The 286,966-nt window shown below is 48.8% G+C and overlaps 4 protein-coding genes across 5 annotated transcripts in view; 2 read left to right on the top strand and 2 right to left on the bottom strand.

The window, feature by feature from the left end:
• Positions 1-119,291, top strand: part of SLC24A4 (solute carrier family 24 member 4) — a 146,076-nt gene extending 26,785 nt beyond the window's left edge. The window contains exons 3-17 of one of the 2 annotated variants that reach the window (XM_033109024.1): positions 63,457-63,533; positions 66,455-66,529; positions 67,532-67,616; positions 68,151-68,254; positions 69,059-69,133; positions 72,229-72,254; positions 73,807-73,860; positions 75,458-75,543; positions 80,825-80,994; positions 85,183-85,387; positions 102,386-102,552; positions 106,961-107,075; positions 110,880-110,992; positions 111,405-111,470; positions 112,628-119,291. In XM_033109024.1, the coding sequence (XP_032964915.1) occupies positions 63,457-63,533; positions 66,455-66,529; positions 67,532-67,616; positions 68,151-68,254; positions 69,059-69,133; positions 72,229-72,254; positions 73,807-73,860; positions 75,458-75,543; positions 80,825-80,994; positions 85,183-85,387; positions 102,386-102,552; positions 106,961-107,075; positions 110,880-110,992; positions 111,405-111,470; positions 112,628-112,780 (1,571 nt within the window). In that variant the 3' untranslated portion in view covers positions 112,781-119,291. Of the gene's footprint in view, positions 1-63,456; positions 63,534-66,454; positions 66,530-67,531; positions 67,617-68,150; positions 68,255-69,058; positions 69,134-72,228; positions 72,255-73,806; positions 73,861-75,457; positions 75,601-80,824; positions 80,995-85,182; positions 85,388-102,385; positions 102,553-106,960; positions 107,076-110,879; positions 110,993-111,404; positions 111,471-112,627 lie in introns of both variants that reach the window. The other variant, XM_033109023.1, reaches the window with a different exon arrangement.
• On the bottom strand, positions 99,701-100,298 carry LOC117023829 (thymosin beta-4). The gene has a single exon (XM_033109022.1). The coding sequence runs from the start codon at positions 100,233-100,235 to the stop codon at positions 100,101-100,103; it is 135 nt and encodes a 44-aa protein (XP_032964913.1). The 5' UTR covers positions 100,236-100,298; the 3' UTR covers positions 99,701-100,100.
• Positions 119,292-130,172: 10,881 nt separating the features above from the next.
• Positions 130,173-241,392, top strand: RIN3 (Ras and Rab interactor 3). Its single transcript, XM_033108117.1, has 10 exons — positions 130,173-130,538; positions 161,938-162,142; positions 173,285-173,402; positions 198,494-198,566; positions 206,890-206,981; positions 213,739-215,307; positions 216,831-217,139; positions 230,631-230,762; positions 237,115-237,278; positions 240,183-241,392. The coding sequence occupies exons 1-10, from the start codon at positions 130,495-130,497 to the stop codon at positions 240,501-240,503; spliced, it is 3,027 nt and encodes a 1,008-aa protein (XP_032964008.1). The 5' UTR covers positions 130,173-130,494; the 3' UTR covers positions 240,504-241,392.
• Positions 241,393-254,560: 13,168 nt separating this feature from the next.
• LGMN (legumain) lies at positions 254,561-282,766 on the bottom strand. The gene is made up of 14 exons (XM_033108615.1): positions 282,611-282,766; positions 275,280-275,446; positions 267,107-267,204; positions 265,681-265,762; positions 264,339-264,424; positions 262,650-262,725; positions 262,088-262,150; positions 261,266-261,332; positions 260,315-260,433; positions 260,138-260,227; positions 258,955-259,155; positions 257,002-257,172; positions 255,359-255,426; positions 254,561-255,102 (listed from the first exon to the last, which is right to left on the bottom strand). Exons 2-14 carry the CDS (start codon positions 275,415-275,417, stop codon positions 255,060-255,062), a joined length of 1,302 nt encoding a protein of 433 aa, XP_032964506.1. The 5' UTR covers positions 275,418-275,446; positions 282,611-282,766; the 3' UTR covers positions 254,561-255,059.
• Between the last annotated feature and the right edge of the window lie 4,200 nt (positions 282,767-286,966).

Raw genomic sequence — 286,966 nt, 5'->3', positions numbered from 1 at the left:
CTCCTACCTCTGACCTCTGTCCCACGGCGGCGGCCCAAATCCCTTCCCCAAAGGCAGCCCTTTGTCAGGTTTTGCATGTCGGTACACAGAGCATGCGTGGGACTATGTGATGATTCGTATATTTCACACGGTGAGTTAGAAGCCTAATGTACTCACTGTTCCGTACCTTTCATTGTTTTTTGAAGGTCAACCCAGATCATTAGTAAATGAATGTTTGCTTGTTTTTTCACTTTCAGTCTGCATAGTATTCTATTATGCTGATGGGCTATATTTAACTAGCTCCCAACTGACCCAGGTGTGTAGGTCGTTTGTGGAAACAAAAGAGGGCAGAAGAGCAGTGTTGCGGTAAATAGCTTAGAAGCGGAGTTGTTGTGCCAGAGGGCATGTGAATTTGTGATTTTGACAGATGGTGCTGAATGGCCCTACGTGAAGTTTGTGCCAGCTGACACCCTCTGTCCCAGGAACCAGGAATGAGACACCCCGTTGTGTTGTCAGACTTGTAAGATCGTTCTGCCTCTGGAGTCATGCCAAGTGGTTATGAGTGATGTTGGACGCCAGGGGAGGTGTCCCGAGTGTGGTAGCTCGGCAGGAAGTCTTCCCACTTGTGGGTTCCTGTTGGGGCTCACCCTCCCTTGTTTTCCCCTGACTGGCTAGCGTCACGTGCTTATTTGCTTGTGGGTGTGCACGGCCTACTATGAGGTAGCCCTGTACACTCTGTGTACTCACCTTGCACATGCCCAGTCCAAACAGGAAACATGGAGCTCTGCTGGAATTAATATGACATTTCTCCACGTTTGTCTCCCTGGAAAAGCAGGATGAGCGTGCCGCTATGTGAACTGTTGCAAAGTAGTAAACCTTCGTGGTAGGAACACAGGCTCTGAAGCCAGAACACCTGAGTTAGAACCCCCGGGTCCATTACTTACTAGCTCTGTGACCTTGGGTGAGTCATTTGACTTTTCCGTGCCTTAGTTGCTCTAACTTTAAAGGGACAGTGATGACAGTGCCTGGGGTTTTGTGAAGATTAAAGAAATTAATAGGTGCATATCACATGTCACATTGCCAGGAACACAGCTTCAGTGGGTCGGCCCCCTGGATACAGGATGAAGTCTATACTCTGGAATTTGTCTCCTGTTCTCCTCTCTGGCTCCTCTCCTCTCATGTCCTTCACCTACCTGATACCCAGGTGTGCTGGTCACCATCACACATGCATATTGGCTGTGTGTCCCTGAGGACCTACCACTAAGCTGAAACCCTTCACGACTCGCACAGTACAGAGAAAGCACTTGAATTGCTGAATGAATTGGAGGTGATCTGATGATCATTTTATGGAGGTGATTTGATGTTATTTCAGGTTTTAAGATAACTAACTGGAAGTGGGGCATCTGCTTGTGTTGGGACTGAGTGGAGTTGTTTCTTTTGTATTTTACTCGATTGTATTTCTAGCTTTGATGAGTATTAAGTTGGATAATTATGTTCTCCCTTCAGTATTAGAACCACATTTCTCAGATTCTTGAGACTACCTTGGGCTATTTCATCAGTGAAGGTCAAGTCCATATTACAGCCTTTCTTCAAGGATGAGGTTAGGATCGTCTCCAGCAGGACTTGGTACAATTAAGATCTAGGGAGAAGTTGTCCTAAAGTCAATCCAGATCCAGACGGAAAGCTTGGTTGCAAGAAGGAATCGGTCATCCTGGTGTAAAATCAGAAATTGGTCATCTTGATTAAATTTCGCTTAGGAAATTTAACTATGAAGAATACATGTTACATTTCAGGAATCTAAGAAATGTACACCTATGTTCATAGTAGCATTATTTGCAATAGCCAAAGTGTGGAAGCAGATAAAGTGTCCATTGATGGATGAATAGATCAAATGTGGTCTATCCATATAATGGAATATTATTAAGTTCTAAAAAGGAAGGAAATTATGACACAGGCTACAACGTGGGCGAACCTTGAGGACATTATGCTAAGTGAAATAAGCCTGTCATGAAAGGACAAATATTGTCTGATTTCTACTTATATGAGGTACCTAGAGCAGTCACATTCATAGAGACAGGAAGTAGAATGGTGGTTATCAGGGGCTGGGAAGTTAGTGTTTAATGGGTACAGAGTTTCATTTTTATAAGATGAAAAGAATTTTGGAGATGGATGGTGGTGGTGGTTGTACAACAATGAATGTAGTTAATGCCACTGAACTGTACATGGTTAAGATAGTAGATTTTATGTTATGTGTACTTTATCACAGTTTTTTTTAATGTAAAAAGAATATGTGTTGTGTTTCAAAATTATGATACGTGAGGGAAGTTTGTTTCAGCCTGTCTTAGGTGGCTTTTGGTGGAATGAAATAAATGGGGGTGGAGTCTTGAAAATAGGACTCCTTAAAACACAAAACTAAGTATGAACAAACGTTTATTTTCAGTAAGTTAATTTCTTAGAATAGGCTCCTGAAAAGTCTGCTGTTTAAGGCTGCTTTGGCAAAAAGTGTGGAGTGGAGAGAGAAATTAAAGTTGGTTCTTTCTCCTCGAAAATTCTCCTCTTCCTAAAATTACTTGTTTCAGTTTTGCCCAGAGGAGATATCAGGTGGAAATATAGGGAACTAGAAAAGAAAAAGATAGTATGTTCAGCAAGGTCAGTTAAATGTATTCGCCTGGGATAGGTCTTTTATTTCCTCCATCTGAACAGCGAATGACGGTGCCTCGTGTTTATTTCTAATTACGTAGACCCTTGACAATGATTGATAGATTGCTTATGGGTTTCACTGTTTGAAAGCATGTGCTGAAATCCCATTATGTAGAACAATATTATTATGTGCTGATCCACAGCAAATAATATATTCTATGAGTGCCAAGAGACTGGTGTGTAGGAGGGGTGAGTGGCTTGGCTGAGTTGCCCAGCGACCACCGTTCAGTTTTCTTTACTCGTCTTAGTCTGGTGAGCTCAAATATCCAGCGGCCTCCCGGCGCCTCCTCTGGAATGTCCACTAGGCACCTCCTGCTTGCTATGATCCATGCAGATTCTTGATGTCCGCCTGCACCCCTCCCCAGCCCGGACCCAGCTCTTTACCTTTTCAGTGACATCACCAGCTGTCCAGGTTCACAAGCCAGAAGCTATCAGTGTCCTTCTTTCCTGCATCCCGCCCAGCTGATCCTTCCACCTCCAAAACATGTCCTGAACTGTCCACTTTTCTCCCTCTCTTTGTCACCTCCCCAGTCCCAGCCACCATCCTCTGTCGTGGAGTCTAAGGTGATATCCTAGCTTTGGGGCCTCATCCTATCTAGTCTAGCGTAGGGAGCGAGTCTAGTCTGGTCTAATCTTACCGTAGCCTAGGGAGATGTCTGGTCTGGCCTGGCCTAGTGGGCTTCTCTACACCGGTGGGCGGGCATCTCACTGCGTTCCTGCTTCCCTCTCTGCCACAATCCACTCTCAGTGCAGCCAGGATGATTTGTCAGATCCTTTAAAAATAACCAAATATTAACTGCACATACAGAAATGTGTTTAAAACATGAGTGTAAGTGTAACAAGTCGTTATAAAGTGAACACTCATGTAAAGGTCACTCAAGTCAAGAAACAGACCATTGTCAGGGCCACCACCCCCAGAAGCTCCCCAGCCTGCTTCCTGCCACCCACACCCCTTTTTCTCCAGTCATCGCTGTCCTGACCTAGATGTAATCACTGCCTTGCGTTTCTTACACTAGGTGAAATCAGTTTAATTTTGACTTTAAAAAACTTTTATATTGAGTTGTACACACACACACACACACACACACACATACACGTCTGTTTTCTCTTACTCAGAGTTAGTTTTGTCCATATGTTCCTTGTAGCTGTAGTTCATTGTCGTGATTATTTCAAGCAACATAATACAGTAGATTTCATCTAGTTGTTAGCTATGCAGTTTGTTTCCTTATGGGGCTAATACCAGCAGTACCCCTTTATACACCCTTGTTTGCATCTCCTGGTACACGTGCTTACCCCATTTGTAGGGTAATACCTAGAACTAGAATTGCAGGCTCATACTGCCAAGCAGTTTTCCAAGACATTTGCATCAATTTACGTTTGAGTTCTCGTTGCTCCATATCCTTGCCAGCACTTAGTATTGGGGGCCTTTCTGGCAGTGTGTGTAGTGGCATCTCATTGGGGTTACACTTCCCTGATTTCTAATGCGATTGAGTACCTTTTCGGCAGTTCAGTGGCCACTTTGTAGCCATCCTCTGTATGAAGTGACTTTTTATATCTTTTACTCATTTTTCTGTCTTCCTGATTTGTACAAGTTGTTTATATATTTTGGATATGAGTTCTTTGGTTTTTGCTATAAATATCTCCCCATCTGTGTCTTGTCTTTTTTTCTCTTAACAGTGTCTTTTGATAAAGAGAGGACTAATTTTAATATAATCTAATGCATTTGTTAGTATGTATAGTTAGTATTCCCTGTGTTTTGTTAAAGGTTGATTTGCCTACCTCCTGATCACAGAGAGATTCTCCTACTCTATCTTCTAAACATTCTGTAGTTTTTCCTTTCACATCCAATTCTGTAATTCACCTGGTTTTGATTTCTCAGAATGTTGTCAGAGAGGAGTCCAATGTCACTTTTTCTGGTAGATAAAACCCAATATCCCAAAATGAGGGTGACCTTTTAAAAACGTAAATCGTGTCATGTTACTGTATCCTTTTATCACTCATAGTCAATCCTCAAATGGCTTCCGAACCCTTTCCCCTTTGCCTACCCTGCTGTATAGCCATTTTAGCTTTAGTTGTAATTCTCAAACGGGCCAAGGTCGTTTCTGCCTCAGGACCTTTGTAATTGCTGGCCTCTTTCCTGGAACACTCTTTCCCAGGGTTTTGCCTGGGTGTCTTCTTTGAATCTTTGTTATCACTGTCCTCCTCTCAGGCAACCTTCTCTGTTTCCCCAATAGATCTCTCCCTCCAATTCTCTTTCTCCTATCTTAAAAGCATCGGTCACTATCTTAAATGTTTTTCTTTAATTTATCTCTCCCCATTAGAACATCAGTTCTTTCAAAGTGGAAATTGTTTGGCTTCCCTCTGCTGTGTTTCTGGTCCCAAAACAGAGCCTAGCTAACAGTCGATGCTCCGTCACCGTTGAAAGATGGAATAAATCAGAATTTTTGTGAAATGAGAAAATTCGTGGAAAACCACCACCCAGTGCCATAAAGGACTTTTGGGAAATTTGAAAAGGTGGTTGACGTGTGCTGTGAGTGTTTTCCTTATTTAACAAACACTTATATAGTGCTTACATGTACTAGGCACTGTTTTAAATTGCTTACAAAATAGAACACATTTAATTTTTATAAAAACCCTTTGATGTAGGACTGATTGTTGCCCCAATTTTGCAGATGAGAAAAATGAAGCAGAGACACATCAGATACCCAAGGTCACCTGGCTGGGGGTGTTGAGGAGCTGGGATTCAAATCCAGGCAGGATTCACGTGAAATGTGAAATACGATGAAAATGGAATTGGCAGAGTGTGAGGGGTAGTCTCTCTCTCTTCCTCTGCAGATTCGCAGGTGTCCCTGGTGAGCAACAGAGTTTATTAGAACATCGTCCAGGATGTTCCATGGAATTATAAACCCTGAAGATAGTCCTTTGGTAAAGGACATTGGGGAATGCCATGTAGCTTGTGTCCTTTGGAGAGTTACAGGCGACATTCACATGGTAAGGAGAAATCTTGCAGGAGGAACACTCTCCTGCTGAACTCATCATCCCCAGCTTTATATAAAGACAGCCCCACTTTCGGTGTAACTATTAACTGTCCATTAATTAGTGTTCTATAGAACACATTTTAGGAAACAACACTATGCTACAATAAACAAAACAGTTCATGTATATTTGAAAAGTAAGGGGAAAAGACATTATTATTGATGTCTTTATTATTTTATTAAACATTATTATTAAAGTGTTGGTATATTTCCTCCCAGTAATTAGTTTATGTATGAGGTTTCTTTAAATATAACTGATTATGTTGAATGGTTTTCTACCCGTTTTTTTCTTCTGTTATGGGAGTCTCGGTTCTTCTTGCTGACGCAGTGAAGAATCAAAGGTCAGCAAGCTGATTAGTATGCAAGCAGGGTTTATTATTGATACGTTCTCAGGGAACAGAACAGGCTTGGCTGAGGTGGGAGAGAGCCGAGGTGGGCATAGTCCCAGGTCCCCTTCCTGAGGATTTATATAGTTTGCTGGGTAGGGTGAGGGAGTTACATATTGATTTGGCCGGAAAAGGTGGTGCGCTCTTCCACAGGAGGGTATGACCTCCTGAGATGGGTGGAGGTCGGTTGACTCAGATCCTCATCTTGCTCCAGACCACCTCTTGTCATCTACTGTAAAAACAGAGGCCTGGCTGGAGGCAGTTAATCAAAGCTAGTTATGAGCTTTTTATGTAGGCATTATGGACCCCCTCCCACCTCTCTTGCTTCTCCGACATTTTCTAACTTCTACCTAACACTTCTACTTAGTATTTCATTCATAGATAAACTTTATCATTTTTGAAAAGTTTACTTTTTATAATTGTATTATATCACGAGACGTGACTACACCATTAAGCAAACTGTTTACTTGAATTAGATTTCTGGGTGGTTTCTAACTTTTGCTATCATAACTAAATAGTGTTGAAATAAATGTCTTTTGTGAAAAAGATTTTTTTTTTTGGTAATATTGACAATTGTTTCCTTAAAATACTTTCTGAAAATGGAATTACTAGGGCATAGTATTACTTGGGCATACTAGACACATTTTTAAGGCCTTGCTCTATCAAACTGCTTTCCAAAAGAATTATGCCAGTTTGCCATCTCCAGGATATAAAATTCTTTCTTGTTTTTAAACAAATCTTGGTGACCCATTTTTAATTAGAAAGGTCTCTTACAAGGTGGATAATTGGTGCCATGAATTTTTTCTATCCTTACCATGAAACTTGTTTCCCATATATAGAAACAAGGCTATTGTCCAAGAACCATTCTCTCTCATTTCAAGTTTTGTAACTTCTCTTTCCTGTAAAGTACATAGTGGATATATTTGTTCCTTGACTGTCTGGGGGTTTTGTGGTTATACAACAAATGTGGATTGTGTTATTTAAACAGAGTAAGGAAAGGCCTGAGCAGGTACTGAAATTCAGTGGGGCTCCTGGGGGTGGGGCTACACAAGAGCTGGGCCCTTGCCATGGGGGTGCATCTCTTCCTGGCTGAGCCCAGTGCAGCTTTTGAGATGCCCCCCCCACCAAGGGTCTGTACATAATTCCTTGTGTTCACAATAGGGCAGATAGAGAATATGAGTTTATTTGTTCCAAGTCATCTATATTTTAATAAAATCTTGAAGACGCTACTCTCCCCCACCAAACCTCTATAGTCCAAATGGAAAAATCTTAAATGAAGGGATTTCAGGCATTTTTAACTGATTAGTGGAGAAGAGATTTTGGACAGAGTTACCTATCGTGTTTGTAAACCTTTATATTTCTGCATTGTGTACCGTTCTCATTTGATCCTAAAAGAAGCCCTGTGAGGGACAGAGAAAAGAATCCCTCTCTCAGTTTACGGGTAAAGCGGTGCCCCACTGGACAGGGGAGGAGGTGGCTTCTGGAGCAGCTGAGTGCTCACTACTGGCCGGCCCCTCGCCACCACTACCTTTGTAAGCCTGTGGAGGATGCCTTGGCTGTCCTTTGGTCCGTATCTGTGGTGCCGGGTCATGGCCCGTCCTCTGTCTGGTTTGAGTCATTTGTCGGGATGACCCAACTGGTAAGTGGCAACTTGGCCCCTGGATCCCACTGTCTTCCCCTTTGCACCACCAGGCTTCCAGGTCACCACGGAGCCTCTCTCGGAGTTTCTCTGCCACAGAAATCTCCAGTGCCCAGCTTGGCTGCACAGTGTACTCCTTACATTGTAGGGGACAAGCCATTCTGGGCGTGAAAGTCATTAGAATAAAGCCGTCAAGTCTTCTAAGTATTTGAAGTGAAAGGAAACATGTTAATCTTATAAAAAGCGATGGCGTTGCCATGCGCCCGGCCTCAGCTGTCAGGTAGGAGGCGTCAGGATGAAAACAGCCACAAGTGTTCATGGCCAAAATGTGCCCATGCTGTGGGGCGTTTCAGAAGGTTCTCCTACAGTTGGCGTTGTTCCCCACGTTTCTCGTCTCGGGAATGTTGACAGATTATGTAATAGAACTTTTTTTTTTTTCTGAAGATAACATTTGAAACTGCAAAAACATTCCTTGCATTAAATATATATATATACATACACACACACACACACACACACACACATACATTTAATCTTCGGTTTCAGGCGTTCTCCTTGGAAAATGTCACAGGGGTAGAGAAGCAGAATTGGGGAGGGTGGGAGCTTGGGAAGATCAAAGGGGGGGGCAGCTTAATTAATTTTCTTAAAACCATAAGAGCTCAACCACATGAATTTCTGGTTGCTAAGTTGCTTGGTAAAAATAAAGCAAATGGAGGTGGAAATGGACAGGAGAAGAGCGCAGGGAGAGCGCTTTCAAGGGCAAGGGCAGCACGACTAGATTTGCTCAGTCAACACGTTCAACAACTTTGATCGTTGCCAGGTGCTGGGGACAGCGATAAAATAAAACGCCTTTCCCTCATGATGCTACAGTCAAATGTGTTGAGGGAAGAAAAATAGGAAACACATATTGGGTGTGGTGGAAAAACAAAGCAGGGTGATAGTTATGGAGGTGGGAGAGGTGGAATCAAGTGACTCTGATTTGAGTTGGAGTGTCAGGTGGGCTAAGATGATGAGCCTGGCGTTAATTTGAGGTCTCTGTGGGTCTTCCAGGTAGAAGCCAGTGCCCAGCTCGTAGCTGGAAATGGAGCCTAGAGAGATGGGGCGGGTAGGTATGGGATCTTAGAGGGGTGTGGGGGGGGGAGGGGCAAAGGCAACACCTTGGAAAGTACCCCCTTCTGGGACCAGGGGGAGAACCCTGTGGGTTCTTTCCTCACAGGTGCACGGGGAGGCTTTGTTGAAGTAACAAATGCTGAAAAGAGACTGCAGCACAGGGCAGATGGAGCAGGTATGGTTGCCTGACTGGGTAACTTGGCACGAGGCCTGGGACTTCCCTGTCCTTTCTTGGTTGGGCTAAAATAGAAACCCCAGGCCTCAGCTTCCCTGTGTGATTCAGGTGGCCCTGGTGACCTCGGGGGCCTCTCAGTTCACCGCACTCTTTGTACCTTAGGCTGCTCCAGCCTTCTCTGTGTTGCTCCTCTGGGTCCCTGGAGAGCGTTTCCAAATTTCCTTTCCAAAATGCCTGCCTGGCGGTGCCTTGGCCCCTTGCCTTTCCAGGCTGGGTTGACTCCCGGCCCCTTCCCAGGCTCTTTAATCCCTTTGCTTCTCCTCCCTTCACTTCAGCCCTTCCCCTCCTTCTGGTCCCTCTGCTCTCAGCGGTCCCAGTGTCCACCTCTTGCTGCTCAGAAGCAGACTGGGGCTTGGGTAGATGAGCCCGTTGGACAGCTATGAGTTGAATTGACCCCATTCGAGTTTAATACCAAGTCATTCAGCCAACATATTCACACAGCCACTGACACAAGTAGGCAACCATAAAAGGGATTTTTGGAGGTCACGGCAGACATGGTTTCTATCGTAACTTTCAGGGAAATGGAAATTTTGGCTTAAAAATAGGGAACTGTTTTCTGAAGTCCTCGAGCCCTGACAAGGGGGATATCCTCCCCCCGACTCCTGCCATGCAACACTAGCGTCTGTGCTGGGTCAGCACGTTTTGCTCAAAAAAAGTTTTGCAGAATGAATGTGTAAAAAGAGGAGACCACTCCAGGCAGACTCCACAATGCTGTTGCTATTCGGTCAGCAACCATTGGATACCTACTGTATGCCAGGCGCTGTGCCAGGAGGTGGTGGTCTGCAAGGAACACACAAGAAGAGACTGTCAGCCTCACTGGATTTCTCTTAGCCTGCGTCCTCCCTGCCTTTGCCGAACCCTCGTTAATGAAACCCGGAGTGTGTTGGTGGATTTTCATAAGTAATATAACAAAGAGGAAGAGAGGAAGAAAACCGAGGCAGGGTAAAGTCCTCACATTTTTCAGACATTTGACTGTCTCCCTCTTTCGTGAGTCCTGCACTGTGATGTGAAGACCGTGATTCAGACAGACCGCTCAGCTGGAGGTAACAGTGACAGGACATGAGGACAGAGCCAGCCAGCTCGGGGCTGAGCCAGGAGTCAGGGTACAGGGGGTGACAGCTGGGCAGACATCTCAGTCTGGAAGTGCGTCTGTCCCCACATGCCATCCAAAGGCTGGCCTGCGTGCTGTGGTCCGTCGGCCACCAACTCACAGCCATTGGCGGCTCCTTGACCAGCGCTCCTCAGAACTTGAAGGCCCTTGACTTTGCATTGTGTTAATTGTACGGATTCAGTGCCTGAGGGTTTGCTCTCCACGTGGCCAAGAAATTGCCCCTCTGAAAACCCTCACTGTCCACATCCTTCCTTTGAGTAAAATTTCCAGAATTCTTCATTGCCCTCTGACTGAAGAAGAATCTTCTCAGCCTGGTGTGTGGAGCCCCTGGCTCTCTGGGCCCGTGGCCCTGGCGCCATCTCGCAGCCTGCATGGGTTTGCAGCCCCCTGAACCACGCGGTGGACCCCGACTGCACCACCCTCGGTGCTTCCTGGCCGCCTGTGCACTTCTGCCTCCTCTCTGCCTGGTGTCTTTCCTGCATCTTCTAAGTGGTACCTTCAGCCTCCTTCTCCAACATCCAACGTAAACAGCACCTCCCCAACGAACAACATTTCTGACTCCCCCAGGCAGACTTACTCATTCTTTTTGTTTTCCCACTGCTGCTTTCATAACATAATTAGATTATAATGATTAGTGTATCACATAATTAGTTTATCGTGATTAACTGCCTTTGCAGATATGCTCTGAGCTCACCAGCCAGCTCCCAGCCAGTGGCTGCCATGTGATGGTCCCAAACTTTCACAGAATGGACCGAATCCATGATCCATGACGGTCATCGTTACCTCCTTGAGTGACCTCCGACTTCTCTGGGCAGAGCTCTGTGTGAGGTTCTTGGGGGCAGAGGTGGGTGGGAAGGACAAGAGGAAGTGGCGGGGACAGCCACAAAGTAAAGGGGGTGCGATCGCCGCCCTTGAGGGGATAAAAGGAAGAGGCACAGAAAGCACAAATCGTTACCCATAAACACAGGATGCACAAGTGTATACACAGACAGCCACATGTGTGCGGGTGTAGGGAGGGGACAGCCTCCTGTGCGGTGGCTGTGGGCACAGGCGGTGATACTGGAGCACGCAGCCTGATGAAAACAGCCTTGCTCCCTTCCAGAGGCCCCGCCCTTGTTGCTAGAGGTCGGAAACAGGAAGGAAGGAAAAACTCAAATGCACACTTGCTGTTCCCTTGGCCGGGTACACTCTTCCCTGGTCTTCGCACGATGGGCTCCCCCACCTCTCGTCCCTGATCACCCAAAGGAACTCAGAGCTTCTCCATCTGCCCCTGTGGATGACAAACGACACTAGTGATCAACATGGCTGTGGCTACTGCTTAAGTATGAGTATATTCAACAGAATCTCAACCTGTACCCAGCACCGGCCAGGTGCTTAATAAGTGTTTGCTGAATGAAGCTGTCACCTGCTTTTCTCCCCCAACCTTGCTCTTGGAGTCTGAACAAGTTGCTTACGTACGAGACCATTTTCCCTGCCTTGCTCCTGCCCTTCCCTCTGCCTGTCCCTCCTCCCTCCCAATCTTTCCAGCTTTGTTTCTGTGACACCTCTCTCGTGGAGCCCTCCTGGATTCCCCACAGTCTAAACCAAACTCTCTTCCCTCAGCACAGCCAGGTCACTGGGCATGGAGAAACTTGCAGTCTGCTCGCTGCCCTGGCTCGGGGACTCCCTGAGGGCAACGACCACTTGCTTGTCATTTGGTTGCTGGTACTCACTAGAGAAATGTTGGAGTTAATCTAACTTCATCTCCAGGCTTGCTGTTGTCTGAATGGCCCTCCTTTTGGAGCGAGCTTCTGTATAGGCTTGTAGCTCATGCTCAAAGCCTATGTGTCTGGATGGGCTGGCCTGGGAGGGCGGCGGTTGGCATCCCCACTCCCCTGCACCCTGACACCTATGAGGAGGACAGGCTGGGGCCTCTGGGGACTGGTGTGGGCTTCTCCCTCCCTCCTAGGCCCGCCCCCACCTTCCCCCATCTAGCACATCTTAGCTGGGACCTGTAGGTGGCATTCTTCTTCCCATATGAGGTGGGGCTGTAGCTATTCACCCCTCCGTCCCCAAGGCCTGAAGCTCAGAGGGAGCGCAGTAAAGCCAGCCTCGCCTTCCCAGAGTCTTAAAAATCCCTGTGACACGGAGGTCCCTACAGGTCCCAAAGATGACTCACAGCAGCTCCTATTCATTGATTGCTCACAATGTGTCAGCCACAGTCCTTGGAATTAACTATTCTTATTCTTTTAGCGCTATGATAGTATAATTGACATACACTAAAATTCACTCGTTTTAAATGTACAGATTGAGAATGTTGGAAATCACGTACAGCGGTGTAACCACACTGCAATCTAAATGTAGCAATTTCCTTCACCCCCGAATTTCTTCATGCCCACCTGCATGCTACCCCGCCCTGTCCCCTCGTCAGGTATTTTCTCTTCCTTAGGATTTTCTTAATAATGTTTTCTTTTCTCTCACTCACTTTATTATAATACAATATGTGACACATCTAGTGTGCAAACTGTGTTACTCGGCTGTTTTGTCATCGGTAAGGCTTCCGGTCAACTGTAAGCTATTGGTCGTTATGCTTTGGGCGAGTCAGAGGGTGTACACAGATTTCTGACTGCGTGTGGGGGGTTGGCTCCCCTAGCGCCCTGGTTGTGTAAGGGTCAACTATATATATATGTAGATAATGTCAGTTTTTATTGGCGTGCTCGCTCAGAGCTAGCCGTGACTTCAGCGATCAGGGTGGAATCTCCTTGCCCGAAACTGACACCTTCCCCTTTGAATGTCTTGGCTGGGGTTGGGAACCACGGGAATGTTGTCAGGATTTGCTTGAAGGACAAAAATCTATGCTGATGGGCACCTTCTACGAGCCCTCACCCCCAGGGCCCCCCCTAACCCCCCAGCCTAGGTTAACATGCAGGGGTAGGCATACCTGTGTGTGCCCTTCCCTGCACACCTCATTGCCACTCCTGTGAAAAATAAATAGAACCAGAACTGGAAAGAGGCCACAGGCACTCTTTTCTTTTAGACTTGCTGTCTGGTGTAAGACTGACCCTTAGGTGACAATGTTGATTTTTAGGGTAGGTCAAGGGTGAAGGTTCTCAAAACAGAGTTGCTGTTAGTATTTCTTTTATCCCTCTTTCTTTAGTGTCTGTCTGACTACTGAAAACCCTTTAAAAAAAAAAAAGTTAAACAATAGGTATCACCCCGCTGGGTAATGAGGATAATGGTGATAATAATTCTCCCTTTATATTTTCCTGTGGGGTTTCACAGCATTGTCTTTTCCGATTTTTAAAACAACACTGGCGTAGGCAGGGAAGGGGTGATTACTTCCATTTCTTATTCAACCCAAGGCTCAGAGAGCCTAAGTAACTTGTCCAGGGTCACACAGCTGGTATGCAGCGTGCCAGGACTAACCCCGGCCTCTTGTTCTGGGTCCAGTGCCTTCTCGGCCACTCCGCAAAGCCCCCTTCCTTGTTTCAGTTGAGGGACGAGCTTTCCATCCGGCTTTGAGATAATAGGTTTCCGGGAATGGAGTGAAGGATCAGGTGGATGACCGGATCCCATCCAGGAATTGTTAAGCGGTCCTCATGATCACTTTACTGCCTTGTGGTGTGGCAGGAAGAAAAGAAAAGGCACGCTGGAGGCCTTGCTGAGTCAGGCTGGGACCTCTGTCCTTTGATCATGAGAAAGCAGTAGTTAGCCAACACTCCGCCCCAGCTCTGTGCTGTTCACAGCAAGAGACGGGAACTTACATATCACGGAGCCAAGAGCGCTGGCTACGCGCTGGGCGCTATTCTAAGAGTGTGTTGTGTTATCTCACTGAACCTTCCCCACAAGGCAGAGTGAGGCACGGTTGCCCAGTTAGTAAGTGCAGAGCTGGGATTCCACCCCCATCCCCACCTCCAGACATGCTCTTAACCCCACACCTTTCCCAGAGCAACAGAACGGAGTTTTGCTTATTCTAGGGTTGGCCGCAGCCAGGTTTGGAAGATGATGAGATATGAGGTAGCGAGCTGAAACGTTCTGCCTGAGAAAGGAACAAGAATGAAGGAGTATCAGCAGGGAGAAGGTAGTTCTCCAAGGAGAAACAGCAGGAAGAAGAGAGTAGCCAGCTGCTCGAGGAGAGAGGTCGCCCATCCCGCAGGGGATGGTCAGGGCAGTTCAGAGCCTCTGCGTAAGGCTCCATTTCAGGTGGTGTTTGTAGTCTGTTCCCCTGGACCTCAATTACGAGGGACTTGGTGGGCTGGGGTGCTCTGGGGAGATAATAAAACAGGAAGTGACATCACAACATGGGGCAATGCTGAGAAAGACCAGTGTTTGCTGTCTGTGTGTCGTAGGGTGGAGAATGAGAGTGTTGAAAGAAGCAGAAACTCAGAAACAGAAGCACTTGGAGAGCTGTCAAAGTATGTTTCTGAAAAAGTTAAATACATAATTCTCGTACAAGTAGACAGCGAGCATGTGTCAAAGACTTATTTAACTCATTAATGAGGGAACCAGCAGGATGGCAAAGCTGATCCCAGGAACAATACAAGAGACAGACATCTCTCGTTAGTCAAAGGATGCTGGCATCTGATTCCTAAGGGAGATACAAAATGCGCAAACATCCTACAGAGCGGTGACACCACCACCTTGGGGATTGTCTTTTTTTCCCCTCCAGACAGAAATGAGTGGCAATTTATCCATTTCCAACAAGTTAACCTCTAACTTTACAAAATCTGAGCCACAAGAAGGAAATTATCAAAGTGACGTTCCCAGGAGAGTCAAAGGACCCTTTGCAAGGCTTGTTACATGCTGCTCAGGTGTGACGTGCAAAGGATGGCAGACATCCACCTGCCTTATTTTGGAGTTTTGGATAATTTTTTCCCTACGTCTTTGAAGGTATCTGGGGAGAGTTCCCTCTGAATTTCCCATATGTGGGTTTGGGACTCTATCTGTTATTCAAATGTTAAAGGACACAGGCTCCCCATCGAAAATATACTGGGTATCATCTTCACTGCTTCCCAAAATCCCAGTATGAGACGAATAAAAGAGTTTTTTAAAAAGCTGAAATCCAGAAAGACGAGAAAGAGAAAATATCAGGAATTTTGAGAGCTGTGAAGTAGAAATGTGGGCAGCAATTAAGTCATCCTGCAAATGGGGGAACAGTGGGACTGGAAAGAGGAGGCTTGGTGGGAGGTCAAGGAAGCAATTTGGGGCCCTCCCTTTTCTCCTTTCCGGTGAGTACAATCAGACTACCCTCCGCCACCCCAACTGTGGCAGAAAATGAGGGTTTGCTTTTTGGAGAGAGTGAAACTGAGGTCCCTGGAAAGGAGGGATGAAGAGGAGATTTATATGCTGGATGGAGACCGTAGCTGTCTTCTGCCACTCGATTGTCAACAAGTTGTCATCCAGTTCTGTACCCACTTGGAGGATATCAGAAAGTTCTTTCTTCTCTGGGGACTCTGGTCACCCTGAGAGAAAGGATCTAAAGACCTGACCTCCAGAGGTCCCCGCTGAAACGGCCTGATCACCCTACAATGAGACCTTCAGCCGCCAGCCTTACCCACATGCCTGGTGTGTTTGGGCAGCCCCACTTCTCAGGAGGGACTTGACTTTGCAAGACAAAGAAAAGCAATTTGGAGGCAGCTGACTGGGCAGGGAGGGAGATGGAAGTTGGGGGGTGGGCATATCTGCCCGGGATGAAAGTTGACTTTGCCTCACCTGTGTGGTATTCTTGCCAAGGTGTTTAATATGGATGTAATCACGAGGAAACAGGTGTATCCATATGTGGAGTAGCCTGTAAGAAACTGACACAGAGACTTCAAAGATGTGAATGACAAGCAGAAAAAAGTTGGTCCTACTCTAGCATAACACACGACCACCAAATGCAATGGTTAGATCCAGAACTGGAAAAAATTCCATATATCATAGGAAATCATTCATAAGGAATTCATATATATCTCTAAAAGGCTTTTAAAAAAATGACATAGCCACCATGACTGCATACCATTGGTGCCGCTGAGAAATGATCTGCTTTTATTCTTTGTTCACATTGGACCTGGGTCTCCACTGCCTCCTTGACGAAAGAAGGTCCCAGCCAAATGCGGAGAGAACCCCAGCAAGTTACTTGCCTTTGTCCTTCCCTGGGCACAGGTCCTGGAGATGGAAGGGTGGTTTCAGGGACCCACAGGAATGATTTTGGCCCTGCATGATTTTTACCGCATCTTTCCTGAGCCAGACAAGGCCACCTTGACACCCTCAGTCCTGTGCTTATACCCAGAAGCAAGGAGGGAGCAGTGGTGTCACTAGGGCCACTCCTGTGGAAGGAGCATCACACCCCTGTCTCCTTCCAGTGGGAGAGGTGGTGTGGTTCCTACTGAACAGAGAAGGTGGGAGGCTCAGAGTCTCCTCAGGCAGTGAGGGACAGGCCAGGATCAAACCCAACCCTATAAGGGCCCGACTCTGTCTGGTCATGGGTATACACGTATGAGCGTTTAGTCACATTTTTTTCATTGCCTGCTGGCCTGCTAATGTCCATAAAAGAGAGCTTCTCTGTGCAGGTCTCCCGTAACCAAGGCTATTCCCATAGGCTGGTGCCAGTCAGGCAGGCACTGTGCACCTTGTACCCAGTTTGCAGGGAGCTCGGGCACTGCAGAAAGATGTCCTTTACAGCTATCCCAGCTTCACCTTCCCTTCCTTAACTCTCAGCAACAGCAGTTTTTGTCACATTTTCTCATTATGCTCAGTGTTTTGAAAGCTGAATATTAATTTTAATTTGTGCTTTCTATATATTGAGCCTTAAAACACAGGACGTTTCAACCTCCTATTCCACAAAGTTAGGGGACCTTTAAACATTGGGTGCAGTGTTTTGCAATTGGCTTGCCTGCCCTGTTTTTGTTAATAGATCTTTAATTCTCTTTAAACATTTGTTCCTATCTTTTGGTTTTATTAAATTTTGAAATGCACATGTGTTTCTGAGTCCTCTGGGTAACAAAATGTCAACAGATTATAGAATTCATTTTTTTTTTCGTTGCCTGCTGGCCTGCAGTAACAATAACCTAAGTCTGATTAGAAATGAGGTTATGATCCACCCCCCGCCTTTACCCCAGAGCTCTGAATAATAAGACCAGGAAAACGTGAGAAATTAAATCAATGATTAGGTTCCTGTCAAATAGTTCAACTTTTTACCACATTCTTTTGGGAGTATTGGTCTTGGTAGGATAAAGTGTAATTCAACCTTTTACTCCAGTCAGTGAGTGAGCATCTTGAGAATAAGGTTCATTGAGGGTTTGATCGAGAGAGAGTGGGAGATGGCAATTCATATCCATTGGGATGGCTGTGATGGAAAAAACAAAGAAGGAAACAAGTATTGGGGAGGATGTGGAGAAATTGGAACCTTTGTGCCTTGCAGGTAGGAATACAAAATGGTACAGCTGCTGTAGAAAACAGGTGGGAGGTTCTTAAATAAATTAAACAGAATTACCATTTGACTCAGCGATTCAACTCTTAGGTGTCTACCTAAGACACCTAATTGAAATATAATTTCAATTGAAAACAGATGCTCAAACAAAATAATTGAAAATATATATAAATTTTTTTGAAAAAATTGAAAACAGGTGCTCAAACAAAAACTTGTACACGAATGTTCATAGCAGCATTATTTATGATAGCCAAAAGGTGGAAAGAACCCAAATGCCCATCAACTGATGAGAACAAAACGAATTGTGGTATGTCCACACAACGGAATACTATTCAGCCATGAAAAGGAACGATACACTGATACATGCTACGGCATTGGAAGAACCTGGAAAACATTATACCAAGTGAAAGAAGGCCGACGCCAAAGACCATGTATTGTATGATTCTATTTACATGAACTGTCCAGGATAAACAAATCCATAGAGACAGAATGTAGATTGGTGATGGTTAAGGGCTGCAGGGAGAGGGACGATGGTGGCCAACAAGTAGTTAATGGCAGGCAGTTTTATTTGGGGGAGAAGAAAATGTTTTGCGTTTAGATTGGGGGGTGGCACATTGTGAATGTACTAAATGCCACTGAGTTGTGTTCTTTGAAATGGTTAATTTTATGTTATGTGACTTTCACCTCAGTTGTAAAAAGAAAAGAGAGACAATGTGGGTTCCCATAACACACTCACTATTGTTCTACTTACCATGAGGCCAAGTAAGTGAGTTGGGGGGGATCTGCAAGTGGGGTGATCTGACGGGGCCGTATGGTGCAGTGGATAAGAGAATGGGCACTGGAGGGAGACAGTGGGTTCAAATCCTGGCTTCTTCAAGCTGTGTGATATTGGGTAAGTTCGGTAACCTCTCTGAGGCTCATTTTCCTCACCTGTTAAAATAGAGTTGCCGCAGTGCCGACCTCACAGGGTTGCTGAAGGGCCTAGGCTCTTAAAGTCAGCCATGAATGGGTTCAAGCTGGCAGCCTGGGGCATGCCACTTCCCCAAACTCTAGTTTCCTCTTCTGCGAAACTGAGTGAGAACCTGCCTGGCACATCCTTGCCACACAGGTGACGGAGATATCGGCAGAAATATACTCAGGCAACTCCAAGTTTGTATGCACGTCTCAGGCCACAGAGGTTGTGAGGGGCACTTAGAAGGTGTCTATTTTTCCTTTTCTCTGGGATTCGTCTGCTGCGCTCTGTGTACAGGAGGCTGGGCTGGAGCTGACCAAGGCCCCAGAAGCTCTTTGCCGGGTGACAGGTGGGCCCATGCCTGTTCAGCTCCTACTGAGAAGTAACAGGTACCCTGTCCCCAGCTCGGGCATGCAGGTTTTTCCTCCTAGCACCAGGATCCGCTCATTAAACCAGCTTTAGCTCAGGTACTGGGAGAGTTTGGGGGTTCCTGGGATCAAAATCTAAGTCAGCTGGTTCTCAGCTACCGAAGGATGTGCCAAGAAGACACACACTACAAGCTGGAGACGTTTTTAGTTCTCCCAACCCTGGGGGAGAGGTTTTTCCCGGCATCTGGTGAGTAGAGGCCAGGGAGGCTGCTAAACACCCTGCAAAGCACAGGACGGCCCTGTGAACAGACACGACGCTGGCCCAGAATATCAACAGTGCCGGGGGGGATACCTCCGCTAAGAGAACCTGTGGGCAGGAAACTCCCCACATGGGGACCGTTCCTGCCATGTGCATGTCCTTCGCTGTCTCAACAACCAAGGAGGCATCTCCCCACCTCATGGATGAGAAAAGTGTGACCCAGGAGGGATGAGTGACTTGTTCAGGGACCCACACTTGCCACGTGGCCATGCTGGGATTTGAACTTGAGTCTGTCTCACTCTAGAATCTGTTTCCTCAACTGCCCATGTGTAAAACACAGCATTACACATGTCTGGACTACCTGGGGTAAGGTGTGTTTTGAGATAAAGCAAAATTACCAAGTGCCTCTTCTTGCCTGGGAGCCACAGGGCATGGTCTGGGCTCAAGGCATCTAGAAGTGTGTGTGGGGGGAGGGGGCAGACCTTAAAACAGATAAACTAAACCCAAAATGCTGAGGACTGAGAGCCCAAGGGAGAACTGTGTACCCAAACTGAAGAGGTGCTGTCTGAGCTGAGCATGAAGGTAAGACAGACGCAGTCAGCATGCGGAAGAAAGGCAGGAAAGGTGTTCTGAGTAGATGGAAGAGCATGAACAAAGGGGTGGGGTTGTCGAACGGCATGGAGCTGCTGTGGGAGCTGAACACGAAACGGGTGGGATGTGTGGAAGGGGACGTGTGCCATGCAGAGGGGCTTGGGCCTTATCCTGAGGTTGAGATGGAGAGTGCAAGGTCAGGGTGAGTTCTAGATTTGGCTTCGGGCTGCTATACCTGGAGAGGGTGTGGTCAGGTTGTAGGACGGGAGGCTTTAGGCCGTGAAGTTGGGCTGAAGCAGTGGGGATGGAGAGGGAAGACAGAGCAGAGGCAGGTGAAGTAGGCAGAACTTCGCGATTAGTTTGCCTTCTGGAAGAGAGCGAGAGAGTCCTTGGGTCATCCCCGGTTTCTAGTTTGAGTGAAGGGGGGTGTTGGTATCCTGCCCAGAAGGGAGGATGCAGGAGATGGGGGCGGAAGGTGTGCCTCTGAGCCGCTGTGGGACGACCAGCAGGGGCATTTATCCGACACGGGTGGAGCCCGGCTGACCTCAGGGCCGTGGGCAAGCAGCTGTGTGTCTGCTGCCACTCACATCATCTGTGAGATACAAACGTGATCCAAGTAGCAATCGGTCCCTGTTTTCCTTTGCTCTTTTGAATTCTGTGGTATGAATACATAAGTGACTGTCAGGGAACATGTAGGTTGTATGTGGCTGTGGGAATAACACTGCTGTGAACTTCCTTCTATCTTAGAAAGCCTTTTGGGGACGTGTGCTTGCATTCTGGTTGGATGTGCAGGAGTGAAATTGCTGGGTCATGAGAATGTGCTTGGACGTCTTTCGTAGACATGGCCAGATTGTTTTCCAAAGTGCACCGCTTGACGCTCCCACCAGAATATGCAGGTTCTTGCTACTTCACCTCCTGACCAACATGTCTCTTCTGGTATCTTCTGATCCCTGTGCATTTCATTTTCACTCTCTTACTGGTAGTGTCTTTTGAATGGAAATTTTTCATTTTAATAAATTGAAGTTAATAATGACAAGCAATGAAGTCAACGTCTTTATTAAAAATGGAGCAAAGTGGTATCTTAGAGGAAACTCAGTGCTGTGGTTAGTGTGATTTTTAAGGGAATTAAAATCCCTCTACATACAGAGGATGCCAAAAACGTGTACACATTTTAAGAAAGGAAAAAAAATGTATTAAAATTGTGATACAATGACTGACGCTAGCATTCATTTGATTAACACCATCTTTTGAGCGAATGTCATACTATGCATTGCTACTGTAATTCATGTCAGCTTCGAAAAGTAATACATAAATAACAGCTCTTAAAATGTGTACCTTTTTTGGCACCCCTGGTATCTTCGTTTTTCTTTTCTTTTTTTTTGTATGTATAAAAATTACTTAGACAAGTTCCTTGCCCACAAGTAATGTCTAACTCTACTAGAGAATAGAATGGGCTGTAATGGAACAAAAATGCTCTGAAAATGCAGAGGAAGTCCTGGGTAACTGCAGGGGAAGGATTAGGGTAAAGTTTCAGGAAGGAGATGGCATTTGAACTCAGCCTTGAAAGGTGGACATGATTAAACATTTCAGAAGAAAAGAGAATTCTAAGCTAAGCCAGCATTTTGAGGAAAGGCACGAATACAAAGATACTTGCCGTGTGTGGGGCTTTAAAAAAAAGGTGGGGGGATGTTGGTGGTGTTCTCAGAAGTCCCACTCTGCTCAGAACCCAAAGGCAGAGGAGAGGCCCAGAACCCACCTCCTCCCTAGGGGCAGGGGCATGGCGGGGGCTGCCGGAATAACCTATGAAGGAGAGAATCAAGCTCAGACCTGAGTTGGGGGTGGGGCACCAGGCTCCCCTAGGGTCTCCCCCTTCTCATCTTTCCCCATCCTGAGCCTCTGAGTCCTTGCCTGGGCACAGAGGAGCCCTGGAGACAGCAGACCAGGGATGCTGATGGTCTGGATTTTGTTTGTGCCAGCTTGGTAGCTGCCCAGTGTGATGGGGCTTGAGGCTCGTTCCCACAAGGGCCAACAGTCATGCTTGAAACCCTCATTCCTACTGCTCAGCCTTGGCGCCCCCCACCTCCCCACCGCACGCTTGCTGCCACATCTCCACCTCCTGCCTTTGCCCACACCGGGCCCTCAGATGAAAGTTCTTCCCCCACACACTGTCCAGGCCTCTGTGCTCTGTCTCCCCCCTGTGGTGGCCCCTTTCCCACCCCACTTCCCCCTGCTGTGTTCTCTGCGTGGCGCTCACCTCTCCCTGCAGCTGGGTCTCATGGCACTCCTGGGGCAGGGCCCCCTCCCACCAGCACATGCTCGAGGGCACAGGCTTCACCCCATTTACTCTATCCCCATGGCTGGTACTTGTGCCTGGTACGTAGTAGGAACTCACAAATTATGCAGGTAGGGGGACACCTGAAGCCAAAAAGTGAGTCCTCTGCAATTGAAGGCAGCACAAGGTGGCAGTGATGGAGAACAGAGAGAGAATTCCACCCCTCACCCTCCATCAGTGCCCTCCATCCTCAGTTGAAAGAGAACTAGGAGGGGAATTTTAAGCTCTAAGAGTCAGAGTGAGTTTCCTAGGAGGTGGCCAAGGTGCTTACTTATCCCTCGTAATCCTTGGACCTTGGTCAGTTATGAAGGGGGGTGGGGAGTTGGCACTGGGCCACATTTCCTGGCCTTAGGCAGAGAAGGCCATGTTCTGCCCCCTCTTGGAGCCACATGTTGCCATAACAGCCTCTGTCCCAGGAATAGATCCCAGGCCAGGCTCAGAGGAATGCAAGATGGCCCTTTGCTGGGGAAGAGCAGGTGTCTGAGCAGACACTCTCAGCCGCCAAGACCCTGATACCCATGATTTTGTTTCCAGCGCCCCCACCCCACCCCAGCAGAGATTTTAAATGCTCAGAGCAGGAGGCACTGCTTTTCTCAAACCCTGGGCCTTCACACGAATGGCTGTGGAATCGCTACCTTTGTGGGATTCCACTTTTGAGGCAGGTGTGGCTTCTCAGCTCCAGAAGGAATATAGGCTTCTGCCCAGGGTCACACAGCACCCAGAACTCAGCCTGCGGGCGAGTCTGTTCCCCTGCCCAGGAGAGGGGACCAGGCTTGGTGCCCGGTGGGCAGGACACAGGCTGTGGAGGCACAGGGGGCTCAGGTTGGACTCCAGGTGCTGCCACTTGTGAACCGGTGACCACAGACAAGGGAAGGGACCCGTCTAAACCTCAGTTGTCTCTCGTGTATAAAGGGAAGCACTGCTTCCTATAGAGCCTGTGAGGGTTCAGATGAAAACAGCTCTGGGAGGCTGTGCACGAAGTACGGCGGGGGTGGTCTTGACAGAGGGAGGGCAGAGGTGCCCGCTGAGCCACAAACACAGCCTGATGATCACCAAGGAGTTTGCAGTTGCATTTGCAGTATTTTTAATTTTCAATTATTTAATCTGATTTTGCTTTGTTTTTCATCCTTTTAGGCTAATGATGCTCAACCATGTTTGCCCATTGGAATCATGTGGGAACCTTTAAATTTTTAAAATCTTTCCAGGCTCCCCTTCTTTCCCAACATCTGGGCTCCAGGAATTTTAAGCTACCAGGTGATTCTAAGATGGAGCCCCTGTTGTAGGCAGTCATGAGTAGTGTTTAATTTACCTCCTTTCAGAAATCTGTAGGAAAACCAAGATAGGTAAATTAAAAATGCATGTAAGTTCTTAAAAGAAATTTTGCCTTATTGTGTCCGTGTATATCGTGTCTATTATTTGACATGTGTCAGTCACTTCCCTAGCTGAAAATCTGCACTGGTTTTCCTGAGTCCTCTTAAACCCCGTTCCTGACTCAGGGCCTTTGTACTTGCTGTTCCCTCTTTCTGGAACACTCTTCCTGGGTCTCAATGTGGAAGAATCTTTGGACTCATTCAGGGCACAGTGGTTTAAACACTCTGGCTTGTAATAAATAAATAAATAAATAAATAAATAAATAAATAAATAAATAAATAAATAAAATCACATGGGAAACAAGACCTTCTGGCTCCGGAGTCAGACCCGCCTGGCTCTACAACTTACTAGTTCTACCTCAGGCAAAGTAGTTAACCTCTGAGCCTCAGTTTCTCCATCTGTTAAATGGGGATAATTATGGTCCCTGCCTCATCGTTATGGTGAGCATTAAATACGTCGACATGTGTAAAGTGCTTAGAACTTTGCCTGGCCCATAAGGAGTGCTCAACGTGTGTTTGCTACTATTAAGGTGCCAGGTGGAACTCTTTTAGGTACAATATCTCATTTAATCATTGAATCTGCCAAACAAACCTATGAGGTAGGTAGAAGCAGAAACCGAGGGAAGTAAAATGTATCTTCCGTTGATTGTTGTTAGAGCAAGAATGGGGATGTAGGGTCAAGTTACCACTTCAGGAGGTCATACGTTGACCACCTGACCCAACCTGGAAACAAAGGAATCGATCAGTGTTATAAATCAGTCCTGGGGCAATTCTTAGAGAATCCTGTGCCCCAGACGTGGCCAGGGGACTTTCTCCATGCTGTGGCTCAGAGGGTCCTGCCTTGGGCTCTCTGCCCTCTAGTGGCAGATATGGGAAGTGCGTCTCTTCTAGGCCACAGAGCCTCTTCGAATGGCATGATGAGCACTGGATTCAGAGTCAGAAAAGCTTACACAGGCCACGTCTCTTCACTCATTAGCACTGAAGCTATTGGCTAATCTCAGCCCCAGTTTCTTCACCCACTCTGGTAGACCAGGCACTTGCTGGCCTTGCTTGGATTACTGCAGTAGTCTCCTGTCTGTCTCATTCTCCAAGCTGTCCTTTGTATCACCTCCCAGTCAGCTTGCTAACCAGCAGATATGTTCTTGTCACTGTCACACATAAAGACCCTGGGGTCCTCCAGGCAGAGGGAGAGACCTAACATTTATGGAAATGAGCTGGAAGCTTGCATGCAAGACCCTCTCTCTGGCCCCCACCCTGCTCTCCAGCCTCATTTTGTGGCCCCTTCCCTGCCCTCCCCCCCCCCCCCCGCTGCACACCCCTTATATAGACCCTGGAGGACACCAAGAGAAAATGGGACTTGGTTGTGGAATTGACAAGAGACAGGGGAGGCAGCCACACAGGTGCAGGGATGTAAGACAAAACGCCCTGAGTGTGCAAGACTTTGCATGCGCCGGCTCCCCTCCCGGATGCCCTTCTTTCTCTGTGTCCAGACGCAACCCACAGAGTTGTTGAGGTGCAGCTTGGTCTCCCCTGTTCTGGAGCATTGCCCATCAGCCCTCCGGTTAGCACAGACTGCGTTCTCCTCTCCTCTGTTCCCATGTGCTAAACCCCACCCTGGCGGCACAGGCCGTGCCCATGGCAGCGTGTGTTTCCCACGTGGCCTCCCTGCTGGACGGGGGGCTTCCTGGGGCACAGACTGTATCCACCATGGGAGTCGCTCCCCCTACCCGGCAAGGTGCCCTGCACACATTCATTCGTGTTTGTGAATGAATGAATGGTAACGCCGAAGGGGAAGGCCGTGTCCCATACAGCCAGACGTCCAGTCCCTCTCCTAAAGATGCACTTTCTTTATCCACCCCCCTTGCAAAATCTCCAGTGTGTCCCAGTGCTGTGCCAGGCAGGACCCCACACACAACTACAGGAGATCAGGCTTCTGGTGGAGGGCAGAGTGGCTCTGAAATGTAAGCCAGCATTAGTCTGGAGCCAACCGTGTAATGACTCCGGCTTGACTCAAATGAGATATGAACCGCGTAAACACCGAGCAAAATGAATTTTTGATTACCACTTGGGCATTGTGAGTATTTCTGTCTGTCTCGCCCAGTGTTTTTTCCCCCAACTCAAGCATGAAATAGATACGTTCCCCAGCACCTCAGAAGAGACCAGCGGGCAGGGCTTTTCGGGTAAAGCAATGTTAGAAATGATCAACATTGGAAAGGAAAATGACAGGCCACTTTGGACAGAGGTTTTAGCCTCTTTTTTTGGTAATTAAAATGTACTTTAAACTTCAGGGCTGCATTTATCAAGACTGAAGAGGGGTTATGTACAGTATAGCCTAATCACATTGTAGAGCTGATGCTTTTTTAGGGAAGTTTAATGGAGAGGGAGTTTTGAGGTCAATTCTGATTTCTAAAAACATTATCTGTATGTGTACTCTGCCTGTGCTGGGCAGGGGGTGGTATAAAGTTAAACTAGGTAAGACTGCCTTCAAGCAAACAGCTGTACATTAGGTGTAAGGACCCGGAGAAAGGTCTCGGGGCTCTAGGAAAAGGCTGTTGTTCAGAGCCCCAGGCTGTTGATCCTGGGTGGCTTCCTGGAGGAAGTGGCATTCTAGGCAGGCCTTGGAAGACGCTGAGGCTTGATTTTTATTATTACTTATTTTTTATTGTTTCAATTACAATTGACATACACTATTAGCTTCAGGTGTACAACGTCGTGATTCGACATTTATATAATTTATGAAGTGATCCCCCCATAAGTCTGGTACCCATCTGATACCATACATAGTTATTACAATATTAGTGACTATATTCACTCTGTTGTACTTTATATTCTCTGTAACTATTTTTATAACTGGCAGTTTGTACTTCTTAATGCCTTCACTTTTTTCATCCATCCCCCCACCCGCCTCCTATCTGGCAACCATCATTTTGTCACTGAGGCTTTACATACGAGTTAATTGGGGCTGGGGAAGGGTGGCTCAGGGTGAGGGGCACGATAAACAAAGGCACATCAAAGCAGTTCACTCAGAAATGGGGCGGGGGCTGGGGGTGGGGGTGGGGCTGGGCCCGAACGGGACCTAAAAGGGGGAGGGGACAAGCTTGGGAAGGGACGTTGGAATCAAGTGGTAGGGCGTGGTTGAGAGCACTCTCACGACCATGGGTGCCCTCGGTGTGGATTGTCACGGGGGGCGTTTTCCCATCTTTGGGGCTATGGGCATAGCAGTGGACGTGAACCTGCCAGCTGGGATGTGGTAGGTAAACGTTCCTGCCCTTTGAGTTCAGAAGGCATGGTTCAGGGGATGGTTACTAAGTGGCCCATTGGCAGGATGCAAAGAAAGAAAGGATCTGGCTTCTCTCTACGTCCACCCCCACACCCATCTGCTAAGAGGAAAGTAATATTTAGGAGACTGAGCTTGGTGAGACACACTGCCAGGGTGTCAATCCTGGCTCTTACACATACTAGCTGTGTGATTTCAGGTGAGTGACCTGCCCACTCTGTGCCTCCATTTCCCCATCTGCAGTGTAAGGGGATAGTATAATTAGGCTAGCACCTAAGACGTCAGTGGTCCTGAGCAATAAAGGAAAGCAATACGTGAGGCTTAGAACTGTGCCTGGCAAACAGCAAGTGCTTCATAAGTGCGGGCCTGCTCCTTTGCTGGAGTTACTGTCCGATTGATCCTGCCTAACTTGGATCAGGCCTCAGTCTTCGCATCTCTGCTAGGATGCTGCGCCTCCCAGCTCCCAGACACTGTGTCTTACATGATAGCCAGGAGGCGTCTGCCAGGTAGGTCCCAGGCCCAAAGAGGGGAAACCAGCTCAGCTGGAGGGCAAGTTCACACAGCCCCGTATGGGTGCACATCCAGGGCTTCTGAATGATGTCTCCACTGCCACTGCTGCTTGGGAACAGGGATGGGCCCTTGTCACAGGTTCCCAGTGAGCCGGCACCGTGTGCTCTGGGTTCAGCTCTGTCTCCTAGTTAGGCTGAGCTGCATTGTCTCAAGGACAGTGTCTGCCCATCCAGTGTCCCTTCCTCCCAGCCCCCCATGGTCTTCTTGAACTTGATGTCCCACTTCTCAGGATACAGGGGGAAAAGCGAGGGGACTGGGTGTCAGCCTCTGTGACAGGACAGCACAGGTGAGCAATTACATAGGAGAAAGGACTTCTAGGTGGCCGGGCTTTGGGTGCTTAGATCCCATGTCCCCGTGGCTTCAAGGCAGCTACCCTCCTGGTGAGGGTGCTGGGCCCTGTACCGATTTGGGGGTGGGGTGGCGTTATCTAAAAGACCTGTGAGATCAGAGGGGAGTTTCCAGACTCCAAATCCCCATTCTTGGGAGCCTAAAAGTAGATGTGTTTCCCATAATGGTTTTATCTTTTCCCCTCCAGTAGATGTTTCTAGTTCAGTGGGAGAGGATACTTGGGGAGGCAAGGCAGCCTTGCGGGTAATGTGTGCCCTGGAATACTGTGACAAGCACTGGAGTGGTATTGGCAAGGGAGGGGCCTGCGCCCGACTCATGTAACCTTGGGCAAATCAACTGAACTCTGTGCGTCAAGTTCCTCAGCTGTGAAATGGGATCAGACTGAAGGGTCGCTGGGCAGATTGCCCGAATACACATAAAGCACTTGACTTTCCTTCCTTTTCCAATTTCCCTCGAGTACATACAACCAGTGAGGCGCCAGGAGTCCAGCTTTGAACAAGACTGACGGTGCCCCATGGAGTGGAGACTACTTTCTTGGGGGATGCGGTAGCTTTTTAGCCTCATTCCTGGCACATGTTAAGCTCTCCAATGATACATGGTACCTGCTTTAATCAGAATTAGTATTATTTAAAGCCAACCTCATTCTCCCCTCTGTCCCCCCAACCCCAGCAAAGGCAGTTAAACCAGCAAAAGTCAGAGAACAATGTAGTCCACAGCACGAGCCCAACCGGCTGGGGTTTGTTTGACATGCCGTTAATCTGTATTGGATGTCAAAGCGGATTATCTGAGCAAAATTAGGACTTCTGTGCAGGATCTTTTCCCTGGCCCTGGCCGGCGGGGCTGGCCTGTGACCCTGCCACTGAGGCTCAGTTCCTCCTTTGTGTTGAAATTTTGGGTGGTCCATGGTGGGGAGATTTGGGATGGGGGTTCTGTGGCTGTAAAAATTGTTCTCAGAGGCATCTGTGAGCACAAATGCACTTCAGCCTTGACATTCAAGAGCCTCCTACAGCAAGCCGTGCTCTCACCCGGGCCCGTGTGAATCTGTCTTCAGTCCCGTAGACCCACTCCCACCCGCCTCCTGTTGTCCTGCAGGGTCTGAGGGAGGAAATGAAACAGCAGGGGCTGTGGGGGTACCAGGGGCTCAGTGGGAGCGGTCTCCCTCTGGAGAGGAGTATTTGTATCACTGGTGTGGTTTAAAATTGCTGGCCAGTGGTGACTGTAAGTCATCCGATTTTTATTATTTTTTATTGTGGGAAATATACATCAAATTTATGATTTTAACCATGCTGAAGCGTACAGTTCAGTGGCATTAAGGACATTCACGTGGTTGTACAAACATCCATCCCCACCCTCCATCTCCAGAACTTTTCCATCTTCCCAAACTGAAACTCTGTATCCATCTGTATCTGTATCCCGGTTCCCCACCACTCACAGCCCCTGGCAACCCCCATTTTACTCTCTGTCTTTACGAATTTGACTGCTCTTGAAACCTCACGTAAGTGGAATCATGTAGTATTTGTATTTTTTTTGAGTGGCTTCTTTCACTTAGCATAATGTATTCAGGGTTCATCCATGTTGTCGCATGAGTCAGTACTTCTTTCCTTTTTAAGGCTGAATAATATTCCATTGCTGCGTACACCACATTGTGGTGTTTATCCACTCGTTTGCAGGTGAAACTTGGGGGTTGCCTTGACCTCCTGACTAGGGTTTCCAGGCGGGAATTCCCGCTCGTTCTCAGGAATTTTTTTTTTCACTTTGCTGTTCCTGAATCCTGGTCAGGAAATTGGCTCCTTGAACCCAGTAATACCCACAATGGGAAATAAACATACTACTCACAATGTATCTCTTAGACATTTTTCCTGTTTATCGCTAGGGTTTCTGGGGGGGAATTCCCGCTCATTCTTGGGAATTTTTTTACCTTTCCTGTTCCGGAATCCCGAGAAAAGTTGATCAGGAAATCGGGGAAATCGGCTCCTTGAACCCAGGTGGTTGGTAGTATCGGCCGTCACTTTGTGGAAACGATTCATCGTGGAGAACAGAAAACAGTTTATATCTCAGGATTCGGGAACGGGAAAGCGAAAACAATTCCTGAGAACGGGCGGGAATTGCCGCCTGGAAAGCCTACTCCTGACTCTTTGGAATAATGCTGCTATGAATATGGGTGAGCAAATATCTGTTTGAAACCCTGTTTTCAGTTCTTTTGGGTGTATACGCAGAAGTGGAATTACTGGATCAAGTCGTAATTCTGTGTTTAATTTTTTGAGGAACCGCCATGCTATGTTTAAACGCTTTATGCACAATACACCCCCTTTATTTCCTACACCGGGGGTTGATACTCCCAGACCCCCATGGGGCCCCACTCCTGTACTGTTTTCCTCTATTGTTAACCTTGATAAAACCTTGAGCAAAACCTCAGAAGGACCTGTGTGTGTGTGAGTTTTAGGTCTGGAATATAAAAGAGATGCTGAGGGCGTGTCCTTGTCACATGAGACCATCTTCCCTGGGACTCCTAGTGAGGTTTGCAGCTCTGCGGCTCCTGGTGGGCAGGCGGGGTTCCCTGTCCTCTTTAGTTCTTTGAAGCTCCTGATGGCAGACTTCCAAATTTCTTTCTTCCTTTTTTTTTTTTTTCAGTTTTTACTGGGGAACATTGGGGAACCGTGTTTTTGCAGGACCCATCAGCTCCAAATCAAGTTGCTCTTTTCAATCTAGTTGTGGAGGGCGCAGCTCACTGGCCTATGTGGGAATCGAACTGGCAACATTGGTGTTATAAGCACTGCATCTAACCAACTGAGCCAACCGGCTGCCCTCCAAATTTCTTTTCATTTGAAAAAAGTCCACAGACATTGATTATGAACACCTCCTCAGGGCTGGACTTTAGCTAATGGCCTGGGTGGCCCCTCCCTCTTGGCTCACAAGCCACTTAATGTCTACACTTGTATAGTTATGGGGCGGAAATACTACGTTTCCCGTTCCCCTCTTGGAACCTAAGAGGAAGAGGAAAGGGGACATCAGAGGGGTCCTTGCCTGTCTGCTCATCTGGGGCGTCAGTTCCAGCTCCAGGTGATGGTTCTGGAACAACCATGGTCAACCCTGGTCCACATTGCTTAGCTCCTCTGGTGGCAAAGCCACTCCCCTGTGCCCTGCTTATGCTCCTGCCCAGCTGCCAGGGGCCACACTGCCAATTAGCAGCTTGCATTTCCTGTGTCTTCCTTGGGCTCCAGAACTTTGCTGCCCAAATCTTCCCTCACCCTTGGGCTCCTGTGTTCCCTGCCAAATCATAGTCCCAAGGATCCTCTTCCACTTGCTTTCTCCCGGTCTTGTCTGGTTTCTTAACTCCCTCTTCTGCTCAGTTGATCTGATGCCAACTGGTCCCTCTGCAGAGGTATTTTGGGCTTTCTGTTCTCCCAGCCCCTTTGCAGAGTCCTTGCTTCGTGTCTCTCTCTGCCCCTTCTCTCCTCCCTCGTCCCAGATCGTCCTTGATTCCCTTGAGCCTGTGACTCCTCAGCCGGAGGCATCCCCACTGCTGTCCCCGCTGGTCTCCCAGCCCAGGCTGACAGTTTTCTCCCTCCCTCATGGAGGGAGCACATTACTCTCCGTTCATGCCCACGCCATCTCACCTTCCCCTGAGCAGAGAGGGCACAGCTACTGCCAAACAAGACCTGTTCCCAGCCTCCCACTCGGTTTCATCAGCCTGTCAGCTGCTATTACATTTAGGTATTTTTAAACACTCTTAAACATTTTTGCCTTAATTTTAACCCCCTCCCCCCTAGATAAAGCATGGCTCTCCCTCCAGTTAGTTTTTCCCCTAAGACTTGACAAAATATTTTGTTAAAATGTTTTCTGAAACTTTATTCTTTCACCACCGTAAATCTGAAATGAGAACAGTCACAAAAAGATAAAATATCCTCCACAGACGTACTCTGTCCCCTGCCCCAGACTGGGTTGGAGGCTCCTCTGCAGGCCCCTTACGCCTTCCTGGACCCGTCTGTATCATTGCACTGTCACCAGACAGGCCTGCTAGTGCCTTTTTACAAAAGTAATATAGGCACCAGGTCTACCAGGGAAAACTACAATTCCTATTTTAGGAACCTCGAGTTGACTGTGTCTAGGAGGTGGTGTAATATTAAGATACCCCCAAAATAAGTGTTTCCCCAAAAATAAGACCTAGCTGGACAATCAGCTCTAATGTGTCTTTTGGAGCAAAAATTAATGTAAGGCCTGGCCTTATTTTAATATAAGACTGGATATAATATAATATCATGTTTTATATAATATAAAACTGGGTCTTATATTACTTTTTGCTCCAAAAGACTCATTAGAGCTGATTGTCCAGCTTGGTCTTATTTTCAGGGAAACAGGGTAGGATGTAGCCAGCATAGCAGACCATCATATTTCAGCGTCTAAGCACAATATTTACTTTTCACTATATATATATATATATAGGGTGTGTTCCTGGCTGGTGGATCTTCTTCCATGTGGTCATTCAGGGACCCAGGCTCCTTCCATCTATGGTTCTCTGTCTCTCTAGGGCTCAGTCTTGTACATTCATCCAGTAGATGGGGAAAGAAAAGGGGTAGAATAAACATGCCTGATACTGGATGACCTTGGTTGGAAGGGCATACACCACTTAACCCCGGGGAGAGCTGGTCGCATGCTCCACCTAAATGCAAGGGGGACTGGGAAGTGTCCCTGGCTAGACAGTTACTTCTCACCAACAACTCTACACTGGAAGAGGGAGAGCCACAGTCATTGGAGGACTGCTAGGCATGTCTGCCTACATGGGAATGGAGTAGAGAGAGAGGTGGGAGTGGAAGAGACATTTGCCGTTCCCATCAAACTCTGAGTTTCACTAAAAAAGCAGCAAGTCGTCCATTAGATTTGATCTTCAGGTTTTGCTTGTGTTCCAGCCCAACCCTTGTGCCATGTGATCGATCAGGAGCCAGGGTCCTGGTATGGATCCTTACCGCTTTGAACTCCACTTTTCCAAAAGTCTGTCTTGGGACCCATCACCACATGACTACTGGAAGTGATCTCCATGTAGAGAGTCTGACTGATTCATCACTGTCTGTACCCTTCCATTCCCAATTACCTAAATTAGTATGTGGTACATGGCAGGAAGAGGTGATTGTCGCAGCCATCGTTGGAAAGCATAGTATCTCCTGTCCCACATGCTCTTCCACAGTGTACCCTGCCCACTCCCCCGTCAGGCCCCCTCCCCTTGAATCTGGGCTGGCCTTAAGTGACTTTCTTGAACAGTGGAATGTGGCAGAAGAGACATTCTGGCCTTCTCAGAATAGATCATAAATAGCTCGTAGGACTCTCCCTCTCAGAACCCAGCTGCGATGTTCTGAGAAGCCCATGTGATGTTGGAGCCAGTCCACTTGGCACCTCCAGCTGGACTGCCAGCTGATTGCTGGCATCTACTGCCAGCAATCATGTGAATGCACCATTGTGGTCATCCATCCCGGTCGAGCCTTCAGATGACAGCAATTTCAGCCAATATCTGACTGCACCTGTGTGAGAGACACCAAATGAAAACAACTCTTCTGACCCCAGCTCCACATTCGGCCCACTTTTCCCATGGAGCCCCCCAGCCCAGGCTGAACTATCACCACCAGCGATGGCTGCGTACAGGACACTCCGGAAGGCACCTTTCTCAAACAGCCCTTTGCTCCTGCCCCTCTCCAGTGTCCTACCGATTTTATTGACCCTTCTCTTTCAACATTATCAGACATTCTTTGTAGTGTAATTTTCTACAAATAGGCAGGATTTCTGGATTTAGAGGTTAGTATGTAGAAAGTTAGCATGTCTTGATCTGAAAAATACATTTGGTCGTTATCTTCTCATTTGTAATTTTAGGATCATTGAAAGAAAAGACAATAGCAGATTTTCTTCCTTTTTTCCTCAGTCCCTGGATTTTGTCAGGCTTGCTTGATTTCATCCTCATGTCCCCTCTGCCTGCCACTTGCCTTCTGGATTTCCAGACCCTGATGGTTCTGTTTGTATCCATCACAAACAGCGCCTTCATTTACATATCAGGTGACACCTCTTCATCTCTGAGTGGTGGCTGGAAGTGACCTTGTTCCCGATGAACCTTCCAACAATGGAATAGTCAGGGTTTGTGTGTTGCTTTGTGTGCCCTACTGTTTAGCCAGAGTTCACTTTCAGAACCACCCACTGACGGGGGCCTTGGAATAGTAGCTGGGCACCCAGGTGCCTTAATGATGGAATTGCAAAGCCCTCTCTGTGTTGGTGCGGAGTTGTGGCAAAGAGCAGGAGGCAGAAATGATCAGTTAGGATTGAGTTTCATTTTCCGTCATTCATAGAATCGAAACTCTTGGTGAACACCACCCCCTCTGGAGGTCTCAGTGACGCTTGGAGGTTCCAGGAGTTTCTGGCCCTGTCCTTCATGTGATTACCAAGTGGCTCCTGTAGCACTAAGGCATAGGAAGCTTGCCCCGTGTGAATGCTCACTGTCTGAAGGTGGCGCTGGGTCAGATGCAAAGGAAATGGTCATGGTTTCTATCTAGTTCCATCCAAGACGAGCCCTTAATGGGAACAGAGCCGTGACCCCCCCGTTTTCCCTTATCCTTAATTCTCAGTTTGGTGCTTGTCATTTTCTCTCTCTCTCTCTCCTAATAAATTAGAATGTTTTCCTTAGTTTGGGGAAATCACATCTATTTGCAATGTTTTTTAAACACAGAAGAAGCATAGACTTCTGCACGCAGTTAAATATGGTACCTCAGATGGGAAATTGCTGCAATTGTACTATTATTTTTACTGTAGTTGTTTTTACTGTAATCCTATATAAAATTTTGTTCAAAACTATCATAAAGGAACCTAGGATCAGGTGATGTTATTTTACTAGAAATTCAGATTATTCTTTATATAACTTTTAAAACTAGTTTGAGCCATAAATAGCCACATTGCGTAGGACATCAGCAATGCCATCTTCCTGGTCTCCACGAATGTTGTTAAATTTTAAATGTGGGATAAAGTAGCAAAGAAAGTAAATCATACTCCATCATTCTAGGCTCTTCTGCTTTAGGGCAAATTTCCCGGCCTCTTCCACCCAAAGAAAGCAAGGTACCAATTAAGAGATGCTATGAGTCTTGAGCTGTGGGGTAACCTACCCACTTAAATGGCAGACCGCCTGCGTGGCTGAAGTGGGGGAGGGGGCAGAAAAACCAAAGGGATGCAGGTGGGTGGGGAAGAGTGTGAGTGGTCCCCAGGATGGATAAGGCGGTCCAGTTCTGAACTTGACTCCAGGTTGGTTTATCAATTGACATCCTATTCTCTTCAGAAGTGGTGAGGAATCGCGGGTCCATCTTTTTGTCTGACCCTTACAACTGTTTATGCCTGACTTGGCGGGGTAGGGGGACTTGGGTGTCTTGGGGTAAAGGTTGATCTTGGCTGTACCACCTTGGCATGAGTGGAAGCCACGCTTCCCCATCCCACTGCCCAGAACAATGCTGTGATGCAAATGTGACTCTCAGATCAGGGTCTGCGGCATAACTGGAAGATTTATGGGGCCTCCTGACAAGCCAGGGCCAATTAAAAAACAACAACAACAACTACAACAACAAAACCCTCTCTGGTTCTTGTGGGCAAATGATGTACCTACGACTAGCTCCAAAAATTTCATTTGCAGAAATTGTTGAAGGTTACTATTACTTGAGCTAGCTGTTACAGGTTGCTTTGCTAAGACCTTTTATTTGTCAACTAAAATTAGTGAGTTTCTAGACTTTTGAGGACCCTAATTCAGGATGCTGTAAGAAGTCTGGATTCCACTCGGCCACTGGAAATATTGCCCAGTTCCAACTAGCACACATAATATACGTAGAGAGTTGGACTTCTCTCGACTTGGAGGAAGTATGCCTCATGAGTGTACCTTTTGCTTACTGTCTAAGCTGGTCTCAGTTTTTAATTGCTGCTACCATTGCTTTTCATTTATAAGCGAATGACTATTAGTGGGGCTTCACTGCCAGTTTAGTTTGGCATGGATTGTTTGCATCACCAGGTAAGGTTCGCCGCATCTGTGTATTTGGGTTTTTCATTTGCCAGTGATTAGACTGAGACTTGTATATATTTTCATTTGAATGAAACGATGAGGTTGGGCAAGCCCCAGATGCTCTTGTTCCTCCTTTCTGGGCCGTGGGGTAAGAAGATAAATAAAAAAAAAATCAAAGAGTAGCATGGAAGAATCACGCAGTGCAAGGGTGGGAGGACTGGGGACCACACCCAGGAATGCGGTTTTTTTCATCATCCTACAACTTAATGTATTTACAAATACACCCACCGCTGCTTTGTTGTAATAGTCAGTTTACTTCTAGGGCACCTGTAGCTCTTGATCTGTGACCGGGCAGGTTTCATACAGAGCGTGCGTGGTTTCGTATTCTACTTTTTCATTCCTCTGTTCCTTGGTAGTCAGAATTCTTCTCATCTGTGCAGCAGTCTGTTGAGTTGTGATGCCCTGTCGATAAATCTAACGGGGGCATTTGCATGCCTTCCAGAATCCATTGTCACCCCTCTGCTTGTGGTGCTCCCCACCTCCCACACTCCCTCTTTTTACCCGTGTAGAGATGAGAACTGGAGGCGTGCTATAACATGTGGGGTTATAGGGCACCATCCCTCTGCTAGACACTGTGCTGCCCCAGAGATTCTGACGTGGACAAGCCGCCAGCTCTTGCCTTTAAGGCACGAACGGCATTTTCTCTTAGTCTGATAAGAAATTGTAAGTACAAAGTATCCGTGCTCTTCTTCATCTCTGAGTTTTGGCTGCTTACAAAGTCTCGGAGAGAGAAACATCGTGGAAAAAGGGAAATGCCCCACCCCCTTTGTTGTGCTGCTTCACACCCGCGGTTCCGGTTGCTCTGAGGTTGGAGGGTGGTGTGAAATATGTCCCAGTGGAGAATCTGAAATTTACATTTGGAATGCAGAGGTACCTGTACCCAGAATCAGAGGGAAAACTAGCCTCCCTCAGTGCCTAGCTCCTTCTGCTCCTGCCTGGCTCCTCCTGGCTGGGGGGCACGGGGAGGAGTCCCTGAGTCACCACCTGGAGTGGCCATCTGTGGCGATTGAGCCATCACAGCCTGGAGCCATTTGGATGTCTGTCTGTGGCTTGAATACAAGTCTGTTATGAGCCAAATGCAGCTTCTTTAACGCCCAGGGCAGTGCATTTTCTCCTGTTCCAGGGGGAGGGAGAGCTTTTTGCATGAGAGTGGTTGCCCAGGTGTCCTGGAGGAGGGCACCCTCTGCACTCAGGGGAATTTAAATTGACAAAGTCGGGGTGGAGGGGTGAGCGAAGGTGTGGAGGTCAGAATGGCCAAAGATTGTGTGCAGGACCGTCATCAGGCTGGAGCACAGCGTCCTCTCGAGGACAACCTTGGCTGGCACGGTTGGAATAGTCCAGGGCTAAGTTTGGGAAGGAACAAAGGCTGTTTCTGGAAGTTCTGTTTGTGATTATCTAACAGTGGGATTTAACAAAGTAAAGTAGGAGCCCATCTGATAGAGAGGCTTTTCCTACCTGTGCTATTTTTCTCACCCTAAAAATAGAAGCAAATGATACACGGATACTTAGAATTTGTAGGCTAGATAGGATTTGGCTCCAAAGTGGTCCTGAATCAGAAAACTTCACACGTCAGTGAGAGCCCAGCCCCCTTTGAGAATAAGGCATGTGACCAAAACAGGGGCCCACAGGGCCAAACCCTGAGTGGGGGCTGCATCCCCACCTCGTCCGTCACAGCCCCTCGGCCCTTGGCCTTGGCTCAGGGCTGGGCCATGAGGAGGACAGGCCGTTGCTATTAGCCCTTTCGGGACTGTACACCCAATATAGGCTTCATTTCTGGTTTTCAAACATCTCTGGTGTTTGCATGCTGAAGTCAGTCTGAATGTTCAGCTGGGCCGCTGTGGTTGGTAAATTGGTAGTTGGAAGCCATTTGGCCACAAAAGGGTGGTCCAGTGCCACACTGAGGATGGCCTCATGCTTGGGACAGTAGCTGACCCCAAGGGCCTCAGAGGACTGGCCTGGCACAGCCACAGCGGGGCTAAGAGGTGAGGCTGGCAGCAAGCCTCTGCACCGAGCCTCAGAGAAATGGGCCTTTGGAGTAAGAAGTGGTAGGACCGTCGGAGATGGAAGGAGGGAAGGGAAAGAATTCAAAATGGGTCAGTCTCCAAGGCCTGACTTCACTGACACCTCCTTCTTCCTGAAGCTTTCCACGTCCTAAGAAAAGGCCCTTTTCTTAGGACATGGCCCTTTGCTTCCCAGGACTGCTGGCTAGGTTCCCTCACATGGTCCCAATGGATGGGCTCAGACACACCCCTGTGATGCTAGCCACTGTGGGAAAGGGGCATTGCTACCATGGTTTGGGCACACCAGGTGGGACACGGTGTGGAGAATCACCAATGACAGATGGCAACGCTACCGCAATGACAGGGTTGCCACGCAAGGGACACTTGTCTTTCTCGCAGGGAGGGCCTTCCTTACTCAGTGACTTGCTTCTTTCCCATGGTGAGATCCTTTCACGCAATAACCATGTCGGTTTAAATCTGATGACACTCTTGGTAACTGTACAGTGTTTGAGGATGATCAAGTGGTCTCCTTCTGGGGGATTCCAGCGAGATTTAGGATCTTAATTAACAATCTCAGCAACCTAATCCGGTTGAGACTTCTAAGATGACATTTAAATGCCAGCACACTCATGAAACACCTGGGGAGAGCCCTGCTAATTTATTCAGGCCTCAGCTAAAAATGCGTTTTCCGTAGGTTACAGAGTTATCTAGACCAGAGTTCTCGGAAAAATAGCATGTTGTTAATTTCATGCACACTGAGTTTAAAAATGTCAGTCTGTGGGGTCTAAATTGCCATAAACTTGCTTATGCAGCTGGATCTCACCTTGATTTCGACACCGAGTAGATAGGGATCAAGAGTTCCCCTTTGGCGTGCTGAATACAAAGAGTTCAGATTAGTAGCAACCAGATCTGATGTTTCTTTTCTCCAAGGAGAAGGGGCAAAGCAAATATATCCAAAAGAAATTAGGGAAGGACAGTTGGATTGTCACAAAATTGGGGTAGAAAATACCTTGATGTTACAGTTCCTTTTCATATGCTATGTGTTACCTACAGAGGAAATCAGTATTTCATGGTGTGGACTTTTGAATTAAACATTGCCCCGTGTTTTGATAGAAAGCCATTGTGTTGCCTTCTGGAAGTGGCTGTGGATCTTTGGAGCATGTTCAGTCGCTTCCATCCGCCTTTACATTGGGGAGACTGGAGCTGGAGCTCTGCTGGCTCCCAGGACTTTGCAGGCGCTGATCGTTTACTTCTGTGATACCCCCAGCCCATTCTGCAGTGAGAGTTTTGATCACACTGCTTAGTGAAGACAATTGCAGTGAAATTTATTAATTGTAAAGGTAGAGAAGAGAGTTGAATGTGGCCTGAAGAAAGCTTTGCAAAGGAGAACTTGCTCTGTTTGAGCTGTGGATCAGGGAGGCGTGGAGAGTGGGTGGGCACCATTTTAAATAAAGTACCAATGTGGTGGAAGTGGTGGCATTCTGTTGATGATCTGTAATTATGGTACCTCGATAAACTGGAAAAAACATCGGAAGATGTTGTCTCAGAGTTGGGAGACACACACCCACCCAGAGGAGACGTAAAGCAGTGGAGAGGAGACTCAGTGGGGCTTGAGTGGGAAGCTCTGGCCAGTCACCTCCTTTGGACCAGACAGGACTGTGGCTCCTTTCACTCGTGGCTTTGAACCCCAGTGTATGGGGAGTGCACTCCTTGGGGAGGTATTGAACAGTGTATAACTGAGCATATGCTCATCTAGAAGATGAGACCACATCTTAATTAGCTGCAATGACAGGAAGTTAATTCAGTTTGTTTCCTCTGGCAGACCTAAAAGCAACCTGAGAATGGGGTCCCCTGTTATCTTTGCCCGTTCTCGATTATTTCTGTGGGCATTGGTGTTTAGTGGGAGACATGTACTTTGCAAATGCAAGTTAGAAAGAGCTTTTGTCAATACTGTTGAAGCCTAGCGTGAACAAGTGTGTTTGCAGAGTTATTGGCTAAAGGAAGGAAACAAATCTCATTGGTACATTTGCCAGTCCTCACGTGAGAGGAGAAATTGGGAAGAGGGAGTGAAAGCCTAAGTGGAGATGACTGTTTTGAAAGTGTCTCCCCTTCATAGAGAGGAAGGTACTCACACAAATTCCCCAGTAACCGGTAGTCGCTGCTTCCCCACCAGTAGGACACGACGAAACAATGAAAAGACTATAGCCTCATCTCTCGGTCTCATAAGGAAGAGTCAGAAATCACCTGCCTCTCAAAGTTGAGTTACCCAGCAACACTTGCAAATCGAGTCAACAAGAATGGCACCCCCCGTTGTATGCTTGGCACTGTGCTAGGAGCTGGCGGCACCAAAAGGAAAAATAAAATACTGTCCTCAAGGAACCGGTGCTCAAGGTCTGGTAATAGATCACTGTATACAGCTGTGCAGGTTGTATACTGCACAACCCTAGAGGGTGCCATTCAAAGCAGAAATATTGTTGATTTTTCTCTTTATTATGACAGTATGCCAATATATGGGCACAGAATGTCTCAAGGAAGGGCCACCTTTTTCTAATTCTAGGCACCCTGTAGGCCAGTATGACCTGAATGTGGACGTGGAAAGAGAAATAGTTGCAGTGCAATGTGACAGTGGCCAGAGTGGGTGTATGTGCAAAAGACAGAGAGTCATAGGTAGCTTTCCAAAGGGGGTCCTTTGGAAGACCATTTCCCTGAGCAGTGTCTTATAGTGATAGTCATATAGTGCCAAGGAGATTATGTTCAACACTCAGACTGCCTGGGTTCAAATCCCAAACATACCCCTTACTGTGTGACCTTGGGCAAGTTACCTGACTTCTCTGTGCCCTACCTTAGTTGCCACTAATTCTACAATACCCCAGGATTTTTCTGCCCAACCAGGCAGGTGTTTTGGTAGGAATGAAATATAGGGAGCAGGGATTCATCTCAGCCCTGCCCATGTGGGCTGATATACTCACTCCTCTCCTCACAAATGCTCCAGCCTTGTCCTGGGGTGCAGACCAGACAAAGGTCAAATACACGTGCTTATAAAATCCATTCCGCTTTCCTCTAAATGCCAATGCCCACAAAAATATATACAAACTTTATCTGGTCCGTTGCCTGATTTTCTTGATAATAGGCCGATAAAAGCAAAGAGATATATTGGTTCCATAACATTTAAGCACTTCATGGTTTGCTGATTGTGGCCCTCCGATAACATTTGTCAACTTATACTCTTGTTTCAACGTGCAAGGGCAAAGCTGAACAAGATGAATGTTTGCTGGAGTAAGTAAACCGTGTGTCACACGCTGACAGAAAGTTGGTTACTCTGGCTTCTAAAAATACCTCTGTGAGGCAGACCGGATGACGGAGTACTAAGTGTGATCGCAACTTAGCTTAGCGTGGCCATCCACTTCCTAATTGTGATGGTCCTGAAATGTACTGGGTTACATATTGTGAATCCAAACGTTTCCCTTGCCCAAGGCTCTCCTTGGGGACAGCGATGAAGAACAGCAGATCCTTCACATCACCTAGAGTGGTCTACACATAGTGATCATAGCGGTGGGTGCGTCAGGACAGTTAGAGAGTCATGTGCTTGAAAGATCAGAAAAGTGTTATTCCTTTGGAGGGCAGTTAGGACAGCGATCACAACAGTAAAAGAGCAACCCCAAATCGTAGTAGCTGCCCCCAGCAGAAGGTTATTTCTCAATCCCACAACAGTCCAGTGTATTTGGCAGGGAGCCTTCCAGGCAGTAACACAGGGACCCAGGCTGCTTCCATCTCAGCTCTGTCGTCTTCAACAGGTGGCCTCCGGGCCCCTGTGGAAGGTGAGGAGAGTCGAGAAGACACATCTGCTTCTGAAGCACTTTGGGACAGAAGTGACACAAGGCACTTGGGGTCTGGCCGATGAAGTCCTCTGGGGGCAGCTGTTTTTCACAGCGACTCCCCCCCGTGGAAGGCAGCATGGATCTTTGGGAAGCACCCCATGCAGCCTTGTGCAGTTAGCCCCCCTCCGCATCCCCATACGCAGAATGAGTTCAGAACAACAGACTATCTAAAGCTCAAAGAGTAGTGGTTGGAGTTTGAGGTCCTGGAAATGGGACCTCATAAAGCAGGGAGAATTGCCCCCCAACTCTTCTGCATACAGACAGGTCCAGTCTTTAGCCAAATGTTGACGTAGACATCTTCTCTCATCTGTTCTTTCTTCTACATCCTTCTCTGCATACTCTTCTAAAACTCTCCATTTGGGCATGCACCCTCATCCCCTCCACATATGCTCTGTTCCTACATTATGTACCTCCCTTCTCTTCAGCTAAACTAGTCATTCTCTATCGTGCTGCTGACGCCCAGCATTTAAAGGGAAAGCTGATAGGGTAATTTATACTAATACGGAGTGGAATGACAGCTTTTTCACTCCAGGAAATAATTGCATTTTTAAAAGAAGATGTTTGAACAAACTTCACTCTGGGCTTGTCAGACCCTTAGTTCAGTGACTGTGTTAGAAAAAAAGCAAGTCATGTGAATTAAAACACAAATTAAAAAGGAACAAAAAAAGACCAACACTGTCCTTGGTGCTGTGGGTCCTCTGCATGCCTGTCTCTTTAAGCAGAGAGGGACACCGTGTAAAGATGAAGTGCTGACTGCCTGGGTACAAACCCCAACTTTGCCTCTTCCTGTGTGACCGTGGGCAAGTTACCTAACTTCTCTGTGCCCTAAATTCAGCTAGTGCATAATTTCTGCAATATCCCAGGAGTGGTGTGTGCCCAGCCAAGCAGACCAGGTCGGTGAGTTAGCCCTTCAGCCGGCAGTTGTAGCCCCTTCACGGAAATGACAGGATTTAAGAGCAGGGCTTAGGAACTGCTTGTGTTTGCAACAAAGAGGTAAATAGGAACTCAAGTGGAGGCTTTCCCATCAGCCCCTGAGTGGTCAAGATAATGATGAGCCAGGAGTTATTTAGCACAGGCCTCCCTCCAGTGCTGTCCAGCATCAAGGACTGATGACAGCATTGGAACTAGTTTGCAGGGTGATTGGATACAGCAAAGGCTGCAGGAGTTATATAGATTTGGTCGGGGGAGGGGAGAAGGGTCAGGCTTGTTCCTAGTGTGGATTGAGACAGAAATGATTTTCAGTGAAGCAGTGTTGAATTATCACGGGATGTTTATATGGTATATGTGTGCCTGTTGTGCTGCAGAAGGAAGGGAGAGAGACAGAGAATGAATTTGTGTGAGTGTGTGTGTGTGTGTGTACTGTGCACACGCACGTGCGTATGTTTAGTTTCACATCCACAAGGGAGAATGACTAAGTATGCAAGAGAAAAAGGGGGTGACTAAATTGACCTGGGATTCGAATCTATTATTGTATTTGTTGTGGTTAAATTGAGTCTTCTGGGTTTATTTGTTGAAGGAAGTGGCTTACTTCACTATTTACTTGATTATCCCAGAATAGCAAGCAATTAGTGCCTGTGTGTTGGAAACTGCAGTGAAAGCTCTCCAATCTCTGCCAGTGTGTGAGTTTATGTCACCTTGGAAGCCTTCTAGGTGGGCTAAGTGTTTTAAGATGATGGCTGTAAGGAGTGAGCCAAGGTGGAAAAAAACACGCATTGGAGCCCGGCCCAGCTGTTTTGGGATCAGTGCTGCCTCTCCTGCCTATAAGCTAGATGGCCTCAGGCAAGTCACTTAGCCTTTCTGAGCCTCAGTTTTCTCATCTGCCAAATGGGGATAAGGAGACCTCCCTTCAGGTGGTAATTAGGGTTAAGTAAGATAACAACTTATAAATGCTGGTTCTTTGATTTCTCTCTGGGTGTTCATCACTATTTGTTTTACCCCTTCTGTTGCTCTGAAGTAGGTTAATCTATATCTGTTCTCCCTACGGGAAGTTTCCCTGTGGGGAAATTTAGTTAGAGCCGATGTGTTTATGCATTTTCCTCACTGTGTGAGAGTTGGGAACTTTGATTCCAGTGTGTGTGAGTTACAAGCCAGGACTACATAGAACATCCTAGGGGCTGGAGTTTTCTAAGAAAAGAAACGGCAGGAAAGGAAAGTCGGCCTGAGGACCTCTGCCTGAGTCTTGGGGTGAAGGGGATGAGCCAAGTGTGTGAACGGGGCTTTGGCTGGGGTTTCTGTGGACAGAGGTGGGGCTAGGTCAGAAGGGCTTGTGGGAAACAACCCCTTGGCCAGCGCTGAGTGAAGTAGTTTCCTCGGGGTTTCCCATCTCAGTCATTTGAATCGCTCTGTGTCATTAAGGCACAAAGAGTCCAGCAAGCTGACGTCAGCCACTGCAGGTCATAAGAGAAGGCGACGTTGAGCCGCTGGATGGAGCAATGGACCTGGCAATGGGGAGTGGCATGGGGTGGGAAGGAAGATTGCGGGTGCTGTCTCCCAGTGAGCCTGGTTTTTGCAGAGCCGAACCCAGCGGGAGGCTGTTTTAGGCTGTAAGGCACGGAGATGGTGGAGTTGCCCAGAAGCAAGGGATGGGAAATGCAAATGCATTAAGCATTAGTATCAGGGGCTGTGCAGCTGCCGCTGATGTTGTCATTTTTGTCTAAAAGTACCTTCGGTTCTAGAATTTTTTATTAAAGGATAATATACATGCAGGAAAGTGCACTGAACACATTTTCACAAGCTGCACAAACCCATGTCAGCAGCACCTAGATCAAGAAACAAAATACAGTTGATCCTTGAACAATGTGGGGGTTAGGGCTGCCGACCCCTGTGCAGTCGAACATCCCTGTGTAACTTTGACTCCCCCCAAACTTAACTACTCATAGCTTACTGCTGACGGAAGCCTTGCCGATAACATAAACAGTCGATTAACGCATATTTTGCACGTTATACGTGTTATACTGGACTCTTATAGTAAAGTAAGCTAGAGAAAAGAAAATGTTAAGAAAAATCATAAGGAAGAGAAAATACATTTATAGTATTTATTGGAAAAAATCCACATATATGTGGACCTGCGCTTCAAATGCACGTTGTTCAAGGGTCGACTGTATTACCGGCCCCAGCGGCCCCCGTACCCCCTTCCGGGCATCTGTACCTCACTCCCTACCTTGCTCCTTCCCACTCTCCCCCAGGAGAGGGGAACCACTCTCCTGACTTATAACAGCAGAGGTTAGTTTTATAGGGCAGCCTTTTAAGGTGAAACTGCACGGGCACCCACGACAGCGTGTGGTAGTTTGGGTGTCACTGGTTGTACGGAATAGCAAATGGGTACCGAGCCCTTGCTGCACGCTGGGCCCTCTTCCACACCTTTACACAGACCCTCTGACTCCATCCTCCGGAGGATTCTAACAGGTAGAAACTAAGGTAGCAAATTGAGAGCCTTGCCCAAGGCCATACCGCCAATCAAGGTGGAACAGGAGTTTAAGGTCCTTCTTGCCCTTGTGGCCTCTGGGTGGACGTAGAGGGCAGCTGGCGGTATGTACTGTATTGTATACTGAGAAAACAGAATGCCCAAACGCAATGTGAATTTAGGAATTGGATTAACAAATATAAAATATAAAACGCATCCCCAAACGAGATGCTCACAGAAGTGGGAGGTCTGTCTGTTTCATGGTCACTCAATGCATGTGAGGTTGAGCACTGCTTAGGCAAACTCTGAGTTCTTCCCTTAGATCAAGGCTCCCCTCTCTGGTCTGACCCCCTCATTTCTAGATGAGGAAACTGGGTCCTAGACAGTGGAAGTGACTCGCCGAAGATCACACATTCAGTGAGCGTCAGGGCGGGGACTCAGACCCCAGTGTGTGGACTCCCTGAACAGTGCGCTTTCCATTCTGCCCTGCATCCCCACTCCCGTTAATCAGCCTCTCTGTGCACACATTTCATGGAAACTCACATTTGAGTTGAATATTCTGGAGCCTCTGTAGGGTCACAGGCCTGAGATCCAGGCTGCCCGCCCACATCCCTACCCCCAGCAGGGAAATCAGAGTTGAGATGCTTAGCAGAGCTCCTCTGCCCATTTTCTCTCTCTGCCCAGTGAGCTGCTGCTAATAGCCAACATTTTCCATGCCCAGCGAGAGGCCTGCCCCTTTCCTAGCCATCTCTGGGACCAGGTAATTCCCTGCTTTCATTTAGGCTCTTGCCTGAACACATTTATAGCTGGCATCCCATGAGTCCGCTGGAGCTGTCTCGGTTGTTTGTTTGAGGCAGAACCAGGTCCCTGAAGCTCATGGGTTCTCTGAGCACCTAGGCAGCGGAGGAGGAAAAGGAATCTGTACTGCCTGTTGTTTCTTTCCAGAGTTTCCTTCAGCTCAGACTGTTTGGTCCCCTGGGATTATGTGCCTTCATTCTTGCACCAGCAATTCTTAAGCACCTACCGTGTATAAGGGACATTGTCTAGAGATAAATAAGGTAGATGCAAATGCTTTTAGACAAGGCCGTTTGTCAAATGATCCGCTAAGATGGGCACTTTGTCACACATGATTCCAAGAGCAAAGCCTCTGCCCTCCAGGGCTTCGTTCTAACAGCAGCTAGATGTGTTAGGACTTTGGTTGCAAGTGAAAAAAACCCAGTCCAAACCGGCATGAGCAAACGATGGAAAATGATGAGCTCCTGGGAGGTCCGGGCTAGCTGTAGGTATGGCTGGATCCAGGGTCAGTGGGTGGCATCAGGATTGGCTCAGCTCTCTTCCATGCTGGCTTCCTTCCCAGCCAGTCTCTCTCTACGCAGAGGCCCTGGAAAGTCATACCCTGAGTTTTACCACTTTCAGGTTTAGCAGCAAGAAATTTCACCTCCCAAATTCCCGGGTTTGACTCTCTTTGAACCATTCACTTATCTCTGAGCCAACCAACCCTATAGCCTTGGGGAAGAACCAGCCCCACTCAAGACATGTGGACAAGAACAGGGAAAGGGGCTTTCCTCCAAGCAGGACCAGGGTTGTAGGATGCTGGACGGGCAAGAACACAGACATGAAGTCTATGGACTGCCCCAGCCTCCAAGTAGCCAGCTCTGGTATAGTCTGGCTCTCTCCGAGACAGGCTGGTCTCCAGTGGCCTCGGCATTCTGTCCTCTTAGGCGCAAAGTGTGAGACCACAGCTCACGAGTCTTCCTGACCCATGCCATCTCCATGTCATCACCTGCCTAGGTTTGTGGCATCACCATGCCCTCTTGCTGTCACCCTAGCCAAAGACTACAGGCACGTCCCTCCTCCCCTCCCTTGGCCCTCCATCCTGCAGCTCAGGTGGCCACCGCATTTGTGTATCAGCCCCTTCCTCACCATCCCCATGTTACTCCAGCTGCTTCTGCCTGAGGTCCCTGCCCCTCCCCCATCTCCCCGCCACCCTGAATGGTGTTTCTAAAACAGGCATCAGCAAACTACCGCCTGTGGGCCATATCCAGCTTACCAGCTGTGTGTAGATGGCCTGCAAGCTAAAAATTAGTTTCTACATTTTCAAATAGTTGGGAAGAACTTAAAAAGAATAATAGTTTGTGACACGTGAAAATTATGTGAAGTTGAAATTTCCGTGAACATAAGTGAAGTTTTATTGGAACACAGCCATGCCCAATTGTTTATGTGTTATATATGGTTGCTTTCACGCTGTAGCAGCAGAGTTGAGTAGTTGCAACTAAGACCATATGGCCTGCAAAGCCTAAAATACCTGCTATCTGGCTCTTTACAGAAATAAGTTTGCCCATTGTTTGGTTTAAAATACTCGAATCCTGTCATTCCTGTGCTCATACATCTTCTAGTGCTCCCTGGTATCACTGGGGCACAGCTAATTCCCATAGTGGCACTAGTAGGTCCTCCCATCTGGTTCAACCCGAGATTCCAGTGTGTCCTCCCATTGTCGCTTCCTCTGTGCCCTGGCTCCTGACTGCACAGAATTCCCAGTCTCCTGGGCTTCCTTCTACCTTCCTGCCTCAGCATCCAGTTGGCTCCTTTGCCTTGAAAGCCTCTCTTTCTTCCTGGGGAGTATCCAGGAAGTCCTTCAGAGCACAGCTGTCTCATCTCCTGCTCTTCCCTGAGTCATCTTTTCCGATTACAGTTCATCGTTCCCGCCATTGTATTTCCATTGTATTTCGCTAAAGCTCTGTTTGAACTCTCCCTGTGGTATTTGAATTGTTACAGTCACCACCAGCTACCGATCTGTTTCCCCCTCCCCAGTCGATTGCAAACGTTGCCCGATTTATCCTTATTCCCTCACAGCCCCTGGCACAAATCCTCCTGGTAGAAGGGACACCACTCAGTGCTTATCGGAGAGAGTGAAAGTCAAAATCTGGTCTGGGAGCAGTTTCCATTCCAGGGACAGACCTGCCAGTTGTATGGGAACACACACATTGGAGAATGGCAGCTGGCAGAATAAAAATATTAAACTAAGACAGAATGAACAGGAAGTGTTGTCATTGGAGCCGGTTCACTGGTAAGATAAGCACGAGACGTGGATTTGAGTTGTGGGGGAAAGGGTAAGAAGTAGAATTTTCTGGCATGTTCCTAGCTACCAGTTGGGTAGAGAGAGTTCTGTGTGTGAGGGGACCTGTGTTAAACAGCCTGTGGGGTGGGGGGGCACGGTGTGTGAGAGGCAGAGTGGGCAGGTCTTAATTACAAGGAGGCAGAGTGAGGCAGGCATCAGTGTCCAGTGGACGAAGACATCAGCCACACTTAACTCATTTAATTCCCTAGACCCGTGTTTCTCAACCTGGACACCACTGGCGCTTGGGGCTGTGTAATTCTTGGTTATGGCAGCTGTCCTGTTCCTCAGCCGCGGTTTGGCTGCATCCCTCGCCTCTGCCCACTATATGCCAGTAGAACCTCTACCCCTAGTTGGGACAACCAGAAATGTCTGCAGAGGTCTCCTGGGCAGGAGGGACACAATTGCCCTGGCTTGAAAACCACTTCCCTCATGTGACTGCTTCTCACACTCTCTGTGGTGAGACTTGTTTCTTTATTTGACCAATACTTTTGTCATGTACTAGAAAAATGCATCCCTAGAAAAACGATCCTGTACTTGGTTGTCACAATGTCAAATTGTATGAAGCGCTTAAATGCTCAGTCACTTTCTTCTGTCACGACGCGTAACAAATTGCTCACGGACCACACTTCAGAACAGCTCTAGACCCAGGAAGTGTTAGAGAACATCTCTGCTTGCGACACAGTTGCCATGTACGCTGGGCTTTTTGTCACAGTTAGGCCCTTGATGTGACGTTTATTCATCATCTTGTATAGTGACCTTTCCTCGGAGTGTGCATCCGCGTGTGGAAGGGTGGTATTGGACTCATTATGGAAAGGTGATGATTTACCTGCCATTGGGACGAGTTCAGTGGCTGCTTCCAGGATAATGCGCCTCTGTGGAGAATTCCTCAGAATTCTCCTGAGGAGGGGACAGCGTCGTACTTTTCCATTGATCTTCTTACAATTTGTTCCACTTCCTGATCATTCTCCAAAGCAGATGGCTTTGGAGCCAGAGGTCAGACCTGGTGCTGACATAGTCCTCTGCCAGGCTGTCCCTGGAAACAGGCCAGTTATATTTCACATTCTGGCCCAGAGTCCTGGATGGCTTCTTGCCATGGTGGGCAGTCAACCTTGGAAGTTTGAGGCCTTCTTTCATCCTGTGGCCCAGAACAGGCTCTTTTTTTAATATATATAACATTTTTTTATTAGTTTCAGGTGCACAAAACAATGTAGTAGTTAGACATTCATCATTTATATCCCTCACACACAGTGAAAACTCCCTCCCCCATTCACTACCCCTCTGACATCGCACACAGTCCTTACATTCCCACAGTCTCTATTCTTAATGCTGTACTCTGCTTCTTGTAACCATATATATATATATATATATATGTGTGTGTATGTGTATATATATATATATATATATATATATATATATATATATATATAAAATTGTAGTTGACATTCATTATTGTTCAGCTTCAGCTTCAGGTGTACAGTGCAGTGATCAGGCATCTACATCATCCCTGAGGTGGTCTCCCTAACGAGACAAGTGTCCATCGGATGCTCTACAAAATCTGTACAACATTATTGATTACATTCCCCAAATTGACTTTCGTATCCCGGTGGCCATCTTGTGGTTACTGACTGTGCTTTTTAATCCCCTCACCTTCCCCCTTATCCCCACCTCCCCCTCCCATCCCTGGATTAAGAAACTGTAGTACATTTACACAATGGAGTATTACACAGCCATGAAGAAGAAGGAACTCTTACCATTGGCAACAACATGGGTGGACCTAGAGAACATTACGCTACGTGAAATAAGTCAGACAGAGAAAGACAAATACCGTATGATCTCACTTATATGTGGACTCTAAAGAAAAGAATAAATGAATGAACTAATCAGAAACAGTCTCAGAGACATAGAGGAAAAACTGAGGGTTGCTAGATGGCAGAATAGGCTAATTGGTGGGGGATGCAGTTGACAACTGTGTGGAATTTAAATTCTAAGCCTTCAACTCTGGGGAGACGTAGGGGAATCCCCACCATTTTTTCCGGGAAATGAAAGCGCTCCGTGTATGTGTGGATGCATGCCTGGTGGGGCACGGCCGGGCAAGAAGGGAGAAAGGGCAGTGACTTTTGTGGTGTCACCATTTTAAACGAAATATAAAGTGTAGTGTACCCGGTAAAGAATTCAGAGTATTGGGCAGGTAAGCAGAGGAAAAGAGAGGCTGACGGGAAAGGAAAGAATGAAACTGAGCTGAGAAACCACTGTGGTCAGGTAAACCATGGTTACCTCATGCTCTCCACTTACTGAGGAGGAAACTGAGGCTGGCGGGCAGAACTACAGTTAGTGGCAGAACTGAAGCCAGAATTGAACTTACTGGACTCCCAATCCAGTGCATTGTCCGACTCTCAACTGCCTCATGAATCTTAGTTTTGTTGATGTTTTTGGAGAGGGAGAATGGTCCTGGGAAGACATCGAAGGGGAGAAAATGTGAAGGTTTAATTAACGCATGTGGTTCACCTTACATTTTGTTCTATGTTTTGATGAATCTCCTGTTTATAACAAGCTAAGAACCTCCTCAAACCTCACAATGCTCTGTGGAAACAAAGGAGCTAAGTAATTTTCCACAAGCTCACCAAAGAAAGCCAAGAATAAAATCCAGACCCTAGTGACTCTTTGTCGGAAATGTTTTTGACAGAAGCCAAAAATGAGAATAAGCCTAGAACTTAAACAGAATTAGCCAGGCTTTTTTGTTCTGAGATCTTAAGGAAAGAGGGGTGGTATGTCCAAATTACAACTGCCAGTCATTCAACGACTGTTTAGTTAAGCACCTACTATGTGCAACACACCTGGAAATACATTAAGTCTGCCAGTTTTCTTTCTTTCTACTTGTAGTCTTGCTTAACCCTATTAGCTGAACTAGAGTGGCTAGAAGGTCCATTTAGAAGTGTGTTTATAAGGACCACTTATTTACTCAGCCAGCGCTCAGGAGGAACTGTCTGTCATATGCAAGCAGCTTTGTGGAAGGAGAAGCTATTCTGTTCGTTCCAGGAAAGCAGGTCTTCCCAAATATTGCTGATGAATTCAGCCCCTATTTGTGCTAAATCCTGACCTGGGACCTCTTGCCTTGAGACTACTCAGGGGACCAGCAGGACATTAGGTGTGGGAAGAAAGGCAGAATTGAGCCAAGGAGGGCAGTCAAACAAACAGGGAACCCCAGGGGTGGGGTGGGGAGACGGGGTAGGACCTAGGAGTGCTGAGGAGTGACCCAACCCACAGCAGTGGGTTATCGAGGGGTGATAGCAGCCTGTCAGGTCACTCCTCCAGCCTAGCCTCCTGGTTCTGCCTCATTTGGGGACAGGAATGTGTCTTCATTCTTCACATCCCAACCCCAATTTGCCAAAATCTGGTGTATCAAGTTCTCCAGAGAAACAGAACCAACAGGAGGTGTGTGCGTGTGCACACACATACATTATGTATGTGTGTATATATACATGTATACACACATATGTGTATATACATATATACACTTATATATACATGTATACATACATGTATATATACACACGTATATATACATATATACACACACACACACACACATATATATATACATAAAGAGATTTATTTCAAGGAATTGGTTCATGTGATTTGGGGGCCGGGAAGTCTGAAATCTGTAGGCTGGGCTGGCAGGCTAGAAACTCTCAGGCAGGAGCTGAGGCTACAGTCTCGAGGAAGAATTTCTTGTTCTTCAGGAAACCTCGGTTTTGGCCATTAAGACCTTCAGCTGACTGGATGAGGCCCACCCCCATTATCAAGGGTACCCTCCTTGACTTAAAGTCAGCTGACGGTAGATGTTCATGCACTTCTACAAAATACCTTCACAGCAACACCTAGGTTTGTGTTCAGTTAAATCATTGGGTACTACAGCCTAGCCTAGTTGGCACATAAAATTCACCATCACATCCAGGATACAGCCTGGCCATGACCTCAGGACTAGAGTGTATCAGAGGTAAAGACAGGGGCCATTCCAAACTTCCTCCAGGTCCCTTGCTGGTGAGTGGGCAGCCGGGACCGCTCCCTCTTGGCAAACCCTCTACCTCCCTTGCCTTGCATGTCCTTGGGTAGGAGACGTCCCCGAGTCCATCCCCCATGCTCTAGCACCTACCTTTCCCCAAGCATTCTCTTGCCTTGCTGAGCTTGAGGCTGTTTAGGACTTCCAAGTACTGAGTATCTGTAGAGGAAATGATGGAGGTCTCTGCTGGCATGTCGGCATGGGTTAATTTGAACTCTTTGGGCTAATTAGTGTTCATTTTACTCCTAATGAGTAGCATGCCATGAAATTTATCATCCATACTAGCACATGTCTGAGAGTGAAGGGGACACTGGTAATCGTATGGGACAGCAGATGTGAATCAGGACGGTTCTGGGCAAATCAGAGCATATAAAAGACTGAATAGCGACTATTGCTATGTTGTCTTAAGAGCTTGCTAATGAGGAGTCGTGTTCAATGCTTGTGTTCTGTGGATCAAGGGTTAGTCAAGTCAACAAATCGGGGTGCTGTGGTGGGTTAAGTCGTGTCCCCAAAAAGATGCGTTGAAATCCTGACCCCTGGTATCTTTGAATGTGACCTTATTTGGAAATAGGGTCGTTACAGGTGTCATTAGTCAAGATGAGGTCATACTGGAGTAAGGCCTAAATCCAGTGACTGGTGTCCTTATACGAAGGCCATGTGAAGACAGAGACACAGAGGAGAAGGCCGTGTGACAATGGAAGCCGAGATTGCAGTGATATGTATATAAGTCAAGGAGTGCCAGGGATTGTTAGCTGTCACCAGAAGTTAGGAGAGAGGCATGGAACAGATTCTCCCTGAGTGTCCAGAAGGAACCAACCCTTCCCACACCTTGATTTCAGACTTTCAGCCTCCAGAGCTGTGAGAGGCTCATCCGTGGGACTTTTCACAGACTCTAACCATGTGGCCTCGCCAGATAACGGAGTAATCATTTTTGCAGGTTGATCAGACAACTTGATTTACCATGTGGCCCAAATTAAGTCTCGTACTCACCTTTGCCGGCTGAGGACGCACAGGGCAAGTAAGGTGGGTTCTGTACGTGACATCAGTGATGCTGCGGTGGCTCAGGTGACAGCGTGCAGTGTGGCCCATTGTAATGAACCCACCTGAGAATGCGTCACGACAGGCAGAGCCCTCACTGCTTCTGCAGTTGAGCCCCGATCTCCGGAGGTGGGCTTACATCTCCAGCAGCAGCGAGGACCAAATCTGCCCAGTCTCAAAGTCTCCTCCAGGGCACGCATGGCAATGGCCGTCATGCCATTTTCATGGCTGTGAATCCAGGTGCTTGTTACTTTTCTATCCAAGCCATGAAAACTGTGACAATGAGGAACCCAGAGGGGAGCGCTGAAGTTTGTCAGTGGTAATTCATGTGCGCCCCTTTTCCTTGTGGGGAGTTAAATGGGTCTGTGTTTATTAACGCATACCTTAAATTCAATAAAATACAGATTTTTTAAGTGTACAGTTTGAGTTTTGACAAATGTATACAACCAGCCAATCCAGATCTAGAACATTTTCATCACCCCAGAAAGTCCCCTGTGCCCTTTTGTAATCAGCCCCTTCCCCATCCCCCAGAGATTCTGATATCTGTCACCAAACTCAGTGTTGCCTGTGCTTGGACCTCATAAATGACATCATGCCATTTATATTCTTGTGCTAGATTCTCTCAGGCACCAGGTTTGTAAGCTTCAGTCTTTAGTAATAAATCATCGTAAATGGACTTCAACCTTTTTTCTGTAAAAGCAATATAAGCCCATTATGAAGCACGTGGAAGGGGGAGTCATTTAGGATTCCTCTGCCGGCTACCGCCGTTGTAATGGTTTTGGTGTGTTTTTTCTCAGTTCTTCTCATTGGCTTATTTATAGCTGCAAACAAACCACAAGGGATTTTGTGTGTTGCTTTTTTTCATTTAGGATAAACACTTTTTCATTTAGGATAAACACTTTTCCCACATCCAATGTCTTTGATTGCCATTTTTGATAATACCCTATCTAAAATGTGCCAGGAGGGCAGGGGCTTTGCCAGTCTTGTTCACTGATGCTTCCAGGTGTGTAGAATGGTGCCCGCATGGGGTAGGTGCCAGTAAATGTTTGTGGGGGGACTGGATGAATGCATCACAACTCTTTAGCCTCTTCCCTATTACAGGACAATTAGCAACTGCCAGTGTTTTACCATTAGAGGTAATGAGTATCTTCAGACATACGGTTTCCACCACCACCACCCCCATATTTTTAATGGGATCCTTAGAACACACACCAATGATGAATTGTTATGTCAAAGAGAAGAAACATTTTCTGGCTCTTGATATATACTCAAGTGCAATGTAGAGCTGAATTACCCAGGTATGAGTCTTGGGTCTGCCATTTACTTGCTGTGTGACTTTGGGCAAATTACTTAACCTTTCTGTGCCCTAGTTCGCTCATCTTTAAAATGGAGCTAATGATAATATTTCACAGACTTGTGAGAATCAAATAAAATACTATGTGTAAGCTACTTAGAGTGCATGGCACAGAGTAAGCCCTGTGTATGTATTTGCTATTTATGTTTGATACATAAAACATGTCATGCCAAGAAAAGTTGAGCCTGTTTTTCCAAATAGAAATGGTTTATCTTAATAGTCACTCTGCTTTTGGTGACTCAGTAGCACTGTGTGGTACCCATTGACTTAGAGTGTGACTGTTGTGAAGTAGACAGGAATCTTGGTTATTAATTCACTTCAGATATATTATGTGCCTTCTTTATCTTCTAGCTGGATGCCTTCTCATAGAAGTGGGGCAAGACTGGGATGAGTACATTGTCCCCACAGCACTCTGGAGAGTGCTCAACCTAGTGCTAGAGGAAGACATATAGACACAACTAAAGGTTGTTGCTAATTGTGGAAATAAACAAAGACCACCCAAATGAGAACTAATCCCCCATATTTATTCAGAGTTTACTATAGCAAGAGCCGACCACCATCGTTTGTGTTTCGCAGACACTCAAAGGCAGGCAGGTGAGTGGGGAAGCTTTATGGTTAAAAACAAAACAAAACAGAAAAACAGGAGGCTCTAGGTGTGACCTGATGGGAGGTTGTTGGCCTGGGGAGGCTGGAGACTGGCTAGCTAGCAGCGGGACATTTTATGTCCTCGGTTTGGGGAATGAACTCATTTCCTAAAGCTGCTGTAGCAAATTACTAAAAATTGCGTCACTTAAAGCAACAGAATTTTTTTTCTCATAGTCGTGGAGGCTAGAAGTATGAGATGAAGGTTTTGGCAGGGTTGGTTCCTCCTAGAGGCTCGGAGGAGTATCTGTTCCTTGTCTCCTAGCTTTGGTGGCTGCCTGCAGTCCTTAGCTTGCAGACACATCACTTCAATTTCTATATTTATCATCCCATGGCCTTCTTCTCTGTGTGTCCTCTCCTCTCCTTATAAGGACACCCGTCGTTGGATTTAGGGACCACCCCAATCCAGTATGACGTCATTTTAACTTAACTAATTACATCTTCAAAGACCTTAGGTTATGGACTTAATTGTATCCCCTGAAAATCCATATATTTGAAGCCATAACCCCCAAAGTGATAGAATTTGGAGATAGTGCCTTTATGGAAATAATTAAGGTTAAATAAGGTCATAAGGGTGGGGCCCTAATTTAATAGCACTGGAGTCCTTAGAAGAAGAGGAAGAGACACCAGAAATGCGTGCACACGGAGCACATGGAGGGAAGACCATGGGAGGACACAGGGAGAAGGCAGCCGTCTACAAGCCCAAAGAGAATCCTCGCCAGAAACCAGCCCTGCTGACATCTTGAACTTGGACTTCCAGCTTCCAGAACTGTGAGAAAATAAATTTCTGCTGTTTAAGCCCCCCAGTCTGTAATATTTTGTTATGGCAGCCCTAGCAGACTAATATACCTTGTTCCCAAATAAGGTCATATTGCTGGTGGACATGAATTTGGGGGTGGGGTGGTCGGCATTATTCAACCCATTATGAGGAGCATAGGTAGCTTTCTCTGGCTAGTCTTGGGCTGGAAGCAGGGACAAACAGGTGGGGAGTTGGCTCTCACTGACCACATCCTGACCATCAAGGCCAGTGATGGCTGCTGCAGTGGTCGTCGGTCAGACCCGTTTTCCTGTATGGTCTGGCCATTGTGTGTTCAGGTTCTCTTGTCATTCTGCTGCTAACTAGTTGTGATGCTGACTAAAGCACTTGCTCTCTCTGGACTTCAGTGTTCTTTGTTCCCTTTAAAATGGGAAGTTAAGAGGTTCTCACTGGGTGGAACAAGGATACTCAGCATCAGGGCAGGGAGAGAGGTGGGGAGGGCAAGGATGGCTTAGGAAGTGTTGCCCCAGTGACTTTGAAAAGCCCATGTTCGCTCCTGGGTGGAGAACAATTGGACCATGTGGTAGCTGGGGCCTCTTCCAGCCAGAAAATTCCACAGTGGTTGCTCCTGGAAAGAGCAATCCTTCTGCTGGATCTTCCAATCACATTTTTATTTTTCATGCTGCTTAATCTCTTTTGAAATGTACTAAAAGAGAGATAGAATTTTAGACTCCTTTTTATGCGGATTAAGCCAATGATTTAATCTAATGATTTCTTTTTACTCTTGTTTGGGACATGAGAGTAATGATAGAAAACCTCGACACTCCAACTGTTGCCATGAAAAGTATAAAATTCTTACCTAGGTTATTTTAAACCACAGAATTGGGGAAAATCACAATTATTTTGCTTTTGGTTTCTGGCCCTTGGGTGGCTTCTAAAACACATAAGCGAAAATGATAGAAATTTGAAGTTATTCAGATTACTTCCCTGCCTCCCAGTCTAGCTTTCAGTCTAGTTTCAGAATAAAATGTTCAGGGCTTAGAATGTGGGGTTATTTTTAACCAGGGTGGAAAGCAAAGCAAGACTGGCATGTTTTGAGGCAATTTTTTTCCTTTTCAAAAAATTCAGTTCACACTTTATATTCCCTGAAGAGCATCAACGAATTGAAAGTTTTAAGAAAGATCCACATCTCGTGGAAGTGCATCTCCATCAGATACTCTCCATCCGAGAAGGGTCATGATTCAGCATCCGAGCAGCCATTTGAGAAGCCTGGAGCTGAGAAAGCAGGGCCAGCCAGACCGTCTCTTAGATCCTGGACGTCCTTCTGCACAGAGGTCATTGTAGTGGCTCCTGGGGTTGTATCAGAAGGGAGGTAGAAGGCCAGACACTCATTGACTCAACAGGCATTTGCTGAACACCTACCTGGTGCCGGGACCTGGCAGTTCAGAGGCCTGACCCGTGCAGCCAGAGCAGAGGGAGTATGGTGGGAAAGGTGGCGTGACGAAAGTGGAGAAGTTGTCAGGGCCAGACCACGTGGGGCCTTGGAGGCCTTGACAGAGTTTGGGGCATTATTCCTAAGAGTAATTGAAAGCCGCTGGAGAGCTGGAAGTCATAAGTGCTGGTGAAAGATCTTGTCTGGCTGCTGTGTAGAACATAAAAAGGAGCAGATTGGGGGCGGCCGGATGGCTCACTTGGTCGAGCTCTTAACAACACTGTTTCCAGTTCGATTCCCACATGGGCCAATGAGCTGCGCCCTCCACAACTAGATTGAAGATAACAAGCTGCCACTGAGCTGCCGGAGGAGTGGCCAGATGGCTCAGTTGGTTAGAGCACAAGCTCTTAAACAACAAGGCTGCTGGTTCAATTCCCGCATGGGAGGCTGGGCTGTGTGCCCTGCAACTAAGATTGAAACGGCCACTGGACTTGGAGCTGAGCTGCACCCTCTGTAATTAGATTGAAGGACAACGACTTGGAGCTGATGGGTCCTGGAGAAACACACTGTTCCCCAATATTCCCCCTCCCTCCAAAAATCCTGATTTAAAAAAAAAAAAAAAGGTAAATTATAAAAAAAATAAAATAAAAAGGAGCAGATTGAGAGTGGACGTGGGAGTCCATTCAGAGGCTGTGCAGTGATCCAGTGAGAGATGGTGCCGATGGTGGAAATGGAGAGGTGGATGGACTCGAGAGCTATTTGAGAAGTAGGATTCCAGGACTCGGTGGAGAATTGGCTAAAAGGGGGCAGAGAGTAGCAGTTAGCATTTAGTGTGGGAAATAAAAGCCATTCTCAGTATTTTAAGCAGAAAGGAATTTAATTCAGGAATTGGGTGCTTACAAAGTTGAAGGAAGGGCTAAAGGAGCAGGAGTTGGAAATGGGGTGATCAAATTAGAAAGCATCCTATATGGGAATAAGGAAGTGAATGCCATTGCCAGAAAAGCTTCTCTACACTTAGGTCCCTATAGCCTTGGTTGCCGGAGAACACCTCTGTCTCTGTTCTGATTCTGAAGCATAACCTCCTTCCCGTGCAGAACCCTAGCTGCAAAGTAGTCCAGGCTCCACAGAACAGGAAGCACGTGTGACCATGCAGTGCACCGCCTGCACACCCATATCTAGTGTCTCTGATTGGAAGGTTTATGGAAGGAAGTTGACATGGAGGCTAAGTGCCAATGAGCTGTCCACCCCTCGGGTTATGAGAAAGGAGGATGTCATCAAAGACAGCACTGGGATTTCTTTCGTGCAGACCAACATAGACAGTGGGCCGTTCACTGGGCGCAGGTTTAAGGTACTTATAGGATGGCCAACAAGTGATATCTAGCTGGGTATGTTAGGTCTTGAGCTCAGGAAAGATTGAGATTTAGGAGAAGTCTGCAGATGTTGGAAAGTCAGAGCCAGGTCACCTGGGGAGAGTGCATGGATGGAGAGGTGGGCGCAGGACAAAGCCCCGAGTCTATCAGCATTTGGGGTCCCCCAGAGGAGGGTCTCTCTAAAGGAGACTGGGCAAGTGAGGAGAATGTGGCCTCAAAGGAGATAAGTGAGAACATTGCAGGAAGGTGGGATCACACAAGGTGGGTGAATCTTAACGCATTTTGCTAAGTGCACGAAGCCAGACCAAAAAGGCTACATATTCTGCGATTTCATTGATATGACTTTCCGGAAAAAGCAATCTGTAGGGAAAGGAAATATCAGGGGTTGCCAGGGATTGGGGTGTGGGGGAGAGTTTGACTGCAAAAAGGCAGGTAAGGGAATATGGGTGATGGAACTATACTGTCTCGGGTGTGGTGGTGGATACACAACTCTGTGTATTTCTCAAAACCCATAGAAGTGCACACCACAAAGAAAGAATTCTACTGTGTGTAAGATAGATGGTGATTGAATGGATAGATGATTCATTCATTCATTCATTCATTCATCCATTCATATATATATATGTTCATCCGTGCACAAATAGGAAGTAGTTGGTTTTACTAAATGTTTCAAGGAGGTCAAAGAAGATGAGTGACAGGTTTCTCTGGATCCATGGAATAGTGGTCTGGACCTCTGTATGGGTGGGTCCTGGGTTATATGCGGCATTAGCCTACAATGTACATTCCTCCTTTTAAGAGCACAACTTCTTGCCATGGCCCTTAGAGCTTTCAGGAATACAGAGCCTGCTCCTTGGATAATAGAGTCCTTAGCCCTGAGATGTGCACCTGTTGTGGGTAAAATGCTCAAATGAGAAGAGCCTGGTGTGGCTGGGTTCCCAGCCTGGGCTCTTCTCTCACCTATGCCAAACCATGGCGGTGTGACTGTAGGAAAATCCTTTAGCCTCTTCAAGTCTCTATTTTCTCATATGTAAAATGGGAATAACCATCCTCTCAGAATTGATGTGGCAGATTAAAGGACTTGAATAGTTAGTAATGCAGCCTTCAAACCTTGATATGGGTGCCACTCTGTCCATGGGCCAGCTGCCTGCCCACCTCCCACAAGTCAATCCATCTTCCCCTCCCACCCCTGAAGGACACATCTGCAAGGCTCAGTGTCTAGCCCGGTGCCTGGCACCTAGTAAATGCTCAAGAAACGTGTGTTGCCTTGTACTGTTTCCGAATCAGGGTATTTGCCATCCTAATAACCTACCACTTTCTGAATAACGTTGACTTTCTCCTAAAGTCAAACTGCCCTCCAAGATGAAGAGCTGCCAGCCCTGAGGATGCTCCTGGAAGCATCAGGATCTTGTCCACCTGTTTCCAGAGAGAGTCCAACACCTACTGCACGGGTGCTCAGTAAACACTTGTTGAACGAATTAACAATTTGGAGAACCAGCAGCACTGTTGGTACAAGTACAGAGCCTTTACAGGGCAACACTAATTCAGGGTTTCTGCAATATAATGGTATCGTATCACTCATGTAACTTTGTGTGTCAACAAAGGAGGTCAGGTGCGCCTGGGAGTCTTGTTTATGGGGTGTTAGGAAACTTGGTAGCTAGTGCTGGGGGTGGGGGGGGCGTTGCAGATGTTTTTGTCCCCAGGGGATCTGTGGTTTCCCCTCTGCTGTCAGGAAGGCAAGTGGCAGGAAAGACCGACCCCTGCTGCCCCCGGCCCTGCACACAGTGGAGAGCGGGTGGACCCAAGGGAGGCAGACATTAGTGTGTGAGGAGCCTGGCGTCTCCAGAACCAAGAGTGATGGAGAAGCCAGTTCTGGGCACCGAGGTTGAAAGGAAAGAATCCTAAAAAGGGAGTGGGGAGTGGCTGCTGGGTAGTTGTCAGCTTTCCCTCCCCTCCTCCTTCCCCTGGCTCCCAACCCCCACCCCAGCGTGGGCAGGGTGCTGGGACATCCCTGGTTTCCTGAACTAGGCTCCACCTGCAGACACAGCTCTTCCTTCTCCCTACATTCACCACCCCAGGATTTCTGTGGCTTAAAGATTTAGCCTCAAAAGCTGCCTGTGCACCGCCCTATAGATTCCTCCTTGTGCCCTGCGGGGGTTTGAGCAGACAGGGCAGGCTCCACCCCTTTCAGATATGCAAGCGTCATGCCCTTGAACTAGGCCAGATCCCAGGAAGCCCATGAGAGGAGAAAGTTTTCTCAGGAAGCTGGGATTAAAGTGCGTTAGCATTGAGGTCACAAGAGGCCAGTCTCACTTTGCTCACTCTTTTCCCTGCTAAACAGGCTTCGTCTTCTTTTTTGCTTTCATAAACCAAGGCTCATCCTTCTGGAATGGGGAGGACAGAACTCCTTCCAATGGAGGAGTCTGTAAGTTAAGATACTTACAGTGACAGCAGCGTAACTAGCTAAGTGTCACACATCCATTATCTGTCTCATTTAATCCTTACAGCAACCTGGCCAGCAGGTCTGATAGGACCCTGTTTACAGGTGAGGTGAGGGCCATGAGGTGCCATGGTAATAAATGAAAGGCAGAGACACTTTCTGGAACCTGTCATTGCTTCTAAAGGCAGTGCCTTCCGCAGCTGCGTAGGCTGTCTGCACTGCAGAGTCACTGTGGTGACAAAGGTGGGAGGGGCACAGTTCCTGCTGTGGGCGCTCTGTACCCCTACATACCAGTTTCTACAGGATTTGACCCCTGCACTGGGGAGTGGATTGGTCCTAGCTACCTGCGGCCAACTGGGGAGGGTAGAGTGACCATCTGCCTGTTTGTAGCCATTGCTATCCACACCAGACCATGCCACACAGTAGTGGTGACTACTTCATTCCCTCATGTGGCCACAGGTTGCAGCTGAAGAAATAGGGGGCCGCGAGGTTAAATGACTCAGCCAGGGTCCCACAAGTTCATGGGTAGTTGAGCCAGGACTCCAATCCAGGTCTCCATCTCCCAATGCAGGGTGGTTTCCATTCATGTTAGAGGCAGCCCCTAGTCCTGGAGAGGAACGCAGGGTCTTCCTGTGAGTCCTGGCTTATGTGGCTGGGTCCTTGAGCTGGTCACTATCCCCTCTGAGCCTCCTCTGGAAAGCGGGGACATGTGTGGCCGCAATGCCTGCCTCGCAGGCTCAGGATGTGTGTGGAAGACTTGGGTGGGTCATTGGCAGCTGGTAGCTCTGCTGGTGACTCGCTGTTTGCTGGCACAATTGGGACCATAGATGGCATCGCTCATCTCTGCAGCCTCCAGCATATGCATGGGGTTGCAAAAGCAAGGCACTGTGGCTGAAGGAGTAGAAGCCTGTTCCTCCCGAGGACAAAGCATTTATAACCCTCCTTCTGCTGGAAGCCAGATGATATGTCCTCACAGCAAAAAAGCAACATTACTTTATTTTAATTTTCAAAGAGTTCTCAGGATTGGATAAATCACCAGCTCTCAAAACCCTGGTTTGGAGAATCAGGAACTGCCTCGAATTTTCATGGCAGAAATGTCTGTTGATCTGCACCGAAGTATCCCAGACAGTTAGTTGCATTTCTGTTGGAAACAAGATCTTGGCCACAGGAACGCCAAGTCTCTCCCTTTACAATTCTCCATCCCTGAGCCGACAACCCTTGAAGTAGATCTGTGCTCTTGAACTGACAGAGCAATTCTATTAAAAAAGTTTGATGATGGGAGGGGAAAAGAAAGAAGTGAAAGAATCTATATTTCATTAAATAAATGCTGCTTGTTTTAAAGTGGGAGCATTTTTCTGGGTGTCTGGGAAGCTAATCTTTTCTGTCTTGTTGGGAGAATCTAATCTTAAAAAACAGCAAAGTCTCCATATAAGGGAGAAACCACCACTGTCAGAGCTTAGGGCCAAATTATATTTACAAGGAAAGGAGTTTTGTCCTGGGAGTTTATTTAACAAGCATTTGTCAAGTGCTCACCATGATCCAGGTGTCACTGTAGGAATATAAGGGGTTTACAAGAGTAATGAAAGCCTTCATACAGGACGAGATGATACAGATCATTTTTGTTAGTAGTATAAGTATTTTTGTTAGTGTGGATCACTGCGTTCTAGAAGCTTCCGGTCTAGCTGATGTGGTGAGGACCAGTGAAGAGGACGTGGGGGTGTGGTAGTGTCTGACGGGGGACCTGTAGAAAAGACATTCACAAAGTATCCTTGGTTGTCTCCAATGGAGGGGTGGGGTGAAAAGGAATTATTCCTCCGTTTCCCGGGAACATTCTGAGGCCTGAAAGGTAGACGAGTTGTTCACATCACTTGTGAGGGGTCGCCAGGGGGCGTCAGGGAGCGTACCTGAACCCTGAGTGTTTGATTCCCGGTGCGGAGGGCTCTGCACCTCACAAGGCCTCCCACCCTCCAGGATGATGAGAGCCCATACAGGAGAAGTGGTGCGCACCACGGCAGGGATATTCTTGGGATCAAAGAAAGGCCCATGACATGGTACTCGATAACCCAAGATGCCAGTGGAAGCACACCTGGCACCTGAGTGGGCCTCAGGGAATCCAGGCCTGTTGCTCTCGGTCCTCACCCCTTCCTTTGCTCCACCTCAGCCTCAGGTCCTGCTCTGAGATCTAGCCCTGAGACTCACCTCCCGTTGATAACTAATGCTCTGCTATGCCCTCTTGTCTTCTAGCAATTCACGAGTTCCCCACAGACCTGTTCTCCAATAAGGAGCGACAGCACGGAGCCGTCCTGCTGCATATCTTCGGTGTAAGTGGCCCTCCCGGGGTGGGATGGGCCTAGACGTCAGGCAGGTGAAACCTGTCTGCAGAGTACAGCAGAGCCATCGTGTGTCACACCTCTCGTCCAGTCCTTGTAAGAGCCCTGTGGGAAGTGCAGATACTGCACTCGTTTCACCGACAAAGCAGGAGGGTCTTAAGAATGTCAGGGGACTTGCTCAGTGTCACAGCAAGTGGCCCCAGACTCAAGACAAGAATTCAGGTCTTCTGGTGCCTTCTTTTCTGCTTTTATAAAACGGGAATGAGAGCATCTTTCCCAGATGTGTAAGTATAAGTGAATGTGGGAAGTGCATCAGACATTGCGTGGCACGTAACAAGGTCTCTGTACGTGCCTGCTATCATGATTCCCCCTAAATTTACCACCTGGACATAATTATAGTTTAAAACTTTGGCACACTTCCCAAACTTCCCTCTGTTTTCAGATGGGCCTTGATGACCAACGGTGGAGTTTAAGCAGCAATTTAAAGAGGAATTATAGGTAAAAATTGCTCTTCTCTCACAGGGGTAGGCAAACTACAGCCCGCAGCCACTACCCATGTTTATAAATAAAGCTTTATTGGGACACAGCCATTCCCATTCATTTCTGTATTATCGATGGCTGCTTTGCTTCAGTAGCAGACCTGACAGAAACTACATGGCCCACAAAGCCAAAAATAGTAACTGTCTGTCCCTTTGCAGAAACAGTTTGCCAGCCCTATTGTATGGTGTGGGTAAAGTCACACTTAGCTCTTCCAGGTTGGATCCTCTTCAGTCCAGCTGCATATACATTTTCCTCCTGATTAGGTTCCCGACCACTTGGCACCATCTGCTTATAGATTTAAACCCAACCAAGTATTAGCCTTTACGAGAGATAATTAAGAAAGTGAAAGCTGGGATTCTCATGTAGATAGTAGCCACCAGTATATGATGAGTGAGTGAGATTTTAATTAACAGGATAAACCATTAATGAAAATGAAGGTAAGAATGAAGATTACAGGCAAATTCCGAATGACAGGCTGGTGTATGATTTCTGTAGTAGAGTTATCTTCCTAGTTTCTCTGGCTTTCCCATGCACCCTCTCCCCCGCAGCCCCTTTCACTAAGACGGTGTGGGTTTGGTGAAGCTCTGTCTTTCTGCCTCATGAGCGTCTTGGCATTGCTGAGGCAAAACCTTTATTCTTGAACTTGAGAGCACCTCGGGAATTTTGCAGGCACCCTTCGGAGCCTGTTTTTCTAAATAAAGTTTTATTGGAACACAGCCACGCCCACTCCATGGCTGCTCTTCTACGGCAGCAGAGTTGATGTGATAGAGACTGTGTGGCTTGAGAAGCCGGAAATACTGTCTGACCCTTGAAAGGAGAGTCTGCTGAGCCCTTCTTCAGCACAAGAGAAGGCTCTAGCTTTGGTCTAAGAAGTTTCTCAGAACTTCCCAACCTAAGATGGGAATAGTAGCACCCTCTTGACCCCCCTTTTCTCTCCAGTGTTTCAGAAATGTCAAGGGAGCCAGAAGCTTTGCCTGGGAGACGATGTTAGGGGTACTTTCTGGGGGTGTGAATTCAAGTCAGAATCCTGAGATTTGTACTGGGGTCCTTCTCACCTCACTCTCTCCCCTGTCCCCATACCCTCGGTATTTGTTTCCTTTTGCTCCCCCCCAAAAGATAATCAAATCCAGGCACAGCATACCTGGACTCCACTAGACACCTGCCTCAGGTGCCTTGGCCACAGCTGGTGTATCTTGTTTTATTTCATTGTAGTTAGTTAATTTTGCTGTTGTCAGATTATCATACTGATTTGGGTGAAGCAGCCTTGCCTTTCCCAGTTTTGCAAATAGGGCACCCATATCACTTCTTCTTTGAGGAAAGAAGTGGCTTCCTCCAGTGTTTGGCATAAAACCTCATCTCTTTTCTGTGGGTCCTGGTCCGTTTCTCTCCCTCCAACCTCACGTTTTCCATCTTCTACCTCACACTTGCTTTGTTCTACCTGCCCCAGTGACTTTGCCGTTCCTCAGATTCATCAAGTACACTCCTGCCTCAGGACCTTTGCACTTGCTGTTTCCTGGTGGTTATAGACACTTTATTTGACTATTTGTTTGGCCCCCACGAAGGTAAGTTACAAGAAGCGGGGGCTTTTCCTGGCATCCTCACCACATATCCCTGGTGCCCGGAGTAGTGCCTGGTACATAGACGAGCTCAGTAAAGCTGTGTTGCCTGGACAGGGCAGGGAGGGGTTCTGTATATAAAACCATTTTAAAACTACTGATCTGGTTTTACTCTGTCATTAAACAGATGAAGAAACTGAGACCTAGAAATGCAACTTACTGAGAGTCACGTGGAAAATAAGTCCCAGAATTGGTATTAGAATCCAGATTCTTTGTTCCATGAATCTCGCAAGGTCAATGGCTCGTGTATTTAACCTGTACCCCCCTCAAGTCGTGTCCCTGGAAACGCCAGCTCTCTAGTTGCCATTTGTTTTGGCAGGGGATGAGCAGGTAATAAGGACATAGCGCCCTCCCAAAAAATAAAGGGGAAAGCAGTATGACTATTATTTTAAACTCTTAAAATGGTGATTTTAAATGCTTTTCTTTAAAAGTTAGGTCTTACCTTCTGAGGGCATACTCCGGTCCTGAGACAGAGCTGCTGCTTTAAGAAAAAAGGAAGGAGCATAAGCCCATGTGGCTTGAGTTTTCGTCCCCTGTGCTGCTCAGCAAGTATTTTTTCTCTCTAGGCTTCAGTTTCCCATTTGTCAGGGAGAAGGCTGAGGGAGCAAGTCTGTATGGTGCCGGCCGTTTCCTCCCTGCCCCATGTCCCTCTGGCCTCTGCCCCGGCAGGCTGGTTTGGGGTGGAATGGATGCCCGGCTGTGCCTCACTGGCAGCAGGTACCCTTGCTGATGCTCTGTCTCCCGTCTCCTTCGCAGGCTCTGTACATGTTCTACGCCTTGGCCATAGTGTGTGATGACTTCTTTGTTCCATCTCTGGAGAAGATCTGCGAGGTAGATGGGAGAGACTTGGGACCCCTCGGTGCAGCCTGGGCGGGGCTGGGATGGCCAACGTCGTGTGGCATGTCAGAGCCAGGCGGGGGCAGCCTGGACTGGGGAGCACTCTGGCAGTGAAGTTGGTCAGGTCAAGCAAGCACTTAGTGTCGCCACAGCAAAGTCTCACTCTGAAACCCCCAGATTAGAGTTGGCAGGTGGCGTCCTCTCCCAAACTTGGCACAAGAAGTTGCTTCATGGCCGGCTGTCAGGGCAGTTAAGCCAAACCTGGTTACTTAGGAAGCATTTGACATAACCAGGTGTAGAAGGCAGCTACCAGGTGGGGATTTGTGTCCCCAGGGAGGACGCTGAGCTGCACCAGCAGGGAACGCCATTCGTCCCAACCTTTGCAGGCTGACATTTTCTCCTTTTAATTATTCTGTTAAGTTTTCACTTTCTTTTCTTCTTTATCCCCACATATAAGACCCCGTTGATCTCTGCTCTGCCTTACTCTTGGCTTCTAGCCAAGGAAGGAAAACCACCTCTGTTTTCAGCACCTACTGTGTGTAGACTGCTCAGGGCTTTGCCACGCTTCATTCCGTGAAATCTCCCAGCGGCTTGAGGCCATGTTGTTGTGACATGTGTGCAGCTGGGGACATAGATGTAGGCACTTCTCTGTTATTTCACCCTGTTGCTGGGCATAGAGCAGGGACCGGCTGCTTTTGACCTGGGCTCCCTCAACAATGAGTGACCAGGCAAAAGTACACAAAGGCTTTGCCCTAACCTCACTTTGCCCTTCTCAGATGGAGCCACGTGATTGCCTCCAGATGGGGGAACGGGGCAGGGGACTCTGGGATGAGGGCCCAGCAGAGTGGCTGAAGACGTGTGCTCAGGGTGCAGGGCAGAGAGGCGTCCAGCTGAGGAGCTGGCTCCCTGGGCTCTCCCTGGGTGCCAGAGTGTCCGGTTAGCGTGACCACTGCCCCCACGTCATAGCCTGAGGGTCTGTGGTCACTTCTGTTTCAGAAACTCCATCTGAGTGAAGATGTGGCAGGAGCCACCTTTATGGCTGCAGGAAGCTCGACGCCCGAGCTGTTTGCCTCTATTATAGGTAAGAAATCCCACCAACCCAAGACACAGGATCTGCAGAGAGCCCAGGTTTGGCGCCTTGACCAGTGAGGGCATTTGTCAGCTCTGAGCCTTAGTTTTCTCATCTGTAAAACGGGAGAGTTGGAGAGACAGGAAGTACATTAGTGGTTCCCTAGGGCGGAACCACCAATGGCTGGAGTAAGGGTGCTAATGGGGACAGGGTTTCTTTTTGGGGTGATGGAAGGGTTATAAAATTAGATTGGTTGCATACTTCTGTAACTATATGGCAAAACACTAAATTGATGCTTTAAACATCAATTTGATGGCATGTGAATTTTATCTTAACAAAGCTGCTCCAAAAAAATGGGAGAATTGGAGTAGCTGGTCCCTGGGCACTGCCACCTCTCTGGTTTTGCCATTCTCACAGCATCACAGCTGGTCTGTTTGACAGTGAGAACAACTTCCCTTGGTTTGTGGGGCTGTGGTAAGGTCAGGGGGCACAGAACTTACAGCCAGCTGGGCTTGTGGATGACGGATTGTACCTGTCCCCTCCCAGGTGTGTTCATCACCCATGGAGACGTCGGGGTTGGGACCATCGTGGGATCTGCTGTGTTCAACATCCTGTGTATAATCGGAGTCTGTGGGATCTTTGCGGGTCAGGTCAGTGGTTTCTCTCCCCTTGTGAAGTGACATAAAGGACGGCAATGGCAAAACACAAGGCCCAGTCTTAGCCATGCCCCTAACTCCCCGAGGCTTCGAGTGAGTCAGTTTCCCCCTCCAGCCCATATCCTCGTGTGTAACTAGGGCGACTGACATTCCTCCACCTCCCGCGGTCTGTGGGTCTGAGAGCAGGAAGAGAGTCAGTTCTCTTGTCCAGTCTGAGGGTGAGTGTTCATTCGACAACAGTAAATGTGTAAGAGGTAACCCTGACCCTGAGCTAGACTCTGGAAATGCTTGGGGTCTGCCTTTGCCCTCCCAGCAGGGAGCATGTAACTGGCCGGTCAGTGATACCGCCTCAGCATCTTTCAGGGCGGGTGGCCATTAGACTTGACCTCAGAGCATCAGGCTCATGGGCAGGCCCTGCCTGGCCGAAGGAGGTACAGAAGGACACCCAGTCCCCACCAGAAGGTTCCAGCATCGGGGGGAAGAGCAAGTGCCTCTGGCCTCAGCCTTGACTCAGGGCCTCTGCTATGAAACGTGTGCTGTTGTTACCTTGGAGGAACAGAGGGCAGCTCTGCCACCCCTTACAAACACTCCACAGTTTTGTTCTGTTCCCCAAACATGAAGAGGAGCACAGAGTAGCCCTGAGCAGCCAGGCAGATTTGTTTCGGGTGGCACAGTTAGGAAGAGCTCCACGGGCATGTCCCTATACCTGCAGGTGTCTGGGAACGGTGGGGAAGCCCCCAGCAGCTGTGCCTGCCCCGTCTCCCCAGCCAATAGCAGCTGACGGCCCTTTGCTCACAGGTGGTCCGTCTGACGTGGTGGGCCGTGTGCCGAGACTCTGTGTACTACACCCTCTCTGTCATCGTGCTCATCGCCGTGAGTTCCCCTGCCACCCCTAAAGTGACAGGACCCTGCCTGTCTCTGTCCCTGGCCCTATAACCAGAGAAGCCATAGCACCCCAGCCATGGGGTGTGCTGACCACTCTGCAGTCACATTGACCAGTCCCCTCACCACTGTGAACCCCTTTCCTGAAATCTCATACCTGACACCTTGGTTATGGAGCAAATCCAGGGACCACTTTGGAGGCAAAAGCTTTGAAAAAGCCAGAGCACGTGTTGTGTGGTCCGTGCAGTTACATTCAGGCACGTTGCTCATTAGGGGCCCTTCCGAGCCTCGCTTAGAATCGGTTTACTAAGGAACGGAGGTCCAGCTGTCACCGCCCACTGCAGAGCAGGAAAGAGAGAGGCCAGATGGGAGGCAGCAGAGTTGGCAGCTGGAGGTGGAGAGGGGGTGGAGAAAAGGCAGAGGAGCCTGAACAGGATCCCTACAGCTTGTTAGTGAGTGTGTGAGGGAAGCCCTGGGGACCCCCGAGGGCAGGGGTGACATCATGGCCGCTGACACTGAAGTACATGACACAGTCAGGCTGACTGCCGAGGAGCTTGTCATCCACAGGGAAGTGGTTTCAATCCCAAAGGAGCTTTAAAGTGGTGGCACGAGGGCAGGTCATATTCAAGGAGGGCAGATGCCTGTGGCACGTCCAGATTTTAGAGGTATGGAATGTGCCCTAGAGTGACGGTTCTCAGCCTTACATCATCTAGTGCCAGCTATATAAAACCATCAGTTCTCTACTGCTACGTAACAAATTTCCCCAAAACCGGTTGCTTAAGACAACAAATATTTATTACTCCCATTTTCTTTTTCTTTTTTTTAAACTTTGGTGTACATTTGAAAACTCTGGGTAATTTTTTTTTTAATTTTTTATTGGGGAATATTGAGGAACAGTGTGTTTTTCCAGGGCCCATCAGCTCCAAGTCAAGTCACTGTCTTTCAATCTAGTGGAAGGCACAGCTCAGGTCCACAACCAGTCACCGTTTTCAATCTTTAGTTGCAGGGGGTGTAGCCCACTATCCCTTGTGGGAATTGAACTGGCAACTCTGTTGTTCAGAGCTCACACTCTAACCAACTGAGCCATCCGGCTGCCCCTACTCCCATTTTCTATGGCTCAAAATCTGGGAGCGGCTTAGTGAGTCCTCTGGCTCAGGTCTCTCACAGGTGTCACCTGAGGGCTCCTGTGAGCAAGGATCACGTGGCTACTGGCAGCCTCAGGTCTTTCCTCCCTGGCTATTCCACGGTGAAGCTCACGACATGGCAGCATGGGAGATTTGTACCAAGATGGAAGCCACAGTGGGTCTGTTTGTCACCTCATCTCGGAAGTGACAGCTCATCACTTTTTCCATATTCTGTTTGTTAGGAGCCAAGCACCTGGGTCCAAGCCACGTACATCAGGGGAGCATGAATGTCAGGCAGTGGGATCCCTGGGGCCATCTGAGAGGCTGCCTGCCACACCCCAAAAATGAAAGTTACAGATAAAATAATTTACCTACACACAATTTCCAAAAATCAATACAATGCCCAAAATATACTATAAAGAACAAGTGAAAGTAATTTATAACAAAAGAATACCTATTTTCGTGTGTAAAGGTTTTGGCATGAAAATGCTAAAACACCCAATGCCATCTGTTGTGCCCATGTGGAAAATCTCTGAGCTTGACAACTACCAGCTGAGACTGAGGCCGGGGGTCCGAGCTGACTGCACCTTAACCCCCATGAGCGGTGCCAGCTCTGATGACATGATTTTCCAAACTTATGATGACTCCTGATAAAATCCTAAAAGAGCCAACTACAGTTATCCCTCCTTTTGCATGACAGTTACCTTACTAAAAAATGAAATATTTATTAAAGCCATGTAAAAATACTTTGATTTGGGTAATGCAGTTAAGTTCGAGGCTCAGGTTAGTTAGTTATTTAGTTAGTTATGTCACTTCCCTGAATATTTAGAGGATGTTTAAGACTTGTGCCAAATGTGGAAATGCTTCTCCAATAGAACCATTTCACATGTTCTAGGCTGGCTAACACCCCTGGCTTTCACTGCCTCTACTGTCAGTAGCCCTCCACTGGGTTGTACAAACTAAAAATATCTCTGTAAACGTCCCTCAAGTTCCCCAGGTGGTGGCGCTGGTCTCCCCTCTGTTGAGTGGCACTTCCTCAGAGCCTTGAGTTTGGAGAGCCTGACAGCGATTGCCTGGCCAGGACAACCCTCTCGGAAGCAGCACCCCAAAGCAACTCCTGTGTGTGCTGCCCGCCATGACAGCCAGGAGATGGGTACAATGGGCCCAAGTCCACAACGGCCCCCTGGCCTCTCCTGGGGTCCCGTATAGGGACCCTCATATCTGCGGGATCACATGGTGGGCACAGCCCCTCCACCGCCCTGTCCACACTGGGCCTGGCTGGGAGCTCACAGGAGTTCTCCCCTGGACCACATTCATCTATGTCACATGTTGAAGATGCAGGCGGGGTTGTTGGGCAATGTTAGCGCCCAATTACTAGGAAGTCCTGGTGTCCCCACCGTCGCCCCTGGCCTCCTTTCAAATGATACAAGTGGGTCCTTTGCCCTCAGAATTTTCAAAGGGGTTACTCTTTATTTTTAAGAAGATGGCACTCCTCTCTCATACACACAGGCACCACGGGTAGGTAAGTAGGCAGGTAGGTAGGTAGGTAGGTAGGTAGGTAGGTAGGTAGGTAGATGATAGATAGACAGACAGACAGACAGACATATAGATAGATAGGTATCTTTTCAGTTTTTAAGATTCTTGATCACAGCAACTTTGTTCTGACCGTGAGGACAGGCCCCTGCCAGGTTGGCCCCAGCAGCTACTTGGACCATAATGAAACACAGGCCATTTCTTGGGGAGTCCCACGTTACGCTGGGCTGCAGCTTGCAGCATCTGCTGACCTAGATTTCAGCTAAGGCAAGATCACCCTCTGCAGTTGAACCCAGAACTGGAGAGAGGAGCCCAGCTTTCTGTAGAACACATAATAGCCGAGATGTATCTGCTCTAGGTGCTTTGTGGTCTGCGTTTGTTTTCTGGAATAAATATGTACCCCCACCCTTTGTTTCTTTTGCCTTCTAGTTCATATATGATGAAGTTATTGTGTGGTAAGTTTCTCAAGTTTGTTTCATGTTTTTCCTTTTTTGTTAGTAATCTTGCTTGATGGGTTCCTTGCCTCTCCTTTAAAATTATTTTTACAAACATAAGCTTATGAACTTGTGAAAGTAAGAAGAGTATCATTCTAAGCAGTCATGCCTTTATTTCTCCTTTCAAAGTGACACAAATTGTTGCCCTTAATATTCCCGTCCTGCCACATAGCAAGGTATATTATAAAGCTAAAATAGTGAAAATGGTAGGGTATTTTGCACGGGGATAACCAGATGGACCATGGAACCGGGACTCTAGTAATGGGCCCATTTTTGGGCTGGGGATATGACAGGTGTTGTGACCAGGCAGTGAGTTAGGGTGGGGGTCTCAGATACTGCTGGGGGAACCAGGAGTTGTCAGGTGCTTGGAGGCGGGGGTGATTAATAACTAATTGAATAATGGGCAGAGTTCTGAACAAGGTAACATCAGCTCTCGCCCTCACACCTTATACAAGAATAAATTCCAGATGAATTAAAGATCTCGGTAAGAAGCAAAATTAAAATAATATAGAATAGAGCATAGGGACTCACCTTCACGACGCTGAGGTAGGAAAGGATTCCGGAGTTAAGATGTATACGGCACAAACTTGAAAGAAAAGGTTCGTGTTTTTACTCTATAGGGCGTGGCTGTGCCTTACATTCAAGCACCACAAAAATGTTCTCTTCATGATAGTGAAACAGACTCTGGGCCCGTATGTGACTATTTGTGGGAATATAGTCAGGAGGCCGGACGTGAGCGGGTGCATGCTTCGGGCCCCCGCCTGGCCCCTAACCCCCTTTGGTAGATGGAGTTGGGTGGGAAGGCGCTCAGATTGTCTTCAGGTCCCTTTGTGGTCCTTGGGTTCTTGTCAGCTGAGGAGGGGCTCCCCAAAGGACTGTCCCCCATGCCGGGCTCATTGACAGCCTTTAGTACACATTTGTCGGATGAATGAACAAATGGAAGCCGAAGCTCTGTGGCTCCTCAGAGGCTTGTGGTCAGAGCCACAAAATCCCCACTGTGCGTGGGGTTCGGCGCTGTATCTGCAAGGCAGCAGTAACTGTGTGTTCCAGGAAGACCCCCGCCCAGTAGTTTCAGTCCAGGAGGTCCTGTGCCCCTTCTTTAGGCAGTTTTAGGACCCCTTCCCCCTGCACCCTTAGCCTGTCTGCTCCTTGGCAATCCTCAGGTGACTGTGGGGCCTCCTATTGTCAAATCTGCATGACTCCAGGCCACTCGCCTCCCTGAGTCCTGGGATATAGTGGTCCTGGCCCCTTCTTTTTCTAGGTGGCTGGGGGAACTCTGCCTGAGTCCTGCAGACCCCAACCTCAGTTTTCTCTCTGTCACCAAGAGGGCTTTAGTTTGCAGGACAGCCACGGGCTGGGGTGGCTCACCCACATGCCTGGATCCCGGGTCCTGGGTCCTGAGTCCTAGGTCCTAGGTCAGACCCTGGGGACGGGAAGGTCAGAGCACATCCCTCCTTGCTACACTCTCTGAACCTCCATATGCCCTAACCACAGTCTGCTTTCTCTCTTTGAGGTGGGAAGGCCTGGTGCTTATCATCTTGTACGTGTTTTACATTCTAATCATGAAGTAAGTGCCCTTTTCTTCTTCTGGGCTGTCTGATGCCACAATTCACATGCTGTTCTAGCCTTTTGTCAGAGCAGGGAGCAAACTTCCACCACACCTTTCAGTTACTTTAGGCCAGCCCCAGTTCTCTGGGGGACACCCCACTGGGGGCGACCAGAATGAAGGAGAGATGTTCAGATACAGTATTGGGGTGCTGTCTACACCAGGCCAGGGGAGTCAGGGCTGGTGGGTGGAGGATGAGGCTGCCCCCAAAATGAGTAGCAAGCGAGGCCCTCTCTCCCACCCCGATCCATGTTTCTCCATGGCCCAAGGTGACCACTCTTTTTCGCTGTCTATAATAAATCTCCTGATAATTTCATACCACTCTTTGAAAGGGCCTAGCAGCCTCACTTCTGTTCCAGGCTTCATATAAAGCTGCCTCTCGGGGCTGCTGCTTTGCACAACTGCAGGGGGCGCCACTCATAGTACCGAAGATGCAGACACTGGGTCTGGGGTTGTGCCTTCTGGAAGGCACCTTTGGGGCCTTCTGGAAGCTGCACATCAGAAGCACCTCAAAACTATCCATGAGGAGTATTATTCAGCCATAAAAAGGGAAGGAAATGCTGTCTCATGCTACAGCATGGGTGAACCTTGAAAACATGATGCTGAGTGAAATAAGCCAGTCACAAGAGGACAAATATTGTCTGTCCACTTACACGAGGTACCTAGGTCAAATCCATAGAGGAAGAAAGCAAATTAGAGACTGCCAGGTGCTTGGAGGAGAAAGGAATTAATTAATTGATGAATGGGCAGAGTTCTGTTTGGGATGCTGACAAGTTTTGGAAATAGATGCTGATGACGGCTGCCCAACACTGTAAATGTAATTAATGCCACTGACTTGTGCATTTCAAAATGGAAACTAGAGTAGCCAATTTAATGTTGTATATATTTCTCCGCATATAAAAACAAAAAGGAAAAACTACCCATAATCTGAGCCATATTCAGGTTTTATTTTCTTCGTCATATCTCTACAGGTAATTAAAAAGAAACACAACACTGAGTTGTATGAGGTTATGAATTGTAATGTTTTATAAAAATGGATGATAAAGTGTCCAGCTGCAGGAGAATTGTCCATAAAATTCTCTCTGAGTGCCTTTTAGTGAGGCGGGCAGCCTGGGGTCTGAGATGGAGAAAGTCTCTTCTCTGTGGGGTGGGATTGCTGGGTGCAGAGAAGGCCCCCTAAGACTCTCCCCTGTGGGGGAAGGGCAGGCCTGCTAATGCCTCCTTCGAGCCTGTCCCTGAGGCTGGGCTGAGCTTTTATAAGGACAGGCTTGTGACGTGCGATAGGTAAGTAGGCATCGGTCATTTTCTAGGGCTGACGGGTTTTTATGTCACTGGAAGCCCACTAACAGGCCCCTCAGACTGCACTGCTCTCCAGTTCCTTTCAAGGAACTCTGTCAGCTGGTTGAAAAGCTTCGGCTCCCCAGGCGCCTTACTGAGGAACTCTCCCAGGGCCACCTGACCCTGTGTAGGAATGTGGGGGGTGGGGGTGGGGGGAGGCCCCAGCTCTCTCCCCTGCCAGGTCTCTCCCACAGCTCTGACCTCCTGCTTTTGCTTCCAGGTACAATGTGAAGATACAGGCCTTTTTCACCATCAAACAAAAGACCATTGCAAATGGCAACACGGTCAACAGTGAGCTGGAGGATGGTAATGATTACTGTGATAGTAGCTCTGATGACCCTTCCATGCCATTGCTGGGGCAAGGTAAGGCTGAGCAGACAGGAGTGGCTGAACCATGTGGTTGGAACCACTCTTCCTTCTCTGTCCTGCACACACACACACACACACACACACACACACACTCCCTCTAAATTGTCACTCTCTCACCTTTGGTCACAGGACCCTAAATGAGGAGGCAGAGTCAATGTGGATGTTGCTCAGATTGGCATTTGCTTAGGTGGGAAAAAGATGAAATAAAAATCAACAGCCACGCCCCTGGGCATTCCCCACGCTGCCTGAGGAAGGTTCAAGGCCTGCTCGGCTTTTCTGAGAGGCAATGAATTTCACCTCTATCCCATATAAAAGGCCAGCAACAGGAAGCTGAGGACTTGTGGTCGCAGGGTAGGCCCAGGTCTCCCTGCGATTTCTCAAATGCCAGGCCCAGTTCTGGAGAACTCTGTTCTGAAGAGACCCCTGGCTCATTGCCCAGAGGAACAGCAAGGCCAGGAAAGGTGAGCAGTTGCTGAGCAGGAAATCTCAGACCTGCCCCTGAGAGCCCTGCCTGGGGGCTGCAGCCTGGTCTCAGCTTCTCTTTGGCCTTGGGGGGCGGGGGAGTCCTGGCCTCCTAAGCCAGCCCCTGTCACCTCTGTCAAGTTTCCCAAATCATCTAGGCCTGACCGGCTGCTGCTTTGGAAACCTTGTCTTAATCCAGCCAGTTACCGGGGGATTCCCTCTGTGAGGCAGCTTCCAGGAAGGTGAGCGAATTCACTTTCTTCCCCGCTGGAGACCAGTATTAAGGCCTGGATGGACTCCTGTATCGAGGACATAGGAAAACAGGGCTTAAGCCACATCCCTGAGCTCCACCCACGGTGATGGTAAAGGTGAGAGCCAGGGACTGGCCACCTAAGGGGTCTTTCTCCTTTGTCCCCTGTGGCCCTGGGAAAGTCAGTCCTTTTAGGTGACTTTAATTCTTTGTCATGTCAATGATAACAAGGCCAGGTGGTCTCAGGGGAGCCTGTTTGCCTGTGTCTGGGACACGTGGAGGCCAAAATCTACATTCCTTGGCCCCTTCCCCAGTCTTGCCCCGGGGGTGGAGCAGGGTAGGAGCTCCCTCCCACGTTATTTTAGGAAAGTGTGTTCTGTCTTTTCTCAGGTTGTGAGGGATGAATGAAGTGAGAGATGAATCTCTTCAGACAGAAGGAAGAAGCCTGCTTGGGCTAAGGGTGCAGGTGCGGCCAAGGCCACAGCCTGGCTGCCAGAGACCCACCCGGGAGAGACAGAAAGGCGGTGGCCTGCAGAGGCCGGAGCTGTGCCTGTGTCCTGGCTCTTACAGGCCTAGCAGGCTACACCAGGGTAGAGCCCGTTTCTAGGACAACCTCCTCAGAAGGGGAGGGAACCACATGGCTGCTGTTTTGGAGTTGGGCTGCACAGACATACCGTCTCCGAGGTCTCTATTGCAGGTCCCCACACAGTCTCTCAGGACAGGCTGATTCCTGCCCTGTCTCATACGCAGAGATTAGTGCTCGGGGGTCCTCTGGACTTTCATGGCCACGAAAAGAGATTCTGAGTGGTGAGTGGTTCAGGCCGGTGGAAAATGCGTGCCAGCCCCAGAGCTACCCAGTGGGTGACGGAGGAGGCCGTCCCCAGTGCCCTGAGTGAAGCATTCCTCACGTGGCGGGACCTCAGCCATTTCCCTTTCCAGGGACGTCAGGCTGTCCTGAGGCCGCTGCCTGGTGGGGCCTTTTCTGGAGCTCTTCGGGGCACTGTCGCCCTCACTTTTGGACCCGTGACAGTAGGACTGCCCCACAAGTTTATACTTGCCCCCAAATCTCTAAGTTCAGGACAGTTTCTAAAAAAAATTAGAAGGTTAGACACAGGACTGTCTTTCAAGTGCAGGAAAAGGAGAAAGCGAGGCCTCCCTCCAACTTTATCAGGGTGGATGCTTTTAGCTAAAGGACAGGCAGGAAAAGGCCTCTGGGGTGCAGGCCTGGGATTGGAGAGCTGGGAGGCCCAGAGCTGTAGCCTTAGGAGTTTTCAGTCCCAGCACGTGAAGACCCCTTCCCTCCCCGAGGGTCGAGGGTCGTATGTGTGTCACTGCAGGGCACTGTCCCCTAGAGGCAGGAGAAGGAGCTCCCAGTCACACCCCAGGGGGACTGAGAAGAATGGGGCTTTGGGAGTTCACTGTTTCTAATAGTGTTGCCACCAAATTTTTCCACTCAGGTCCCCACCTCATCACCCCACCTGAGGAAGTCAAAGACTGCTGGCTGGTAGATTCTTTCAAGAACACACACACACACCACACACACACACACACACCACACACACAACACACACACACCACAAACACAACATACACACACAACACACAACACACACCATACACACACAACACACACACAACACACACATATCACACAGACACAACACACATACCATACCACACACACACCACACATAACACACACACCACACACACACCACACACACAACACACACACCACACACATAACACACACACCACACACCACACACACACCACACACACATACCACATACCACACATACACACCACACACACACCACACACACAACACACATACCCACACCACACACACCACACACACACAACACAAACACACACACAACACACATACCCACACCACACACCACACACCACACACACACACACACAACACACACACACCACACATACACACCACAAACACCACACACACCACTCACATACAACACACACAACACGCACACCACACGCACACCACACACACACATACCACATACCACACATACACACCACACACACACCACACACACAACACACACAACACACGCACACCGCACGCACACCACACACCCCACACACACCCCACACACATACCTCACAGACACACCACACACACACACACACACACACACACACACGCTTTGCTGTTATCAGCTTTGTAGTTTCTCATATAAAATCAAATTTTTAACCCAACCTCTTGACAGGTTTTAGGCTTTTCACCACCACTCTTATAAAATGCCTTTACATACCTAAATGTGATTAAAGGTCATGCAGATCAGCTCACCAAATCAACTCAGGCCAGTTTTCTCTTTTTTCGGGGTGGGGGGTGAGATCGTGCCCACAGAACTTTGTTCTGTGTTCAGTTGTTTGGGATTTTTCTAAAACTCATACAGATTTTTCATATCACACTTCAGTTCTGCTCAAGAATGCAGAGCACAATATACCGAGGAAAGGTCCCCAGGACCCAGGCAGGAAGGCACTCCATTTCCCACCACTGCTGGGAGTCCACCTCACTGGTTCTTAGCTGGCCTTGCACACAGCCGGACAGCCAAGGCCACCTTGCTCACTCGCTGGGCTCACTACGGGGTGTCCCCAAGATGCCCTGACCACAGCTTTGGCTTAGCACAGAGAGGCAGGGGGCAGTACCTGGCCTTGGGCTGAATTGCCAGGAAAACGTACTGTAATTTAGTTACCTTCTGAACAGCCACCCTTGGCTTGTACGGACCACCCTGTGCTGCCACTTGGTGGGCAGCAGGCACCAGGACAAGGTGCCCAGGTGCACGTAGCATGGCTCTTGCCTTGAAGCCTGACACTCTGTAGGCTCCCTCCTTCTGAGCCCAGTTGTTCCCCCAGGTGGTGCCTGGGGTAGGGCTGGTTCTGTGGTCTGGACAGAGCCTGGAGCCTGCAGCTGTTCTGCTGGTTTCCACCCCCCTCTGAGACGGAGGGTCCAGAGTGGGGGGGATTCGAGCTGTCCTGCAGCAGGGAGGGGTGGTGGGCAGGGACTCCTGCTCCTCAGAGTGGGACTAAGCCATGGAATTCAGTCAGGAGAGGGGCCATCCCGGAGGTCAGAGGCTGCGAGCATTGAAGCCCCCATGGCAGGAGCCCCTCTACTAACACCCGTCTTCACATCCCCCCCCGCCGGCATCTTGGCCACCATCAGGAATGCTGCCCCAGACTCTCGGCACCCACTGCACGCTAATCATCTCTGGCAAACTCTGTTGGCCTTTGTCTCCTTAACTCTTCTCCTCTTCTAAATTGTAAGTAACCCGCTTTTATCCAAGCGATAACACACGCATTAAAAAAAAATCCACACGCCCAGCACACGCCTCATCGAAGGTTAGTGTCTGTCTCCGACAAATGCATGGTCTTCTTGGCTCTGTTTCTAACCCACACGCCTCCTGTCTGCTGAACCTTACTGCCTGTTGGGTGAAGGTACGTGTCTTGTGTGCGTTTGTTCCTGTTTGTGCCATTAACTCTCGCGCGGGTTCACTCTGACTGCCCTTGGTTACCCGATGGCCATTCACTGGGAGCTGGTGAACAGTGCAGAGGGACAGGCATCTGTGCTCTGACGGCTTTGGAGGCTTGTGTGGGTTCATCTCCTTCTGTGTGCTGTGTTCGTGAGTGCTCGTGTCGTGAGGCCCTCCCTCCAGGGCTCTGGAGTTAAGATGTTGAATCCCCCACGCTCCAGCCCTGAGCGTGTTCGTGAAGGTGGAGAGGAAGAGGTCTGGGGCCTGGAGAGATTGGTTCTTCATCCTCGTGAAGGGAAGCATAGGGTCAGAGACAGCGGCCTCCCTGCTGGAGGGTAACAGTTTTACCAGAGACACTGGGCTCGGCCAGCGGCTCCCCTTCGGGGTCTCAGTTGCCTCATTCAGGGCCTGTGAGCCGAATCTCTGTCCCCACTGCCTGCCTCAAGGAGAACAAAGTTAGAAGGCACCTCCTGTGCGGGGCGGAGATGGCTCCTCAAAGACAGAGCAGGTGGTCTTGTGGGAAGTTCACAGCCAGTGCTCTCTGGTGCTTTCCAGCATTTTCCATTCCAGGAGGCCCTTGTCAACGTATAAGTTTTGTCTGAGCCTCTGTCATCAGGGTAAGAAAGGTCCCTTCACAGTCATGGTGAGAAGTGGCAGGGAGCCTGTGTATATTGCAGGTAGACTGCCCAGTGAGGGTTAGATGAGGAATTAAAAGACCCTTGCAATCAGCCAAGACTGGGCCCCAGAAGAGAGTGGGCATCGACTGGCAGGGGCTGCTTGTGAGGGGGCCTGTAATGGGGGGGCCGCGGGGCTGTGTCTAATTCTCCAAGTCGGCAGATGTTTCAGAGCCACTTGACTACTGGCAGGAGCTGAAGCTAAGCTCCCAGGTGGCTGCCAGCTGCCCAGACCTCAGCCCAAGAGGTCTGCAGCATCACCCCAGCACTTGGGCGTGCTCCCCAGGGGGATCTCAGCACTAATCTTGGCACTGTGCTCAATACAGTGAAGGAGGAGCCGCAGTACAGCAAAAACCCAGTGGTGATGGTGGACGAGGTCATGAGCTCCAGCCCTCCCAAGTTCAGCTTCCCGGAAGCGGGCTTACGCATAATGATCACCAATAAGTTTGGGCCCAGGACCCGACTACGGATGGCCAGCAGGATCATAATTAACGAGGTAAATTTGCTTAAAGGACCATGAGAGCCAATGGCCTTAGATGGGTTCTGGCACTTTGAGGAGGCCCTGTCTTGTCAGGACACTTCTTGGTGCAGGGCCACTAGGGCGTCCTCTGCTAGGCTGGCATCTAACACCACCCCTGTTTAAGGAAGGAAGCCCAAACATCACCACAGGCAGCAAATGATTCGATCCAGAGCAATCTTAAGGCAGGCAGCAATCAAATACCATGCCGAGATGTTTCACTAAGTATTTTGTCAGGCACTACAGTCAAACTAATTAGAGAAAGGCCAGTCTGAAGTATGGATTGTTTCTTAAAATGTTATTTAGGGTGACAAAAATGACCACACACCTGTTCTCTATGGATAAAGCAACTAGAAGGAAACTGAGACACTGGTAAATGGCAGTTACCTCTGCGACTTCGTTTTTACTCTGTACCCTGGTGGTCTGCTTGAATTTTCTACCTCATCTCTTGCTCATTTGAAAAAAAAAATTTTAAATAAGATTGAGTATTATTTAATGTACCAGCAGCACAGCTAAGCTCACAGGCTTATTGCTTACCAACTTTTCCAGTCTTTGCTGCATGTGTGTGATTGGAGTTTTAAGTCCTTCTCCTCAGACCAAGATACTTACCAGAGAACTTGAAACTTTGGAGATAATAATCAATAGTTAGCACAGAGATTCTATGCAAGAATGAGACTGCACGGTGTGTAAAGGTTTTCTGTAGTTTGAACATTTCTTCTTTGATTTCATACGTAATATACCTTCTCAGTGGAAGATAATATTAAGAAAGGGGAAAATTGCCAGCTTTGAATCATTCTGAACCATTTTGGTCCAAATCAGTAAAATTTAAATCAATGAAATTTTACTGAATTCTGGCCATTTTTCATGAGTGTTGTAATTTTACCTTCTGAGTGCTAGGGATGGGAGAGGGATTTGAACAACTCTTTAGGATTTTCATGACACACGCAGCCAGGGAAATGATGGGGTTTTGATGAGCTAGTAAAATGCTGGTTGTCATGCCCCCAAATGTTATAAGCTGCTGGGAAAACCTTGTTTTCCACCTTGTTGAGATTGGCCAGCCCTTTGGAAGGCAGCAAAGGGAACCGAGAGGCTAGGCTCAAGAGAGGAAATTCTGAGTGTTCATTTCGCAATAGCCATTAACTCATTTAATCTTCCTGGGCCTCAGTTTCTCTCTCTGAAGATATTGGGCAGGATGCTTCCAGCTCTAAAAATTTCCGTGACACACTGAAAGGTATGCCAGGGGACTAAGCAGTGTCTTTGGGGAAAGTCATTGTAGAAAGGGAATGGGGGAGAATAGAACCCCCAAAATGCCCAATTTCAAGGTTGTTTCTTAAGACCTTTTGGTCTCATTTCCTCTTCAGTCCTTGAATTCCTGAATGTTACAGGGAAGTTTGCAAAACTCAAACCAATCCATGGTAGAAGTACCCTTATTTGTTCATCGTCAGACAGGGTTTGCAGGGGATGGGTGTTTGGGGAGGGGGATGTGAGGGGCATGAAAGGAGAGCTCTGTTCGCCTTCACTTCAAGGTTATACCTGACCTGACCTGACCGCCCTCACCCACAGCCACGGTGATGAATTGTCGACAGGCCCAGACTGTCACCTCCCTGAGTTTCCCATCACTCCCATCACTCATCCCACCTGGCCATCCACCTCCTTCATCCCCACAACTCTCTTCTCCTGACCCTACACCTGACGATGGTCATTTTGAGCTGCTACAGCTAGCTGTAATTGACTAAGCACCGGCTGTAGCCAAGCAGGTGCTGGATGCTTTCTTTACCTGTGTTGATCTTCTTAACGACCTTCTGGGGAAGATGGTGATATTTCCAATTGCTCTATTGGAAAGTTGAGGTTATTTTCCCAAAGCCACACAATTAATAAGAGGGCAGAACAGGAATTCCAACCCAAATCGGAGTCTGGACAGCAAAAGGGGAACTGCATCGATTCTTAGTGGTCAACCTAGTTCACTTCCCCGGCACCCTTCCTTCTGTATCTTTATTCCCGCAGTAATATCCAGCCCCTGCTTGGGTTGTTTCTTCCATGGGGCAGCCCTTTGGACATCAGGCAGCAGTTGCCACCTCTAATTTTCTGTTTGAATCTAAACATCCTTGGAACCTCTCACCCTCCTGATGTGACAGGTTCCAGTCTTCACTATCTAGTTACTCTCCTATGGAAACCTTCCAGTTTGTCTCTCTCGGCATGTGGGTCCATCACCTCCTTTGTGTTGTAATCTATGCCTCCCTTAATACAACCTCAGATAGCTTTAGATATTTTTTCCAGGTACAATTTTCTGTTTATTCCTATTAAGCTAGAGTTATAACCCCCTCCCGTTGCTACCATTCATGTTGCTATTAAGTCATGCTTCCCTCCTTGCAATTCTGTCTTTGCACAGCTAGTTTTTTGTTTGTTTTACTGCAAGGATGACCTGTTATGTAATCCTACTTGGTTAGCAAAATATTATGCCTCTATGTCTGAGTCTCAGGCATAGATCACTTCTCTCTTTTTCGTGGGTTAGGTGTTGTGGACATGTAGGAAATTTCTTTTTTTAATTTCCAGTTGATCCTAAACTTCATGGTTTTGGAGTTCCTACCTAAAACTGACATGAAAGCAGTTGAACAGTCAATTCCTCTTTCTTTTAGAGGAATAACACGCTTCCACTTTAAGTAATAATGACTTCTTTTTTACTACCAATAAGCATAAGGATAGGTTTTAGGCACATAGTTATGGAGTATTGCCTTAGACACATTTACTGACACCTGGTCGCCTGCTGAAGTACTTGGGAGGGATCTGTGTGTCCTTTGTGTGACGAGCATTACCCACAGGCCTACAGCTGACCCATACATCTTTTTTATGAGAACCAGATAAAGGTGAGCTGTACAAAGGCAAGCAGATTCTCGGGAAGGTGGAAACCTGTGGATTTCTTGAAGTGTGGCCTCTGCCTTTCCCCGGTTTAGTAGAAACCCACAGACTTGGTGAGGAAGTCAGCTTCTGCTTGGCTGCAAAGGGGCAGCCTTCATCAGAAGCTAGAATGAGCTGAGGGGAAGGAAGGGGCCGGGTTGGTTCAGGGCACACTCTCTGGACATGGCAAAGGCTTGGACAGCAGAGGCTCTCTGCCTGGCCAGTAACCCATACAATGCTCAACATCGTTAGTCATCAAGCAAATGCAAATTAAAACCACGATCAGATACCACCACATACCCACCAGAATGGCTAAAACTAAAAGGACCGATAATATCAAGTGTTGGCAAGGCTGGGAAGCAACTGAAATTCTAATCCCTGGCTGGTGCAAGTGTAAAATGGTTCACGTGCACCTGCCTTGTGACCTAACAATTCCACTCTGAGATAAATACCCAAGAGAAATGTGTGCCTATGTCCACAAAAAGACATGTACACAAATGCTCATAACAACATTCTTCATAATAACCAAAACAGGGAAACAACCCCAAAGCCCATCAGCAGGCAGGATACATTGCAGGTTATTCATACAAAGAGAATACTATACAGCCCTGAAAAAATAACCACCTACTGAGTCACGTAACAGCACAGATGGATCTCATGACTATTAGGATGAGTGAAACAAACAAGACACAAAAACAAGTACATACAATTTGAATCCATTTATAAGAAGTTTAAGTTCGAGAAAAACTAATTGATGTTTATAAAATCGGAATTGTGGTAACATTGGTTACCTCTGGAGAGAAGGGCACATCGACTAGGGAAGTGCCTGAGGGAGTCTTCTAAGGGGCTGGATATGTTCTACATCTTGATATAAAATATCACTGAGCTGCACACTTAATGTAAGTGTGCATTGTGCATGGTAAACCTAAAATGTTTTTTGATTTCTTAAAAACTATACCAGGCCTCTCCTGTGACTATCTTCAGGTGGCTTATGAACGTCTGTAGGGGGGAGCCAGAATTATCACTGCCGTCCGGTGTCATGGGCTGGGTTGTCAGGTTGGCACTAAGAAGAGGAGGCCAGGCCTGTAACCGGTCCCCAACGGCAATGAGCAAACTTGGATGGATTCCAAGGTCCTTAGGCCGCTCCAGGCAAGCTGATCTCCAGGGGCATGTTCTAGAAACCTGTAAGGGCTGTGTGCATGTCAGGAGCAAAGCAACAGCGCAACACTCTGTCACACCTCTCAGAGTCTGTCTTGCCTCCCGTTCATACAGCGGCAAAGGCTGATCAACTCAGCAAACGGCGTGAGCAGCAAGCCACTTCAAAATGGGCGACACGAAAACATCGAAAACGGAAATGTTCCCGTGGACAACCCCGAAGACCCTCAGCAGGAGCAGGAGCGGCAGCCCCCCCCACCACTGCCACCCCCGGAGCCAGAGCCAGTCGAGGCGGTCTTCCTGTCCCCCTTCTCCCTGCCCGGTGAGTTCTGGGGGAGCGGGTTGCACTGCCTGGGCCTTCGTCAGGAAACTCCTGCCCCGACTCTGCCACTATGCCCCTTTGGGGATCACAGGGCTCCCGCGGAGTTTCTGGGTTAGAATCTCCAGGGCACACTGATCACAGCGACCCACGGGCTCCTCCCAAAACCTGGACAGTCCGTAGACTGGAGTGGGGCCTGGGCATCAGCATTTTCAAACCTTCTCTGGGTCTTGCTGGGACCCGGCAGGTTAGGAATGGCTGCTCCTGGTCAGTACCTCCCAGCCTTCTTTCCCACGGAGGGCAGACCCAGAAAATGACATTTGCCCCCTCATTGCAGTTACAGAGGGGCCCAGCACAGGGGTTCAGGCCCCCCTAGACTCCCCTCTGCCGACCAGCATGCTGAGGGGATCTGTGTCTCAGCCCCCATCTAACACATCCCTGACATGTCAGCACAGCTGCTGGAATACTCTATGGGGAGCAAAGGTCATGCTCAGCCAGCTTGTCTTGTGGGCTAAAGTTCACACTGTACATGGGTGGGAGCTTGGTGCCTCGGTCTGGGACACTAGGAGAAGGAGGAGGACGCCTTTTCTAGATCCCAGGAACCTACCTGAGATGGTCTGTGTGGACACACTGACAGAGAGCGATCTCTGCAGAGCAGGATCCTGGGGTGGGAGGAGCAGGGTGACCCCAGAAGAGAGGCTGCTCCCAGGTAGATCAATCAGGAGGGCTCCTGCCCCACGTGGAGTTTTTCACTTCTGTGTTCACAAGCGGGCCAGAGCCTGGCTTCTCTCACAGCCCTGACATCACATCGCCAGCCCAGTTCCTCTCCCACGTCCACATGTGGCCGAGTACAGGGACTCTCGGCTGTGGTCATGAAGGGGTTTCAGTTCCTTGGGGCCTGGAGACCTGATCCCAGGGCTTATGAACACAGAAGTAAAAAACCCTAAGTGGGGCAGGGCCCCTCCTGGCTACAGGGAGGGCGCTGCAGCCACGGGACAGGAATCAGCTGTGCTTACCAGAGGGTGGGACTGAGGAAGAGCTACCGTTCGGTGCGTTCTGTTCTCCAGCCCCAAGAGGTGGGTGGCAGAGTCCCGATTTCACAGATGTGGAGCCTGGTGAGGCCACGGCCACGACCGTCCACTCACCACTTCATCCAAACCTGGTCCTGATGCTGTCCACAGTCCAGGGCTCTAGGGGAAACCAGCGAAGGGACATGCCCTTCTTGGCAGCTATTATTCTGTAAAGTGAGATGGCCACATGTGAAGACCAGTCATCTCCATTTCTTGGAAACCTTGAGTTTGGCAGGATCGGATGGGATGGACCCCAGAGCCAGCCACCCCTCCCTTTGCCCTGGGATCCGAAGCTCCTGAGAGAAGTGGCTGTGGGAAAGCAGATCTAGCTTTCTGCGGGGACTCTGGATGGGCCACCTCCTGGGTGGGAGGCTTAGAATGCTGCTGTCTTGCTAGGGCTGGACCAGATAGATCCCAGGTTCTCTGCACCCAAGAGTCCTTCTGCAGGGAACTCTGCCCTTCCCGGTGGGCCAGGACTTCCTGTTGCAGTTGGTCCACCTTCCTCTGCAAGCCAGAGGCTCCAGAACATTCCCCTGGGCTTGGCTCATAATGGAGCCAAGTGCTGCAAGCTTCTGCCCAGTGTTTGCCTTTCCTTTTCCTCAACAAGGAATAGGCCAGGGCTTCCTGTGTCCCTGCAGAAAGCTCTCTTTGTATCCCTGGGTATGTTTTCAGGTGTTGCCCTTGGAAACCACGAGTCACTTCCTCCCCCCTCTTCCCCTTCTCCACGTGAGGACAATGGGAGGAAAGGGAGTTGTGTGGCTGCGGCTTTTAGGTGCCTGTTCATATAATCCTTGCAGCTGCTGTGTGAGGGAGGCATTATCATCACCCCATTTTACAGAGAGGGAAACTGAGGCTGGGAGAGGCTGTGCAGCTTCCCGCGTCACAGCCATTGTGTGAGGAGCCTCTCTTCCACCCTGTGCCTCCCATGCTGTGAACACCATCACGGGCTGGTCCAGTAGGGAATAGAGTCCCAGACCACAAGCCCCTGGGCTGTCACATAGCAGGCAAATGGCCTTAGCTAAATGTGCACCCTGGACCTACAATGCAGTTCAGCTCACTTCAGTGGAGAAAGTGGGATAAATGTGTGTTTCACAAAAGTCCAGGCCCTTGGAGTTTCTTGAACAGTAACAGGAGGTAAAACTTACTGAGAACAGGAGGTAAATTTTACAAGAGGTAAAACTATGGACCAGGCAGGATGCTCTATATGTATTAACTCATTGATTCCTCATGACGACCCTAGAAAGTGGATACTGTTATTATCCCCATTTCCCAGGTAAAGAAACTGAGGCACCAAGAGGTTTGTGGTCATGAAGGGGTTTCAATTCCTTGGGGCCTGGAGACCTGATCCCAGGGCTTATGAACACAGAAGTAAAAAACCCTAAGTGGGGCAGGGCCCCTCCTGGCTACAGGGAGGGCGCTGCAGCCACGGTACAGCCAGTTGCCCAGGGTCACGCAGGAGTAAGGGGCAGAGCAGGGATTTGCACACTGACATTCTGACCCCAGACTTGCTTAGGGGACAGCACTGTCACCCTACCAATGGATGCTTCCAGCTCCTTTCCCTCAGAGCCCATGAGGAAATGCTTGCCTCTGTCCTAGCCAAATGCCTTGTGTCTGGGTTGAGTAAACCATGTTAAATTGACTTGAATTATGGGCCCTTGGGACCTAACCTGCTCTCGTCAGGCTTTGGATAGCGCAGCTACACCTTCTCTTTATTATAATTAAACCCAGCATGGGCAATCGGAAAGTTTCCCGATGCTTATTTTTATAAGTGTCTTAGGGCTTATTTTTCCCACCCTACCCAGCCTTCCTCAGTCCTACAGAACACTTGAGAGAGCTCTTCTGGCTCAGAGGAGAGAGGGCTATTCGTCCCTCTAAACCCAGGAAGGGGGTCCTGCACTTAGATCAGGTGGCACTCTAGAAAACCCCACGTGCCCATTCTTCCCTCTTAGGCCCTGAGCACGTCGGTGGAAGCAGTGGAGAGACTGCAGGTGCTGCGGGCTCATTTACGTGTGAAATTCTGTGCACGCTTCCTGTCTGTCCCAGGCCCCCAGAGACACACAGCACTTCATGGTGGAAATGATCTTATTCTTGCCTCAGTCTCAGGAGCCACCAGAGAAATTGCACATTTGGTATATTGTCTCATAAGACAAGGTCAGGATTTCAAAGACGGGCCCCTGTCAGTCACTGTTTCTGACATGCTGGAGGGTCAGATCCCAGCCCAATTAGAACAAACACTGGCTGGGTGTTTTTACTGTTTACTGTAGCAGCTCCATTGAGGTATGATCCACTTACCAGGATAGTCACACATTTGAAGTATACAATCGAGTGGTTTTTAGTATATTCACAAAGTTGGGCAAACATCGTCGCAATCCATTGTAGAACATTTTTCTCACCCCCCAAAGAAACCCCCTCCCCATTAGCAATCACTCTCCATCCCTTCTTCCCCCATCTCCTGGCAATCACCACTCTGCTGTCTGTCTCTTTGGATTTATCTATTCTGGACATTTCATATCAATGGAATCATGCAATATGTGGCCTTTCGTGACTGACTGCTACTTAACATGATGTTTGCAAGGCTTATCCGCGTTGTAGCACGTGTCGGGGCTTCATTCTTTTGCGTGGCTGAATAATATTCTGTTGTAAATATACTACATTTATCCATTCTTTAGTTAATGGAAATTTGGATTATTTCCACTTTCTGGAGATGAATGGTTTATAAAAACAGCTAATAGAACATAGTGAAAAAGAGGCTTGATATTTTTTCTTTAATTTAAATGAAAGCAGTTTTCCTCTAAGTTCTCCGTGGTTAGCAACAAACAGTCCCTGAAGACTAGGACTGAAGGAAGGGCTCTTGGAAATTTTTCGATCAGCCTTCTTATATTCCAAGGTGGGAAACTGAGGCCCAGAGAGGGGCAGGGGCTTGCCCAAGGGACAGACTCAACCAGACAGAACCAGACATCGGGCCACCTCCCCTAGAATCTACTCCGTGATGTCCTGGCAGCCAGGCCAGCTCAGTGCAAGCTGGGAGGTAAGAGATGTAGGAGATAAAAGAGCCCAGGAACCACCATGCATTGGGCATGAGCTGGGTCTGGAAGCCTCTGCTGCCAGCGACAGAAGCCCACACATGCTACCTTGAGTTAAAGAGGGACCTTTTAAAAACAGGATATAGGGTGTGTTGTGGATCCCAAGAGAAGAGAAACGGCTGGACTCACTGGGGGTTGGACTCGGGGCCTCATTGGGTGTAGAGACTCTTGCTGGCTCTTCCTTTCTTCATACCTACCTGTCTTGTTCTGCTCTTTGGCTGCAGACTGGCTTTCCCAATGGTTGGTGCATATGGCAAACTGTGGTCTCCATTGGCCCCAGACTGACTCGTGACGGCTCTAGCCTCCCTTACTTAGATCATTGGAATTGTATCTGAGTCCCAGAGCCCTTAGAAAAAAAATACCATTGACCCAGAGGTCAGGTGTCCACTAGTGGTCACTCAGCTGTGCCGGCCAATGTGGCTTTGGTGACCCCAAGGCAGGGTGGTTCCGAGGGATGAGAGGCTGAGCACACACTCTCTAGATCATGGAAACACTCCTTGTTTCAGGGTCCATGAATGTTTAGAGTCTGTGCACAGCCCTTCTGGATAGCTGCTGTGGTCCTTATTTCCTGGATGAGGAAATGGGGGCTCAGGAGGCTGCACACAGGTGCCGTGGGCAGGTTTGGTACCCAGATCTGCCTGACTCCAAAGTGCTGTCTTCTGCCTGGTTCCAGTGTTGACATTGGCAAGAGGGCCCTTTGCTGAGCTGGAATGTCCACTCAAGGGGCAGTAGGAAGGAAGGGGAGGGAAAAGGCCAGCTGCTGGGTCTGTGTGGTTTGCAAACACCGAGAACCCAACAGCCCCACCCTGCCATTGCAAGTCTGTCGAATGTTTAAGACAGAGGGCCTGCCCGTGGGGAGGAGGACCAGCAAGGGTTCTCGGCTCTGTTGGTGTTTCTGGGACCAGTGGCCTATCTTTCATGCTCCCGGGGCCTCCAAATTCAAGGCTACAAAGTTCAATTCTGTTTCTATACATTAGCAATTAATAATCTGAAAATGAAATTAAGAAAACAATTCCATTTACAATTGCATCAAAAAATAAAATACTTAGGAATACATTTAACAAAGGTAGTACAAGGCTTATACACTGCAAACTACAAAATATTGTTGAAAGAAGATCCTAAAAAAGATCTAAATAAATGGAAAGATATCCCATATCCCGTGTTCATGGATTGGAAGACTTAACATGTTTCAGATGGCACTAGTCCCCAATGTTCTATAGATATCAGGCAGTCTCTACAAAAATCCCAGCTAGCTTTTTTTTGCAGAAATTGACAGGCTGATTCTAAAATTCATATGGAAATTCAGGGGGCCCAGAATAGCCAAAACAATCTTGAAAAAGAACAAAGTTGAAGGACTCACACTTCATGATTTCACAACTTACTACAAAGCTACAGTAATCAAGCCTGTCTGACACTGGCATAAGAATAGAAATATAGATCAATGGAATCAGATTGAGAGTCTTGAAATACATCTATACGTTTAAGGTCAATTAATTTTTGGCAAGGGTGCCAAGACAATTCAAATAGGGAGAAATAGTCTTTCTGAAAACTGGTGCTAGCACACTACATAGCCACATTTTTCTAAAGAATACAGTTGGACCCCTAACTCACTCTATATACAAAAATTAACTCAATATGAAACAGAAACCTAAATAATGGAAGCTAAAAATAAAACTCTTAGAAGAAAACATAGGTGTAAATATTTATGACTTTGGATTATACCATGATTTCTTAAATATAAGTCTCCAAAGAAAAACATAGATTGTACTTCATCGAAATTTAAAACTTTTGTGATTTATAGGACACTATGAAGAAAGTGAAAAGACAACACATAGTATGGGAGAAAACATTTACAAATCATATTTCTGCCAAGGATCTAGTGTCCAGAATAGATACAGAACTCTTAAAACTCAATAATAAAAAGACAATCCAATTTTTCAAATGGGCGAAGGATTTGAATAGGTAGTTCTCCAAAGAAAATATACAAGTAACTAATAAGTTCATGGAAAGGTGCTCGATATTATTAGTCATCAGGGAGCTACCAATTAAAACCACAATGAGATACCACTTCACATTCTTTAGAATGGCTGTAATCAAAAGAGACAACAATATTGTGTTGGTAAGGATGTGGAAATATTAGACCCTTCATACACTGCTGGTAGGAATGTCAAGTGTTACACCCACTTGGAAAACAATCTGGAAGTTCCTCAAAGAGTTAAACATAGAGTTACTATATGATACAGCAATTCTACCCCTACTTATACACTCAAGAGAAATGAAAACATATGTTCACACAAAAACTTATACATGAATGTTCATAGCAGACCCAAAGTGAAATATCCATTAAGTGACGAACGGATAAACAAAATAAGGTATATCCATATAATGAAGTAGTATTCATCCATAAAAAGAATGAAGTACTGATAATATGCTACAACGTGGATGAACTTTGAAAACATGGTACTTGAAAGAGGCCAGATGCAAAAGGCCACACACATTATGATTCCAAAATAGACAAGTCTATAGACACAGGTAGATTAGAGGTTGCCAGAGGTCGAGCAAGGAGAGGGAACGGGCAATGATAGCTTAATGTGTACAGGGTTTTTTTGGGGGGTGACGAAAATCTTCTGGAATGACATAGTGATGATGATTGCACAGCTTTCTAATATACTAAAAGCCACCTCGTTGTATACCGAAACAGGTGGATTTATTGGTACGTTAATTATAGCTCAGTTGTTTTTAAATAGAGTTAATCTAGAGGGATGGTCCTCAAAATGTGGTCCCAGGACAAAAAGCATCAGCAGCATCTGGGAACTTGTTAGAAATGCAGATTCTTGGACCCCCATTCCACCTGCCAAATCATTAGCTTGGAGGGATCTAACAAGCTCTGCATGGGATCCTGATTTAAATTCAAGTTTGAGAACCACTGGTCTAGAACTACACTCTCTAGATCATGTAAACACTCCTCGTTCCAGGGTCCAGGAATATATACTTTACCTCATCCAGTGACAAACACATCCCCACTTGCCTCAGGTTCACCACTCCCTAAATTGGACTGTCTGGTTACTAAACTGTCCAAGTTAATTTGTTTGAAGTTTTTCATCAGTAATTGCATCTGTTCTTAATTTTTTTCTTCCAGGAATGATTAGCCATCTGTTACAGTTCATTTAAAAAATATTTTTTTTCACGTTATTAAATTATCATTTCCTACTTCAAAAAGGAAATCTGAGAACTTAGTGAAAGAAACAAGAGCAGCCCTTCTGTCTCTTGCTTACGTGTGCACATCAATCGGAGTCCGTATATGAGCATTTCTCAGATGTCCCTTGAAGGGATGACAGTGGGGGGCCAGAACGGGCTCCTGGTAGTGTTGGGGAGATGTCCCTTGGTCCAGACACTGTCCCGCCACCCCTGTAGCCTCCCCCCACAACCCCAGACTCTGTTATCATTTAAACCATGAATGAATCCAGACTCTCTTAATGTCAGAGAAACCTGATTCAGGTAGGTTTAAGCCACAGAGCTTCCATAATGGCAGGTTCCCTGAGTGAATCTATCTGATTCAGGCAAGGCTGGACATGGGGCTCAAATGAGGTTACAAGGTACTATCCGTCTCTCAGCAGTGCTTTGCCCTGGTTGGCTTCATCCTCAGGCAGCTTGCAAAGATGGCCACCAACCCTCTAGGTTTACATCCCATCGGGCTAACCCAGTGGACAGGTGGTGCCTCTGGCATTCAGCAGCATGTGATAGACAATTCAAGTGACAGAGCCTTCATCTCAAGAGATTTTTATCACATTACAAGAAATCCAAAGATTAGGGAGTCTCAGAGCTCTATCGTATCATCAGTGTTCCATTTCTGTTCCACCACCCTTAGCCAGGTGGCTTTTGTCTTCAAGGTTGCCAGTTGGCTCCTGCAGCTCTAGTGTGTCCATGTTCCAGGCAGAAACAAGGAGGAAGGACAAAGCACAGGAGACATGTGCCACTGAGCTTATCTTATCGGGAAGACGGTCACCTTCCTGGACGCCCCACTTCCACTTACATCTCATTGTCCAGAACTGCCCATGGTAACTTCTACCTACAGGAAAGCCTAGGAGAGTAAGTTTTTAGCTAGGAACCTACTATCCCAAGCAAAATAGTATTTTGTTAGTAAGGAGGAAGGGACAAAGACATTAGAGACAGCGATTCCCAGCAGAACCCCCAGGGTTGACTCTTGCCGGGTCATGCACCCCGCCCCCAACCTATGTAAAGCCCTCAGTGGCAAAAGTTGTTGTTTGCTCACTGTTGGTTCTCAGTCGTGCCTAGCACAGGGAGTGAACGCGGATACTTGTGGAACACCGGATTAGCCAAGTGTGAACCACACGACCACCCCAGAGAGTCAGCCCTCCAAAGCACAGGGGCTGCCGTGGAATGCAGGATTGGTTCTCCAAAGGAACGTTGGCATGCTGTTACCAGTCAAGGGGGATGGATGCTAGCCAGACAAGAACAATGAATGTTCACTACCACCCATACCTGCTCCAGCCAGCCAGTTCTTAGAGATAGCAAACTACTCACCCAGGAGCACACCTTTCATATGCAAATTAACCAATCCAGAGCCCTGTACTCTGAACCACCACTTCCATCCTGTGCTCACACTCCAGGAGACAATATTCATCTGTCCTGATCACCCTAGAGTCAAGTACCAGATAACTAGAGGCAGCCCCTATGCTCCAGAGCCCTCAAAATTATTCAAAGTAGCCAATCCTAAGCCTGCTGGTCCTGCCTTGCCTTTTCCCATGGGAACTGCAATAAGGGCTCCTCCCGCCCTTTCCCCTGGCTCCTTCTGTTTCCTGTCCCACCCTGGGGCTTCCCCATGCAGCCCTGTGTGGCATGGCGTACTTCCTGTTTCTAGGGATCTGTGAGTATCCCTAGACAGATGGCCACCGAATGACTATCTCACAACAGTCATTTCAGAGTCCGTGTGTCTTACATACCGGATTAAAGCATGCTGGGTACATTTTTAAACACATTAGATGTCGGTTTGGCAAGGTGATAGGTATTTGAGAATGACCTTAGCACTTGAGGGCACTAAAGCAGAATGAATCTTTCGAGTCTTGGGGGGCTTGGGTTGGTATGTTAACAAGGTAATGTATTACTCAGTTTGAGAACTAGCTAGTCTCACCCCCTCTGTCCGGATGAGAAGGCCGAGGCCTCGCTTGGTGGGCGCGTCTTCTGAGGAGACCACATCCTGGGGCAGGAGGTTGCATAGTGAGCACAGAATTACAGCAGGAGTGAGATGCTCGTGACCAAGGCAGCAGGATGAAGAACCCCTCCCCACAGTAGGGCTGATTTTGCCTTCGTAGCTATTGCTGAGGACAGTTTGGTTACAAGAAACAAAAACCAGCCAGAGCTTGCTTGAACAAGAAAGGTACAGAGGTGTGTCCTAGAGCAGGTGCACCTAGAGCAGGTGGGTCTCAGGATCAAGGGGAGCCAGGAAACAGAGGATGAGGCAGGCGCCCCTCTCCCCATCCCCGTCCCTGGTTCACCCCCCACTCCTCAGACCTGCTTCCTCTGCCTCTCCTGTCCTCACTTCCCAACTCCAGCCACACACATTGAAATCGGTCCCAATTTAACATCCTGGAGAACAGCCTGCGATCAACTCAGTCTTATGGGAACCACCCCTGGACCCATCACAGGCAGAGGCACAGATGTGGCGGGGAGAAAATAACCCCTACACGGGCGTGCTGCCAAAGGTGTCCCAGGATTCCTACCAAATCACAACTCCCATTATGTCCAGGCAGAAAGGCTTAGTTTCCAGGCTGGCCACATTCCTTCCTCAGGTGTGAGCGGGTCTTCGAATGTTTCTGTTCCAGTAACATTTCCCGATGAGGTGTTGGGTTCTCTTGGTAGAAGTGCAGGAAATATCCAGTTTCATCTGCGTAATATGTAGAAATCCTCTCCTGGGAAAGGATTTCAAATGAAGACTCTCACATCCATTCTGTGTGATTTTTTTTTTTAATTATTTTTTATTTCAATGGCCTTTTCCTGATCTTGTTCCTACATTCTGGGTGGCCCTTGTGGCCTCCCATTCCTTTCATATGTATTAGGCCAGGGGCTGGGCTGGGGCTCTGCTGAAGGCACAAGCATGGAATAATCCATCCGGACCCTGTTGTGAGCAGTTTGCACTCTGGCTTCAAAACTCGTACAAGTGATTGGGTCTTCCAAACCAACATCAAGAGCCATGGCCTAACAGCTCCATAGGATATCTGTCGGTATTAGTATCCCCAGTAGTAACGGTGAGACGTTTACAGTGACTTTTCTCTGGGCCATGCATTGACAGTTACTGTCATGTTCCCAAGCCCCCCCATTTTAAGGTCAGGAAATGAGGCTGGGCCGGGGGTGCTTGCCCAGTGACCCACAGATGATGAGTTACCCAGCTGGATTTGAAACCAAGTCAGGTACCAGAGCTTTCCCCACTGCTTATCTTATCCTTTGATCATGGCACTTCAGCTGTAGAGCTATTAGGAAACAATACAGTAAATAAAGTGCTGAATTATGCAGTACAGTCCATTAGAAAATAGGACAGCGTGTCACCTCCTGCTAATTGTATGATCCAGACTTGTCAGAAGGTGCCACCAGGAGCTGTGACCGGCTGTGTGTGCACCCCGTCCTGGAGAGGCAGCGATGGTGGATTCAGGTAGTGAGACCATAGGTCAGCTCAGCTGAAGTTTCACTAATTCATAAATATTCTTAAAATTCAGAGTAGTTATAGAAGAAAGAGATCACCATAGACCGGATTAATGAGGAGAGGCTTTCCAGAAGAGTCAGACAATGGGAAAGGTAAAGACAGGTGGGGGGGACAGTTGCATATCATGAGCACTGTGCCGGTTTTCCACACTTTGACCATAACCCACAGTGATAAATATTTCACACACACACATACACATACGTGGATATCTATAAAAAGGAAACAGGAGTCTCATGGAATAATATTTAATTCTTACTATATACCGTAACTATATTTCCTATTTTTAAGAAAATGCTAGTTGCCATCCACTTAATTTCACAATCCATTAATGGGTTTCATCCAGCAGTTGGAAAATAGTCATTAGACAGGTCTGATGGCGCATTGTTTTTTTAGGAAACAGTGGTGGGCCATGAGGTTTGCAGCTGGGTGGGGCCAGATGTGAAACCCATACCAAGCAAAAAGACAAAACACCCAATGCAATTTGGTGTCTGTGAAAATTATTTTTCTGTGGTGGCATTTGTATATATCTGCAGAGACGCTCCTGGGCACTTAAGCATTCAAGGTTATAATTCCCCAAAGTGAAATATTCCCATGTATACAAAGTTTTAGGTCAATTCTGGAGATACCCTAGGCCTTCCCCAGGAGCCTAGATGCGTTGGAATATGGGCTGACACGGGGAGAACCAGGAAGTTTGGACAAACCCAATCAGGCAAGAAACCTTTCTGCTATTTGTGCAAGGATCACAAGACGCAGGAAAGTGCATGTAGACAAAGATCTGGAAGACAGATGTTTTTCTGATGAGGCATCTAGAATGAATACATGAGTGGACTTGCTAATTTTGAGTTAACTATTCTCTTGGTTGATATTATAAGTAAGCTACTTTTTTTTCTCTCGGTAAACACACTTTTAAAGAAGATTCAAACAGACGTAACAGAGCTAAAACAGCTATTGCCAGCCTACTTTCCAATTTTTTTATTGAGATATAATTTGTATACCATAAAATTCATCCAGTATACAGTTCAGTGGGTTTTGGTATATTCATAAACTGGTCAATCATCGCCACTATATAATTCCAGAAATTTTTCATTGCCCCCAAAGAAACCCCATACTCATGAGCAATTACTCCCATCTTCCCTCTCCCATCCCCTGGCAACCACTGATCTACTTTGTCTCTATGGATTTGCCTATTCTAGACATTTCATATAAATGGAATATTATATGTGGCCTTTTGTGTCTGGTTTCTTTCACTTTCACTAGCTTGTGCCCTCAGCCCAGCCCCTAGTCCAATACACATGAAAGCACAAAAGTTTTGCATGGTTTCTAGCGTCATCCATGTTGTAGTATGTATCAATACTTCATTCCTTTTTGGATGAAAAATATCCCATTGTATTTATATACCTTTTTTTTTTCCATTCATTACTTGATGGGTATTTGGGTTGTTTACACTTTTGGCTATTGTGAATAATCTGCTATGAACATTTGAGTAACAGTTTTTGTGTGGGCATATTGAGGAACTCGCAAACTATTTTGGGACAAGGCTTGTCATACCAGCATGGGCCAGGGAGCTGTGTCCTACACAACTAGACTGAGAAACAAGGGCTTGAACCGGAGTGAGGGGAGGAGGCGGAAGAAAAGGGGGAAAAAATAGAAGTGATAAGAGCAGACATTCTCGTTTTGTTGAAAACTTTCACTCTTTGGCCAGTAAGTATGATGTTATTAATAGCTGTGTGCTCTTTGTAGATGCTCTTTATTGAGTTGAGGAAATTCTCTTCTACTCCTAGATTGTTGAGTGTTTCATAATGACAATGCATTGAATTTTGTCAAATGCCTTTTTGCTTCAATGGATGGGATTGTACTTTTGTCCTTTATTCTATTAACATGATATATTGGATTGATTGAATTTCATATGTTGAACCAAGCCTGCATTCCTGGGATAAATCCCACTTGGTCAAGGTGTATAATCATTTGTATATGTTGTTGGATTCAGTTTGCCAGAATTTTGTTAAGGATTTTTGCATCTATATTCATTAAGGGATATTGGTCTGTAGTTTTCTATTCTCTTAGTGTTTGGACTTTGAAATGAGTGTAACCGTGGCTTCATAGAGAAAACTGGGAAATGTTCCCTCTTCTTCTGTCTTTTGGAAGTTTTTGTGATTAATTCATGCTGATTCTTCTTTAAACATTTGGTAGAAATCACCATGAAGCCATCTGGTCCTGGCTTTACTTTAAAGGAAGTTTTTTTTATTACTATGTCAATCTCTTGTTATAAATCTACTCAGTTTTTCTATTCTTTTTTTTTTTAAGTCTGTTTCGCTAGTTGCTGTCTTTGTAGGATTTTGTCTGTTTCACCTAGATTATCTAATTTGTTGGGACACAATTGTTCATCATATTCCTCAATAATTCTTTATATTTCTGTGAGTTTCACAGTGATGACCCTTTTTCGCTCCTGATTTTAATAATTGGAGTCTTTTCTCTTTTTTCCCTGGTCAGTATAATTAAAGGCTTGTCAATTTTGTTGATATTTTTAAAGAACCAACTTTTAGTTTTATTGATTCTTTTTTTTTTATTTTCTTGAAATAAACTTTATTTATTTCTACTTAAATCTTAATTATTTCCTTCCTTCTGCTGTCTTTGGATTTAATTTGCTCAACATTTTTGGATTTTAAGGAAGAAGATTAGGTCATTGATTTAAGATCGTTCTTCTTTTTTAATATAGTCATTTATAGCTATAAATTTCTAAGCACTGCTTTTACTGCATCCCATAAGTTTTGGAATGTTGTGTTTTCATTTTCATTCATCTCAAAGTATTTTCTAATTTCCCTTGCGATTTCTTCCTTGGCCCATTGGTGATTTGGAAGTGTGTTATTTAACTTCCACATATTTGTGAATCTTCCAGTTTTCCTTCTGTTATTGATTTCTAATTTCGTTCATTGTGGTATGATTGTAGATCATACTTTGCATGATTTAAATCCTCTTACATTTATTGATGTTTGTTTGTTTTATGGCCTAACATATGCTCTATCCTGGAGAATGTTCCATGCAAATTTGAGACGAATGTGTATTTGTCTTAAATATATATATTAATGTTCTTCATCATATTTCGGAGGTTTTTGAACATGAGTTCTTCAAATATTCTTCCTGCCCCTTGTTCTCTCTCTTCTTCTGGCACTCCCATTATGCATATGTTAGTGTGTTTGATGGTGTGCCACATGTCTCTGAGGCACCGTTCATTTGTCTTTATTCTTTTTTCTTTTTGTTCCTGAGATAAGATAATCTCAGTTGACCTATCTTCAAGGTCATTGATGTTTTTTTCTTCCTGCTCAAATCTGCTGTTGAGCCCTTCTAGTGAATTTTTCATTTTAGTTATTGTACTTCTGAACTCCAGAATTCCTATTGGCTTTTTTAAAATACAATTTTTACTTCTTTTTTTTTTTTTTTTTTTCAGGTTTTAAAACTTTTTATTTGCATTATTAAAAAAATTGTGCATTCCAATAATTAAAATCATTTTAACAAAAAAAAAATGGCACTCTGATTAAACTGCATTTTACAGCCTGCAGGACACCTTGGACCAGCTTGGTGTTTACTCTAGATTTCACTGTCGTCCCACCCAGCTTCTGCCTTCACCAACATGCAAGTTCTTTTCCTTCCCTGCCAGCCAGACAGGCATATGGGAGAGGCAGGTGCGGCCTTCAGTTGTCAGTAGTTCTGGTGTGAAAAGGGGCAGCACAGTCATTTTAAACTGGATCCAACCTCTTTGCATCTTACAAAGTTAAACAGCTAAAAGAAGTAAAATAAGAAGGCAATGCTTGTGGAATGTACAGTGCGTATTGGCGGTGCGTGCCTCATTACGATTCGCCTGCTTGCTTCTCCTGTTCAATCGTTTCTTTTGAAGGCAGTGGATTTTTCTCTTGCGTTTCTGTCTTCTTCAATTTCGACTTATCGAATTTCTCAATCTCAGCCATATCGGGTTTGTCAGACATGGTCGCAAAGGAAGCGGAACGAGGCGCGAGAACGAGTAGAATCCGATCTGCTCAGTGGCGGTCGCGGAGTCCAATTTTTACTTCTTTATTGATATTATATAGTGTGAAATAATTTTCATATTTTCCTTCAGTTTTTTAGACATTTTAAAACTTCTTTGTGTGTATTTAAAAATAGTTGACTTAAAGTCTTGTGTAGTAAATCCAACGTCTGGAATTCCTCAAAGATAGTTTCTGTTGATTGCTTTTTTTCCTGAGTATAGGCCATATTTTCTTATTTCTTTGCATGTCTCCTAATTTGTCGAAAACTGGGCATTTAAAATCATATAATTTGACAACTCTAGAAAACATATTCTTCTTCCTTCCCAGGTCTGCTTGTTGTTACTATTGATTGTTGGTTTGGTTGTTTAGTGACTTTTCTCAAATAATTCTGTAAAGTCTGTATTCCTTGTTGTGTGTGGCCACTGAAATATCTGCTAAGTTAGCCTAAGGTCATCTAATGATTGCACAGAGATGTCCTTAGATGCCTGGATCCAGTAAGTCTCCCAGTCATCGCTGATGGGTTCTGTATGTTTGCGGGCACATCTTCAACACTCAGGCAGGCGGTTTACAACCCCACTTTTGCCTTTATTCCTTGCTTACTCAGAGCCTCAACGTTAGGTAGAGGTGAAAGCTAAGGGCATTCTCGAGTCTTTCCTGAGCGTGTGAATAACTATAGGCTCAGCTTTATGCAGGTTCATGGTTTTTAGATTCCCAGAAATACGAGGAGCTTTGCGAAGGCCTCTGTAGGTATTCCATTCCTCGGTTTTCTCTTTAAGCTTTTAGTTCACTTATTGTTTGTCCCAACTGTTATCCACCTCCTGGGGGCAGTGTGATGCCCCCAAATTGCCTCTGATTGTTTTCAACAAATGTCTCCAAGGAAAAGTCTATTCACACTGTCTGAACTCTGAGTCAGGTCAAACAAAGACAGCCTTGAAAATGGGGTCTTCCAGGAATGTACGAGACAGGTCAAATAATGCCCATTCTCTGGGAATGGACTTAGAAGGAGCTCCAGCCCTGCCCTGACCCCTCTGGTGGGTGCCAGGCTGCTGATTTTCTCCAGAGCTGGTGAGAGGAAATGGAAATAGGGCAAGTGAAACTCTATAAATCTCGCTGTTCTTACTGAGAGCCAGTCAGTTGTCTTAAGTAAACACTCCCTGGATTGCTGCAAGCCTTTGGTTAATTCCCAGAGGTCTGAAAAGGGTTAATTCTGACCATTTTTGCTAGGGCTCTCATTGCTTTTATGGAGAGAATTTTCAGAGGTCCTTCCTCCACCATTTCAGCAGCATCACCAACAAGCTGGTTTTGAGCCTGCATATGCACACCGTACTCAGGCTTATTAAGGACCCTGTGGTTGCACTTGGTGGCTTTTTGAGGCCACTTTTCCTCAGTTGAATTGTTTATGGATTCCCTTCGTAGGGGCCAGTGAGGTCATACTTGCCAGCCAGGACACCCACATTTTAGTCTTACATCTGCCACGGGCTGAGAAGATGACCTTGATGCAAAGGAGCTGTGATTGCGGAGCTCTCAGTGCTGGGTGTTTTATGTACATTGTGGCAGGTCATTCTGGCCACAAGCAAGAAAGACATAATGTTCCTATTTAACACTTAAAGAAACTACTAAATGCAAAATGCTTAGCACTGCGCCTACTACACATGGCAAGTACTCTATAGGTTGATTACTGTGTTGTTGTTACTACAACTGTTATTGTCAGAGGAGGAAGTGGAGTTGATGGGATTTCTCAAGGTCATTTGAATGCCAACAACCCAGGTCTGTCTGATTCCGAAGCCCATCCATATTTCACATCCCCACTCCAGCTCCCTTGGGCAAGTCCATTTCCGCTCTGGGTCTCACTTTCCTTATTCTGTCAAAGGAAGAATTTGAACTGACTGAAGTTATTCGTCAACAAACACTTGATAAATTGTCTTGCTAAGATCACTTTCGGGGTGACATTCTGAAGGTGTGTGATTCTGTGAGGTCAGTTGCTCAGAGTCACGTTGGTAGCATTCTCTTGTTTGACTTGAAAAATAAACCGGCAGGTAGACTGACAGGTGTGTAACCCAGTGCCTGTGTCTCTCTCCCCCTCCCTTCTGGCCCGCCCCACCCCACTGCAGAGGCCAGAGGAGACAAAGCCAAGTGGGTGTTCACCTGGCCACTCATCTTCCTCCTGTGCATTACCATCCCCAACTGCAGCAAGCCTCGCTGGGAGAAGTTCTTCATGGTCACCTTTATCACCGCCACGCTGTGGATCGCCATCTTCTCCTACCTAATGGTGTGGCTGGTGAGTGATGGGAGCAGGTGGACTGGACGGACAGCCCTTGCCTGGCACCTGCCAGAGGTGGGAGAGCTGGGTTCAAGAGTGACCTCACCTGTGGCAAGTTACCAGCCTCACTGACCTTGGCTTATTTCCCATTAGAAAGGGATTTCAGCAGAGGTACATGCCGCTGTGCTACGTGCCAGGGATACCCAGACGGACACAGGGTGGGGTTTGCCTGCAAAGCAGGTGTGGCGGACGGAGACAAACCTTCATGGGGCAGCCTGAGATGCACCGTCCTGGCGGGATTGGTAGAGGAGTGTGGCAGTTGTGGTGTGAACTCTGTAGAGAGTTCTGGAGGGCTGTCACTAGGCCCCCTTCCTTTCCGGCGTCCCCACGGGAATGTGGACGAGACTGCAGACAGTGGGAGATGAACACAAGTCAGCCCTTTCTAGGCCTCCTGCCAAGGGATGCTCCTCTCCCCTTTCTATGTTCAGGCACATGTATAAACTTTATATGAACTCTTTTTGTCTTCATAACAACCATTTTTATTATGCCCATTTTATAGATGAGGAAACTAAGGCATAAAGATTGCATAATTTGCCCAGTAAGTCATGCAATTAGCATCTGTTACACAATTATTTACATCATTAGTGAGTTCTAGAGTTGGGAATTAAAACCCTGGTCTAGTATTCTCCTGAGTCCATGAGCTCAACCACTATCCTGAACTGCCTTGGTGTGTTGCTGGAATTTTCAAATGCCATTCGGACTGAAGTTTTGCAGGTGGAGAAGCGGTGGCACAGCTTCTCGTCAGCTCCTCTGGCCATGCATCCCAGCTCCCTTTACAAACCTTCACTGGCTGGGCTGGACCAAGCAGGAGCCCCCACCCCCTTGTTCTGTGTACCACCCTGTGGGCCCCCACCCCCGCCACTTCCCCTCTCTCATCCTCCTCCTCTTCATTCCACATGGGGAGCCCAGGGGCAAGGAGAGCAGAAGTGGTTACTGAAATGGCTGCATGTCTACTGTTGTGAAGCTCACCTGTCAGCCATTCATACCTTAGTGGTGTCCATGTAGTCATTGCGCTCTCCTCCTAACCCCTGAAGCCAGCTGCAGAGAGGGCAAGCGGGTCTTAGTTTCAGAGGCACAAGGGCCAGCTTTCCCTTAACCTCAGAGGAGTAGCTTGGTGGGGAAAGAAGAACTGTGGGGCCACGTGGCAAAGTATTTGAATCCTAGTGCTCCCACTTACTATTTATAAAACTTAAGCAGGTGACTCAACTTCCCTGAGTCACAGTCACCCCCTTTAGGAAATGGGGACGACCCACTGTCTAACAAGGTTTCTGAGAAAATGAAAAGCCTCCGTTCAGGCATCATGACCTGAGCTTGCAGTGTGGCAAATTACTCATAACTGTAAATATGAGCTGTTTTCACCATGGCCTGCAGCCAACATTGACGGCTCCATGCTTTGCTCAGATGAAGGTTACAATCCCCATGATGTCCGTGTGTTCGCGCGCGTGCGTGTGCGCACTGGGGTGGGGGAGGAGCTGGAAATAGCTACTATCCAACCCCCCCATAAAAGGATGACTGTGAAAAAGATAATAAAAATTATGCCTTCAATAAATTGAATTTGGAAACTTAAAATTTTCTAAGTAGGGTTAAAGTCCACCCCATTTGATTTAAAAAAAAAAAAAAAATCCAGTGATTTCTCTTCCTAACGTGCATTCCCAAAAAATCATTGCAAGTAAAAGTTACTACATGACATTTGAGTGGGTATGAGAAGTAGGAAAATCAAGTTAACGAATGTGTGAATTTTTTTCTTCTTTAATTACTGAAAATAACATATTAAATTAATTCTCCTAACTAGCAGTGAAGTTGGACATTTAATAACATTCTTACCCCGGCCACCTTGATTGACAAACCCCACCCCCACTTCTTAAAGCAGAGTCTTAGCAAGTGGCTTGTTGGGGTCATAGGAACTCCCCAGCTGGGACACTCTAACCTGCAGTTTTGAACTTCAGCTGCCCTCCGTTTGGGGGAATGCAATGGCCTCAACTGTAGAAAGTGGTAAATGGCCACATGTTAGCCTAATTTCTACATAAGCAAGATGTGCTGGCATCATGGCCATGCACTTACTTTCATTTTGCCCTGATGAGGGCGCCCGGGAGCTGTGAAATCTTACCTGCCCACCTCTTACCCCCACCACCTTTCACATCTCTCACCCCCAAGGCTTTTGCGAGGCGGGGTGGGGGGGAATTCCTGAATATTGGTGTCAAAAGGGAGGGCCCTTTGAAATAGATCATTCTGTCCAGCACCCTGCACAGCTGGGGAGACTGAGGACCAAAGAAGACTGAGCATCATGAGGGCTTGGAGGGCCCAGGGTTGGGGTCCAGGACAAAGTGACCCTCGGGTAGCACCTCTGGTTTTGAACACCCTGGAGAGAGAGAGAGAGAGAGAGAGAGAGAGAGAGAGAGAGAGAGAGAAGAGAGAATGCACACACACACACATACAAAACCTTTCTTCTATCCTTCCGTCCTTCAACTTTTTAGCCATGTAGTTCCATGATTTAAGAAAAAAAAAAGGAGACATCCCCACTAATGCGAAAATAGCCCAGGCTCCTGTATTTCTGATGTCTGGTATTACCCATTAAAAACCATTAGCCACAGCCTGCTTGGGCACGTGGAGGTCTCCCTCATGACCAACGTGAATTACGCATGGCTGGGTCAGCCCTCCTCAATGTGTCTCCTCTCTCATAGCCCAGAGAAAATGCCCTGCACTCTGAGAAAATGACGTCCCACTGGCCTGGGGATGCTGAGCCGAGCGCTCCCTTTCAGGAGTGGGGCACCTTCTAGTCCCTATGCAAAGCTCGGTCCTCGGATGGATGTTTAAGTGCACATGTCCTGGCTGCACTCCAGGGCTGATTTATGTGCTTCAAAAGCACTGCATCTGGGGTTCTGGAGCCCTGTGAATCTGATCACTCTCCTTTCTCCGCCCCCATAGATTGGAAGCCTAGTGATTGAAAAAGAAGGGAGATGTACATCTACGAACATCTTACATGGGCCAGGCACTGTCACCTCACATTTTCTCACTTAAGTCTCATTAACAAGCCCATTTTACAGATGAGGGAGCAGAAGCAAACCAGCTTGTCTTCAGTCACACACCATTTGCTGGGATTGGAGCCATTAGCAGAGATGTGAACACCCCTCAGAGGTGCCTGGTGTACATTTTCTAGATGGGGAAGCAAGCCAGAACTAAAAGATGTTTTGAATAGGGTTGTTCAAATGTTTCTAGGGCTTTCCATCAAGATGCTGCTCGAGGCCCCAACAATCTCTCAAGTGTTAGATATTTATTAGAGGAGTACGTGACTATGTATGTATCAAGGTCCTTAAAAGCCTGCGTATCCTTCGATCCAACAGTTCTATTTCTTGGAACTTATCCTAAGGAGGTTGTAAAATGAGCACCCCAAGATATCCACACAAAACAGCGTGATGGTGAGATTGGAGCACAGCCTTTAGAGTCAGAAAGGCTTGGCCTGGCATCCCTGTTCCCCGGCTCACCAGCTTCGTACCCACCGGCATTCTTGCTTAGCCTCTCTGACCCTCACGTTCTGTGGGCAGGACACGGGCATCATAGCAGTGCTTCCCTCACCAGTGGGTGGTCACTCATAAAGTCCATGAGACTGTGAAAGTAAGACAGCTGGTAGAGACCTGGTACACAGTAAGTGCTCGATAAATATTACTTATAGGCAGTGATATTGTAAGAGCCAAGGGGGAAAAAAAAAAAGACCAACCTTAGTAGCCAACAGTGAGGCATTGGCTAAAACTGTATAGCCGTACAATGAAACCTACGCATCAGTTTAAAATAATGTAGAATAATATTTGAGATGCAAAGGTATTCACAATGGATTATTACATGAAACAAATGTGGCAAAATTTAGGTTGATAGTATAATCTGACTTCATTTTTCCTAAAACACCAAAACGGTCAAGGATGTGTTCTAAAGCAGTGGTTTCCAAATGGTTCCCAGACCAGTCGCCCCAGGGTCCCAACCCCCTGGAACCCTGAGGCTGCTGGAATGCAAATTCTTGGTCTTCACCCCAGAACTCCTGTATCAAAAACTCTGGAAGTGGGGCCCGGCAGTCTGCATTTTAACAAGCCCTCCAGCCAATGTTCTGCATTTTCAACTTCAAGAGCCACTGGCTGGTGGAAAGTGTTAATAGTGGTTGTCTGTGGGTCTCGAGAAATGGTAGGTGCTTTTTAATTTTCATTTTACTTTATTTTCTACGTTTTTTGAAACAGTAAATGCATATTAGGCAAGAAAACACATCCAAAGGTGTTTTTAAAATAAAGTCATATTCCAGATTTTTGTAATTGGTTACGGCTGTACTAATGTTCAAGAAAAAAACCCTCAGGATAAGCACCATTTCCCCTTTTTTCTGCAGGTGACTATTATTGGATATACTTTTGGGATCCCTGATGTCATCATGGGCATTACTTTCCTGGCAGCAGGCACGAGCGTTCCAGACTGCATGGCCAGTCTAATCGTGGCGAGACAAGGTACGCGTCATGTCTCGGCCCCCATCACCATCGGCATCACCCAGAGACTCCCTCACCTCTGCCCGAGTTACCATTCGTGGCTGTTATAAGGCCAGCTGTGGAGGGAACTGGGATGTCTGGAAAGCACATGTATCAGATTCCACCTATGAGGAGAATACTACCAAGATGAACTCTTCCCGAGCTCCAGAAGCGTTTGCGTGCGTGGAGTTGTGTAAAAATGCACTTGTTCTGAAATCACCAATGTGAGATTGAACAGAGCCAAAGCCCAGACTTCTGAGAGAAAATGAGGGAGTAACAAGAAAGTTCTGGGCCCGGGAAGGCAAAATGGGGATGTCCAAGACCTCCAACCATATTCCTATGCTTCTGGAGAGTTCTAGGACTTGTATGTTTTGGTTTGTTTGGGGGTTCATCTTGGGGCTTACAGAGTAACATGGGTTAAGCCAGGTGAAGAGTACCTGTCCACTCCTTGATGGCAGAGCACAAGAGCTGTAAAGAGCCAGCTGTCACTCACTGTGCCTTTTCTGCCAGTGAGGATCTCTGTGTGGACTTGCACAGATCTTCCTCCATAGATGAAAGTTTGGAAGTACTGGGGGCACGGTCTGTAAGTAATAGAGTGAAATCTCAGAGGAGACAGGAGAGGAGAGAAGCACCCAGAGAGAAAGTTGGCTTTGGCGAGAGGGAGAGGACATTTTATTTCTCCAAGGCAGGAGAGAATGTTGATTGGTTGGTCAGTCGGTCCTGAGAACACATAAGAGGGTATATGTTTGGCAGAAGCTGCAGCCTTGCAGAGAACCGGGACAGGGAGGACGACAGTTGAGGGGAATGGAATTTAATGGAGCGACCTTTGAGGTGAGTGTATTCGTTTTATGGGGCAGGGAGAAATTTCCCCTTTTCCCTCTTAGGTCTTCTGGCTGACCTAATAATAATCGAGTTGACATAGGACAGATTAGCAGGAGAAAATAACCAAATTTAATTATATATGTACATATGGGGGTACCACAAGAATATGGGGCCCAAGTTGAGGCTCAGATGCCATCTTGAGCTAAAGAGAAAGGTGAGGGCCAGCGTCGGGGGAGAGAGGATATGGCTTGCGACTTCAAAGGGGAAGAAGGCAACTCACGAGGAGATGGAAACGCACATGTTGGTAAATGTATGTGTGCTGGATCTTCTTTAACAATGGGACGCAGCAGGACTTTGATCAAAGGGCCCATGCTAGGTTCCTCCCCGTCTATCACACTCATTTATACTGAACTATAGTTATCTGGAACGATCGCTGCCTGCCTGGAGCAGGTCCTCTGTCTGAGTTCTTTGAGGCAGTTAGAGGACGGGACGGTCAAAGGTTTTTCCCAAGACCTTTTGTTTCTTGAAAATAACCACCTTAAAATAATCAATATCCCAAAAAAGGCGTATTTTAAGGTGGCAAACTCAGGTCCACCTGTTTCCTAGGGCCGTCATAACAAAAGTATCACAACTGGGGGGCTTAAAACAACAGAAATGGATTCTCTCACAGTTCTGGAGGCTGGAAGAAGTCCAAAATCAAGGTGTCGGTGTGTGGCTACATTACTCCTGTCTCTGCTTGTATCTTTACGTGGTGTTCTTCCTGTGTGTGTATCTCTGCCCCAGTGTCCCTGCTCCACCAGTCATTGGATTCAGGCCTACCCTAACTCAGTGTGACCTCATTTTAATTTGATTACATCTGCAAAGACCCTTTTTGCAGATAAGGCCACAGTCACAGGTTCTGGGTGGACATTAGGGCAGGGGCAGTATTCAACCCAGTACAGCAGGGAACAGGAGAGCTGACAAGCACTGAGGGCCTGACTCATTTTCTAGTGGCGTGAACTGGGGTGGGATTCCGTCATACCAGCCCCAACAATACACCGACGAGAGACGATAAGTTTTTCTGGAGCTGGGGTTGGCTGGGTGGACATGGTGCAAGGTCAGGAGGCAAAGCAGGAGCCATGCAGTGTGCTGTGTGCTGTACCATGGAGGTGCTGCACCCAAGGCTCCCTAAACTAGGCTTGCAGCTTGAGTTGTGGTCCAGGCCGGCACCATCGGCTCGACAGGGAGCTTGTGAGAGACACAGACTCTCGGGCCCCACCCCAGCCCCAGTGAATCAGAACCTGCTTTTTAGCATGATCCCCCAGTCAGTCATGTGCTCTTCAAGTGTGAGGTACCCCCAGAAGATTCCTCAAAGGGTAGCACCTGTGCAGAGCGGGAAGCCTGCCAAACCTGAGCAGCTCTGACATTCCTTCATACCTCCCGACCTGTCCAGCCAGTGCCTGCGTCCTCGCCAGAGGTAATAGCTGGGCCAGGAGAGCTGCCGCACGTTCCACATTTTATAAGAGCCTGGGAGCCTGGATGGCCGGGTTCCCGGAGATGCCGCCCCTAGAGGGACCAAGCTGCCCAGATTTTAAACAGTGCCTGGAGTGGGCAGGGCGGGAGAATGTGCGGTCCTTGAGGGAGGCATTGTGTCCTGGAGGTCAGTGGATGACCGTAGCAGGGCAGGAGGACGCAGTAACCTGGCTCACACCAGTGGGGCGGGTGGTCAAATGGAGGTGAGTCCATTGTCCAGATGCTCGTCTGAGTTGCTGCGAGCTTCTCAGCAACAAAAGCAGTTTTACAGTCACAGGCATTTGTGTTCAAGGCTTGTTCAAACCTTTGTATGTGGGCCAGATGACCACAATCATGTCGCTTTAGGGCTAAGCGGACACTTTAGAACAGATTTCAGCCAGCATGAGCCTTATTGATAAAAGCTTGTTTTCTAAGACCCCTCAAGTTACTAAGTTAATAACTTAATAATCTTAAATTATGAAGATTGAGTGGCTAGCACAATACTGGACATTGGGGCAGAAAGGTGAAGGTGATGGCATGGTCCTCGCCCTCTTAGGTGCTTCTAGTCTGGTTGGGAGAAAAGAGTTCACCCTTCAGAAGCCACCGAGGCATAAGACCCAATGCCCTGTCATTGAAGCCAAGGTCAGGGTGCCGTTACCTGGGCCACGAGTATACATCATGGCTCGGTGTGAAGGACACCCGACCACTCGCAAGCCATGTGACCTTGAGTACACCCCAAGCCTTAGTTTCATCGCCTGCCATGTGAGGACAATGCCCTCTCCCTCCCACAGCAACTGGGGGACATTAAATGAGGTGAAACACTTAGTGGATCCCCAGAGAACATCGGCTGCCAAACGTGGCAGGAGAAATATGAAAGGCCCTTTCCTAGATTCCTGGGACTGGTGTAACAAAGTACCACACACTGCGAGGCGTAAACAAAGGAAAGTTACCATCTGCCAGTTCTGGAGGCTGCGAGGCTGAGATCAAGGTGTTGGCAGAGTTGGTTCCTTCTGAGGGCTGGGAGGAAGAATGTTCCAGGGCTTTCTCCTTGGCTTGCAGACGACGATCTTCATGTCCACATGACATTCTCCCTGTGCTGTCTGTGTCCAGGTTCCCCCTTTTTATAAGGGAACCCGTCATACTGGATAAGCAGCAACCCTAATGACCTCATTTTCATGACCTCTGTAAAGACCTTATCTCTAAATAAGGTCACATGCTGAGGCACTCGCGGGTAGGACTCCAACATATGAATCTTGGGGCGGGTGGGGGGGGGGGGTCACAATTCAGGCCATACCGGGCCCTGTAGACTTCATGAAGGGAGTGGGTCTTAGACCTCGTAAAAAAGTTTTAGAAATGTGGGTCCGTGAAGAAGGAATTCCTTTCTAAGGAACAGCACTAATAGTACAGTTATGGGAAACAATGGCTTCGAGTGACCTGGTCTTAATGAATAACACGTGTCTACGTTCCCCGCAGGCCTTGGTGACATGGCAGTCTCTAATACCATAGGAAGCAACGTATTTGACATCCTCGTGGGACTCGGCATACCATGGGGCCTACAGACCATGGTTATTAATTATGGATCCACGGTAAGCTCCTCTCACCTCCTTAGTAAGCGAGATGGGTGCCAGGCTCAGCTGGCATTGGCCTTGTTCCAGCCGAGGGCTCTGGGGGACACACTGCCCCCTTCTCCTTGGGACCATGGCACCCACTTTCCGCGAAGGCTCCCAGAGCAGCCTGAGGGGTGTCTGCAGGGGGGAGCCCCTGTGTGCCCAGCACTTATCCGTGTTCCCACCCCGTATCTCAGCCAGTTGGTGTGCCTGTCCCTTCTTGGTCCAGAGTTGAGACTTGAATCCATAGTTAGCTGACCCTCCTCAGCCACGTGCTCACAGCGAACACCCACCTGTGCTTTCCACATGGGGGAAGGAATAAAGCAGCGCACACCGGGCTCTCGGAATGGAGCGCCCCAGGCAGTCAGGGCACATGTGCTTGTTTTTCCAGGTGAAGATCAACAGCCGGGGTCTGGTCTATTCCGTGGTGCTGTTGCTGGGCTCCGTGGCGCTCACCGTGAGTTTTTACAATTCCCACATGGGAGCCCCATGCGTACTTCATTTCATCAGATTCTGCCCGGTCACTTACCTGTCTCTGAAACCCCTCTCATGTCCCCCTGGCCGTGAGGGACAAAGCTGAGGAAACATATAAATTCAGATACCCCCAGACACAATTTGTACCAAGAATGTTGGCGCCCACCGCTACACGGTTCCCTGGGCAACTAAGAAGTCACCAGAGGAAGTGAATTACTTTCCTCTCTTCTTGCTGCCAGGATCATCTCATCTCACTAGTGCCAGTAGGAGAGAAATACCCCCCACCCAGCCCATCTGAGCTGGCAAATGGGGGCATGACGGTCAGGCCTCAGGACTGACACATAGTAATACTGAGGTCTCCTTCCACCACATGCTCAGGACTGTGCTAAACTCTTTACCTCTGCTTATTTACTCAGTCCTTACAACCACCTGATGGTCTATTGTCCAGAAGAAATTAAGGCTCGGGGGTTAAGTAACTTGCCCAAGTCACAGGGTTAGGAAATGGCTAAGCTGGCATTTGAACCCAGATGGGTCTGTCTCTATAGGACCCATGACATTGCTCTGACGAGTTCAGTATGATCCAACCTTTTAGGAAGCCTCCTTGATTCAGAGACAAGAAAAAAGGTAGTGAAGGGAAGTGTGGGAGAGTCTGGAAAGAATGTAGAAAGAAGATGTGCTCCAACCCATGTCCCCAAACAGACACACACACGCACGCATGCATGCACGCACGCACACAGAAAAAGGTGGTCCAAGCTGATGTTTTTCAGACTGTGGGCCAACAGGAGCCTTTGAAGTTTCGCTGAAGTGTGCTGAGGATAAAGAATTCTAAAGCAAAGGGAGGACCCAGCCAAAGACCCTAGTTGTCGCTGGAGAAGGTCCGGGCAGGGAAGACCTCGGTACCTAGACTGGGCCGGGTAGGGCCGGTTCCACGAGGGCCGCTGCTGTGTGTCCCTGGAGACAGCAGGGCTGGACCGAGCCTCCCCCTTTCATCAGACAAGTCTAACGCCTGCAGGGCTCGCCTTCTGCTCTAGTCCACATTTAGGAGAAAGTTCTGGGGCTCATAGGCTGTGTGTGGTTTTCCAGTAAAAATGCCTTTTGGAAGTCTGTCCCTGAGCCAGTCCTTGTACTCTCTCCTTGCAGGTCCTTGGCATCCATCTAAACAAATGGAAACTGGACCGGAAGCTGGGTATCTCCGTGCTGGTTCTCTACGCCATCTTCTTGTGCTTCTCGATAATGATAGAGTTTAACGTCTTCACCTTTGTCAACTTGCCAATGTGCCAAGAAGACGATTAAAGCTGAGCCACTGCCTGCCGGGAGCTTTCTGGACACTGGCGCTGGCATCCTCCTTTCTCTCCCCTCCCCCACCACGAATCTCTCCTGCACCGGCAGCTGCCGGCTGTTCTTTCAAACACTGGAAGGAAGAGCCATCGTGGTCTTTGGTCCCGGGCCAGGCTGCTGGGCGTCCTCCTCCTCCTTGGAGTTCTGTCCCCAAAAAGGCAAGATTCAGGGGCTGCTATTTGAGCAGCTCCGCAGACCTCTGAGCTGCAAGCCAGAGAGGTATGGCGTGTGTCTCATCTCTCGGACACTGTAGTCAGAAGGACTAATGTGTGCCATTTGTCTTTCTGTTTCGCAGCATCCTCAGAAATGAGGTGGTCCGTGAATGCGAGGTCTCCTGGGGCAAGTGCAAAATAGGAATATTGTTCTTAATTGTCACCTGTGGGCCAGAGGGTGTGAGTTGCTTAGACAGCACGTGCTGCTAAGAGCCTCTGACTCCAGCTGGAAGCACTCATGGTGTGGAAGGGTCAAGGCCTCAACCTGCTGGAGGTTTGGGACAGTGACATGAGACATTCCACCCCTTTTTCTGGAAACATGGGAAGAATGGAAACAGTCTTTCACAGTTTTTTCACAGCAGAAGAGAGACGAGAAAACAATACTCTTATCACTTTTACTGATGCATTCAGAGAATGAGCAATGAAATATTAAAAATAAAATGTCATGTCGATCATCATACTTGAAAAACATCCTTTCATACAAAAGGACCATGATGGGGAGCAAAAAGGTAACCCCCCAAAAAACAAATCCTATGTGTATCGTGTTGCATGGACACTAAGACATTTGATTCGGAATTTAGGAAAGAGTGAAAAACTAACATCTAAATGGGTGCTAGAGAGACAGTGGAGGTTGTAGTTTACAGCCATACATTCCAGACCTTTCCTGCGATGCGATGCACTGTCACTTTGGCTTTGTCATCATTTCTTTGTTAACGCTCTCTACTCTCAAAACCATCCTGTTGAAAGACCCAATTGTTTATCTGCCCAACAAATTTCACAGCCTGCTGAACTGGAATGGGGGATGGTTAATGACAAGAAGAGAGGTTTCCTGGAAAACAATACATTGCTCCCTGGTTAGCTGGAGGCAAATATGAAAACCATAACTTGGAATTTTTAGAGCTAAGGTTCTTGAACCTTATAGTTTGCTATACATGACAGGCCAAGGATGGGAGGCCAATTCAAAAACAGATAGAAAAATATTAAACAACTTTCGACTGCTTCCTAGCTCTCAGATATATAGTCAAAAGATTTACGAATACAAACCATTTGTGGTCGCTAAAAAGAAAGCACAATTAATTTTATATAGAGGTGTTTTTTATTTTTTTAATGTTTCTATTGCAGAAGTCTATCAGATTCGATGCACTTTTAATATTGAGATATTTTGCACGGAAGACTGTATGGGAATTACCCTTGATGGTGTGAGGAAAGAAGGTTGTTAGCAATTCACCAATAATCAGTCATTGGTGATGAACTGAAATCCAGTAGCTCATTTCTTCCTGAGACACAGAGGTTGTGATCTGTGGGACCTGTGGCTGTGCTCTTTAAAGCCTCCTTTAGAAGGAGCACGTGTTCCTGCTTGTTTCTTTAAGTTAGTGAGAGCCTAAGATGGACCGGAACTCTGTCACCAGGCTTCTCGTTGGGAGCCATCAGTGTTACTAGCTACACCCCGTGAAGATTTCTCTTTCAGTTCCTCTACCTGGATGTGGGGCTCAGTGGTCTTCGAGTTGAGGACAAACGTGATTTTCCTAAGAAATTAGCGAAGTGGGAAGTCAGAAGCCCTTAGGTTGTCAGTATAAACTTTAGATGCAGGGGCTTTGAGAGTTCTCGGGACACCCTGTGCCCTCTTACCAGTATACCTGGCCTGGTCCCCTCTGCCGTACAGACTCATCAGGTTTGCGAGTGTGTCTGTCTCTTGATTCTCAAAACCGCCCTGTGACTAAGTAAGGATTATTGTCCTTGTTTAACAGAAAACTTAGTCTTGGAAAGGTCAAGTGACTCTAGGTCAATGACCAGTCAGTATAGAGCAGGGGATGAGCTCCGGGTCGTACCCCTTCCCAGCTCAGCCAGTCCAGTGGGTTGGCCACGGGGTGGGAGGAAGCGTGGGTGTGTTTGCCCTTGTGGTTGGTTCTCATTGTCTGAGTTAAAACTTCATCAGTTATTTAATTGACTTTTGGGTATCCCAGCTCATATCCTAGTTTCTATCTCTATCCAATGTCCTTATTTTTTCCTGATAAAAACCAAAAAAAATATTTTTAGCTGCAAGGCACAGGCCGCATAGCCCCAGAGGATGTTCCCGCTAGTGTCACTTTTCTGAATACTTGTGTAGCTTTCAGAGAAAAACACATCCTAATTACCCACCTCTTCCTCAACAGAATCCTTCTGAGATTATAAAGTACACTGCAGTTGTAGTTTGAGACTAAAAAATGTTTTTAATATGTAGAGCACTCCTCCTGGTTAATTCTCTTTTGACTTCAACGTGCCAATGTAACTTCCTTAAAGGATCTATGCAGTTATTGTCCCTAGGAAACTATATATACACTGTAGGGGGGAAAAAATCCTCTTTTTTAACTAAATATTTTTCCATCACACGTTTAAAGAATTGCTTGATTAATTAGGCCTTCATTTAAAAATACTGCTGTTCACCACTACGCAGGATTGCTTCCTTTATTTTAGTCCCAAAGTTAATTAGCACTGGGTAATTACACTGCTACAAAAATAGGCAATTAAAATAATAAATTTTGTTCTTCTAATTGGGGGCAGAAAAGAAAGGCGAACCATTACCCTCAAAGAGAAAATGTCCATAGAAGCAAGAGCAGGAGGTTCCGGTTGATTTCTGGTTTGGAATTTGCCCTTACCAGCCCTGTCATGGTCAGGGTGGAAGCTGTGCGGTACCTTGAGAAGCTGGCCCTGAAGGAATGTTCTGGGTCAGCCTCGGTGAGAGACTAATGGCTAAGGGCGCCGGGGGCAGGTCAGACCTGTCCCACCGCCATATCCACACCCTTCTTTTCGCCCATGGTCTACTGGCCTCTGTGCCTCTGTCCATGTGCACAGATCTTGCTGCCCGTATGAGTTTTCACGTGCTTGTTACCCCCCACCTGTTAAGACTATTTCTTCCTTCTGCCCATCAGTCCCCTGCCTTTACAGACCTGAGCAACTGGTAAGGCACTAGCCCTCCCGAAGGTAAACCAGTGGGACGTGCACACCACTCTAGATCAGTGCTGTAGACCCCGACCAGAGACACCTGCCCCCAGACTTCCCAGGGTCCAGATCCTGAGGGAGCCATCTGTTCCTCTTCCCTTTTGAGGAGGATTTGTAAGCCTTATGGTATCAGCAAAAGCCCAGCTCTCAGGGACACCCGGCTCACACACAGGCTGGGAATCTGGGAAGGGTGTGGGCGGCCTCCTGGCGGGACACCCTTCTTTTCTTCTGGCGTTTGTCCTCCCTGAGTCCAAGGCCCTTCCGTGGCCTTAAGGCGGGGATGGACCACGGCAAGACGTACCGAGAAAGGATCGGTTGGTTCCTTCTCTCCTTCCCCAGGTGTGAACTGTGCTAGTGGGGTTAAGGTGCTGAGACAGTGAGGGTTCTCCTGCCGTGTGTGGGGACTTTCCCCTCGAGTCAGCAGGAGAGAAGCAGAGCCCTTCAGCTGTGCTCCCCCAGCCCTGACACCCAGTGGGTACTTAGGGTCCGGGTGGGTCTCTTCTCTCCCTCCCCACCTCTCCTTCCCTCCTAGGCCCTGTTCATCCCTGGCTGAAAAAGACGGCCGTGCTGCGCATGTGACAGGCTCCAGCAAAAAGCTTGGTGCTTGAAAACACAAAGAACTTGCCTCTTAGAGTGAAAATCTTCAAGTGATTGTTCCCATACGCCATGACTTACATATTCCTGGGTCCTTCTAATGCCTTCTGAACATGATTCCTGTGTTAGGTCTTCTCCCCTTGAGGCACTTAGCAGATGGTCCAGGTCTGGAGATGGTCCAGGTCTCAGAAGCTTCTTTGCCACGTCGTCCCCATAGAAACTTCCAGACATTTATGAAAATGCTCTCTGGACAGCTCTTGGGTGGCAGGATGTCATCAACCCCCACCCCAATCCCGGATCTGAAGTGCTTGCTCCCTGACCCCTGTCCTCAATCCGTATGTGGATTCCCCAGAGCGTCTGGCACCCCCACCAGGTATGAGCCTTTGCTCTCTGGCTTTTCACTCTGTGGCTGAGCACTGAGCTCCTCAAGTGTGAAGACTCCCTCGGGGCCTTCTCAAAGCATGGGGGAGGGGCCCCTCCAGCATTGTCATGTGTCTGTCATGTGGGTGATAGAACAGGAGGCTCGGTAAAGAACGCGCGTGGGACGCAGATTTTGTTGCTCACTTTGAGCGCGCCCTTTGCCAGCCTGGCTCATTGGGGCCCTTTTGCTGTGCTGCAGAGAACATTCCCCAAAGGGCACAGTGTGCAGGGGTGCAGATTTTTAAAAGGCATTGAGGTGGTTTCATTTGCTTCTTAATCAGGAAAACTAAACGGGGACACTAGTTTTGTGTTTCACTTCAGGCCTGGTGGCCAACGGGAGAGTACCCAGCCTGTCACAGTGCTGCTTGACCTTGAGGAAACGGTGTCTGCATGAAATCGGGAGAAGAGGCACTTTTCTCCTATTCTGCCACATCGGTGGCACAACAGGAGCGCCAGAGGAGTGGTCTTAGAGCTTCGGAATTTCATGGGGATTTAACAAATTCTAGCTTCTCAGTGACAAATGGCTCCCCAGGTCCGTTCATCTTTGCTAAATCCTCACACACTGCCGGGGGCTGGTGGCTGTGCTTTGTGTCACCTTTTACCTGCGTCTTTTTAAGGCTTCTCATCACCTCTTTATAGTGTCAGTGTCCAGTTGTCATGGCTGTGTGTCCTTCACACACTTCATTGCAGGGCCGAGAACATTCTCTTTTCTAATGTAGGAAAAGGTCTGCTGCCTGAATACCCCGGTACAGAACTGTGGGTGATGGGAGGTGGCTCTGGGAGTTGAAAATACCCCCTGTACCTATGTGAAAGTCCAGCCCTTGGTTGTGTGGCTTTTCCATCTGTTAGACTCATGGGTCTGGATTGGCTGTTCCTTGGTGAAAAGCCTAATGACAAATTCGGGCATAATCCACACCTAGTCCCACTGTTGCCAGAATTCAAACAGTTGCTTTTTATGCAACATATTAGTTGGGACATTTCCATAGTCAAAGCCAATGAAACCCTTAATCCTGGAGAAAGTATGTACCCTCCCCACCGCAGCGTTGGAAAACAATTTTTTTTGAAGCTATCCAGAGAGAATATGTGCACCTTTTGGCTTCTAGCTGCCTGGTTTGGTACGATGAGCCTTTGTGCAGAAAGGGCGGGTCTCAGACAGCAGAGTCCTCTCTGCTCCCACTCCAGGATTCCCAAGTATCCAGACAGACATACAGTCCCCTTCAACGGGAGGAGCGAGGCCTTTCCTTCCACTGAAAATGACTGGGGTGTGAGCAAAACAGCTCTGTTTTTCCAAATAAGATATTCCAGTGGGTTTTTTTCTGGCCACAGGGACACCCCAGCCCTCACCTCCAGAGGTGCCCTTCTGAGCTAGAGACCATTTCCTGGAGCTTCCTCCACAAGGCTTGGACTAAGGACATTTGGGGACCCAGTGGACAGAACTGTGGCTGAGCCCCTGTGGCCGGCTCTGGGGGAGCCTCCTCGGGGAACTGCTATTCTAAGCGGTCCAGTTCCGAGCACATGCTCCCTGGCAAGGAGGCTTCTGCATGTGTCTCCATCCAGCAGCTGCCAGCGGGAGTAGTCGCTGGGTGTCTAAACACAAAGAGAGCCTTGATTACCTAGAGAGAAAAGAAGGCTGCCGGCCAGATGGGACCAGGCCCGTGAGCAGAGGCTGGAGCTGCCAAAGAAAGAGCCAAAGGAAGGGAGGCCAGGCCCATCCCAGATGCCAGAGGAAGGCTGGGCATGGTTTCTGCAGGGCCATGCTGTCTTCCTGGGGCACAACCGTGACCTACCAAAGAGCAGGCAGGCAGAATCAGAGGGCCCTCGTGTCCAGAAAGAACCCCCTTAAAAACAAGCAAAACCAAGAACTTCTGGAGCTGTTACACATCACTTGAGTCCCCTGCAAGATATTTCTGGCATGCTGAGCTGAACGCTGCCATCTTTGTTCATTCTTTCTAACAGGCAAAGCAGGAGCAATGAGGTGAAAGTTGTAAATAATAAATCTATTTATCCCGCTATTTATTTTTTCAATAACTGTGACCTCCTGCACTGTGAATGCTCCTGTGGTATGAGATTCTTAGTTTAATAAAACTGTCATTAAATTGGAATGAATTGATATTATTGGTTACTAAACACTGGCATGAGTTTATTTTTATTGTGAAGAAACATCTAGAGTAAATATGAACTAAATCTTTATAAGAAATCTAGCAGTCAGTATTGTAATGCAATATATCAAAATCTGTACACTGTCAATAAAATAAATGCACACAAGCTGTCTTTCCCTGTATAGAGCTTCCATTCGTTTAATAGGCACACACATATTTGTATTTTTTGAAATAATTATTTACACTGGAATAACAGCCATATGAAACTATTTTTACGTGCATATGGAGAAAAAAATAAACGTCAAAAGGATGAGGGTTGGAGCTTTTAAATTATGATTGGTTATGAATCAAACAAAGCAGAAATTTCATTACTTGGCTGGTATGAATGAGTCCAGAATGACCCAACCCTTTCCTACCTCATTAGGAAGGCCAGCTTTGTGGACGTGCGACCCATGCAGTCACACAGGGCCTCACCCTCAGAAGGGCTCCAGGCTCAATTGTCACCATCTTGAAATTCTTAATGATTTTTTTTGAAAAGGGGGCCTCATGTTTTCACTTTTGCAGAGCCCTGCAAATTCTGTAGCTGGTTTGCCCATCAGGAATAAGATTATGCCATCAGCTCTTGTGTAATGAGACGTTGAGACCAGAGGGAAAGGTTCTGGTTATTTCCTTCCTTCTGCAAGTTTCCAGAGCCCCAGCGGCCTCACGTACCATCATAAACTTTAACATGTACATGAATCACCTCGGCATTTTGTTGGAAAGCAGATTCTGGCTCAACATGAATGGGATGGGGCCAAAGATACTACATTTCTAGCAAGTTCCCAGGTGATGCCAATGCTCCTGGTCCACTTTTATTCAGCAGACACTGTTAGCCGCCTTCTACATCATTTACACAAGCAGCTGTGAGGTAGGTATACCTCCACCCATCTTCCAGAAGAGGAAACATGGGCCCAGAGAGGCTAAGAAACTTGCTCAAGGTCACACAGCAAGCAAGAGTGGAGCTGAGACAGGAACTGGCTATGTGGTTCTGCAGCAACCAGAAGGTCCATCCTCCCAGCACCCAACCACCCTCATGGCAGCTCTTTAAGGAAGTGAGTCCACATTGGGGAATATTCTTACCTGAGGTCCCAGGAGCCTCCTGCTGAGTGCACACCTGTCTGCGAACCCTTCACTGGGATGACAGCAGAAGCCCAGGCTGGGTCGTGGCTGAGAAGACCAGTGTGGGATCAGATTTCCTCACACACTGAAAGACCTATTGCCACCCAGTCTTTTCTTGCAGAAGGCTTGAGGACACCACCCTTGACTCTTAGAGGAAGTAAATATCCCTCAAAGGGAGAAGCGAGATAGAAATAAATCACGGCCTCACCCCCAGTAGTTATGGAACATCCTTCTGCCAAGCACACTGTACAAAGATATGTAAGATACAGTCTTTGTCCTCGAGACAAAAGACAAATGAAGAGGATTCGACCTGCAGCCCCTCTCAAGGGTCCGCACCTAAGCTTTCTTACACAGTAATTCATTTCTCCCTCTTCCCTGTCTTGAGAGGTAAGTCGGGTCCTGCCTCCAGGCCTTTATCACACTGTCACCTCTCCCTGGGACTCCCTTCCGTTATTTCTACCTGTTGAAATCCTACTTGAGAAAACCTCCAAAGAACAGTGGCTTGAACGTGCTAGGATTTTCCTTCTCACGTGAGGGTGCTCGGTGCAGGCGGGTGTGACACTGCATGGGGCGGGTGACCAGCTTCTGTGGTTGCTCCATCTTTCTCAGCATATAGCTTCTGCCTCACAGCCCAGAATGACTGCCTACTCATCGTGAGCTTGATTGCAGCCTCATGAGAGACCTTGAGTCAGACCACTTATGCTGCTCCTGAATTCCTGACCCATGGAAACTGCGGGGGGGGGGGGGGGGGGGGGGGGGGGGGGCGGGGGGGGGGGGAAGCTTCTTGTTTAAAACTGTGAAATTTGGGGGTAATTTGTTATGCATGGGTGGATAACCAATATATTATTGTGGATGGAAAAAGGGCCACATATTAAAGCTGACAGCCTCAGGAGATTGAAAATAACCACATAAGATGGCGTGAGCATAAAAAATTCCATAACTAAGTGGGCCATGGCGGGAAGTCACATCTTCAGCTTCCTTCAAAAAGTTAATCTGTGCCTTTAAGTGGACCTGTTTGTGGTCGTTTTGCACCTGAGATAACATCTTTGGAATGCCAGTAATCCTTCCCTGCCCCCTCCCCGCCCCACCAGAGCTGGAAACTGCAAAATCCCTCATTATTATGCTTGTCTCCTGATTACCGTCTCTATGTGCTGTAAAAAGCAAACTGTTAACTACCATGTTTCCCCCCAAAATAAGACCGGGCCTTATATTAATTTTTGCTCCAAAAGATGCATTAGGGCTTATTTTCAGCGATGTCTTATTTTTTCATGTACAACAACCTACATTTATTCAAATACAGTCATGTCATCTTCTTCTGGAACGTCGTCATAATGTACTAAATGCGTCTGTCTGGCTGACGATCTTTACTGGGGCTTATTTTTAGAGAAACACGGTATCCTGCACCCACCTATGTAAAAGAAGTACCTGTCTCTCCAATTTACTTTTATCCAATCCCAGAAATTTTCTCGCTTGCTTTCCCCCATCCCCTTAATCTATCACCAGTGGATTTCATGTAACCTTCCTCCTTTGATTTTATCTATAAAATAAGCTACAAACCACCTTTTCATGGAGCATTTTCTCAATCCGTTGAGATTTTGCTTCCCAGCAATTATCATCAGCTTGGCTCAAATAAACTCTTATAAGCTTTCTCTTAGGCTAGATGTTTTTCGTCGACATTACATATATAGGTTCTAGCCCATTTATTCAACTGTCCTGAGCCCCCAACCTGGACACACACAGAGATGGATCAGACATGGTTAAGGATTTCTTACCAGAACATGAGGGGCTCCAAGGGAACAGAGCAGAAATCATGTATGTGTCCTTGCTCTCGGAGCCCTTTCCCCACCTTCACGTAGTAAGGTCACAGCGCCTGGCACATAGTAGGAGCTCTGCTTCCCAGAGAACAGCTTCAGCCTCCTGGCTTGCCTTCTGGTAGACGAGCCAACTTGGAGATGATGAGCTGTTGATGCTCAATTATCTGGCCTCTTGTCAAAAATGTGGATTTGTTCCCCAGAGGTCACTGTTTCCAAGTCTCTTTCCATTCCCTCACCCCAAGTGCTGCCAAGAGGAAGGATGTGATAACCTGGCAAGTGGGAGTCTTTTCCTGAGCCAGCTGCCTTCCCCCTGCCGGCAGCCAGTGTTAAGGGCTGAATGGATCATCATCCAAGGACCACCTCCTCCTTTAGGCCTCTCTGGTCATTGGGGGTGGGGAGCAGCAGAGAAAATGATCTTCCAGAAAAATGACTCCCTCATGTCGAAACTTTATGAACCATATTGTCAGAGCAACTTGAATTATACCTATAACTGTGGTTTTCTTAAATTATAAAATATACAATACTATAAATGCCACATAGCCATTTGATTCACACAGAATGATTTCACTGACTTTTGCAAAACACTTGTATCTGTAACCAGCCTATGGTTACAACTGATGGAATGTTGTAAATTAACACAATTTTGTTTAGACTCATGGATACAACCAAAGCGAAACAATGAAGATTGATCAGAACTTTGCTCACTCATCAATGGCATGAATGGCTTCTCTGCAGAATTAGACAACAGTTTTTGAAATCTGGAAGAATATGTGCTTAATTTTTTGTGCTTGTCATAACCAAAGATGTGACATTCTTTTAAAAATAAGTTTTTTTGAAGTATAATTGACATACAATAATTGTGCATGTTTCAACTTCGCAATTTGATTAATCTTTTTTTTTTTTTAAAAAACTTTTACCTTATTTTAAGTATGGTTTTCCAGGACCCATCAGCTCCAAGTCAAGTAGTTGTTTCAATCTAGTTGTGGAGGGTGCAGCTCACAGTGGCCCATGTAGGGATACAACTGGCAACCTTGTTGTTAAGAGCACCCCGCCCTAACCAACTGAGCTAACCGGCCTCCCATGATTAATCTTGATATATGTAAATATCTATGAAACCATCACCACAATCAAGATAGTGAGTATACCAATCAACCCCAAGTGTTTCCTCACATAGGGCCTTGTTTTTCTGGTCATTTCTATGATCAGATATAGTGGGCATAGTTGATTATCTACTCAACATCTATTCTCTTCTTCCTTCCCTACAGAGCCCTAATTTTGATTAAGTTTCAACCCTTCCCCAACATGATCAGGGAAAGGTCGCCTCCAAGCTCAGGACAGGTGTGGATCCTAATTAAACTAAGCCAATCAGTGCATGACATGCTCCCGGTGACAGGTATGTGACCTAAGTTGGCCAATCACACTACATGGACTTCTGTTCCATGCTTAGGAGAGAGGCTTTTCCCTTTCTTGCAGGAGGGACCCAGAGGACATGATACTAATTGGGACTGGAAGCTGTCTTGGAACCGCAGGAGAACTAGCCTGAGGATGAAGTCAAGGCTGAGGATGTCAGAGCAGAGAGAAGGACCAACCTGAGTGGCTGACGGCAGTTGAGTCCCTGACTGTTTTGTACCTGGGGCCACTTGTCGTAGGCAGCTTCTAAGATGGCTCCCAATGACCCCTGCCCCCTAGTCCTTCAATCTTCTCCTCTTGAGTATAGGCAGGACTTATGACTTGTTTCTGACAGAATAGGGCAAGGGTGAGGGATGTCATTTCTACGATTAGATTATATAAGGTTGTGACTTCGGTCTTGCTAGCAGAGTCTCTATTGCCTTCTCAGCTTGCACACTTGGAGGAAGCACAGGCCATGTTGGAGATTTCCCTATGGCGAGGCATTGAAGATGGCCTCCGGCCAGCCGCCAGCATGAAACTAAGGCTCCTCAAGGAACTGGAGCTCACCAACCACCGTGTGAGTCTGGAAGCACATCTGTCCCTAGCTGAGCCTTCAGATGCGACCCCAGCCCTGGCCAACAAGTTGACTACAGCCTCTGAGACACCCTGAAGCAGAGGCAACCATCAAAATGGAGCCAAGACTCCAAGCCCATAGAGACTGTAAGATAATAAATGTGTGATTATAAGCCACTAGATTTTGGGGTAGTTTGCTACCCAACAATAGATAACTAAAACGCTAGGTTTTGAGTTATACAAAGTTCCTTTGTACACAATCCACTTAGAGTCAGAGTTTTCTGTCACTTAAAACTCAAGAGCATCCTCCTATGGCATGTCTCATCCCACTAGCATGAATGGTCCTCAGGGTCAGGACTTCCATAACCTCTGAGGGCCTCACTGTTGTCATAACTTGGTGAATCATGAATTAAGGACACTCTTGACCCTAATTTTAGCTCATCTTCTGCCAACACAAAACAGAGACAATCCGCACAATGGCGCAGAACTCAGAAACAGAAAAGCCTTTCTCTTTGATTCCAAGTTGTTATTATGTAAGCAACAAGGGCTTATTACGGTGCCTGCTATTTGCAGACCCCTCCATTGGATATTGGCAGGGGGAGGGAGAGAAAAAATTTAAAAGGAGGGTATATTTCCTGCTCCTAAGGAGCCTGCACTCATGCTAAGCATAATGGAATCGTGAGAACCGTACAGTATCTAGAAATATGTAACAACTGCAGGTTAAGAGGACACTTCATTTGGGAGCGGTCAGGCTTCCGGGATGGACCTTCGAGTCAGATGAACAAAATGCAGCTGGTTGTCTGGGCAGGAGAGAGATTCTGAGAAAGATCTTGGAAGCCTCACATTTCTACCGCAGGGACGGATGGAGCTGGTTGAGGGGAAGTGGGACACCAGGCAAGAAGCTGCCTGAAAATCCAGGTTGGGGCTGCTTTAAAAGCTTTCTGGGATGTCTCCTCAGCTCATGAGTACCCTCTTTCTCTCTGAGACTGCCTACTCCTCCTGGCCAAGATTATCCCTCCAGAGAATTAGAAATTGGGACTGCTAGGTGCAGATCAGTCTCTATAACTGTGACTGAGACATGCAAACTTGGGGGCTTGAGGGTGTTCTGTCTGCAGAGATGAGGGAAGAAAGATGGGGACCTGAAGACAGAAGAGAGTGAAGGAGAATCCCAGAGAGTGGTGCTAAAGACAGCCTGTGGGGTCCCAGGGAAGAGAGCCAGAGCATGTCTGCCGGGGCCCTTCTAGACCTGGGGCATCTCTCAGTGGCCCTGGGTTCCATGAGGCACACCTACACCTGAGTCAGATTCACCTTCCTGCCACATGGAGTCTCAGAGCAAAAGGAGGTAAGGAGACCCATCAGATCCCAAGTAAGCCCTATAGGGTCACCAGGCCCTCAGAAGTGCTTCTTTAGCAGTTCAATGTTTTGGAAATCTGAAATGGTCCTATAAAAATCCAGATTTCCAGTCTTTTTTGGTTTGTTTGTTTGTTTGTTTTTTATTTGTAAGACCATCTATGCCCAGGCCCTCATTCCAGCTGGGCAGCTGTCAGCGAGAACTGAGAGGTCACCCCAGCGCCTACACATCAGTGCAGACAGTTTGTTCCCCGCTGACCTCTGAGGATAGTGATTGATTTTGCAATAATAAAGCTCCCCCACCCATTTAAAGATTTCTCCAAAGTAACAGGGAATGGAGACATGGGGGGCTGTAGGGGTCAGAAGAAGATGGAATAAGCCACAGAAAGAGCTGTTTTCTGTATCTACTTTTGCAAAACAAAATATCCCAAGCAGCAACCATTTTATTCTACCAATCAGGAATTCTAGCAGGGCCTGTCTAGTGACTCTCCTGCTCCACGTGACATTGACAGAGGTGTTTAACTAGCAGATGGGCTGGTTTGGAGGAGCCAAGATGGCTTCATTCATATGTCTGGTGCCTTGGCTGATTTGCCCAAGGTTCCCAGCCAGAGGCTGAGTAGGATTTGAGCCCAGTTTGTCTGATTCCACAGCTTTGCCCTCCTGCCGCACCCCCCACATCCCAGAAGGCTCCACATCCCAGAAGGCTCCACATCCCAGGAGGCTGACCCATGGGGACTCCACAGGCATAGGGACTGACCAATGGGTTTCCAAGCTTTCCAGTTCCAGCTGGCTTTGGCGATTGGTGGTCCCACTGCAAAAGACTGGAGGAAGGAAGGAGAGCCCAAGTGTTTATTTTCCTGGTTACCTCCCTCAGGGTCATCATGAGCTGGCTATGTCCCCAGATAGAGGGTCCCTGCCCTGCTCCTCCACCCCTGATGGTCTTTCTATAGGACAGGACTCTTGCTTCTGGGTGTGGTAACCTCCCCCATCTTTGGGCTGAGGAAGGGGACAGATCTGAGGGTAACAGCATTCTCCCTTGTATTTCCCCACCTACATTTATTAAACCCTTCTCAAATTATCCTAATCAGAAGTGCCATTTGTTTCCTGGGAGATCTGACTGATACATGAAGGGCCTTAGTTATAGTACAAGTAATAGCTAATACTTATTGAGCACTTACTATATGCCAGGCACTGTGCTAAGCCCCTTACCTGCATGAGCTCATGCAACACTCACAGCAACCCTATGAGATAGTCACCATGATTATCTCATCTCACAGATGAGGAAACTGAGGCACAGAGAGGCAAAGTACCTTGCCTAAGGTTACCCAGCAGGAAGTGGCAGAGCTGGGATTTGAGCACTGGCGGCCCAACTCAAGCCTCTGTTCTCATCAAATACTCTATATAGTAGGGAAATTTCTGTCGAAAGAATGTGCTCTGTTTCCTCAAAGGCTCTCATTCAACTCAGAGCAAGTGTGTTGTGGGGGGAAGGAAGTGTTGAAAAGCAAGACTGTGCTGTGAGACTTTTTTCTTTACTAATTGTCCCCAGAAACCCCAGTGAGGCTGGGAGTTGACCTCTTAAAGGTGACCTTCCCCTGAAAATTCCCACACTCCTCCTCCGGACTGAGTCTATTTGCTCTCACCTGTGTGGAGGGAGGAGGAAGCTGAGGAACATGTGGAGGTGAGAGCCACCCCATGAGGACCCCAGAGATGCAAACCAGCCTCTTATGCTTTAGGGCAATAAGCTGAAGCATTAACCTCTTCGTTCCGATGGTCCTGCCACAGTTGGACATCCTCTGGACCCACCCAGGAATGGAAGATGGAGGGAATGGGCTGCAATCATGGAGAGCCTGAAGCCTTTGGATGACGACTAATAGAAACCTGACTCAGATTATCTTTGAGTTTTCAAAACAAAGAAAAGAGAAAGGACTGCGTTGGTTCTTGCAACTGAGATGTCTTATGGTACAGCTGGCTTGAAGCATATCAGAATCGAAGGCCTCAAAGGATGTCACTAGGGCATAGTCTCTCTCTGCATTACTTTCCTCCATCTTGGCTTTCTTCTCGAGTACAATTTTACTACATGGTGTCCCAGGTGGCTTTTAAGCTGCTCAAGTTTATACTCTCCCAGATTAATGCCAGCTTGTAGTAGGGGGAAGACTGCTGGCATTTCCTGACAGTGCCAACAAAAAGTCCCAGGGAAGGGTCTTCTTGGCCCAACTTGGGTCACATGCTCATCCATGAACCAATCACTGTGCCTGGTAAGTGAAGGGCTCTAATTGGCCAGACTAGACTCATGTGTTCCCTTTAAAATGGGGGTACGGGATTGTCATCTCCACCTGAATCAAACTGGGGAGGAGTAGCTCCCAAAAGGGACACTAGGTGGTGAGGTATTGTTAACAATTGAAGGGCTTGTCCTGTGTTTCTCAGCACTGGCCCAGGGAACTGAAGGAAACCTTTATTTGGGGAGAACATGGAAAAGAGGGGTTACTCACAGTCCAGATCATCCTAGAAGGGCCTGAAGGACTGTCTGTCTAGGTGCAATAGTTGTATAGACCTCATCCCTGGGGCCCAGAGAGGTCTGGGAGTGGCCTATGGGCTTGTTTTAGCAACAGCAAAAGACCGATAATGGAACCTAGAGCGAGTGCCTTCTTGCCACATGTGTACTAATCACTTTTACAGATAAGCAAGCTGAGGTACTAGGAAGTGACTTGTCTGAAGCTACCCATCTGGCAGTTCCCTGGGGTTGTTTTTGAACACATGTCTGTCCTCATTGCCTGTGTTCTCAAATAGGGAGCTACAGTCCTGTCCAGGGAGATGTGGAGAAGCTGATTCTCATCTAGGGAGGAAACAGTTTAGCCTCTGGAGGAAAGGAAAGGTGAGTGGGGTATGGTTATGAAATAATGAGGGGATCTATAGGGATCTGAACAGAGGAGGAAGTGGGGTGGCTGGAGCAGTCAGGGTGGCTTCCTGGAGGCAATATATTTTTAAATAATAGTTTGAGATACAATTCACATAACATGTAATTCACCCACTTAAAGTGTAAAATTTAATGTTTTTTAGTATAGCCACAATGTTGTGCAACCATTCCCACAATCAACGTTAGAACATTTTCTTCTCCCCAAAAAGAAACCCTGCAACCATTGGCAGCCATTCCCGTTTCTCCCCTCTTTCCCTAGCCTCTGGCAAACACCAATTTACTTTCTGTATCTGTGGATTTGCCTATTCTGAACATTTTCTTTTCTTTTCAAAATTTCATATAAATAGAATCTTACAACATGTGGTCCTCTGTGATCGGCTTTTTTCACTTCATATAATGTTTTCCCGGTTCATCCAGGTTATGGCATGTATCATCAGCATGTCATTCCCTTTTATGACCTAATAATATTCCATTGTATGGATAGACCCCATTTTGTTTATCAGTTCATTAATTGATGGACCTTTGGGTTGTTTCCACTTTTTGGCTATTCTGAATAATACTGCTCCAGACGCTCATGTACAAGTTTTTGAGTGAACATATGTGTTAATTTCTTTTGGGTGTATACCTAGTAGTAGAATTGCTGGGTCATATGACACCTCCACGTTTCACCTTTTCAGGAACTGCCAGACTGTTTTCCAAAGCGGCTGCACCATGTTACATTCTCACCAGGAGGCTGCACTTTTATTGTATTTATGGATATGGATTCTCCTCTAACTCTGCCAGACCAATTTGGTGGACATGTCTGGAAAGACAGGGAGGCGGGTGTGAGGGGAGAGCAGTAGGGCAAGAGGCCTCGTGAGGTTTTCACCAGAGCCCCAGGGTTCAGAGCTCTCTGCACATCAACCTACTGTGCGACAAGGCAGCTCCTCTCTTTTAATCTCAGTTTCTTCATCTATAAAATGAAGGTGTTAAACCAGTGGGTCTCAACTGGATGATTTTGGCCCCCAGGGACATTTGACAATGTCTGGAGAAATTTGTGGTTATTACAAGGAGAGGGTGGTGCTACTGGCATCTAGTGGGAAGAAGCCATGGATGCCGCTAAGTATCCCACAATGCACAGGACCACTCCCACAACAAAGAATGATCCAGCTCCAAATGTCAATAGTGCCAAGGCTGAGAAACCCTGCACTAGACGGAGGTGAATCCATAGTGTCCAGTCTTGCCCGGTCACTGTGAAATGCTCTGAGGGCATCCTGGGCTCAGGAGGCATTTTTGAGTGTCCAGGCACTCTGAAGAGGGGCCTCTCCGACCCACAGGAGTTGCTGTGGATGTTGTATTTGTGCGAGCTGACTGGCTTTCTCCCTCTGCTCCCATCTAGGTGTGTACGCAGGATAGGTGAATTGGATGCCTGGCTTGGCGATGAACAGACTGCCTTGTGGGGTAGTGAGCTCATCGTCAGTGGAGGCATCCAAGAGGAGGCAGCGTGTCCAACTGTCAGGGATGTGGAGGAGGCGCCCTGTTTCTGGTCTGGGGCTGCTCGTGGGCGATTTTGAGGCCCCTTCGGGCGGGAGGCAAGGATGTGGCTCCCTGTGCCGCGAGTGCCCTGGGCAGAGCTCTCGTCCTCCCCACCTGCCCGTCCGCGGCCGGCGCCCGCAGGAGCAGGGAGCGCCTTCCTTCTACCTGACTCCTCGCCAAATTGCAGACTTTTCTCTTAAGTTTCCCTCCGGGCTCTCCTGGAGCCGCCCGGCCGCAGCCTCAGTCCGCGGAGGCAGCACCCTGCGGTTGGGCGCCCGCGCCCGGCGCCTCGGCCCAGCACCGCCCGCCGCGAAGCCCGGCCCCGGGGGCGCGGCCGCCCGGGCTTCCGTGTGCCCCAGGAGGGCTCCGGGCCGCGAGCCGCTGCCGAAAGGCTTTTGACAAAAAATCCCTTGACCACCAAGGCCAGCCTCTTCCTGAAAGACCCGCTCGCTCCGATACAGGAAGTAGCAGGGAGCGAGCGCCCAGAGCGCGGCGGAGGCGTTGGCTTCCCCACTCGGCGCGCGGCTGCGGCGGCGCCCGCCCGGCCCTTCCCGAGGGCCAGCGCCAGGGGCATGCGGGCGCCAGGGGCATCGCGGCCCGCGCCGCCCGGCGCCTGACCCCCTCTGTTCGCTGTCCGCGAGCTGCCAGCGGCATGATCCGACGGGCCGCGCCGCCCGCGCGCGAGGACCCTGCGGGGTAAGTCCGGGGCGAGCGCCCCCTTCTTCCTGGGTGTCCCGGGACCCCCACTCCGCCGTGTCGTGGCCGCCTCACCCCACTTCGCCGTCCCCGAGAGTACTTGGAGCTCCCGAAGGAGCCCCAGCCGCGGGACCTCGGGGTGCCGGGCTGAAACGGAACCCCTGGCTACGGCCAAGACCGGACCCCCATTTCTGCGCGGGAGGGGGCGGCCCTGGTCACTGCAGGACCCCGAGACTTGGCTAAACTTTCAAGCTCCGACGTCGCTCGCTGGAAAACCAGCCCGCACGTTCTGCGGCTTGGCGGGCGGGTACAAGAAGGGCGTCTCTACCTGTCAGAGCCCGGGTGGAGGGAATGTGTGGACGTGGCCCCGTCCCCAGGCTCCTGTCCCACCTGAACTTTGGATGCAAACACCCGCGGTCCAGGTCCCGCCGGCCTCCCGCACCCACCGCTCCGCCTTCGTCCTCGCGTGCATCCTCCGGCGCTGTCACCCGCCAGGACGTGGGGTGGAGGACCGGGGTCACCGCAACTTCGGGTGCCCGCGGCCCAACCGCTGACCAGCTCGCCTTGAGCCAGGACCCACTGGGATCCCCTCCCCCTCTCCTCTGTCGGGTCCGGGGCGTAGACCTTCGGACTGGCCTTTGCCAAGCCTGGTGCTTGGGGAGGGAGCAGGACGCGCACGGACTTAGCTTGGCCTGCGGCATCCCGGGGAGAAGGCGCTGCTTGGAGTGCGTGAAGCCGAACCGGTTTGGGAACCGGGGTTTCTAGAGTCTAGTTTCATGTCTCCCACCCCCAACCTCGCAACCTCGGACATTGGGACGTTGCTCTGGGTGTGCTCCTGCAGAGGTTCCCTCGCCCCACCCAGGCCAGCGGGCGTCCCGGGAAAATTTAAGGAGGCTCCAGTTCGCAGGCAAATTCCTGGGAAAGACTCTTAGAACCTTTCTGGGTGCCTAAGTGTACTGGCGCTCTGGGAGAGGCATTCCCGGCTTTTTGGTTTAAAAGTCCCGGGTCTACTTCTGTGATGGATATCCAGTGGCTTTCTGGCCAAGGTGACCTCCGCTCCAGGGCCTCAGTTGTCCTCTCTGTAAAACAGGAGGGTTGGGTCGATCTTGTGCAGTCCCGAATTGAGGGGCAGCTGGAGGTGCCTGCCTCCCACTCTGGTAGAAGGGGTGACTTGGAGGGGCCATTAAATTCATCTAGATCTGAATGCCTCTCTCCTCCCTGCCCCACCCCCATCGCCATTCCAGCCCAGAAATTCCGCCTGCGTGCTTTCCCTTGGAAGTGACCTCTGGAAAGGCAAATGCCATCCTGTGGGAGGAACTGGGAATTCCGTGGAGGACAGGGCCCCGCTGGGGGCAAGTATCTGCCACACCCAGTATTGCCGGGTGGAGCCGAGGAGGAGCTTCCCTGGGAGGAAGGGGCTGTGAACTGCCGGGGTCCTGACCTCTCCAACTTCCCATTTTGTCCCCAGGGGTGACCTAGCCTGACCCACTTCCTCTTGCTTTTCTTTGTTCATTTCTGCGCCAGTTATTTAACCGCTCAGTGCCTCAGTTTACTGATCTATAAATTGAGGATGAGTAATAGTAACTACCCCTTACAGTTGTTTTGAGCATTAAATGAGATAATGCACAGAAAGAATTTTGCACCTTGGCCTTAGGGTAAACTCTTAATAGTTGTTATTACTACTCTTATGTTGAGTGTAATCCCTCTGTTTGCCAACTGTTTAACCTTGGACAAGAGACCTGGTGGGTTAACAAACTGGATCAGTCAGGCCTTCTTAGAACCGTGCCTGGCACATCCTGAGTGTTAGATGAATATTGATTTGTTGCTGAAAATGTCACTTTATTTAAGAGGACCTTTTCAGTTGGAAGGGTTCCTAGATAGTATCTTATTTAACCTTGTACTGGGTACAGGAATCCCTTTGACACCATTTCCGAGCGGTCCTTGCATACACCTGCAGTGACAGAGAGCTTGCCACCCTGCCTGGCTGCAGCCCTTCTGACAGGCAAATACCTAAGAAAGGAATTCCTGAACTTGAGTTACAGTCTGCCTCCCTCTAACTTCTACCATCTGAGATCCTGTTCTCTCTGGAGCCCAACCCTTATTGACTCTCAAATACTAGAAGGCATTTCTCAGGTGCACCCCCACATCCTCTGTTCCCTGGGCTGCACACCCACCTGTGTTACAGTGCCCAAAAATGATGAGGAGCAATCATCTATGATCCCTCACCCCCATGCCGCCCCCACACCCTGCTGGGACCCCTGTCCTCAGCTGAGCTCAGCTTTCCACCTGGCTTCCCAAAGCCTTCTTCTTCCTGCTGGCAGGAGATGGGTGTTCAGAGTTCAGACAGCTAGGGGAATGCCTTCCTCCCTCACTCCCCAGGGGCTAGGATAGTATCACGTGGGTGCCTCCCCCCTGGAATAGGAGTGTGAGGATCTTGGCAAGCAAGCTCTGTCTATTTCTTGTGGGAAAAAGTTGGTTGGGGAGAAAGAAAATGCAGGCAGGCTGCTTATCAACAAATAGTGTCTGTATTAGGTGGAGACGGGGCCCAGCATTAAACCAAGCCCCTGCCTGCTTACAGAGACAGAAAGTCACGGTAAAGGGTGTGGGGAACCCAGGGGGTCTGCTCTGGAGCAGGTGGTCAGGGAAGGCCACCCCAAGGAGGTGGCATTTAGCAGAGGGGAGAGTGAGGCAAGACAAGACCTGGGGAGATGCGCTTGGCCAGCCGGGCGCTGCAAGGCCAGGGAGGCTGGAGTGGAGTGTGGAAAAGGGTCGGAAAAAGCCTGGTCAGGTGGGGGAAAGGCTTTTGGGACTGCTCTGAGTGAGCTGGGGCCACCTGATTGGGTTTGGGGCTGTACTGAGGACAGACTGTAGGGGAAACAGAAGCAGAAGCCGGCAAACCTGTAGGAAGGCGCTGCGGTGGCTGGGAGAGGGGCCCGGTGGCCTGAATGGAGTGGGAGTAGAGATGTGAGACGATTGAGTCACAGGATGTGCTGGTGAGTTGGAAGTGAGGTGGGAGAGAGAGAGGCGTCCATCCGGGAGGATTCTGGGGAAGCCGGGACAGCCGAGGGGCCAGATGCCGAACTGTGTGCAGGGGTCCCTCAGAATGTGTGCTCTCAGCGCCCACCCTTTCATGTGTTTGATAAATTGAAGGTGTGCTGACGATTTCATTTGAAAAAGAATTCCACTCTTGGAAAAAATCTGGCCATCGCAGACCTAATCCAATCCCCTAATTTAACAACAAAGAAGACGAGACCGGAAAAGAGGAAGGGCCTTACCCAAGGTCTTGGGAACTGGCGGTGGAGCTGGGCCTAGAACTCCGAGCTCCTGAGCCTGGGGTCTGCAACGGGCTGCCTGGGCAAGGCCCCAGGCTGTGGGAGAGCCCTGGCTTTCTATCTCATGCCTGACGTAATGCAGGGTTCCACTAAACACATTGAGGGGACCCCCTCAAGAACCCCAACCTCTAAGCTGAGACCAATGATGAATTCAGGGTCCCAGCTCCCAGCTGCAGCTCTGCCCACTGACCTGGGCCCCCCTGCTTTCAGGGGCTAATGCTCCCAGGTGGTCCTGGCTGGGTCTCAGCGAGGAGACCCATCCCCTTCCAGACCTTAGGAGACTCTGGCCCACAGGCGTGAAGGGTTACCTCAGCAGCTCAGGCCTGCATTTCTGGCCCCTGAGAAGCCGCAGTATACACACCCTGGGAGGCATGTAGGAGTGCAGGGGGTGGGGGTGCAAGGTCTACTTGGGATGTGGGAGTCTCAGCACACTTGTCCCTGAGGCCTCCTTCCCATCTCCTCCACCACTTGATTGATAGGCCCTATCCTGGGCCTGGGGCCCTGTTTAGTGATCTTTTCTGAGGCAGCAAGTGTTATCAGCTTAAATCATAACGGGGACACCTGCATTTTAATCCAGGAGATCAGGAAATCAAAACCAGAAACCAACTAAGAATAGGTGTGACATTTGAGGGGGGACCTACCCCCAGGCGCCTCACTTCCCCCTCGGGCTGCTCTGGAGCTCCATTTTAGAGACAGGAGTCTGAGCTGGCCTGTGGCACCTCCCAGCCATGGGGTCAGAGCAGAGGGAAGGCAAGAATGTGTGACAGTCCACCACAAACTCCATCCTGCAGACCCCCGCAGAGTCCACTGTCATGACGAGATTCCCCCATGAGTGAGAGTCGTCCCTCAGGCTCCTTAGTTCAGGTCACCCAGGCAGTGACAGTTGAGCAGAACTGGGTAGGCAGCAATGAGGAGGGGAGGACAGACTTGGAGGAGAGGAGAGCCTGAACCAAGTCTTGGAGGTGGGAAAGTGCAGTGTGGGACTTGGGAGGGAGGGAGCCTGCCCTTTTGTCATGAGATAACGGGTTTGAGGGAGAGAAGGAAGTTTGGGCCTGAGAGAGAATAAAGGAAAAGGGAAGAGTAAGAAGGGGGCACCCACAGGGGTTACTCCAGGGTCTTGGGGCACCTTTGTGCCCAGAAAGAGCTCTAACATAGGGGGAGTGACCCAGAAAGGACCCAAACTTCCTGGGTCCCCCCACACACACATACACCATCTGCCCTCCATTAGGGAGTCACCTTTAGAAGGGAGGGAGGGGCCAGGAATCAGCTTGTTCTTGGCAAGTCAGCTTAGAGACAGTGCTGCTCTGATGGCCAGTTCTAGAACTTTCCGGTAGATATAACTACTACCCTGAACCTGCTGTCTATCCTATGACCCAGGGTTGTCCAAAACATGGGTGTTTTCTTTAAGATTGGAGCTAAGGATGAAAATCACAACTTGAATGACTTTTCTAAACTGTTGGTCTCCCCTCCGTCCCCTACCCCCACCCCCAAATGAGCCCTTTGTGTTGTGTGGTTCTTGCTGATAGGGACAGGAGATAGCTGCTCCAGCCACTCTTGAGGTCCCTCAGGGCAGCTGAGGAAAGAATCATGTCCCCTCACGGCCCCTTAATCACTCTTAGGTGCCAGGACCTCGTATTTAAAAGACCCCTGGAGGACTCCCTGCGCTCCGGCTCCGTACCATTCTAGTCCTGCATGAATCCAATGCACAGCTTCACTTCTGTCCTCCTTGACATGCAGCACTGCCCACAGCCTCCTCCAGTATGGAACAAGGACGGTGGCTGGCCACCCAAGGAACTGAATAGGGACCCCGCAGAGCCCCCACTACCCTCATTTTGTCCTCCCCAGCTGAGCTCCCCTCACTTCCCTGGGAGAGAGGCGGGGAGAAAGTGAAGGCAGCTCACAAACAGATACTGCACCCTCGGCCAAAAGAATGGAGTTAGCTGGGTGTGCAGGTCGGGGGAACCCTGGCTAGGTCAGCGGGTCCCAAACGCAGATCTGTGGTCCACTGAGGACCTAGGAAAATACGGGTGTTGTTGTTGTTGTGTGCGTGTGTGATGTGTGGTGTGCGTGGTGCAAGTATCAGCCAGGGCTGACAGACTATCTTTTCTCAGACAGAGCCGTCCTTTATTCTGAGATTAGGTCTTTTTGCTGTATTAAGCCTCTTTTCTTTTATGAAATGATGGGTAAGGTGATGGAGGTTGGTAGTTTTTAATGTCCTTTGGCGCAGCGAAAGGTTGCTGAAGGAAAGCCTGAGGCACACGGCTCTGGTTGTTTCAGTGGAGTTTACCCATTTGTGCCCGTTCCCTGCACCATTCTGTGCCTGTCCACTGCCTGGGACCTAATTGTATTGTCCTTTGCTTATTTGGAAGATGCTTGGGGACATTAGTAAGGCTGGAGGATATCTTTGGGGTCCCCTCTGGTGTTTTGGGATCGTACTCTAGGAAGCAAGTCCCTTACTCTCTGGGCCTCAGTTTCCCCATTGCAATGAACTCAGTGATCTCTAAGGTCCCTGTTCGGTCTGACATTCAGTGGTTCCCCGAATGACAGGCCAACAGGCAGTAGAAGCTGGTATCCTAGAGCAATATTGGAGTTCTGGGGATCGAAGCACCTTCGGAGATGGGGCCGCACTCTAGGGCAGCCTGTGGAACAGTCTAGAACATACTAGGGTACACTTTGATAAGAAACAGAGACCCTCAAAGGAGACTTCTGGGTCATCACCCTGACCAAGTGCCTGGAGGGAACTGTTTTTTCACTGCTGTGAGTTAATTTATTTATTTTCCTCCTCAGTTATTTGTTTGTTTATTTTATTAAATGTATTGGGGTGACATTAGTTAATAAAATTATATAGGTTTCAAGTGTACCGTTCTATAATACGTCATCTATATATTGCATTTTGTGTTCACCACGCAGAGTCAGTTCTCCTTCCATCACCGTGTATTTGACCCCCTTTACCCTGCCTACCCACCCCTCCTTCCCTCTTCCCCTCTGGTAACTACTAAACTGTTGTCTGTGTCTATGACTTTTTGCTTGTTTGTTTGTCTTGTTCATTTGTTGCTTTCAGTTTTATATTCCACATGAGTGAAATTAACACGGTTCTTGACTTTTTCTGTCTAACTTATCTCACTTAGCATAATATTCTCAAGATTCATCCATGTTGTCACAAATGGCAGTATTTCATCTTTTCTTATGGCTGAGTGGTATTCCGTTGCATTTATGTACCACATCTTCTTTATGCAATCGTCTGTCGAAGGGCACTTCGGTTGTTTCCTGTGAACCTTGGTCTTAGAGAGGATTTTATGAATTTGACCTCCAAGGCAAGGAAAATAAAAGCAAAAATAAATGACTGAGACTATCTCAAACTACAAATCTTCTGCACAGCAAAAGAAACCATCAACAAAGAGGCAACTCACCAAATGGTAGAAGATATTTGCAAACAACACCTCTGCTAAGGGGCTAATATCCAAAATATATAAAGAACTCACAGTTCAACAACAAAAAAACAAACAATCCAATTAAAAAATGGGCAGAGACCTGAACAGATACTTCTTCCAAGAAGACATGCAAATGACCAACAGATACATGAAAAAATGCTCAACTTCATTATTAGGGAAATGCAAATCAAAACCACAATGAGATACCACTTCATATGTGTTGGAATTGCTATTATTAACAACACAAGTAATAACAAGTGTTAGAGAGGTTGTGGAGAAAAAGGAACCCTCATACACTCACTGCTGGCCGGAATGTTAATTGGCACAGCCACTATGGAAAACAGTGTGGAGGTTCCTCAAAAAATTAAGAATAGAATTACCATATGACCCAGCAATCCCTCTTCTGGGTATCTACCCAAAAAATCTGAAAACATTTATCCATAAAAATATACGGTATGTACCCCTATGTTCATTGCAGCATTATTCACTGTGGGTTTATTGATGAAAACCTCGTTTTGAGAAAAGTGCGCCCTTTTGGGGATCCCACATTGGAGAAAGGCCACTGGCTTCCTGGTAAAACTTGCTGACGAGATGGCAAGTTGGGAAGATCACGATGCAATGGCCTCTCTGAGGTGGCGCCTACTCTGGCCATTTCATGTGGGAGCTGTGGAGATGCTGAGGAGGTCGCAGCCTCCGGCGCAGGGTGCCTGACTGGGAGGGCTGCCCCGGCCAGGGCGCTGGAAAGACGAGATCTGACGGAAGGCTCTGCAACAGACAGTAAGGCTGAGAGCTGAGGGAAGGGGCTCCCTGCTTCTCCTCACAGCACACCCAGTGATGCCCTGAGATAGCCAGCCTGTCCCTGTAGAGGTGGGGGCAGCTGACGATGCCGTGTGCCTCCCCCGCCACACACACACACACTCACACATACAGTGTTATAAGGTGACACCAGTCCCTTCCCTCCTGCCAGCACGGCCTCGAAGGAGAAGGAAGGGGTGTGTGGGTCCAGAGGAGCCCTTCCCTCAGCCTGGCTGTCCACCAGGCAGTGAGGTAGACATTACTGACTCCCTACCTGCATGGGTGTCAGCCCTGAGCCTTTGATTGAAGAATCTGGAAACCACCAGCATGGCCACGGCCTCTGGCTCTCCCGCCTGCCCGTAAGGCCTCTGTGTGGTCTCAGGCTTGTCTCCTCTCCTCAGAAGTGGGGCTTGGAGGAGGCTGCCCTAATGGCTGAAACAGCTCTGGTGGTCAGGAGCTTCAAAAGTGGCAACAGAGCCCTTTACCTCCATCTTGCCAGCAAACCCTAGGGATGCCCCTACCCCAGTCGGTACATGTTTGAAAGAATGAACCAGCCCGCTACGAAATGTCAGTTCCCTTTTAGAAGAAATGGCCTCGGGAGCGGTTGTGGTCAGGCCTGTTGCTGGCTGTATGCACAGCCACAGAAGCACACTCAGGCCACATCCTATGGGGTAAATGCACCAGCCAGAGGGCAAGGCCCCCTGCATCCTCTGTCCTGGGAGCTCCCCCAGAACCTGGTGCCACCCAAACCTGGAGTCCAGGGAAAATGAGTCCAGGAGAAGGAGGCCAGGGAGGGGACCTCGAGCTGGTTGGTGAGAGGCTGCCCTGCAGGGCTCTCCTACTGGACACCTCCCTCCATGAAGGTGGCCCCCATTTTGTCACTGACTCTCGGATCCATATCAAAGCCAAGAATATTTGATTCCCTAGTTAAGAGATGGGACCTCAAATGGCAATCAGCAGCCCCACTCCTTGACTGACATTCAATACGAGGTGTCAGGGCTGAACAAAGAGCGTGTTTTCTGAAGACAGAAAGGGGGTACGGTGGAGAGGGACAGGCCAGCAGAGGGAGAGGGGACCACAGTGGTAGCATACAAGCCTTCCCTTCCTGCACAGGTTTTCCCAGGGCTAAATTGTTCCCTGGGTCAATAAGTGTGTTTCTTCACCCACCTCCAGGGAGAAAGAAATAAAGGCCTTTGCATCTGAAATTCACAATCAAGTAGTCTCTGGCTAAGGGAGCAAGCTGTCAAGAAGGAATTCACTGGGGACCTCTTTTTCCAACGTCCATGTCCCCAGATTCCTTAATCTCAATCAGTGTCAGCGAGTGGTACTGTGAATGTCTCTAGGGTTATTGCAATTCAAAGCCAGGAGAGCTCTCTACCAGTGGCAGCATTTGTTATGCTTGCTTCTTTCTGCTCTTGACATTTTTGACAGAATATCTATCTAAAATATATTGTGTGATTATTTTCTCAACAAATGTTTTCCTCATCCATCCTCACCCATCCATCCATAGATCCACCTATCCATACACCCATCCATTCATTCAGCCAGCCAGCCATCCGCCCACCCATCCATCTGTTTACTGAACATTTGTTGGACATGTAGGAGTTTGCAGTTTATCTACTAGGGCAAATAAGAAAAATATGCACATAATTAAAGTACAGGGCACTATATAAAAATGTGCTGAGGCTCCATTACACTTGGCAGTGGCGAGCAAGGAGGACCCCCTGGCAGAGGTGGCATCTGGATTGGGTTTTGAAGGATGAGTAGGATTTTAACAGCTGAAATCAGGTATATGCAGAGAAGGGATCCCAGGTAGAAGAAAAGCACAAAGCGGGAAAGTGGGGAAGAACACGTTGTGTGTGGGAGGAGCTCTGAGGAGCTTGGCTTGGGGACAGAGAGGAAGGTCCGGTGTGTGGTGGGTCTAGAAAGGCTAAGTGTCCACAGGGCTACAGGTGGGAGAGTTTGGATTTTCCCATGGTGGTTGAAGAGCACAGGTCTGCTCACCCTCTTAGAGCCAGGAAGCCCTGGGCAAGTCCCTGCACCTGTACCTGCCAGGTCACCTTCCTCCTCCTCCCCCTCTGCTGAGAGGAGCCAGGATCCCTCCCTCACAGGGTGGTTGCCATGGTTACAGGAGAGGATGTTCTTAGCTATTTGGGCTGTGAGACCAGTTAGGGGCTGTTACCTGTATGTATATGGTGTGTGTGTGTGTGTGTGTGTGTGTGTGTGTGTGTGTGTGTTTGTGCTGTTGGATCTTCTAAAAAAATTATTATATACCTGGAAAAGTTCACATACAGACCCACAAAAATAGTGAAATTTAAAGTATCAAACACCTTAATCTCTTTGAGGCTGCATCCAATCTAAGTGTGTGTTTACTGGATTTCGACCTTTGTGTGCACAGTTTTGATCTGTGTGTATATGTTCCTTTGTGTTCCTCTTTTTTCACTGAGTGTTATTTCCTACGTGCATTTCTACATGCCATGCTTGGAGCATATCTTTGGTGGTCTCATCGTATTGTGATCGGAGTTAGCGTAGACATGTGTCAACTTCTTTCTAAGTCCCCTCTGTGTTAAATGAAGCTCCTGAAAACTTATATGGGTCTAGGGTTTGGGACCATTTCTTTCAGATCCAGCACCATCCTGGAGTATTTGAGTTCAAGGGTGAAGCAGAGTCTGTTGATTGGCCCCTGAATTTTACTTGGGTGTAAATTTTAGCTGAACACTTCCTAATTTCTTTGCAGCTAGGTGTGGCCATGTGGTTAAGTTCAGGACGGTGAAATATAAGTGGGGAGTGCAATTTGCTTGGAGATGTCCATAAAGGGAAGGGGCATGCCTTTCTCTCCCTTCCTCTTTTTTGTTAGCTGGAATGCAGATGTGATGGCTAGAGCTGAAGCAGCCATATTGGACTCTGAGGTGAACTTGAAAGGGAAGGTATGCAAGGTGGAGTGACAATATATTAGTAAGGGTTCAGGACATGTTGGAGTATCATCCCAGCCCTAGACTACTTACCCAGACTTTTGTGTGAGAGAGAAATATATACCTATCTTGTTTAAATCACTGTTATTTTAGATTTTCTGCCACTTACAAACTTAATTCTAACTAACACAGAAAGTTTTATCTCTTGTCACATAGCACCAGATTATACACCAGAAGTACTAAAGCTGCTTTGCAGGATTACCTGCAGGTCTATTTCCTAGTGAAAATGGGAGAGGAGGAGTGAAGAGAGGCAGTTTTGCATCGACTAAGGCTCTTATTTCAAGGGCTAGATTGCAAACATTTTTTTCATATTGGGTGTTTTTTGAGTTTTAGGTTTTACTAGAAGCTTCAGACTAGTTATTCTGGTTTGAGTTTTGGCTCTTAAATTCTGTGCTTTGACGGGGCTAAATGTTCTGTAGCATGGCTACCAGGTCTCTTCCCTCAGCCTCAGTTTCCTCATTTGTGCTGGAGAATTCTCCGGGGTTAACGCTTCCTGAGCCGATGTTGTGTGGCTCCTTCTGAGACTGGGTGTCCCACCACGCCAGCACAAGAAAGGCCAGGGCCCACTCTGTCGCTGCTGGCTGCCACCGTTCGTTCGTTCGTTTGTTCATTCGTTCGTTTGTTCATTCGTTCGTTCATTCATTCATTCATTCACCGCCTCTTTATCGAACACTTGCTGGGTGCCACACTGGGTTTGTGATGACTACTGGCCACTGGGGGTCTTGAGTGGTCACCTCACCTCTCTGCCTGGCCTGGGCAAAGGTTTGTCCTGGCCTTGACTTCCCCATTCCAGGAATAGCACAGGCTCATTTGGAGCCTGTAAGAGCCTGCTCTGAGCTGCCCTCCCGCAGCCCAGGATTGCCCCTGGGCATGGAGAGGCCCTTGGAGCTGTGGCTGCGTCTAAGAGGTCCCTGGGATGGGCAGGGATTGAGCAGAGTGGGCTGTCTTGAGGTGCTAGGCAAGTATCCCTTGAAGTGGTTTGAAATGCAGTCAGAGGTCTTTCCACAGGCCAAAGTTGCCCCCATTCCTGGCTCTGGCATCATCAGATGTCAGAGCTCAGTGTTGCTCAGGAGACCCTCTAATTCATCCCCTGCTCACAGGTGAGTCTGTGGCTAAAAGAGGGGAATTCGTTGCCCTGAGGTCTCACAGCTGAACCCAGGCTCTTTGCAAGGCTGTGCAGATGCCTAGGCTGCTTTTCTGTGTGAGGCACTAGAGATGGGGGATCAGCTTATACTGGCTGCCCCTCCCTCCAGCCTCTAGAAAGTTCTGAGCTCTTTTCTGCCTCAGGGATTAAACACATATGACCCACTTCTACCTCCTACAAAAAGCCTTCTAGGCTCTCAAGCCTCCAGGGCTGTTACGTACAGTTGTGCAGGTTGTTCACTGCACAAAGGCACCTGGCTGAGAGAGAAACAAGTGGGGGCTGAAATTTCATTCTCTTGCCAAGCTGTGTGTGATACCAAGTGTGTGGAGGGCGGTGCAGGACTGACCTGCTTCCACAGGGAGCAAGCGCCTTTTTTCTAATTTACACAGAGGCAGCACATAGGCTCTCAGAGCCCTCAAAGCCTCACTCCTCACGTCTGTCACAGCATGTTCTCTGTCTGTAGCCCCACTAGACTGTAAGCTCCCGAGGGCAGAGAGAGGGACTCCTCCTGGCAGGGTGTCATTGGCAGATGAGCACTGTGTTGGGCACGGAGGGATGGACTCAGAGAACACTTGTGCTGAGCGAGAGTTGTAAAGCCTAGAGGGGAGTGTCCAGCACCGGGCTTGAAAATGTTTGTCAAATGAATATATGGCAGGGTAATGCCAAGGACAGAGGCGAGGAGGGATTGGCCAGGACAGAGGGTCTCTGGGAGAAAGGAAGGGGCCCACTGGGAGTCCTGTAGCTTGTGGAGGGGGCTGTGGGCTGTGAAAGCCTGAGCAATAGAGGGAAGGGGTGACTGGGCAAGCTGTCAAGGTTAACTACGGGGGGGAGACCCTAAGAGCAGAAGCGGTGGCCAGAGGAAGCAGAGACACAGCGGCCTAGCCCCCGGCCTGTGTCGGGTAGTTGCCCGAGCCCCTGAACCCTTCCCCAGCCCTTAAGACCCCCCAGCACAGTGTCGCAGAGGCCCGCTCTGGCCAGAACAGGGCTGCTCCAGCAATGACCCAACCACTCATCCTTGTTCCAAGGACCTTCAGTCCTTGGGGTACATAGGAGTGACATGCCATATGCTGTGTCGCCAGGATGCAAGACGGTCACCTGGAGTGCGTGGGTCCCCAGCTGGCTGAGGGGGGCCCTGCTTAGACTAGGGCAGCGTCTGGGTGAGCTGTCCTGGGGAGGTGAGAGCGGAGCTGAGCGATGTCTGGGAGTTTCCCAGGTAACCGTGGGGTGCGGGGGTGAGCCAGCCTGGCTGTGCTGGGGGGCTCTGCAGGCTCAGTGTGCATGACGTTTGCACTCTGCATGGGTGGAGGTGGGATGTACGGCAGAGGCTCTAAGGCTGTATCCTGAAGGCTGTTGGGACTGAAACAGGTTTGTTCCCTCATTTAAAACAAAACTATCTATTAGTTTCCTAGGGCCACGGTAACAAAGTAGCACAGACTGGGAGGTTTAAACAACAGAAATTTATTCTCTCACAGTTCTGGAGGCTAGGAGTCCGAAGTCAAGGTGGCAGGCAGCGCCACGTTCCCTCCGAGACTCTGGGCAGAATCCTTTCTTGCCTCGTCCCAGATTCTGGGGGCCCCAGGCAATCCTTGGAGTCCCTTGTCTTGCAGCTGCTTCACTCCAATCTCTGCCTGAATGTCTGGCCATCTTCTCTCTGTATGTCTATCTCTGTGTCTTCTCTTCTTATAAAGACTCCAGTCATATTGGATTAGGGCCCATCCTGCTCAGGCATGACCTCATCTTAACTAATTACATCTGCCACGACCCTATTTCCAAATAAGGCCACATTCTGAGGTCCTGAGGGTTAAGACTTCAACATATCTCTTTGGGGGGGTACAGTTCGACCCACAACAAGCTAAAATTTACATAGAATAAAATTCCCCCTTGGAGTGTGCTTTCAGACACATTTTGGCAAACAGAGACAGCCGTGTAACCACCAGGACTATCAAAATATAGAACAATTCCGCCTCCCCTCCAAAATCCCCCTGTGCCCTTTTATAGTCTGCCCCGCCCCCGCCCCAAACCCTGGGAATCACTCATTCCTCCTCCATCCTTAAGTTTTGCCTTTTGCAGAATGCCCGTTAGCACGCTGCCTTGAGAGTCTGGCTTCTTTCACTTAGCTGAATGCATTTGGGATCCGCCTGTGTTATGCGTCTCAGTGTGGTGTTCCTTTTATTGCTGAGAGTATTTCATTGTGTAGATGCCTCCCAGTTTGTTTCTCCGTTCACCAACAGCAGCACATTTGGGTTGTTTCCAATTTGGGGCAATTACAAATAAAGCCTTGGCAATATTTGCCAATGGAGAATAAGTTTTTGCATAGGGAACCACACGGGCCAGCTTGCATTCAGGTTGCTGTGTAAAGAAGGACAGGAGGGGAGGGGAACAGGTGGGGAGACCGGAAGGAGGCTACTGCAGGGGTCTGGACAAGCAGTGATGGTGGCCTGGACTAGGGTCTCGGCAACGAGGACGGGGAGATGCTGGGGTGCATCTAGGAGGCAGAGTGGATGGAACCGGGTGCTGGATCAGGTGTGGGCCATGGTGGCAAGGAGGCCCCCCTGAGTGCCTCCCCTCGCCCACCCTCCCATCTCCCAGGGGAGGGTGGCTATTGTGGCTCAGAATGGCTGTCTGGACATGTGGACGTTGAGAAGTGGAACAGTATGGTGTAATGGTTAGGGGTGTGGGCCCGGGAGTAAACTGTCAGGGTTCACGTTCCTCTCTCTGCCTCAGTTTGCTCTTCTGTAAAATGGGGCTGATGATGGTTCCTAATTCATAAGGCTGTTGTATTACATGAGTTAATCCATGTAAGGAGCTGGAACAGAGTCTGACACATACTAGGTGCTTAAGAAATGTGCACCATGGCCCATGACTTTCTGAAGGGCCCCCATTCCACACCCTCACTCCTTTAGCAGTGAGCCAGTTTGTGGTCCCTCTTGTATCTCTGTGGGGCTGTGGACGCACCTTCATTGGGGCCCCTCCTGTCCCAAGTCTGCCCTGACTTGCTGTGAGACCTTGAGCTGGCTCCTTGCCCTGCCTGATCATTGCTGCCTCCACTCAGTAGGGCTCTGTTCCACCAGAGTGGGGGTACAGAGCCCTACTGTGTGCTGGGCTCTGTGTGAAGCCGCACGTGGCACAGCAGCCCCACTTATGGCTGTGTGACCTACTCGTGACGCGATGAGGGGAGGCCCAGGTGAGTGGCTCTCAGGACACCCCCAGGTTCTGGGGCTGGCAGAGGCTGCCACGTGCCTCGTCCTCCCTTTTTCCTCCCAAATATGCCTCCTGCCTCCAAAAGGAACTGACTCCGGCGGCAGTCTGGCAGCCTCAGCAGCTAAACGGTCGTTGGTGAGCTGGGGCCTGTCCTGGGCTCCACGAGGAGGGTGTGGTGGGTCCTGGTTCAAATGCCACAGCAGCTCCCAGTGTCTGATGGCGAGCCCCGCTATGAGACCAGGGTTCACGTCCAGGTCGGCCACGACGGCTGCCCGCCTAACGAAGGGACATTTACAGTCAGTCCTCGTTATTTACAGATTTGGTATTTGCAAATTCGCCTACTCGCTAAAATGTATTTGTTATCCCCGAACTGTAGTGCTCCAGGGGTCACTTGCAGACGTGGCAGAGTGATGAAAAATTAGAATCTTCTCTCACACAATCCCACCTGAGGCCCCAAAAGGTAAAGCTCTGCCTTCATGTTCCAGTTCTCATACTTGAAACAAGTGTCCTTGTCGGGCTTTATTTCGTGCCATGTTTTTCACAGTTTTATGCTTTTGCTGTTTGAAGTATCCCACAAGCTTTGTGCTGAAGTGCTGCCTCATGCTCCAAAGGCGAGAAGGCAGTGAACGGCCTGGCGGGGAGCGTGCGTGCGTGACGAGCTTCACTCGGGCACGAGTGGCAGTGCTGTTGGCTACGAATTCAATGTTAGTGAATCAGTGATATATACTCAATAAAATGTCTTGGAACAGAAACACACAGAAGACAGGGTTACGTACTGATCAGTCGACATAAACGTTGTGACCGGGGGCTCGCAAGAACCTACCCCCGTGTTTTCCCCAGAGCGATGGTTCAGAATTCACTACTTCAGTATTAGCGGCGACTTTGTAGAACGGAACTGCCCCAAATGATGAGAGGCGGCTGTGTTGGCACCATGTGGATGATTCGGCCGCAGCTCTCGGACGCAGGAATGTCTGCACGTCCACTCTCAGGAGCGCTTTCCTCTGGCTTGAGAGGTGCCGGTCTTACGTAGGGTCCTTCTTTAAAGTGCACGTATCCTTGCACGTGCATTGTCACTCTGCTCTCCGGGCCTTGGTCCTCCCTCCCCTCCGGTGAAATTCAGTCCTTGCCAAGGACAGTTCCCAAGAAGGGGAGTAGTCAGTGCTGATATTTCATATCCTGTGATTCTAACAGAACAATCTTTGTCGGGAGCCGCATATCGTTCAAGACCAGTAAAAAGCGGGGATTCATAGATTTGACACGAATAATGACAGTGATTATGTCTCGAGGGTTTACTCCAGGCCCCTTTGCTAAGAGCTTTTTCTGTTAATATTGTCACAGTCCCACGAGCCTGGGGTTGGTTACAGGGCCCAGTTTACAGACGAGGAAACTGAGGCACAGTGAGGGACTCAAACGAAGCTCCCCATGATCAGCAGCAAAGCCAGGACCCAAATCCAGGTCTCTTGGAATCTGGAGCCTCTGTCCTTAGCCCCAGAACCCCCTGCAGCCCCATGTTGCATCACAAGGTTGTGGCCCTGCTGCTCCCCTAGGTCCACGTGTGCCTTTATCCTGGGAGGGCTGCTGCTGCAGCCTGCCCCAGTCTTCCAGTGCCACTGAGGGGGTGGCCTCCCAGCCCCCTCCCTGAGTCGGCACTATGTGGATGGACCAAGTGAACAGCCTGAGAGGTTCAGGAAGGCGTGTCCAGCCCCATCCAGCGGTCTCTTCTTGTCTGCTGGCCGAGTCCCACCCTATACCCGCTGTCCCGGGAGTCACCGGGGAGGGATGGTGCGTGCCTGCCATGCCTCCACACTGCTCCTCGTAGCTTCTTCCGTTCTCCCCACCCCAGTGCCTCCCGGTAACCCCTAAGGGTAATGAGCCGGTGTCCTCACTTCCTCCAGCGTCCTGCTCTTGAAAACTTAGCCCCAGTAGAAAACTTCCCTTACGCTAGGGCCTGAGGGACTGGGCTGTGCACACTAAGTCTGGGGGGGGCATGGGACGTACATGGTAACAGGGAACAAAAACCTGAAAGGAATGCCGCCCTCAGGGTAGGATTTCAGGCAGAGGTGGGCACCCATTTGGGTTGTCGAGGTGGGTCTGGGCCCAGGCGGCAGCCAAGGCCGGGCAGCATCAGGCCTCGTTAGCTGCAGGAGTGTACATGACAGCTCATCCCCCAGTGGAGGAAATGCGGTCACCACAACTGTTAGGTGGGTTGCAGGGTGACTCAGTGTCACCAGGGGTGGAAGGAATGTGACGCTACAGTAGTTTCCTGCGAGGTGCACGTCGGGGCTTGGTGTCCACAGCCTGTGCCAGTGGGAGGGCCGCTGTCAGGAGCCACACTGCATTCAGCTTCTGAGTCCTGGGCCGGCTCTGTGCCTGACCCCCACCTCCAGTTTAGAAATGGGGGTTCACTTTGTCAAAGCACATTCCCCCACAGCTATGGTCATGTGTTACCCTTCCAGCAACCCTCTGAAGTAGTGGGGCATGAGTTTCCTTCCACTTATTTCCTTTCTGAGAAAACTGAGGCCCAGAGAGGGAGAGAGACTTGCCCAAGGACACACAGCAAGCCTGTAGCAGAGGCTAGAAGAGACCCCGTCTCCCTTTCCAGGGCAGACTTTTCTGCACCACTCAGAGGTGTCCAGGGTGAGTAATGCCCGCAGGGACCGTTTATCCAGCCATTGCTAAGGTCTGGGTGCAGCAGTCCATGCTGTCCTCACAGCAGTTCTCGGGGGTCTCTACTGTTCTCAGTTTCATTTCAGAGACATTGAAAGGCCAGGTTTGGAGTGGAATTCAGTCTGGCTCCCAGACACCAAGGACAAGGAAAAGAGAAATCCCAGCAGAGATCCAGCAGGCGAGGCCAGAGTGGGGGTCCGGAGGCCCCGTGTCTCCCCTTCTGGGGTGAGTCATGTCCACCAAGGTCTGATCTCCCCTCTCGTCTTCTGCTCCTCAACCCCAGTGTCAGGTGGGGAGGAGAGAGCTGTGATCTCCTTCCCTTTTCCCCTACATGGTAGGGAAGCACTGAGTAAGCAGCGGGCAGGGCCAGAGGCGCGGGTCACAGTGGGAAGTGTGAGCTGCGACGTGTTATGGGTACTCCTGGAGGAAGGGAGGCTGACAGGGGCAAAGAACACCCCCCTGACCCCCCTGCCCACCCAAGCCGTCTGAGCCTCCTATTTTCTGAGCTTGGTCCATCCCTGGGGAGGAGAAGGCAGCAGCAGAAGGAAGGTGGGCAAGGACTCTGGGAGCCCTGTAGGGACCAGCCCAGGGAAGATCAGGCCGGGATCCTCATGCAAAATCCAGACCTGAGAAGGCCAAGACCTGCAGCCAGCCTCGTGGGGCAGCTCCTGAGAGACGGGGCCCGTGAGCGCTGGAACAGATGACCAAGAGCAGAATCTCCTCTCTTGAAGAGCTTTCCAAATAGGCTAATGGCTGATGGAATAACACTCTGCATGCATATGGTTTTCCTTTTTATCATTTTTTTTCTTTCTTTCTTCCTAATTAAAAACAAATCCCACACGTAGTACATGAATTCGCACACACGGAAGAGATTTAAACAATAGAAAAGCCTAGACCTGCGTTGTCCGATACATTAGCCACTAGCCACATGTAGCTATTTTACACCTTAAATTAATTAAAATGAAGGAACAGCCACACGAGCCATATTTCAAGCACTCCACAGCCTCAGGCAGCTAATGGCGACCACATTGGAGAGTGGAGGCAGAGCAGTTCCGTCATCGCACACAGTGTTTTTGGACTGCACTGGCTAGATCATAAACCAGGGAAACTCTACCAGCCGAGAAATAATTTTTGGAATCCGTTTGCTTCCTTTGGACTTGTTTTATGCATTTACGTATGTCTGGGTTTCCACCTGTCCTCAGACACAATTCTGTCTGATCTGCCCAGCCGCTTGGCCCTGTGGGTTTGAGGATGTGATTTCCCATTTTTTTTCCAGATGAGGAAACTGAGACTCAGAAAAGGTAAATGGGTGACAGGGAACGGGAGTGTTAGAAAAGATTTCTTCCCGAGGGACAGAGGTCCTTCCTCGTGGTTTGTCCAGGGTGGCTGAGGTGCAGCCAGGCAAGGGGCTACCGTGAGCGTGTCCAATTCCAGCACTTTCCACTAATGTTGTATGTGAGGGAGAGACCCCGACCAGCAAATTGATCTTCGGGAAGTCTCACTCCTAGGCATGGATGCGTCCATTTTTATTGTTTCCTCTGAAATGTTCACCTGTTATTTTGTGATTTTCCTAACAGTACACACTCCGTGTAAAAGTGTGGAATGTACAGGAAAGTGTAAAGAAGGAGAAAGAAGTCACTTCACCTGAGGATTGACAATACATTAGCCACTAGCCACATGTAGCTATTTTACACCTGGAGCATCCTGGTTCCTGCACGTCCTCCCCAGCCATTGGTCGTGTTGTGACAGCCATGCCCTGGGCCCTTGCCCTTTTAATTCCAGATTCCTTGCTTCCTCGTGATGTTGAGAATCTTCTGGTACGCTTTTTGGTCATTTGGGGGTCCTCTGGGTGAAGTGCCATTTCAAGCCTCATGCCCACTTTTCTGTGTGTTGTCTTCTCTCTTCCTTATTGGTGTGTACAAGTTCCGCGTAGAATCGGGTTCCGAGCCCTTTGCCAGTCGTGTGTGTTACAAATATCTTCTCCCACTCAGGGCTTGATCTTCACTCTCTTATGGTGTCTTGAGGAACAGGAAGTCTTTATTTTAATGGAGTCAAATTCATCAGTGTTCTTTTTAAGGTGTGTGTGTGTGTGTGTGTGTGTGTGTACTATTTAAGAAGCTGTGTTCCATCAGATTATGAGGATAGTCTTTATTTTCTTCTAAAAGCTTTTTTGTTTTGCTTTACACGCTTAGGTATAAGCTTTTTGTATAAATTGTGAAGAAGGGGTCAAGTTTCTTTCTTCCTTCCTTCCTTCTTTCCTTCCCTCCTCCCTCCCACCTTCCCTCCCACCTTCTCTTTCTTTCTTTCTTTCTTTCTTTCTTTCTTTCTTTCTTTCTTTCTTTCTTTCTTTCTTTCTTTCTTTCTTTCTCTCTCTCTCTCTCTCTCTCTCTCTCTCTCTCTCTCTCTCTCTCTCTCCTTCCTTCCTTCCTTCCTTCCTTCCTTCCTTCCTTCCTTCCTTCCTTCCTTCCTTTTCTTTCCCATGTGTATCCCTAGTTATCTCAGCGCATTTTGTTGCAAATATTGTCCATTCCTCAGTGTTCTGCTGTGACCGTACATGAACCAAGTGACTATTTCTGGACTCTTCTAGTCCACTGGCCTATGTGTCTGTCCCTGCACCAATCCCACACCATTTTAATCACTGCCACTTTATAATAAGACTTGATATCCAGCCAACAAAATCCCACCCTCTTCTCCACATGGATTTTCTTGTCTAGGATTTTCTTGCCTTTTGCATCTCCACGTGCCTTTTCACAGAACACCTTTGGGACTCTTACTGGGACTGCCCTGATTCTGCAGGTCAGTTTACGTAGAGTTTATACCTTGACAGTATTGAGTCTGCCGCTCCATGATCAAGTTCTACCCTTCCATCTCTTTATTCTCATGTTGTGTGTTTATAATGTTTAATATCACAAGCAGGCCTCTGGAATTTGGCAGAGTGGTTAAGAACATGAACTATAGACTCAGAGACTGCCAGGGTTCCTCTGCTACTTACTAATTCCTCAGCCTTAATGATTTGCTTAGCTTCTCTGTGTCTCAGTTTCCCACTCTGTAAAATGGGAATGATAACCAGCGTCCTTGTACAGGGTGTTTTAAAGGATTCACTTAATTAATGTACGTCAAGCAGCTAGAGAAATGCCTGGCACTCAGAAAGTTCTGGAAACATTATTAATTTATTTTGTGTAGGTGATGTATTCACAGGATTCAAAATAAAAGTATAATTTTTAAAAAGACGTACAGTGAAAAAGGTCTTCCCAACTTTGTCCCTCGTGGGCCTATTCCCACTCCTGCCCCACTCGTTATTATAATAGTTTCTTGTGTCTTCTCCCAGACTTTTTAAATGCAAATACAAGTCATCTTTTTTTCCAACAAGGGAGCACAATATGCTGTTCTGTACTTGTGTCTCTTAACCACAAATCTTGAAAACCTTTCCATATCAGTGCATAGAGAACTTCCTCATTCTTTTTTTTAAAACAGTTGCATAGTATCCTTTTATTGACCTGGTCCCTTTACAATGTACATTTAAATTGTTTCCAATCTTTTCCCATTATAGGCGGCGCTCCAATGAATCCAAGAGTATCTTTATCCATGCATCATTTTGACATGTGCAACTATACAGACCTGTTATCCCAGTGCGTATGTTCGATTGAATATCTAAAATGGTTTTCTTCGAAAGCCCCAAATGATTGAATATTGCCAATTTCATGCAGTACTAATATTTTCTGAACCACTCAATCGTTTATAAACATTGACTGAATACCTATTTTGTGCTGGACTTGAGCACACACCAACACTGGAATGTAGAGTTAGGGCAGGGGAGGAGACGGACCTGTGACAAGCGGTATTGTTCACTAGTTTGGGACAACTGTGCGTCACATTGTAGTGAACATCTTTGTCCATCAAACGTTATTTGCACTTCATCACTATCTCTGAGATAGATGCTAGAAGGGATATGACCTACAATGTACAATCTTAGCCCAAACAAGAAAGAGACCTGCTTGTACAGAACCCAGCTCAGTCCCACATCTGAAATGTCCTTAGTAAGAACCTTTCTTTTATCGAAGTTCCAAATTGTTTTAATTATTTTTTGTGTAGGTGATGCAGCCATGTGGTTCAAGTTCAAAAGGTACAAAGGGTGTAGAGTGAAGCGCCTCCCTGTCCCCGACTCCCAAGGGCCCCCACTCCCCGTCTCTTTGCAGAGATGGCCTCAGCTCCTCTCAATGTACATTTGTCATATATATGCCTGGGGCCTTCTCATTGCCCTTGGTGACCTGGATTCTTGTGTCCCCTCTGCCTCCAGCTTCAGTCCCGGCCAAAAAAGGGAGGGAAATGTCAGCTGCTCTTTATGTATGACTAGTACTGTAATTATTATTATGATAAGTCTAGAGCGGTGTCTGGTCCATAGTATATGCTCAATAAATACTTATTGGATGAATGAATGGATAGTAATAACATCACTGAATGTTTGCTACATGCCGGGTACTATGCTGACCTCTTTACAGCAGTCCCACAGGTAGTAATGCTTATATTTCCCGTTTTAAATGTAAGGAAATTGAGGCAAAGAAATTCTTAGTCACTTGCCAAGGTAACCAAGCTGGGGTTCTAATCCAGGCTGTCTGGTTCCCAAACCCAGGCTTAAACCATTGGTCAGCACAGCCGTCCCCATCACTCCAGGTCTGACTGCACACAGCACTGGGGACAGATTTGTACCGTCGGTCGGTCAGGAGTTGGGTGCGGGGAGCAGTGGGGGGATGTCAGCAGCAGGCGCAGGCTGAGTCAGCTTAGGGTAGGGTCAAGGGGCGGGCTGGGACAGGGAAAGAGGCTGCAACCTGTGAGCCAGAGGGGATTACAGAGGGAGGGTGGGGGAACTCAGCCCAGGTTCCCAGAAGGCTGTGGGTGTCTAGGGTTCCCAAAGCACAAAGTGGCCAGGGCCACAGGCCAGGCAGAGGGAAGCTGTGGGCCAGCGATCAGAGCGACTGAGAAATGGGTGCTGGGGGCAAGCCTGGCATGCCGGGAGCAGCCACCGGAAGGGTCCACAGCACTGAAGCTGGGTGCCTCCTGCAGGCTCCACCAGCAACCTGGCAAGGCTCAGTGTGGACAGCCCTGGGTGACGGTGGAGCACCGGGCAGTCAGCCTGGACGGCGGAGCTGGAAGCTGGGCGGTGCCTGACACACACTGAGCTGCAGGAGGCCTGCAGCTCAGACAGGTGTGGAAAGTTTGAAGGCCTTTAACCTGCCAGACCCCTTGATGTGGGCTGTGACGTGCAAACCAAGACAGCCTGACCTGTTCTCAGCACTTCCGGGGGCCGGAAGACCTGCTTAAGCTGACTTCCCCTCTAGAGGCTGTGGGCAGGGCCCACAGAGCCTACTCCGGGTTCCCTGAGGCTAACACAGGATCAGCGGCCCTAAGCTGCCCTCTGTGCCCCACCTCATTATAGAGGCCTTTTGGTTTCTGGGTGAGGTGAAACCCAGGGAACTTAGTCACAACAGGATTTTCCAAACACTGTTTTTGGAACTCCAGGCATCTTTGGGGACCCCAGGGCCTCGTGCAGGTATTTAGCCTGTAAAACTGGACCGGAGGCATTTGCCATGTTACACATGTGAGAGAATCTGATTCTGAAACCAGCTGCTTCTCTTCCATCCTCACGCGACCAGCGTAGTCAGCCTGGAGTTGTGTTTTTGGTCCTGAGTCCACCAAAGGCTGGGCCAGAGGTGGAACCAGGCAGCAGCTGTGGCTCAGCTTTCCCACATCGAGGAAAAAGCATCTGGAAGAGAGGAAGCCACAGAGAAATGGGCCTGGCTGCCTGCCTTCTCTCAGGCTGTCTGCTGGGACAGAGCCAGCCTGGCTTAGAAGAAAAGCCTTCAGGTGGCATCTAGCCAAGAGTCAGTTGAGTCACAGAATCATGGAATTCATAGTGCTGGAAGGACCCTTAGTCCTTGATCGGATCCATGCGCAGTAATTGCAGAGCCCAGCCGCTGCTGCTAGCCAATACAGAGCCCGTGGCAGACATCACTAGTAGATCCTAGCGTTCTTTCTCTGCTGAGCCTTCAGCCTAACTGTCTAGGCAGCAGCTGCCAATCAGCTGGGCTCACATGGAAATTCAACCTGTTTGCCATCCCAGATCTTGCCCAACCTTCTCATGTTACTGAAGAGGCCAGTGAACCTAGAGAGGGGAAATGAGTTGCCCGAGGACACGTAGTGAACAGCAGAACCAGACCACGGTCTCCCGAGTCTGAGCTCGGTGCCATTTCCTTTATGTCACACTTGTTCTCCTTGATGAATGCAGCACTTGTCATGTCACTACTTATCAACCCTTGTTCTCTCCCTTCATTTCCACAATGTGATTCCAAACTCAGAACCCGACAACTACACATTGGGATGGTAGAGCGGTCTCAGGTAGCGGGGCATGTGCGGCTGAGGGCAGCCTTCAAATTCCAGTGGTGTCCTGCAGCTGGTAGCCTTGCAAAGACATATTGTTATGTATTCAGGATTTTTGCAAATCAGTTGTTAAATCACTGTGTTCTTTCCTTATGCGGTTCCATTTGATCCTCACATGACCTGTGAGGTTGGTGCCACCGTCTCATTGTTTACAGAGGGGACACTGAGGCACAGAGGGGTAGAGTAGCTGGCCTTTGTTCATCGCACCAGGGCTCTGGGAGGGGGAGCTCTCCCAGCCCCATGTGCCAGCTGCCGGCGTTGCCTGGCGCTGCCAGCATCTTCATCTGCCATCCAGGGTACTGTTCTCTCTGCCATCAGCTCCTGGCTGTCACAGGGCAGAGAAACAGCCCAGCGACTTTCTCTGGCTTTTGCTTCTGCTTTGCTGGCTTTTGTGGCAGCTGTCAGAAGGTGTCCCTAAAAGTCCCCTGGGGTTTGGTAGTTGGGATGGACTTCTCTTAAGTACCTTCCAACACTGGCCCTCGGGCTCCAGAACTGACTTTAAAACACCAAGAAAAAAATAGCTGGAGTCATTGAACTGGCAGAAGGAATCGGTTTAGCTGCCAGGCAACCACCCCTAGTCTGTAGCTCCTCAGCTGTGACATGCTCTGGGACCTGCGGGGAAGGTGTGTGGATGGGGTGTTTTCTTTTGTTTCATTAATTAAATATTTCAAGCATAGACAAATCTAGGGAAAAACATAGCAACGCCCTGAGCACCCATAATTCAGCTTTGTTAAATCCTATCATTTTGCCATATTGCTTCAGATCTTTTCAAAATAAATAAATGAGCCTCCTTCACACCCCTCCCTGATCCCATTCTCCTCCTCCCCCCCGGAGGTAACCATCATCCTGAATGTGGTGTAGGTAAGCACCCGCAAACAAGACGCAGAACTGTTGTGTCTGTAATTTGCCTCTTGAATTCAACATTGGGTTTTTTTGATTCGTTTGATTTTAAAACTTTTTCTTTTGACATAATTTCAGGCTCCCAGAAAAGTGACAGGAATAGTCCAATGAATTCCTGTATGTGCATTCTTCACCCAGATTCACCAGTTAGAAACATTTTATCACATCTGCTTGTTCTCTCTCTCTCTCTCTCTCTCTCTCTCTCTCTCTCTCTCTCTCTCTCTCTCTCTCTTTTTCCTGAAAACTGTGAGAGTAAGTGACATACCTTGTGCCTCTTTACTCCCATGTAGTTCAGTGGAGATTTCCCAAACACAAGGACATTCTTTTACTAACCTCAGGACAAGGATCAAAATCAGGAAAGTAACATTTGCGCAATAAACAGGATGTTGAAATTTAACCGTGTAGCATTGGCTCCTGCCTTTGAGCGTCTGTGTGCTCGTCCAGGGTGCATGAGCCACAGCTTATTTATCTATTCTCTTATGGGTGGACATGGGTCGTTCCCATATTCTCTTTGGTGTAAATGCTGCTGCAGTGGCCATGGTCACCACACCTTTAGGCCCAGGAGCATCCTGGGACTGGGGCAGCTGGGGTCTGGGCTACAGCATCCCGTCCCTTTTGACAGATTGCCTTCAGAGCAAGTACACCTCTTTTCATTCCCAGGGGTGCCTTTCCTTCTTGGTGCTCCAGTGGCTTTTAGGGGGAGCAATGGGTTCTCGCCTATCTCAGGCCATTTTTCATGTTCTTGCCATAGCAACAGGTGTTCCTGGGAGAAACAGGGCATGACCACAAATGTGGTTACCCAGGTGGAATAACCACTTATTGGAGGTGCTCTCTCATGTGCCAGATGCTGCTTGATGCACTTTATGGTATTACCGGCTCCATTGCACAGATGAGAAACTGTTGCCCGTCGAGGTTAAATACCTCACCCTAGGTCACATGGCTGCGATAAGGCAGGGGTTGGGACCGAGCTGTATGTATAAGTTCTAGTTCTTTATCTTCAGGCCGTGCAGATTGTGTGAAATAAGCACTGAGTCTCTGATCTGTGAGTTTTTAGTGAGAGGGCGTCCACGGAGAGGTCAATGCCTCTTCCTGTGACGTCCCACACCCCCCTCCCCCCACCTGCCCTGTCTTTCTGGTCCCTTCCTCTCTGTGCAGATGGGAGTCATTTCATTGAGGAGCAGTTGGCATGAAGGAGAAGGGAGAGGATGCGTGTGGGGGACAGCAATGAGTCACTGTCCCCCCTCACCCAGGAGTGCCAAGGCACGGCATGGCATGGCCTCAGGGTCAGAGTCAGGGAACACTGCTCTCCGGGCCTCTGGACAGCCTGTCCAGACTGAGAAAGGCGCCACTTCAAACTGGTCCTCATGCACCTCGTACAGAGTGATCAGGCCATCCCATAGCGTGGATCATTGCAGCCATGCCCGGCCCCTCCTAGCCAGAGGGCACTGTGAGGGCAGGGACCAGGCTTCTCCGTCCCAATAGACCCCGCCTTGGTCTTGCTGAAGCTGGGAGGCCGGCCTGCCGGAGGTCAGGATCATAGGTGGGATGGAGGTGGCCTTTCCCAGGCCTCCCCTTCTGTCTGTCACTCCTCCCCACCCCCCACCCGAGTTCTGGCCAAGTCCACACAAGGGGACCTCAGTTCTCCTCACAGTGAAGCATCATTGGAACTTCCTGAGCGGCTTCCCTGGGGCAGACAGAGGCGGCCCAAAGCCGGGCCCTTGTGAGCTGGGAAACTGCAGTGCTTCCTTCCAGAAGGCAGCATCCAGCGGGGCCCGTCCCCCCAGCTGCCACCTCACCACTCACCCCACACTCCGGTGGCCGCCTTAGACTCCCCAGCCTGCATGAGTGGAGCTTTCCTCTTCTTCTCCGGGTTTTATAGGCTTGTGACGGGGACGCAGGGACCAGGCCGTGGACATGCCATGCCACTTTACTCCTCTCTTCAGGGCGGTGGTGAGAAAATCTACCAGGTGAACACGATGCTGAGTACAGGCCTGGTCCCTGCAGCCCCCGGCCAGGCTTTTCCCGGGTGTCTGACCACACGGCAGCTGGGTGGGGCAGCCTGCATGTCAGAGGCTGTCAGGACCACTGATTAGAGCTAAGTGCTCTGTTCAGAAGCGGAAGGAAAACTAGTCATGGAACAATCTCTCTCTTTCCGGTAGAGTTGCTTTTAAAGTGTTTGATGCTCATTATTTTGCACCAGCAGTACCAGTAATTACCTAAGGTCCCTGTGGCTGCCTTTGCAGGGCCCTTGGCTAGAGTTTGGCTGTTGAGAGGGAGGGCATGGGTGTCAGGGTCGCCGGCTCTGTCAGCAGAGGACACACCCAGCACCTTGTGGGCTCAGCGACAGTCCCTGGCCATTGGAGCTGATATGGCAAGGCTGTTCCATAAGAGTAATCATGGCAGTGAAACAAAGCCAGATGGCAGTGCTGGCTCCAGGCGTCCCTACCTGTGCCATCTTGCTTGAGCCCGACAGTCTAGCCCCGAATTCCATCCTTGACATGGGCACTTTGCAGTCACAAGTGAGCACCTAGAGAGCTCAAGGCACCCAAGGCCCAAAGTCAGCAGGGATGCAGGGACGAGAGAGGGCAGCTGCCTGGCCCCGTCACCCTTCTGTGGCCCAGTCACAGCAGGCGTCCGAGTCACTCTGGCCCTCCAGGGCCCCACTGCTCCTGTGGCCTGGGGCAAGGCCCAAACCACACCCAGCCTTAGCGGCTCCTTCTCTAACTTATTGACCTTGGTGTAGCCTTTGGCACTTAGAGATTCCTCCCATCCTATGGCCCCCCAGTCACCACTGAGGGGCCCTGCACAAGCCTTTGTTACTTCTGCACTGGCCCACCCAGGGAGAAAGGAGAACATTGAAAGAGTTACACAACTCCTGGAAAGCAGTATCTTAAGAGCCTCTGGCTTCTCTAGTGGTTTAGTCTGAGCAGCCAAGGTTGGCCTCTAAGTCACTCGTCATCATATGTTTTCTGGGACAACCCCAGTTCTTACTTGTCTTTTCACCAGCACTAGCTGGGATCACGGTGTAAAAAGGATCCTCCAAGTTGTGTGTTTCTGGGCCCAAAAAATGGACGTCTTTTTTCATGTCAAGCCATGAGGTTCACAGGCACTTGAACTTGGGGGTTACCTCTGGGGCCAGATGTTTTCTTGGGGATAAGCCAAGTGCAACACACAGACATGTGCCTCATTCACTCTAATCAAACGTGCTAAGCCCTAAAATCAAGGCTACAAAGTAGGAGAATTGTAGCAAGCAGAGGAAAAGAAGAATTTCAACCAGAAAAACAATAGTTAACATTTACTGGGCACTTGACAAACAGCTCACTGAATTTTCACAAGAACCTAATCAGGTAAGGACTATTATTATTTTTTTAGACATGCATAAACTGAAGCCCAGAGAGGTAAAGTAACTGGCCAGACATCACACAGCCTGGATTCAAACTTAGGGCTTCTAGAACAGTAGTCAAGCTTCTGAACAGGTCTTCAAGGATGGGGAGAACTTTATCCCTGATAGTTTACTATAAAAAGTTTTTAACATGCAGAAGAGTTAGAAGAATTTTGCAGTAAATACCCATATACCTACCACTTAACTCTTAATGTTTTTATATATTTGCTTTATTAAATACCTATCTTTCCCTCTATCCATTTGTGAATCCACCTTATTTTTTTTTAATGCATTTCAAAAAAAGTTTTCAGGTGCCTCCTGAATATGTTATATCATTAACTGTAATTCAGTGTTTATTTATGGTTCTTTTTCATTATTCTGATAAAATTTCATATGATAAAATGTCAATACACATGTCTAAGTGTATTATTTGCACTTCGTATAAAAGGGTTCATACAGTATACGATTTTTTTAGATATGGCTTCTCTCATTCAGCATGTGTTTGAGGTTCATCTATGTGGTTCTGTGCGTCATAGTTCCTATTTATTGCTCCTATTCCATTGTGTGATGGATGTACCACTGTCTTTTTGTCCATTCTCCTATTGATGGATCCCTGGACCAGTTTGGGGCTATTATGAGCTCAGCTGCTACGAACATTCATGTATGGGTCTTTTTGTGGACGTGCACATTTCTCTTAGGTATGTGCCTAAGTGTGGAATGGCTGGGTCATAGGGTAGGTGTATGTTTAGGTCTATAAAAAGCTGCTCTTTTCCAAAGTGGTCGTACCGATTTATAGTCTCACCACAAATGCACAGGAGTTCTGATTGTTTCCATCCTCTGCCATGTGATGCAGGCAGGCTTTTAATTTTAGCCATGCTAGTGGTTGGGTCGTGGTATCTCATTGTGGTTTTGATTTGCATTTCCCTAATGACTGATCATGGTAAGTACTCTTTCACCTACTAATTGGCTATATGTATGTCTCCTTCCTTGAGGAATCTTCAAATCTTTTGCCCATTTTAAGGCTCCAGAATCCTTACAGGGACCCCTGGCCTGCCCCTCTCTGACCACACATCCTCCCACTCTCACCCTGGCACCCCCCAGACTTCCTCAAGGTTTCTCTTGGATCCATAACTCAAGGGCTTTGCTGTTCTCTGCTTCTGGAATCTCTTCCCTTCGCTAGCTCTCATCACCATCTGACATACTCTAGGTTACCCATTCACCTTGTCCATCATCGGACTCCTCCCCTAGATGTTATTTTTTTGGTTTTGGTTTTTCTTTTTCTTTTTCCTTTTTTTTTTTTTTTAACCACTCTGTCCTCAGATCTAACCCAGTGCCTAGAACAACATCTGGCGCCTGCAAGCCCTCACAAAATATTCATAGTATGAAGGAATGTGAGGCAAGCCGCCTCATCTTCCCAGAGCCTGTTTATTTGATCGTAGCTTTGGTTCCACAGGAGAAAATGAGGAGCTTTGTCCCAAAAGCCCAGGTCCCACCTAGGGCCACCCAGCAAATCGTCAGGCCACCCCCTGCCTATTGCACAGATGAGGAAACTGAGACCCTGCGAGGGAACCGCCTTGCCAAGGTCTAAGCCTAGTGAGTGGCAGAGGAGGTGGGACCCGATCGGTCTTACCCGGCTGCCATTAGAGTCCTAATTGGCCCCTGAGGGAGGCCCCAGGCCAAGCCAGGAGACATGAGAATGATCATAAAGCCTTTTAGTGCCAGAAGATATTTTTGGTTTTTAAGGGTGGTTAGTGGAACCTAATGGGCCTCAGAGTGCTTATTTTCTGGGTAGTTTTGGCCTCCAATGGTTTAATTCTTTCCCAGAGGAGAGGTAGTGACCGTACTTCAGGGCCTAGGAAGAGGTTATATCAGCATCAGCCGGGTTGCCTCAGCCTTGAGCTCCAAATGAGACCCACAGGCCCAATTCCACAGGCTGTGGACGTCCATGGGGCTGCCCTACTGCCCCTTCCAGCCCCCTGGTGCCTGCAACTGCCGGGGACACTCCTGTTGTCTTGGTCACGTGGCACAGCCTTGTGTGTGGACCCAGAGGGGAATCCATGAGTGCCCACGTGCACACAGCTTCTGTGAGAGGGAGGGCTTCTCGGAGCATTTGGGAGTGGGGGCGTCAGAGGACGGAGTTTGGTGCTGACATCAACATATCCCTCCTCACAGCACATCTATAGTCCGGTCTCTGCAAAACCAGCTGCTTAACACCACACAGCTCTGCTGGGCCAGTGTGATCCAGCACGTCCCAGCCTCTCCCCTCCCCCAGGAGGCGGTTCCACCTTTCTGTTCCTTTAACAGGGCTCATCCTGGCTTATCCCTCCCCCAGGCATTTCCTTCCAGCAAATACGGCTTTGATCACCGGTGTCCTGGACATGACGGGGACACAGGGCAGAACGAAGGCACCAGGCACGTAGTCTGGCTTTACAAATACCACCCTGTCTGATTAAGGGTTTCCCCTGAGAGATTTAGTTCCTCAGGTAGAATGAAAACAGACCACACAGTCCCCCACCTCAGGATACGGGGTTCAGAGATGCTGGACTCAGTGTGTGTAGGGGGTGGGTGCAGCCAGCGTGCTGGGGGAGGGGCCCAGGATCTCTTAAACTGGACCTCTACTTTAGTTTGGCTGTTTCTTAGGCCTACGATTCTCCTGCCCCCACCCTGACCTGTTCCGTCCTCATCCTGGGCAGGGAGTGCTGACTGGGAGGAGGCACAAGGCGGCCTTCTGGAAATGTGTGTGTCCGTGGTCTGATAGAAATATAATACAAGCCACATGTGTAGTTTTTAATTTTCTATAGCTTCATTTAAAAAAGAAACAGGTGAAGTTAATTTCAATAATGTTGTATTGAAGCCAATATATTATTACCATTTCAACATGGAATCACTGTAAGATATTACTAATGACCTATTCACAGCCTTTTTTTCACATCAAGTCTTTGAAATCCTGTGTGTGTGTCACACTTGCAGCATGGTTGAATTCAGTCATCCTATTTTAAGTACGCAGTACAGTACAGGACAGCACAGTTCTCTATCTTGACGTGGGTCGTAGTCACACAGGTATAGACACATGTACAAATGGTTGTAAATCCCTTTCTAGAGGGTTGCAGGGTGGGCTGATCATTTGATTCTGTTCTTAGTCCGATTCCAGACGTTGACAAAAGAGAGGGAGAGGAAGAGGAGGAGGAAGATGGCATGGGGCCCTGTCTGCCAGTCACCCCAAAGAACTGCCTTCGGCGGGGCATCAGCGTCTTGGAGAAGCTCATCAAAACGTGCCCAGTGTGGCTGCAGCTGGGCCTGGGCCGGGCGGAGGCGGCCAGGATCCTGCACCGGGAGGCAGCCGGGGTGAGTCGGGGTCTCTCCATGACGTGGCCAGGAGGCGAGTAGGGGGGCAGGAACTGCTGGGGGCGGGGGGGGGCGGCACGGAAGCAGCTGCCCATTAGCTTTCGTTTCTTAGGTTTACTAGGTTTCCACCAGGGCGTTTTTTCCAGAATGCAGGAGCAGGGGACTGGTGGGCCAGCTGGCTTCTGCTTTGGAGAGCAGGTGTGTGCACTGAAAAGCAGGGGGATGTGTGGCTGGTGTGGGCTCTCTGGGCATTTGCGCCCCTGAGGCTGGGCTGACACATCAAGAACTCGGCCAGGCATCCTGGTATTAGAGAGTATCAGGACCAGAGGGGCCCTGAGAAATCATTTCACACCCCCTTGTTTTACATAGGAAAATAAGGGCCGGGTGAAGATGAAAACAAGGGCCAGAGGATGGGTCAAAGCTTTTGAGAATCACTTTTCTCCCTTTGAAATGGGGCCATTAATAGTACTTTCCTCCCGATAGTGGAAGCATTACATGAGGAGACGAAAGGACACGTAGGTAAGGAAAGACGAGTCCGAGCTCATCCCCCCACTCCAGCCCCCAAGCAGTTTTTCTTACATGCTGCTTCCTTTAAAAAAAAAAAATTACAGTTAATTTGTGTAATTATAAAAGTGACGCACATATGTGCTCATTGCAAAAAAAAAAATATGCTGGACAGAAGTGATAAAGGAAAGCAGGGAGGTTGTAGTCCTCAAGAACACAAGATCTGCTACGTATCCCACCAAAAGGTTTTCAGTTTTGAACTGCCTGAGGCCTTCAGAGCAGATGATGAATAAAACAGAAAATCAAATGGGGACTCTCGCCAGCAGGTATTCCATTTAGCATTCCCAGGCCCGGGCCCCTGGCCCACCGCCCACTCCCTATTAGGTTCCAAGGACACCCCTCACTTTCCCAGCCTTCCTAGGAGAATGCAGCTCAAAAGCAGGCTCAAGTGCAAGGTTTTGATGCTGCAGGATGACCACTTTCTGGACCTCTGTTCTTCAGCAGGAAGGGTGCGTCCTGAGTACATGTGTCGATGGGCGGTGGACCAGATAATGAGGACCCGTCCAGGCAGAAGGGAAGGGCGTCTCTGCGGCAAGCTGGGCCCAGTATAAGCGTGCATGCTCTGTCAAAGGGTTCAGTCCTCTCTTCGAAAAGTTTAAGATAAGCCCAACTCAAAATAACAATAGTGGTTCTACGAGGAAAATGCTTATTCTCCACAGGCCTCAGGGTCTGGGTAAACCCCGAGGACAGCAGAATTGGAGCAGGCCCGCCTCTTGTTATGTTCCCTGCCCTTACACCCCACTTCTCCCCAGGAGCATTTGTATTTTCAAGCAGAAACAAAGCCTTAAGCTCATGCTCTGATCAAACGATTGACCAACTTTTACCCAAAGTTGCTCTTTGCATGATTGTATTGATCCTCACAGTGGTTTCTCTCTGGTAGGTGTTATTAGTGTCCCTATCTCCAGATAAGGAAATGCAGGCACAGAGAAGTTAATCCACTTGCCTGAAGTCACACAGCACGTAAGAGGAGTCTGCCTGGTGTGATCTTCAGGGATGCTAGGGACGGAGGGGCCTTTGCCGCATGTCACGCCCTCAGAACTGTCTGAAATTCTGCCAGTGCAATGGTTTCACTGGTTTTTTTAACGATATAGACACTATGGGCGGCCCCCATGCTGTGAGAGCTCCTAAGGTCTTTCAAGATCACTTGAACCCACCCCTCCTGACACCAGTGAGAGACAGTGCTTCATCATGTCCAGGGCTAGTGGTCAGGGATCCAGCCCTTTTGTCCTAAATATCTATACGACCTTGACCTTGTCCCACCCCCTTTCCCACTCCCTGCAGCCTGCTTCTCTGATAAGGTGTTGGGAACATATTGGCCCATTTTTGCTTTGTGTGTATCTAGAAACGCAATCAAAAAGCCACCTTTCTTCATTCGATACCCAAACAGTGGTTCTTTGTTTACTTCAGAAGTTTTAGATTTACAAAAAAGTTGCAAAGATAGCACAGTCAGTCCCTTGCACGTTCCTCACCCAATTCCTCCCATGGTTAACGTCTAACATTAGTAGGGCACGTGTGTCACAATTAATGAACCAATACTGACACATTCGTGTCACCAAAAGCCCATACTTTATTCATGTTTCCTTCGCTTTTCCCTAAATGTCCTTTTTCTGTTCGAGGGCACCATGTCACATTTAATCATCATGTCTCCTTCCCATCATGTCACGTGGCTGTGACGGTTTCTGAGACCTTGTTTTTGATGACCTTGACAGTTTTGAGGAGTCCTGGTCAGGCATTTTGTAGAATGTCCCTCAATTGGGGTTGTTCAGATAGTTAGACTGGGGTCATAAGTTTTGGGGAGGGCGACCACAGAGGTAAAGTGCCATCCTCATCACATCGTGTCAAAGGTACATACTGTCAACAGGACTCATCCCTGTTGACATTGACCTTGATCACCTGGCTAAGGTCATCTTTGTCAGTTTCTCCACTGGGAAGTTACTCTTTCCCCCCTTTCCATATTGTCCCCTTCGGCGGAAAGTCACTGAGCATAGCCCACACTTAGAGGGTGGACTGTCATATTCTACCTCTTTGATTGAGTATCTACCTAAATTAGGTGGAATTCTTCTGCACAAGAAATCTGTCTCTTCTCCCTCGTTTATTTATTTACTCAGTCATTTACTTATATCAATATGGAATTTATATCAATATGGACTCGTGGGTATTTCTTTTATGCTTTAGGTTATAAACCATGATCTGGGTACTCTGTGTTCATTGCTACTGGAATGTCACTGCTTCTAGACCAAAAGTTGGTTTTTAATGAGAGAAACTTCTAAGATTGCTTTTGGTAGTGGGGGTGGGGTGGGGAGCGGTTAGCTCAAGAGTTGCAGGATCCTGAGTTTTGATGTGGACCAGCCCTGTAGGTGGTTCCAGGCACCTTCCCCAGGTGTAAGCCCAAGGAATACCAGTTCCATTCCATATCAGTTTGGCGAAAGCATCCCTGACGCCCCTCTCTTGTCCCTTTGGGGTGCTGTGGCCAGTGCAGTCAGCAGTTCTTGCAGGTCAGCTGTGTGCCGAATATCACCTCTCCTCTTTCTAACAGCCCCACAGACCAGGGCAGGCTCTCTCTTTGCAAGTGAGGGAACTCAGCAACTCTGCTGGTGAGGAGCCTGCGCTGAGTGATACAGCTACTCGTGGCAGAGTGTGATTTGAGCCCACCAACTGCCTGCCTTTGAGGGCTTTGCACAAACACCATGTCTTGGCCTCGTCCCCAGAAATGCTGATTTGCTTGGTTTGGAGTGGGGCTGAGGCATCAGTAGGTTTTAAAAGCTCCCTGGGTGTTTCTGATGTGCAGCCAGGATAGAGGAACTCCTCCATGCCATGGTACAACTTCGTTATAGGTAACAGGAAGGTGGGCCACATGTGTCCAGAGTGAACTCCAGCCCCTGGACCACCGAGCTCCGCAGTCATAGCAGCTCCTGCACTTGTGGCCTCTGGGGAGAACCAGCCACTTCTTTTCCTGCCCTAATGGGCATGATTGGAAATTTTCCCCAAGCAACTGGAAAAATATCCTAAAATAACAAAAGTGGAAAAGCAGACAGCTCTAGATTGTCCAGGCCAAAAATGGATAGTGAAAACAAAACTATCCAGTTAAAACAAACAAAAAAACAACTACACATTTATAGTGTATTTAGTTTTGGGTTTTCATATATTTATTTGGAGTGCAGTAGCTGCATGCTTCTCTCCCTAAGCATATTCTGTCCCGGCTATTACTGAAATCAGTTGGTCTTTCCAAAACCCACACTAGCTGAAGGTAGACAGGGAGGGCAGCTGTTCCAGCCTCGGGGGTTGCAATAATTTATCCATGAAACTAACCTTTGTGCTAGCCTCTTGGATCTGGGAAAGACCCCAGGGCACTGATGCTGGGAGAGTATCTTCTAGAAGGAAGGAGTCCTGGGACTTTCACACCCCTCCCCCACTAGACTGGAAAAGCCAGCTCAGAGAGAAGTGAATCGCCAAGGGACACGCAAACCAAGGTCAGAACTAGGAGGACACCATCTGTCCCCTCATGCAAATGCTCTGCCCGCTGTGACTGTTGCTTTTTGGGGGTGGAGATTGGACCCTCTGTACGGGCAAGCCTCCATCAGCTTGTCCAATTGGGGAAAGAGGATTCTTCCACTTTCTGAGAGTTCCTAATCCAGTGCATTGGCAGAGCTGCCAAAAGGGGGAGAGAGAAAGAGGGAACAGAAGGAGCAGACTGACTCAGACGTCAGCTCAGCGAAGCACCAGATGATGCTTGTTTCCAGAGAGGAAAGAGGTTGAGTGAGGACATGGGGGCGAAGCAAGGTGTGTCGGCGGTCTGGCGAGTGGGGGAAGGCTTTCAGGAGCAGTGGCAGGTGGAGGGTCCCACTGTGGGCAGGAAGTGGACGGCTCCACTTGTCATAATCCCAGGGTGCTCACAGGTGAGTGTCCTAGCGACGGACAAAGAAGGCCCCAGTGCCTGCACTTGTCACCTCATGTCCCCGCACTGCTCAGCTTGAGCTAATGTTTCATTGAGGGCTGAGGCCTGCAGTCTGGAGCTGCGAATGAGGGTGTCTTTTCCTGTCCAGGGCTCCTGCTGCCCCACCGTGTGGCCTTTCTGACTCAGGAAGTCACCCACGAACCGTTGAAGGTAGGAGTGCTGCCTCCGTGTAGGAGGGGACTCTGAGGCAGGCAGGGGGCCACCTGAGGCAGGGAAGGGAGGCACCAGATAGTGAGTGCTCATTGTACAACAGGGACTCCACCGAAGTCACCTGTGCAGTTTTTTTCAGTAATCCTTTGAGGCACTGGGTCAGCTGGGAATGCTTTTTGCTTCACGTAACAACAAACCCAAACAACAAACCCGAACCCACCTCTTCTAAGGCTATTATTGTTTACCTGACGAGAAATCTGGAGGTTGGGGTCCAAAGCTAGTTTATTAGCTCAGTGATGTCTTGAGGACCCCAGTCCTTTCCCCCATCTTTAAGGTGTTGGCTTTTGGTCCTCAGGTTTGTCACCTCATTGTAACCAAGTGGCAGCTGCAGCTCCAGCCATCTCACCCATTCCAAGGCAGGAGGTCACAGGCAGAAGGCTTTCTCTTCCTAGGCTCAGCCTTTTTATCACATGTTCTTCTAGGTGCCTGATGGGCCACCCCTAACTGTGAGAGAGGCTGGGGAAGGGGGTGAATGACAAATGAAACAGAATAGCTGTGTTTGGCTTTGAACAAACATGATTCATCTCCCGAGACAGGATACAATGCACCCAGGTCAGAATTGGGGTCAGTTAGCAAGGAAAGGGAGGGGCTGGTCCTGGGGAGCTAGCTCGTACTGACTGTCACAGGCTGGGGCCGTTAGGATCCCATTTTGCAGAGGAAGAAGCAGCCCCAAAGAGACCCCACAGCTAAGAACTGAACTCAGAGGCAGGCTCCAGAGCCCACCTGCTAAAGTTCTACATGGAAAAGCCCCAACGCCCGGCTCTCTGGACCTTCCCCTTTCCCTGTCTTTTTGCCAGTCCCCTCCCCACACTGTTTTCTCATTCGTGCAGTGGGTAAAATAGCCCCAGCCCCAGGGAGGAAGTTACCGCCAGGTATCAGAAACCTCTGCCTGGTACCTGGCATAAAGAACGTGCATAGTTGACACTCGGCAGGTTGCTTGGGTTGGAGGCCAGGTACTGTAGTGGTCACAGCCCTGGCCTGAAGGCCACTGGCCTTGCATTCCTGTCCTGGCTCAGCCACTAACAAGTGATGTCACCTCAGGAGATCTTTTGGCATCTCCGGGTCTTTCTTTGGCTGGAGTGAGGAGTGGGACACATCACTGACTCAAACTCCATTCCCCCACCCCCCAAGCTCTGGGGTCCCTCAGTAGTGCCTCATAGAAGGAAGAGAAGAGGATGGACCCAAAGGATGAGGCCTCACGTCTATACACCCCATGACTATATCATTACCTACTATTGCATAGCAAGCACACACTCTAAAATTCAGGGGCTTAAAACAGTCCCGTTTGATTGGCTCACGATTCTGTGGGTCAGCAATTTGGGCTGCATTCTGCTGAGCAGTTCCCCTGCTGGTCTCCTAGGGTCAGTCATGTAACTGCAGTCATCTGGCAGTGTGACTGGCGCTGGCTGGCCTGAGATGGCCTCACTCACATTGTCTGGCGGTTGTGCTGGCTATTGGCCAGGCCCTCGGCTCCAGCAGGCTCGCCCGGGAGCGTCTTCACGTGACAGTTATGGTCCAAAAGGGTGAGCACGGACGTTGATGTCCTCTTAGGACCTACAGGCTCAGCACTCCTACAGTATCGCTTTTGCTGCATTCTTTGGTCAAAGCAAAGTCCTAAGGCCACCCTTTCAGGGGTGGGGAAATAGATGCTACCTCTGGTGGGAGAGAGCTGCAAAGAATTTGTGGCCATTTTAATCTGCCACAGAATGAGTGGTCTTTGAGTCCTTTTTTCCTATCTCTTTGTTTGGCTAACGATACCTAATAGTAATCTTATTAATAATTATCATTTATTTCTCAAATGAGATTATGCATATAAAAGTCTTAGCATGCGGTTTAGTGCTCAATAAATGCTAGCCGTCTATATAATAAATATCATCGTCATTATTTTATTTAAGGGCACACCTGTGCCTGGCATTTTATATGCACGATTAGCAATTCTCACAGCAACCCTGAAAGATGGATGTGATAGTCTCATGCTTAGATGAGGAAACTGAGAGCCAAAGAGTGAAAGTAACTTGCCCAGGGACCCACAGCTAGTAAGTAGCAGACCTGGGATTTGAGTCCCACTGCATCTCTAAAAAGTTAGCTGGCAGGGGATAGAAAAAGTAAACTAGGGAGGCTTGGTGAATTTACACGCGGCAGCCCCCCAAGGGTGTGGGAAAAAGAGTTTCCGGGTGGCTCACTCATTTGCTTCAGTGCCCTGTGCACTCGCCTGCCAACAACCGTATAACCTTAGAGGGTAACCAGGGGGACCCCCAGTGGCGGTGGAGGGAGAGGGGCATACAGACAGCTCTCACAGGTGCTGTTCCTCCTCCTGGCACTGACCCTGGCTGCACTGGCCGCGTTTAAGCACGGAGATTCCTCCCATAACCTAGAATGCTTTGCAGGGGTCCACTACATGCCCTTCCTTCCTGCCGTTTGCTTCATTGGGACAGTTTTTTGAGGTGCTGCCTGTGGATACTCCCTAGAAGGGACCCTGTGACTAGCTGCGCAGCTAAACCTCACTGAAGGGGAACACAGAATAGACCGTCTAATTCTGAAGGAACAGTGGCCAAGGCAGGCTGTGGTTCTGCCCAGAGCAGGCACCTGTCAGTGCCCCCTCTCCCGCTGGCAGCTGGGCAGGGTCAGGGGACTCGTCCAGGCTCCCTCCCCAGCTGCCCCCACTAACTCATAACCTCGTCCATCGCCTCACTGCCTACCCCCCGAGCCTTATCTTGGCTTTTCACATAAGAGCCCCAGGACTTGGCCAGACTGGGAAAGTACTATGTGAGCCTTTGTGGCCATGCTGAAGGGGGAAGAAGGGTGTTGGGGTGATCAGAAACTGGGGACTTGTCAGAGTCCAGCCTGGGGGACTCTCTACCCCCATCCCCACCCTTCCCCTCAATGAGTAGCTACACAGACATGACGGCAAAGAGAGGTGCTCGTGGTGACATCTGGGTCTGCGTCCCTCTTCTGCCCTTCCTGTCCGCGTGGCCTTGGGTTTCTTTGACCTCTCTGTGCCCTGAGTCCCCCATCAGGGGGAACAGTAAACAGTACCGGGGGTGATACCCCCATGCCTGGGCCATAGCGAGACGTTAGCCGCTCTTTAACACCTGTGGCTCCTTACCATCAGCCGAACCACTCTGTCAGGAAAGCCCCTCCTGATTCTTTTTTCAGTTAATGCATGTGGTAGAACTGATCCCCGGTTTAGAATGGAATCTGAGACCGGAGACCGCACAACAAAAACCAACTGCGGGGCGGTGGGTGGAGGGGGGTGACAGGGATGGGGGCAAACGGAGACCAAGTCCTTAGCATCCATGGAGACTCATTTGTCCCAGGGGGTACTTCCCTGTGCCATACTTCAGGATCTCTCCCAAGGCCTTTGTGTTTTGTTTCTTGTTTCTGCTGAGTGCTCTTAGGTGTTATTAACCCCCATTTACAGATCACAACACTGAGTCCCAGGAAAGCTATGGAATTACCCAGGGCCACAGAGCTCATAACCGGCCGCTCACGGTCCTCTGAGAGCCCGAGGAGAAATACAGATTGTGGACTGTCCCCCAGCTTGGAGTTCCTGTTCTGAGCGCTCTGGTCTTCTTTCTATCAGCGGAACTTGAGCATAGAGAACAGGGTCCACGTCTCAGCAGAGTGAAGAAATCCAGACAGTTATGTGCTGGGTGTGAAAGAGCCAATTAGATGGCAGGGTGGCATCGAGGGAGGTCCAAGTTGTCTGCATGGTTTGTCATTGCAGTCACCCTAGGGAGAGATCAGTGGCTCAGTGGGCATCTAAATAGGCAAGGAAGAAGGTAACCGGCCAGTCGGGTAAGAAATACATGTGGCACTGTGGCCCTGGCCGTTGGTGTCCTGTCCTCTCTCTCTTCTCGTTTCTCTCTCTCTTCTGCTGTCTCTCTCTCTGTCTCTCTCTCTGTCTCTGTCTCTGTCTCTCTCTCTCTGTCTCTGTCTCTCTCTCTCTCTCTCTCTCTCTCTCTCTCGCTGTCTCTCTCTCTCTCTCTCTCTCTCTCTCTCTCTCTCTCTCTCTCTCTCTCTCTCTGTCTCTCTCTCTCTCTCTCTCTCTCTCTCTCTCTCTCTCTCTCACACACACACACACACACACAAAAAGCCCATCCTTCTTATAGGCATTCTTATTATCTTCTATTTTCTATGCCTGTGTTTTATTTTGAAAAAAGAAAGGTTGGTGGCATTTGCACTAATGGGTCATGACCCACACTTTGAAAAACACTGCTTTCCTACCTGTGCCATTCCTGACACCTCAAGGATGGAGCGAGGCAGCTCTGCCATGTCCCTGTGCTTCTGAACAAGTGACCTGGGCACATGTCCCCTGACAATACACCCGCGTAACGGGAGCACTTTCCCTACAAGGACAGAAATCCCCAGTTGTTTTCAGTTCAGAAGGGCACCAGCCTCAGCTCTGCTCTGGGTCAGGGTCAAAGGTCCACATTTGCGGTGCGTCTTCCTAGGGGCAACCACCCTGGCTCAGGCTCCCTCCCGGTGCCCCTGCTCCCCTGGAGCTCCAGTAGGGAGGCCTGGGAGCTCAGCCCCGAGTGCACTCACACACACTCACAACACATGTACCCAGTCATGCACTCACTATCCTTCTGACAACAGTTCTCCGACACCACCTTGGGCAATGACTTACCTCCTCTACCTCAGTTTCCTCCTCTGCAAAATGGGAGAATAATAGTGCCACCTCAATTGCTTTTACTAAGAGAATTAAGTATGATCATGGAATCTAAGGAACTGGTTTTTAGGGCTGGGGGCAAGACCAGGGAGGCGATACGTGTTAGCTGTTAGTGTCATAATGATGTCATCATGTTTCATTAGCAGGTAGAATAACAACATTGTATTAATGAGCGTCATAACAAAACCATATGAGAAAAATAATAGTAATCAGTAACAATAGCAGAGAATGTGGAGCGTCCCCAGAGGGATGGTAGGACAGTGTGCCTCAGTGGGGAAAGGGAGGAAGTGCCCTCCCAGTGCTCCTTGACAGCCCCTCACTTTTGGGGCCATGTCCTCAGGATGTCCCCAAACTCTAGCCCACGTGCTTGGGGCCTCACGGGAGAAGCTTAGACTCCAGGGCGGGGACATGGGTGGAGGGGAGGAGTGACCCTTCCCTGGCTGAGGGACACCCCCACCCCCTTCGCCAGGGGAAGCTGTGTCCCCAGATGCTGGGGAGATTCCAGAAGGTATCTATCACCTGGAAGGAGGGATGAGCTTGGGTAAGGCCAGGGGAGACTGTAAAAAGGACATTTTAAAACCAGTTTGTGAAAGGAAGCAGGCAGCTCCTCCCCATGGTGGTGGTGGAAGGGCACTGTCCCTGGGGGCCACCGTGGGTGTGAAAACTGGAGTCACAGCCTCCTTCACTGAGCAGAACACTGACAGAGCAGGAGAAGTAGAAGTGAAGGGTCTGTAAATATGCCGGCTCTGGTTTAGACTTGGGGTAATGCTTGGTTACTAGAGCAAAGATGTGTCCTCGAGGCCCAGGGGTGTCGTCCTATCAGACTCAAGTAAATCCACAGAAGAAGAAAGGACAGGGCCCTCGCCGGGTGGGACTTGTGGTGCAGGGAGAGGCTGGGTGGGCTGGAGCTCTGTGGCAGGGACACCAGCATCTGGGGCCAAATGCCCTTCCCAGCTGTCCTGTGGGCCAAGCCCATACTGGTATTTACTCAGGCGTCATCACACACAGCAACCTGAGGAGGGGCGTCATGTTAGGATCAGAGAGTGTCTCAGTTTCTTCATCTGTAAAGTGGGGATAACAACAAAACTCACGTCAGAGGATCATTGGGAGGATGGAGCAAGTGAACATATCTGCAGAGTTCTCATAACAGTGCCTGTCACAGAGAAAGAACTATATTAATTAGTAGCTATTTTTATTTCTCTGGGGGAAAAAGTGTGACTCAACTAATACCTGTGACTGTGTCCATCAGCCTCCCCTGGAGCGTAAGTGGAGTGCGAGTTGAAATTCAACCTCACTCCTGAACGGCGGAGCTTTTGTAAGTGTGGGCCCTGGAACACCACCTGCCTCAGGTTCAGCTGAGGCCACACTGCCCCCTCCATCCGTCCCCACCAACCGAACCAGCATCTCGGAGGTGGGACACGGGAATCTGCACTGCAAATGCCCCTTGCCAAACTCTGTCTACAACACAGAATTCTTTGGGAAACATTGATTCAGTTGAACCCCCTTATTCAGTTGAACCCCCTCCGTGGGCAAATAAGAAATTGAGACTCAGGAGCCAGGGGACATAGGCCAGGTGACATATGGCTGTTGGGGCAGAATCCCCAGTTCTCCTGAGGGATGCCTGACTGCCCACCCTGCCTCCTTGTTTCTGGAACATTCCAGATGACTTCCATCTCACTGTTGTGTTTCTAACTGCCTCCCTAATCTTTGATTCATTCCCCCTCTTCTTCTGTCACAGACATTCCTGGTCCGCCAGGACAGCAGCTTGAAGCACCTGGTCCTCTGTGTCCACTTCCCTTCCCTGCAAAAGAGCTCATCTGAGGTGCTCGAATATACCATCAAAGAAGAAAAGTCGAGTAAGTACTCATCTTTCCATTCTGGCCTCGGACCACACTGCAGCAGCTACACCCCCTAACCACAGATGCTCGCATCAGGCCAGAGGGATTTAAAATTAGAAGAAAGGGGGAAGCTTTCAGTGCACTGAATCTTTTTGGCCAGGTTTGCCTTGAACTCGGTTTATCACGCAATCACTGTGAGTTTCCGCTCACCCATGTTATGGCTCGTTGGCTCTGCTTCCTCGTGGCTGCTGTGAAGTTTCCTCCTGTTAGCTCAGGCTGGAGACAAGTAAGAGATGGGGAGGAAAGGTCTGGGCCCCTGGATCCTAGTGACACCTCAGCACACACTCAAACCCTGATCTTGGACAAGCCACCTCTGGGAGCCGATTTTCTCATCTGTCAAGTGGACATAGTAGTGACTTCCTGCCTGTACCAGAGAGCTTTGTAGGGTCACACAGGCAAGTGGTCTGAAAGACCGGAATCCTGTGTGTGTACGGGGCTGCCAGGAACAGACACACACTTCAGGGGAAAAATGTTTTGGGGCTTCCAGTCAAGGGTAGGTTTGTACTGGTACACAGTGAAAGGTTTGGGCTTCCCCCTCCTTTCAGGAGCCATGTCAGGTATTAAGATCCAGAAAGCCAGGTCAAAGAATCTGAAGAACATTCCAAGTATAAGCTTAGATCCCCTTATAAACGGATGCAGGACACGTGAGAAGCTTTTTACTCTTGGTTAGCCACAGTGATAACAGTTAAAGAAGATAAAATAGTTATTAAGCATTATGGAATTATTATAAGTATGTAATATAAATATATTTATATAATTGTATGTTATATGCTTATGTAATTTATATTTACATAATTAAATATTATGTAAATATTTATTAAATATTTTGGAGCACTTGTTTCTTAAAAAACCCATGTGCCTGACACTGGGAAGATGCAAAAACGAATAAGACAAAGTCTAGCCTTAAGGGCCTCCAGTCTAATTGGAGGGTGGGGAACATGACGGGGGGGGAAGAAACAGACATCAGCACTTGTGCAGTGTGATAGGTGTGACTCCAGAGGGACCCTGGGCCCAGGGACACAGAGCATGCACATGTCGAATGAACTCAGAGTCTGGAGGCTTTGCTAGAAATTAATGATAAAGATTTATTCAAGGGTCTTAGGGCTTTCAAACTGCAAACACAATGAGGCATCACCCAGAGTGTTCTGAAGAAAAAAAACTAAGAGTTCTTATAGAAAAAAAAAAAGCACATTCTTGAGAATTATCAGTCCTGCATTCGTAGCCCTAGGATTGGTCCAGGACAGTTATTAGTCAGATGTCCGGCAGTCAGGAGAATGGCTGTCAGGTGGTCTGGATACATGCGTCCTTCAGGGGGAAATCAGGGCTCTCTGGAGGTCTGATGTATGTGCAGATGCCTGTTCAGGCTTTGACGTAGGACTGGAAAGTTCAGACGTTTAAATTCCCAGGCTAGTTAGAACAAGAATAGAATCGTTTCCTCATGCCTTCGCCGACTTGGTTTTAGTAATGTAGCAGCTTGACTATAGTGACTGCATTTTATTTCTTCACTTTATTCCTCGTAGACCATTGTGGGAAGGATTCCGGGAGGGTGTCCAAGAGGAGGGAACACAGGCTGGGTCCCAAACGATGAGTGTATTAGTTCAATGAAAGGCTGATTTTCTAGCTCAAGAGGTGGAGGAGAAAGTGAAAGCAGAGGTAGGTTCCTGCTCTTGACGCCTGGGGGCCTTTCTATAGAGACCCGAACTCTCAGAGAGTGGGTAAAACATAAGTCACTAACTGTAATTCACAGTTAGTTTATTAAGTGTATACTCTGTGTCAGACACTCTTCTACCCCAATTCTACCATTGGGGACCCAGCAGGGAACAAAACAGAGTCCCTGAATCTCAGAGCTTACATTTTGGTGGACGGAGGAGACAGTAAACAAGTAAACAATATAGGGTGCCTGTCAGATGGAGAGTCAGGCTGTGGAGAACATGGAAAGGGGAAGATTAGCCAGCTGCTACAATAATCACAAAAAGTATAATGGCTTAAACCCAGAAAAGGCTAGTTTCCCGCTCATGTGCAAGATTCCTGGTCAGCGGGGAAGGCTTGTTCACAAACCCTGGCTGGTGGAGGCCCTGCCACCTTCAGCTGACGTCTTCCTGTGTCCTGTGGTTGACTTCCACACCAGCAGCCTGGAAGGGGAAAGAGCACGGAGGAAGATTGTGGGTGGGTCTTACCAAGGCCTGGAGGTGGGTGCTTGTCCCAAGTGGGTGCTTGTGTTCCACGGGCTAGCACTCCGTCATATGATCACGTCCAACTGCAAGGGAGACTGGGAAACATGGCACAGACACGTCCAGGCAGAAGCAGAGGGCTTGGATCTTGGTAAACTGCTGGGAGCCTCTCAGAGGATAGAGTGTGGAGGATTGTTCATTTATATAGCAAACCTTAAGGACCCCTGTCCTACAGCACCCAGCAGGGAAGAAAGTGTAGGGATCTCAAAGAGAAAGGAGTGTTGTAGTTTTCCCAGGCCAAACATTGAAGTCCCTCTACTGACTAGAAGGGGGGAAGTTGTCTGGGGCCCCGACTGCTCCCCAGGAACTGGGGCCCTTTCTTAGACGGTCTCAGCAGGTGTCTCTAGAGCCGTAAAAACCCTGGGTGTGTTCTTGGCGTCCTGGGAGGAGACAGCCATCAGCCTGTTTAATTACGGACATGCCTCTTCCTGGGAGTAACCAGGCTTCAGGGACTTGCCTGCCCAGACACCAGTTGCCTACAGCCCTTTAGAAACCCAAGAACCAACTGTGCTCTTAAATTTGAACACCAACCTCAGGAAAGTAGCTGAAAGTGGGGAGTAGTGACGCGCTGAACATGTTACATATCAACACGTGTTCTGGAGGTGCAAGGAGGGAGCATTGTTCAAGGGCCGGCTGATCAGGGAGGTTTCTTGGAGGAAAAGAGAATCAGGCTGGGCCGACAGAGTATCTGGAAGTTCTGCTTTTCTCCTTCATCCCTATGCTTCTTTGCCTCCTCCCTGCCCCAGTCTCCAGGACACTTCTAGGTCTTTCCAACCCAATTATACTCCCAGCTTCCCGGCCTTTTGGAACTTGGTCAGAAAGCACGCATAAGGCCTACCAATGGAACCAGGCCGCCATGTCTGGTTCCATGTCTCATTTCCGATGAGGAGCCCAAAGGACAAAGCAGGGCACTTGGGGGTGGAGGCAGTTTACTTCCCTTCCCCTGTTTGTGTCTTCCTCCCAGGGCCATGTGATAGAACCTCATTTTCCATTTTTAAACTTTTAAAAATTCAGTGCTCAGCTTTGCTGAAAAAAAACCATCCAAACCCAAACCCAAAATCCTTCACGTAACATAACTTCTTCTAATCATGGTTCGTGTCCATTCAGTGTAACTGCACAGATGCCATCTCTAAGTTTTTAGGTGTTTTATTTCGCTCTGTCTTTACGTTACTCCACTGCTTCCCCACACCTCGCATCCCTGAAGTCTGCCCCCAGGGCGAACCCAAACAATATTGAGAAAGCAGCAGGGAACGTGGCCACGTTGGTTGATTCGCTGTCCTCTACCTTTTCGCTCTGTCTTCCTGTCCAGTTCCTCCCTCCTGAGTATAGTGATGTCGCACAGACTACGAAGCACACAGCCTGTGCTGGAAACCCCAGCACTGCCATTTACTACCCTGTGCCTTGGGCACCAGGCCACTACAGTGGGGGTGACAAAGACACCTCCCTCATAGGGTACTGGAAGGAGTTAGTGTGTCTCAAGTACTCAGGACAGGAAGCACCTCTCTGCTAGTTAGATGGGCTGCTGTCCAATTCATGAATCGCTCAATAAAGCCAATTAGATGTGTAAATTAAAAACTAATAATCATAAAGTGCTTAGAAAAGTACCCAGAGCACAATCAATGTTAGAGTAGTGTTTGTTGTTGTTACTCATCACCTGCAGGATTAAGCCAAAAGGAGGAGTGACTGACACCCACACTTGGTTCCAGGGCTCTGGGGTAAATCCCAGCGAGCACACGGGGCCCTGCCTTGTAGTCCCTACTGGGAAGAGAGAGAGCCACCGACCTCCTGAGTCTTCCTGTGGCTGTGGTGGCTGCATGGAGGAGGGGGGGTGGTGGCCTGAGGAGGAAGTGGGCAAGGGAAAGGCCCAGGGCCTGGAACTGGGCCTTTTGTTGGGGCTCCCCCCCACAGCGCTGAGGCCAACGAAGGAAACAAGGGAATCTCCCAGAACTGGGCAGTCGGCCTCGTCTTCGGCCCTGCTGTGTTTGCCTTCAATGAGAAAGACTCCCCTGGACCACCTCTGTGCATCTGTGCGCTTGGATTGTTCTCTAGTTCCTTGTTCAGAGTTTCTTGCAAACCCTGAACCAGTCAGCTCAGGCTAGTTAGGCCGCAACAACAAAAAACCCTAAACTATAGTGGCTTGCACACAGAGTATGTGTGCACAAAAGTAGTGCCACACAAAGTAATGTGAGAATATTTTCACTCATGTTACATGTCAGCTGAGGCCCTTTATAAAAACATCTCCCCCTGCAATCCAGACTGAAAGAGCAGCACCAATCTGGGGTGGAGAGAGATGGTAGAATTCCATGATGACTCTCAAAGAGTTTAGTCAGAGGTGGCAGGTGTCATATTCCCTCACCATCCATTGGCCAAAACAGGTCTGATGGCCAGGCCAGACACCAGTGGGCTGGGCAGTATTATCCTCCGGCCAGCATATAACCAGCAGGGAGAAGTAGCAACTATTTTAAACAAGTGTTGCCATCTACCATACCCTGAGTCCTCCTCGGTGCTGCACTAAGGTGATAAGAAGGCTTTGCAGTGTCAGGGTCACCACTTAGCCTCATCAGGGACCCTCAGAGGCCAGGTATGTGGGAGTGCGTATAGGGGCAGAGGACCAGCAGAAGAGACATTCAAGTACGGGATACAGGGGATGAGCAGGACAAAGGATGGGTAGAGCCACCCTTCTGGGTGGCGGCCATGCCCCTTTATGGCTGAAATTAACCACTTGGCCAGGGGACACTAGCTGCTTTTTCATTAATCTGCACCCTTGAAGATGGAGACAATGACATGTTTGTGTGATGGCGTAGTTTCTGCTGGCTGCTGCAAACAAGAAAATCGGTTGGCCCTGTCTCTAGAACAGGAACCAGGAGACAGTGGCGGATGGCGTGGTCTGGCCCCAACAGGAAGTGACTGCTGGGCACTCAGTCTGAGCCGCTTGTCCCTAGTTTCCAGGGCAACCGCGCTTCACCCCCTGTCTCGTCCCTACTGCCGGGGCTGATCCCTGGCTGGGCTGTCGAGCTCAGATGGGATGTCTTCTTGCCCTGAGCACTTCTCCCACTCTCAGGCCTGTGCTTTTAGGCCCAGTCGTTGAAGCTGATAGATAGCATTGGACTTGGAAATGGAGTCCACCACATGGGCACGTTCAGTGAGCGTTGTGCTGGTTGGTGCTGATGGTGATCACCACTGGCCCGGGGGGACCTTTAAACCAAGGAGGGGGTATTCTCGGTGAGTCCTCCTTGGAGCAGAGATCTGTGCGTATGGGTGGGTCGGAGTCACCCAGCGTGCCTCTGAGGGCCACCCGGGAGATTTGCATCAGTGCTTACACATGACCCCTTCACCAACTAATCTATTATCCGAGAGTGAGATCTACACTGTATACAGGCCCAGCGGTGTTCGGTCCAGAATAAGGTAAAGAGCAATTATTATTAAAGGCAGGATTGGTATGGAGAAGGCAGGCTCTTGATAGCGTGTCGGGGGCAGTGTTGCATCATGGTGAGTTTGGCAGTCTTGTCAATGTAAACCTCCCCTGAGATCGTGAGCTTTGCAAAGACAGACAGCTCTAGGTCTTCATTCTGTCTCTGTTGCCTTGTGACATCAGACAAGTGGCTTACCTTCTCTGTGCTTCAGTTTCCTCATCTGCTCACAGCTGTTGGTAGATGAATGAGTTCGGAAGCACTCAGTAGCGTGGTAACTGTGATACTGTGATTTGTAATAAGAAATACATGTTTGGTGTTTGTTCCGTCCCTGGCACAGAGTTCCCCAAACCCTTGGAATTTCTTAAGAGATAAGAGCGATAAAGGTGTCTTGATATTCATAACAAGCCCCTTTGAACCACGCCTGACTATGTTAATGGCTCCTAAGGATGGGGACCGGTTGTCCAGGGCACCAACTACGTGATTACAGGGTTGGAACTTTCAGTCTCACCCCACTGACCTCTGGGAGGGGAAAGGGACTAAAGGTTGAGTCAATCGCTTATGGCCAGTGGTTTAAGTTTATGTAATGATGCCTCCATAAAGCCCCAAAAGCACAGGGTTCGGAGAGCTTCCAGGTTGGTGAACATGTGCAGATGCCGAGATCAGGCATGGAAGCTTCGTGCCCCTTCCCACGTCCCTTGCCCTGTGCGTCTGTCCCATCTGGCTGTTCATTTTATGAGAAACTGGTGATCTAGTAAGTGGGATGTTTCTCTGCATTCTGTGAGGCTCTCTAGCAAATTAATTGTATCCAAGAAGGGGGCTGTTGGAACTTCCAATCTGCAACGGCTTGGTCGCCAGCACAGGTGACAGCCTGGACTTGCAATTGGCTTCTGAAGAGGCAGGGGTCAGGGGGGCAGTCTTGCAGGATTGAGCCCTTAACCTGCAAGGTCTGACACTATCTCTCCATAGATAATGTCAGAATTGAGTTGAATTATAGAACCCCCTCAGCCGGTGTCAGAGAATTGCTCCTGGTGTGGGGGAAAAAACACATGGAAACTGATGTCAGAATTGGAGTCACTCTCTGACATCGCATCGTCTAACATCGTAACGTCTTCTGGATGAAATGGAAAAGCTATCACAGTACCTGAGTGTAGTCAGCACTCGATAAATACCAGCCTTTATAATTAGCTATGGGGTTTGGGTAACATGCAGGTTACACCTCAAAACCATCATTTCCTGCAATGCCTTTCTCCTGAGAACTCCTCTTAGAAGTTGGTTTCTTATCTCACTTGGGTATTACCCTTGGAGGTTTTGGATAAAAACTTACCACAGGGTATTTCTTTCTGTTTTCAGCAATTCCCTTTTCAGCCTCCAACATTGGGGTTGGCCCAGGAAAACAAAAATGCATCGAATATCGATAGACATTGGATAATTTAACCCTAAGAACTTTATTATGATCAAACTTCGGTGAATTTCTTCCTGTTTTTTAATGGATTTTTAAATCATAATAGTCCATATAGTTTTTAGCAGTACATTGTTCTTAAATATTTTATTATGAGCTTTCCCCGTGGTATTAAACATTGTAAAGTATTTGCAACCAATTAAAAACAAGGCGTACCTCATTTTATTGTGCTTTATTGCACTTCACAGATAATGTGTTTTTTACAAATTGAAGGTTTGTGGCAACCCTGCATTGAGCAAGTCTATGGGCGACATTTTTCCAATAGGTTCTGATGAGAGCATATTTTAGCAATAAAGTATTTTTTAAATAATTTTTTAATTAAAGTATATGCATTGCTTTGTTAGGCATAATACTATTGCACACTCAATAGACTGCAGTGTAGTGCAAACATAACCTTTACATACACTGGGAAACCAAAACAATTGTGTGACTCGCATTATTGCAATTTTGCTTTATTGCGGTGTCTGGAACTAAACCAATAATATCTCCAAGGTCTGCCTATAGGTGCTGAATGGCTTCTGAAAGAAGACACATATGATGGGCTCTGTAAGACATGGCTCCTGACATTGGATCAGTGGGGGAGACAGACACATACACATTTGGCCAAAAATGCAAGCCAGACTGTCGTAAGTGCTAGAATATACTCCTAAGTGTGCCCTTGGGGCATGAAAACTGACTACTTTTGACTGGGAGATCAACCCAGGCTTCCTTGGGCCTTGGAGGATGGGAAATCATTGTGAGAAAGAGAAAATGGAGACAAGGCCTGTTTAGCTGAGACCATAGCTTTCCTCAGGCTGAGACGCAGGAAAGAGAATCAGGCAAAGGTGGGTTGACGCGTTGTTGAGGTGATTGGAAGTAGAATCAAAGATGAGATTGGGAAGAAGGGATTTGGCCAGGTCACAAAGGGCCCTGACGACAACCGCAAGGTGTTAGGGATTCAGTTTGTAGGTCGTGGGAAGGCTTGAGGAGATCGTGAGCAGGAAGTGGCCTGATGAAATCGGTGCTTTGGAAGAGAGCTTGGCTGTGTGGGTGATGGATGGACAGTCAACTGTGCCAGAACAGGACAGAGGAAGAGGAGGGAGACTTTGAAAGACCCGCCAAAGGTAAAGACTTGATGGCTGCCCAGGGAACCAGGACTGGGGAGCCGCGAGGCCAAGAAGAGGGGCGGGGCCTGGAGCGGCCACCAGCGATTGTGGGAAGCCCTGTTAGAGGGCGAGGCCCAGTGAGAAGACGGGGCACAGCATTGCTTCTCTGGGAATCCAGAACACAGCAACCACCAGGAGTTTGTTTTGCCCTGAGGAACTAGGACACAGGACGAGGTTTTGACAGAGATGGGAGAAAGATCCAGAACACCAAGGTAAGGAAAGGGGAAGATAAGGGAAATGGGTTTGTGGAGGTGAGGGGTGTCACGCCAGCACCAGGCTGAGTGGGTGGCCTCCGCCTGTGCTTAGTGACCGCCACCTTCAAGGACTTTGAAACCTCAGAAAATACGTCTAAGGGAAAAGAATCCAAACTCAGCTGTTTTGGAGAACCAGGAGCCTCACGCAGCTACTCCTCTTTTGGAGGTGACTACAGAGGTGTCAGGGTCCAGGCCGCAGTACCTCCTGGGCATCCCATCGCAGGAGAGCAGTGAGTGTGGATTATCTTAGCCCATCGTTTGCATGTGGGACTCCCACCTTCCTTTTGAGATGTTGCTGCCTCCTCTGCGGCCCTCCATGAGAACCTGCTCTCTGGAAATTGTCTGGCCAAGAAACAGACTTATACTCACGTGTGAAAGACTAACACCACCGTACAGTGCTGCTCGGAACCACGAGGGTGTGTATTGCAATGGGAATGGAAGTTACAGTACTCAGGTTGCAGTGGTGGAATGTCAGCCCTCAGTCAGAAAAGAGAGGGAGTTGGTTCTTCCTGGCTGTGCTGAAATAGCAGAGGAGGGGGGACCTGGTCTATTTAAGGCTCATCCTGATTCCTCCCTGTGCCCACCGCCCACCTGGCCCTCTGACTTGCTGACAGGCTGCTTGGGTGGACAGTGAAGTATCGTGATGATCTCTTGCCTGTTGGGGCAATTTCCCCCAGGTTGTTGCAGTGTGGAGGACCCCCCTGGACGAATAATAATCCCTACACCCCCATCTGGAACTGCCCTGCTCCCTTTCTCTCCCCACCTTTGCACCCACCATGTTCATCCCTCTTCTGTGCCTGTGCCTCTGTGTCTCCTCAGCCTATCAGGTCTCATCCTTTGTTGTCTGTTTCATATTTTCACATCTCCTTTTTGATCTGGCTGGAACCTTCCAAGGGTAGAGTGTGTGTCTGATGTAACATCTGTGGTCCCCGTAGCCTAGCAGAGGGCAGGGCAGGTAGCAAGTGTTCAGCAAACCCTGTGCCACTGATTGGCTGGTTAGTAACCCCTCGCACTTGAGCAGAGACAGCCTGGCCCGGAAGGACTGAGAGGGTGGGCTTGGGAACCCAAGGAGCCAGTCCTAATCTCACCCCTTCATGTTCATCAGCTGAGAGGTCTCCGTGATGGGGCTCAGTCCTTTACCTCACTAGGCCTTAGTTTTCTCAACTGTGAAAGGGGCTCATAATCATAGTGATTCACTGGAACTATATACAGTAGCTGCTCATAAAGAGGTAATGGCCTCTCCCCCTGCCCTGTCTGCCCACCTTCCCCCTTGGCCTGCGTCTTAGAGTTAGAAAACCTGGATCTATATTTGGTTCTGCTGCTTAACTGGCTCTGTGAACTAAATTCAAACAAGTTGTTTGACTCCTGGGCCTCACTCTCATGCACCATAAATGGGGTTAATGACGCCTCCAAGGAAATTGCTATGAGGAACAGACAAGAAAACACATGTGAACACACCTAAAACCTGGCAGAAATGCACGGGAGTCGCGTACTGCCGCGAGCGTGCATGCATACATTCAGATAGGGATGTAGCCAGCATCTATTGAGCCCTGCGTTGTTGTAAGACCAGATTCTATTTTAAAAGGCTCACTTGGGTAGCTGAGTGGAGTAAAGCAAAAGTGAAAGAAACAAGGCAAAGTGCTTTTGCAGGTGCTTTGCGGCTCCCACGTGTCCCTGTGTGGAGGCTCGGCCTGCTCTGGGAGGATTACCCCACATTCAGGACTTGTAAGGAGATGTTTCTACGGGACTCAGCTTTGCGGATTTTTCCCCAAAAGGGAAGTTGAGGACCTCTGGAGCACCTCCCAGATTTATTTTGCTTTGGGAGTTTCCAGGCGGCTTTCCCACTTGGAAAAGAGCAGCTGCAGCATTAAAGCCGGTGTGAGCATGTGCAAAGCCAAGGATGAGTACCAGTGAATTGGGTTCGGATCTGGCTCCTCCCCTGTAACTTGCTATGTGACCTTAAGCAAGTCACTCAATGTCTCTGGGCCTCCTGGGAGAAGGGGCCCCTGATCTCACCTGGCAAGAAATGGATACAAAAATGCTTTGGGAGGATAAAGGCCCACACAGAGAACAGGCGCTATCTTTCGCTATCTTTCGTTTGCCTGACCCCAGATGTCCCAAGCAAGCACCTGGATTATAAAGCTGCACCATAGCCGAGGAAAATACAGGTTGCTCTGTATCGAGGCAGCCCAGCTTGTCTCCTGGGAAGTCACGTTGTTATGCCTGTCCCACCAACTTCTCCTTTGTGCTCAAACTACTTAAGGAAGAAGTCAGAGATGAGACATTCTGGAAAGTTCCATAGAAATGGACTGGTATCTTTGTGGTTCTGTGTGTCCATCTCCCCTCACCTGTCGAGAATCAGTGAATAGTCTGTGCTGTTTTTATCAGCAATTCTGGTCCTGTTACCTGTGCTCTGGTGTGCTTATTGCTGTCTTGGCCTTGGTTTTCACAGTGGAAACTTTTAGAGAACTTGCCCCAGCGAAACTTCCTTGGCTGGGATGTTCCTTTAATGTAGTCATTGTTCCCAGTGCAAGGCTGCCCTGGGCCGCTGCCAGGGGAGCCCCAGTTCCCCAGTAACTAGGCCCTACCCATGAAATCTCATCTGGCCTTCAGCCCCAGTTAATGGGGACTCGTTGTGTCCCGGGGGATGGGCTTTCATAGAGAGCCCTTCCTCTTCTCCTCACCACAGCCCTAGGAAGCAGGTGCTAGGACCCCCATTTTGCAGCTGAGGAAAATGTGCCCAAGGATGGAACTGGGTTGAACTCAGGTTGTCGATTCCCCTTTCAAAGCATCTTCCCCGGGCCAGGTGGTTTCTTGGCTTGTCTCCCGTGGTCCTCACAGAGGTGACTCTCCCAGTGGGGAGGTGGGAGACGCCAGAGAGGGAGGTAGGGCAGACAGTCGAGTACACAGAAGAACTTTGGAATTAGCCTCAGAATCTAAGGCCTAAGCTAAGATTGTACCCAAGTGCTTTATGTTCATTGCAAACAACCAGAGCTGGACAGAAAGGGACTAGATGGCTTCAACGAGGACAGCCATGGTGAAGAGGAGTCCCTCGAGTCAGTGGGGTCCCCTGAGTCCAGGACTCAATGGTTCTGCCTATTCATGGCCCTCTGACAGTGGATTTGTCTCTGAACCGTGGTTTTGGTGGCATGTTGGAGCCGGCTCGTTCCCGTCTGTGGGGGAGTTCATTCTACCCATGTCTCCCCCGTCAGCATGGTGGGAGTATTTACATATGGAAATTGACAGATCCATATGTAAATGGATATTTACGTGGCTATAAAATTGGGGATCCCGTTGTTAAACATGTACCAGCACACTACTGCTGTTTCCTCATCTATAAAATGGGGACAGTATGCGTGGACAGGTGACTCGGTTGGTTGGAGCACGGGCTCTCAACCACAAGGTTGCCTGTTTGACTCCTGCAAGGGATGGTGGGCTGCGCCCCCTGCAACTAAGATTGAACAACGGCAACTGGCCTTGGAGCGGAGCTGTACCCTCCACAACTAAGATTGAAAAGACAACAACTTGACTTGGAGCTGATGGGTCCTGGGAAAAACACAATGTTTCCCAATAAGGTCCTGTTCCCCTTCCTCAATACAATCTTTAAAAATAATGAAATGGGGACAGTAAAGCCCACCTTGTAGAACCACTGGGAGGTGATGTGTATGTGAGCATTTAGCCAACTAAAGCATGATCTGTATGTAGATATGACGTATATATGTATATGTAATGGTTAGAATTTTTTACATGAAAAGCTATACCTTTAGGAAAAAGAGGGGAAGGGCCTGCATTTTTACAATAACAAGAAATAAATTAGAATCGGGTTGTGGTGCGACAGGTGTGTGGCATAGATTCCCAGAGAAATCCGATGGGTTATGTGAGAGTGTAAGGTGACCATGGGAGAAGGTTTGCCATCCTGCGGTACCTTCTAGTGGAAGCCTACGAGCTTCCTTCTTACTGGCTTCAGGGTCCCGAGGACCAAAGCTCGGCCAGTCATTGTGAGGATGCAGTTAAGCATTTTCCATAATTTGTTTTGAGAAAAGCCAGTGGCCGTCACTGTACTAGAAAGAGCCAACAGACGGCAGACCTGGATTTGAAGGCTGTCACTTAACTATACCTGGTTGAACTGGGGCAAGTGCCTGAGACTCTTTGAGTTCAGTTCCCTCATCTGTAACATATGGGTTTGGGGGGACCCATGGAGAGGGTCCGTGGGTCTTGGCACATGTAAATTGTGCATTGGATTTGTGTTCTGCTGTCTTTCCCGGGCTCCCTCAGAACTCAGATGCACAGCACTGTCTCAGGGTGCCAGGTGGGTCCCTAAGTTGCAGAATGTGGCTCAGGGGTTGGCACAGAAGCTCCTTCAATGCACCCAACCTAGAATGTTCTCCACGTGCCTCTTCCTCTATTGAGTCAGGATGCAAAATATTTATTGAGAAGTTGTGGTGCCCAGGGCTTAGCTGGGTACAGTGAGAGTCTAAGGAAGTAAGTTACTAATCGCAATCATTCGTTCAGCACTTTATATGAATAAACTCCCTTAATCTGCACATCAGCCCTAGAATATAAACACTGTCATGTGGCAGATTAAAGATGGCTGTAGTTTCTTTGACATTCTTCCCATCCATCAGGAGGTGCAGGCTGTGGTCCCTCCCCTTGAATCTGGGCTAGCCTGGGACTGCTTTGGCCAATAGACTAAGGCAGAAGTGACACTATGCCAAGTCCATGGGTACCTTTTAAAGAGAACTGGCAACTTCTGTTTGGACTCTGGGAGGCCTGCAAGAAGTCCAATGACTCTGAGACCATCTGGAGAGGCCCAAGGGGGCCCAGCTGCGGCTAGCCTTCCAGCTTTTTCTGCGAAGGCACCAGGCATGGGTGAGGGCTTCTGGACCCTCTGGACCAGAACAATCCCCAGCTGAATGCTGCCAAGTGACCTAGTCAGTGCCATGACCAGCAGAAGAATCTCCCATCTGAGCCCTGCAGGATTTCTGAAATTTGGCACTCTTGACATTTTGAGCTGGACCATTCTTTGTTGTTGGAGCAGTCCTGGGCATTGTAGGATATTGCATAGCCTTCCTGGCCTCTGCTCACTAAATGTCAGTAGTACCACCTTCCATGCCCCGCCAGATGTGACAACCTAAAATGTCTCCACACACGGCCAGATGTACCCTGGGGGCCAACCTTGTTCTTGAGAGCACTGCTTAGGGCTCTGCCGTCCAGTGTGGCGGTCACAAGCCACCGACGGCTGTTGAACACCTGAGATGTGGCAAGTCTGAATTGAGATGTGCTGTCAGTGTCAAATACATGCCAGATTTTAAACACTTAGTATGAAAAAAAAGAATGTAAAGTGTCTCACTAGTAATTTTTTTTATATTTATGGTTTGTTGAAATGATAATATTTTGGATATAGTCAGTTAAATAGAATATATCAAGATTGATTTCACCCGTTTCTGTGTACTATTTCTAATGTGACTATGAGAAAATTTTAAATTGCACATGTGGCTCTCATATTTCTACTGGGTAGCAGGGTCTAGAGGACCAACAACACAGACTGCAGAGCCAGGCTTGCTTAAGGTCACCCCCTGGCCTCATTACTCCCCAGCTCTGTGACCTTTGGGAAGCCACTTAACCTCTCTGGTTCTCACAGCACATAAGTGGCGATCACTTTCTTCTAGACCTCAGATAAAAGTTCTCAAACTCTGGGATGGGACAAACTTGGTAAGATCTTGAAGTTGAAGCTGGATTGTTTTCTGGCTTATTTCCTGATGGGTCCTTCTGTGGCACGCGGGGCTGTTCTCACTATCTGGTGGTGCCATGGGCCACCACCCTTTCCTGTTTCTGCTCCCCAAGAGAACAAAGTGTTTCTTCATGATGGGGACAGTCAAAGACACCTCCTCACCACTGCAGTGTGAGCAGAGGACAGGCGGATTGCTCTCCCAGACTCACAGTTTGCTATCTGTGGGTCATTCAGTCCCCCATGGGCGGCCTCTGCTCTGCATCTCTTCCTCCATCTCTCCCCTGTTCCCTCTCCCCAACACCTCCCTGTCTGCTTAGGCTCTATTTAGTCTTCCCTGACACTTGGCAATCGCACATCTGTCTAATGTCTCCCCTTCTGTTTTGGCATCTGAACCTATAAATAGTTCCCAGGCAAAGTCCCATCTGCATTGTGACAGTTCATTCTGTATTCCTTTCCCCAGACTTAAATCCTCATTTATACATTGCTAAATATGGAAGCGCGCCGTCCAAGAAAAAGAATCGTTTATTATAGCTTGAACAGTGCAGTAGCAGCTGCTGTAGGTGTGACTGCCAACATGGGGTTCAGAGACAATGCTTGCAACAACAGCGAACCCCATTAAGCATATGGGATGACCCAGGCAAGGTCCTGGATCTGGGATGGTAAAAAGAGGGAAAGCCTGGCCCCTGCTCCCAGAAGCCAGAGTCAGGCCTGCAAACACATCGAACACATCGGGATGTAGTATAATCAGCTGTGAAGTGGGGTGTGCCCTGTGCCAGGGTCAGAGGGAGGGGCCAGTAGTTCTGCCTGGGAAGGCTTCTTCAAGGGTAACTGGGGTCTGCCCAGGGACGGAGAGATGTTTGGCTGGTGGGAAGGCATCTCTGCTGGCTAACAAGTGAAGCAGGGACACGACGAGTGCTTTCCAGTGTGAGGCACTGGGACACCCTCCCTACACCCCACACCACCATTATTAATCAAGAGGCTCGAGCCCATGCTGGGAAGCTGGGAGAAGGGGGCAGAAAATAGCAATCAGAATGAGAATCTAGATTCCAGTGAGTATCAGAATCTAACTCTGGAAAGCCCCCAGGCTAATCCTCTCTCACAGGATAATGATGCACCTTCATTTTCCCCATCTGTGCAATGGGGGAGGTTGGACCAGAGTTGTCTCTGAGGGCCTTTGTTCTGGCTTTCAGGGATTCCCCATCTACTGGGAGGGACATCTGAGCATGGTTGGGTCTCTAGTCTGATCAGACTTGGAGTATGATATAGAATCAGTAAAAAGGCACACTGTGCATTTTTCATCCTAAAATTCTTAGGACACAATCAAGAGGCAATTGTCCTTTAGGCCAACCACAAGCAGCAAAGATGACCATGATTCATACGCAGGGCTGCCATGGACAGTTGCACAGCTTGTGCACTGCCCAAAAGTGCCTGGTATGTGAGTTGAGTGGGGGATGAAATCCAGCTGGTGTTCCACTTGTCAGATTGTGCAGTTTGGTGCAGAGCTGCAGCCTGCTGGAAAAGGAGGCACTTCTCTATTCCCTTGTCAAACCCTGCAACAGGGCACTGGGAGCATTTGGAAGTGGCCCCCTGCTTGGACCCCTGACCGTGGCGGTCAGGTCCTCCCCTGTTCCTTTCTCATCAGCCTCCAGCCAAAGATGCATTGGGCAAAGGCTTGCTGTGCCCCCACTCTACACAGGAGCTCCTACTGCCTGTCCCCGTCACCCCCCAGGGACCCATGATTGGTGGAGGAAACTGAGGGCTAAGGCAGGATGATCTTACCCTGAGAAGCTTTGGGACTAGAGGGGGTGTGGGACTTCACAGAAAGGCTCAGGCAGGCTGATCAGTAGACTCCACCTCCAGCCAGTGAACCAGAGGCCAAGGTGCCAGCGCGGGACCATCGGTAACAGCCAGGGAGAGAGAAAGGGAACTGTTTCCAGCCCATTTTCAAGCCGGCATTCTCTCCCGGCTCCCTGAGCCCTAATTGCCCCCCTTCCCTTTACTTCCCACCCCTGCCCCAGACCTTCCAGACCCCTGAGTTATCTTTTCACGTAGAGCCTCTCTGGGGTTACCACTCTGGCCTCTGCACAAGTGGAGGGTCTGGGAGGGCCTCCATTACTCCTCTCCCCACTGGGCAGGTAGAGAAAGCAGGTCTTGCAGTCCAAGGGTTTGGTCTCAGGGCATGTGGTGGGCGAGACCAGGAGCCTATCCCTGGTCGGTCCTGTCCAGCTTGGGCTTTTCCTGGAGCAGGAACAAGAGCTTTCCCCACTTCGTGCTCTGGGCCTTGTGGGTTGGGTAACAGGTCTGCCCAGAGGACACAGGAGACCAGCTGCCCAGCATGGGATCAGTGGTGCTTCTGACAGCTTCTGCCATCTGCTGGAACCAGCGATTCCAGAAGCCCCAGGCAGCAGTGCCCTTCCTTCAGGCAGGGAGAGGGCGGTTCTCCCATTCCACAGCCGCCCTGCAGCCTCGCCACGAAGCAGGTCAGTGCCAGAGCTGGGCCTGGAACCAGAGAGTCCCCGGGACTCCAGAGAAATTGCTACTCTCCCCACTTTTAGTCCTGGAAACGGGGGAAATAGTTTTCATCTGCTGCAAAAAGTTGGGCCTTTGGCTAGGCCCATAAAAGTAGCAAATAATCCTTTTTTCACCTCAGCACAAACTGTCCAGGAGAGCGTTACCATGGCAACTGTGGTGTTGCCACACAGCAGTGGGTCCCGCCAGCCAAAAGGCAACTGTGACTTTCCTAGCTGGACAGGAGCTGAGGGGCCTGGGAGGGCTCGTGGAAGAGTGGGCCTGCAGGAGCCCCTCCCTCCTGCTCCCCAGCTGTGAACCACTCCCCAGTCCCCTGTCACATTGGCTTTTTATCCTCGGGGTCTGCACCCCTGGACTTCGATAGCAGGAGCCCAGCTTAGTTATCTCGTGCCCCTTTTAGGACAGGGGATCAGAATCCATTCAACTCGGTCTTCCAACCCATTCTGGGTGATAGGTTTCAGGGAAGCTTGGCTCAGCAGTGTCATAAGGCTTTGGCGTAGGGCCACTTCCTGGAACCATCCAAATTCCCCCCAGCCAGGTGTGATGGCCTTAGCTCTCCAAGAGTGAGTTCTCTGAGAGGTCGGAGACTTTGCCCCTCCTGCCAACACGCAGTCCCTTCCCGCATCCTTCTGGGGACACTTTTTCTCCTGGGGCAGTTGTCCACCCAGTGTTCATTCCATAAACACGCATATGGAGGCTTTGCTACCTGCAAAGTTTTTTCTTAGATAAAATGAATTAATGCCTCTCCATCCTCACCCAAGCAAATTTTCAGTCATCAAAAGAGAGTGAGCTGGTTGTTTGCATCTCTAGCCCTCAGGAAGGAGTTGCAGATAGACCGGTGGCCAGACCATTGTCAAATTCCCTGTCACCCTGCAAACTGTGAGGCTTCTTCTCAATTTCTATATCCATTTCCCCTTTATTTCTACAGACTATGAGAATGACAAATATTTGTTGATGAATGGTTACACAATGAAAATGTCCTAGCTAAAGAGTAACTCTGACCCAACCCTTCAAAGGGGCATCGTAACGGGAAACTTATTAACGACTCCTGTCGTCACCCATGAACAGTGATCCCTTGTCTTAACAAGGCCATCTGCCAACAGGAAATCTTGGGTTTGGTTTCTCGAATAAGCGTTCACTTCACAATCTTAATAGTATTTGTCCAGGTGTATCCTCATTCATTCCACGTTTTCATGGTTTCCTCATTGAAGCTCAGGGTCAGGCTTCCCATGTTTCCCTGAAAATAAGACCTAGCCGGACCATCAGCTCTATTGTGTCTTTTGGAGCAAAAACTAATGTAAGACCCAGTATTATATCATATTATATCATATTATATTGTATTATATTATATTATATTATACCTGGTCTTATATTAAATAAGACCAGGTCTTATATTAATTTTTGCTCCAAAACACGCATTAGAGCTGATGGTCTGGCTAGGTCTTATTTTTGGGGAAACACGGTAGGTGAGTAAAAGCTCATCCTTCATTTGTTTGCAAAGACAGTCAGACCCTAATGAAAGCACGTGTCAATAGCCATTCTCTGTTCAGAGTGAACATGATGAAGAAAGGTTTTCATGTGCGGGATTCACTGCCCTCCATCACTGGGAGTTTGTGTTTATTAAAATCAGGGGTGTTTGAAGTTGACCTTCGCACCACCCATGAAGAAAGTGTCTATCTATTAAGGGAGGTAATAGTGTTAATAAGATTGCAGAGGAGGTTGGCCTAGATTAGAGTAATAACTGGTTAAAGGCCCATCATACATTAATTGTAACCATAGATACTGCCAAATACAAATAGGAGTTGACCATTAATTATAGCAGGTTGGAAATAAGCCTACTGAATCATTTATTTATGCAACACCAGTTGAGTGTTTACTATTTTGCAGACAAACTTGGACAGCATTCATTTTTTCATCCTTAAAATAAATGCTTGAAAGACCCTGTAAGAGAAGGCAAAGTACAGACTGGGAGAAAATATTTTCAAATCACACATCTGACAAAGGCTTTGTATCTAGAATAAGAACTCTCAAAACTCCACTTTAAAGACAAGTGACCCAATTAAAAATGGGCAAAGGAACTGAATGGTCATTTTTCCAAAGCATATACACAAATGGCCAAGAAACACATGAAAAGATGCTCACCATCACTAATCCTTAGGGAAATGCAGATCAAAACCACAGTGAGATACCACCTCACACCCACTGGGATGGCTGTAATAAAAAAGACAATAACAAGTGTTAGCAAAGGTGTGGCGAAATCAGAACCCTCAGAGATTGCTAACGGGAATGTAAAATGGAGCAGTTGCTTTGAAAAACACTTGGGCAGTTTCTTAAACATGTAGAGTTACCGGATGACCGAGCTATTCCACTTCGAGGTATATCCCCAAGAGAAACGAGAATATACATCCACACAAAAACTTGTGCACAGAAGTTCATCAGCTGGAAACTACATTGCCAATATTCATCCATGATGAATGGATAAACCAAAAGTGGTCTGTCCATGCAATAGAATATTATACAGCCATGAAGAGGATGAGTACTGCCTTGTGCTGCGATGCACCTTGAAAACATGCTGAGGGAAAGAAGCCAGACACAAATTGTATGATTCCATTCATCTGAAATGTCCAGAACAGGCAAATCCATAGGGACAGAAAGTACATTAGTGGTTGCCAGAAGCTAGGAGGAAGGAAGAATGGAAAGTGGCTGCTTATGGATCCAGGGTTTCTTTTGGGGATGATGCAAATGTTCCAAAATTGGTTGTGGTGATGGTTACACAACTCTAAATATATTAAGACCATTGAATTGAATGTATTAAGACTCAACTGGTGAGTTGTATGGTATGTGAATCTTAAAAATCAAGTGATTTTTTTTAAAAAACCTCAACATTAAAAAAAACAACATCCAATTAGAAAATAGGCAAAAGACATGAATAGACATTTCAGCAAAGAGGATATACAGATGGCAAATAACCGTATGAAAAGATGTTCAACATCTTTTCAAAATCCAAATTAGAGAAATGCAAATTAATACCACCATGAGATATCCCACTCTACACCTACTGGAATGGCTAAAATAAAAAATCGTGACAACGCAAAACTGGCGAGCATGGGAAGAAACTGGACCACCCCTACATTGCTGGAAAGTAGTTTGGCAGTTCCTCTGAATGCTAATGGTGGACTCACCATGTGGCCCAGCAATGGCACTTTTGGGCATATATCCCAGAGAAAGCAAAATATGTTTTCACACAGAAACATGTGCACAAATGTTCACAGAAGCTCTGTGCATCATAACTCAAAACTGCAAACTCCCCAGATGTCCTTCAGTGGGTGAACAGTCACGTGAACGGTGCTACATCCAGACCATGCAGATCACGACTCAGCACTCAAAAGCAATGGGCAATTGATTCACTTAACAACCTGAGGGCCCTCGAAATTATGCTGAGTGGAAAAAGCCAGTCTCAAAAGATATATACTGTGTGATTCCATGTATGAGATATTCGTGAAATAACATAATCAGAGATGGAGATCCGATTAGTGGTTGCCAGGGGTTAGGGGGAGGGGCAGGGTGGCTGTGGCCATAAAGGGGGAGCACGGAAGCTGTGTGGTGACAGGAGCATAGGACCTTGCGGTGATGGTGGGGACACGGGGCCTTGCTGTGATGGTGGGGAACACGGGGCCTCGTGGTGATGGTGGGGAGCACAGGGCATCGCTGTGACGGTGGAGAGCACGGGGCCTCGCTGTGACGGTGGGGGCACGGGGCCTCACTGTGACGGTGGGGAGCACGGGGCATCGCTGTGACGGTGGGGAGCACGGGGCCTCGCTGTGATGGTGGGGGCACGGGACCCTGCTGTGATGGTGGGGACACGGGGCCTCGCTGTGATGGTGGGGAGCACGGGGCCCTGCTGTGATGGTGGGGAGCACGGGGCCCTGCTGTGATGGTGGGGAGCACGGGGCCTCACTGTGATTGTGGGGAGCACAGGGCCCTGCTGTGTTAGTGGGGACATGGGGCCTTGCTGTGATGGTGGGGAGCACGGGGACCTCACTGTGATTGTGGGGAGCACGGAGCCCTGCTGTGATGGTGGGGAGCACGGGGCCCTGCTGTGATGGTGGGGAGCACGGGGCCCTGCTGTGATGGTGGGGAGCATGGGGCCCTGCTGTGATGGGGAGCACGGGGCCTTGCTGTGATGGTACAATGAAATGCCTCAATTGTGGTGGTGACTACAGGCAACTGCACATGGGGTCAAATTCACAGTACTGTACAAGCACACACACACATGCATGAGTTCGTGTAAAACTGGTGAAGTCCGGATGAGCTTTGTGAATTATCCGAAGGTCGATTTCCTGATTTTGAAGTTGTACTCCAGTTCCACACGATGCTAACACCAGTGGGGGGAACTGGGTGAAGGGTGCACTGCACCTCCCTGTACATTCTCTGCAACCTCCTGTGAACCCATAAGTATTTCAAAATAAAACGTTTTATAAATGAATAATGAAATAAACCTCTGAGAGCCAGCAATGTGCTAAGCACCAGGCCTAGGAGAACAAAAGATACCCCCACAGTCCCTGCCTTTGGCCGTGCATTTGTGTTACGGAGTGATAAAATGGAATTTCTTTTTTTTGTTTAATCTACTGGCTTTCAGTTATTTGTGGATATTTCATTTTGACGTTGGGGTTGTAAATGCTAGAAGCCATTCCGGCAGGTATACACCTGGCCTCTCTACCCTGTCCCTACGTGGCCTTGATGATGAGTCACCATAAGGTGAAAGGTTTCCTTTTCTCTAGGCAGAGGAAGAGTCCCATTGTTGTCACTTGTCACCCCCCGGATGCTCCAGGTGCAACTGGCTGATTCCCATTCTCTGTCTTCACCCTTTGAAAGAAAAAATGGTTAGATAGGGTCTGGCTTTTGCTGAGGGACCCTGGAGACTGTACCCAGTGGAGGGGTCTCTGCTCGCACTTTTCAAAGGTGACCTGCTGGAACTGGCATCTTTGTTGGGAGGCCCCAGCTGGCTGGGTCCCTGCCAAAGGCAGAGCAGGTGCTGGACCTGCTCTGGACCTGTTCCCAAGGCTCTTTCTGCAGCTGGCTTGAGTGGGTAAAGGGTGACGTGGTCTCCTCAGCAGTGAATGGCAAGGAGGTTTATCATCTGTGCCCGGCAGGGCTGTGAGCAGATTCTAAAACAGCGTGAGCTGAGAGGACATTGGAAACAAGTCAGCTTTAGAGAAAAGTTTACAGTGAATTTAGAAAAATTAGAGAAAAATTTAGAGAATTGTTATAGTTTCTCTTCTTACAGAAAACTCATAGATGCTCATCATTAAAAAACACACACACACACACACACCAAAACCACATAATATAGGCAGAGAAATGCAGTCCACTCTGTGTGTGTGCATTTGTCTTTTCTCAATAATGGCTTTATTGAGATGTATTCATACAGTGTATTCTGTAGTATAAATTCACACACTTAAAGTGGACGATTCACTGCCCTTGGTGTATTCAGTCCTGCAACCCTCATCTTAGTCAATTCAAGAGCATTTTCGTCACTTCAAAGAAGAAGCCCATGTTGCACAATGTGAAAGTACTTAATGCTACTGAATCGTACACTTGAAAATGGTTCAAATGCTAAATTTTGTGTTTTTCATAGTTTACCACAATAAAAAAAGAAACTTCATACCCTTTAGTATCATCCCCTCTCGCCTTTCCCCACCGCCCTAAGCGACATCTAATGCAACTCTGACGTCTAATGCAATCTCTGGAGATTTGTTCCCAGCAGGCCTGGTCAGCCCAGCTGGCCTTTCAGAGCCCGCCCCGTGTGCCTGGCACACTGTGCACTGTGCTGGGTGCTGAGGGAGCCTCAGAGTGGGGCCAAGGCCTGGCCCTGGCGTGCGGGAGTTCCCGGGGTGGAGGGCGGGCCGGGGGGACGGGGGGGGGGTGGGGGGGGAGGGGGGGGGATAGTGTGACGGGAGGCAATTCCCACCATCAGGACCAGGGAGATGTGGACCGGTAGCTGGGGCTGGGGCAGAAGAGGTCTAAAGAAACAAACGTGAGCCTTGACCCTCACTTGTGATGTTAAAATCTACAGTTATAACAGTAAAAAGGCGATTGGCTACTATGTCTAGAATTGTGCTGCCCCTCGTCCACCCACGGGAATGAGCCCTGGTCTCTCCAGGCCAGTTGCCGACCAACAGAGAGAGGGTCCAGTAAACTAAGTCTAAAAGAAGTATGGGCTTTATATAAAGTGCCAGAGGGCACAGAGGAGAGAGTGACTGACTGCATCTTAAAGGTTTCATCTGTGTGGTGCAAAGGTCAGACCCTGTCTCCATGGTGAGGAAAAGCTGCTAATTGTGGAGCGTCCTGTACGGAGGCTAGGCTTCCTGCGTGCATCACCACTGACCCCTCTTGAGGGATTCGTGAGAAAGGGCTTCACGTTCCCATTTTATAGATGGAACCGCCTCTCTACCTCTCATTGGCTGCAGGTCTTTTGGCCCCAGGCTCCCTTGGCCTGTCCCTGCCTCTTCTTGAGAGTTGGCGAATTACCAAATGTCAGCACTAGATGGCGCTGTGGGCCGTCCCGCCGCTATTAAGTCACAGACAGTTTCTCAGACTTATCGTTTGTAGGCTTCCTCGGAGTCCTCCTGTACTATGATCTACTACCGTGTTTCCCCGAACGACCTAGCTGGACAATCAATTCTAATGCGTTTTTTGGAGCAAAAATTAATATAAGACCCGGTCTTATTTTACTATAACATAAGACCGGGTCTTATAATATAATACAATACAATATATATAATTTAATGTAATACAATACCATACAATATATATAATTTAATATAATATAATGTAATACAATACCAGGTCTTATATTAATTTTTGCTCCAAAAGACGCATTAGAGCTGATTGTCTGGCTAGGTCTTATTTTTGGGGAAACATGGTATTTAATATTTTTCTTTAAACTTCCTTTAAATTTTTTTATATCCATCCTAATAAGAAACTATTATCTTTTTGCCATAAACAGATAAACAGATAATGAATGTAAACTTTTTTAAAAAAAAATCATGTTAATTGTTTAGAACAGTGTCTAGTCTATAGAAAGAAGGCGAATATAAAAATAAATCTATTAGAAAAATAAATAAATAAAAAATAAATCTATTAGAACAAAACCTGTTGGTTCCTTATCCCCTATAACCATCTCGCAAAACACCAATATAGAGGAATGCTGTCCTAGGCTTTGAAAACCGGAGGGCAGGCTGATGTCACTTGGATGCATGAGTGTTTAGGGTTGGAAGGTCTTCCTTTTGCAGGTGGAGGAACGGAGGCGCCGGGTGGGAAAGGGTTGTACCCAGAGCCACACTGTTGATCCCAGGGCCAGAACAAGGCCTGGGACTGGGTCCTGCCTTCCCCCTCCACCACATGGATGCTAGAAGACCCTTAGGAAATTGCAACTGAAGTGTGATAACACACTTGTTTCTTAACCCCTCTGATGCCTGAGAAAGTTCACTGTGGGGTCCTCAGCTCAGGGAGCATCCCTGTTGGGCATATGGAGCCCTGGGGTGAGAGTTTGGAGTCGTGGGGATGGATGGTGGCTGAGACCACTGGTGAGCAAGCAGTTAGCTCAGCCTTTCTGGGCCCCTTGCCCTAAGCAGGGCGTGGTGTGGTACCATATTCTCTGGTCAGTGCACCCCAGTTTCGGCCACTGACTGCCACACCCTGGTATCCTCAAGGAGCCATTGCCACCCTGGGATGGGTTCTTGAACAAATGCTTTGGTCCCCCTTCCTTGTCAGAGCTGGCAAATTTTGGGGTCACCTCACCCTTGGGAAACCGATGCAGCCAAATCAAGTGAGGTTCTAATAGACCCTCTTGGGTGAACGACCAGTGGCCCCAATTCAGCACCTCTGCACCAGTGAACCTGCCAGAGGCCAAGGCAGAAGTGGGCAACTTTCCTCCTGCTGCCCCCTCACGGTCCTAAGAATTGTCCAGTTGAGATGACCCTGATCAATTGAATGTTTTATTCTGCTTTTACAACCTAGAGGCTTATGTGTTGTTTTGCCCAAAATGATAAGTGTGTATTAGTGAAGACAACAGCACCTGTTGTAGTAGGTGTTCCCCCCCAAAATCTCAGTGGATTAACACCCCAGAAGGTCATTTCTCACTTCCCTGGGTCCAGTTGGCAGCTGACGTGTAGGCAGCTGTGGCAGGCTAAGCTCTGTGGTCGTGAGCGCGGGAGGCACGGCCGGCCCCACTCCTTCCTTCTGACAGGGACACTCATCCAAGGCCTTTGTCATCTCTCCTCAGTATTGTACCTGGAAGGCTCTGTTCTTGTGTTTGAGGACATCTTCAGACTGATCGCATTCTACTGTGTCAGTAGGTGAGTACACCCGGCCCCACAGGAGGGCGTCTGGTTGTGACAGACATCCATGCAACCTTGAGTGGGGGCAGGGAGTCCCAGGGAAGCCCCCAGGGGAAAGGCTGCAGCCCACAGGATGCAGAGAGAGGGGACAGTCCCTGGCTTTGCCCTGGTAACCATGAAGGAAGGTGTTGGTTCTGCTGCTTTTTTGGACCTTCCAGTACGGACCCCTCCTTTACTACCACCTGCCTCCAACTCACTGCCCATCACCCCAGCTACCTGTGTTCCGGCTCCCAGGACAGCTTGGAGTCCTGTGCAGACCCAGTGCACCCTGTTGCAGGGGTTATAGAAGGAACTTCCTGTAGGGGCAACAGCAAGGGCTGATACCCTCCGTGAGAGAGAGCTTGTAATGGCTGAGCAGCTGCTGGGTGGAGTGGGTGGCTGGTAACCGCTCTCAGAACTGCTCCAGTTATTCAGAGTTGGTTGCAGGTCAGCAGAAATTTAAAACGACATTTTGGTGCCAGAAGCCACAGGGTGTTGACAAGGGCTGGCTACAGGCTGGGCAGGATGTCTTGGGGTCCAGGGCTGCAGGGCGTGCAGCTCTGCTTGGGGCCCACTCCTCCCTGCTTCAAAGAGACCATCCTTCCTGCCTCAGGTGAAAACCACACTCAACCCAGAACACTGCTCCCACCTACCAGGACCATCCTGGGTCCCAGTGGGCAGAAAAGGTTGTACCGATAGTAACTGTTGCTCATAGCTACTGCCTACTGTGGGCTGGCCAGGTACCCAGCACTAATTGTTCTTATAAGCATTATGTTTTTAAATCTTGCAAACAATTTCACAAGGTAAGTGATCTTGCTATTCATATTTTGTAGACGAGGAAACTAAGACAGAGAGGTAACTTGCTAGTCGCACAGCTGGTAAATGGCAGAGTGGATATTCAAAGTACACAAAGCTCCAAGGTCCATGATCTTTGCGACAGCCTCCCCACTGTGCACGTCCTAGTTCTGATGACCCAGCATGTCCCTCTAGGCCCACAGGGCAAAGCATCAGAGGCCCATGGCCCTTTGTAAATTATGTCAAACTCTCCAGGAGATAAGGCTTTCCTGTTCTGAGAAGTTCTTACCTTAGTAGAAGGTGCTTAACATGTTTGGTACATTCTGGGTGCTTTGAATGAATGAATGAATGAATGAATGAATGGATGAATGATGACATAATTACAGAGCCCAGAACTGAGCAAGTTACTTAATCTCTCTGAGTCTCAACTCCCTCTTCTGTAAAATGGGAGTGATAATACCCATTAGAGAGATGCTGGAGGAGGAAATAAGATAAAGAGACAGCATGCTGCCCGACACCCAATAGGTGCTCTGGTTCTATTTCCACGGGTTGGGCTGTTGGAGGGTGTGCTGGGGTAACGACTTTATGTGTGCAAGGAGATCTGGGGGCAGGGTCACCAGGCTCAGCACTGCGTCCCCCAACCTTTCCTCCTGTGGCTGCCATTTCTCCACATTCCAGAAAAGCAGGTGCCTGTTCACCCACCCTCGAATGCTCAGGGAACCCGCAGGAGGTCACAGGGGACAGAGCCTGGCATTCCTGTATTTGGGGGTTGGCAGTACCAGCTTCAAGGCCACTTCTGAGGAATGAGATGCTGCGGGAGGAAGACCTCCAGGCTGGGGGTCAGAGACCTATTACCGAGCTGGTTGACCTTGGACCAGTCACTCACCTTTCCTGGACTCAGTTGCCTCATTTATCAAGGAGTGGTAGGCAAGATGGAACACCAAAGTATGAGAGCTCTGTGGGTCTAGAATTCTAAAACCCTGCCCAGTAGACTCCTTCAGAAGCAAACACCTGGGGACAGAGTACATTGCAAGTGCCTGCGTGCTTATCCTGCAGGGCCTTGCACAGGGGGGCATTTTGATCAATACTAAACACCCAGGTCATGCATGTCAGTCCTAGCTCTGAGACCTGCGTCCCCAACACCATGCTGCACTGCAGGCCCAGCCCACCGCACGCCCTCCTTCACTGAGCCTGCACTGGGGCCCCTGTGGCCGGGGCTGGGTGCCTGTTCACCGAGCACTTCCCCAAGATAGCACGGACCAGCTGTGAGAAGGTCAGGCGGCATGACGAAGACTTTATCACAGTAGGAGGCCCCGTGTCTCTCCAGCCAGCACTCGTTAGGGAGCACGTGCTGTGTGCCACCTGCAGCCTCTGCCCCCGCCACCCCCAGTACTGGAAGGCACAGATTCTGCTTCAGGGTGCTCACCCCAATCCTAAGGCAAACCCTAATGCTTCAGGCTGGATGGACGACTGGTGAGGTTTCTAGAGAGTGTTCCCAGACCTGGCTGGGCCCCACAGCCACCTGGGGAACTGGTTAAAAATATGAACCATGGGGCCACATCGGAGATTCTGACTCAGTGGGCCTGGGGTGGGTCACGGGGCTGTGCATTTTAAACATGCACATGGTATGTATATCTCCTGCATTTATAGTAAGCCTGACTGCAAACCAGGGTTTGAGAACAGCTTCTAGGGAAAGGATAGTATTAACAGCTTGCTGGGGGTCTGCTAGGAGCAGACTTGGACAGGAGGGTTCAGGTGCAGGTGACCCTAAAGGACTTGCCCCCACGGAGAAAAAGCAAGGGAGTTGGGGGGGGGGCGTGTAGTGCGGCAGGACAAGGATGGGAGAGAAGCCGCACAAGGATGTGACTGCAGGGACCGTCCCAGCCTTAGCAGCATCCTGCCGGAAGCTCTGGATCATAAAGGGGACCTCAGCGTCGTCTATCCTAAGGCCACAGAGCTGGGCTTTTGTACCCCCAAACCAGCCAGCCAGCCCCCGGGGCACACCCCGGCATTTGTGGCTCTCCACAGGGGCAGGCAGTGAGGCTCCAGCATGCCAGGACAAACCTCTGAGAGTCACCGGTGCCAGCCCTCGAGCAAACCCTGCAGAGGCTGGGCAATGGGTATGCAGAGCTGGTGAAGGCGTCAGAGCGGTCTGGGTGGGCCAGCAGCGGTCACTGGGGCAGCCAGCTCCCATTGACAGGGTGTCGTGTGGAGTCAGGCTTTGTCGGGGGCACTGCCCACGAAGTTCTTTCTCACCCTACAGAGGTCCTGCTGGGAGCTATTGTCATCTCAGACCCACTTCGTGAGGCTGATGACCCCTCCCCCAGGGTGCGCCAAGAATCAGACCCATCCTTGTAGGGGGCTTAGCAGAGCACCTGGCACAAAGTGAATGCTGTCGACACAATCACGCATGTTTTCTTATTTCTGTTGTACGTGAGGAAAGTGAGGTGTGACCTGTCTCAGTTTGCCCAGCTCAATTTTGAGCCAGATCTGAACCCAAGCGGGTCTGACTCCTGAACCCACTGCTTCTGCCCAGCATAGTATACAAGGCCAAAGGCCAGAGGATGTGTGAGCTGCTCCCCTCCAGTCCGGCCCTTCCATATATGGGAGAGTCCAGACCCTTTGGGTGGAAGAGGTGACACTGGGGACCAGGCAAAGAAGGGCGGGAAGAGAATTCCAGGTAGAAGAAACCACGCGGGCAAAGGCCTGGCAGTGGGGAAGCTATGGGCAGCTCAGGGAGGGCCTCCTGGGGAGAACCAGACACATGGTGGAAGATAAGATGCTTGGGAGGCCTCGAATGCCATACTCAGGAGCGACAGGGACTTCCTACCACAGGTGCCCTGAGCCACGCTGCTGCTCACAGTCAGACTTCATTTCAGCAGAGTGACAGGGCTGCAGAGGAGGTGGGATTGAAGCAAGGGGACGGTGGAGACCAGCCGGGCGGGTGCTGCAGCCCTCAAGGCCCTGTGTGGAGGTGCCTGCCCCAGGCAGTGGATGGGGGAGGCAAGAGGAGTGGGGGGTCAGGAGGCACCCAGGGAACTGCCGGGGCTCCTATCCTAGGCGACGGGAGGATGAACACACCTGATCATTTTGGGAGCATTTCCCACGTGCCAGGCACTCTGCTGACCCCCTTACAAGGTTCGTGAGGTGCGGTCCTCAGCGTACCCGGGGTCAGGAGTCAGTAGCCTATGAAGGGGGGGGGCACTTAACCAAAATGAAGAGGTAAGGAGGAGCCCCTTAGGCCTGCCCTCTCTTGGAGGTGTCTAGAGACCAAGTGTTGTGACCAAGCTGCCACCTTCCTCCTGGCAGGAGGAGGTGGTGGCAGGTTGGTCCTCTTCTCCCTTGAAGAAAGCTCTTATCACTGTCTGGAGCGGCCTCCCCAGCCACCTGAGCCAGGAGCCACCATCCTGCCTTTGGATGGTACTGATGAGTGGGGCAGAGGGAAGGAGCGTCCTCCCACTGCTCCGAGGCCTGAGAAGCGCCCTTGGCCTCACTCCAAGGAGGAGGAAGCACGTGAAGCTCCTACTTGGTGCAGGTTGGTGCTTCGCGTTTCCTGTATTCCGGCTCATTAATTCTCAGAACAAGCCCGTAAGAGAGCGAGTCACCACTGTCAGACCAGGAGCTGGAAATGGCAGAGCTAGGCAGAGTTCAGGCTGGTTTTCTCTGTCTCTCTCCTTCTCTCTCACTTAAAAAAAAAAAAAAAAAATTACCAAAATAAATTCACATTCTTCCCTCTGTAGTGGCTGACTTTCAAAACCACACAGGTCACCCGGGATCTGTGAGGAGATAGAGCTGAGGTACCGTGGGCCTCAAGGAGGTTCAGATGTTGCTCTCCTAGGCCTGGCCTTCCATCTTGGAAGCATTTCCCATGTTACAGGACCTGGAGTGGGGGGGTGCCAAGCCCCTAAGAGGGAGGAGAAAACTAGCCTGTGCCAAAGAATGAATGCGATCACAGACGTGGTATGTGGCGGTGTTCAATCTGCGGGTCACAACCCATTAGGAGGTATAGGTGGTGAAAAACAAAAATGTATTTGGTCTTTGTCCAAGCTCCTACAACCTTGGAATTTCCTGAGTGATGGGGTGTCTTTCGTTATTCCTAATGAGCCCTTTTACTCACACCTGAGTTTATGCTAAGAGGTGACACAGGTAAGGTCCCTAGATAGCCTTAGGATGGGGCCGATCTCCAGGAAGACCAAGGAACTAGAGGCTGGGACGTTCGGACCCATCCACCCAGGTGCTGGGAGGTGGCAGCCAGGTGAGAAGGCATGGACGTCCTGCACCCGTCCTCTATGTCTTACCCCTCCCCCATACCTTGCCTGTGCACCTCTTCCATCGGGCTCTTCCTGAGTCGTATCCTTTATAACAAACAAGTAAACGTAAGCAAAGTGTTTTCCTGAGTTCTGAGAGCCGCTGTAGCGACCCTGAAGAGGGGGGTCATGGGAACCCCTGGTTTCTCGCCAGTCAGTCAGAAGTATGGTGGCCTCGGATTTGCAATGGGCCATGAACTGGGGGCAGACTGGTGGGACTGAGTCCTTTTTCTGTGAGGTCTGCGCTAACTCCAGCCAGTGAGTGTCAGAACGGAATTAACTTGTGGGACACCCCATGGCTGTCCGGTGGATGCGTTGTTGGTGTCAGAAAACACCCCAGAGGGGGTCATAAAATCAGCTGGGTGGATCATGATTGGCTCTTTTTGAATGAAAAATTAAACTAGACTAGAAAATATCAGCACGTGTCTCATGTAGCTGGAGTAAGTCTTGTGCTAAACTCTTGTGTGTGTGTGTGTGTGTGTGTGTGTGTGTATGTGTGTGTGTGTGTGTGTGTGTGTGTGTGTGTGTGACACGCCAGAAGTGTTTCTTACTGGCAGTCATGGTCCAAAAAGTTTGAAAAACACCAGAGGCCTCCAGGGAGGGCCTTTTGCACCCTGGGAGGTGCAGAAGCTGACCCCCCACCCCAGAGTGGGAGGGGGCTTTTAGAACTCTTACTCTAAATATCCCATTTCAAAAGTTTCTATTTTTGTGAATGCATTTTAATGGACTTAATAGTTTATAAGGAAACACATACACACATACATATCTGGAAAGGTGCTTAATTTTTGTTTTTATCACTAGCCTTTGCTTTGGGGGTCATGATTCCCTCCGAAGGCTGTGTCCATCAGAATCCCCTTGAGAGCTGTTTAAAAATGTGGATTCCCAGGCCACCCCTGGACCCGACACTAGGCATGGATCTGGAATTTGCATTTCTGGCAGCTCCCCTAGAGGATTCTGATTCAGAAGTAGTTAATTAGTTAATACAGAGATATTAATGCCCACCCATAGGATTGCTGTGATATAGTAACAATAATAACAATATCACGTGAGGAAAGGCCTATGAACACCCAGCCCAGCACCTGGCACAGAGTAGATGCTCAACAAACACCCCCATCCTGTGTGTGCTTTTCCTGAATTGGAAGGGGCAGCCCCTGGTGAAATGCTGAATTGAGTGAAGCGTGGGGGAGCACCGATGGATGAAATCCTTGGACAACACTGGATCATGGGGAAGGACGGGGCCCATCGTGTGGCTTTGAAGGATGTATAAAATCTAAGTAGGCACAGGGCGAGGGGACAAGGGGCAAGGGGCACATTCCCTTATGCAAAGCTCAGCGGTAGGAATGAGCAGGACACTATAGGAAACCGAACGGGACACTGGGAGGCCCCTGAGTTCAAGGGAAGGATCTGTGGGGAGAAGTGGGAGCAGGCTGGGGAAGGCCCTGGATGCGGGGGTTCCAGGCTGGGGAGTGATCCGCAGTCACCCCGGCAGCGTCTAGAGCAGCAGACTGAAGAGGGGGGTGAGGGGGTGTCGGAGATTGTCCTGGTGGTTAAGGGAGGGCATCAGAGAAGCTGAACGACTCTGCTGGCCATCACAATATACAGTGACCAGAAAACCACTGGAAATCCCGCTGGCAGGCCAGACAGCCAACCAGGTAAACTGAGGCAATATGAGATAAATTCTGCCACCCTTCAAAATTAGAGTGGGGTAGTGGTGAAGGGGCAGGCCTGAAGTGAAGGTGGAGCGCTATGGACATGTCCAGTCTGGGTCTGGGCCTGGCCTGCCTGGGGGTGCTGACAGGGAGCCCTCGAAGCCTCAGGTTCACAGGAAGAGCACTCAACCAGGACAGTGAAAGGAGATGCAAAGATCGGTGGGCAAACCCCACCTACTGACTGTGGAGAAGCCAAAAGCCACATCCTAGGAACTCGAAAAAGAGCCCAGGATCTTTTTCTACCCTCCCCCATCCTGCTTTTCCATAAACAGTTTCTCCACCCCACCCCCCATGAAAACACTTCTCACAATGGGGTGGGGCACCCCGACAAGCCTCATGGCCCTGTGTGGTGAGCAGAGGTAGTGTGGGAAGCTCACTGCCAGCCCCATCCCAGGTGGTCTCTGTCCTGCTCTCCCCTAGTCCGCTTCCTGAAGTTTAGATGGGTCCACTCAGCAAATACCTATTCTTTGAGACTCTGTTGTGTGTGCTAAGCACTGTAGGGACATCAGAGACCTGAAAAGCTGCCCGCCCCTTCCAGGAGCTCCCAGAGCCCAGGTATGGTGTTGACAGGGAGGCGAGGAAGGAAGCAGTACAGGCTGTACGGCCGTGAAGACCCCAGCGGACAGATGGCTCTGGCCTAGAGCCATCATGGAAGGCTCTCAGCGTGCATGAATAGATGGGATTTCGTGATGGAATCACGGTTTGGGGAGAAGGAGGATAGAGCAGGGATATGGCTGTAAAGGGAGGAACGGGCCTTGAATGCCAGGACGAGGTGTAGAATTGGGACCACCCATCCTGGGGCTCCTGCAGTGCCATACTCTCCTTCCTGGCCCCTTGAACAGCCCTGGACTGGAAGTTAGGAGGCTGGGGACACAGCAAACTACCTTCAACTCACCATATGGCCTGGATGTATTCCTTTCCCTCTCTGCACCTCAGTTTCCCCATCTGCACACTTAAGAGGGAGAGTATCTGAGTCCCCTCTGGAAGATCTCTGGAGAGATCCCTGAACAGTTCCCTGTGCAGACCAAAGGCAGCAGATAGAACTGTCTGTGCGCTCACTGGGGGAGGTCTGACTGTGCACTCAGTGGGGGAGGCCTGACTGTGCGCTCAGTGGGGGAGGCCTGACTGTGCGCTCAGTGGGGGAGGCCTGACTATAAGCTCGATGCACATCTCAGTGTGTCACTCACTTTACCAAGAATAGTGCCTTTGGTGGAAGCTCCCTGGGCTTCCCAGGCCAGGACAACGGAGGAAAAGCCATGACCCATCCCTCTCCCGCATCTCTGAGTCCCTAGTGTGGACATGGGACCTGGATGCTCCCTCAGCCGCAGGGCTCTGGCCCTCCACCCCAGAGAATTTTCCAGTCTGCGCAGAGACCCCAGCAGCCAGTGGGGTGGCTGGGGTTCTTCCTTTGTGGGCAGTGGGTTTGGGGCTGGCGATAGGACACGTGGATCCCTCCCCAGACGTGACCTCCAACCCCTCGTGTCTCCACAGAGACTTACTGCCCTTCACGCTGAGGCTGCCCCGGGCCATCCTTGAGGCCAGCAGCTTCACAGACCTCAAGACCATCTCCAACCTGGGCCTGGGTAAGTCTTCTCCAGGGAGCAGGGGAGGTGGCAGGGCTTGAGGAGACAGGGCCCTAGAACCGCCCCTGCTGACCGCCTGTGCAGAGGGATGGCTCCTCAGGCTGAGACCAAGCTGGACCCTGAGTCCCAGCTCTCACAGGACACCCGCACCCCTGCCCCAGGCTGCTGAGCACCGACAGCAGGGAGCTTCAAAATGGCACCTTTGAACAACTGCCTCGGTCTGCGGCACAATCTTGTTTGGTCTGAGGGAGCGGGGGCTGGTCAGGGCCAGCACAGCTGACCTATGTGTTGTCAGGCTGTGACTCCGGCTGAGGCAGAACCAAACATCAAGGTCCTTCTCAGCAGTGGCCAGAGAGGTGGGAGCCAGCAGCCGCCACAGCCCTGGCCCCCCCATCAGAAGGGACAGCAGGGTGAACATGCTCATGAGCTAAAGTGTGCCCCGCCCCCCTGGCCTGCCCCCTGGCCAACCAACTGATCCGTAGCACACCCCTCCTAGCCCCTACCCCTCTGACCTTTTGAGGGATGCAGAGAGGAGAGGAAAAGTAAGAAGAAAAAACAAGAGTGTGTCTGATCCCAGCCCTTCCACATGACAGCAAGAAGTGCTCTGCGGGGGTGAAATCGGCCGGCGCTGGCCTCTGACTCGGGCCTCGCCATGCTGGCCCTTGGGAAGCCAGGCCAGCCACCTCTGAGGGCTCCAACGCCTCGGCAGAAGGCAGGCCATGTCGATGAGCAATGCAGTTCACCCATAAGGCTTTATCAAGATGGAACCACCCACGGGACCCTGCGCCACGCACGGCTCAGCACAAGGCCTGGGACAGGGCAGTGCCCTGTGCACCAGTGCTGGTCGAATGGAAGAAGCGATGACTGAAAGGGCAGGACCAGGTCGGAAAGGAATTTAGGGGCAGCCTGGGATCAGAGAAGACACCCCCTGGTACCCAGGCCAGACCTCTGTCCACCACCCAGAGGGGCCTCCGAACAGCCATGCAAGAGATGCCACAAGGAAGCTTATGGTCAAAGATGAGGAAATAGGAGTTGCCAGGCCCTGCCCTGAGTTCAACCTCTTTACCTGCACTGACTCATCAAATCTTCAAACAGCCTATAAAGTAGGTTCTGTTATTGTAATCCCTACTTTATGGCAGAGGAAACTGAGGCACAAGAGGTTAAGTAACATGTTAAGCACAGCTGGGAGCTGAACCGGGGCTTTATCTGCAGCCCCCTCCACTCTCTCTTGCTGCCCCTTACCTCTTTACCTGGACTCTCCTAGGTCTGATTTGCCCAGTTTATAAACTTCAGGACCAGTTTTCAGTCGATATTGGAAATAAACGCTGAACTTTGCCCCCAGATATTTTAGTTGTTGGGCTCTTGCCCTCCCAGAAGTTTGAATGTAGAACGGTGACAGTTTTGTAACTCACACAGTTCAAATGGCATCCCCCCTGAGATCTCAAATGGTGTGGATGAGACTTTCATCACAACGCGCTTAGCGCTGTCTTGTGTAATCCTTGTGTCCTCCTTTAAAAGATAAAAAAAAAATCAAGTCTTAGAACAGCTGAAAAACTTGTCAAGGTGCCCCAAGTGGGAGGGGAACAAAACTGGGATGTGCACCGGGGACTTTCTGCCTCCGCACCCCATGACCTTCTCGGTTGTCTTTGCAATGAGTCATCAATGGCCAGTCTGAGGCCCAGCTGGTAAGACAAGTGTGATGGATGGGCTCGGGCTGGGGAGGAGGGTCCGTTTGCAGCAGCCCATGGCCCCACTGTGGGGTTCAGGCAGGCACCCCTGGGACATTCCTTTCTGGAATAGACAAGCCTTTCTATCCTGGGAGAGCTTGACCTCGGGCAGGATGAAGTAGGGAAGGGAGGTTGCCATCTGAGAAGCCAGTGGCAGTTCCATTCATCTGTCAACACTTACTTCCTTGAGAAGGGGATTTAAGTGACACCCCTAGGAACTCGTCAGCTTAGGAACCAGAAGGCTCTGATTGGACCTGGTGTCCAAGGGCTGAAGGACGTAAAGCGAGGTTCATCGGAATAGTTTTTCCCTGGTTCAGGGCATCCCCAGAATGGATGGAGAAGGAAAAGTAGAGTGAACGTGATCAAACTGAAGTGTGCTCTGAGCTGTGCAGGCCGGGACCTCGCCTCCCTAGCCCTGCAGTAGTGATGATAAATATGCAGCAAGCAGCATTTGCCAGGGACACACAGCACTGTGCCCAGCCTGTCACATACTGTTCTAGACAAGGCACTCTGGTGGCAGAGAACTGAAACCCACTGAAGCTAGCATAGATTAAAAAGAACATAATGAGGGGACACGGGAATCTCCCAGAAACGGAGCAGAAGGTCAGCCAGGCTTTGCGGGCAGCAGTAGCAGTTCCCGACAGATACCTGCCGGCTCCTGGCAGCCGCACCCCGCGTCCCCATTTACTCCCGGTCCTGCTTCCCCACTCCTCCACCCGCCAGGCTCTGACCCCAGCTGCCAGCCCCACCTCATCATCTTGCCACTGCAATAAGTTTATGAGGCATATGTGTTTCCTATCACTGGTGTCAGCAGTGTCCTTTTTCTGGCATTCTAGTCACTTTTTACAAAATGAGCAGAATGTAATAAATATCTGAATAGTCTGCACAAGGCCTGCTGTTCAGACACGAGTAATGTCACTGAAACGGAGCTATTGACTTGCATCAGAACGTTCACTCGTGAGCTGAAAAAAGTCCAAGTTTGGCCTTGGAAAAGCCAACATTTGAAAAGAGCAGGCTATACAAGAATAGTCCTGGGGCTACAAAACTAACACAGGGAGCAATTCAGCACTAAACTATATGCAGCTGATCCTAAATGGAATCTAGAGAAAGCTGTGGTCACTAAGGGTTAAATTTGCAGATGTTCTCAGACGTGTTTGCCATGCATATATGTTTACTACTTTAAAAATATGTTTAGAAAAGGCGTATGTTTTATAGTCCATTCAAGTTTGCATGTCATTTGCTTTTTCCTTTCTATAGTGAGAATTTTCCTAGTTATTACAAATTCATTGAAAACTCGAATTGAATGACTGTCCAACAGCCCATCTTTGGGATGCCACAAAAATACTTATTCACTGAACTCATTGGACTTTTGAGCTGTTTCTACGGCATCCGGAATATTTTGTTGCATTTACTCCTCCCCTCTCTGTCCTGCCACTAGCCCGGGCTTTCCAAGAGTGAAACCTTCATCACCTGTGCCCTAGCACCTGGCCCGGCTCAGGCCCTCTGCAGATTGTAGGAATGGACACCTGGCAAGAGGTATCCCCAGGCAAGGCACAGGAGGTCGCAGAGCCAGCAAAACTTTCCTCATTCTGAGGGCAGCATAGAGGCAGTGAAGGCAGGGACTCTTTGGGGAACACCGGCCGCTAAGCCAAGGCCTGGCATGGTGCCATCAGGCACAGACGCCCACAGTTTGCCAACCACTAGGATTGCATGACAGTGTTCTGCTTTTCCTCTGGCCTCGGCATTCTGCAAGCAGCAGAGAAAGTAACCTACTTCCTTTTTTGTGTGTGTGAGCATAAAGCCCTGTACTGCTACTGCGATTCCCCAACAGGCCCCCAGGAACCTAAGGTACAGCCCCTCAGATCTCAGCTTCCCCACCCTCAGTCTTAGGAGCAGGGGAGCAGTTCCTAGTCACCCAGGCCCCAGCCCATTTCCCTAAACCCAAGGTCTGCTCCACACCTGCTGGAATCCAAATCTGAGCCATGGGAAATGTGTTTTGTTTTGTTTTGAATCTGTGCATGATGGACCCACCCTGCTCTTCTAAGGCAGGCTGTCCGGCTGGTGGCCTGCCCACTTAGGGAGCTCCGCGACCCTCCTTTCTGCCTCCATCCTCTCGTTCTCTCACCTTTAGACGCCCTCCCATGGTTCAGGGCATCCTCACCCTGCCATCAAAACCAACCTTGCCTGTGTCCCACTCAGACCCCTGCCTCTCCACTCTGGCTAAGCTGACCCACTCATGAGAGCCAAGGGGTTGAGAAAATACTCAGATGGATAAAGCACTGCTGCTGCCATCTGGAAACTCTGAGTCGGGGATGGGGGTAGCCAGACAAAACCAGAGAATTAGAGTCCCTGATGGCACCAGAGCTGGGAAGCACCGAGGCGGGGAGGGGAGGCCTGAATAGGTCAGGAAGACGCCACCAAACAGGTAACATTTGACCCGCATCTTGAAGGATGAGTAAGAGTTTGCTATGTGGAGAGGATGGGCAAAGCATTTCAAGCAGAGGGAACAGCATTAGCCAGGACTAAAGGTGGGGCAGCCCATGGCATGTTCAGGAAGAAGTGAGCAGCAGAGAGTGGGGTGAAGACTCAGCAGGTGGTGCTAGAAAATATGTACAGATTCAGATCCCACAGGCCTTGAATGCCAGGTTAAAGCGTTGGCAGTAATTCTGAACAAATAGCAATCAAGGGCCTACTCTACGCCCGGCATGGTGCCCCAAGGAGGAAAATTGATTGGGGTGGGGGTTGGGGGCGTGTAGGCGATGACTGTGATCTGGGTGAGCAGTAATGAGAATGCCCAGGCCTCGGTGGGCAGTTGTTTATCATCTACTATATGATGTCCACCTTCACCCAAAGGAAAGGTTTATGTGAACTTGGAGGTGTGCATTGTGGGGTGGGGGGAGGTTCAGCTCATATGTGGGCTGCCTGTTGCTCCTTGCTGGGGGAACTTCCAAGGAGACACCTTTATTGGGCCTGTGTAGACAGGGCACAGTGTTTCCATTGCTCACTCCCCAGAGCCAGAGCAGATGTGTGCTTGATACAAAGCACCCAGGAGAGGAGGGCAGTCATGGAGGGGTCAGTAGCTGCCCACAAAAGCCAAGTGCAGGGCCTAGGCAGCCAAGAGGAACAGCTCACCCAGGTCTTAGGAGAACCGGGAGACACCCCCTCCTGGCACTCTATGTCCGCAGGTCGTGGCTGTGATGTGCACAGAGCTTTGCAAATCGGAAAGAATCACATGGAAGTTTGTCATCGTGGTTACTGTGGAGACAGCTGGCTGCGACACCCAGGCTGCCAGACACAGGGTGTCTGCCCAGGACCGGGCTGAACCGAGAGCCCCAAGGTCCTCCCTGTAATGGCCCCACTTCAGAAGGGATGCCCACGGCTCACTTTCAGTCCATTTCCCAGCAGCCCCTGGGATTACGCCCTGCTCACCTTGACTGGGTTATCTTCCCCCTGGCAAGCAAGGGGGCAAACGCCCACACCCCTGAGAATACCCTTCTCTTAGGGCACACGTGCACACGCTGCCCTCAGCCATCTTGAGGTGTCTCCTTTCTGTCAGTGTCAAGAGCCTATTGTGTCTTACCACATCACCAGTTCTGGGGTGCACGCCACCCTGCAGTCACTCATGCTGGCAGAGCAACCGAGATGGGAAGTGTCGCAAGTTCCAAGGAAGGAAGGCCACATAGCACAGTGGCTGAGCACACAGGCGTTAGAGCTAGTCTGACCTGCTTCAAATTCCAAAGCACCCGGTGACCTTGGACAAATGCTTCACTCTCCCTGGGTCTCTTTATCTTCATCTGCGTTCCAGGGACAATGTCAGGACTTATACCAAACACCTGTGGTCAGGGATCAGTGAGAGGATCCGTGTACAGCAAGAGGCCCCCACACCTGAACTCAGTGTATGTTGGCTCCTGCTATTGTCCTGCATGTGATTTGGGGGAGTTTTCTTACTGATGACTCGCTCCCAGAAGTACGGAGCTCGGGAGAGAGTCTAGAGGCCTGGCCCCATCACTAACAAGGCAGTCTGCACTATGGATGTCCAAAATGAACAGAGAACAAGGCCTGGTTCCCTGTCCCAGGAGCTGCTTGAGTGAGCTCAGAGTGGCTGCAGCCGATCGAAATTGTTCCCAAAATGTTGTGCCCTGTGCCCTTTTTAGAGAGTCCTGAGCTTCTATCCAATTCTCCATAGGGCTTGGGACCTGGAACTCTAGAACTCCTGAACTAACTCTAGAACCCCCGATAACCCTTTCAGCATGGATGTTCCGTGCCCCCCACCCAGAACAAGCCTGGCAGTGACCAACAATGCCTGCGTAGGGATAGCCATGCTTTAGTGGCTTCAGCCATGGCTGAGTCCATGAAGGCTAGGTCAGGAGAAAGGCATGTGCTGGAACCGTAGCTCAGCAGTGCAGGAGCCCCTGCCATCTGACCCCGTCCCCCTCCCACTGGGGGCATGGGGCAGCTTCCGATTTTAACTTTGAGTTTGACCAGAGTCAGAATCATTTCGCCGTGGGCAGGCATTCCCCACTTGGATGGTCAGCTCTGAGCTCACTAGCCACAATCCATACGTTTGTTCTTCCTGCATAGAACTGTGGTGGCCAAAACAGGCCGAAAGTACCAGTTGGGACCGCCATTCTAGAGATGGAAGGTCAAGTGGGCACCCAGCCGGTCATCTGCAGGAACTCTGGGCTTTCTGTCCCCTCTCTCCCCACAGGGTCTACACCCTGTGTCCCTGGTGCCCTCCATGGTGGGCCCTCCCATGCCAAAGTACAGAGCTGAAGCCGAGCCTGTCACCACCGCTCCCTGGCTCCACCCCAGCACTGTGGGGGAGGACCTCGTGGGGCTTCCCCTCTTGAGGCAGGAAGTGGTGGTAGAGTTTAAAACAGTCCAAGAGGGGAAAACAACTCTGGGAGCCGTGAAGTAAACGCGGTGACGGCCGTCCCCTGGCCCTGTGCCCTCGCTGCCCACAACACCACCCCTGGCGGAGCAGGGGGCCCAGCTCCAGGACTGAACACCTTCCTCTCTTCTTTCTACAGGCTTCTGGGACTCCTCGCTGAACCCCCAGCGAGCAGGAGGCAGCCCAGCAGAGCCCCCAAGAGATGCCGCCCCGGGAGCACCCCCAGCGTCCAGCCTCAGGTCCGCTGCCCATGAGGAAAATTGCTCCTGTGAAATTGAACTCTCCATAGGAAATGACCGCCTGTGGTTTGTGAATCCCATCTTCATCGAGGACTGTGGCAGCACCCTGCCTGCCGACCTGCCACCCCCTGGAAGCTGCCCCTCGCGCCCGCTGCCTCCCACCTCTGACGCTACCTCACCCACCTCCAAGTGGGCCCCTCGACGCCCAGCGCCCCCTCCTCCAAAGCCCACTCTGCCTCCCCCCAGCCCCGCCCGGCCTCCTCCGCCCCCTGCTCCAGCTCTGGCCAGTCCTCTGCCCAGTTCTCCCCCAGTGGCTCCTTCCACGCCTCCAGAGGGTCTTCCTCCTGCAACCCCGGCACCTGCCCCTCACCTGGCACCCCATGCCCCAGGCCCCCCAGGCCATCCAAGCCAGCCACCCATGACAGCCTGCGAGAGGCTCCTATGCCCCCCAACAGGCCTGGGTCCCCTCAGGGAGGAAGAGATGAAGCCGAGGGCAACACCCAGCCCCTTGCAGCAGGCCCCCGCCCCTCCAGCACCAGGGAAGAAGGGCCTCCCTGCTGCTCCTCCCAGACGGCGAGTCTCTGAGAAGGCGTCCCTGGAGGAGCAGAGTGCAGGGGAGGTGGACAGGGGCATGATGGCAGAGAGGGACCAGCTGGGGCCGTCCAGGGTATCGCCTCTCAGCCTGCCTCCCCAGGGGAACTCAGACAGTCCTGGGGACAGGCCTCAGAGGACCACAGAGCAAGTCCAGGAAGCAGTGGCCAAAGCCAGTGATCTGGGCAGCCGGCCAGAGTTACCAAAGAAGAACAGGCAACCCCCAGTCCCGCCTCCCAGGAAGAAACGGATCTCACGACAACTGGCCTCGATCCTCCCCAGCCCCTTGGAGAGCGCGGAGCTCTCCGCGGAGGAGGTAGCCCCTGAGAAATCCACTCCTGGCCCACCCAGGGAAGGCCAAAGTCCCACCTCCCAAGCTGGAACTCAGAGCCCACGTGCCAAGGCTGGTGATACACCCCAGAGCACTCCAGAGTTCAAGGGCTCCCTGGCCTCCCTGTCGGACAGTGTGGGAGTGCCCGCCTCTGGCACAGATCAGGACTCCTACTCCACCAGCAGCACGGAGGAAGAGCTGGAGCAGTTCAGCAGCCCCAGCGTGAAGAAATCCTCCATGATCCTGGGCAAGGCGCGGCACCGCCTGAGCCTCGTGAGCTTCAGCAGCGTCTTCCAGGCGTTCCTGTCCAGCGACCGCAAGCTGTACAAGAGGGTGGTGGAGCTGGCGCAGGACAAGGCCTCGTACTTCGGCAACCTGGTGCAGGACTACAAAGTGTATAGCCTGGAGATGATGGCGCGCCAGGCCTCGAGCACCGAGATGCTGCAGGAGATCCGTACCATGATGACCCAGCTCAAGAGCTACCTGCTGCAGAGCACCGAGCTCAAGGCGCTGGTGGAGCCCGCCGTGCACTCCGAGGAGGGGCTGGGTCAGTCCTGGGGGGGCGGGCGGAGGCGGGGGCAGTCCTGTGCGGGGGCAGGGGCAGTCCCAGGCTCGGGCTGGGAGCTGGGCGGGTCGGAGGGGTCATCCTAGGTAAGCCACCCTTTCCCCAAACTAATCCAACTAACAGCTTTGCTGTTTTGCCTCGTGCTGCCAAGTTCTGCCCAGTTAGATGGTGGAAGAACCTCAACCCATATAACTGGTTGGGCGGGACGCCTCCCTCAGGATGCTTCTACTTTCATGGGGGAGACAAGTCACAAGGAGCAATTTGAGGCAAAAGAAGTACTAACACGTGTGGCTGCTGAGGGCCAGAGTCAGTGTGTGCCGGACATGCAAAGTCTCTCAGGAATGAAGGAACCCTGGTTGGCTGGGCCACAGCCCTCTCCTTTTGCTTTAGAGGAAACAACAGCTGAGACCCTCCCCTGAGGACAAGGTAGAGCCAAAAAGACTTCCCAAGAATATTTCCCTACTGTCACCCAAGGCAGCCGAACGTCACCCTGGTGTCAAGTAGATATGGGTTCAAATCCTAACTAGCTGTGTGACCCATATCACCAGAGCCGGGGTTGGCCCATCTGTAGAGTGAGGATAATGGCATGAGCCTTGCAGGGTTGCTGGGAAGTCAAAGCTGACTGCCTCCCACTCCACTAGACGATCAGGGCGCCTCTTGGACAAGATACTTGGACAGTGAAGGAATAAGCCATGTGGATAGCTGTGAAGTGACTTTTCCAGGCAAGGGAATAGCAGGTGCAAAGGCCCTGAGGCAGGAGCACGCAAGGCAGGTGGTGGAGCAGCTGGGAGACCAGGATGGCTGGAGCAGCATGAGCATAAGGGGCGCGAGAAAGCTCGTGAGTGACAGGTCACAGGGACAGATCCCGGAAGAGCCTTGAAGGGCACAGGGAAGACTTTGGCTCCTATTGTCCGTGAGTTGGGAGCCATTGACAGGGTTTGAGCGGAGGCATGCCATGGTCAAATGTGCCCTAACAGGATTATTCTGGTTTCTATAAAGGGCCAGAGCAAGAGACTTCTAACATAAGTCAGGCAAGAGATGATGCATGGTGGCCCAGGTCAAGGGGGTAGCCTTGGAAATTGTGAGAAGTCAGGTTCTGTATTCTTGAGTCTAGAGCAAGTAGATTTGAGATTGAAAGAGAGACATCAAGAATAATTCCACCAAACATTTACTGGGCATCCAGGCCCTCCACGTACAGCTGCACAGGTTATACACTGCACAACTCCCACGTGAACAGTGCCCCCTGAAGTTGCCAACTAGTAGGCAGCCCCATGAGAGTTTCATCTGTGTCAGGCCCTGTGAAAAACACTAGGACGTAATGTGTCAGCCCAAGGGCTCCTGTGAAAGTGGCTTCTCAGTGTGGCTTCTCAAGTGTAACTGCTGGGGCTATGAATATATTTTTCCCGGGATCAGAAGATGGTAATAGCCATAATGTCAGGCAACAAGGCCTGGTGGCAGGATCCTGCCACTGGTGTCCTCACCCTCCCACTCTCACCCTCCTACAGAAGCGATTATAGAATCCGCCTTGTACAAGTGTGTCCTGAAGCCCCTGAAAGAAGCCATCAACGCGTGCCTGCATGAGATCCATAGCAAGGACGGCTCGCTGCAGCAGCTCAAGGACAACCAGCTGGTGATTCTGGCCACCACCACCACCGACCTGGGCATAACTACCAGTGTGCCAGAGGTGCCCATCATGGAGAAGATCCTGCAGAAGTTTACCAGCATGCACAAGGCCTACTCGCCCGAGAAGAAGATCTCCATCCTGCTCAAGACCTGTAAGCTCATCTATGACTCCATGGCCCTCGGCAACCCAGGTAGGTGGGCAGCCGGAGGGGCCTGGGCTCGGGGCTCTCTCCAGGCTGCGACGTTAAGTGGGTCTGGGACTCCTCCCCTACCACGGCCTCCAGAGCCTCTGGAAGGCACTAGGGAAGTCTTTACAGATGAGGCCTGCTGGGGCAGGACTGGGCGTGACGGGGATGGAATTGCTGGGCACCTCTCAGGGGTTACCTGGGCACCAGGAGGAAGGCCATGGTTGGCCGAAGGCCGGCAAGGAAGCCAGCCCATACCAAGCCTTTGTGTGAATTACGAAAAGATGCTGTATTAGTTTCCTAGGGCTGCCGTAACAAAGTACCACCAACTGGGTGACTGCAACAACAGAAATGTATTTTCTCACAGTTCTGGAGGCTGGAAGTTTGACGTCAACATGTCAGCAGGTTCATGCTCCTTCTGAAGGCTCTAGGGGAGGATGTGCTCCAGGCCTCTCCCAGCTTCTGGTAGTTCCTTGGCTTGTGGCAGCACAACTCCCGTCTTCACATGGCATTTCCCCTGTGAGCACGTCTGTGTCCAAACCTCCCCTTTTCATAAAGGCACCAGTCATGTTGGATTAAGGCCCGCCCTGCTCCGGTGTCACCACATCACAGCCGATTGCATCTGTGGCAATCCTGTTCCAAATAAGGTCACATTCCAAGGTACTGAGGGTTAGGATGTCAACATAAGAATTGTGGAGGGACTCAATTCACCCCGTAACAGCCACCTAAATCACTTAGCATTTATTATTGCTCACAAGTCGGTTGAGCAGTTGTGCTGGTCTGCTCAGGCAGGCCTGAGCGCGGCGGGGCCAGCTCGTGGGTCTGCGGTCAGAGGGGATTGTTCAGAGGCTGGCTGGTCTGGGGTGGCCTTGCTCAGATGTTGGGTGATTGACTGGCTGTTGACTGGTCTGGAATGGGAGTGACAGGGCCATGCATTTCTCATTCTCTGGCAGGTTAGCCCGGGTTTGTGCCCATGGCAGTAGTTGGTGGTCCAAGAGAACAAGCAAAACCTGCGAGGCGTCTGAGGGCCTGGGCTTGGAAGGCATGACACCGCTCTGACATATTGCACTGACTTGTTTAGTCGCAAGACCAGCCCAGAATCAAGGGGTGATGAACTAGACTTCCCCTCCTGATAGGAAGAGCTGCAGAGTCTCGTTGCAAGGGGTACAAATATAGGAAAGGGACTCATTGGGACTGTTTGTGATCCTTTTATCACAGCGCTCCTCCAGGCAAACGAGAACAGGCATCACTGCACCACGATGCCCACCTTAGTGAACAGGACGCTGGCTGGATTGTATCCCCAATCACCCCTTCAGTGGGATGGTCTTGTGCAGTAAGCAACCTGTGTAACTGTACATGACAGCCATGGTAATGGAGAGGAGAAGGATAATGGAGAGTAGCCACACTGGCTTGAGTTCAAATTGCTGATCTGTCACTTACTACCTGCATGACCAGGAATGATTTATTTAACCCCTTAAGGCCCAGTTTCCTCACCTGAGGAAGTGATTTCACAAAGAGAGGAAACTAAAACCCCTAATGGTGAAGAAGCCACCATCAGTCACTTGTGAATATTGGAAATAACAGATGTAAAATGTCGACCTCAATCCACAGCACCTCACAGGCTCAACCAGTGGTGGCTGTGTTAGAAGAGGGCTTCTCTCCATCTCCCTTAGAGAAAAACAGGCCAGTTCGGCCACAGGCCAACAGAAAGCATTGTTAGTATGTGACCTGGGGGATGGTGGAAGGTCCTCTCACCCTGGCAAAGCCCCCTTCACAGACCTTCCCCGTCTGAACTTCTAATTGGGGGAGTCACTTCTCCCTGAACCATGCGGGGCTCAAGGTGATACAGGGCCAAGGGCTGTACAGGCCCTGAGATGTTATCGGGGAGACAGCTTCAAGCCTGAGATTCTCAACAAGTCCCAGTTTACTCAGAAAGCTTGGTCTTCCTAGAATTCTTTTAAATACCCAATCTCTTGGCAGTAACTTCAAACACGATGATTTCGCCGATGGTGAATTTCGTTACTGAAAACCAGAAAGCAGGGAATGCGGGAAGAATGGCTGATTTTGAGAGAATAAAGAAAAGAAAAGCAATTGCTTGAGAGGGCATACCTAGCACAGCATGTGAAAGAACACACCAGAGTGGGACGCTCAGTTTCCCCATCCTCGGTGGAGGGAGGCTGGAATCTCTCTGATGATCCAGAAGCTAGCCCCAGGTGGAAGCCTCTGAGGCCAGAAATTCAGGGTGGGGTCAGGGCTCCCTATAGACATCATGTTCTCCTCCCACTGCTGGATGAGCACTGGACTGCGAGTCCAGCGGCTCCCAAGCTCAGCGCTGCCCTTAGCAGCCCAGGGCTGCCCCACTCAGAGCCTCATTTTCTTCCCCTGGGAGGAAGTATGTTCTGCCAAGAAGAGCAGGGGCTTTGGGTTTCATTCACAGGCCTGGATTTGAACCCCAGCTTCAGTGCAGGGGGCGGGAGAGCATATAGAAAACACCTAGAAGGCATAAGCCCCAAGGAGGTACTTACCTGCCAGAGCCTCAGTCTTCTCACTTACAAAACGGGGCTGGGAACACCTCTCAGTGCTATTTTGAGAATCGGAGGCAACCAAGTATGTGTGAGAGTCCAGTGAATATTAGCATGCAGGAAAGACTGCCTCCCCACCACGTTCCCAGCAACGTAGAGGCTGAACCCTCTCAGTGGTTTCCAAGCTGGGTTCCAGGAGGCACCCCAGTGGCCCCCAAAGGGCCACAAGGCAGGTTGGACCCCATGCTGGCTTCAGCCCAGACAACCTCCCTGTCCCGGTTTTACACACAGTTCCGCATGGGACTGTGTGTGAAATAATTGGTGCTGCTACTAAACTCTTTAGTGTTTTTTTAAGCTTTCATTTGGAAATAATTTCAGACTTCAAAAACTTCAAGAATAGAAACAGTACATTAAACTGGGAATGTCCATATCCTTTGTGAATTGTTAGTATCTTGTTTTGCATTTGCTTTATCATGTATGCTTTCTCTGTGCATTCTTAATTTTCTTTTTTGAATCATATGAGGGTAAGTTACACTCATCTGGGCCCTTGACCCCTAAACACTTGCCTAAGAATAGGGATATTCTCCTACAGAACCATAGTTGTAAATTTACATTGATACCATATTTTCATCTAACTAACCCACCATCTGAATTCCAAGGTTGTCACTTGATGCTTTTTAGCATTTCCTCCTCCGGTTTTTGGATCCAGTCAAGGTCAGGTATTATGTTTAGTCGTCATGTGTCCTTTATCTCCTTTAACCTGGAACGTTTCCAAACCTTTCTTTGTCTTTTATGACATTGACATATAGGAATACAGATTTCTCTCCCCACCCCCCACTTTTTTATTTTTAACGGAAGTTCCTCATTTTGTGTTTGTCAGACATTTCCTCATGATGAGGTTATGCATTTTCAGCCAGATCTCAACTGACTCTTAAATTCTCCTCTGACTTTGATACTCAGTGATCTTATGATCTTAGAACCAGGCCCCCTACACCAAGCATTCAACTCACACCTCTCTCCTGCCAGAGGCTTCTAGCAGCTTGCGAAAGTGTGGTCTGCAGATCAACAGCCCTGGGAGCTGTCGGCGACCCCATGGAGGGCAGACCTTCAGCTTGGGTCCTGCCTCCCTCCACCACTGACCCACTCTAAGCAGAAAACAGCCCTTCCCTCCCACCCCCACCCCCACTCGCCCTGCCCACCCCCCTCATCTCTTTTGCATGGTACTGGCAATAGTAACCTGCAGTACCCCCATGGCCCACTTGTGACAAAGATAAAAAAGGGCCTGGCTGCTGACGAGACCTGTTGGAACAGCGGGCAAAGGGCTAAACTTGGAGACACAAGGCCTGAGGTACCTGGCCAGGCTGTCTTTTCCAGAAAGGTAGTTGCTATTTATGCCCATGATACAGATGGGCCTAGAATTGAAACCTAGAACTTTCTCACTCCAAAGCTCGTGGGCTTTTATCTCTATAACAAGCAGCCAGCCTAGGAACAGATTCCAAAGTTCCAGAATCCCTATCAAGTGCTTCCTCCACTGTAACAAGTTTCGGGGCCTGGGTCAGGCAGAGTGTAGAGTTCACGGCCACAGTGGCTTTGGATAAACTTGGCCGTCCATCCTGTAGCCAGGAGCATCCTGTAGCCGTTTTTCTCGGGGATGTCATATGAGACTTGGTGACAGCATTAGAACTTCTAGAGTCCTGTCTCGCATTACTTTGACAAACATGTTATTCCCACCTCCTCAGTGTCTAAGACCAGGACTGGTCCAGGGCTGGCCCTGCTCTTGCGGAGAAACAGATTCAAGCCTAGGCACGCCTCCCTAAGGTGGGGGATGGAGGTTGCGAAGGAAGGAGGAATGCAGTGTGTGCAAATGTGGGATTCTTTCTAAAAGAACATAAAGAACCTTCGTCTGACATAAAGAGCCGCCATATCCAAGAGACCAGTGAAGGTCAATAGTCTGCCTTTTTCCTTTCTGTTCCTTCAGTAGTCTGCGTAAACACCCTGATACACCACTTCAGGAAATGAAACCTGGCTCCTGATGCTGGGGCACAGGGCACCCCACAGCCAGGTGGTTGGATGTGGGGACCAAAGGGGTCTTCTCATAGTCCCAGAGCCCCTCAGGCCTCTTGCCCTCCACCTCCCTGGCAGAGACCAGCTAGGAATCTGCAGCTGGTTCAGGCAAGGGCAGAGGCTGGGGGTCGATGGGAGAAGGAAACTTGAGGGAGACCCCAGGAGCATGGAAAACAGGCCTGTGACATGGACTGGGGGTGGAAAGGACAGAGGGAGGCCAGGTCGTTGGTTTGTAAAAATCTGTGTTGTAAAGAATCGAAACTGATTTCTGATGACAAAAGTCGGTAATGTTTAATGTTGAAAAAGCGATTAGTATTTTGGTGGATTTCTTTCTGCTGTTTTTGAAACAGATATAGATAGGTAGCTAGCTAGATAATTTGTTAAGGAAACACTTGCAGCTATAACAGATAAACCTTGCCATCTCTAACGTGATAGAAGTTTATTTCTCACTCATGTAAGTCCAGTTGAATGGAGGAGGGTTGCGGGGAGAGTGGGCTCTGCTCCAGAGTCATTAAGGGACCTAGGCTGAGGGAGACTTTCTAGGTGCCCCTGGACGTTGACATCCAGGTGAGAGAGAGACGGGGGAGCGGAGAGGTGGGGAGCACACATTTGGACCAAGCCTGAAAGTGAACCAAAGCTTGCTTTTATACCCCACAACAGAAATGGGGTTCAGGCCCTTTAAGATGTCATGGTCTGCGGATTATAAAACATACTACCCTCTTGTCTTGTGTAATAACGATGTCTAACATTTCTCACTCACCAATTACCCAGCTGGCATCATGCTAATCACTTTGCATCTCTCTTGTTGAACCCTTACAACTACCCACAGAGAGTGAACACTCTTGTTATCCCCATTTTATAGCCAAGCAAACTGAGGCTCAGCAAGGTTAAGCACCATGCTCAGGGTCATACCTGAGCAGGTGAATGGTAGACTTGGATCAAGGTCCTGTGCTAAACCACTGCTCCTGACTATCCAGGGCGTCCTGGGATCAGAAATGATGTCAGAGGAGGTGGGCCCACGTCGTGGGTGGCCTCATGCCTTCCTAGCCAGGCTGGGACTTTTGGCTTCAGGTCTCTGAGCCCACAGCTTGCATGGCTGGCTGGCTTGCGGGCGGAGCTCTTCAAAGAGGAACCCAGGGACCTGGAGTGATTTCCTCAGGAATGTGGCATTGCTCAAAGCAGAACTGAGACTGAAGCAGCGTCTACACAAAAAACAAATAGCCAAATGGGGCAGCTTCGTGGGCTCAGTGGGAGAGAGGGGCAGCTTCCCATCTCACGTCAGTGACCTCCGACCGGTCATTTCTCTTCCCCAGGCTCCAGTTCCTTCACCTGTGCAACTGGGAGCTACACAGTAGTTTTCAAACCAGTTCCAGGGAGCTCTCTGGAGGCCACATAGCTGGGGCCATCTTGCAGGGGAGACAAACAGCAGCCCAGCGCTGCTGCCCCCATAAGGAATCCCCCAGAGAAGCCAGCTTCGATATAAAATACCCCTTAACAAAAAGGCTTCCACGGCCAAAGTAAATTTAAAACTTCCTGTTCCGGATTCTCTCTGCTTCATGCCATCCTGTTTTTGTCACATAGATTCACTCATTCAACAAACATTTATTGACAATATGGAGACTGACAGAAAAACCCAGTGTCTGCTTTTAGGATGGTCACAACTCAAGTGGAAACATAGCATTAAACAGGCGACAACTGCTCAGTGTGATAAATGATAGTCAGTCATTCACTTAGCAGAAATATTTATTCAACACCTACCACAGGCACTGGTGAGGCGTTGGATATAAACAGTGAGTACCATGTAGTTTCCTCATAAAGCTTCCATTCTAGTGGGAGAGGCTAGTAATAAACAAGGAAACAAATACAAAATATATCTTCAGATGCTGAAACATGCCACTAGGATAAACAAAACAGGGTAGAGGTCTGAGGAGTGTTGAAGGAGTTTGCTTTCCAGGTCGGCAGGTCAGGGCGGGGGGCCTCTCCAAGTTAATGTATAATATTTGTTTTTCCATTCTGCAATCATGGGCCAGGGAAGCCCATTATAAGGGCATTGAACCTAGATAGTGGGGCGTGGGGTCTTCGGTTCAGATTTCCTGGAGAAAGGAAGTGGCTTCAAGTGGGAATTGCGGTAGAGGATAAGGGCCAAAGCAAATCACAGCTGTGAGCCTTGTGCTGCTGTGGGATTGTTGCATCAATATAAAGCCCACTCAACAAATTTGGAGGGACAGTTATGATGAAAGCTTAGACCCTTCCTCTAGATCAGTGGTCTGCAAACTACGGCCCGCAGCCTGCCACCTGATTTTGTAAATAAAGTTTTATTGAAACAGCCACATCCATTCATTTACACAGTATCTATGGCTGCTTTTGTTATAATGGCTGGGTTGAGTAGTTGAGATAGAGACCCTGTGGCCTGCAGAATTAAAATATTTACTATCTGGCCCTTTACAGAAAAAAAAAAATTGCCAACTCTTCTTTTAGATAATGCTTCCTAGAAGATAAAACTTATTTGATGCTTACAGTGGCCCTACGTAACACAGTGAGTTTTATTATCCCAGTTTTCAGATGAGAAAACTGAGGCTCAGAGTGAGTAGCTCCAGATCACTCAGCTAGTTAAGTGGCAGAGTTGAGGGTTTCCTAATGCAGTGTTCCTCAGTCTGCATGACCCAGGTGAGCACGCTTCGGCTCATTTTGGAGAGCTCTCCCCTCTCCAAAATCTCCCAGCCAATGAAACATGCATAAGGCCCCCAGTCAGCTCTTTAAAAATGTGATTGGCTCCCCCCATACCTGCAGATGGAAAACAGATGTGCCTTTGGTTAAAAAAAAAAAAAAAAAGGCAGAAATCACCAGGAAATGCAAGCTGCAGCCTAGTGGGGCTTCCAGAGGCACAGCCTGATGGACGAGCTCTCTGATCCGCAAACGACAGATATTCATTCCCATCACAGGAGAATTCTTTTGCAACTGTGCCCCAGCATCCCATAGTGCCTGAGACCCCACTACGTGCAGGCTGAGCCCGGGCCTAGGCTCCTGGCTCCATGGGAAGGAGAATACAGCCCTAACTACCCCGGGATATGGGCTGGAAGCTGGTGCTTGTAAATGCTGCAGGAAGCTTGTTTGTCTGCAAGTAGCTATCAGGTCAGAGGGCCGGTGTGGGCATTTCTCAGCCATATCAGGGAAGAGAGATCCACATTCTAGTCCCAGCTCCACTACTGACCAGCTGTGGGGCTTTGAGTAAATTTCTCCCATCTCTGAGCCTCAGTTTCCTCACAATGAGGTTGGACTTAATGAACCCAAGGTCATTGATGTGCTAAGCCAGCTCATACTGGCTCCTGAGAGCTAATTGTGTGGATCTCTTCCCCACTCCATATTCATGTTGGTAGAAGCTGAAGTGGACCGTTGTGCAAATATTTAAACCATGGAAATTGGCAAACACTGTAAATCAGGGCTTACATTTTGCTTTGGTGAGCCGGTTGTTTGGCATTTCGCAGCACACCACTGTCTAAGGCCCAAAGCAGATCCTAGTATCCTCAACTATGGCCCAAACCCTGGGCACGACAGAGTAGTGCCCAGTGGGAACACATGGGGGGCTCAGTTCAATCTGCTGTCTGCATCCTATGCCCCAAGCCCTGTGCGAGGGACTGCAAAGAGATTGGGGGTGGGGCAGAGGTTCAGAGAGGTTAAGTGACTTGCCCAAGCTCACACAGCCTCCATCCTTGCTGTTAGGGAGCTCATAGCCCAAGGGAAAGGGCCGGCACTGAAATTGTCAAGGTAAATGGGAGTTGGAGCAGGAGCCGTCCAACTGTGCTTGAGGATGTGGAAGAGGATGAGGAAAAGTTAATAAGAGAAAAGTAAGAAGGGTGTTTCCAGGCAGAGGGAACAGTGTGTGCAAAGGCATAGAGAAGTGAAAGTGTCTGTGGAGTTCAGGGAATGGAGTTTGGCAGTTCAGCACAGTGGAATGTTATGTGGGAAGTTGATAGAGGCAGAATGTTCTGAGTTGAAAGTTGTGAAGTAGAGTGTAGAATGCACCATTAGCTGGGGTGGTCCAGGAGAGCTTCATGGAGGAGGCGGACCTTGAAGGAAGAGTGTTGAAGTAGCAGGAACATGGAATTATGGGTGAAAAAAGCTAGATTCAAGTCTTTGTTCATCACATCCTAGCCACGTAACCTTAGACAAGAAGCTTAACTTCTCTGAGACTCACTTTCCTCATCTGTCAAGTAGGCACAAATGACTCTTAACATGCCTCATAAAGTAATTTTAGGAATTCATTGATATGTTTATAAAATATGCTTTCCATCTTTAAAGAGTCACACCAATATTGGTGCTGTGAGGGCAATGGAAGGCTCAGGCCTGTGGAAGGCAAGGGGAAGGCTTGCCAGGTTGGTGAGTGTGGCAAAAGCCTAGGGGCAGGAAGGCAGGTGACCTATTCTGAGGCCATCGACTGGATCATGTGGCTGGAGGACAGGAGGGTCAGTCATTCTGGACAAGTATCTGTGGGCCCAGTGGTGGGAGGCCCTGAACATCAAAGTAAGAGGTCTGGACTTGATTCTCTAGGCACTGGGGAGCCACTGATGGTTCTTGAGAACAGACATAGCATGATCGGAGCTGTATTCACAGGAGATGAGTTAGTAGACAGAGTAGATCAAAGGACAGAGACCCTGCTGGGACGGTAGGCTTAGGGGAGATGAGGGAGGAAAAGCAAAGGGTGAGTGCAGCAAGCAGTCAGAAGGAAGTCTTACCTGGGCTCTGGTCTGAGTCGCCATGGGGGACAGAGCCCCAGAGGAAGAGAAGGACTCCTAGGCCTGGCACCTATGCACTGGGGGGGAAGTAAGCCCCATGATGGAAATGGGGAGGTCCCAGCAAGGATTTCCAGGGAGAGATGATAAGTACTTTGGCTTGGCCCCTGATTAGGGAAGGACTCCTGGAGTCTCTCTAGAGTCCCCTCTGACTCAGTGTCAAGGTAAAGACTCTGAGGCCTTGCTGGGAGCTCAGCATTCATCCATTCATTCATTTATTCATTCACCCAGCACCGTGCCATGCTCTGTGTCCTGGGGAGATGGACAGGAGGTGCTCACAGGTAGGTGGGAGTCCCCTGCAGTGGAGTGACTGAACACCACGTGGTGGGAGCCAAGGAGATGGGCTCCAAAGCCCTTCCTTGATAATCAGCCAAGCTTCTCAAGAAGAACATGGGAAGAAGAAAAGGGTGAAGGACTTGCCCAGATCCACAGCCCCCCACGACCCCATCTCTATGTCTTCATACCTGGGGCCCGAGCTGAACCGTCCTGGCTGAAAGTCACTGTCCCTTTAAGCATGGTTTCTCACCTTGGCACTGTAGACATTTGGGGGCTGAATAATTCTTTATTGTGGAGGGCTGCCCTGTGTATTGTAGGATGTGTAGCAGCATCCCTGGGCTTCATGCCAGTAGCACCAGCACCCTAGTTCTGACAACCAAAAATGTGACTCCAGACACTGCCAAATGGCCCCTCAAGGGCAGAATCACCCTGGTTGAGAACCACTGCTTAAAAGCAAATTAACTTGCCTGATTGCATCCCTTGGTGAGTTATTAATATAACATTAAAAAAAAGGATGTTCTTGAAAGCAAAGTAAAAATTCAGTCAGCTCTAAATCAATGCATGAGTTATAGGTGAATTCCAAAAGGCACAGGCACGACTTTGTTTCACATTTGTGCTGCTGGACTCACCTTGTTCCCTAACTCATAAATCAAACAAGAAAAGAATCTCTGGTGTGGCAGAATGCCAATAATTAAATTATAAATATGAAAAACAACTCCAAGCACAAAATAATCTTTCCCGAGGAACTCTTTAGTCATGTCACAGGCTCGTAAAGGTTTATGGGAAGGCTTGCTCCAAAACTAACTAATTCTGTGCAGGGAAGACACAGGAACCTTGAAACATCGGGCCTCAGAACACAGAGCTGGAAAAAGAATGGATAATCTTCTTTAGTGGGTATTTCCATGGGAGCACATGTAAATATTTCACAGAATTGTCACCAGAGAAATTCTGGTCAAGTCGGTGGAGTAGGAATAATACGTGGTGAATTAAAAAACAAAAACAAAAACCCATAGGATGTCATATTTTTTGTGTCAGTTCACACATGACTAGAAATGGAGGTTCAGAGAGGGAAAGCAATGAGCCCAAGGTCACACAGCTACGTAGTAAGTAGTACACTGGGACTAATATTGCGGGTCTGTCTGACTCTGCTTTTCAGTGCTTTGTGTTACCAACCCCTTCAGCCTATTCATTTAGAGGTGGGAAAACTGAGGCCACTTGAGAAAGCGGAACATAGTTGTCAGTAAGAGCTCACCTTTCCATATCACTTTATGGGGTCCAATCGCTTTCATATTCTTTTTCTCATTTTTATTCTCTCCTGACAGGCCATCAGGGCCAGCGTTGTTGGCCCCATTTTGCAGATGTAGAAACCGAGTGTAGCAGGGAAGGCAGGCCACAGGCATACTGTTCTCTGGAAAACCAAAGAAGGATGAATAGAGATGTGGAGACACGCAAGTCCACCCAGAGCCCACTGAGGCAGTGCTGGTTTACGCTTCTTGGGGTGTGACCAGCACCCTGTGAAGGCACTAGACATGGGCAGTGGGAAATAATTAATGGGGAAATAATTCCTCATTATTTAGAAGGGCTCATATATAGAAGGGCTCATATATATATATATATTCCTCATATATAGAAGGGCTGCGAAATTCAACTTGAGCTCCCACCTTTTTTTGGCAGCTTTTTTATATCATTTCTTTTGTTTACATCTTCCTGCTCCCCACTGGAATCCAGAAAAATCAGATCTGAGGGACAGAGTGGTTATAAAAGAGTTTAGTGAGTGAGTGAGTGAATGAATGAATGAATGAGTGAGCAGGTGCACCATGGTCTAGCTATTGTGACTACCAACTGGGAGCACTTTGTACTGAGATTTGCAGCTCACAGTCTGTAGAAGTTAGGATATAGCTCAGACTGCTGTTAACACACACACACACAATGATTTTAAGCAAAACTGAATTTATTTCACTCTCATGTACCAGTGTAGGCTGGTATGATACCTCTCTCTTCTACAAGATCCTCAGAGAACCAAGCTTCTCTCTTATCCCTCCACCGTCCCCAGGGTTTTCTCCATCCCTTTTAAGGGCATGCTCCTCCCTTGTAAGGGCATGACCTGGAAGCTGAACACATCACTTCCTCCTCGAATCCCATTAGCCAGAACTGAGATATGTGGCCACACCTAGCTGCAAGGGATGCTGGGAAGTGGGTCTTTATTTTGGGTGACCATGTCCCAGCTTCAAGTGAGTTCTGTTACTATGAAAATAAAGAGAGATTGGACAATGGGGGAGGAGGAGGAAAGTAGTCTCCAGCATTCATTCCAGGCTAGAATGAGGCTGAGCAGCTAAAGGACACAAGACCCTCCTTGGAGGGGTGTCCATGACCCCCGGAATCAGTCCCTGGCATGGCTACTGGCCTTAAACTGGGAGGGCCCTGAGGGCTGGGACCAGCTCTGACTCACTTCCTCTGTCTCCCTGTGTGCACAGCCCCACACGAATGTCCACTTGTCATAGCTGCCACTTACCAAACACTTACGTGCCAGCCACTGCCCTAAGCACCATCCAGGGGGCCAGATTTGGGTGCGGCGAATGAGGCGCTCACTTCAGATACAAAATTTAAGGAAGTGCCAAAAAACTCAGTAATCCAGATAAAGTGTGTGTGTGTGTGTGTGTGATATGTATTATGTTATTATATATGAGTATGTACATACGTTTTTAAAAAACAGCATAGTGGTTTTAGTGTAGTCACAAAATCGTGTGACCCAAACTACTTTAATTCCAGAATATTTTTTATGCCAAAAAGAAACTCTGTACCTGTTAGTGGTCACTCACACCCCATTCCCTCCTTCCCCCAAGGCTTGGCAACCACTAGTCTACTTCTGTGTCTAAGGCTTTGCTTATTCTAGACATTTCCTATAAATGGAATCATGCAATGTGTATAACACGTAGTCTTTTGTGACTTCTTTTACTTAACATAATGATTTCAAGGTTCATCTGTGTCATAGCATGTATCAGTAGTTTGTTCCTCTTTATTACCAAATAATGTTCCATGGATGGGTAGACCACATTTTGTCTATTCATTCATCAGCTGATGGACATTTTTGCTGTAAGAGGCCAAGTGAGGGACTTCGTGAAGATTCTGTAGGAATTCTGCAGGAATTCTTGCTCTTTAGGTACAACCTTTGATTGTGTGTTGCCATATAGTCGTCAGTCTTCAGAGCCAAACTGGGAAGATGTATTTTAGGCCCATTTTCCCCTCTTCTCTTCCCCAAGGCACCCATTCCTGTCAGGAGGTTCTGAGCCCTGTGAACATTTCCCACAAAAGCAGAAGTGATGAGATCTTCCTTTCAGAGGCATTTTCAAAGAAACCCTCGGGAAAGGGCACTGCTTAACCCAAAGAACGAAGGTTGAATGGTGGAGTTTCTGACTTTGTAGCATTGATTGAGGGAGGGCTTTCATTCATTGAGGAAGACGTGTGGTTAAAAGGGCCAGCAACATCAGACAGACTGCTGCTTCTGGGCGGGTCCATGAATAAGTGTGATGTGAACTTGACTGTCAAGCAAAGCAGCAAGGGGTGTTGAGGGAGAACAGCTGGGGAAAAGGAAGGGACTGGGTCTTGCCCACCCAGCAGAGGGCACCTTTCTTGGTTCCTACTTCCTAAGCCAAGGCCGTGTCTCAGACCACCCCAAAAAGTCTGGTTCCAGGGTAGCCCCCATCCTGAGAATCATGAGAAAGCAGGAAGGTTTCTCTTCCAGGGGTAACCATCCCCCGCCCAGCAAACCGCCTCTCCTTCCCCTGGGCAGGTGACGGCTCACAAGGAAAGCCTCGCTCTCACCCACCGTGTCTCCTTCCTCCCAGGGAAGTCCTACGGGGCCGACGACTTCCTGCCCGTGCTCATGTATGTGCTGGCGCGCAGCAACCTCACGGAGATGCTCCTCAACGTGGAATACATGATGGAGCTCATGGACCCCGCCCTGCAGCTGGGGGAGGGTGAGTCACCAGCCCCAGCCCATCTCCGGGCCATGGGGCCCATCGTACCCCACCCCACCCAGCCACACCAGGGGCTCGCTGGGCAGCCCAGTGCGAACCTCCTGGATGCCAGACTCCACTGAGCCCTGGGAACACAACACAGGGCCCGACACAGGCCCTGTCCTGGGGGAGCTCACAGATGAGCAGCAGATCTAGACCAGTAGAGACAGCGTGTCACCACTGCTTGACATGTGCTGAAATGGTGGGAAGCCCAGAGGGGAGGGCTTGTTACCCAGACTGGGCAGTCAGGGAAGGCTTCTGGAGGAGGTGATACCTGAGCTGAGCATTGAAGGTTGAATAGGAACCAGTCAGACAAAGAAGGGGAAAGGCATTCTTCACAGAGGGAACAGCCGTTGCTAGTAGCATAAAAGTTAAGGCTGAAGTAGCACCCACAGGGAGTCTGAACAGGAAGTGATGGTCAGTTCTCAGGCAGGGGTGGCCCGGGGACCTCTCCGCCCCTTGCTCATTCAACCCTGGGCCACGTCCTCTGTCAGTGGGTGGAGGTTCATGCTATGGGTAAACGGCAGTGGTATGATCTGCTCTACCCACACTTAAGTTTCCCTTCCCCTTTCTTCCTTCCCACCCCTTCCTCCCACCCACTTAGCCTCAGCCATCCCTTCACCAAGAATCCCTGAGGTACAACCAACCTAGGAGTCAGCTCTGAGGGCGCCCCGAATTGTCCTCTAAGACATCAGCCTAAAAGGATGAAAAGGAGACTCTCAGGCCCTGAGTGGCCCCTTTGGACTTCGTAGTTCTTAAGATAAAGAGACCCTCTTTGCATCTGTTTGCATTTTTACCATGAATCATCAGTCTCTGGGGTGACAGTTCTGTGAGTTCTTGAAAGCTCAGGGGAACATGTAAAGCTATAAAGTTTACTATCACGTATAACTTTGGTTTGCTCCCTCAGACCTCTGGAGCTATTTTTTTTCTCCTCCATAGTTAAAACTTTCCTGCAGTTGTAACAACCTGTCTTCTAGAGGGTATAGGGATTCAGTAGAAGCCAAGCTTTCTTCAGCAGTGATTATCAGCTGCCCACTCCATCCATCCATCCATCCATCCATCCATCCATCCATCCACCCATCTACTAATCTATCTGTTCATTCTTCTACCCACCTACCATCCATCCACTCATCCATCCATCCATCCATCCATCCACTCATCCACTCATCTATCCACCCACCCACCTACCCATCCATCTATCTACCCACATGCCTACCCACGCATCCAAACATACACTCACCCATTCGTCTATCCATCCAGCAGCGACTCAGTGAGCCCCTACTGTGTGCCAGGCTGCATGTGAGGCACTTGGGCTGCAGAGCAAGGTGAGCCAGGTGAAGATGATAGTCTCATGAAAATGAATAAATGTCCCGTTCTGTACCACACACTTTGGGGCCTCCACCTCAGGCCTTCCCGGGCCTTCCTTCCTGGTTTCTCAGCCCTGAGCGTGCACGTGGAAGCACCACGAGGTTGAGGGGTTGGGCAGAGAACTCAGACAACACTGACCTGTCTCCCACAGGCCCCATTAGCCTTTGGGGGAAGAAAAGATAGAAGGGAATGGGAGGGAAGGAGGCTCCATCCAGGTGGCTCTGAGCACCCCATTGCCTAGGACTAGCCCCCTGAAAAGTACAGCAGCCCCCCAGCACTCTCAGCAGGAATATTAACTGTGGTCTGTGGCTACCACACATGTAATCGCAAAAGGTCAAAATTTCTACATGTCTAAAAGTACCATGAATAGAATGAGATACTAACAGTAAACCAAGGGAAAGGGTTCTCATAAATCAGCACACCAAGAATTAAGAGCCTTAATATGTAAAAGGTTCTTATAAATCAATAAGAAAAGCACTAAGACGTAATAGGTACCTGGACAAAGGCCATGTACTCCTTCATTCCACAGATATTCACTGAGCTTCTGCTTTGTGCCAGGTATAGCAGGTTCCTTTTCTCATGAACCCTCATTCCAGTGTGTGGGGATGGGGGTCGGGGGGTCAGACCTTAAACAGATTAAACAAACAAGCGAACAAGATCATTTCCCATCTGGCCACATCTGGTGAATCTTGAGAATACCTGAAGTAGGCTGGAAGGATAGAGCGATGGGGCAGGACAGAGCTCCAATGACAAGGGAGTCTCTGAGCGCAGAGCTCCTTCTCGTTACTTTTTGTCTGTTTTCCAAATTGTCCACAATGGGCCTGTGTTGCTGATTTTCCTGGAAATAAATCATTTACAGATCCCATTAAAGGATCGGCCCTGACCCCACAGGATTGTTATATAGAGTCTTAGAGACAAAGGATGGAGTGAGATGTTGGGGCTCTGCCGGTGGTCTGAGCTGTGTCACGCTGGAGTGGCAGCCATGCCCTTGTGTCATGACTCCTACTCAGCCGGAATCCTTGCAGCCAAATGGCGCTCCAAGCCAGGCAGAGCGGCCAAGCGGGACAGGACAGGGACATCCTTGGCTCAGCTACTGTCTCCTTATGGACCTGCCTCCTCCACCCCATCCTGCCGTGACCTCCTGGGACCCTTCTCCACGATCCCAAAGCCTATGGGGTTAGGGTGGGAAAGGGGAGGTCCTCCAGGCAGGAGCACTGACTTACTCTGGGCTATAGTAAGTGTTTTTGAGACAAGCGAACGTACTAATAAATGCCTAAAGGCCTTCAACTGTTCAGAGTTTCTGACCCAAAGCTGCCTCAACACTCTGTAGTCTGCCCTTGGTTAGACTTAGTAGTCAGAGACCCCAACCTCTGGCCCCTTGGGGAGATTTTGAAGGAATGCGTGGAATGTTTGCTGAAAGGAAAGATTGGGGCCAGGCAGAGCCTTACCAGGCTGCCACACACCGCCCTCCCAGCAGCCGTGCCCGCCCACAGCAGCGTCAGACCCTGCCCACGGGCCAGGACACAGACCTCACACCATGTTACACACACCAGGAGATAGGGTGGTCCCAGTGGGTGCCTTCCTGCACCTCTCTGTTCCTAGTCCAATAGCCAGAGTGGGGGTCACAGCACCCAGGACAGGCCTAGCCTCACAGGTGTTCGCTTCCGGTTACAAAATGACTTGGGGGTCTCCATCTTGGCCAGGGGCTCCCACCCTTCAAGTTGGCCAGCTGGCAGACCTCCATCTAGAAGTATCTGGGCCCAAGGACAGAGGGACAGAGTGTGAGGAGGCTGGCGATCCTGTGTTTCCCTGCTTTCACTCTCCTGTCCAGCTGGTGAGGGTACACTGGTGCTTCATCACCAAGGCCCCTGAGGTGCAGTAAAAAGACGGGCCTGTCTATAGGGGGAGGGGCCGGGGAGGCGGAGTCCTGCTGGCCAGTGCCTGCCCTTGATTCTCTGCAGAGCTCAGAGGTGCCTGGGATGGGACAGGGTAGGCCCTCAGGGAGTCCCCAGTCTTGAGAACTTCAGTTGCTCAAACCTAAGAGGAGAACTAACAAGATGTAGTAAAAAGAGCAGTATGGAGGCTCATTGGCTGGAGACCTTGGGCAAGTCCCTGAACTTCTGTCTTGGGAAGTGTTGGGCTAGAGTTGGGGTTCTCAAACTGTCTGGGTGTTTTAGCATTCTGTAGAGGTAGCTGAGGGCAGAAGGAGAGATGGAGCTGTGCTTGGCCTTCTCGTGTTTCACAGTTCATATGAACAAACAGTTTTGCATTCAACAAAAAGCCCAAAAGCCAGATTCCAGAGTCTGTGTATTTTGGGACCTTCATGTTTTTTCAACTGGTTCTACATGCTTTAATTTGGCAAAGGACCAGGGACTGGGTCCCGTTTTCTTTGCAGCAAGCATATTGTGTGCGAAGGTCAGCAGAGATCAGAAGTAGAGAGGATCTGAACGTTAGGCTGATGGCCCTTTCTAGCCCAGCCCCCTTCTAGCCTCTCTCTGCAAATCCTACCACTCTGGGCAATTATGGAGCCAATGGGATACCCAGGCCTCTCTGCTGCACCTGGCTGGAGCCAGCTCAAAATCCAAGCCTCTCCCAGAAGCACCCTCATGGACTCCTTCACCCATGTCCACTGTCCATGCTGGCTGACATCTGGCCATGGTGGGCTAATATCTTAACAGGGGCAGTGAGTTTTTCCTATAAATGTTGGAGAAATAGGACTCTCTACCCAAAGAGGACAACCAGCTCCAAACCTCTCAGTGGGAGGGATCGTCTGCCACCTAGTGGTCCTCGCAGGCACTGCAGAGACCCCAGTCAAAGGGAAGTTGCCGCGAGGGCCACTTGAGCTCTGGAGTAGCAGGGCTTGAGCAGGAGGAGTGAGCTGCAGAGCTTGGAGTTCCTCCCCCTTCTCCTGAGACGGTGAGAAGCCCCAGAGCACCTCCCTTAGGCCACCTAAGCACTGCACTTTACGTGTATTATCTCATTTACTTTTCACAACAACACTAGGATTTGCAGGTGAGGAAAGGGAGGCTCGAACTCACTAGACATCACAGAGCTGGCTGCTGAAAGGCAGACCTAGATCTTGCTCTCTAACTCCAGCACTGGGTTCTCCATCCGAGCGCTGCACTCAGCCCCTCCGTTCCTAGCCAGGGAGACATGATCACAACTGGGAAACAGGCCCATCAAGGCATGGCAACTAGAGGACAGGGACTCTCGGGCAGCAAGGGCGGAGTCCCCAGGGAAGGCTTCGTGGCACACGCCGGCTTTGAGCTCCGCTGGGAAACGAGACACATGAGTGGTTTACTGGCCCTTCTCTGATGAGGGACATCAAACCAAGTTCCTTGCTGGCCTTGACATATAAAAAAAAAAAAAATTGTCTCTTTCCTACACTGCTATGACAGGGTGAGCAATCCTATGGCCATAAACCCCTTTATCTTACTCCCCAACCCCCACCCACTTCAGCCAGGATGTGAATTTTCCCATATTGATTAAGGGCTTTGTAGGTATATGTAGGCAGCTTCAGCCAATGTAAGTTAGGAATGCTTTAAGCTGCAAATAACTCATGATGTAACTAATAATGATTTAAATCAGAGTGAGGGGCTATTTTGTCTCTTGAATCAAGAAGTCCTCTGGTAAGCAACTGATAATGATGGCAGGTTTTAGCCCTGCCATTAGGAAATCGTGGACCCAGTTCTTTCCATTGTTCTTTAGGATATGGGCCTCTGTCTTTGTGCCTGTTACCTCTGATCACAAAACAGCTGCTGTGCCTCTGGGCTCACCTCTGTATTCCAGGCAGGAGGAATGGGATGGACAAAAACCAGAAGGGACATAGCAACTGAGTCTGTCCCTTTCAAAAGGCTTTCCTGGAAGTCCCACCTGGGGACTTCCACTTACATCTAAGTAGCCAGAAGGGGATCTCCTGCCCTCTACCCTGAGCTGCAAGGGAGTTTGGGAAATGAGCATTTTTAGTTGAATGTTGTTTCACCCCCAAAAAAGGAGAGCTCAGTAGAGTTAGGAAGAAAGGGAAAATGAGAGTTGGGTAGGTAACTAGGAAAATAAACTTCATTTCAAAAATCATTGTCCTGACACATAAAAGGCTGGGGAAAGAGGCTTGGTGAGTGGGAAGGAACCCACGGAAGTCACCCTTCCTCTCTCTAAATTGAGGGGTCTTCTCAACGAGGCTAGTGCTTCTCAAACATTTTTTATTTATTTATTTTTTAAGATTTTATTGGGGAAGGGGAACAGGACTTTATTGGGGAACAGTATGTACTTCCAGGACTTTTTTCCAAGTCAAGTTGTTGTCCTTTCAGTCTTAGTTGTGGAGGGCACAGCTCAGCTCCAGGTCCAGTTGCTGTTACTAGTTGCAGGGGGTGCAGCCCACCATCCCTTGCAGGACTCGAGGAGTTGAACTGAACCTTGTGGTTGAGAGCCCACTGGCCCATGTGGGAATCGAACCGGTGGGAGTTAGGAGACGGAGCTCTAACCGCCTGAGCCACCGGGCTAGCCCATCTACATCTTTTTAAAATTATTAAATACGACGTGTATATCGCTGTGTATGCTTATATATGTGTGTGTATATAAACACATACAGTGAGAAGTCTGCCCACCCATGTCTCCCAGCCACCCCTTTCCCACCCTAAAAACATCCACGTCAGTTTTTTGTGTATCCTTTAAAATGTAAGACAGCATTTGAAAAATAAGCAAGAGTTCCATCCCGAAGGGAAGCCAATGCGCAAGGCCTGAGAGCTCCGGGCTGGACTTCAGGAAGCTCGTGGGCTGTGGAGCGCGCACCTGCCTGAAGCTCGCAGGTAGCTGTGCTGTCGGCCTCCGTGGCAGCAGCGGTGGGTGGAGCTTCGAGCGGTGGGCGGGGCGGGGCGGGGCGGCTAGAACTGGCTCCTTCCCTTTGGGAGTCGGTCCTGGCTCAGCCTGCACACCCTTGTGTTGGCAGGTTCCTACTATCTGACCACCACCTATGGGGCCCTGGAGCATATCAAGAACTACGACAAGATCACGGTGACCCGGCAACTGAGTGTGGAGGTGCAGGACTCCATCCACCGCTGGGAGCGCAGGCGCACGCTCAACAAGGCCCGAGCCTCCCGCTCCTCCGTGCAGGTGCCGCCTGGGACAGAGGATGGAAGGGGACCATGCCCCAGATACCATTCCCAATGACTGCTGGCCCAGGAGCTTGATACCAACTGGCTGTTCTGGCTGGCCACCCAGTGCCTGCCAGTGCGCGCCCAGCCCTGTGCCAGCTTCAAGGGAGAAGGCCTAGAAAAGTACCACCAGGTGTTGGTGTTGAGCAGACAAGACGGGGACAGGAGGGAGGAGACGTGTATCCACCATTCCTTAGCACCATCTATGTCCGAGCACCCTGCTAAGTCTGGAGGTGTGGACGTAAGTCATGCCAGTCCCACTTTGGGGAGTCCATGAGCTGATCTACAGCCTCGCCCTTTGGTCCCTACACAAATGCAGCAGATGCCAAGGTCCCCCTGCCCCTAGCCTGCCCCCTCCAATCCAGTCTCCCATCCCTCCCAGCTCTCTCTATAAAAACTCAGTATTCAAACCATTGATGGCCAGACTCCTGGCTCCTCCTCCACTCCCATCACCCCACACGCCGGCTGCATCAAATCAAGCTTCCCTAATTCTCTAAACATGCTGAGCTCAACTTCCACTGCCCATGGTGGTCCATGTCTCCTTCACCGGCTGCCACTTGTCCATCCTCATTTTCTTCCCTGAGCCCCCACCTGTGCCCCATCCCCCACAGCCTGAGTTAGATGCCCCCTTCTGTGCTTCCTACAGCTGCTCTCCCCCTTACAGCAGGTTTCACGCCATAGTGTAACCATCTGTGTATGACGCTGTTGTCCTAGGAGGGAAGGCCCAGTGTCACACGTCTCAGGAGCCCCAAGCCCACGGTCTGGGACAGAGTGGGACTGGGGTATGTGCAGAATGGAGGGAGTTAGGCCAGTGAGCCAAACAGCAATCCAGAAATGTAAATAGCTATGCAGACTGACTTCCCTGACACCCAGAGCACACTGGACCTGAACCCCAACCCTGGGTTTCAAGATGGCCCATGTGCAATGGGCAGAGCCCAAGCCTGGGAAGCAAGAGGCTGGAGGTCTGGACCCAGCTGTGTATTAGCTTCCTGTGTGACCCTGAGCACTCCCTGCCCCTTTCTGGGACTCAGTTTCCCTATCAGCACAAGTAGACTGTGGAGCAGATGAGCTTTACTGCCCAGTACATGTTCTAGGCTGCCAATTGATGTCCCCACTCCTCTAATCAATGGTGTTTTGATAATGTTCAGTAATTGGCTCTCTGGGTTGGAGAAAAACAAGCTTCTATTGATTTCAAGCTATTAGGGAGGTGCAAAGGTAATTGTGGTTTTTGCAATTGTTTTTAACCTCTTAAACTGCAATTACTTTTGCACCAACCTAATACTTGGCAGCACTAAACTTGGAATTGGGAGATGTACACCTTTGGCTTTCTCAAGCTGGTATGAGTCAGCATGAGTTGGCAAGAGCCAGCTTCAGCATACCGCTGCTCCCCAACCCCTCCTGGGACACTTGTCCCTCTTGGAACTCTTGGAATATGGGCATTTGTGGTTCAAGCCTGACCCAGGTATTCCTACTTCTTGCTTCCGCTCTGTGGATTCCCAATCCTGAGCCAAACAGCATCAGTGCCTCCCCCTGGGGAGGCGAAGCTTAGGAAAGAGACCTAGGATCAGGGATGAGGAACCCCTAGCACTATTTCTGGGGTCAGGGGCCAGCAGCACCCTCTGCCCCCTCCAAGTGCCTCCACTGCACCCCACGCCCTAAATTCCTTCCTTCCCTGGAAGTAAAAGCCCAGAGCCTGACAGTCGTCAGTAGGTATAAAGAGCCTTTGGGAGGCCTAATGGCGGACAAGGAGAGCACAGGCAGCCACTAAGACCGAGGGAGTGGGCTGGGCTTCCCCTCTTGGAAGAAGGGGGCAATCCCGGTGAAACTCCTGACGCAGAGCCTGGCGCCTCATATGCACTCATCATCCTGGGAAAGCTGTGCTGTTACCATCCTTCCACAAGGGGGCAGCCCCGCACACACCTCTTCCTACCTGCTCTCAAGGTACTTGGGGATATGGGAGCTACTTTAACATGCTTGCTCACAACCATGGTGTAAGGACTGGTGTTATCCCAGTTTACAGTTGAAGAAATGGAGGCTCACAGAGGTCAAGGTTACACAGTGAGTGGGAGCAGATTCAAAGCCAGGCAGGGAGTGGAGGGCCCATCCTTCCGCCATATGGTGCTCCCTCCCGGGCCGGTAGAGGAAGGTTTACGTGCCATCCTTGTGTGTGCGCGAGTGTTCCCCAGCCCCCGCAGGGATCGCCTCACCCTTGCCCACGTGGCTCCTGCGGTTCCCCTCTCCACCTGGCCTAAACCCGCCCTTTCAGGCCCAGCTCCCTCCCCCTTCCACCAGGCTTTCCCCTACCCCCCTACAGCCCACCCACACCTTCCAGCTCCTTAGCTCCCCCCACACCCAGGCTCTTCCAACACTAAGGGCTAAACTGTTCCGCATGACTTTGCAGCCCCAGCCACACCGTAGGATGCTAGGGCTGGGATCTGTCTCCGATTTTATTTATGCTCCTGGGGTGCAGGAAGACTCAGAGAGGCAGAAATGATGAGGAAGTGACAGATCGATAAATGATGGCGAGCCCATGGGCTGGCCACCAGGGGGCGCGCTCACCCCTCATTGCCAAGACTCCAAGCCACTGACTCACCCAGAGCGTCAGCCCCATTGAGAGGGGTGCTGAGAGAGTTACAGGCCTTGCCTTAGGTCACACAGCAGGGTCAGCTGCAGGTGCCCTGACTTCCAGCCTCACGACTGCTCCGGCAATCCCCTGTCTCTACAGCGAGGGGCCCGGAGAGAAAGGACTTGCCCAAGGCCTTTCAGCGCCTCACCCCTGTCCAAGCTCCCGGCATTGGGGTGGGGTGAGATAGGACCAGCTTGGCCAGCCGGTGACACAAGTCCCCTCCATCTCGCCCCGCAGGACTTCATCTGCGTGTCGTACCTGGAGCCTGAGCATCAGTCACGGACGCTGGCGTCGCGGGCGGACACGCAGGCTGAGGCGCTGTGCGCACAGTGCGCGGAGAAGTTTGAGGTGCTGCAGCCCCAGGACTACCGGCTCTTCGTGCTGGTGGACGGGCGCTGCTTCCAGCTGGCGGACGAGGCGCTGCCGCACCACATCAAGGGCTATCTGCTGCGGAGTGAGCCCAAGCGCGACTTCCACTTCGTGTACAGGCCCTTGGACGCCGGCGCGGGCAGCGGGGACCCGCCGTGCCTCGTGGTGCGAGAGCCCAACTTCCTGTGAGGCCGGGGCCACTGTAGCCCCCTCGATGGCAGTGTTTACCGAGACTGGCTGGGCGGCGAAGCGGGCAGACCCGGCTCACACTCGCTCACCCCCCACACTCACACTCAGCTGAACCCCTCATACATGCAGGCGCCCCCCATCTGACCACAGACACACTCCCAACATGAATGCCCGCTCGTCACACATGCTTGCAACCCACTGAGCATGCCTAGGCCAACAGGGCAGGACAGTCGTGAAAATGACATGAAGCAGTGGCCAAGGGTGCTTCCTGAAGGAGAGTCATAGCACTGAGAGGCCAAATTATTTGTTAGAAAGGGCAACTGAGGCTCAGAGAGAGAAGGGACTCTCCACCAGCTGCAGCACAAGAGCGGAAGCCTGGCCCCTGTTCACACACAGCCCCTCAGGCCAGGCCCTCTCTACACACACACACACACACACACACACACACACACACACACGCCTGCCCCATCCTCAGTGTTTTCCGGAAAGGGCTTAGCTTCCCCAGCACTGTCCTCAGGAGGCGTGGCCTGGCCACAGCTGGCCCCACGTCCCCAGATGGAGCTGGGATGTTTTGGCTGCACCCCGCATCTCAGGAGCGTCTCTCAGGGTATGTGCTGAAGAGACAGGCCCCCTCATCTGTGCTGCGGAGCCTGCCCTCAGCTACCAGCACCCACCGTCCCCCCTATACACAGTTTCTGAACCCTCCAGAAGCAGCCAGACATACACCAGGACTTCCAGAGGAGGCCAACTCCGTGGCTACATGGACGAGCCCAGCCTCGGCCACACAGGAACACTGACAGGGCCCTCTCCCTGGTGAACACACCCCAGGGCTGTGGCAACTGTGGCAAAAGGCACCATGTGGGGAGAATTTAATAAAAATCCTTTTGAAAATGGCATCACCTTTTGTCAAGGGGCTGGCGCTCTGATCAGCCAGCCAGGCCTCCCATTAACATCCTAAACTCCTTCCCAGGTGGGGTTCAGAAGACTTCCTCCTTTCCACTGAGGGCCCCGTCTTCTGACAGAATTTGCAGTGTACTCAGCCCTCAGGGTCCTGACCCCTGTGTGCCCCTCAGCCTCGTCATCTCCTGCTGCCTCACCATCATTTCCACCTCTGGATTATTTCCAAAACAGTCTGTCACCTTCCTGCCTCTGCTACCCATCCCAGAGGCACAGTCTTTGCCTGGTCAAACTACTCTTCATCCATCAAAGCCCATTTCCTCCAAGAAGGCTTCCCTGACTTCCTGGGCTGACCAGATAGATAGTCTTGTCCACATTCCCTTTCACAAGTGATATCTCATTGAATTGCAGTAAGTCTTGTTAATACTTCTATTTTCTCCACCAGGTTTGGACCATTCAAGACTGTGCCCTCAGCACTAATTTAAAATATGTATTTGTTGAGTGCCTGCTAAATATCAGCCCTCTTCTAGGCCCTGGGAAACAGCAGAGAACAAAACAAAATTTGCACAGGTGACAATGAGCAGCATGCCCGGGGGAGGGGAGCTGGACCTGCCTGAATTAAACCGGGCGCCATCAACCAGTTCATTCAACCAGCCAACAAACACCTGTCAGACTCAGGCTCCGGGCTAGCCCAATGTGAGATGAGGGGATTGTTCCAGACACAGCCAGCCCTGGAGGACTTTCCGTGCTGGGAGGTGGTGTAACACACATGAGGAAATGGGCAAATACCCAGAAGCTGAGGGCAGCCAGTTGTGATCCCTGGTTGCCCTTCCTTCCCCTGGCCTCCCCCATGCAGACCCTGTCCCCTTCCTGAGCTTCCAGTGCTCCCCAAAGCCCTGAGCCACGCTGGCCATGCAGCCTCGTGCCCCCAGCTGTACAGCCAGGTGCCCAGTGCCTCCCACGAGGCCTGAGACTGGAGGAGAAGGTCAGAGGGGGTCCACTTACCCAAGCACCCTCTTGCCCAGGTGTGGCCCAAGCTTGGGGAGGGGTAGGATTCAGAGGGTGGATTGGGCACCAAGCCTGGAAGGGGGCAGAACCAGCCATTGAACTGGATGGAGGGGGCCACTGTCCACCATATGTGCGTGTATACACATGTATGTGAGCGTGTGCACCGGGCCCGCTGTCCTGAAGCCAATGCTGGGGTCCACCCATCAGGAGAGGCCAGAACGCAGGAGGTCTGGGGCCACCTGGAGCCCCTGTCATCTGGATGCCTGTGTCCCCCAGGGGGGTAGGACAGGACAACCTCAGGTGGGAGGGCCTGATCCAGGGCCCCGAGGTGGCATCACCCATGCCAAGCCCTCGGCTTGTCTGCTGCCATTAGCATTATTTCATGTAATAAGCACAAGAGCCCCTTGGGGGAGTATTTATGGGTGAGGACATGGAAGCTCAAAGGAAGGGCTGTACCAGCCTGCGTGGCCACCACAACGAAAGACCACAGACTGGGGGCCTTCAACGACAGAAACTGATTTCCTCCCAGTTCTGGAGGCTGAAAGTCTGAGAGCAAGATGTTGACAGGGTTGGTTTGTACGTCGCTCACAGATGGCCCCACGGGACCTTTTCCCTGTGCGTGCGTGCGTCTTCCTATAAGGACACTAGTCCTATTGGATCAGGGCCCAGCCATATGACCTCATAGAACTTAATCAGCTCTTTAAAGGCTGTCTCCAAATACAGTCACATTCTGAGGTACTGGCGGTTAGGGATTCAACAGATGAACTTCAAAGGACACAATTGACCTCATAACAGGAGAGGACTGACTCACTCAAGGTCACATGGCCGGTTAGAAGCCAAAGTGAGGTTTGAACTCAGGGCTGACTGACCCCCAAATCTAGGGCATTCTTGCCCCATGCAGCATCCTACGTGACTTGTTTGCAGAAAACTAAAGTCGGAGGAGCCTTGCCTCTCGGACCCGTCTCTGGATGAACTCGCCGGAGGCAGCCGTCCATGGTGAGCGTTGTAGAACTGAACTGACCAACAGGACTGAAATGCCACTGAACAGATCTGGCTTCTCCACAGGCCCTGAGCAAGGGGTCAGGAGTCCAGAGCTGTGTGTCTGTGTGCGTCCCCAAGGGTGACAGGACCACAGGCTGGAACATAAGACATCTCTGTGTTATGACATCCTGTGTCTCCTTCGCGACATTTGTCCCCTCTCCCCTTGAAGGGGCTGGCTCCCTCCTTCCCTCTGCTTTACTGGCCCCACAGCCTGAGTCTGGGGCTGGGACTGGGGCAGCAGTGCTGGGAGGAGCCACCCAGGGTGCTCTCGCCTTGCTGCTCCTCCATTGCCATGCCTAGCTATGTCCCCTTCCTGGCCGTGACAGCTGGGTACTAAGTCCTGCCCGTCAGGAGAAGTCTCAGACTGGCTCTGAAGATGCCTGGCCTGTGGTGGCCTCACAAAACCTTAATGTGGTCTATCCAATTCGCCCCCGTTCTGAGCAAATTTCTGCGAAGGGGACAAGGGACAGGCCTGCAGGTGAGCTAGCTGGGCAGAGAGGAGCAGAGGCCCTGAGAGAGAGACAAAGGGAGGAGGGGAGGGTCCCTTGCGTGCAGTGTAGACACACTTTATGGCCCCCACTCACAGACAAGCCTGCTGTCCCCACTTGGTGGCCTGAGGCCATGCCTGCAAGGCCTGGCACACATTTGCAGTTGCGGTCACAGTGTATGCTCTCGGTTGGCAGGGACTGGGGCTGCCTCCTGCTTGGCAGTGTCATCTGACATGGTGGAAGTGGGCAGCAGCTGTGGCAAGGACCAGGCTCTTCCTTCTCAGGGAGGTCACATAGAGCAGGACTTTGGTAAGGAAAGCGCCAGCTCCAGGCGGTGGTTTTCCCTCTTCCTCAGCTGTCATGCTATTTGTTGGGAAACATTGGTTTCCAAGAAAGGCTCTCCAGGAATCATGTCTTTGCAGCCCACTCAGCACGAAGCCAAAAGGGAACTCTGAAATCTGTTTGGCTTCAAAGTCAGAAAGCCTACTCAGCAGCAGGGTGGGAAGAACCCCAGCCAGGAGACCAGCCAGCTGCAAGCCCTCAGCAGCTCACTTCACATCTTCGTGCCTCCATTTCTCCAGTCTTAAAATGAGGGTGCTTATACCCTGATTTCCCAGGCTTGTGCACGGATCACACAAGCTCCTGGCTGGCGGTGGGCAGTGGGGAGCCTCAGATCTATTTGAAAAGGTAAATTCAGGACTAGACCGTATGGGCAGGAAAGTTGTTCCCTGCCAGGGGACTGAAATCCAGTCTGGGCTCCACTTGTCAAGGTCTACACTCTGGCACAGGACTGTGTCCACCAGAAGGGACGCCTTTTCCAAATCTCTGCGAAGGCGTTATATGGTCTACGTATAGGTGAACTCAGATCTGGGGGTGATTTGAGCCATGAGCATATTTTCCGTTTAATGTGACCAGTGTGATGACGATGGCCGGCATGGGGGATTATGGCAGCCTGAGGGAGTGAAGGGCGTGCAACCACCTGGAGGGACAAAGAGCTTTCTGGAGACGGGTGCCTGAGCTGGGTCTTGACGGATAAGGAGTTGGCGAAGAGCAGAAGGAAATACAAGAACACTTGCAAGGCTGCTGGGAGTAACCCTCCATGGGTTTCTTGCATTTCTGCCCATCTGGTGAAGAGTGATTGACAGCTTGTATTCCAGCTATCTTTTTCCACCCTTTCTTCTGCCTGCCCCCCCAACTCTGGTTCAAGCCATCGTTTCTCAGTCTGGTTGTGTAGGACACAGCTTCCTGGCCCATGCTGGTATTATGAGCCTTGAGCTCCCCTCGGCTGAGGCAGTCGGTCACCAGTCATCGGTTGGCCGCTCACAGCAGCTCACGGCAGCTCTCGGCTGCTGGCCGCTCACGCTGGCCACTTGCCGCTCATGACGGCACTGTGGGGACAGAGCCAGGGGTGCAGTTTCCAGGCTCTCGGCCTCACGTGGAAAGGTGCTGGCTCGGGTAGTAGATGGTCGTCAGCTGGGACTAGTTGGCCATCAGCTGTTACCAGTTAGCCATTAGCCACTGATATAACTGCTGTGGCTGAGCTAGCAAGCGCAGAGGGTGGACTGAGGATGCAGAGGCGGATTACAGTTAGCAAGTGAGGTTGGTTGGAAGAGAAGTGGACGACAGGTTGCGGATCGTGTGGCTCCTGCTTCCTGTGTCTCCAACCAGCCGCCAGTGAGAATATAGTGGTATGACTCCCCTACCTATGGCTCCGTGGGTGTTCCTTTTTGGCCTCACCATGTCCTTCGTTCTTATGTGGGGAGCGGGACCAGAGACCCCGCATGACACCCTCACGCCAACCTCCAGTTGCTCATGGCAGCCCAGCTCCAGGTAGAGCTGTTGTTCACAATCTTAGCTGTAGAGGGTGCAGCTCACTGACCCATGTGGGAATCGAACCGGCAACCTCGGCATTAGGAGCACAGCGCTCCAACCACCTGAGCCACTGGGCCAGCCCTCCAGTCCTCTTTTGAAGAGTATTTGAATAGCCTTGGAAGATATAGTTTCTCCCTCCTAGGATGAGGGCAGATATTTTTTTCCTAACCAGGATAATGAAATAATGTCTCACCTTGGCAGACAGGGTCTCCCCACGGGGCAAACGGTGGGCTCGTTGGCTAGCAGCCTTCTTTAAAAGATCAGGAGTTTCCTGAACTTGGGGCTGCTCAGCCTGCCTCAGACCCAGTGTGCGCCCACATGCACCTGGGCCCACCCCCGCATCACCCTCAGGGCACTTGGCCGGCCGGGTGGGGAAAATGGAAGCAAACATGAAGCTCGCACAGCCTGTGCCAGGAACAAAGTCCTTTGTCTCAGACCCAAGAATCTCCTATCTTCTGCCAGCACGTATGACACTGTGGCAGGTGACCTTGTTAGCTGGCAAGTGGGGTAAAATCTTAGACGTGACAGTTCTTGACAAGGAAGATGGAAGAAAGGAGAAAAAATCACAGAAAAATGAAATCCAAGTGCGCTAGATGCAGGTAACTGGTCATTTCAGGATGACGTGAAGATAAAGCCTGAGGCCAGGACTCGTGGGACGTGAGACAGAAGGGGCCGTTCAGACCAGGGCTGCGTATTCCTGGTTGGCAGCACACGGAGTCTGGAGGTTCTCCACCCACATGGAGCAGAATTGAAGGGGGCCAGGCTGGAGGCAGGGGGGACCTACTGAAGCCTGCAGTAGTCATCTGGGGGAGAGGAGATGAGGTCTAAAGTGGGGAAGAGGGAAGAGGGGTGGAGAAGTGTTAAAGATGTAAAACCAGCAGAACGGGAGGGAGGGTGTGTGATCAACGACGGGTGTGGGAGAGGGAGGATCCCAGCGAGCTTCCGGAGTCCCGGCTTGGACGCTGTGGTGGAGGGCGGTGCCTTCAGCGGAGATTGAGGGGAACACAGGCTTACCAGGGAACAGACTGCATCAGCTTTGGGCATGGGGAGTGGGCGGTGCGTGCACGATACCACGGGGCAGAAGACCCACAGATTTGGGGGTTAGCTCCCTCCAGCCTGGCTCAGGAAGAGACTCAGTCCCTGGTCAGGGTCAAATGATCTGAAACTGTAGGGCCCGACGATGGGGAGTGGGAGAACGGGGTTCTACCTTTGGGAAATATCCAGTCTGCACTTCAGTCCTCCAGGCTGGCCTGGTGACCATCTCCCCTGAAAGGATGCAGCCACCTCAACTGACCTAATGATTCTCATAAGTGAAATGAGTGACCATTGAAAAGATATTAGAAAGATGAGCCCCCCAAACAGTTCAAAAATGCATCTCCTATTTCACAGAGAGCTTGGAAACATGAAAAAAAATGATACAAGACATGAAAGAATAACCTGAATCAGAATTAGAAAAACTCAGAAATGAGGTAACAGAACTGAGGAAAATAGTAGAAAGAAAAGAAGTAATCATTTGAGGGAGTGGACGGGTGGCTCAGTTGGTTAGAGCACGAGCTCTGGGCAACAGGGTTGCCAGTTCAATTCCCACAAGGACCAGTGAGCTGTGCCCTCCACAACTAGAATGAAGTCAATGAGCTGCCGCTTAGCTCCCGGGTGGCCAGATGGCTCAGTTGGTTGGAGCATGGGCGCTCAACCACAAGGTTTCCAGTTCGACTCCCGCAAGGGTTGGTGGGCTGTGCCCTCTGCAACTAGCAACGGCAACTGGACCTGGAGCTGAGCTGCGCCCTCCACAACTAAGACTGAAAGGACAACAACTTGACTTGGAAAAGTCCTGGAAGTACGCACTGTTCCCCAATAAAGTCCTGTTTCCCTTCCCCCCCAAAAAAAGACTTGGGTTTAAAAAAAAAAGAAGTAATCATTTCAGAAATGAAGATTAAGCTAGAAGGAACATAATGCCAAATAAACAAAACTGGAAGTGCATTAGTAGAAAAAGAAGATGCAAAAATTTTTTTTAAAAATAAATGAAGGATACAAACCGTGATCCATGAAAGAAAAATTGATAAGTTGAACTTTATGAAAATTTAAAACTTTTACTCTGCAAAAGACACTGTTAAGAAAATGAAGAGATAAGCCACAGACTGGGAGAACATATTTGCAAAACACACATCTGATAAAGGACTTGTATCCCAAATACACAAAGAACTGTTAAAACTCAACAATAAGAAAACACCCAATTCTACAATCGGCAAAAGATTTGAACAGACACTTCAGCAAAGAATATATACAGATAGCAAGCAAGCTTATGAAAAGACACTCATGATTTTTCATTAAGGGATTGTAAAGGAAAATGAGATATCACTATATTCTAGAATGGCTAAAATCCCCAAAACTGACATATGCTGGGAAGGAGGCAGAGCAAGAACTCTCTTTCACTGCTGGTGGGAATGCAAAATGGTACAGTCACTTTGGAAAACAGTTTGGCAGTTTCTTACAAAGCTAAACAGTCTTTACAATAGTTTTACAATTACTTTACAATTACGATCCAGTAATCACTCTCCTCGGTATTCACTGAACTAATTTGAAAACCTATGTCTATGCAAAGACCTACATATGAATGTTTATAGCAGCTTTATTTGTAATCACCAAACACTGGAAACAACCAAAATGTCCCTCATAACAAATTATGATACATCCATATAATGGAATTCAGCAATAAAAAGAAATGAGCTATCAAACCACGAAAATACACCAATGGACCTTAAATGCTTAAGGCGAAAGAAGCCACTATGAACAGATTACATATTATATGATCCAAATTATATGACATTCGGGGGGAAAGGAAAAATATGGAGACAGTAAAAAGGTCAGCGTTTGACAGGAACACGGGGGAGATGGAAGGGTTGACCAGGTAAAACAGGATTTTTAGGGCAGTGAAACTGCTCTGTATGCGAGTGTAACGGTGGCTCTGTGATGTTATGCATTTGTCAAAACCCATAGAACCTTACAGCCTTGGAACTGAGAGGAGTTCATAAAAGCAAAAGCAAAGGGAACTGCTTGTAAGAATTGTATCTAGTTGGTAAAATTGGTCTCCACAGGGAATAATTCCGATACTGCTATCCACGTACACTGAAGTCAAAGAGTTAATCAAATGGATGGTGGATGGTGGGAGCCACATTTTCCCCTGATAGAATGGGGGTTTACAGATAAGAAAGGGGAGAAAGTCAGAATGGTGATGGAATCGAGTTGGAGACATCAGTATGAACTCACATTTAGCTTAATATAGATATAGATGGTTACATAGAGAAATATTTATAGGTATGTGTATATACATGGGTTAGTATACACACATATACAGAGGGTGCCAAAAAAATGTATATACATTTTAAGAAAGGAAAAAAACTGTATTAAAATTGTAATAATATATACTGATAACAAAAGATGAATATAAGTCATATGTATACATTTTTGGGGGCACCCCTGGTATTTACTTGCTGTCCCAGCTCTGAGGGCCTAGAAGAAGAAACTAGCGAATCTAGATGCCCAGATCTGGGTTTCTCATACAATTCTCCAATAAAAAAATAAAAAACAGGGCTTCTTGGAGAAATGGCTGATTCTAGGACTGGGGCAGAAAACATACAAGATAAGCCTGGAGCATCGTGTAGTAACATAAAGTAAGGAAGTGCTGAAAACACAAAATCAAACCTATATTAATGGGGAGTACGTCGAATGGACAGGAGTCAACTAAAAGAGCTCTTAATGGCCAAAACTGGAATAATTTGCACAACGAAGTATCAGATTACAACCCAAAGTACAAATAAATGTCCCTGAGTCCACACAGATATAAATGGTTAAATGGGTTAATAAGTGAAGTGGAAGACACAAATCCCCCATGCAGAATCGCAGATACTCCTCTCTCAAAGAGGGGTAGCTCGACTCCCACTCCTTAGGTGTGGGCTGTGCATAGCGACTTCCTTCCTGAGAGCATGGGAAACGGAGGAAAACAGTAACTGTACAGTGGAGAAACCTGACAAACACCACCCCAGTCAGGTGACCAAGGTCAGCATGGCCAATGAGAAGTCATTTTGATAGGACGAACCCTTGACACGTGATGAAAATGGCGCTTTATCTCTGTGATCATTTTAACAAAACCCATAATGCTAGCCTAATCGTGAGAAAACCTCAGACAATGTCCCAATGAAGGGACATTCTATAAAATACCAAACCAGTATACTTCAAAACTGTCAAGGCCATCAAAAATAAGGAAACTCTTGAGAAATTGATATAGCTAAGAGGAGCTTAAGGAGACTATGACAACTAAATGTGACATGGTATCCAGGAAGCGATCCTGGGACAAAAAAAGGGCATCAGCTAAAAATTAAGGAAGGACGAATGAAGAATGCACTTCAGTTAACGATGATGTATCAACACTGCTTCATTAATTCTAACAAATGTACCACACAAATGTAAGATAGGGTGTGGGCATGTGAGAACTCTCTGTGCTAACTCTCTGATATATCTGTACATCTAAAGCTGTTCTAAAAAAAAAAGTATATTTAAAAAAAGAAATGAAGGGATAAAAAGGATTTGAGTGATGAATAGTAAAGAGAGGCAGAGAATATAGAATACACAGACAACATGAGTCACTGAAGAAGAAAACCAAACCAAGAGAATGGAAAATTATATTTAAGAAATGCAGAATTATAATGTAAGATAACCTTTCTGATATTTTTTGAAACTGTATTTTCAAGAGCACCTTTTGTACCTGAGAATATCAACCCAGAAGAACTAACACCAAAACACATTCTAGTAAAATTACCTGATACTCAAAGAAAGTGGGTCAGGTAGTTTACACCCAGCAAAATTTCCATTTCATATTTGAAGGGTACAGGGAAAGTGATTATCAAGGTGGGGGAACTCAGGGAAGGTGGTTCCTATGACCTCTCCCTGAGGAATCTTCTAGAGAACATGCTTTGGAACTCCTAAATGACTCGAGAGACATCAACATAAGGACTAGTGAGTGGTATTAAGTATATAATGATAGATATAACTAAATCTAAATGAGGGTTAAAACGAGAATGTAGTACGCCATGACTATGTGATTGAACAATGTAGGTATTAGTTCAACCATTTTAAAACAATGGAGAATGGGGATAGAATACATAGAGAAAATTTTTCGGTGATTATAATCGTTAATGAGAACATCAGTATAATTAGAGACATTCTAATTGTATTATCCCGTGTCCTTGAGAATCAGCATTCTTGGTGTGGAAGAAAGGAGACATAGTTGATATGAGAAGTTAACTAAAAATCCTGAATTTGAATTGGAAATAACAGTACAAACTGACAACGCATTTTATCACATGCATAGATAACTTAGATGCATGCACGTATCTGTATATATTATTTCCTGTTTCTGTTCCTAGAAAAGACTTAGAAACAATGTCCAAACCAGCACTCAGACTGTCGTCTTGAAATACTGTTTCTCCTGAAAAGAAACCAGGGTTTCCTGGAGAAATAGCTGATCCCAGCTTTGGGACAGGACATGCACAAAATGAGAGTGGGACATCTTGACATGCCGGATATGAACTACCGAGGCTCAGTAGGGTCCTGACAAAGGGCGTTTGGAATTAACGTGGAAGATTCCATCAGCCAAAAAAAGACACTTTGAGCTTCAACAAAGAAGCGCAATGGACTTAAACCCATTAGATGTTTAAATCTATGAGTTCAAAATGATAGTTAGAAAGCTTACCGGGTCAGCTTTTGAGGAAGAAAGGAAACAATTCAAAAAACTAGGTACCTAAGAGGACAGAATTGAGTCTTTTTCCTGTCTTTACGACATGAGCTACACCAGCGGGGATAGCAGGTAAGGGGGAGTGATTCCTGATAAAGTAGTTCTGATAAAGTCTATTAAAAATGAAAAAATGATAGAATTGCACCAATTTGTCATTTCTTAATGAATTCATGGATCTAGGCCTTGAGTATCAATAAGTAATGACGTCAGAAAGGAGTGAAACCCAGGCCCAGTGAGCCTCTTCGTTAAAGAGCAGCCCCACCTCTACCCTCACCAGAGAGATTGGACCACGGTCTGTTCAAGCCTCTGGATCCAGCTGCTGATTCGTAAGAGACACGGGGGGTGGGGGTGGGGGGGGTATCAGAAGAACATGATGACCAGTGCCATGAGGATGCAATCAGCAAAATCCAGACCAAGAACACAGATCAACAGCCTGGGTTCAACAGAAACTGGAAGAAGAAAGAGATGAGGAGGAAACCTGTAGGTTAAAGACTGAAAAGAATTACCATTTTTTTAGTGGGAGGACTAGACGATGGACGCACACTTGTGATAGAACCAGAGAGAACACAGGGAGAGTGGTTACTTGGGGAGGGGAAGGGATGCCGCGGCTGGGATGGATGAAGGGCTTCTGGGGTGGCTGGGGTGATGGTTAATTTTATGTATCAATTTGGCTGGGCCACAGTGCCCAGGTATTTGTTCAAACGTTATTCTGGATATTGTTTTTTGGACGAGATTCACATTTACATCAGTAGAGTTTGAGTCAAGCAGATTACCCTCCATAATGTAGGTGAGCGCTGTCCAATCAGTTGAAGGCTTTGAGAAAGACTCACGTTCCCTGATGGAGAAGGAAGTCTACCAGCCAGACAGCCTTTGGACTCAAACTGTAACTCCTCCGGGGGTCTCCGGCCTGCAAGTTTGGCCTTACCAAGTCTCCACAATTGTTGGAGCCAATTCCTTACGATAAGCCTCTCTATGTCCTTGTAGATGTAAACATATCTTGTTGGTTTTGTTTCTCAGGAATCTTGACTCATACCGCTGGTAAAATTCTATTTCTTGATTTGAGTGGTAGTTAGTTACATGGCTGTTCACCTTATAGTTCACTAAGCAATACACTTGTCTTGTATGGTTTTTGAAAATGTTTTATTTTATAATGAAAAGGTAAAAAATAAAGTCTAATTTGTACATACTTATGTAAATACATAGGAAGGGGACTCTAACAATGAATATCACACTGACATTTGGGGTCTCTAAGGAGGAAAGGGATGGCCATGTCTTGCTCTGGATGTTTCTGTGCAATGTACCTCTTGTGCCAGAAGAGCGTGTTTCTACACTTTAAATATAATTAGGAAAAAAAAAATGCCGGTCCTAGTTGTGACCACATAGAAAGGTCTCCTTTATTAGAAATCTAATAGAAAATGGCTTAAGACAAGGGATGGAGAGCCCGTTTCTACTGGAGCCCTATGAACCACAGGAAAAACAGTCAAGGCATTGTGACTTGTGAAATTGTCGTTTATTTGAGAAATGAAACATAACTGCTTTTATCCTTTAAAACCAGACATTCAAGTTCCTGTATTTGTTAAATAGGTAAGTATACTTTTGTTCTATGGGAAGGGCAAATAAAGAGAAGCAGGATCAAGAGGGTAGTTAACAGTTCTAGAAAAAAAGAGCTTTTACCTCTTGTATCCTGAGGCCTTTTAAGATACTCCCTTTAAAAATTCTACTTTTGAGTATTTGATTTCTTTGAACATCAGCCAGCCCTGGAGTTGCCCACTGTTGAGCATTAGAGATAAAGACATGCAATAAGCTTATTGTACTTGTTACTTAAAACCCTAGAGTACCCAAAATCTGTAGGACAGTAAGAGTTCTTTAACCTGAAGTCATTTTGATTAGCCCTATGAGGACAGCCTTACTGAGAATCATCTGTGCGTGCTGATAAAAAAAATCGGCCCCTTAAAAACACATGCGTCACCTTTAAATTTGTCACAGACATCACCCTATTTGCCAGTGTCTCACCTTTCATTCCATTCAACTCCAAACCGTCAATCATTGCTAAATAAGGCAGCTTTCACTATATGAAGACAGGTGGTCATAAGTGTAACATTTAGTGTTACTGTTTTTCTTTGCTTTCTTTCTCTATCCAAACAGCATCTAGCTTTTTTTAAAAACAGCTTTCTTGAAATATAATTAACAAGCCACATAATTCCATGTAACATGTAGTTTGATGGTTTTTAGTATATTCAGAGTTGTACAATCATCACCCTGATCAATTTTAGAACATGTTCATCACCTCAGAAAGAATCCTCACGCCCATCGGCAGTCACCATTTCCCTATTCCCCCTCTTCAGTCACCTACTTTCTGTTTCTAGATTTGCTTATTTTGGGCACGAGATATCAACGGAATCATATAACATGCGGTCTTTTGGGCGTGGGTTTCTTTCATACGGCTTAATGTTGCAGCATGGACCAGCGCTCCACTCGTGTTTATTGCTGCATGATATTCCACGGCGTGGATGTGGTTAGTGCCACTCTCACATGTCTTTCACAAACCCGTCATGAGTACCTCCTGGTGTGGGGCACTGGGCCAAGGGACATGCAGACGAGTCAGGCAGCCTCCACCCTCCAGGAGCTGAGCTCACCCTCCAGCCCCCACGCACGGTATAAGGGCACACCCCGACATACGCTGTACGAGACGAGAGACAATGCAAACAAACGGAGGAGAGACGCCTTCTGAGGGGTGTGGAGGAAGTTGTGGAGGAAGTTGAAGCAGCACTTGCAGACACACCTTGAGGGGCTGTCTGCTGGAGGGAAAGGCACTGCAGGGCAAGAGGAAGAGCACGAAGCAAAGGCACAGGAGGCTGAGTCCCAGGAGAGCAGAGAAGCAGGCAGGCGAGCAACTGGAAGGGAGGACGGGAGATGTGGCCACGAGCATACACTACGAAATCAGGGCCCGAAAGGAGCACTTGTGGTCAGTCAGAAGCTTTATTTTGTAAGACGTGTCCTCATTGTGGAATAAAATACAAACGCAGCCAAAAATTATATTATTTTCTAAAAACAGTCTTCCCGTTGGGGCTTATGTCCCCCTTCAGTAAACTCATTCTGAAGACATAAGGGGCTCCAGCTTCAACTTCCTCGGAACAGAGATGTGTTCACTGGTTAAGAAGCCCCAGTGAACCTCTTGCTCCTTAAAACTAATGGGCAAAAAACTTTAAAAAAAAGCAAATAGACCTTTCTCAACACAGAGCTTTGCCCAGTCACATCTGTGGGTTCTCAGAGCATCACATGGTACCTGTAGGAGACCAGGGAAGTAGGGAGAGGCCAGCAAGCCCGCTTGTGACAAGACAGGCCTGGGCTGGAGCTGCTGGGGTTCGCTTCCCTCTTGCTCTACTTCTTCAGTCTCTGATTAGCACACATTCCCAGGGACGGTGTTCACACTTGGAAAAGCATCAAGAAGGCAGAGTTTCAGTAGGAGCCAAGGCACACCTTGTCCATGGATGATTTTATTCTGGAAGAAACAGGAAGAAGTTGGTGAAGCATGTCAACTCTGAAGAAATGACGACACATATAACCCACCATGGAACAGGCAGCCATTTGCCACGGGCCCGCCCCACGGTTCTCACAGAGAATGTTCTGAATTCTCCCCCAATTAGAGGTAGGAGGTAGCAGAAGCAAAACTGGCCACTTGCAGAAAAGGAAAGCAGTACCGCTGCCTTAGGCTCTCAGACTGATACTGACGCTTCAAATGCCATGTGCTGACTTACCTGTCAACAGGGTACGGTTTTTCACAAAGGTTGACCAGCACGTACAAATGTCTCAAAGCATATTCGTACTGGAGGAAAAGAGACACAAAGGCACAATCAAACATCAGCATTTCACCATACAATCAACTCTTAACTTAGGAATATCCCACGTTTGTGGTTACGGGGATAGAGCATCTTGACCAGTGGTTCTGGACCTTTTTTGGGTCATGGACCCCCACCCACCTTTTGATAATCTGGTGAGATTTATGAACCATCTCCTCCCAAAAAAATGCACCCATGCACAGGGCTGGCGGGCCTCCAGGAGCACTCTCAGTCCCAGGTTAGGACTCCTGGCGGACAACCCTCTCTAGTACCGAGCACGTCCCCTGGCTGTCTGGCTTTTGGTTCTGGGAACCTCGTTCTGGGAGGCAGACAAGTAGTAAGAGAGGGCTGAAAGGGATTGGAACAGCTAAGACCGAAACAACTGGGGATGCTGAGCTTGAAAAGAACTTCAGGGGAGACTGAGAACTCTTGTGAGGAAGGAGGAAGAGATTCACTTTGTGTAATTCCAGAGGGTGAAAAAGTAACACCGGAGGATAAAGCATTAAATAAATGGAAAACTTTATTAAATAAATGAGGAAAGTACTTGGTTAAATAAATGCAAAAACAAAATGGAGTAGCTGCCAGTCACAGGTGGCTACTGAACACTTGAAATGTGGTTAGTGTGGCTAAAGAACTAAGCTTTCAATTTTATTTCATTTTAATTCAATTCAAATGTAAGTTGCCACTGAGGCTAGTGACTATTGTATTGAAAAACACAGCTCTAAAGCAGGAAGTGGCAAACTTTTTCTGGAAAGGACGAGACAGTAAATATTTTAGTCTTTGCAGGCTGTCTGAGCTATTTAACACTGCTCCAATGTGCAAGCAGCCAGTGTGACCGAGTTGGGTGTGGCTGTGTTACAATAAAACTTTATTTATAACAACAGGCTCGGTGGGGGGAAACCAATAGGCTGTGGGCAGGCCTTGGCCTGTGGGCCACAGTTTGCTGCTCCTTTCCCAAGGAGGATCCAAGCATCACATAGTACTGACCAGCGATGAGGCTTTTTAGGTATCTTCCAACCCTGACATTTTACAATTTGCAGAAACCAGCATCACACAATACTAACCAGAGGTCTTTTTAGGTACCTTCCAACCTTGACATTACAATCTGCAGAAACTTGGTACCTTCTTCTCCTCCACAGGCCAGGGCCTGACTACAACAATAAATCTTGGGGAGGAGACGGAACAGATGCAAAAGGGAGAAAAACCTGTGTGGCTGGTGTGCGGGATGGGGTGTGGCAGGGACAGCAACAGTGTGAAGAGAACGGGAGTTGAGTCATCTATAACTGGTAACCTCCTAGCCACTGGGACAATGAAGAGTGTCTAGGGCCAGGATTTACGGTCAGTGAATTTGGACAACCTCCTTCCTCTCATCCCGGTCAAAGGCCTCTGAATGAGTCCATGGTTTCCTTAGGATGTGGAACCTTCTGCGAGGTAATGCAGCGGATGTGATTTCCAGGGACAATATTAATTTAGCTTTTGGGTTTACAATGTCAGGGAAAGGCCAGGCTGGCCCATGGAAGCTGGGGTGCAGAAGCTGGCGGCCCCAGGGGGCCTGGGCTTACCGTGGGGGAGTGCCAGTTAAAGCAATACGTGCGGAAGTGTGACACGGCCTCCTGGTAGCAGTCGTGAGCCGTGAGCGGGGCTCTCTGAGCCAGGAGCCTCCCCACCTCGTCATCAGACCTCACGAGCAAGGAGACAATCTTTTGCACGGACTTCTCAATGGCGTTCCTGGCCTGCGAAGAAACACATTTTTTCTAAATGTATCTAACGCAGCCTCTCCTGGAACCCTGGATGTGTTAGAAGCTTCTCTTCTCACAGCCCCCACCCCAGTAGGTTAAAAGAGATGCGAACAGCTGCATTCTGCAGGGGGCAAAAGATATACACGAAGCTTCTGTGACAGCTAGAAACCTTTAGAAATACCTTGCCTTTTAGGGATCTCCTGGCACGATGGAAACCTTTACATCTAAATACCGGAAGAACAGGCATGACCCACTCTGAGGAAAGCAGGGGCAAGTCAGGGCATAGAAATTGTGCCCCAAAGTAGACTGATGTCCCATGAATGGTGCTATATGTTCACAGACACCTTTGTCCATTGCGAAACATTGAAAGCTCATAGAGAGGGACACAAAGGGGGGCACTGTTTCCTTCCCAGATGACGAAAACCAGCATCATAGAGAGAAAGTTGCTCCTTCATTAACCAAAATTTACAATCCAGGCCTCTGACCATCCCACACCACTCCCAGCCAGGGTGGGTTTCATCCGGGTCCGACCGCCACAAGGACTCACTGCCCACTGTGTGTCAGACCAGTGGTGGCCCAGAACCACGGGGCGCACCGAGACCTCTCAGGGGCCCGGAAGGTCCCCCTTTTCCCAACTATGTAACTGCATGAAGTTGGGTTTTCCTCATCATTTCAGCCAGAACAACAGAGCCCAACAGAGTGAACGCAGAAGCAGGTCAAGAACTAGCTGTCTTCTATTACACGGGGCAGAAAAGACATGTAAAGCCATGCTGCTCTTCTCACCAAAATTGTTTTTATTTTAGAAAATGGTTATTTTTCATAAAATAAATTAACACAAAAGGAGTCTTTTATTGTCATTTCTAAATGAGTTAATATTTTTTAAATCTCAATGTTCATTTCTAATGCAGAAAATAGTGACAGAATCCACATAAACATAAGCTCTGTGGGATGAATGATTTTAAAACGACAAACAGGTCCAAGGCTAGGAAGTGTGAGGACTGCTGTGTGACACTGTGGCTCCAACAGGAAAACTATGCCCTGGTTAATGCACCACTATAATAGGACGGATTAATTGTCAGGCTTATTAGATAAACGAATTTAAAACGGATCACACAGATTTTTTATCTTTCCCTGAACACTGGGGCCATATCCCAGCCCATCAACCCCTGTGCTGTGCCAATGAGGGCACAGAGCTGACACCGAGCTGGCTCTGCTGGGAGGACGGTCAGCCTCCGCCCAGCAGCCCAGTGCGTGCACACCTGGTGGTTCTGGCCGCACAGCTAGAATCTGACAAGTGATTCTGCCGGTTCCAAACAAACTCCTGAGCTACTGAAAACGAGAATTTTAGGCTATGACTATGATTTCCTAAGGAAGTAGAAATTTTTGATGGATTGTATTTTCTAAAAAATATGATTAGCTAGTAACTCAGCAAGCAGCAAAATTAAAATATTTTTTAAGCAACGAGGTAGAAAAGACAAAAATGCCCATCTGCCATGGCCTCTTGGCAGCATACAGGAGATGAGCCCCCAATTTCTTTGCTTCCTGCAAGGTCAGTTTACCAATGAAGAATGAAGACAGCCACTGCTCCGTTCACTGGTTTCTATTTACACAGAGTACAAAGGCCAGTTTCCTGTCCCACATGCTCCCAGGTGGCAGGTGGAAGGTGAGCCAGAGTTCTGTCACCTGGCTGTAAGCACCACTGGGTAATGGTCAGGTGGTCAGGAGGCAGAGACCCAGCTCGCCAGGCCGGGAGCAGCACTTCCGACCACGACCTACCTCCAGATGCATGTGGATCTCCTCAACGAGACGCCTGGACTCCTGCAGATCATTGGTGGACATCAGTTTCCTTTTCATGATCATGAGGGGCACCTCAGGGCTTGGGGTGAGGTCAAGGTGCTGGACCGGAGGTAGGGAGATAGGAGAGCTGGCTTTGTGTTTCAGTCCCTGGAACTGCATCAGTTTCATGGTAGAGATGGACTGGGGTGGGGAGAGAGACAGAGAAAGCCAGTGTCAGCGGGACAGCAGATGTACCAAATGCAGCCTGGGTCCTGGAGGCTCACCGGTTCAGGGCCACGGAAGGGCCACAGTCGCAGCCTGAAAACACGTGCCAGCAGCGGGCAAGGCAACATGTTTGAGCACCTAAAATCCACCGACAATGAACTTCAAAAATGCCGGGCACCTTTTGCAACAGAATTGCTATTCTTTCATACATGAAAGGCAGCCGCTTCTCCATGGTCATACACCGTGTGGACCAGGGTTGTTTCAGCCAGCGGCGACCCTGGGTTGTGCTCAGCTCCCACGCTCATCACCTATCCCTAGTGACCAGAAGTAGGAAAGTGCAAAGCATCTGTCCAGGTTAGAGCTGAGGGCTGGTCCACAGAGCCGAGCAGAGCTAAAGCTGGAGGTGCTACCTAAGCCCAAGCCACTGGCTGTGACCTAGTACAGACAGCCCTGCTAAACACACCTATTTAATCACCTAGGCCCTTCTGGACATAGCTGAAGGGGGAAAATGTCTCTAATTTACAGCCAAATGGTAAGGGTAACACCCTGCAACTTTCAGGGAAGCAGGATCCCGAGAATCCCAGGGTGAGGTTCTAGGGGCCATGCCATGGAAGCTGGAGAAGCTAACCCCTCCCTGGGTGCCTGGCCTATGTTTCGTGTTTTGGATGCATATCCTTCCTTAGTGCATGAGGGATCTGACATGGAGGACATGGAGATTCAGAGAGGTGAAGGAACTTGCCCAAAGTCTCACTACTTCGCAAGTCTGAATCTAGCAAGGTCTGATTCCAAAGCCCGTACAGGGTCCCCAGGATGAAGTGGCCACGAGGAGCTCAGCCATCCTTGCCTTGGCCATTTCTCACCCGGATCCCCTTTCTCTTCACCAAGAGATAAACGTTCCAGGTGAGTCAGCTGGGGACTTGAAGAACCGACAGCAAGAGTGCAAGGCTCCCCTGCTCACCTTGTTTCCATACTGCATGACGTGGCTCGTGTTGGTGTGGGATTTGACCAGCTGGTACTGCCTGTGGAGAGTCTCTTGGGTCAAGTCCTCCTGCAAAAATGTAAACAGGAAAGTCCTTCAGCCATTAGAGGCGGATGGTCAAGACTCAGCTGAACAGCAGCCCCTCGAAGGGCTCACCACGTCCGAGTCTTCCATCCAGTTGACGCTGTACCAGTCCCCCAGGTACGTGGACCTCTGCTCATCATAGTAACAGGCATAGGATGACTCGTCGGGATTGGCAGCGGTAGTTGCATAAACTAGGAGGAATGAAAGACATGTTTTGGTCACATTTTATACTCTGCTGTGGACTGCACTCGAAACTTGGGTCTTTCCTTCTTTCTTAGTGTAATCAGTGTGCCACTTATAGTCAGCAGAGGGAGGGCGGACAGGCATCACTGCAGCCAGCACTGTTTGCTCCTGGTAATCCGTCTAAGATGACAAGTGGAAGAAAGAGAGGCCAACTGACAGACACTTTCTGTAGCAATAGGCAAGCACGCATGCTTACTTAGACATCGAGCTATTTTGGAAGAATGCTGCAAGATTTTAACAGCCCTGGAGACTTAGTTTCTGGAGACAGTTAACATTTATTGAAGAAACAGTTAGATGGAACCTATGCAATAGCTACCATGGGCTCGGAATTGTTCTGGATGGATGTTATCCCTTAAAATGATAAATAAACAGATATAAAGATCCTATCTTTATCCCCATTTTACAGGTGGGGATAACTAAAGGTCAAGGAGGGTAAGTCACCTGCCGAAGATCAGAGAGCCAGCAGGCAATGTGTCGCAAAGGACAGAGACAAGTCCAAAGACTGTGTAACTTTGGACTTCAGGAGCTTTCAGAACCTGGAAGAGCCCTGTGAAGCTCACGTGCAGATTTCTTGTTCTCTGGCCACAAATCCCCGAGGAACAGAGGGAGTCCAGAGCTGCCCACACCTATCTCCCTTCTTCTACACACTGGCTGCCCTGGGCCCCTGCTTATGTCGAACACTTGGTTCTTCACGTTGGCAGAATCAGAGAATGCCCAACTGCAGCTCTGAGTAACGTGCTCACCCAGTCTGGCTCAGAGGCCAGGGCTCCCACCACCTACCGTTGATGTCGCTGGGCAGGGAGCTCATCATGGACCCAGACTCACAGGCTTCGATGTAGAACACCATCTGTGAGGCAAACGAGACAGTTAGACTCACACCCCGGCCAGACAGATCTCTCGCCATCGCGACTTCGGCTCTCCCCACTCTCTTGACCCATTCTGAGGAGTCTTTCACTTTTGTTTACATCTCTGCTGAAAGAGGCTGCTGCCAGAGGCTACAGAAGCTGTTGTCATATACACCAGGAGGACCCAAAATGTATTCATCATTAATACAATACAATGATCTATTAGCTGAAACAATGCAGAGAAGACAAGCCACAGATACTGTCCCACACAGGGAGACAGTGCAGGGGCCATCTTTCCACGTTACTACCATGTCCACGCCTGAGCTATGCAGTTTCTATAACAGGTGCCATGGGGCAAGCGAAGGCCAAGGTGAAAATAAGATGGTGGTGTCTTCCTCCCCAGCTGCCCCAAATAGGTGACAGTTCTAGGACCATTAGCCCTCAAAGTGTGGTTTCTGGACCAGCAGCATCAGCGTCAACTCAGAAAAGGCAAATTCTCAGGCTTCTCCCCAGACCTGATCTGGGGGTGGGACCCACACCCTGTGATAACAAGATCTCCAGGGATTCTGATCTAACCGCTGAAGCCTGAGAATCAGCAAAGGTTAATCCTGGGAAACCAGACTGACCGAAAGGATACCCCTTCCAGAAAACACAGCTGCCCAGAGTTAGAAGGCCAGTCGTGGAACAGCGGGCTCTGCTTCCACTCACTGCCTTCCCCACAGCCATACCCCACCGCCACCCAAGGCGCTGATGTTACCTTTTGGTACATCTTGTGTTTGTACATGTAACGGATGGTGTGATTCAGGTCCTTGACATGAAGCTGAAAGGTAAGAACACTGACATTCAGATCGAGACCTCAAGAGAAACCATTTGCTGGATAACCCATTAATTAAGTCTCCTAAGGATGCTTTGCAAATTCTTATTTACCTATCCTGGAAAGAATCATACTGAACAGCATTATCCCAGAATGTCATCGCAAGGGTTTTGTTCACGTTTTAAAAGGGCAGGAGAATGCGCTTCCTCACTCATTCTTTTGTCCAGAGCATTTTAGAGACAGTGTTCTATCACTGCATCTAGTGCAATGCTCCCAAGCCCTGGGCCAGAGACTGATGCTGGGATATGAAAAGAAACACAGGGAAAACTTGCCAGAAGAGATGCCTCTGGACAGATTTCAAGCTGCTAACGGTGTCCCCACACTCACCTGCCACATATACCGTCCTGGTAGGACATTAGAAACCTGTATCACAGGTTTCATGTCACCACTGAGCTTTTGTTTTCCATTCTCCTAGTTTGCCTGTACAATGTTAAGAAAAACTCACATCATCATTAGGAAAAGCCAGTATTCCAGTAGCTCCATGATCGGTGAAGTAAATGAAAACGTGATCCCGGGGGCCACTGCCAAGAGAGAACAGACAAGAGTCAAAGTCGACCGTGTTCTATTTCTATTTCTCCTTCCATGTCTCTGAAAAGTTGCCCTTATCAAAAAATTAAGAAGAAGGGGCGGCCGGTTAGTCAGTTGGTTAGAGCACAGTGCTCTTAACACAAGGTTGCCGGTTCAATCCCCACATGGGCCACTGTGAGCTGCGCCTTCTACAACTAGATTGAAACAACTACTTGACTTGGAGCTGACGGGTCCTGGAAAAACACACTTAAAATAAATAAAAGTTTTTTGGAAAAAACTAAGAAGTTTGAGGATTACAGTCTCCCGACCAGGTACAAAAAGGAGCGCTATCACTGAGTGCTATTTTGAGCCACAAGACGTATCCTAGAGCCTTGGAACTCGGAATCACAGCCGGGGAGGAGGAGAGACCTTGGCTGACAGACCAGGTGTGATATGGATAGTGGGGTCCTTTGGCAATTGGGTCTCATCCCAGGTAGCCACACTCTCTCTCCAACCAGATCTCCCAAAAATGAACAAGGGAGCAAGGACACACAGCCAAACATGGTCCGGCAGCTCCACCTTCTCCTCCAGGCCCCTCGGCCTGGACACAGCCTGGGACGCCCACCTGCCCCGTCACCAGGGCTTCCACTCAGAGGGCACTGCTTCAAGGTTGCAGAGATGTGATAACTCACATGGACCAATTTGCTTCATCCCACATAGATGTCCATCTCTGCTCTAACTCACACCGGCTTACTTGTGCCTAGGTTTCCCCTCTAGCTTGACAGAAACAGCGCCATGTGCCAAGCATCTGACACTCTCTGAAGGCATGCTATTAAAAACCTGACATCACATAGAAATGCTCCATAAACTGATGCTCCATAATGCTCCATAAGCTGACCAACAAGACAACGCTAACCCACAGCCGGCAGGCAAGCACTGGGGTTAGTTTTCCCCATACAAAGGTTAGCTGTGTCCTTATGAATGGTTCCTCCCCACTGCGCTGACCTGTGATCAGAGCACATGGTTGGCGGCAGGCCAGGGCCCTGTAATCTGACTGGTCACAGGGCTTCATGCCTGTCTCAGCGTGTTCCTCGGGTAGTGGAATGTACCAGCACTAGGATCCATGGATGACAAAAAGCAGTGGGTTTAAGTGATGGGGAACATTTCATTAAGAATGAAGGACCCCGGGGCGGCCGGATGGCTCAGTTGGTTAGAGCGCGAGCTCGCAAAAACAAGGTTGCCGGGTCAAGACCCGCATAGGACAGTGGGGTTGCGCCCCCTGCAACTAAAGATTGAAAACAGTGTCTGGAGTTGGAGCTGAGCTGCGCCCTCCACAACTAGATTGAAGGACCTTGACTTGGAGCTGATGGGCCCTGGAGAAACACACTATTCCCCAATATTCCCCAATAAAATAAAATAAAAAAAGACTGTAGGACGCTGAATCATAGTTTTAATTTGGTACAGAAATGGGCTGCCAAAAGAACCCGTCAGTCTTGTGGAGGCTGTCTTAAATCAGCCGTTTCTCATGGTAAACAGGCCAGGAGCCAAGAATAATGCCTGTTTCAATTCTCTATTCTAAGGTATCAGGTCATTCAGAAAAGTATGACAGCCATAAAGCAGACCTTACCTCTTCAAGACCTTTCCAGATCCTTTGCCCTTCACTGCTTCTGCATCACCTCTCAACACAGCAAGAAAATTTTGCGGGGTGACATCCTACAAAGAATGGAGAGTTGAAATCAGATGCAGCTGTCATTCCAACTCCGAGCATTTGCTGAGTCTGGAGCTGACCCAGGCCACCAGCTCACACATCTCCAAAGGCTCAAGGTTTAAGAACAAACATTTCAGAACTAAGAAAGACCCAAAACATGGTCAGTGTTTCTGGGGCATGTGCATGACCTTTTCTCAAATATCACCTTGTCTTTGGCTGACGGCAGCTAAGCAAGCCTGCCATGCCTTCCTGACCATTATAAAGTCCATGTGGAGAAACACAAAGAAGCTGGTCAGTAGGGACAAGTGGCAGAGGAAAAGCGTACCACCTCAGTGAGACAGCAAAGAGGGAGCAGAAGCGTCAGCACTGGGACCTCCCCTTTGCAAGCTGCTGCCTGAAAGGCAGAATCCCAAGGATATTCGATGTACTTAAATGAGATTTTGTAACTTGATACCAGATCATTGAAAAATGCAATACAGAAAAGCACAAAGTAAAAAAAGATCACCAAACATCCCACCACTTAGATTCCAGACATTTCCTAATATAACAATATAGAAACAATTTTGTAAAAATGGGATACTTGTATTACACGTATGATGTGTACTTGAATTTAAAAGAGAAAACTGAAACTGAAAGAATTGCTAAACTTCACATAAACGTTCCTAAAAGATCCCTCTGATATTAGTTCCTAAAAGTTCACCAGGAATATAGGTTCCTAGAAGATCCCTCAGATATTAAGAAAAAGAAGACGATGAAAACTATGAAGCTGAAGTCATCATGGTGCTTTTAAAAATGTGTCAATTTATACAGTCTCAACTGGAAGGGATATAATCATCTGAAAGTGATATGCAATAATAATAATTAATGAAAAACTATCTCAGCAAAATCCGGCGATGCTTTGCACAGGGTTGGTGCTGAGAACTGATTTTCGGAGAAGAGCCCAGATAATCCCTAATCATATAAACAGCAATACCTCAAGAAAACCAGAGATTATCTGAGGACATCTATTATCGGCTTAGAGTATAAAAGACTAGAAACTAAAAGTTGGTTCTTACTTATTTCTACCGTTACCCTTTTATTTTCCTCTGCTTTCTTTTAGAACGCTTAGAAATTACTCCTTAAGCACCAATCTTACTACCAATACAAAACATTGACCAGGAATCAGCCTGGTGAGGTTCTAGAAATGAAGTGCACACAAGAGGGAAAAATCATCATGGAAATGAAAAGAAGCCCCGCCGGCACCCACCCCACGCCACCTCACCTCGCCGGTGTAGTCCTTCAGGACTCCCTCATATACATCCGAGCCATTGGGCCTGTTGATCACAACTCCAGGAGTGGGATTGCTGAAAATCAAAGGACACAACTGAAGCACAAAATATGCCTAGTCTCTGAAATCTCTCCCTTAAAAAACACATGGGGCCGGCCTGGTGGCCCAGGCGGTTGGAGCTCCATGCTCCTAACTCCGAAGGCTGCCGGTTCGATTCCCACATGGGCCAGTGGGCTCTCAACCACAAGGTTGCTGGTTCCTCAACTCCCACAGGAGATGGTGGGCTGTGCCCCCTGCAACTAGCAACGGCAACTGGACCTGGAGCTGAGCTGCGCCCTCTACAACTAAGACTGAAAGGACAACAACTTGAAGCTGAACGGCACCCTCCACAACTAAGATTGAAAGGACAACAACTTGACTTGGAAAAAAGTTCTGGAAGTACATACTGTTCCCCAATAAAGTCCTGTTCCCCTTCCCCAATAAAAATCTTAAAAAAAAAAAAAAACACGCCCCTGTTATGTATAAAAATAGCAATGGGCCATGTGCATCAGACACACTGCTCACTGACCAAATGGTCACCAAGTGTTAGTGGCTTCAGCAGCTGGGGGATCTGGGACATCCCACAAGTCGAGTTCTAGGCAGGAGCAGTGAAGGGCTGAGTCCTAACACCCAGGACAGGGACCAAGGCCCAGGTGTCCCCGGCCTCCTGCTGGAAGCCACACAGCATCTCGGGGGCGAGATCTCAGAGCAAAACAACTTGCAGAAATAGGTCAGGAGACAAGGCTTTAATACAAGAGCTGAGGCGTGAGAGCTCAGAATGGATTCTGCACTGTCCTGTGATCACAGTACGGGCAGCACCCTTCGTCGGGGCCACAGCAGAGCGACAGAGGAGCTGGGGAGACTAGCGCTGGTTGAGCTAAGTACGCATACTTGCTGTTCCTGATCTCCTCGTGAAATCAGGTGAGCAGCATGAGAGAACGATGTGTACAATCAGAGTCAACGAATAACAACTGTAAATAGGTATATGAAGAAGGGTAGTGGAATCTAACCTACAAACACGCCTTCTCCATACAGGCCACTGAGGGGTCTCCTCTGTGCTGTCCACCTGCTCGGAGGGCAGAAAGAAGCCCTGCAGAACCCAATGACGAGTTCTCCAAGCTGAGAAGGGACTTATGCTTTCAACCCGTGCAAAGCACCAGCCCCAAACATCCTTCAGCACCCACTATCCATGTCCCTGCCACCACCAGGGAGCCCCGAGTTATGTTCAAAGCCCTACATGAAGCAGCCCTGGGGAATTTCATCTGTGAGTCTGTTTATACCCTCATGTGAGGTACTCATGGAACGATTCCTGAGAGTCTATGTGCATTTATTTAAATGCCCTCAAGTCCTTCGCCACCAAGCTCAAAGTGCCCATACTCACTCGTCAGAGTTGGCAATGTCATCGTACATCATCACAATGATCTGCTCGTCCGGAATCCCATTGCGGTGAACAATCTGGTAGGCGTGGCACGCATCTGCCTGGGAGAAGTAATATCGTCAGGTGAGACTTTGCCCAGGAGGAGGCCAGCTCCGGAGCTCTAACGAGCAACATGTTCTTTCTCATGGGGGCGGGTTGTGAATCATTCCCTATTGATCGGGTCTTCAAGTGATTTTAAAACACATACATTTATATCTTTTCAACTCGATTTTGCACCCCCACCCCATCATCCAAGCTCAGATTCATGAGGCAGTTAAGGTTTATGCGACACACACACGCACACGCACACCACCACCACCTCTAGCGGTAAAAAGGGCTTTGGAAAGAAAATCAATATTATGTCAGATTTAACCTACCCCTATGATGAACGTGGAAGTCAGCATACACCCCACCCACTCACCTCAGTGACAAATCATCCTATTATTTATTATTCCTGTCAGAGGCACGTTCATTTAAAAAACAAAAACAAAAAAACAAAAAATCTTGGGAATAAATCTAACAAAAGAAGTGCAACACTTACACACTGAAAATTATAAAATATTGCTAAGGGAAATTAAAGAAGATCTAAATAGAGACGTCTCTCATTCATGGATCAGAAGACTTAGTACTATCAAAATTTAAGAAAAAAAAAGATCAGCAGGCTTTACTGAAGAAATTGACAAGATGATCCTGAAATTTTAATAAAATTGCAAAAGACCCAGAAGAGCCAAAAATATGTGAAAAAGAAGAACAGAGGTGGAGAACTTTCACTTCCCGATTTCAAAACTACTCAGGGGAAAGAACACTCTTGACAAATGGTGTTGGGATAATTTGGATATTCACATTCAAAAAAGATGAATATAGGGCCTCACTTCATACCATACACAAAACTTAACTCAAACTGGATCACAGACTTACATGTAAGGGCTAAAACAAAACTTTTGCAAGATAACTTAGGAGAAAATCTTTGGAACCTTGAGTTAAAACTGCAAAGATGTTATAGATGACACCAAAAGCATGGTCTATAGAAGAAAAAAATTGATAAGTTGGACATCATCAAAATTTAAAACTTTAGTACTTCAAAGATACCATTAAGAAAATGAAAAGACAAACAACAGAAGAAGAGAAAATATTTGCAAAATACATATCTGATAGAGGACTTGTATCCAGAATATATAAAGAACTCGTATACCTCAATAAGACAATCAACCCAATCAAAAATAGAGAGAAGATTTGAATAACTATTTCACTTAAGAAAACATATGAATGGCTAAAAAGCACATCAAAAGATGCTCAATATAATTAGTTATTATGGAAATACAAATTAAAGCCAGAACAAGATACCACAGCCAAACAGACAATAACAAGTGTTGGTGAGGATGTGGAGAAAACAGAACCTCCATTCACTGTTTGAGGGAATGTAAAATGGTGCAGCCACTTTGGGAAACAGTTTAACCTTTTCTTAAAAAGTTAAACATAAAATTTACCATATGACTCAGCAATTCTATTCTTATATATCTGACTAGAGAAACAAAAACACTTACCATGCAAACAGACTTGCACACAAGTGTTCTTAGCAGCACTGTTCATAATAGGCAAAAAATGGAAACAACCCAAATGTCCGTCAACCGATAAATGGACCAATAAAATGTAGTCTGTCCATACAATTTAAGACTCGTTGGCAATAAAAAGGAATAAAGTACTAACACATGCTACAACACAGATAAGCCTCAAAAACACTACGCTAACAGAAGCCAGACATAAAAAAACCACATGTTGTATGGCTCCATGGATATGAAACGTTCAGAAACGGCAAATTTATAGAGACAGAAAAGTATATTAGTGGTTGTCTGGGGCTGGGGACTGCAGAGGGGCCCGAGGGGTCTTACTAGGGAGACGGAAAAGTTCTCAAACTGATGTATGGTGATGTTTGCACAACTTACTAAGAAATCATGGAGTTGTACACTTGAAATGGGTGAATTACATGTGATATGCAAAATACACTTCAATACAATTGTACTTTAGAAAGGGCAGGTGCAGTGTGTCCCATTAGCCATCTCCTACACTGCGTGGACTGCTCACCACCACCCTGACAGGCAGCTGCTTTCTCCCCATTTCACAGATGGGGACAAGCTTGGAAAGGGCTCAGCACTGGATCCATGCCTTGTGCCCTCTTCCTCACGCACCAGTCTCCAAGTCACATCGTGATTCTCTCCTGGGCCCTTGGAGGTACTTGGTTGACTCTAACTTTTTTAACTCACAGGGGTTCTTTGTAAGAGTCAAGTATTTACTGGCACTCAAAAGAAATAAAAGTAGGGTTAAATTAAGTCAAATAATTTGGAAGTGGTGTTGAAGGCTACTTCAACAGGAAGTGGTATTGAATCACTTCCTTTGAACACATCTGACCTATAAGCATTTTTCCCCTTAAAAACAGAAAAGATATACAAAGTCACATTTGAGAGGAGAGGATTGAGTAAGACTTGACCCTCGGGACTACTGAACAGAGATTGTCATGGCTCAGCTGGTTTCACGTACGTTAGGAGTTCTGACAGGCTTACTAATGCACCCCGTGATTTCCTGCTGCAGGCCTCTGTCTTGACACGGTCTGCTCCTGCTGCCACCATCTCAGGCCAACTGTCAGTGAAACAACTGGCTTGGAATAAAGGCCCAACACAAGCGGCACAGCTTGGTCACAGACACTGTGAAGGCATCCACTTTCCAGCCAGGAAGGAGCTCAGAAGAGGTTCTCACAGTCTGCTCCTCTGGCAGGTGTGCACATACCATCCCCTCGAGACACATGCTCTGAGCGCTGCCCGGGGCACCCAGGGTCAGCGGCTTTGTAGGGGTGCCTCAGTGAGCCCACCACCAACCTCACATCTTCCAGAGGGAATCGGAGCTTTAAAGTGAGATTGTGTTATCTGTTCAAACGAGTAAGTCAGCAGGTGAGCGGAGAGCAGGAACGACACCTGAGTTCTGCGCTAGTCCAAAGCCCACGTTCCTTCACGATCCTGCGCTGCCTCCGGCCTGTACCAGCACAGCCCTCCTGAACTAACTGCGCCCCCTAACTCAGTCCATTCTGCCCTCCCTCCACCCGAATCCCTTTCTACCATGCCCTCTTTAAAAGTGTGTTCTTTTTTTTTTTAATGTAAGTGATACTTTGCAACAACACAGATTAACCTCAAAACATTATACTAGGTGAAGAAGCCAGACACAATAGATTGCATATTGTACGATTCCATTTGTATGAAGTTTCTAGAAAAGGCAAAACAATATAGACAGAAAGCAGATCCGTGGCTGTATGGGGCAGGGACAAGAGCTGGAACTAACTGCAAATGGGCATGAAGGAACTTTCTAGAACAATGGAAGTGTCCTAAAACTAGACGGTGGCAATGCTTGCACCACTGTTGGAATTTACTAAAAATCACTGACCTATATATACAAATATAAGTGAATTGTATGACATATAAACTTATGCTTCAATAAAGCTGTTTTTCAACAGTGGTAATTGCACACATTTTTTTAAATATATAAAACAAAAGGTGGTCTTTCAGAAATGTGACGACTCTGCCACTTGAGCCTCCATCATCACGTCTTCCTTCCAACTCCAATATGTACAAGTTGCAGACTTCTCCTCCACCTCTCTGCGCCCACTGAAACCTGCCTACCTGCCTGCTCAGCCCCTAGGACACAGATGCTCTTACAGCCTATCTGGGAGGAGGGGGTGGCCCTCTTCCTCTCCACTACACCCCCAACTCAAGGAGAGCAGAGGGGAGTGGGCGTCAGCACTCTTACAGCTCCTCTCCTCCTGCCAACACAACACCAAACAGCTTCCTCCTTCAGAGCCCCCAGTAATGACCCCAAACCCCTTGCTCCCAGTAACACCTGGCTCATACCTGTCTCGCCTCCCGATTCCCGTCATCCTCGGTTCTCCTGAGTACCGTGAGCTTCACCTCCAACCCACTTCAACAATCACCCCACTGCCCTACCCAGGCCTTCGAGCTTCCTTCTCCATGTGCTCCAATCTCTCGGTCCTGAAAGAAACGCTCCCCCAGCCCCATTCCTCCCTGGTGACCTACTTCTTTTTCCCTTCACGAGCTGTGAGAGGACAGAGTGTCCACTGTCACCACATGCTGCTTGCACTTTGGAACCTCTCCCTCTCTTCTCCCCTCGCTGCAGTCTGGCTTCCACCCCACCCCTGCAGAAACCCGCCCTCACCGGGCCTTACCCACCCGACACTCAGGACACGGGACGCAGAACAGCCCACCAAAGTCACCGCAGACTGAACCCCTCTCTGTCATCCATGAATTTCCAGCCCAAAATGGAAACTGAGAAATCCAATTCAGTCAAAACAAAACATGGTTAAAGTAACCATCACAACGCACTTAGCAATGATTTAATCGTGCCTGGTGCCTTCATCTTCCCTAAACAAACGAGATTTGTGATCACGAGTGCTGTGTTAATCCAAGGAAAATGTAAGCCTCTAAAAAAATGGAGGTTTAAAAGTCTGTATAGGTTCTACGGGGAAAGTTCTTTTAAATGCTCTCTGACTAGTTAGCCTCCAAAGTGGATAAAGCGAGTGTTGGCAGCTGGCTGGGAACAGAACCAGGCCAACGGGGAGTGGGGCTGAAATCAGGGGTGACTCAGCAAACGAGTTTCCTCTCTTGCAGCCTAAGCAGCATCATCCTCGCGTATTTAGGGACAAATATTTCAATTTGTGGCCACTTCTTTTGCATAGCTTCCCTTTAGTCTATCTCAATATTAACTATTTTACCCCAGGGAAACTAGCAACACTTAAGGAGGGGAAAAAAAGGCTGTCTGGGAACAAAGAGTAACTGGATACCTATACTTAATAATGTTTAACCAACTGTTTTTTTAAAGCTGGTTGTACACAAACCCGGGTGGCTGATGAATCAGCCAGCTGACGATCAGTGATCTGTATTGAATACCTTATCTTTCCAACTTGGGTAGAGAGGGAGGAGACTCAGGTTGCTCCTGGAAATGGGTCAGGTCTGTGGTTAAGTATTAAAAGCAAAAGGAATCATTAGTTATGACAACAAGGTTTTAGTTGAGCCAAATTTCCTATTTAGCTAACATACGAAAGCCATTCAAGAAGTAAGTCACTCAATAATCATCGATTTTAGAACTGGTAGGGGTTCATCTAAACCAACCCCTTACCTAAGATGAAAACCGACACCTGGGAGGGAAATGTGGGTGAGGAGGCACTGCCAGGCCATCGGGCACAGACTACGCCTGCACTGTGCAGTGCAGCGGCCACTGGCCACATGTGGCAATGAGCACTTTAAAGGTGGCCAGTCTGCCCTCAATGCCACGCGAGTATAAACACACCCTGGATTTTGAGGACTTGGTACCAAAAAAAAAGTAAGGTATCTTATTACCAACTCTTAATATTGATTACAAGTCAAATGATGAGTTTGGATAAACTGGGTTGAATAAGATAAACACTACAGTCACCTATTTATTTTTTTTTCTGTTTTACTTTTTAAAAACGTGGCTACTAGAAAATTTACCATGACACACATGGCCGTCCTAGCAGACAGCGCTGCTCCAGAGCTAGTTGGCCTGTGTTTGAATGCAGGCTCAACCACCTGTCACCTGTGCCACGCGGATGACGTGCTGACCCGTTCTATGCCTCAGTCCACTCATTTGTAAAAAGGAAAAAAGTGCTGGACCTATTGCCTGTCAAATGAGTTCATCTGTGTAAAGGGCTCTTAGAAGAGAGCCTGCATGTGCTGTAATATGTAATAGCCTATGCATCTTGTTTCTGAGAATTAAAAGATGAAATTACTTTTTAAACAACAACTTTATTGAGATACAATTCGCACACCATGAAAGTCAGCCTTTTAAAATATACAATCCAGTAATTCAACTATTTGCCTAACAAAGTGAGTTCATTATGTTTCACACAAATATATATGTACAACCCAGCGGTTTCTAGTATATTCACAAAGTCATGCAACCCTCACCACTATCTAATTCCAGAACATTTTCATCATCCCAAAAAGAGACCCCATACCCATTGGCAGTCGTTCCCACTCTCCCCTCCGCCCAGACCTTGCCAACTACTAATCTATTTTCTGTCTCTATAGACTTCCCTATTCTGGACATTTCATATAAATGTGATCCTACAATATGTGGTCCCCTGTGACTGGCTTCTTTTATCGAGCACCAAGTTGAGGTATGTATCAGTACGTCATTCTTTTTTTTTTTTTCCCCTTCTTCTGCCTCCCCCGCAACCCTGGTTCAAGCCGTTGTTTCTCAGTCTACTTGAGAAACAGCTCCTTGGCCCATGCGGGTATTATGAGCCTTGCGACCCCACCCCGAGGCAGTCGGTCACCAGGTGTCGGCTAACAGCACCTCACAGCAGCACACACTGGCTGCCAGCCACTCACACTGGCCACTGGCCACTCCTGGCAGCACATGGTAGCCGGCGGCAGCACAAGCAGCCCGCGGCAGCCCACAGCAGCCCATGGAAGCCTGTGGCAGCTCACGTCAACCGCCAGCTGCTCACCGGCCCAGCTCCCAGCTCCAGGGAGAGCCACTGTTCGCAATCTTAGCTGTAGAGGGCGCAGCTCACTGGCACATGTGGGAATCGAACTGATGAACTCGGCATTAGGAGCACGGCACTCCAACCACCTGAGCCACCAGGCGACCCCACTTCCTTCTTTTTTATGGCCAAATAATCTCTCCTTTCATGGACAGACCACATTTGCCCTTGTACGGCTAGACCATTTTGTTTATCCATTCATCAGCTGGTGGACATTTGGATTGTTTCCACCTTTTGGCTGTGATCATTCAAGTGCAAATTTTTGTGTGAACATATGTGTTCATTTCTCTTGGGTGTATACCTAGTAGTGGAATTGCTGGTAATCCTGTTTACCTTTGGAGAAACTACCAGACTATTTCCCAAAGCAGCTGCACCATATTACATTCCTACCAGGAGGCTGCACTTTTAATGTATTTACAGATGGGGATTCTTTTCTCTCTAATTCCTGCCAGGCTGATTTGGCAGAAATGCCAGGAAGGGTGGGGAGGAGGGTGCAAGGGGAGAGCAGCAGGGCTGAGGCATGGAGGGCAAAGAGGCCTTGTGAGGCTCTGCCCAGAGCCCCAGGCTTCAGTCATCTCTGCACCCCAACTTCTGTGTGGCCTCAGACAAGTCACTTCCTCTCTTTAACTCTCCGCGTCCTTACATACACAATGAGATGATGTTGTTGACCAGTGAGTCTCGATTAGGGATTATCTAGCGAAGGCTGGAGACGTTTTGGTGGTTACAGTGGGTGGGTGATGCACCCGGCGTCTAACGGGTAGAGGTCAAGGATGCTACAACACCCTTCAATGTGCAGGACGTCCTCCCCACAACCCCCACCCCACGCCAAGAATGACCTGTCAGTAGAACCAAGGTTGAAAACTTTGCATTAGATTGAGGTGGTCCCCCATAATGGCCATTTTGAGGAACTACCAAACTGCTTTCCAAAAATAGGTGTACCATTTTATAATCCCCCCAGCAACATATGAGAATTCCCATTTCTCCACCTCTTCGCCAACACACATACTTTTGCCAGTCTAACAGGAGTATAGATGGCTTTTTAAAAAGTCTGTCCAGGGGCCGCCCGGTGGCTCAGGCAGTTGGAGCTCCGTGCTCCTAACTCCGAAGGCTGCCAGTTCGATTCCCACATGGGCCAGTGGGCTCTCAACCACAAGGTTGCTGGTTCAACTCCTCGACTCCCGCAAGGGATGGTGGGCAGCGCCCCCTGCAACTAAGATTGAACACGGCACCTTGAGCTGAGCGGCCTCCTGGATGGCTCAGTTGGTTGGAGCGCATCCTCTCAACCACAAAGTTGCCGGTTCGACTCCCGCAAGGGATGGTGGGCTGCACCCCCTGCAACTAGCAACAGACAACTGGACTTGGAGCTGAGCTGCGCCCTCCACAACTAAGACTGAAAGGACAACAACTTGACTTGGAAAAAAGTTCTGGAGGTACACACTGTTCCCCAATAAAGTCCTGTTCCCCTTCACCAATAAAATCTTTAGAAAACAAAAAAGTCTGTCCTATTAACAAAGTCCAGGACTGTTTACAGAATGCCAGTGTCATAGAGAAAAAGCCAAGTCACTTTCTTACCTGGTGCCTATAATTATACCAGCCATTTGAACCTGCGACAATGACCACCCAGTGCTTGCCTCCGTCCTCGGGATCATCTATGAGGACAGCACCAATCCCCAGGACCAAGCTGAGCCACACAGCTCCTTCCCAAATCATCCTGTACCGTGGAGTTCGACTGCAGAAACCTGAGAAAAGAACAGCACAGTCAAGCCAAAAAGGAAGGACAAGAACAGAAGAATATCATTGTTGGCCCCTGAGAAAATATCACAGTAAATGGGTCAAAAAGATAAGACCATTTAATCGTCAGACAGAACATGCTGAGGGTATAAAAATGCGGACAGAGTGGAATTTTTTTTTCAGCTCTATTGCCCCTTTCCCCAGACGGAGAAAGTTCTTTGGGGGAAACTTTCAAAGTTTTTGTCACAACTTATACTGCAGCAGATAAAACTCACCAACAAAATTCACCGTATTAGAAAAATGTCTACCCATCCTATGCACTGTTTGCAAGAAAAGAATATGCATGTAATATATGCACAGAAAAATGTAGAGGGCAGACAGGAAATGTAACGACAATTCCTGCTGGGAGATAGATAGAATTAAGGATGATTTTCTTTTCCATATCTGTCTCTTTTCCTACACTTAATGTATATTACTTATACAATGAAACGTGTCAAAATTCAACATATGTTCCATATAAACACCGAGGGGCAATTTATAAGTTTGTGAGCGAGCTATGTGGATAAGCAACCATCAAACACTGACAGCCCAAATGAATGTCTTTGAATGACACAACCCATGAACATGCATTCTGTGCAAAGGCAGGGAAAATATTATAATCCTTGTTTTCTAGGAAGGGGAGCATGAAGCAAGAGAGAAGTGACTTGCCCAAAGCCCTCGACAGTTAGCTCTGGCCTTCCTGCTGCTGCATGGTTTTGCAGCCCAAGACTATTCCTTAAAAAAGTACCGTGTTTCCCTGAAAAGAAGACCGGGTCTTATATTAAGGTTTGCTCCAAAAGACGCATGTGTTCAGGGGATGTCATCCTGAAAAACATGCTAGGGCTTATTTTCTGGTTAGGTCTGATTTTTCGAGGAAACACGGTACATGCCCAATTTTATACTCTCTTGCCAAAACTTTAAATAAAGCTTTAAAGCACCAAAGGCAGGACTAAGGCTGAGTCCTGGCCCACCGTGCATTACTCAGATCAGACCCTGCCCTGCGTCCCAAATACGTTATTCTAAAACAACCAGCCTTCCTGAGACAGAAGCCAGGCCTGTCACTCTGAGATAAGAGGAAAAACCGTCTTTGAGATGTAGGAACTCAGAGCAGAACAGTCTGCGAGGCTGACCTCTGCCTCCGATGCCATTTGGCAAACAGTGCTCGTTCACTCATTCCCTTTTTCATTCGCTCCCTCATTCATTCACCCACCCACCAAACAATGTGCTGGGTGCGGGGGAGGCAGTAGGGACAGGGCAAAGCGTCTGTCCTCGCAGAGCACCAGCCAGCTAAGGCAGGAACCTCCTCTCTACCGAAGAAACCGACCCCACACTCCGTACGCAGCACTGGGCTACAACTCAAAATGGTGGCTTTGCCTCTTAAGTGAAGAAAACAAGAAACCTCGAGTCTGCTCAAAGTTTAAAAATCTAAGAGCACCTCAGGCCAGTGCTTCTCCAACTTGACTGTGTACCCAGATCACCTGGGGGTCTTGTTAGCATGCAGATTGTGATTCGCTGGGCCTGGGCAGGGCCTGAGACCCTGCATTTCTTTCTTTCTTTTTATTTTTTTAAAGATTTTATTGGGGAAGGGGAACAGGACTTTATTGAGGAACAGTGTGTCAATCTTAGTTGTGGAGGGTGCCGTTCAGCTTCAAGTTGTTGTCCTTTCAGTCTTAGTTGTGGAGGGCGCAGCTCAGCTCCAGGTCCAGTTGCCGTTGCTAGTTGCAGGGGGCACAGCCCACCATCTCCTGTGGGAGTTGAGGAACCAGCAACCTTGTGGTTGAGAGCCCACTGGCCCATGTGGGAATCGAACTGGCAGCCTTCGGAGTTAGGAGCACGGAGCTCCAACCGCCTGAGACACCGGGCCGGCCCCGAGGCCCTGCATTTCTGACAAGCTCCAGGAGATGGCCAGGTCTAATGTAGCAGGCAGGCCTTTTTGCTAACCCTGGCGGCCTTCAGTCCACGTCTGCCCCAAAGCCCAGCATCCCGACACTGCTCTATCCCCACAATTTCTCCTCCCAAGGACTCGATTCCTAATCGGTAAACTGACTTGGGCCAAATTCAGGGTTCTTGAGCTCCGTCACGAGGTCCATGGATGGATGGGTCACTTCAGCAAGGTGTCTCACATCTGTTTTTACGATTATCCTTAAACGGCCAAGTGTTCTCGTTTGTTTAGTTTTTGTTTTGTAGTATGGTGCATAACAGACACCAACGAATAGATAGATGAGGGCAGCAGACCACGGCCAGAACCCCCCTGGTCTGTTAATGTGTTAACTACACCTGCAGAAGGTCCCCCATGTCCGCCAGACCTGACCACAGTTCACCGTGGGGCTGGGAGGTAACAGGCGAAGGTGCAACTATACAAACGTAAGAAGCAACAGTGAGGTCAGGCAGGAGAGCCGAGGAGCAAAAGCACTCCACCCCCAAAGCTCCCCAGCAGCCCCCACAAGGGAGGTGTTACAGTGATTACTAAGGTGATGTACCCAGCAGCCTGCTGGCTGGGCTGAAGCCTCCCTGGGAAGCCTTCCCCAGGTAGGGGATGGCAAACTTTTTCTGGAAAGGGCTGGATAGTCAATATGAGCTTTGCAGGTCATGTCATCTCTGTCACAACGAATCAACTCTCCCACTGTATCGCGAAAGCAGCCAGAGACAATCCAGAAACCAGTGGACATGGCTGTTCCAATGAAACAGGTGGGCTCTTTGGTCTGCCCTAGGGAGTGAGTCTGTGCCCTCAGCCCACATGGCAGATACAGCCTGGCTAGTGTTTTATTATCTTTCATTGACAATCATTAAAGGGGCGCCCTGGTTTGCACACCAGTCTCTTCTCAGTTCGGTTCATGTGACTTAATCCCAAAGAGGCTCATTCCTCTAGAGGCAGAGGTGTGTGACTTCTACCCTTCATATTTAGGGACAAAATAAATAAATAAAATACTAGAATCAAATGGTTGGCCTGACTGTGAACAATAGAATGAACACTACCAGTTAAACTGCCTAAATTAGCAAACAACACAACAGGTACTGGAAAAGTAGCGCCAGGTTATTTTTAGAAATTCAAGTTTATCTTTCACTTTTCTACAAATATACCAGCAAGCTACTCCTCAGTGAGGAAAAGTGCCCTATAAGTAGCCAAAGACACTTTCGTAGATAACATTTGGCGATAGTTCCCCTTTACCATTTTTTTTCTTATAAACACAGAATGTGGTTCCTTGAACATAATGGCAAGTTAAAAGCCTCATAGTATGACACTGACTGGAAGAAAACCAGCCTTCCTGAGACCACTTAAAAAACCACATACACTGATCCTATTTTGGGAAACATTGGGGCCTGGGGTGAAGATGAGACGTGAAAGTACTGTAATCATCCCATTCCTCTCAGCAATGAACGAACACGTCTCAAAGCAACTGGCCTCAAACAGCAGTTTCCAGATCAGCGATACTCATGACATAGTCACAAATAATCTTGCAGTATGCCTATTATTCTGGTTTTATCAAAGTGTAAGATCCATGAAGAAGTAAATGATCCCTGCTAAACTAGCTCTGTATGACTGCTATGTTTGCAGTGTACCAACCGATCCACCCAACAAATGGCCTGAGTACCCAGCAGGGGCTCACGGGCACTCGACAGGGAACCGAATGGACAAAACCCTGCACTACGCTGACCTTTTAGTGGGAAGAGACGGACCATTGAAATGCGCGTACACAGGCTGTCAGGTGGTGATGAGCGCCTGGGAGAAATTTAAGGCAGGAGAGGGAGTCCCAGCAGGAGTGTGAGGTGTCATCTTCAAAAGTGGAAGATTTTAAGGACGTGAAGGAGCCTGCCCGTTTGTAACAGCAAAAAACACTGGAAGCAACATAAATGGTCATCTGTAGGGACTGTCTAGTTAAATCATTATGGTACATCCTTATAATGTGGTACTGGGACGCTTTCAAGAAGAGTAAGGCCAGGCGTGGAAAGATCTCCAAGGTGTACTGTTAGGGGATATGTTTTCAGTCTGCTAACAGTTTGCGGAGGAGAAAATGATCCAGACAGTTGAGTTCTAACCAGAGGAGAAAAGAAAGTCTCCCCAGGAGTAATGCAGCACAGGGTGGGAGAGGGGGATATTTGTGGTTATATGCTCTGAGCCACGCAACGTGAGGGGCACTTTACACACGCCTCACATCAGCCTTGAGCCAGTCTCATTACTCCCTTCAGACACTTGAGAAAACTTTGGCTCAGAGGTAGAGAAACTGACCGGAAAGTGGCACTGCTGATGTGACACAGATCTGACTCCAAAGACTACTTTTTTTCCACTACATCACCTTGCTTGTCATAAAAGAGTTGTTGATGTGAATATCGGGGAGGCCCTGCAACCACACTTGGGGCCCAAGGACAGAGCAGCCTCTGCATTTCCCACGGTGCCCTTCTAAGGCACTTGTGGGCAAACCATATAAAGAGCTCTTCTCTTAAAAGAGCCCATCAAAGTGAGGCTGATTCACACAAAGTCAAGGTGAACGGACAAGCCTTCAGGACAAAATTTCACCACCCTCCAATGGTGAATTCTCTCCTGTTCCCTCTTGGTCCTAGGACCCTCTCAGGTTACCAGGCTACACTAGATCTGTGATTCAAAGGAATAATTCTGCTTGACTTCAAGAAATGTACCATCAAGTGGGGTTCGATTCATTTGGGAGGTTTAGGGCGGAGTACTCATTCGAGATAAACTGTCACCAACAATACAAGAAATAAGGTCACAGTCACATAACTAACTGTGTAGCAGAGTCAAGTTCAAACCCAGGTCTGACACCAAAAACCACACCTTAACCACCGTTGGGTGTGACCTCTCACTGCCATCTCTGATTTGCTACTGGATCTTGGTTACAAAGAGTGAACCTTCAAAGCCAAGCTAGATAATGACATCTGAAAAGAGCCTTCCAAACCTGAATGTCTTTGATCCTACTCTGCTTTCCAGAGGTCTACAATAAAATCATGCAAGTGGTCCCTGGCTGACAACACGCAAGAGAAACAAGAACAGGTGACAAGGATTCCCCTCCTTGCCAAACTTGCGTCAGTTCCTCTGAGCCTTCTTCCTAACCAAGCCTTGAACTACTGAGCTCAGTTTTGGCAAAAACCCCGTGAGAATCCCTCACCTTTGATATCTAATCAAGTTCCTCTTAGTAATTTTCCAGCCACTGACCCTCTCACAATGCCTGGTTGTATTCGGAGTTGAGCTCAGTTCTGTATTAGAGTCTCTCGCCCTAACGAAATAGCTAGAATATAGGAAAACCTGTCTTGCTGTTTTTAATGTCCATTATAAACAGTGTTGTAATAAACATCCTAGCACTCCTCTCCTTGTATACAAATGTCTGTTTCTCTAAGCTACTTTCTAGACGTGGAACCACTGGGTCTTAAGATACCCGTTTTCCTGGTAGCTATACTGTTCTAAGGTACACTTCCACTAGTAGTGGATCTTTTCCTCAAATACGTAACCTCTCTTGATAAGATCAAACTTTATCATTTCTAATTGGATGGCTATAAAGTGATCTAACTATGGGTTTTAATTTGCATTCCTGAGTTACAAGAAAATTTGTGTCTTATATGTTTAATCATTCTGATTTCAACACCCTTGATACATGTGACAATTTCTGCATCATAAATTAGGATTCAAATTACGGTCTACAAAGCAACTTCTGCAGTTTAAAAAAAAAGACAGGGCATTTGCTCAGATAGTCAAAGGTTGGAAAACCCGAGGGACAGAGTTCATGTCAATATCTTTACTGAACAATACTGGGTATGGTGTATTCCACCTCCTTAACAGCTTACAAACTCTTGACTCCTTTCCCACTCCAACTCTCTTTAAAACCCTCAGCAAGTCTCTAGGGAAATTACTGCAAGGAGTGCCCTAGTGTGGCCTCTCTCCAATACTTTTCTACACTACAGAGTATCTAAGATACACATCTACTGAATTCAGCTTTCAGGACAAAATCCAAATCTCTTACACCAGCACAGGAGGCCCAGCAAGATGGACCTCTCTATTCTCATGGCTCCTGAAATCCACCACCCACAGGAAACCCCTTGCTCCTCCCAGGCTCCAGGCTCCACCTCCGAAATCATTGTTCTTTCCAAGCCTTCACTATGCTGTTTTCCAGGTGAAACATTCTTCTCCTCCTTTATCTCACTAGCTCCTGCCCATCTCTCAAACTCCATTCCAGCATCCCCTTCTCGGCCAAGCTCTACCCCTTCCCATTGGGTTAGATGCTGCCCCTGTGCAAATCTGTACCCTGGCCCTTGTAACATTGGAAGGCTTCACTGTATACTGCCTCTCTCCTTTACGAAACAATTCCAGCTCAAAAAGCTTAGGAAGGCTCAAGAAACGTTTGCTAACGAATGCGGCCCCACCGTGATGAAAATTGGGCTGTTGCACTACTCCACTCACTACATACTACAGGGCAAGTCTCAAACGCTGGGCATTTATTTTCACCTATTAAACAAAGCACCGGACACCAAGTTCTTTCTTCTCTGGCCTCCAGATTCTACAATTTTTGGCATGAAATAACCCACATGGGTATAACCTCAACTCCAATAGTTAGGGGCAGGGGACCAAATCCAGCTAACTTTCACTTCCATGGTTAACGTGACTCATCCTATAATCCCCCAGCTCAAATCTCTGAGAACTACAGCTTCCCTGACTTCTCACAAGGAATGTTTCCGTAAGTTTGAGAATTTTTGTTGCTGTCCTTCACAGGCCTTCCCCTTAAGCTACGGAGAACTGACTAGAAATGGGTGCAAACCTCCGATTTAAAAGCATCAACAGCCTGAACTGTTCCTAGATTGTGAAGGTCAGAACCAAGCCCCAGAGACCCCAGAGACCCTGCCGGCCTTCCCTGGCTGTGGGACTTCAGCAAATGCCCTCTCCTCTCGCGCTTGTTTCTCCCTGCGCTTGGAGGAGGAACCTGAGCTTCCAGCCAGAGCACGCGCGACAAAAGAGAGCCCACCACCACCCGGCAGGACAGCGGGCTGAGAGGTCGCAGGGTATCCCTACATCGTTTCCCCAAATTCGCAGAGTGCAAAACGATTATTCATAAAGGGCCGGGGGGGATGAAAATCCCGGCCGTGAGGCCAAGAGCCTCGGCAGACGCGCGGCCCTTGGCCCCGGATGTTACCTCTTGTGGCTGACCGCGTCGGCGATGGAGGTGACAGGATCGTGGGAAACCCCAGCGGCGCGCAGACTCAAGCGAACACCCTCCAGGCGTCAGCCCTGCAGTGATTGCGGCGCAGCGCCCTCCGTCTCTGTTTTGAGGACCGACTGCACCGCGGTGATTGGTGAAGCTTCTCGGCGGGGCGTCGGCGAAAGCCAATAGGAGGCGGGGACGAGGCTGGCGAGCTAAAAGGACTACAAGTCCCAGCGTGCAGCGGCGGGGGTTTGGGGAGGCGGGTGCCAAAGAAACTAGGGTCAGGGGACTAAGGGTGTTTGGGAACCAGAGGCGTAGTGATTCCGGAAGTGTCCATCACAGGATGAAAACCAGCGCGCAGAGCACTTTAACGCTCCCCCCGCCCCATCACCCCGACATCGTTGTGAGTTCGGTGGTCTGAGTGTGGCCTGGGTTTTGGAATCTTTAAAGAATCCCCTGGTGTTTGGGGTGTGCAAAAACCCTTTTAATCCTTCTAAGAACCCTACGAGAGGTAGGCATTGTTACTGTCAGGCACTGTTATTGTCATCCTGGCTTCACAGATAGAGCAACTCAGAGAAATTATATCGGGGAGATTAATTTTCTTAAGGTCACATATCTCTAAAGCGGCCGAGGCAGAACTCGGACCCAGGCAGTCTAGTTCTAGAATCCCGGGCTCTTCTTAATCCCTATGCAATGCTACTTCTCAAATGTTTGTTATGATAGGGAACTGGAGAGAAAAGTGAAATACTATATATACAATGCCATGTGGTAGAGAACAATAAATTGGATTGAATGGAATTGATTTGAGGGAATAAGTTCAGTCCTACCCAAAGACATCAAGGGCAAGAGCTAAGACGACATTCGTGAGTTATCTCACTTGACCTTTTATCACCTTTTTTTATAGTAAGTCATGGGTCAGCAAATTTCTCCTATTTTTGTAATTAAAGGTCTTTGAGAGCAGGACCTCACCCATTAGTTTAGGTGTTATCTGTGGCTGTTTTTGTGAACACGGCAGAGATGAATAGTTATGTGAGAGACCATATGGCCCGCAAAGTCAAAAATATTTATGGTCTGACCAGTTACAGAAAATGTTTGCCAACTACTCTGGTTAAGTAGTTGGCCCAGGATCACACCTCAGAAGTGACCATGAGCTTCAAGCCTAGGTCTGTCCAAGTCCACAGCCAATTCTCGTGACCGCTATGCTTTCACAGTCTTCCTCAGTGGAGAGCGTGAGGAGTTCCTTCAGCCACTCATTCAATAACATATTTAGTGGATGTCCCTTATGTGCCAGGTGCAGCTGAGTGTTGAGAGAACTAGCATTCTCTTCCTTCCCCTTGGGAATTCACTGTCTGGTAAGAGAGGGCATAACCACTCTGTTCATTCACCCAGAATAAATGGTGGCCTTTGGCTGGTTAGGCTTTCACAGTTGAAAGGGAATAAATATGGTGACCTGATGCCAGGCATGTTGAGGCAAACAAAAGTCTGGGGACAGACCCCTTAGTCTCCCTCAGCAACAGTGGGGGCTGAGAGCCCAGAGTGTGGGACAAGAGATGGTGGCTGGCCGGCGAGGGCCAATGGGAGGTTGCCATGGTGATGGTCAAACGAGCCTCAGAAGAGGCTGCAAAGTAGCTAACATAGGCCAGCCAGAAGAAGGGGGCTGAGATGAGAGAGGCCTGGAGTGGGAACTGGGTGCACATGGTGGACTCTGCCATCAAGCTCCCTGGATTCAAAATGCCAACTCTACCACTTGCAAGCTGTGTGACCTGAGCAAGTTACCCAGCTTCTCAGTGCCTGGGTTTCTTCAGCTGTAAAATGTAAAACACAGCATCTATATCATAAGGTCTCTCTGAGAGTTAAATTCAACACAGTGCTTAGCACGAAGTTTGTGCCCCATAAATATTATCTACCCCCTGGATTAAGGGGACACCTTTGGCTGCTGGGCTATAACATAAATTAATAATTCTGATGAAGAAAAGAAGGTGGGAATTCTGTGACCTTGAGCACTGCCTGTGCCATCGTGGGATGGCAGCACGGTGTGGGAAATGCACCAATGGGAAGCATCAGGAACAGAGAGGCAGGCATTGAAACAGGTCCAGAGGGGCAGGACGGCACAGGGAAAAAGAGGGAGTCAGGATCCCTGCAGGCATATAGGCATGGGGACCTCCCCATCAATGCCTCTGGCAGAATTCTCACAAGAACAGTCCCAGTGTGGGACTCTTTTACCACACAGTGCAATCAGAGGTCAGTGAGGCTCATGCCAGCTATGAATAAATGACATCACAAGAATGGGGAAGATAACTGTGGTCCCCAGAGATAGGAGCCATTTCAGATGTATGATCTAAGATAGATTAAGTGAGAGATTAAGATTATAAAGCAACAAGCGTTGGGGAGAGTGTGAAAGAAATCGGTTAGGTTTGGAGTAGGGTTTCTCAACCTCAGCACTATTGATATTGGGGCCGGGTAATTCTTTGTTGTGTGTGGAAGGGTGGGGTGCTGTCCTGTGCACTGCAGGATGTTTAGCAGCATTCCTGGCCAGTAGCACACCTTCCACAATTTGTGACAACTGAAAATGTCTCCAGATGTTGCCAAAAGTCTCCTGGCTGGGGGGAGCAAAATCCACACTATCCCCCATGTTGAGAACCACTGGTTTAGAGAGAGATAGGGATGAATATATCATTCATTCATTCATTCATTCATTCATTCATTCATTCTTTTTGCTCCGGTTAAAGGTTAAAGGCATGGACTCTGGATTCAGATCCCTGGGTTTCAATTTCAAATCTGCCACTTCTTGGCTGTGTGACCTGGAGCAATCACTTCACCTCTCTGTGCTTCACAGGGTTGTTGTAAAGATTACATTACATTAATACATGTAATGAAAAAACTAAGAACAGGCTCCAGCCAAGTGTCAGATATTTACGGAGTGCATAAGGATTGGGCACCAGTCCGAACCCTGAGGGTCCTTACTGTCCATTCTCCCCACTGCAGGCAGACTGAACTTGTTTTTAAACAAGTGAATATTTCAATTCAAGTGTAACATGTTAAAAAAAAAATTCAACAGAGTCAGTTTGAAGATCTAATTGGCTTTATTAAGCAATTCATTAATTGGGGAATATCCCATCTAGCAACCAAAAGAGGTGCCTGAGGGGTAGTACAAAGTGCAAGGTTTTTATAGGAAGCAGACGGGGCAGGGGGGAAGAGATATTAGTGAAAGAAAAGGAAGCATTATTTTGGGCCAAACATCTTTTTTGGAGGGGCAAAAAAGGGGAAGGGTTTTTACCATGCACATTGCCTCTTCTTCCTGTTTCTGGGAGAGGTTAAAATTGTAATTATATCAGATATTAAATGTAGGTTTGGTATCATGGGCTTTTAGCTTGAGTGGCACTATTTTGTCCCTGTGGTCTTCTCTTTAACACTTACATAGAGAAAAATACACAAATTATTAATATGCAGTTCAGTAAATTGACACAAAGTGAACACATCTAGGTAACCAGCACCCAGATAAAAAACGGAGCCTGGCCAGCACCTCAGAAGCCTCCCTTGGGCCTCCTTTAGATAATTTTTTTAAAAATATTTCATACCTTTCCTTCCCCTGGGCATTTAATGATGCTGTTCCCTCTGGCCCCCAACTCCCTTTTTTTTCATTCTGATTAAATACTACTTAGTCTTTTTTTTTCTTTCCATTTCTTTTTTAGCGTAGCAAAATATATCTAACATAAAATTTGCCATTTTAACCATTTTGATGTATACAGTTCAGTGGCATTAATTACATTCACATTGTTGTTCAACCGTCACCACTATCTATTTCCAAAACTTGTCATCATGGTTTCCAGCTCAAAAACAGTTCCATTCTTCCTAGAATAAAATTCTACCCAGCTGACTCTTGCCTATCTATAAAACCTCATTTCCTGCCACATGACTCACTCCATGCCTGCCAGTGGTGTTCTGGCCCTTACATATGCAGTACCCTCTTCCTCGAATGCCCTTCCTCTTCCAGTCACACAGCTGCCCAAATGGTCTCCTCCCCAGACAGGCTGTCTGAGGCCAGCTGACCAAAAATAGTACACGAACCTCCATCACGCTCTAGCCTTTACTTTGCTTTACTATCTCACTTTATACATTTAGTAGCTCATTATTTCCCGAAGTCACTGTTTTAATGGAAACACTTAAGCTTATGAGAAAAAGCCTCGATTTTTGTGGAGTCCACTCAGCAATGCTATGTGTCTCAGATTTCTACCACCAATGGCAGAAAAAAAAATTAAGATCTTTTGGTTTATTTGTGTCATGTAACACTGTGGACAATGAATTACATGACCCTTTTAAGATGCCCTTCGTGTAATATTTCCATGC

This window comes from Rhinolophus ferrumequinum, chromosome 6, assembly GCF_004115265.2.
Source record: "Rhinolophus ferrumequinum isolate MPI-CBG mRhiFer1 chromosome 6, mRhiFer1_v1.p, whole genome shotgun sequence".
NCBI classification, from domain to species: domain Eukaryota; kingdom Metazoa; phylum Chordata; class Mammalia; order Chiroptera; family Rhinolophidae; genus Rhinolophus; species Rhinolophus ferrumequinum.
This window is presented reverse-complemented; position numbering and strand designations above follow the sequence as displayed.

Bases quoted from the DNA above. Each gene is read 5' to 3' on its own strand.
- LOC117023829 (XM_033109022.1), bottom strand. From the start codon at position 100,235: ATGTCTGACAAACCCGATATGGCTGAGATTGAGAAATTCGATAAGTCG.
- RIN3 (XM_033108117.1), top strand. From the start codon at position 130,495: ATGATCCGACGGGCCGCGCCGCCCGCGCGCGAGGACCCTGCGGG. The intron at 162,143-173,284 runs GTGAGTCGGGGT...CTTCTGTCACAG, and splicing joins TGCACCGGGAGGCAGCCGGG to ACATTCCTGGTCCGCCAGGA. The intron at 198,567-206,889 runs GTGAGTACACCC...GTGTCTCCACAG, and splicing joins GCATTCTACTGTGTCAGTAG to AGACTTACTGCCCTTCACGC.
- LGMN (XM_033108615.1), bottom strand. From the start codon at position 275,417: ATGATTTGGGAAGGAGCTGTGTGGCTCAGCTTGGTCCTGGGGATTGGT. The intron at 265,763-267,106 runs GTGAGTATGGGC...TTTGATTTTCAG, and splicing joins GACATTGCCAACTCTGACGA to CAATCCCACTCCTGGAGTTG. The intron at 255,427-257,001 runs GTAAGCCCAGGC...CTTTTCCTCCAG, and splicing joins TTAACTGGCACTCCCCCACG to TACGAATATGCTTTGAGACA.